Consider the following 288,358-nt stretch of genomic DNA (forward strand, 5'->3'; position numbering starts at 1 on the left):
AAGGTAACAGACAAGAAGGAAAAAGACAAAATAATATAGAGTGAACAAATTGAAAAATAGATAAAAGATAACGACTAAATTAAGTAAAGATTATTTTTATATCAAGCATCGTAAACATAACACTGTATCGGTCCGGTCCAACCATACCTTGGCTGAACATTACAGCTGCATACGCAACAAGCGCCAACGGTAGCTACACGAACTAAAAGGCAATGACAGACCAGACCAACATCGAGCGTCCATTTTATCAATTTACAAGATTTTTATATTATGAAAACAGCATCAGAGGAAGATATATACAGGATTGACCAAAATACGTTGACAAAGATTTATTACTGTGGATATTGATGATCATTATAACAAATGATTGCGTTCGTGTATTAAAGACAAAGGAAAATATTATGAAGATAATATGTTTTGATTCGGTTAAACGATTGTAGCTTTAATTTGTTATGAAATTTATTAAAACACGCGTAAGTAAGAAAAATATTCATAAAATAATTTTGTCAACGGATTTTGGGCCAGCCTGTATAACGTCACATCGTACAAAAAACCCGAAGTGGAACAGATAAAGTAAACATCTTTGTGCAGGCTCATGGTGTAATTGTGCTGGGCCTTGCACTTTATGCCCAGGGCCACGCCACCTCGGAGATAAACCTGAAGCAGGAGTTTGTACATCACGGACATCACGGTGAGCTTGCTCATATCGGATCTCACTCACCAGAGCATCATGAGGAATACGTAAGTAAGAGTCACGTGCGATACTTAAAACTTTATTTACCTAGGTGTGTAATAGACCGCGAGCCAGGAACAGATTTCCATGACCAATCGCCATCCGGGCGAAAACTCGTATAGTGGTTAACGGCTACGTGTGATGAACCCTTGTGGACGTCAGCTGCCGTTCTGTTGGTGGGTTGAGGAATGGCAGCCACCGAAACACGTAAAAAAATTTTTGTTATCGCCTCCCATTTGATATTTTGTCAGATGATAGTTCACGTTCAATTGTTTATTTAAAAAAATCTGCCGGTTGTATCGCGGTGGTAAGAACGTCAGCTGGTCACATGAACATGTAAAAAACAAGCGCTTTTAGTCAGGCGCAAGCGGAGGCGAAATCTGTAAAAAAAAAATTTTTTACATGTTCATGTCATCAACTGACGGTCTTTCCACCGCGATACAATATCATCTGACAAAGTATCAGCCGGGAGGCGATGAATGATGATATATGCTCCTCGTCTGCGGGCTTTAAGAAAAGTGCTCAATAGTCTGAAATTTAGAAAAGACGTTGGGAATGTAATGATTGTATTTCTTGAATTTGTCGGAACTGAACTAAAATGAAAATGACAAAAAACATTGGTGCATTTTAATAAAGAAGTATTTAGCTGCCAGCTGAATAATAGTCTTTAAAAATTGGACAAATTTGTTCTACCTACAAAGAAATATATAAGGTTTCGTAATTATTTAAACGACTGGAGAGCCTAGTAACAATATAAAATGCCTAACGAAACCCGAATAATGTCCACGTGACGTTTCGTCACATCTGCCATTTCGATACATTTTTAGTTTTGTTATTCTCTATCAATCAATCAATCAATATTTCAAAAAAAGGATTGTCGACAAAAATAGCAAATCCAATGCAAAAACAAGGGATTCAAATTATAAGACGTATACCTACGTAATACCAACCTACCTATTTAAAAATGAAAAATTATTTTACATTTTGCATTATAGTATTTATATGATTTTATTTCAGCACTACGTATCATGTGTGTGCTGCTGATCCTTTAAAAACCTTCACACTACTTTCCTAAAAATCCGTTTTAGGTCCTCACATATGCAGCGTTCAGCTCTATATAGTAGCTGACGAAGGATTGATACTTAGCAGAGCAAAAATACTCATGTCAATGAGTTTTTCATAAAACATGTACATATGAAAAGTCATTTGAATTTATAAGTAGAAAAAAGCCGCAAATTAAAAAAATGTAGGCGCGAAGGGTTAACGTCCCATGAAATATTTGAATTTCGCGCCTTTTTCTACTGACAAAACTGATTTACAGACTGTAGCCTCCTCTCTCCTCCCCCCCCCCCTTCCCCCACGTGCTCATAATTGGAAAATTAATTTTTTACCTTTCAGGCTTGGGCGTATCCGTCATATGAATTCTCTTACAAGGTAAATGACCCCCACACCCATGACCACAAAGGGCATCATGAGCATAGACATGGGGATGAAGTGAGGGGCGAGTACTGGCTCCTGCAGCCAGATGGTAAGACACGTACTGTCAAGTACCACTCCGACAAGGATAAAGGGTTCGTAAGTTTTAACTATTATTTTGTAACTGTCAGTGTCATGACTGATTCAGACGGGCATAGAAGCTTAGTCATACTTACCTAATTAAAATGTCCATGCAACTATTAATTGTTTTGTTTTTGTTTACATAAAATGCTATATTAGCAAGTACTCCAGACTCTTTTACTTAACTTGTTAAAACAGATCTTTTTACTTAATATCCCTACATTTAAATTGCTTTTTATTCATCAGATTTCACGCTGACGTCCACTACTCAGATCATCACGAACATCGGGAGGAGCCTCGTATTGAGAAGCCACGTGTAGAGGAGCCGCGTATAGAAATTATTAAACCAGTGATAGAAATCTTGGACAAAGAACCTGAAAGGAAAATAGAGGAAATTGAACCGGCTGCTGCTGTAGTGGAAAAAGCGCCAGAAGCTGTTGTGGAAGATCGTGAAGAAGAACGCCCCGAGCCTACGCACCATCAACCACAAAAGCCAATACATATAGAGTACTACGTTGATAAAAAAATGCGAATACATCACGAAGAATATGAGAAACATAATGAGGCAGTCCCTGCTGAACCGGAGGAACTCCATGAAGAAGAGCATCCCATAGATGAAACTACCGGTGATTCTGGCCAAGAAGCTCCCACCCAAGAGGATGAAGAACCCCATAAACCGGCTCACATCGAAAACTACTCAAAGATTCATCATCCTATTCACAATGAACATCATGGCCACGAAAAACCAATTCATCATGAAGAACGTGAGGGAGAACAAAATCGTCGTGCAGATCATCACAGTCATGTCGAACAACGAGGTCGCGGAGAACTACGCGACCGAGAAGAACAACGTGATGGAGAAGAACAACGCAGTCGAGAAAAACAATACGGTCACAAAGAATATTATGGTCACAAAGTACACCGAGGTCATAACGAAGTTAATAACTGGAACGAACGCAACAGTCATGAAGAACTTGAACATAAGGATCTTTTGCCCATGTTGATGCGTCCATTTAGGGTACCACATCACGATTTTAGCGAGAATCATAAATATTCAGAAAAGAACAGACCTGTACGAATTGAGGAGAGGTCCGACAAAAGATATGAACCTCACGTTCAGCTCCAACGTATGCACAAACCTATCATCGTCTCTGAATATGCCCGTCATCCTCGGTACCACCGTGACCACAGTAAGAAAGTTAAACGCAATAGGATCACAAAGAATGCGAGTTAGTTAATTTCCGTAAGATGTGCTGCGTTGAAGAATGAACGCTAGTTTAATAAATAAAAGAAATATAACGAATTAGGTATTCAACGTTCAAATGAAGCATACTTATCGCACAATAGGGAATAATTATTGTAATGCGACAATAATGGTATATGCAAATAAAGAAAAGCTTCCTACAAATGGTCTTTACAATAATAATCACCAAGCTATTAAAGTATACATAATCTTTAACCCTTAAATGCATAGTTTAGGATGCAGCCAACATAAAATAACATCACATTCTATAAAATTAGACAAAAGCGATGTTTTCTTATAATGTTATACATGGTGCTACATGAGGAAACCGAAAGATTTTGACAGTGTATTACTGATCACATTTAGAGACTAAAATGTCATATAAACTTTACTGGATTTCGTCTAGTTTTAGAGTTAATACCAATGTAAAAAAAACATCTTCTTATCGTAACTTAGTGCAAAACGCCCTTTTGATCGCGATGATGCCATTATGGGGCGTAGTCTAAATATCCTTATTGCTAGATGTCAAAAAGAAGTTCTTTGCAAGAACTAGTTTTAAAAAAAAAATCGTAAAAAAATATTTTCAGTGCCAGTTTTACCAAAATATTAACTTTTTATGTACAAATACGTTCAAAACTTGAAAAAAAAAAACAAAAAAACAAAAAAAAAAATTCTTTTGGCGAAATTTACTGAGACTCATATAACATTTTTTCCTTCTTTTGGCCTCAGAAGTACGTGGTTAAAATCTTTCGGGTTCCTCATGAGCACCGTGTATATATTATTGAAATTGTAAAACTAATCTATTTTCATGTTCGTTATTAACCTTTTAAACGCTAACACCACCTAAAAGCGTCGTTATTACTAAGTCATGTCCACAGCGCCCAGGACACCTATAGGTGTTATGCTATTATGGCTCCCTGTTCCACCAGTCCCTACCGCCTTATCTCCCCTGATAGAGATATGTGGAATATTTTTCCTTGTTTCCGTACCGATAGGGATTCGTGGAATTATTTCCAACCATCCACACCAGCATGCCCCCTGGTAGCGACTAGTAGAATTATTTCCGTCCATCCGTACTAGATGGCTACCTGGTAAGGATAAGGATTAGGATTACTAAGGATAACTAATCAGATGGATTCCAGACCCGGTGTGGAGCCTTTCCACATTAAAAACGTCATTAGCATCACGTATATTTAAAAAAGTTAAAATTACTACGACAATATCTGTGGGAATGTTCTGTGGTGGGTCTATGGACAGGCTTGTTTCGGTTATATGTGTAAAATCATTTATTGACAAGGGTTCTATAGCGACTAAACTAAACCAATAACTAGCTTAAACTTAGCAGTTATTTTAATTTACAATGTTAATGTTAGCTTGAATTACATAATACAATGACCTGTGATCAATAACAGTCTCTGAAGTTTAAGTTTTAACATACCAAGGTTTCAATATACATACGTATGCAAAAGCGGCTATAGTTATTAATATTTACAATACCTACTAGTTGATGGAGGGTAGATTTAGTTTTTTCTGCCAACAAACTGTACTGCAGTTTGGCAGATTAGTAGTTTAAGGCTTTTTGTAATCTTCTTTTGATTCAAATAAATTTAAAAAAAAGGGGCATGGCAGTAGAAAAAGTTGGAAGAAATTCCATCTTTCCAACCAAGGGGGCTAGCTAGTAGACATCCGTGGAAGAAATTCCAATTGTCCCTCCTAAGGGGCATCTATCCCTACCAGTGGGGGCTAGTAGGGATAGGTGGACATATTATTTCCATATATCCCTACCGGTAGGGAAACAAGGAAAAATATTCCACATATCTCTATCAGGGGGGATAAGGCGGTAGGGATAGGTGGAACAGGGAGTTATGGCGGACGTTGTCAAATTAACCTTCACACCTTCAAGTAAGATTTACATTAGCTTCCTTGCGCCCGAGACCTTGGCTTTGAGTTTATGATATTAAGCATTTAAAGGGTTAAAATTTACGCATTTTTTATTTTCGAAACCTACCCTTGTTTTTATTTACAGGAAATGGCGGAAAATTTATGGATTGCTGGTATGTGATTTAGGTGGGTTTTTTTGGGGCTAGTATCTAAATCAAATACTTTTAAAAACTTTATTATAGGAATATGACAAATACTATAAATAGTGATAGGTATACTACATTCTGATTATAGTAAGATTTTTCATATATATTTTACCAATAATTGTATATTTGTATAAATGGGATTCAACCTGACTTCTAACGCCGATTTCGCAGCGAAAACCGATGTTTTAATTTCATTAAAACAATTACATGCATTATAAGAGTTTAGAGAATGTTCCAATTTTCGCTCCTAACTTTTATAATAAATAATTAAAAAGTAAAAAGGCATTTCTTTGACGACCTGTCTGGCCTTGTGGGTAGTGACTCTGCCTATGAAGCCGATGGTCCGGGCTTCAATTCCTGGTAAGGGCATTTATTCGTGTACATAATAAGCATGGATATTTGTTCTCGAGTTATGGATGTTTTCTATGTATTGAAGTATTTATACATATGTTTATATTATATATATCGTTGTCTAAGTACCCGCAATTTGTGTAATAATGTCCTATAATATTTATTTTATTTTATTTTTATTTCACTAAGCCGACAGTAGAAGACCGCTTCTCCATACAATCGTAGTCCCCATTTTCCTCCCTGGTTATTGGCATTATACAAAATATTTTTACACAATTTCAATATTGATCATAGCTATGACCTTCCATTAGACTTTTTTCGATGTTTTTGATAAATATAAAATTCAGGAGCGAAAAACTAATAACATTAAAAATCAAACGAAGGGGTATAGCTATGGTTTATACAACAAATTATGTAAAAATGTTTTTTTGTAAATAATGTTTATATCCAGAGAGGAAAATAAGAGCTACGTTTGTCCGGAGAAGCGGAGCAAATCGCCGATTTCAAAAATAATGAATTATATGAATTCGTCGGGATCCACAGTTGGTTGACGCCAGGGTCAGATGATGGAATCCTGGAAGAATCGGGGGAACTCGTCAGTATTATAAGTAGATTGAGATCGTAATTTTTAACCTTTTGAACGCTTTCTGCCATAAACACAAACATAACTCAAACGCCAAGCGACCGGGCGCAAGCGAGCTAATGTAAACGTTACTTGAAAGTGTGACGGTTACTTTGACAGCGTATTTACGTCATAACATATATATGTGTCCATGGCGCTATGGGCACAACTAGTAAAAACGACTTTAAGTCTTCTTGGCGTTCAAAAGGTTAAGTGTAAGATTGAGTTCGTATTTTTTTAAGTGTAACTCTACCACTTATTTCAGGCGGTTGGTAAAGAAGTCCCATGGTGATTTATTAGTAAAAGTAGAAGATAGCTTAGTTTTGGGAATAAGTTTAGTGTATATATTACACTTTTACTTACTTAATATAATATAAATCATATTCGTGCAAACAGTCTGATACCTTCTTACCAACCGTCCAGCTAAACGGTAGACCTAGTAATTCATTAATTATCATTCATGCAATTGCTCTCAGAATATTGTTTAAGTAAAGTGAAACTGCTGCTGAAGGCCATGAAATGATGGCGAACTGTTTCGTGAAACCCAATCTTAAGAGGATAATCTTAGGAGGAGGATTAGTGGTAATTTCTCCATACAACCGTTCTCGACATTTCTCGGATCTCTCTGAGTTTTGGCCCTAGATTTTTTAGGGTTCCGTACCAAAAAGGTACAAAAGGAACCCTTATGGTGCGACTCTGTCCGTCCCGTCTGTCTGTCTTTCTTTCTGTCACATCGCTAAATATCTCGAGAACCACCTAAGCTATCGATTTGGAATTTGGCATAATTATGACGCGCATGTCACTCCTCTGGAGTTGCAGGCGTACATAGGCTACGGAGACTGCTTACGATCAGGCAGGCCGTATGCTTGTTTGCCACCGACGTAGTATAAAATGAACAACGCTAACCCAGACACATTGAAAGTATTTTTTTTATTTAATTTTTTATTATTATTAATTATGGAAAATGCCCAATATGAAGAGGGGGCAAAATTTCAAACTCTAGTGACTAGGTCAAGTGGGGTATCATTTCAAAGACCTCAAATTGTACATTCCAAAATATTTTTTCCTTTTTATACAGAAAAAAATTGATTTATGAAGAAAAATGTAAAAAAATACCGTTCCCCCCTTATCTCCGAAGTTTACCGACGAAAATTATGAATTTTTTACATAATATTAACATTGCTATAAATTTTACAGGAAAAATATAATTAGATCTTGGCAACTTTTTTTTAATTAAGGATTTTACGTGTGTTTATTACACCTGAAATATCTGTGAAATTACATTTAATACACCTTTTTTCAAATAAAAGATCTATTTTTGAAATCGGTTCACATGATAGAGAATTATCCTCGAAAAACCAACATACGTGTATTACATCGCGCAAATTAGTTAGTCAATTTGCCGATAGATGGCGTTGCGCGTTGTACACAAATATACTTAGTATAGCTACTTCTGTTCAAAAGTCTTTCGCTTTTATACTTACACGAGATAATTCAAAGTTTGTACGGAACCCTCGGTGCGCGAGTAAAACGAACTCGCACTTGACCGGTTTTTTTAAACAGACGCCTAGCATACAAAATCGGCAACAATAAACGCAAAAATCAAAACGGCCAGACACAGAATTTTTTTTCTTATTCCGTTTCAAAAATGTTGTTACTATTAGTTAAGTTTTAAGGAAGCGGAAAATGTCGAGAACTAAAGCTCGATTTGAGATTTTTACGCGGGATTTTTCGCTCATTAGCCAAAACAGAGGTTAAGAGGTTAAACAACCAGCGGCAGCGCGGGATCAGCAGGAGGTGCTCGCCACGCGTGTTGCGGCCGTGGTTCTGCCCGCGGGTTGTATATAGCCCGAGATTTGCCTTCACATATTTACAGGCCTTTAATATATAACACATGGTAGCGTGAGGATCTTGTGTTCCTTAAATAATGACTGCGCTAGATAATCATTGGGCTTGCCCGAAATTATCCTAAGGGCACCCTTTTGTAGTCTAAACAGTCTATTGCATTCGGCTGCAGTGGCCCACAGCTCTACACCTTGAATCAAAATTGAGTGGAAATACCCATAGCATGCAACTTGGTGGTAATTAGTGACGTTTATGACGACCAGTCTGGCCTAGTGGGTAGTGACCCTGCCTATGATGCTGATGGTCCTGGGTTCAAATCCTGGTAAGGGCATTTATTCGTGTGATGAGCATGGATATTTGTTCCTGAGTCATGGGTGTTTTCTATGTATTTAAGTATTTATAAATATTTATATATATTATATATATATCGTTGTCTAAGTACCCTCAATACAAGCCTTATTGAGCTTACTGTGGGACTTAGTCAATTTGTGTAATAATGTCCTATAATATTTATTATTTATTAGTGGAAATAACACATCATATGTTGTGTACAGTCGCCATCAGATATATCGGAGCGGCCAAGGTGCTCATAAATATCTGAACACTCCTCTATTTTCAAGACGCTAGAGTGCATGTCCAGATATTTTTGAGCACCTCGGCCGCTCCGATAAATCTGATGGCGACTGTACTAAATAAATCTAAATATCGCTCAAGGTACATACTGTCAATTAATCAAATTAAATCATGAATTATATTACCTATGTATATATACAAGGATGCGTCAATCGATGTAATCCGGAGATATCGGCCACATCAGGCAATTAACAGTACTGGTATATTAGATTCACACATTGGTTTAAGAGCCGTCAGTTGAATAACATGTTGCAGGTGAGTAAGTGTTATCTCATTTATTTAACGTTCTCCTTTTTACACACTATATTAACTTCACCTGTAACAATACACCTAATGTAATCTTTCGAGTCGATTTAAAACTAATTGCATTGTACAGTCACCTGCAATAATAATTATGTTCCACATTAAAAGCCGCAAAAATATCTGACACGATCTTGAATATTGGAGAGCGTGTCACATATTTTTGCGGTCTTCGCAGACTAACATATTACCTATACAGGTGACTGTACCTATAATCTAGTACCAAGTACAGTAGGCATGTGAATTGAAGTGTGTTTTTTAAAATGTCAATTTTGTCACAAACTTATGTAATATTCTTACAGATGAAGCCATATTAGAACAAATTCAAATACTTCCTCACACACATCTTTAGGACATTTGAAATGGAGTTTTTTCATTCGACTAGCCCAAGCCAAAAAGTTCACCTGGAGCTTTATTCTGATTATAATAACAGATTGTGAAATTGATCTAGATTTTTTATGGACATTCTGATTGAAGAAATGTCACTGACTTCCGGTTCGAGCGCCATATAAGTCACGCCTCGTGATTAATTGCTATGTTTTTTTTGCTCATTAATATTGTTTAAAGTGTAATATCGATAGCTTATTATACAGTAAACTAATGTGGTAGTGTGCAGTGAATGGAGAATTAATCTTGAAACGCGCTTAGCCACCATTTTGGAGTCAACGGCCGGTAGTCCACGTACCACCAAAATCACCGTACACTGTCTTGTACTAACCGTACAATTTTAGTGGTATTTAAAGCTCCTAAAATATTGAAAGTCCTAAATAGTCCCACTGGACTGAAGCCAAAAAGAAGAAGAAGAATCGTCACTGTTACCCAGCCAGTCAGCCAGTATTTGTAAGTCATGCGTTTTCTCTCGACAAGCATCACTATTTCACAAAGAAGTGAAGTGGAACTTGTGATGGCATTTTAAACTGTCTTGAGAAGTTGCTTCTTTTTTTGTTAAAACTAAACGTGAATTTACCAAATTTTATAAAACTTTACGTGTTGTAAATAAGCAGTGTCTTATTAGTATACTAGTTATCGAATTTGATTCTGAGTGATAAACATAATAAAGTGAACAATTTTATCGTATATACTTATAGGTACATTTGGATATTGGATGAACCTGAAAAAACTATAAATGTTATCAAGAACATTAGCACCAGATTATTTTTTATTATTTAAGTTCTGTTATTTTTATAACTAAAAATATATTGTCAAATTAAAACTACAATATTTGATCTAACCTGACTTAGATTTGCACAGAACTGTTTAAAAAATAAAAACAGATCCTCCATTCGAAATAAGATTTTTTTTTTATATCTAAAACACTACCAAACTTTATACACAAAACAGCACAGCACAACTATTTACTTTGAGTAAATTCTTACATTACCGTATAAAAACCCAATGCTTTGATAGTTTCCGTTTCTGATATGCCTGCGTTTAGATATTTTTTTTGGATGAACTAAATACCTACTCCCTCGGTTCTAAATAAGCTTCTTATTTATTTTAGTTGCTAGTAGTGGCGCTCTTGGCATCAGCTGCGGTGGCGGAAGAGGCCGAGCCCGCGGAAGCGGCGGCAAAACCGGTGCCTTTGGAGGCGAAGCCGTCTGAGAAAGCGGAGCAGACTGTGATGAAAGACGCGGAGTCTATACATCGTAACCGTCAGCACCTGGACGACTATTATGACTATCACGACCATAACAACCTTCTCTACCTCAAGGCTAAGCTTGATGGGCCTGAAAGTCATCGTGAAGGTCCTATCATAGCTCGCAACCTTCCCAGTCAACACGAAAAGGTATTTTTTTTTTGTTTTTACAAGCTTTTATTTAGTTTCACCTGTCCCGTTGTCTGTCGGTCTGTAATCAAATCTTGCAAGTTAAATTTGACCCACTTTCCGATTTCTAATGAAGCTGAAAATTTGCATACATATGTAAGTCGGGTGACAATGCAATATTATGGTACCATCGAGCTGATCTGATGATGGAGACAGGAGGTAGCCACAGGAACTCTGTGATAAAACAACGCAACCTAATTGTGTTTGGGGTATTTAGAATTATCTCGATAAGTATTAGTTGCCTGTGGAAAGAAAGGTACATCAGTCAGCGACAAAAGTGAAAACCAAAAATGAAATTTTTGACAAAAACTTATTTTAATGTATATTTTTTGTTTTCAAGCATTCTGTTTTTATTATCTGATACATATGATTATCTATTTATTTTCTCAGGGACATGTTAACATTGCTGAGCAAGATGAGTACGTATTTTAAACTTAATTACCTACCCATTCATAACAAGTTATAAGCACTGCACTGAAATATAATGCTACGCGTGCAAATTGCCTAAGTTAGGTAACCTTGCAGACACAGTTACGTTGATTTTTTCAATCAATTGATGCGAAAGGGACGCAATAATAACCCAATAATTCCAAGAATACACAAATTTACAATACTTCACAATATTCTATTACTTCCAGGATCATCAAGTTCACATATAGCCCTGCGTATTACGAACCTATTTGGGTTCTGGACTACAGATTCCTAAAGTCAGGTGGCAGGAGGTACACGCGGGGACCGGGAGGACAGGTCCTTATTCTTCCGAGGAGCTACCAGCATTACAAGGGGGATGGCACCGGTGACTACGACCAATTGGTCGAGTTTTGGCGCTTGAAGTTGATTGCCGAACAAAAAAAGAGAATGCACGAAAACGGGCTGGGTGGCCATGGATATGGACATGGACATCAACACCACGGATATGGAGAATATGAACATACTGACATGGAAAGAGAACCAATGTACCGGGAAAGGGAGAATTTGCACCGGGAAACAGGACGTATGCACGGATATCATTAATGTCAAACCCACTGTACTAATCGTGTTTTTACTATTCCGACAAAATGAAATGTAATAATTAAAACATTAAATCATAAGATTTATTTAAGTTGAAAATTATAAAGTCCTCATCTCTTTCTACTTTAGGGATTCTTAAGGGGTTCTGTAATACTCGTAGTTGTATTTTGCATTGAATGCGTGAACAAGATACTGAATAGTACTATAAACGACAACCACGACGAGTATTATAAACATAAAATAAAATTAAAAATTATATAACTGTTTAAAAATTAAACTTTTCAAACCCTATGGGATTTCCATTACTCTCTAGCATGATTTGCGTTCTCGCGCGCGACTCCACACTTGAAGTCGAGCTAGATGTTTGAAGTCATGATACAGGTTTGATTTATCGAAGTGGCCAAGGTGCTCACAAATATCTCAACACGCCTCTATCCAAGTCAAGGCGCTAGAATACGTGTTCAGATATTTTTGAGCATCCGGTCCGATATATCTTATGGCGACTGTATGAGAATAGTCGTGCACAATCCCAGCGGATGACAACGAGCCGCGGTAAGTAAAACAGCAAGTATAATAGGTTAGATTAGGAAATCCAAATTCCTGGGCGTCACCCTCGACACATCGCTCAAATGGGACACCCAAATTCAATTACTTTGCACAAAGTTAGGAGGAATCTGTTTTGCACTAAAAAGACTGTCTATTATTCTTCCACAGGCCCTAGTAGTTATTTTGCCCTTTTCCATTCTGTGCTAAACTACAGTCTCGAATTTTGGGGAGTCGCCGCTGACTGGCGTCGCGTCTTCGTACTGCAGAAACGAGCTGTAAGAATAATAGCCATCGCCGCTCCCGGCACACCAGCTCGAGAACTATTTATATCATTACGAATAATGACATTACCATCGCAGTACATTTTCAACATCATAAAATTCGTACGACACATTTCCCCACAGGGCGGGTAACCTAAGATGTTTAAGGAATAGGAACCGAGGTATACTCGAAACATCCAGATTCAGACTAACTAAATCTACCAAAACGACCTATGCTATGGGCCCAAAAATTTATAATGCCATTCCTGAACAAATTGCCACTATATCAAATGATAATTCATCTTATAATAAATTTAAAAAAATGGCTAATTGACAACGCCTTTCATGACATTGATGAAATATTGCAAATGTAGAACATAGTAAAATATTAGAGTTTTTAATTTGTATCTTTATTGAACACATTATGTGAATATTTTTATGTTATGACTGCACGAAATGGAGACTAATTACATGTAGTCACGATCCTCAGCAATGACAAAACGAGAAAAAACGACGTACGACAAGAAATCCATTAAAAGAAAGCAAATCCACTGTGAGTGAGGAAGCAAATCTATCTAACAAATTTCAAGGATACTTGGAGTTCTGTTTTGTTAAAGTAACATAAGCCACAAAGTACGATAAGCCATGGAAATCATAAGAAAATGGAGAGTTACAGATTAAATCGAAGGTCATTGAGACCAGGTAACCAGACTTGCATTAAAGCAAGTTACTAAGGAAATCAAGTTATTATACCTGTCCTATATTCATTTACAAACCCTGTTTTACTCACAGCCTATTCAAAACTATACTATATACCTAGTTCACTGCCCAGCAATCTGAGATTGATCATATGTTCAAGAAAAACAACAAATTAATGATTTCAATTATTAGTCAAGGTCACGCCGAAAACACGCCGCCGCCGCCGATTTTTTGGAAAACGCCGCCGCCGATAATTTTTTTATCGGTGCACACGTCTAATTTGATCTAACTAGTGTTATGATTTAATTATTTTGCAGTCCCCCAACAGAAATATTAAACGTTTTTTCAAAAAAGTAGGTTAGCTTAGAACTACGCCCCAACAAAATCGAATACCTAGTAAAAAAAATGGTAAGTTTGTTTTAGAACTGTGACCCCCGCAGCATCAAATACCGGGAAAAAAATGGCTGAAATAAGTTAGAACTGCGACCCCCATAGAATGGAATTTCGTTTACGAATTTATAGCAGAAACTCCACAGAACAAACAACAAGGTTTACCTTTGGAACATTTTGCAGTAAAGACGGTGGGTACGGTTGTGACAGGGTACGGTTGAAACAGCTCGAATGACACTGGAAAACTAATAAAGATTTAATAATGAAGTCATGCGTGTTGAGTCTTCTTTAGGGAGCGCTACCTACGAGAATAGTTTAAATTATTAGGTGGATACTCATAAGTTCTTTTAGGCATAAGCCTATTATTATTAAGCATAATATCATTGACTGCGCGAAAATGTTAAGCGAACCCTGTTAAATTGTCAAAAACTTGGTTAATGTGTGTATCGCTCGACTTGCATCTGACATTTACAATCGAGAGTCACTTACAGAACGTAAATAGTACAGCAGGCGTATTATGGATGACTTTATCCACGTGATAAAATTACCGTCACTTTTTACACCGTTCGATTGAAAGTGACGGTTACTGTCTTTAGTTCTTTACCCCGCTGTCACCGTCACGTTAGGCTTGGCGCGACAACGACCATCCCGTACAGCCGCGCTGCTCGCGTAACCAACATGCCAATCGATAAGAGGGAAGCCTATATACCACGTGATCACTCACACAAAAAGAGAAACATTTTTCCACTTCAAAATATTTTCCATTTTCCATGATTTTTAGGGTTCCGTAGTCAACCCTTATAGTTTCGCCATGTCCGTCTGTCTGTCTGTCTGTCTGTCCGAGGCTATGCTCCGTGGTCGTTAGTGCTAGAAAGCTGAAATTTGGCATGGATATATAAATCAATAAAGCCGACAAAGTCATACAATAAAATCTAAAAATTTTTTTTTTTTGGATACCTCCCCTAAAGTGGGAGTGAAATTTTTTTTTCGCTTCAACCCTAGAGTTTGGGGTATCGTTGGAAAGGTCTTTCAAAACTAATAGGGGTTTTCAAGAAATGAATATATTTTTGATAAAGTGAATATATTCGGAGATAATCGCTCCGAAAGAAAAAAAAATGTGCCCCCCCCCCCTCTCTAACTTTTGAACCATAGGTCTAAAAAAATATGAAAAAAATCGTAGAAGTAGAGCTTAAAAAAGACATTAAATGAAAACTATAGCGGACATGATCAGTTTAGCTGTTTTTGAGTTATCGCAACAAGTTTTCCCTTCATAGTAAAAAGACTTACTTTAATTAGGTACTGATTATGCAAATTTGCCTATTTGTTTAACTCGGGTGAAAGGTACCGTTTCATCCGTTGGTTAACAATTTACTATACTTTAAGCTCCAGTTTAGCTTATTGTGACGGAAGAGTGACTACGGAACCCTACACTGAGCGTGGCCCGACATGCACTTGGCCGGTTTTTTTTTTAGTATGTTATTGGCACAATAAAAAACTAGGTTTATAGGTTCTCCTTTTTTTCAAAATTTGCAAATCAACAAAAAAATGATTATATATTACTAGAATATATTATGTTGAAGCGATAGACATAAAAATCAAAGTGATTTGTTAAGATTTACTTAGTGGAAACCGTTTTCTACCAAAATGAAGTTTCATAGAAAAATTACCGTTACTTCGGTAGATTCAAAAAGCTATTCTTCCCTCTTAACGCTCTGTAACGCAGCGTAGTCATCTCTCTCTATCACTCTTCCATATTAGTGCGACAGTGACAGTTGCGTTTCGTTCGCTACGAAGCGTTAGTAATTGGCAGGTTGGCTACGCGAGCAGGAAGATAATGACCGTAGACCCGTAGAGCATATGGAAAGGTTCGAAAAATAAATGTATGACTTTGTTCGTAGCGTTTTTCTTTAACCTTTGGAACACTTTCTATATAATTATGCTTAAATAAAATAGCAGTGAGTTGCATACATAGCATATACCGCCACCGGTTTGTTTACACGCACACTTAAATTGATAGTGATCAAACTGCTTAACCGATCGTGACGGATCCTTGGACGCGAAGACTAGTCCTAGATTTCACGGAATAAGCTCGTTATCGTTAATTGTGTACTGGCTGAGTGTTTCAAATGCTTGTCGATTAAAGGAGAGGTAAGCGTTTAGGCGGACCAGTGTTATTATGGCTAAATGTGTAACCTTTATACGTAATCCAAGAGCGCATTTTATATATACATCAAAGCGTTGACTTGTCCACGCTCGGTAAGCAAAAAGAAGAACATCCCTACACTTGAATTGTAGTAGGGTTTAATTAGCTGTCCCTACTCATTTGTAGCGCTTCACAAATTTAGCAAGCAAACTTCTTTATAAGGTAACGGTTCTATGACTTTTTTCGTAGTTGTAGTCCTGCACACAATACGACAAGTCCAAGTCAACATGTGGTCCCAGGTTAGCTCGTTGTGCATAATTAACAAACTCGTCACAAAGTATCTATTGCTATCCTCAATCAGATCAGTTACTATACCAATTTGTAATAGTATAGAAATGTAGTTAAGTGTTACTAACGATTTCAATCGCGTGATATAAATAAATAGATGGAATAAATTAACTCCACACATCCTAAAACAATAACAAAATACCGATGTGTGTTTTATCATAATTAAAACGTAAATATCAAGCTACGAATATACCCGGCCTGTAACACGAGCAAATAATTAAATATATTGTACTTTTATTCAACCGCTTACTTTTAAAAATCTTCTTTAGATTTTTCTTTTTCATATGTAAATAGTATTTTCATTTAACGCCATCATGCCTATCATAAGTGTAATTGACGTCGCTTGTTACGCTACAAACAACGAATTTTGCAATACATTGTGTCATCGAACAACGTTTAAAGTGTTCTAAGAACAAAAAAACATGTTTTTTTTTATAAAAGCCGCTGGCCATATGTTGTTCAGTTTGAGCAATACAGCTTATAGTTTAAATTTTCACTCCTGTCACTCTGATGGTCACACCCGGCTATAGTTACCTAGGTACTTTAAAAAGTCTTAGGCAAAAAGTGCAAAATAGCCTATACTTACTGTGCAATTAATTTGAAACATAGAATTTGAAATATTTCAATGCCTCTTTATGCTCTTTGAAAAATATGCAATTACATACTTTTCACAGAGCCGTATGATACCTTTTACTTACCAATGGGGCATTACCCATTTTCGTAAACAGATTCGTTGCAATTTCACACAATTTGACAGTGTCGGCTGTCTCTGATATTGTCATTGTCACTGTCAATGTCGCTGTGTTTCGTGACGTGGCAGAGCTAATTATTCCAGTAGTAAGGTGACATTCGGATGTCAATTGCAGCTGCATTACTGTTGCGAATGCGAACATTACATTCCTAGGTAAAATTAGCAATATTCGTTGCCGCAATAGTACCGCGATTACAACGTCCTCACTCATTTTAGCAAACAAATGGACAGTGATAGAGCTTGCCTCAATGCCGCGGCAGTAATGCAGCTACAGTTGACATCCAAATATTACCTTAAGACCCAAATTAGATTTAATAAAATTGGTTGTTCCTAAACTTGCTAATGGCCCGCATCATAAATGTACTAAGACGTTTTGGTTGCCCTTACTTACCCCTTATTTAATGAATGTGCAATACTAATTCCAGATTGTAGCCCTCTCCCTGCTCGCCGCGGCACACGCGCACCCGGTCGCCGTATCCCACACATCCCGCGTGGACCATCTCGGTCACCATGTCGGCCATCTCGGCCACGTGGGACTGCTCGGCCACGCCGGCCATCTCGGCCATCTTGGCGGCTGGGGAGGCTGGAGCGGCCACTTAGGCGCTTGGGGAGGTCACCACCTTGGCATCGCTCATGGACACCACGGAGGTTGGGACCATGGCCATCACGTAAGATGTACTCTTTAACCTCAATAGAAATAGGTTTACAAGTTACAAATGGCACCTAAAAATTTGTCGTACTTTCATATGTTATAAATTCAAATGAACCGACCATTTTCAAAAAATAAATAAATTTTATAAAATTTTCATCACACTTGCTCGAAAAAGATCTTATTTCATGCAGGTGTACTGAAGGACAAAGAAATTGATCCCGCGGGAGTTATGGATTGTGAAAAAAACCTATAGCTCACGAGTGAGTTATAGCTTTTTTTTTAACTACTGTATGTCACTAATTCATAAGATTCAGAAGATGAGTTTTACTTTAAAAATACTGACGATTATAAATTATTTTTTGTGTATGTTTATATGGTATTTTATACAATTGTGATATAATAAACAACTTTTCATTCGAGTACCGTGTTAAGAAAGGTACGAAATTGGAAAGCTTGATTAAACCACTATTTTATACAATACTTTATGAGTGAGAGAGTAAAAAAAATATATTTTTAATACAAACCTAAATAAGTAATTAATGGAATTTGGTATCTCAGTGGACAAATGTTTAGTCGCGCCCGTTTTGTCTTTTCTATAGGAGCGCGGTGGCACGTGATTGGTATTTTTTTTTATAGTTGATTACAGCGTATCGAAATGAATATTATAGTTGAGTTAGAAGCCCATTCATGAAAAGTACGCAATTATAGTCTGGTATACGAAATCTTAATGCAACCATTACAGTCGATGAGTAGAAAAATAAGATTTAGTTTTGACATATTAACAGTCCCAAGGTTTCCGCCCATATAACATGGGGAATTGGGAACTTACTTAGATTCGTTTCCATTTAGTTCCAGAACTTGTAAGAGTACAATATTTACCTTCATCGCAATTGTTTTAATATTGCATATTCTTTGTTTCAGGCATGGGCATACCCCAATTACAACTTCGCGTACTCCGTCTCAGACCCGCACACCGGTGACCACAAGTCTCAGCATGAGACCCGGCATGGGGACCTTGTGAAGGGCTCCTACTCGCTGGTGGAGCCCGATGGCAACCTGCGCTCCGTACACTACTCTGCTGATGACCACCGTGGGTAAGTTTAGCTGCCAGTTTTCACTTACAAACGCCATTACGGGACTAGCGGGAGCGTGGGGAAGTTAGCAACGACGCCGGAGCATTCCTCACACTTAGGCGTTTTTACGCTTATAACCAAAGTTAAAATTGTCGCCATAGCTTTGAACGTGTACGGGTGTGGCCATATTTTCGGTCGACTTTGACGAAACTGATACTCTTGAAACGCTCAAAAGAGGATGAGTGTCTAAGGTTTGTACTTGGACTTGGCCTAGCCAAGATGACAATCGTTGATAGAAAACGCCAATCGAAACTCAAATAATGTATGTAAATAGTCTCGTTACTTTTCGTAGCATCTGTCATCTCATCACGATATATTTTTCTCACGGCATCTTGGCTACACCTCTGGTAATTGGTGGCGATACGATGCGCTAAGTAAATTATATCAAATCCTATATCAAAAATACATTTATAACCGGAAGATGACTTACCGCTTTGGTCCGTGTCCAGATTTAGTCCTCGTGAATAAATTTCAAATTTCCATTTATTCTTAAGCGTGACGAAGCGGACATCGGGTTAATTTTATGTATTATCCATCGAGTTAATTTTTTCATATCATTTGTCAATTTTTGTATTTATGTCATAATCTAGTCTCGGTGGCCAGGTATATAGTCACCTTCCGAGTTTATAGAAAAAAGGTTGATGCTGAAAGGGATTTTAGTGCAGGAGCGCCACCACCAGTAAACAACAAGGCATACAGATCATGTGATATCGTAACTTGTTGGTAACTACAACAGGCCATCATGTCCACAATATTACCTATCGTTTCTCACGTATTGCGGCGTCCTTCTTGTCATTTTTTTAGTTCAGGGAGGTGTAACAAGCTCATTAGATTATTGAAACATAAAGTATCAAGTTTTGGTATTAATATAAGCAGTATATCTCCTTGAAAAAACATACCGATTTAATATGCCTTCCTGCTTCGAAACAGAAAAAGGTGCCTAGATTCAATGTACAGATGTTTACAGGCCTGCTATAATTGTACAATACTAAATTCATGTTTATAATTCCAGATTCAATGCTCATGTTCATCACACGACGGCCCATCATCATTTGCATCATCATCATTAGACTCAGCAACCTACCGAAACCTGCCTCGACCAGAACCTTGGCTCTTATTTATTCTTGTGAGGATGGCACTTCTCTCGGTGCCAAAATTACTACAAATCGTGAAACTGTCTCTGCATTTTTCCTCACATTTGGAACGCCAGCGCTGACGATTAAAAGCATTTTTATTATGATCTGCATTGTTTTATTTCATTACATTTCATGCAGCGACTTAAGGCAACATTATTTTTTATTAACACTATTTGATAGTGTACAATGATACGAGTATACATAATATCTACCATATGTAGTGAGTTATCCTCAACAGGTTAAGTATTCGTATGACAGTAGGGGATATTGGGGCTAAAATTGCCGAGGGTAAGATGTTTCGATGATAATAGGAACGCAAGTAAACAACGGAGCGATTTGTATGATATTTGTCGCGAAAGGTTAGAATACTATGTCATTGCAGGAGCCAATTTAGTTGTTTCCATTCTACTAGAATAGTATACGGAAAAAAAATACGGCACAACTTACCCCATGGAATTATATATTTTTATGTTCATTTTATTTTATCAACTGTCAATAGTAGACAAAAAATAATCACGTATTTCGCTGATTTGTAAAACAGCCTTTTAGCGTGTGAGAACGTTTTGACGGTTAAGTTAGAATTCGAATTGACGGAACATAATTTGCAAATAAGCTAGGTAATTTTTTCCGTTCCGACCGATCTCATAAAATATGTTGTAGTAAGAAAACTGTTGACCGTGTGCCGCGAGAACTCATTTGGCAGGCATTAAGAGCGCAAAACATCCCAGAACATTATATAGAGATTATACAGGACTTGTATCAGAATATAACGACCCGAGTCGTAAGCCCTGCAGGCGTCACGGGTGACTTCGAAGTTAAAGTTGGTGTGCACCAAGGCTCGGCACTAAGCCCCCTTCTGTTCAACATAGTCATGGACTATTTAACTAGGGATTTACAGAAACCCGCACCATGGACACTGACTGATTTATAAACAAGCCGTACGACCAGCAGCGTTTATTATATGGATCGGAATGCTGGGGTTTAAGGAAAGCGGACGAGCAAAAACTTCACACCACCGAGATGAAGATGCTACGCTGGGCGGGCGGCGTCACCAGACTTGACAGAGTACGAAACACCTATGTTCGAGGAACATTTAAGGTCGCATTATCGACAAATTGACGGAAGGCCGCCTACGCTGGTTTGGGCACGTCATGAGACTTGATGAAATGAAAGCCACATGACGAGAGCTGTATTGAACATAAAAGAGGAAGGCCGAGGCCGAGTACGACCCCACACAACTTGGAGCAGCACTGTTAATAAAGACATGGAAGCAGCAGGCATAGACAAAAGTATGACAGCAGACCGCATAAAGTGGCGTAATGGTATAATGAGGGCCGACCCCAAGTAGAGATGGGAATAATAATGACCAGGGAGAAGAAGAAGAAGAGTAAGAAAACTGTTTAATAATAAACAAAACAATATCACTTTTCAGAAACGCATATACCCAATCATTCCTTAATATCACACTGTTTTCATACCTCAATTTTGTATTAAAAAAAATAGTAACTTCTAGCCCCGTCCTCCCCTGCTTAGATACCTGTGCGATAGACCAACAGCAAAGTCCTATCCTGTCCCATTTCAAAAAGGATACTGGACCCAATTTTCTGCATTGGAATATATGATCATACTTTACGGGTTTTAGTTAGGTATTATGGAACTTAAAATCTCTGATGGATCTTAACTCAATACCTTTCACGAATGAAAAGCCTGCATCTAAACCTACTTATATTAGTTTTGTAATCAATCGTCTACTTTCAATGGAAACAAAACATGAAATACGTGAATATTACTTTGAAGGTTCCGTAACACTTTCATTTCATACCTCATATCACTACATCTTATAAAACAGATTTTCATGCAGTTTTCACCCATTAATAGAGTGATTCTTGAGGAAGGTTAAGGTATATAATTTGTTAACCTGTGCGAAGCCGGGGCAGGTCGCTAGTACCTTTAATTCGAATATATTTGTTGCCTAATGCACTTTGACTAGCAAAAATACATCATTCTGACATTGCTCCGTTACATAACCGATCGCAAAACGAAGTCAAATAGAGCCTTTGAAAATTAGTACTTCAATATGTTTTAGACTTTAGTTGAAAGTTAGACGTATATCTTCATAAAATTGGTAATAGGTGTACTAAATCAATAATGTTACATGCAGAATAATAACCAGGGCTTACAATCAGTAAAATCAACAAAAAAAAAGATTTGGCCATTTTTAATCTCTGAATTTATTTTAACTAAATGATGCTCAATCTTAAAAATGTATCTTAAATTGTTCGTTAAAATACGGCCCGTTAAGTCCCATTCAGCTAAATATAGTCAGCTAAATAAATGCTCGTTGCTATTACATATTTACAACGACTTCAACATGACACTTCAACAATAAATACTAACTTACCTAGTAGCTACATAATTGTTTACCGATTTGGGTTCTACACTGTACCATCAGCCGTAAAAGTGCATGGCGACTTTATCAATGAATTCATTCATAATTGCTATATATGCAAAAATATCAGCGAAAATATTATCTAAGCAATATATGCAGGGGTGCCTAATAGATTTGCTGACCATACACAGTACACACGTTCACATTGGCATTCGCTATTAAGTCGTACATAGTTGTCTCCGGCTCTAGTAATTATAATTCTCCTCCGGGGCTTGTAGACCAGATACATGGTTAACACTGAAGCCCACATTACAGTTGGCACTGTTACTGGGCCCGTATCGTGGACTGGTTGGCGCGCTCCTCTCGGGCAGGTACTGTTGGCTATCGAGGTAGTCTCTGCTAGCCAGGGCTCGGCTGCGGGATTCTGGCATACGAGGGTGCTGCAGCTTGGTCTGCTGGTGTGGCTCATCACGACGCACAACGGCATTAAATCTAGAATTAAAATTGAGTGGATACATTGTTGACAGTTAAATATTTAAATTATTATAACTTACTAGCGTATAATTACCTATTATTGACAGTGGAGGTTTGTTCTAGGAACACTTTTATACAAGTTCAAAAATATTCCTAGTTTGAAGAGTTTTGCATATCACACCTAGTAGTTTGGGGATGTAGTAATTTGTAGGAGTAGCACTATGTCCCACGCACTCCCTCCTCCTAACATCCAATGTCTCTTAGCCGAGTTGCGTGTTACCTCGTGTGTTCTACTACTCACCCGTGGACCGCGTCCGCGGTGTACTCGACGGAGTGTAGCGAGCTATCGGACTCATATCATACCTCCTAATTGTCCTACCTATTGTCCCCTTCGCGCCGTTTTCAGTGGCTCCTGTTGCCCTTAGTTCTATTACTCCGTTCCGTTCCTTCCGTTCTGTTGCAGTCCATAGACTGCATTCGCGGTGTACTCGACGGTGCATAGCGCGCCATCAGGCTCATACAGGGAGTACGCACTGCGCATTTCGACGCCCTCACGCCGTTTTCAGTGGCTGCTTTGGGGGCAAAAGGAGCCACTTAGTTCGACTCACCCATGGACTGCATCTGCGGTGTATTCAACGGTGCGTAGCGCGCCATCGGGCTCATACAAAGAGTACGCGCCGCGCACTTTGTCACCCTCGCGCCGCTCCCAGTGGCTCTTTCTGTCGCCCGTTTGGTGATCTGACACCTCATACTTATACTCGTATTTTGGCTAAAACAAAAAATTGCCTATAAGTATACACTTATTTTACAGTGTATGTCAGTGACACTTATTAGTTCACTAGGAATTTTACGCACTTACTTGAGTTCTGCTGTACTGGTCTAAAGAAGATACAGCTGAAAAAAAGTGCATATTAAAAACAATTTCAAAAAAAATTACATGCATATTATTGTACTGATTACATTGTAGCATCTTCCGGAACCAAAATAATGAAAGGAGGGTGGGCTAATTGGCCTATTTGAACAATAAGGCCAAGCGATATATCACCGGATAGGTTATTCTAAGTTGTGAAACTTTTATTATGTCAGGTTTGAGAGTAACTTTGTGTGAAAAAAGGTATCGCCGTAAAAAGTACTGTGAGTTGAGACGTGACTATATACTTATATATTTTTTTACTATACTAAGTTCCTGTGTCGCAGACCATGAAGGTTTTGCTATTTGTCGATGACTTTGAGTCCCAATATTTTAGTTATTTAATCGTTTTCTAATATTTTTTTTGTGTCATACATTTTTTTTTCAAAGATAGTTTTGTCCAGTCTCGCCATACAAAAAATGGAGTAAGTATATAAAAAAACCTTTCCGATGGTATGTCGCTTATTCTTGTTGGTTCATAGGTATGTAGTGTCCATGCAAATCTGCCCATCCTACTTTATACAAAATAATATAAAAGTACTTAAATATATAGAAAACACCCGTGACTCAGGGACAAATATCTGTACTCATCACACAAACAAATGCCCTTACCGGGATTTGAACCCAGGACCATCGGCTTCATAGGTAGGGTCACTACCCGCTAGGCCAGATCGGTCGGATTTTTAAGATTATAATTATGCATTTCACGTACAAACTACTAGCATTATACAAGTACGTATGAAATTATAATTACGGGTGGTAGTGGCAGGCAGCGCCGGCTGCGCCTGGTGAAACACGATGCTCTGCGAGGACGTGGCGTGTTGCAGCATGGCCACAGACGATCCCTTGATGAACAGCCACCCGTTCAATAGGATCACCACCTGTGTATCAGACGAATTACTTACGGTATCTTGCTGCACATGCTGGGAAATCTCTGCCAGCGACCACCCATCTGCATTTATAGGTACCCTATAACACCTCAAACCATTGGAAAACCAGTTTAAATTTTATAAGCTAAGATTATCCATTGGCTTCTAATAGCTCTTACGAGAGATGGGATATACTCGTATTTTTTCGTATAATATTTAAAGAATTATCAAAATTGCAACTAAATCGTTTGGATATAAGTATAATTAGAATAAAAAACGGGTTTTCAAGTAAGACACTGCAAACTATGACAGCGTGTTTCGACAAAATAGTCCCGTGACAACGTATCTGACATGATTTTTTAATTCCAACAATCCATATTGATAATGATACGAGCCTTTAACCAGACGATATTCATGTTCCACTTATTACGAACGTTTGCGCCCGTAACGTAAACTGTTCTATTGAAGGGACTCATCTTATAGAGCCCTCGTTTTATAGGGACATCTCATCAGATAAGTGAAACAATGTGATGTCGGCGGATGTATATGCCCCGACAAAGGTCCTGTTGTCAATTAAAATTGTTGATGTTACTGTATGCAAACCTTCGACTAGATAAATGAGGTACTAAAAATTCTTACAACGGTCTCTATTCATGTTGGTCCATTATATGTTCATTAGGAACGTCAATCTTTTATGTTGATGCATATTTTAGTCCGTCAAAGTACAGAGAGCAGAAAACTACAATGTCTAATTAATATTCAGGCATGTTATAAAATGTTTCCAGTCTATTTACTTAATTGTTATCGAGGATCTGATTTGTGCATTTGATAATTATTAGGAAGGTGTTAACTGTACGGGTCATTAGGTAGTTTAATATTATGTACATACATTTTAGGACTTGTGACATAAAAACCTACACCTATTGCGTGACGGTTGCCTCTGTTTTGATTTACAAAATGTTAGTGCTATGGAGGAATTCGACTCGAGAAATTATCCAAAATTTGAGACGACTACAATATAATAGCCATAAATATGTATACCCAATCGACTACTTCGACTTTTGTAAGTAGCGATGTCACGACCAAACTGTGTATTCAATTCCATGAATCGCCATTATAGCTACGTCACCTTCCGTTACTTTCTCGAGTCGAATTGGGCCTAGTTATTTATAAATGCGGTTTCTCTGCTGTGCTGTGTTTAATAAGCAAAGAAGTAACGAACATAATCTTAAAAAATATGTAATATGCGATTTGGTATAATAGTGACAGTAGCGGCAAATAATCTATCATGTATTTTCTGTTACTTACATTTGCATTTTTTTTATTTCTCAGAAACGGCTTAAGAGATTTCGATGATATTTACAATATAGAAGCGTATGAAAAGGACAATTTGATCAAACTAGGGCTTATTTATAAAATAATTCGTTTGCCTGAGTTTTAGCAGCAGCCCGGTGGGTATTCAATTATTGAGTAATGATGCGATGACATTTTTAATCCTAAGGCTTACAAGGGCGAAAAATCGTTAGAAGATTTAATTGTTAGTAATATTCGCTTCTGAGTGATTTTAAATAACAAGTTCAATATTTATACCACCATACCTATACATTCATTGTGTATGTGAGGTCCCCAATCCGCATTGGGCTAACGTGGTGGCCCACGTGCCATATGCAGTCGGATGAAAGTACTCGTATTCATAGTGATGATGATACAATAATTGCTTACATGATATAAAGTCTAATTTCACGAATTTTCGAATGAGTGCCTTTAACGAACAAATTTTTCAATTGCGGCCTATTCAATTGGGGATTTGAGGCAGTCTTTAATGTGTCAAAGCATAAATTATACAAAGAGAACACCAAGCAAATAAACAGAAAGACATATAATTTATTATATTAAATGAGCAGACAGAAATTTTTGTGGTAAATAAAGTTGACAAAATGAAATATCGACATGTATGTTATCAATGTTGACCCTACCTTTCGCTATAGATAATTTGAACATTGTATAAGAAGATAGTTACCGCGAAATACACAACACGTTCGATATCTTCTTTAATATATTGGTAGTTTTCTATTCTTTTGCCACTGTATACTACTACTACTATACTAGTTTATGTTTTTATTTTTTAGTCATTTATATATGTAATAAAGAAATTATATATCAATGTGTAATTGAATTGAATTCTTGAAATTTCTCGGTAATTTGTAGCAATTAGAAGTTACATCTTTTAATTGTTGAACTATGTCTGACTTATCGATAACAGATTTATCGATATTAAATTTTTTCAAACACTCGTTTTTGCCACAAAAACTTCTATATCTGTAAATGAGAAATATTGATTTCATTAGAAAATAACATTGTTGAGGTCAAAAGTGTCAAAACCTAGAAAAGAAAAGCTGAGAGAATATTTTTGTATTTGTTTAGTATTGAACATAAAAAGCTTTTCATGGTGGCTATTGAGTTTTTTTTTTCAATTTTTACCAATGGTAGCTCGCAAAAAATCAAGTACCCAGTTACCTGTAAAATATTCTAGTAAAAAATCACAATAAGAAAATCTAATTCACTTGGTCACTTAGCTTTGGTATGATATAATATATGTATATTCTCTTTGCTACTGGGAATTTTATTTTTACCAGCTTTTCTCAGTGGTAACAGATGAAAAATAATCCCTTCTGTAGCAAAATTAGGAGAAATAACCCGCGAGGATTTTTTTTTTTTATAGGACATTATTACACAAATTGACTAAATCCCACAGTAAGCTCAATAAGGCTTGTGTTGAGGGTACTTAGGCAACGATATATATATAATATATAAATATTTATAAATACTTAAATACATAGAAAACACCCATGACTCAGGAACAAATATCCATGCTCATCACACAAATACATGCCCTTACCGGGATTTGAACCCGGGACCATCAGCTTCGTAGGCAGGGTCGCTACCCACTAGGCCAAACCGGTCGTCAGGAGGATTGTATATCGCGCGCAGAATTATGTAAATCTGTGTTTTGAACAATACCCATTTTTGGTTCCTAGATTCCTAGGAGATACATACTCGTACTATCTGTATCTGTAAGGCTACCACCAGTTTGACACTGACATATTTTCTAACGTGTGCATGACTAACCTACTTTTTTATCATATAGGAGGCAAACGAGCAGACGGGTCCCCTGATGCTAAGCGATTGCCGCCGCCCATGGATACCCGCAACACCAGAGGGATTGTTAGTGCGTTGCCGGCAATTAAGATGGGAGTACGCTCTTTTCTTGAAGGTCGTATTGGTCCGGAAATACTGCAGGCGACAGTTCATTTCACAGTTTAGGTGTGCGAGGCAAGAAGTTTCTAGAGAAACGCACTGTTCGTTTCTGCAGAAACTTCCTGCCCAGTGACCAATTCGAGTCGCTCTTCGTTGGATGCGGTACTAGGGTACCCCTGCCCATAGATGAGAACAGTATTCCATATGTGGGCGAACCTGCGCCTATATCGCTTGTACTCGCAAACTCGCATATTAGTTCGAGCGAGATGTATAGAAAGTAAGTTAAGCAGACGTTAGCGAATATGTATGTCAGTTTGACACTGCTAAGGGGCAGGCAGCCGTGGTAAGGCTACTGTATGTACATCATACGTAAAATAATACCTACGTGACTACAGCTACATCTGTACGATTCCTACGGAACGCTGGCGCTTGTTGGCGTAGCATATAAGTACTTTCGAATGTATTCGCACCAACAGCATTCCATACGTCGATATCCACCATTCTAAGAAGTAAGAACGTACGCTGCTAGAGGGCGTCGTTAGCAATATACAAGGTAATATTTAAAAGCCTCGTTTTATATATTTAAAAAGTCGTTTAATAACCATAATGTATATAGATATGTCAGTGAGAAAAGTGACGTTTCTTTAAAAAACGTCACTTTGGTAACTGGCATATCCAATACATATCGTATCTTTAGGGAATTTTTCTTCTTAATTTATCTTAAAGTTCGAATCGGGGCGAAGGTACTACTTATTAAATACTATATGTTCCTATCAATTTAAGACATGTTATCACTCGCGCCGTACATTTGGTGATTTATTAGCTTTACGTATATTTTTATTTGTTATCGCTTTTTACTGATTTTAGGCAAAAATTTAGTTATTCTAGAAGATAAAAAAAAATGAAAAAAAAAAACGGTTTATTTCTATTTACCTACTTCCGGGTAGAATGTTTGTAAGATTCCTACATCTAATATTATCTGTAACTACTTGGATTTCACGGGCCTATTAATCCCGGTCTTTTGATAGGCTTGCGTGTGGATATAGATCCAACACGTAGAGGCCCCTTGGAGAGCTTTAATGTCATGTAGAACGCCTCCTGGAACCCGTTCACGGGCCCAACAATAGACACCCATGAACAGGTCGCAGCAACTACATTATTAGTGATATATAAAAAAGGCTGTCATAATTTAATGTTTTGCGCAATAGCCAATCGTCCTTCTAACTCCCATAAAATCAGTGCTGTTATATATGTAGCAACTCCAAGGTTTTTACTCAAATAAATAACATCGTACCTACCAGCAAATTCAGAAGAGTACTCGTTTGATTTCTTGCTTATCTCATTAATTTATATGGAGCAAAACTAACATTAATTTACATTTGGCGAGGTTGGTTTTAGGCACATTTATTTTGTTTGTAACATCCGCTGATGCAACTATTACGAACACGGGCATTTACAAATTGCCAAAGACGATTTCAATTCGGTCAATCAGTCATTTTTCATTCAGTTTTAAAATATGATATTTTGAATCAATCACTCTGGGATCATCATGAAGTATTTATAAATGTTCGTGTAGGTTCGATAGCCAAATGGTATTTTGATTTCCTAAAAATAATATCCCTATTATGCAATGAAAAAATATTTACAATTTAACTGATTTCGCCCCAAAAACGCAACCGCAATTCTTGTCACGTCATAATAGCACTGCAGTAACAAAGAAACGTCAGATGTGCAGAGCGAGCTTTTCACCGTTGTTACAAAAACACTTGTTTCTGTTCTGCTACAGTCATGTCACTTACGAGAAAAAATGGTGGTCGGCGTTTTCGGTCACGGGACACACAGATAATAAAACTACGATTTAATTTTAAAAACAAAACTAAATCACGTGTTTGAACAAAATAATATTAAATTCGTATTTCTTATGGTAAATACAAACAACATACTTTCATAATTTAATCATTAACAGTTAATCTACAGTAGCTTTATTAATCATTAGAAAATATGACGCTAAAAATTTAAAAGTTACATTGATCACTTTAACGACTAATTGTCACAAACTTTTTAGAGAGCTCATAAAAGCGAGCGAAATGTCATAAAACAAATATTAAGTCATTATTAAAGCAAGTTCGTATTAAAAAAATTGGATTACTCCTGCTGGTCAATTACTGTCAACCGCGAGGTATAGAGTAAAAAAACAGGAATAACATTTAATTTACCGGATAATTCCTTAAAAACTACCCACCCAAATTGTATCACGCAAAAACTACTTAAAATTTCAATCGCGTCATACCATTAGTGTGGGCAATTTTTCATCCCGACTGACGAATATATGTTCCCGTATAAGCCCGCTTTTAGTGAAAATGCGTTTCCCCAAGTTAAAACTTTTTTTTAGTTGGTAGTAGTCCCTTGGTAATAACAATAACTAGTTTTCACTACTTAATTATTTAAATTTAAGTTTTGACTAGTGAAAACGCATTTTCACTTGTTAAAACTAGTTTTCATTTAAATAATTTTTAAACAAGTAGTCAAAACTAGTTTTACCAATGTACCTACTTTGCGAAAATTAGTTGTCTGAAAAAAACACAGTTAACGCTAGTTATCACAGAGGCTTTACGAAAGACTATGTTTTGTTGAAAATGTGTTTTCATTGAAGCGATATGGTAAACTAATTTTACTAGGTAAAGTGCATTTTTACATAAAACATGTTTTACGGTAACATTTATAGGCTGTTTATAGGGCATCGGGCATATTAATGGGCAGTTCAGGTAAAGTCCCAAGATAAGGAAGAGGGCCCCTGCATGAGGAAAATTTTAACTGGCTGAACTTTATTTGTTACACTGAAACCAAATTAAATTAAAACCTGTTTTCGTCGTACGTACTCGTATGTCGTTGCCGGGACAAGCCTTCATTGACTGTTTGTACGAGAAAATTATAGTATTAGATGTAGTAATTAGTTTATTAGAAACGCTTGTGGCCTAGCGGTAAGAGCGTGCGACTTGCAATCCGGAGGTCGCAGGTTCAAACCCCAGTTCCTACCAATGAGTTCTTCGGAACTTACGTACGAAATATCATTTGATAGTTACCAGTCGCTTTTCGGTGAAGGAAAACATCGTGAGGAAACCGGACTAATCCCAATAAGGCCTAGTTTACCCTTTGGGTTGGAAGGTCAGATGGCAATCGCTTTCGTAAAAACTAGTGCCTATGCCAATCCTCGGGATTAGTTGCCAAGCGGACCCCAGTCTCCCTTGAGCCGTGGTAATAAGCCGGGACAAACGCAAGGAAGATGTAATAATCAGTTTATTGTACAGACTACAGATTAAAATACTATTTACAGAAATTAATTCAATAACTGAAAAAGTGACATGTAAAAAAAAGGTTTGTATATTTACGGTTTATTTACACAACTCACCGACACTATTATTAGAATTGTTTGCCAGCGATCAGAGTAGCTAAGTAAGCAATTGGCGTCAAGTCGTGAACAAGATAATCCATCAAGCCACCGACATACGTGCTTACTTTTGCACAACATTGTCTTTCCAATTTTATCATATTTAACCTTTGCGGTAAGGAGTCTATTTGTCTTTGAAATTCGAATGTCACGACCGAAGTGTGTAGGAACGTTTTGTTGTAATGCGCTCTAAATTTGAATTTCATGAGATATCGAATTGAGTAACATAAGGGCGTGACTCCACACGATCAGAATCTGCATTGACCTTTGTTTTTGTCGCAACTATTCGCAAGGATGTGTCAATGAAAATGTGGTTAATAGGTAAGTGTGACTCATTCAATTTATTCTAATCCAATTGTTAACCTTGCGTAGGATAACTAATTGAAACGTTAAGTGATTTCAATTAGCTATTATCGTAAAGTTATTACATCTAAGTGCAGATTAAAAAGTTATGGAAAAATAATATTGATTGCACCAGTTTATGCAATTACATATTCTATAGCTATAATAAGTACTGACATTAAACGCCAAATCTTTCATAATTTTTAGCCTGGAGAATAACATCAACAATTTTAATATTTCGTGTTTGATTTACGAATGACTTAGAAATATTATTCTCGTTGTGATTATTTAATCAACAATTGGAGAAAAGGAACATCATACAAATATTTGAAAGCAAAGCTAATTTATTTATGGGACAACATAACATAATACGGTAAAAACTGAAATAAACGACCTAATAATTAAAACTAAACTATTAATATAAGATGCTCCCCAGGTCGCCTTCATGAATTATGTTGATGGGAAGACCACGTTACCTCTAGATGGCCAAATTTATTCTCTGGCCGAAGTAACTGCCCGTCCAAATGTATAAGTTGATACGATTAGATGTCTGAAAACGGCTTGGGGAGGAATTTAGTAAGTACCTGAAATAATATGTAGGCAACCAAATGTTTTATTATATATAAGTTAATTTATCCCAGTATCCAAAAGGGTGGAAAACCGGGTTAAAAGTTGAAACGGGAATATTAAAGGATAAGAAAAGAGATCGGCAGTTTAACGGCTTCTACATAAACGAAGTCGCGGGCAGAGGCTTATTTACGTTACGCAGATCTCATTCGCCGATCAGTTGCTCAATATCCATCAGTCGGTGGCACGTCCGATCCACGTTCCAGATACGGTTGTCCTCTCAAGCACACGCGTCTCGTGTGAAAACCAACCCTGATACTTGGCCATAAGATTGTCTAATAATCAAACTCAAGTATTTACGAATTCCATCATTCGATCCTTCTGTACCCCTAGTGTAAATTTGATCGACATCATAACGTGACGAACGCGTTTGCGTTAAGTCTCATTTTGTATAGGATTTTGAGTTTCCAAAACGTCCCGCTTGGCGCGCTCTTTCTAAATCCAATACAAAATGAGACTAAACGCAAACGCGTACGTCACGTTTCGAAATCGAATTTATTTACACTAGGGGTACTGATATCTTTAACGATTCGATCGGAGGCGTATTCAGATTTTTTAAATAATACCAAAATGATTATCAATCCCAGGGCGTCCGTCAGCGCCAGGAATGATTGATAATAATTTGTAGTCATATTTTTCAACTTTAAGATTTCAAAAGGAGGAGGTTCTCAATTCGGTTGTATGTTGTTTTAGTGTTAATGTACAATAAGTTTGTAACGATGCTTGTGCGGATTACATTTGTGTTTTGACGAAGTATGTGGCGGATTGCATTTGTATTTGCATGTAAGTATAAATTGATCAATAAAATTGATTTTGATTAAAATGTGGAAGGTATATAACACAATATTCACTTATCATTTATACATTTGTTACAACTTGTTAGATGTTTGAATTGCTCCTACACTGCTAAAAATGCACAGCACATAGTACAACAAAATATATGTTGTATAACAATTTTTTCATAACTTTACCACAAATTGTAACAAAAGTTAAGTGTTTTGTAACAAGTTTTCGCAAGTACTCAGTATGGGAGCGCTTATAACATCTAACATGTTTCATAATGTTATAAAACATTTTACAACAAAAGTTATAATATTAAAAGTTATACAACGTTACATAACATGATAACAATGCGTAACTTTTGTTACAATTTACAACAAATGTTTCATGGCGTTATATATAACACTTTATAACACCAAATGGGACCACCTTTAATAATCCTGTTGTGATACCGAGATCCTTAGGTTACAAGGTCCAACAATAACAATTATGCGTCCTTCGTAACGCATATTTGTTATTGTTGCTAATATTGAGGTCTCAGTTTATCCTGGTTTATCCAAGCCAACGACTCGGTAAGTAATGGGAGTAGGCAACCTGCACTTACGTCTGCTAACTATCTGAACAATAAAATTGATAATGTAACCTCTAAATAATGGCAAATCTGATACAGATCAAATAGCTCTATTAAATTTAAATAGACTGACTTGCATTACTGATAAGGATAATTTGTGTGTCGTATGTATTTGTCTATTTAAGTAACACGTTTTGTTCACATTAGTAGGTATAGTTCGTGCCCGTACTTAATTAGTAGGACACGTGACAAGTACAAAACGGCATACTCATTTGCTGACTTAATTTTTGGTGTAGATAAATATGTCCTAAATGATATGATATGACTGAATATAATAATAAATTAAGAGAATAAAAAAATCAGTTGGGTTGAACAGAGACTAGTAGGTATACTAGGTAGTGAATAATGAAACCAGTCGACAAAAACATTTTTAAAGATAATGTTTGTTTTAAATACAGTGGGGAGATTCAATTCAAATATTTAAACGGTGATTAGCATAGGGCCTAAGAAGTATATGGAGATAAATTTTGCTTAGAAATACAATAAAAATATTAACCATACAAATTAATTCGGCCGGCAATGTAAAGTAACTTACGAGATACGAGCTTTTTATACTAGGTGATAAGAGATTTTTTTTAACACGTGTTGGCAGTTGCTATGAAAAGCTCGTATCACGTAATGTCATAATGTCTCGCTATGTTTACAGTATGTTACTGCTCAAACATGAACGGAACTGCTCATGAAGACCGGAATGGAACTCCCTACGACAAAGATTTTAAAAAGTCTTAAGGCTAACTATAATTGTTATGAGATGTACTATGGTTATAAATAATAGTACCTGGGCGACCGAGCTTTGCTCGGTTATAACTGTTTATTGTAATATGGTGGTGTATAGGTGATAAACTTAACTACATTTTTTTACTAAATAAAACTTGTCTAAAACAATAAAAATTAAAAAAATATATATATAAACTTGAACATACAAAAAAAACAAAAGTTAGGTTAGGTTTTTTAGGGCTCCGTAGTGAACTAGGAACCGTTATAGTTTTCCGCAGCTTTGCTGAAATTACACAAATCTATCATGGCGACATTTTTTAGGGTACCTTCCCTACAATTCTCTTGTGGGGTTTCGTTGGATAGGTCTTTCAAAACGAATAACGAATAGGGGTCCTGAATAATGAAGTGAATATTTTCGGAATTAATCGCTACAAAAGAAAAAACGAAAACTCTAACTTTTGAACCATGGCTTGTGAAAAATTGTGACAATAGAGACTTATAAATACATTCAATGAAAACTGTAGCGAACATGATCAGTTAAGCTGTTTTTGAGTTACATACATATATACATATAATCACGCCTATTTCCCGGAGGGGTAGGTAGAGACCACGGATTTCCACTTGCTACGATCCTGACATACCTCTTTCGCTTCCTTCACTTTCATAACACTCCTCATACACGCTCGTCGGTTTAGGGTGCTCTTGACCTAGCCCTTCTTCAGGATTTCCCCGATTTCATCAGAGAAAGTCTACCGAGGTCTACCCCTTCCAGCTCCCTCTTATACTTCTCCCTTATATACTCTTTGTTAACCTTCTTTGATTCTTTTTTTCAACGTGTCCAAACCATCTCAACATACCTTTCTCAATTTTTGTCACTACATCTTCGTTCAGTCTACACTTTTCCCTTATCACACTGTTCCTAATTTTATCTCGTAATTTCACACCACACACACTTCTCAACGCTCTCATTTTCACAGCATTCACTTGACTCTGATGCCTCTTCTGCCATACCCAACTTTCGTTACCATACATAAGTGTAGGCACCTTTATGCACAGCCAACCGTGCTTTTTGCGACACCTTCTGGCTGCTCATAAAAGTGTTGAGTGCCCCATTCACACGATTTCCAGCATTCACTCTCCTTTTAATGTCTTCATCATGTTTACCGTTTCTAGTGAACAAGGTTCCCAGATACACAAACTCTTTCACTTGTTCCACTCTTTTTTGACCAATCAAAATTTCACTTTCTTTCTCCCTTTTCAAATAACATTACTTTCGTCTTGCTCACATTTATTTTCATTCCTTTTCTTTCAAAAGACCTATGCATTCTAGTTACCATCTCCTGCAATTATTCACCCGATGACGCTAGCAATACCGGGTTATTTCCACTAGTTACCACCACAATTTGGTTAGCGTTCAATACTAATAAAAATAATATAAATATAGAGTGCTTTAATCAATAATTAATTAAAAGTCGAATTAATTATAAGTTTAATTATAAGTCGATTACTGTTTCAGTAAACTGATTGATTTGTTTGTTCGTTCGTATAATTGTGACGTTATTTATGAAGGAGTACTTTATTATCGATGGCTAAATTCCCACCTTTTACCAAGGCCCACCTTTTACCAAGGCCCACCTTTTACCAAGGCCCACCTTTTAGGCAAGGACCTAACACCCTTTTCGTAGCTAAACCACTCAGTGTGTTTTTGAGTTATCGCAAAAAACTTCCCTTCATAGTAAAAAGACGACCAACCACACGGCCCATACGTTAAACGTTATTACAACATTAAATGGGATTTTTAAGTTATTTGGCATTATTCATGTAGCTAAATAAAGTAAAATATAAGATAAAAATTGCCTATTTTACTCATTTACTTGCAAACTACAACCAACTACCAACCAACCAACCAACTATAACCAACTAACTATATGCAAACAATATAAATACTTCATGTTGGCTGTCTGAGTAATGCGTTGACTATTTGCAGTTTTAGACCCAAAAAGGAAAAATTTAAAAAATAAGAGACAATGCCAGTGATTTTTATACCGTAATTAACAAATAATTTTAAAATGACTTCAGTTTTCTAACATACGTATTTTTCCATAAACATTGCAATCTAAATGTTTTTCGCTATGGATTATCGAATTAATTATATCTAAATAAAGGAAAAATCATGGCCATAGCTACGTCTATTCATACTATAGCTACTAATAGCTCCCGTTTAGCCTGTTGTGACTTTGTGACAGAAAAGTAACTACGGAGCCCTAGACTGAACACCGCATGCGCGTGCTGCTTTATTTCTTAAAGTTACGTTAAGTAGAAAAAAAGACGTACATTTATGACGTATTAAAAAAAAAACTACTTACTAGATCTCGTTCAAACCAATTTTCGGTGGAAGTTTGCATGGTAATGTATATCATATATTTTTTTTAAGATTTTTCATTCTGTTATTTTAGAAGTTACAGGGGGGGGGGACACATTTTTTCACTTTGGAAGTGTCTCTCGCGCAAACTATTCAGTTTAGAAAAAAATGATATTAGGAACCTAAATACGTATGGGTTTGATGAAAAAAAAAATTATTTTTTATTTTTATGACGTAATAAAAAAACTACTTTCTAGATCTCGTTCAAACCAATTTTCGGTGGAAGTTTGCATGGTAATGTATATCATATATTTTTTTTAGATTTTTCATTCTGTTATTTTAGAAGTTACAGGGGGGGACACAATTTTTTTCACTTTGGAAGTGTCTCTCGCGCAAACTATTCAGTTTAGAAAAAAATGATATTAGAAACCTGAATATCATTTTTGAAGACCTATCAATAGATACCCCACACGTATGGATTTGATGAAACATTTTTTTTTTTAATTTTATGAAGTATTAAAAAAAACTACTTACTAGATCTCGTTCAAACCAATTTTCGGTGGTAGTTTGCATGGCAATGTATATCATATATTTTTTTTAGATTTTTCATTCTGTTATTTTAGAAGTTACGGGGGGGGGGACACATTTTACCACTTTGGAAGTGTCTCTCGCGCAAACTATTCAGTTTAGAAAAAAATGATATTAGAAACCTCAATATCATTTTTAAAGACCTATCCATAGATACCCCACACGGGTTTGATGAAAAAAGATTTTTTGAGTTTCAGTTCTAAGTATGGGGAGCCCCCAAAATTTATTGTTTCTTTTTTCTATTTTTGTGTAAAAATCCTAATGCGGTTCATAGAATACATCTACTTACCAAGTTTGAACAATATAGCTTTTATAGTTTCGGAAAAAAGTGGCGGTGACATAATCGGACAGACAGACGGACATGACGAATCTATAAGGGTTCCGTTTTTTGCCATTTGGCTACGGAACCCTAATTACATACATATTTAGTTAAATATTAATTCAGCTTATATTTGGCGCATTCACAAAGTGCAAGTCAATGTCAATAATTATATCCGGCAACTATTCGGTATTCGGCCCATTCGTCCATTATGCCGAATATGCGGTATTCGGCCGAATGTTGCCCACTATTCGACCGAATACCTAATATCTGTTGCACCTACCTAAAAATAAATATTACCTACACAATAAAAATAACCGTAAACCACTATATTTAACTTTAACATGTTTTCTTGGAAAGTTGTTAAAACGAAGACCCTGTTTTTGATAACAATTTTTTTATCATGCACTATATAGTTCCGAGCAACAAATATTAAATCTTAGCAATACGTGCTTTATTGGCGAACCGTTTTGTGACCGTGACTCAAAATCTTCGCATGTTATGCCGAATATTCGATGCTTCGACCGAGAGAGGGGCCGAATATTCGGTATTCGGCAAAAACCACTATTCGTGGCATCTCTAATTATATCTGCCTAAATGGTGCAAAATGACATGTGCGTATATTCTAAAGAACCCACAATTCGGACACTCATTAATATGTCCTGTACTCTGACATTTGAATGAAGTATAACAAATGACCTACACCATGTATGGTACACCTAGTGTCCTTTATCCAGAAAAGGACAAGTGTCTATGCATATGCAACCATTCAAACACTTGCATTGTCGTTCCGTTCTAATTTTAATATATTAGGTAAGTAGGAACCTACCTACATTAAATAGTTTTACCCAGACATGTAGTGTGGCAATTTAGTGCGATATGATGTGTGAACACAGTGGAGTTATGTGATAGGTGATAGAGGGATTTTTTAAAGGTTAACCAACCTTATGAACACCTAACTGTTACAGACAACCAAAGAAATGTTCATGTTTTACGTGACCGAATGCAAATTCTCTATATTACATATGATTATAAGTTATGTCACGATGCACGTGGACTGCAAATTTCTCGAACTGGAACGTTTGAGCTTTTCAATTTCGAATAGGCGTAGACTAGGAAGTCAGCAGCTTGCGACAGTGCTGGATTAATCGCTAATCATGGGTGTTGGTCCAATGAGCTGGTTGCATGTTGATAAACTTACAAGATAACCACTGGACAGTTTACAAAAGCATGTGTACATTTATATTAAGTTTACAGCGCCTAATGGTCAGCGCAGAGCGTGAAATGAGGCATTTGACTGGAATGAAGCTGGCCATGCTTGAGTATTAACGATAATTAATTTACGCTTATTTATTAGGAACGCGTGGTTCATAAGCTATGATCAGCATTCTTCGTCAAATAATACATTCTAAATGAATTTTATTCATTTAATACCTAACCTAACGATTCATTTCATATTTAAATAAGATTCCTAAGCCTATTCTAAATATATCTTCGCTGTTTATGATTTATTATTAGGTATTTATGGAAATCAGCGCACTCCACGCTCTGTATACCAATGTAATTCTTGGAGAATACTCAGAAATAAACACTACATTAACTAAATACTTATACTTACGTATATGTATATAATTAATTGCTTGGTAAGAGAACAAAATATGTTAAAACGGGTCGGGTGGGGAGTAAATAGCATAAAATTGTAATAAGATGAAACAGGTACTTATTTTTCATCTAGATCTAGATAATTTAAGTGGCTAGACTTAGATACATGCTCTCAAGTTCATATTGAAGAAGTGTGTCAGTACAGAAAAGCTTCAATGCGCTTATGGATTAAACACCTTACAAGGGCTCATTACTCAGCTAATACCAACTAGCACTTACTTAGACTTACATTCATTATGTAATCAGGACTCTATGCTGTCAGAAGTAGGTACTTAAAGTACTTTAATACTTTCAATTCTGTGTAATCGCGACCGCGAAAAAATCAAAACGGGCTGGTGAGGTCAATATTCCGAGCGGATTGAAAGGTTTCCTCCTTTTAATTAATTTGATGGCTCCGACCTCGCCGAACACAATAAATTGTCCCAATCGCTACCTCGTGTGAACCTCGCACCAAATTACGTAAAGCCGTTAATGGTTTTTTCTTAAGAGTACCTTAGAAAACTCGATAATTGGAACACATCTATTAACAATCAGGTTTGTATAGCTCGTGGGCTACACTCGTATGTCGCACAATTAGAAGCCCGGTGGCGAATCTATATTACGGTGACCGGGCCTTATCTCCTAATCAGAGAATTGCGAATTTTATTACTGTCTCTGCAACACTTAGATAGCGAGCCTCATAATTAACAGCTCAGTGCTGACAGTTGCCGGTCTCATGCAGGTATAAAATACGATATAATGCACTTAATACCTATATGTTATGTAAGTACTCTTAGCTACGGCCAGCACCATAAGATTGAATAATAAACCGTACTAAATGAGGTGGTCAGAAAGTTACAGAAAGTGATACTGCGTTTAAATGCCATAAATATAGCTGTATTTATAAGTGAAAATGTCACTGCCAAAAATTACAATTCGACCTGTTGCCTTTTGGCTATCAAAATGACAAAAAATGATAAATCGCGATGACGTTTTTCGTAGCTACGACAATAAGTTTTAAATTGCATAATAAGTTTTTTGAAAAAAAAGCACTGCAGTTTGTCCTCGAAATATAATTTAGTAACGGGGCGTGTCAAGCGCTTTTGGTGGTCCACAATGTCCATAATAATCATTGTAACTGCGGCCGGCAAAACATCCCACTTTGTCGCTTGCAATAAAGACGCCTTGTCAGGTATTTCGTATAAAGGTACAAGCAAATCTCGTCCTTATGGCAAGCGACAATGTGGGACGTTTTGCCGGCCGCGGTCACATATTATGTACATATAAACATTTGGAATCCGCACGGCTGCCAGTGCTCTTAGCTCAATTTAAAACGGTAGATTATATCCTAGGGATAAAGCATATTTAGATTTATTATATTATTCCTTAATTTTGTATTTCACAGAGCAAATATTTCAACCCTAATCAAACCTGAAGTTTCAACATAATCAAACCTAAAAAACGCAAAGCATTATTCAAGAATTTCAAACATACAAGCACACATAAGTAAAAAGTTAATTATGTGTATAAAACGTATAAAGCAAACTCAATGCGATTCGATTACTTATTTGAAGGCTGCTATTAAATAAGTTTTATCCGTAACCTACGAAATTCCTGTCCTTACATTTGGTAATATCCGCTTCTCTGCTCCAATTCAATTAACACATACGCGCCAACGCCATTTGAATGGTTTTAGCCATTCAAACGGCGGCCCAGCTAATGTGTTCCGTGTCCTTCCACGAGCAACGAGCATGCGTGGGGTGTCGTAATTTACATGTAAGCTGTAAAGAGCTTAGGGGCTTGCAGCCTTGTGCAAGGCGCCGCCAAACCTATTTTAAACGACGTAAATTGCCGACTGGAACATGTGCGTTCGGCTGTTAGCAAACTGTCTCACTATAACAAGATAGATTTTCACAATCCTTACAAAGCTTTCAGTTGCGCAACTAGTTTTCATGCAAACATGGTAATCTTAAATAAATGAATGAAAAGAACAATTAGTCGACGCGATTAATCTCGTTTTTTCCCCTAATTAGTTTGAACTTGACGTGGGAATACATAGCCCCAAGCCCTTAACAGATTAATTGATAACCTTTTATCTCGAGTGAGCGCTAATGAATTGTGTGCCGACTGTCATATAGAGCGACCTCCGATCTCACTGCAGATGAAGTAACTGATACCTATGCAGCAACAGTGATTACCGGATTATATTCGTAGGTACATTCATTCATTATGAAATAAAAGAAAATTTTATATACTCGTAATAACAGTAATTCCCCTGGAAAAATGGGCTTTATTATTCCCATTTAAAATTATGTAAATAAATATGAAAGATTAAAAGACAGCCTCAAAAAATCCGGTTTGATATTAGGCCATTTCTTTGCCCGTCTCCTTCATAAATTAGTCTTAAAATAAACGTTTAAAAACTTTGCGGCTTCTAATTTCAGAAAGTGAAAAGTTGCGAGTGGCTCTTAAAACACTCATCGGTTTCATGCCACTCTACACACCTACCCCTTGAAATAAAATCATACCATTAGACCTATCATATACAATATAAGTAGCAGTCCCGCATATTTGTTCTCATGTTCCTTATTCTACGATTAGTAATTTATGTAATTTCGTACCTATTTCAATTAAATTCAATCAGGTCGCGTGTGGATTGGTGTAAGACCTTACTTCTCAATTTTAACATTTCTAGCAATTAAACTCCTATGATAGAATAATTGAAAGGTGTATATCACCGATGATTCATACTCGTATACTGTAAGCATAGGCCTGATCTGATCCATTCTGAAACTACTGCTCCTACCAACTCGTTCACTGATTGACCTAAACTGCATTGCACAATGGACAACTTGCATCTGAAATTTACATGCAGTACCTATATAGTGTGGACCTAAACCTAGTCATGAAATACTGAACAAGAGATATATAATGATTAGTTACCCAAAATGACACTTTAAAAATCGGCCAAGACCATGTCGGGCCATGCTCAGTGTAGGGTTTCGCAGTTACCATACTGTCAAAATGGGCCAAACAGAGGCTATTAGTAAGTATCATGTACCTCTACATTACAATCATAAGGGAGTACCTTTGCAGCGCTTTGTACGTCTTTTTACTAAACGTTCAAAAACGACTGGACCAATCATGTTCGCGATTTTTTTCATATTTTCTGGACCCATTGTTCAAGAGTTAGAAGCTGGAGACACATAATTTTATTCTTTCGGAGCGATTATTTCCGATATTATTAACTTTTAAAAAAAAATTTTAGAGACCCTTATTCATTTTCAAAGACCTATCCAACGATACCCCACACTATTAGGTAAAAGCGAAAAAAATAAACATTTTGTATGGGACCCCCCATACAAAATGTTTTTTTAAAGTAATATTTTTTTATAGTTTTTATTTGTTGTAATGCATGATCTATCCATTCCAAATTGCAGCTTTCTAGCACTAAAGATCACGGAGCAAAGCCGAGGACGGACGGACGGAACATAGCGAAACTATAAGGGTTTCTAGGTGACTACGAAACCCTAAAATAATGAATCACTTTAAGAATATCTAGTAAAAAGTATTTTATCTTTTTAACAGCATGACACCTACTACATCAACTTAAGTGTAATGCAACCTGTAAAATAAGTAGGTTGGTGGTTATAATTAATATGTATACACAAATCTATCCGCATTAATGTCTAATCAAAGGGGATTAAGATAATGTGAGCGTATTAAATTCTCCGCACCCGTATTTGCAAACGTAATATAAAGACACAGCGAACTATAAATGTCGCACGCATTGCATACTACTCATATGTTCTTAAATAAGTAATAACCTAGTTTCCATATCCACGTTAAATGTAATTATTAGGTTTATTACATGCCGAATGCGCTCTGGCACGAATGATATAGGTATGCAAAGCAGTGCGCGTCGATACAGAAATAAGGCGAGGTTGTAGGACCAAGCCAAGCACGACTTTATTTGACCACCCTCATTGTAACACAAGTGTCTTTAAGATAAAAGTAGACCACCAGGCTTTTTGAAAAAGGTTAGGAATATATTTGAGTAAAATATTGCTCGTTGTTTGGGCCGATCAACTGCCGCTTGGGCCGATTTTAGGTCAATTTTTTTTATACTACGTCGGTGGCAAACAAGCATACGGCCCGCCTGATGGTAAGCAGTCTCCATAGCCTATGTACGCCTGCAACTCCAGAGGAGTTACATGCGCATTGCCGACCCTAAGCCCGCCCCCCCTCGTTAATAACAAAACCTCGTTAATAATTAGGAAACAGTCAGTCAGAATTATTATAACGTAAACTTAAAAAAAAAACGAATTATTTTTCAGAATGCCAGGAATCCTTCAAAGAAATCCTTCTTTCAACTTCGTTTTGTTTTTTTTTTTTAATTTTCATGAAATAGATTTGCTGATAGTCTGAACTTGGCGATCTTATAATTTTTGTATTTTTGCTAATTTTGGAACCTTTTTATATAAATTGGGCTTAGATTAATGGTTTCGTTAATAAAAGGTATGAAACAAAAATCTGTAATGCGGGGGGAAGTAAAAAGGGAATACATTTATATGGAGAAATGACAGTCCATTATTTTCTAATACTCCATACAAACGTAGTGACGCTCTCATTTTAAAGCGACTAGCTATATTTCTCTGCAACTTTGTACTTAAAATAGGGAAAGGTATATCTATGCCTGTAATAGTTTAAAAATACAGCGTATTTAAGTTTTTCATACAAAACTTGTTTTTGCTCTATTTAGTTTGTTTTATAAGCTGGTGCTATATAAACTTATTAATTACGGACATAGATATACCTCATGTCACTAAATGTGCAAAGTTTCATTTCAATACAACACGTAGTTTTAAAATGAGAACGAAAAACTCAGTTTGTATGAGAATGTCAAATTTGGCCTGGCTTGCTGGGGACTCTATATAAACCATGTACATACACTACCTAGTCCTTTTTAGGGTTCCGTAGTCAACTAGGAACCCTTATAGTTTCGCCATGTCCGTCTGTCTGTCTGTCTGTCCGAGGCTTTGCTCCTTGGTCGTTAGTGCTACAAAGCTGAAATTTGGCATGGATATATAAATCAATAAAGCCGACAAAGTCGTACAATAAAATCTAAAAATTTAATTTTTTTTAGGGTACCTCCCCTACACGTAAGGTGGGGGTGAATTTTTTTTTTCGCTTCAACCCTAAAGTGTGGGGTATCGTTGGAAAGGTCTTGTGTGCTCAAAACTAATACGGGTCTTCAACAAACATTTTTTGATAAAGTGAATATATTCGGAGATAATCGCTCCGAAAGAAAAAATAAATGTGTCCCCCCCCCTCTAACTTTTGAACCATAGGTCCAAAAAATATGAAAAAAATCGTGGAAGTAGAGCTTAAGAAAGACATTAAATGAAAACTATAGCGGACATGATCAGTTTAGCTGTTTTTGAGTTATCCCAAAAAGTTTCCCCTTCATAGTAAAAAGACTTACTTTAATTAGGTACTGATTATGCAAATTTGCCTATTTGTTAAACTCGCGTGAAAGGTACCGTTTCATCCCTTGGTTAACAATTTACTATACTTTAAGCTCCAGTTTAGCTTATTGTGACGGAAGAGTAACTACGGAACCCTACACTGAGCGTGGCCCGACATGCTCTTGCCCGTTTATTATTCATTACTGCAGTACACCTTTAATACAAATGGATTGTTAACATGTAGGTACAATGATTTAATTAAGCAAATGGCAAATCCATGCCTCGATCTCGATAATGATGACAAAGGACGTGCTTAAAGTTTATTGAAGGACTATGTTGAACTATGACCCGCGTTGGAGCTCGCTCGGGCTGCGCGCGTGTTGTGCTAGGTCGGCGATCGGCGCGCACCGCGCGCGCGGCCGCGCCCACCGGCGCAGGCGAACGTGAAAAAGTATGACCCGTTCTTACACATATGAGATCGCTATATAAGTCTTGGCCGACTCATTTTGCTCTCATTTCGGCTCACGCTCAACTTTGGCTAATACATTAATATTTTTGGAGGATTTGACTAATTTTTTATGAGATACAAATTTTGTATGATACAGATTTTAGGTAAACTTTACCACTGAGATAAAAAAAATCGAAAATGAATACGGTAAGCTGGACTTCAAAATTATGCATTACTTTATGGTACTTTCAAATTTTATACTGCTAAAACCATAATGACCCAGTCCTGAATGCAGAATACTTGACACACATTGAGTGTTTCTTTTGTCCCTTCAAGTGATTCAACTTTTTATTGCAGGTAATATTGGCCCTCGCGTTGACGCTTACGAGTGTATGCGCGTATCACGATCCGGACCTTAACTACCACTTGAGCCAATTGCAAGCCGCTCCGAACTGTGACAACGGCCACACGGGTTCCGGTCCCGGTTACTCGTATCTGCCACCAGCCGTTCAGCTCACCACCACTGGAGTAAAAGTGGCTGCTCCTGTAGCCTCACAACAAGTGCTCTCAGCCCCTGCGTATCAGTATTCTGGATCTAGCAGCTATCAAACAGGAGCTGCATACCAAGCAGCAGCAGGATATCAATCAGCAGCAGCCTATCAAGTTTCTGCACCCATTCAACCGCAACTTACACCGGCATTCCAAACCTCATCACTGGTTTCACACGCAAATGCTGCTCCTGCATACTCAGCCCAGAGAGAATTTCACGGCTATGCCACCTCCGCCGGCCTATCAGCAGCAGCCTCTTCTGGGAAAACAGTGACACCTCTCGCAACGTACGCTCAGGCGCCCATCATTGCCAAAGTGACAGCAGCTCCGCTGATTGCCAGATTTACATTAGCTGCGCCCAAAAATAACTTTGTGTCTCAGAACTTAGTGTCGCAACAGGCTTCATACGCTGCCGGATCAGCAGTAGCATACAGTTCGGAGGAGACGGCTAGCCCAGTCGTAGCGCAGGTGTATGCGGCTCCATCTGCTGGATACGCAACATCGCCTGCCCTAAGACAACAGACTCCCCAACTTTTTGAGCCGTCACGATACACGGTAGCGCAGCCTGCTGTATCTCAGTATAGAACCGCGCCTATTTCTGGATTGACGCCCGTCGCACCAGTGGCTTCGCAATACCGAGCGCCAGTGATAGCTCAATACCAGTCTGCTCAGCTCGCCCCTGCTGTATCCCAGTACGCTGCACCAGCAGTTACCCATGTTGCGCCTGCAGTGACCCAGTACACTGCTCCAGTCATCTCCCAGCACGCGGGTCAGTCGGTGGCGTACTCCACGTCGTCCATCAGCCATCACTCCGGCGGGAGCATCGCGCAGTACGCCGCAGCGCCGGTGGCCGTCAACCACAACATCGCCGTGGCTGCTCCAGCGAGGATCGCTCATGTCAAAAATGTTCACACGGACTTCCTACAAAATTATGTAAGTTCTTAAAAGTTATCCTTATTAGTTTTAGTTAATAGGGCTCGTAGGTGAATACATAGTTATGTGTTTGCAAATCTTGAATAGCACCAACAATAGAGCTGGCAGGTAGATTTATTGAAGTTCGATTCATGGTTTTGATGTCACAAAAATAACTGTAAAATATTACATAACAATTCCAAACAAATGCTATATTTATCAGTCAAAAACATCAATTAAAAGTCAATTTTAACAGCCAACTTGAGGAAACTCTTGTGGGTAAAATTCAATTTACTCATCAGGTTTTAAAGAATAAAGAGAGCTTTTACGAGCTGTTGTGTTAAACAATATATTTATCTACTTAATAGTAAAAATATTACTTCTTGTAAAAATTGTAGTTTATTTAATTAGCTTTGCTTTAATAAATAGATAACTCTAACTCCAAAATGTGTATTACATAAGAATTTCTTATATCTTAAATTTACGCGTAATGGAAACGTCTCAAATAACTAAAAAAATAACCATCAATAATCGCTGCTATTTGTCGTTGTCGAAGTGTTTGCAAATCCATCAAGTACTCGTACGTTCTCCAATTAGCCAAATCTCCTTCACCGGTTAATCTGCCTCTTATCAATTAGGCATCGTATGCTTGATAGAATATATTACACAGTACAAAATGCACCTAATCACCGCGTCCCGGATTACAGCACGCGTGACATTACTTCATATCCCGGCTAATAGGTGACGTAACAGATTTGATCGACTTCATTTGACTCCCAGGACGAGTTTTGCACACGTCAAAATCTTGACCAATTACCCCGTACCGTAACGGTAGCAAATTGTGTAATGTACCTACAGAGGACCTACTGATTTACTTTTGCCTCTTAATATTGTTAGTCACGCTGTTTGTTCTACAAAATTAATATGCGTTAAAGAGTTATCATCATTACGTTGTAGCTTCAAATGGTCTATTTCCACAATTTGATACAATGAAATCGTGGAAGTGTCATCTCTGTTATGATTTGGTCACGAATCACGGTTAAACATTTCAAGATTTCCTAAAGGCAGAAAGCGATCCTTAGGCATTCTCTGTACTCGCTATTATTTTTTCAAAATGTTTAATAATTAGTGGTAGAGCAAAATTCTTTGCTCGGGCAAACTAATTAGGTTCCAATTTACCTACCACCAGTTGTTTGCCACACATTTTGACTTCATGAGTAGGTGCAGTTGACGTCAAAGATATATTTTCATTTTTTACAAAGGAGTATGGTGCAAAAGTGTAAACATATCTTTGACGTCGACATTACCTACATACAAGTGAATACATATTCAATTATTCCATAGAAACCGACTAATAATGTGATATATAATATAATCGCTTAATCGATCATGTCATTCGTTCTACTCAACACTGAAACAAATTACATTTAGGTTTATTATTGTTAATTCTTCAATCGATCAAGCGCCGCCTCGCAAGGTTGAAATCAGCACACAATACACTGCAAGCGCGCATCGATCTTTATTTCAATAAATAAGTCACGATTCAAATTTATTTCTCATTGTTCAATGTTCTTATTGTTTCTCTAGTGTTTCCTTTATCACTTTCATTGCATTAAATCAAAATAGTTCCTCTTAAGTTTGTGCCTGTATCAATTAACTAAATGGACACTAAACGCTCGAAAACATGAACATTATAGAAGTACGCATAACATTTTTTCGTGCAGCCGGTTTAGGTAAGATCCATGGTAGTTCAAGATTCACTGATATGACAAAATTAATATTTCGAAATACGAGTACGTCATTCCTTTTTACGTTCGAACCAAATTCAAGTTTTTTATGTGCGTGATGCATAAAGCCGTTGTTCCGTAAACTTGAACAATCTCAAGTTAAAATTTAACTCTTTTTAATAACAGTCCGTGACATGGCGACCATATGGCGACTCTTTTGAAAATTCAGTTATTTTGCTAATAAGTTTGTCATCTTAGAAACTTGAATAAAAAATAATCATTTTGTAAATAATTAATAAGTCTTCCTCCTCGCGTTGTCCCGGCATTTTGCCACGGCTCATGGGAGCCTGGGGTCCGTTTGACAACTAATCCCAAGATTTGGCGTAGGCACTAGTTTTTACGAAAGCGACTGCCATCTGACCTTCCAACCCAGAGGGTAAACTAGGCCTTATTGGGGTGAGTCCGGTTTCCTCACGATGTTTTCCTTCACCAAAAAGCGACTGGTACATATCAAATGATATTTCGTACATAAGTTCCTAAAAACTCATTGGTACGAGCCGGGGTTTGAACCCGCGACCTCCAGATTGCAAGTCGCACGCTCTTACCGCTAGGCCACCAGCGCTTTTTTCTCTAAATAATTATTAAGTACGACACAATATACATATGCAATATAACGGATTGTGAAAAAACTCAATCGAATACTTGTCTTAATAATTTAGTTAAATACTACGTAGCAATCGCTCCGACGCATAACACAAAAACTTTTTACGCGCGAAAGACTTAAGTAGACTTTATGTTGACAGAAACTTATTCCATTTTCGAATTAGGACTATCGGCCCGATTCGAAGAATGATTATGACACGTTTAAGATCTTGGAAAGATCGATAACTAAACGACATGTCAAAATTGACGTTTATTTCGATTCCGCTGTGATCCCAATAAGATCTATTTACGATATTTTTAACGTCAAAGTGACATTGGTTGCCCGAATCAAGCTGCTTCTCTGTCAATTATACGACATACAAACGATATCTGAATGAGAACTTATCTAAACCAGAACTTATCGTTATCGTATCTCATTCTTCGAATCGGGCCGTATGAATGCTTGGAAAGTACAAACAGTATACTGCGAATTTTATTTCAACAATAAAAGTCGAGACAAAGAGGCAATTCTCGTTACAAATACCGCTTATGCGTAACCAATGTGTGTGTTTTTTTGGTTTGTGTATGTATTTAATCGTGAGCCCATGTTCTTCGCTTATACAATTCAGATATATTTTAGATGTTTGTAAATGCTACCTGACTTGGTTTAACATGTCTATCGCAGCATCCCAATACACTTTGAAAATATTTTGAAACATAGAAAACATACCTTATCATCGTATTGTCCTAGTTTTCCTAGGCAATGCTGAAGAAAAATCAGTTGTCGTTCAGAATTCAAGATTTTACTTTGAACATTATCCTATAGAAATATACCTTTTTTATACTACGTCGGTGGCAAACAAGCATACGGCCCGCCTGATAAACCCTGCCTGTTAGCCTGATAGGTTAAGTTACACACCAAACCATATGTGTACCCGGCCCTATTTATAAAACGTCTGTGCAAAACCAAAAGTAAAGAAAAGAGAATTTCAATTCCGAAGCCAGTGCTTTTTTCGTCATACAAAAGACATCAACTAGCTCAAGTTCGGGTTGCATCATAACAGCAAAGCAACTGTTGTTATTTTAAAACCAAAAAGTCCCAACTGCAATTTAAACTTACTAGGAATTTTAACTCTACGTCCCACTATACAAGACTGGTTTCCCAATGTGACTTTTAGATATGTTTTGGTAATATATATATCCCGTGTCTAATTACATGTTCTTTAGTACCTTAGCAAAACATCGGATATGGTTTAAGTAGTAAATCAACTTACGAAAACTTTTCTCAATAACATACATGAATGCGATTGTCAATGTATTTCATTGCCAGTAAGTGTCAAATATCGAACTAGATATCTTGTAATAATATGACTTGTTTATGATACCAAAACGTAATAGCCTGTTCAAGATTTACTACGAGTACAATGTCCCTTATTAAATAACTCGATACGTAAGTACATTTTAATGGATATTTAAGACATGAATGTAGATATACAAGGTGTAACAAAAATAGTGGGGATCCGTTTAAGGGCATATTCGGTTTCTTGGTCTGATTAGGAAACGGTAGAAGAAAATTATTTTTGACGTAAAATATTTTTGACCTTTGTATTGTTGGCCAACATGGCCGACCTGCCCCAGTTTTTTTTTTGCGTCAATTTTTTTTGTAATGTTTTTGTAATTTCTTTTGTCAATGTTTTTTCTACTTTTCCTAATCAGAACACGATACCGAATATGCCCTTAATAAGGACTTAGTTACGGAAAGATTAGCGAATCCCCACTATTTTTCACATGTAGGATTGTTCCATATTTATATACATTTAATTTATTTATATAGACAAATAGATATAGACCTAACGTCGGTAAGTAGGTACCCATTAGTATATTATAATTAATGACTAAACATTCGCGGCTGGCCTACTTGACATTGCAACAGTTATAAGGTATTATAATGCGTAATAATGTCTAGTAGGTACAGTATAGATATAGAGTATAGTGTGTGTATCGACCGATTTTGGCGTCCTTGATTCAAAAGTCTAACTTGTAATCCTAAATGTTCGGAGTAAGAGCGTTTTCACATCGTCCGATCCGATATCGGTGTCATATCAAAGCATATCTATTCTATATAATATATATATATATATATCGATCGGTTGGTTGAAACTACCAAACATACTTTTCCAACTTGAGTGAGTTACTGTATCAGGTGCTGGTATCTCTGAAGACTTTCGCACTTGACTGTAATTTTCTAATCGTGACATTTACTTTAGACTTTAGCAATCATATCTTAATTAATATTATTAACCCTCTTAACTAATATGACACAAAGCCTTATTAAATGACTACAATTAATTTATTGACAAAAATTGCAATGTAATCCGATTAAGAGCTAAGCGCGCTTATTTCTCTGTGAGTGTGCGTAATGTAACTAATGTCTGGCAGTGCCAATAATGAAATAGAAGTGGCAGGTATTCGGTACATACCCTAATAGCGATGTTATCATCATACTTATTTTATTAAAAAAATAATGTAGTTCTAGAACTACTAGCAAGTAAAGGGTTCCGTACTCGGTGAATATTGTATTTTTATTCTAGATCAGTATAATACAATAGATCATAAATGTACTTGTACCAGCATATATTATGAATTGTTTAACAATTTGATTTTGATCTAGTATTCTTATATTATGAAGTTAGCTTACCTACACAGAATGTCGTTGGTAGAGTCGGGCCATATGCACGGGATTTTCGATAACAAAATAGCACTTCCACACTTTGTTGTGTCAAAGTAGGTGCAGAGTTGGCTTACAATTAGACAGACTCAAAGTAGGTATATGACATACACACTTCCGCGTTCGCGTCTTTCCTGTAGACATCGCAAAGTTGAGAGGATCAAATGTTAATTTTCATTGCACCCTTTTTTCATTTTTTCAGCACTTGAGATTCAAATAGGAAAATCGTGATATACATATAATGTACCCCAGTTGTTAACTTTTATTATACTCTCCAGCTTTATACTATAGGTACTTACTGCCAAAAGAAAAATCTCACACCACAACCGAAATTTCCGCTTGTATCACGGAACCCTAAAAATAAGGTAGCCCTTTTATGACACCATAGTTACGATCTGTTAAGCAATTTAACCTTTTTATTTCTAAATTAATAAACGAACGTGGTGATAGGCAGTAATGATCTCATAACCAATTAGTAACAACAAGAAACTGAAATGATAATTTGATTCCCAAGTACCAATCTGCAGCGCATGGTTTGGTTTACGAAAGCTCGATTAAACTTTAACTGGCATTCCCACGGCATTATCCGAGATGGATTGTGGATCGAAATGCGCAGGCGGCCCTAGTTGGCTTGACTAACCTCGCGCGCGCTTTTCACGCACCTTAAATATGTTTTATTGGTTTGCCAGCGTGCCCTTTATTGCAAACAGTATGCGATCTTGATTTTCAATAATTAGTGTTCAGTACCCCTAGTGTAAATATTTTCGACCGCGAAACGTGACGTACGCGTTTGCGTTAAGTGTCATTTTGTATGAGATTTTTGACTTTCCAAAACGTCCCGCTTGGCGCGCTGTTCAAAAACCCATACAAAATGAAACTTAACGCAAACGCGTACGTCACGTTTCGCTATCGACTAAATTTACACTAGGGGTACAGTTGTTTGATACGATTTTAACTTGTAGGTACTATATTTTAGCTGTCAATCGATCAACTGACATCAATTCGTCATCAATGACGATCGATATTCAAGTTTTAGTACATTCGCATTTTTCCTTATTACCTATCTACTTTGGTTTATTAGGATTCCGTAGCCAAATGGCAAAAAACGGAACCCTTATAGATTCGTCATGTCCGTCTGTCTCTCCGATTATGTCACAGCCACTTTTTTATTTAAACGATGCACACAGAAACAACATAAAATTATTCAACTAAATAATGGTCAACAATTCAACATATTTGTGTTATGTAAGAACACATCAATCCAAACCCTAATGAGTATGAAAGTTGTTTGCAGTATCAAATATACCGATCAGTTTATTTCCACATATGTAGGTAATAATATGCTGCCTATTCGTTGAACCTATACGCAGCTTGCCATGGAACTGAACACAGAAATAGGTAGATAGTTAAAGATTAGTGACAATCTTGCGGTTACAAATATAAGTATTTTAAACAACATCAGTAGCGCCCCAGTTCTACACTGCCTACTGCTAGTTCTACAAGTAGGTAGAACTGATATTATCACTTCTATAGCTTTTCCTAATTTAGCCCTTATAGTAGTAGGTTAATTAGTAAGTAATGATAATAATCATTCGCAGGACGCGCATCCCCGCTACGCGTACGAGTACGCCGTGAACGACCCTCACACCGGCGACATTAAACATCAGAAAGAACAGCGCGACGGAGAAGTTGTTAAGGGTAACGTTATTTTTTAAGATAACGGTTAATCGTTTCAGCACGTGCACCCGCGGTCAGTATTAAAGTACGCCTTGAACAACCTGCACATCTGTGACATCGTGCACCAAAAGGAACAGGGCGATGGAGAAGTCGTCAAGGGCAACGTTATGTTATACCTACGATAACTGAATATTCCATTCATACCCAGATTGTGCACCTTCGCTGTGCACATTCTGGGTATGAATTAGCGATATGAAACTCGGGTGTTTGTGAGAAACAGTACGACGGAGCAGTCGTCAAAGGTACAGTTATTTTATAAGTGCAGCTGCCCTCAGTGTCAGAATAAGCTGAAGGGTTTTGAAGGTTTCACATTTCACCCATAGCCAATTAATCTAGCCATTATTTATTTAGAGCCACCCTCTCCTGAAATAAGTGTGGGCATGTTTCTCATACTTTGTTTTGAACTTACACTCAATTATTATTCGATGATCCTCGTGCCCCGTCCATCGCGATTTCGCGATTAAGAGTAAATGAGCATTGATGTGATGATTAATGAGAGTGATATCTATTGATGATGATATTATGTTAATGACAGAATGTGTATCGCATCTACCTACACATTAAATGTTCTGATTGAGATGTGATGATATAATGTGATATTGATATTGATGATTTGTTTATACTAATGACAGAAAACATTTAAAGCGTAGGTAGATACATTTCATTTATACAGTCCTTTCTAAATTGCCGCCTTCGGCGCAATGTGTCATCAATCCTGTCAATAAGTGTGCCTCGTTATCCAGGTCAGTACTCGCTGGTGGAGCCGGACGGCTCCGTGCGCACCGTCGACTACGTCGCCGACTGGGAGACCGGTTTCCACGCCAACGTGCGCAATGACAGACACCACTAGTGCCCTAAATGGACGATGGGGATTACGTCAATGGATTCAATAACAGTGCAATTCAAAAACTGACCCAGGACAGCTTTTTAGAGAGCTTTCACGAAAGAGTACGAGAGTAATCTCCAACTAAGTATATCCGTAATAATCTTGCGTATTTGAAGCTTACACTTGCTTATAGGTGTTTCTGAAGCGAACGTTCACTTACGCTCTGCAAGAAATGGGAAATGCACAGAAGCATCAATTTCGGCGCCTAATATTGCTGGCGTTCATATAAGCAAAGTTGTGGAGTACCTTGGCTCTAATCGCCGAATATTACGGTTTACTATGGTTGCCCAGAACTTTAAAACTTCATCTTATCGTGTATATTATTAGAATGACAGCTATTAACTTATCAGTTTATTTAGGTATCCGAAAGTGTTGTGCAAGACTGTTTCTGTTTCAAAACTAGAAACCAGTTCAATTAAACGATTGCTTTTTCATGCCTACCGATGATAAAATATATCCCAAGGTAATAAACAACCTAAGCCATCTTGTACAAAATATCAAAAGATCCTTCGAGCCTTCGCGACGGTAATACTTATATCTTATCCTTCGGACATGTAATAAAAACAAGGAAAGTGAGGACCTATTTTAGATTTTAGCTCTATTTCGAGCTATCTTGAGCTAATAAATAGTTTTATTTATATATATAAGCTATATATAGTTAGCTAGATATAGTTAAACTATCAAAATGTACCGTATAAAATAATAAGTCAACTGAGATAAACCCAAAAAACTCCGTCAGGAAGGAGCGGTACCTCCTAACACAAGTATTGCTATACTTACCAGGAGGTATCCATTACCAATATTGTTTAAATTCTACTAGATACCAAATAAACTATTTTGTTTTTATTTTATTTTTGATTTATTCAATGTCAAAAAGTCAGGCCTTCTTCAGGCAAGCTACATATGTATTTTACAGTCCCTGCAAAATAATATTGTAACGAATAGTTCGTTTAAATTTTCACATTATATTGTTAACTTAGCATCTAAAAAAACTTCAATTTAATAACATAAGTGCAATTTAATAACAGTAGTAGGTATGATGACTTATAAATTGTTAAAATTTACTGATATGTGAATTCTGTTGAAATGACAGGTACGAAACAGTGAATCTAAAATTATAGGTTTATTGATTTTCTCTTTGTATAAAGTAGGTATGCTAGATTTCTTTTTTTAATTTCGTAAGAAATCGTAAATGGTTTTTTATTAAGGATTTTATGTGGATAGACTTGTGCCATAACTTTTGGCCTCTTCCAAAATAGGACGCGCCAACTTTTTATTTATCAATAGCATTTCCGAAGCTAATCAACCAGCAATCAACTGACATGGCCGCAATGTTTGTTTTAATTTATAATTAATATGCATCGCGTGTACGCAATAAGCCACACATGTCTTTTCTACTTAAGAAATAAGTATATGTAACCAAACAGAATTCTTAAATGTATAGGTACTTACGCCGTTCGACATGCAGTAGCTCCTCAACTATAAGGAGCAGGGGCAAGCACGAGTGACACCGCAACATGTGAAAGAGATAATAGTCTATTAGTTTTCTTTCTCATTTCAACATTGCTTAATGAGAAAAGATGCTCGTGCGTCGTTGTAGGGGTCTAGGAGATGTGACATGGAGGTATTAGGTACATATTATCTATCCTTTTTCAAGAAACTTTCGTGTTGTTTCCCTGTCCCTCCAGCAGGTAGATAACAGAAAGTGTCCGGGAAAAGGATAGATGCAATAACCCTTTATAGAAATCTCAGAATCCCACTACGCTATTGATTCATTCATATTATTTTATAGATTTACCAAACCGAGGCGCATCCGGAGTTCCTTATAATTCGTAATTTTAGTACTTAACTCGAGTAATCCAATCTAAAAAGTTATTTTCTCAAGTTATCCTAAAGTGACCTAGTTGAAATATAAATGTGCTCTATAGTTTGTAAGTAATTTAATGTAAGATTTGTATTTCCATCTCATGTAAGTATTATTATACGTAGTAATTAGTATATTGTGTACGAAGGTAACGATTGAATAAAACATAGCATTTTGTAAACAAAATACATATATTGTACAAATTGTAAACAATAAACAAATTTATATTATCATTTAGTTTTATAACAAGTCACCAATACCGCTAATTGGTATATGAGAGCAGAATACCCCTCTAAAATAAAGCCGGCATCGAAATACATACAAATACAAACTACTTCATGTAATAAGATAATAAACAAAACTATAGTACCTAACCATTTTCTATCAATAAATTTCTGTGGTGTTCCTCAGTGTACTGTGATGACTTAGTTGTTTAAATTAAAATGAATAGTTATTTGATATCAGTTAAATGGACATAATAGTTAAATTAATATATTTTACAGATATCACAGGTATATGGTAACATGTGTTACGTTATATTTGTCCACTTTTGGCCATCACTATCTATTTGATGCTGACTGTACCTTATTTGTCTTTGGTCCACACTTCCACAGCTGTTAATTATAATCCTCCACCTCATAAATTAATAAAATATTAAATTCTCTTAATCATTTAAGCCATTGTAAATCTATTTATCTCCTTTCCTTTGCAATAGCACTTAGGACACGCGAAGTCAGGATCTAGCATTTTATTGGTCTGAAAACAAAAAAGAAACTATTAAAACACTTGCCTACTTTGTTAATTTACAAGTATTGCATTAAAACGTAACTGAACTATTTATACAGGTTTCTCCAGTGGGGCGCCACTAAAGGGATGCTTTTTATACAAATATGAAACATAATGCTTTGATGTCACAGTTGCAATTTCAACATCATTTAGGCTTGGTTTCCTCCTACGCGTACGTCGATCGCTGACGTCGGTCGAGCGTACGGATAACACACAGCGACGCTGACGTCCGCGGCAGATTTATTGCTACGCGCCGCTGATGACACGCGTCGGTCTCGCTCGTCAGCGCCGCGTGCGTCGGTGCATTGACGCGCTAATAGCACCAATCGCGCCCTCAGTGCAAAGCTAACCGGTCAGCTGTACGCTCGCTTGCCCAGTGCAGTCGAGCAGAAAAGCGCCCTGTCCTTATTAAGAATGTTGACACGGAAAGTGTAATTAGTGAGGTGCGCCAGCATCCTGAACTGTGGGTTTTATCTCATAGCTTGTACAAAGATCGGGATGGAAGAATAATTTATAAACCATGTAACTTGGCAATTAAATCTCATATGACTGCAATCAAACGTAATGTTAATTGTATGTAAAGACAACCATTTTATTTCTATTTACTTGCCTCAGTGACTATAACCCAGGGCAATATTTGTTCTTTTAAATTTGAAACTTTTTATATATATAACAGTTCAAAACCCAAATTAAATTTATGCTTATACAAGTGTGTCAGGACTTTATGATAGCCATGAGAAAAACACATTCTTGTCAGTATAATGAGGAAAGTAACTGCTCCGAAATCAAATTGTTTGCACATAACCAAAAAGAGCACAAAGACAGTCTCACCGACAGGCAATAATAGCAGAAGATATGTGAGCAGCCCATGGTATGAGGTAAAACAGGCCTGGTAGAGCAACAGGCACATACAGTGAGGTGGGTCATAAGGGGTGGCCCTGGCTTTAACACTGGCTTCACATGCTGCCGCCACCACACATACTTCAATATGTTGCTGAGCCTTCTTCGGAGTCCAAATATGTTCATCAAGGATATGACTGTGCCTATTAGTTCCTGTAGAAAAAAATACAGAAACTCCATAAAAAAAATATATAACAATAAAAGTGTGTTGGACCAAGCTCCTAATTATAAGACAGGATAAATGTTATAAATGAACTATGTTGTCACAAAATCTAACGAAACTATAGTTAGTTTATGCTGGGTATTTTCTGCAAATCAACAACCATATTGCGTGGGAACGAGGTAGCGAATAGAAAACTATTTTACTGGACTAAGCGCAAAATACTTACAATAAAATTATGCCATAGAAGTTCTCTTGTCCATGAAAAGTCAGTCAAGTCCTCTCTTGTGAGTTTATCAGCTGTCAACTCCAAACCCAAAATTAAATCTATGAGGACAGGATATTTGCCACTTCTTATGAACCTCAGAAAATTTAAAATATCCGCAAATAACTGAAATGTTTCTAACTGGTACACAAAATTCTGTATTTTAGTATTAGAAGTCCAACTGTATATAGCTCTATCTTTTACATATTTTAATCCAATTGTATACCCATAATACCAGTAAAGTTTGGACTTGGAGAAGTTATTTGTGTTATATTTCAATGACAGCATTTTTTGTCCAAAAGTGCATTTGTTGTCATAGACAGAATATTTGAATATCCATGTTCGGAGAATTAATTCTAATTCTGGTAGAATTGGCTGCAGAATACCTGGCTGAAATAATTATTTTTATTAATTTACTATAGTATAATTCAAAGTTCTAATTAAATTTAACACATTCACTGCCAACGTTTTCGTAGCGCTACACGCGTAGCCGATTCTAGCATTTTCCCGCTTTGTAGAGGAAAGCGACTACGAACAGAGCGCCCGCCGAGCGGGTTCCCGGCACTCAATGTGTTAAAATTAAACAGACCTCTAAATATTTGGTAGCATTAAATAATTGTTGTTTCAGCAGCTCTTCCAGCTGCTCATCCAACTGGCCCGCGTCCAACTAGAATGTAAACAATACAATACACTTTTTGCACTCGAGAATAAACATATAGTCCAAGAATATTATTGTCGATATTGTTTTGCATACCTGTGTCACACGAGGAATGTAACTTATAGCCATTTCTTAAGTTTCGAATACTTATACAAATATGTTTGTCTGAAAAATAAGAACAAATAAATAATATTCTAAGCAACATACCTACTTTGAAATATTGAATCTGACAAATATATTCTTATATTCTTCTAAATAATAGGACTTAGAGTGTTATATGGTGGACAAACAAAGTATAGTTTATTTAAATTATTATTTAATGCATATAAAATAAATTAGTAGGAAACATACGTACAAACAGGCTCAAACTTGATCAAATTTCAATCAAAGATTTCAATTTCATTCCTTGTCCATAGTTCTCATCTCTACTGTGATACTGTCACTGTCAAGTGTCAAAGGTCACAAAGATGCTCTGTTCGGCACGAGCATTAAAATGCTAGCAGTATGCAACACTCACAGCACTAAACAGTTGCTCAAATAGAAAATAAATATTCAATTCACTGTAAAGCCTGTTTACATGCGTGCCGAGACTTGACAAGCGACGCAGCTACGCGGTGGAATGAGGTAGCAGTCTCCAGGGGGCCTACCGCGAAAACCGAAATTCGCAAATTGCGGGGATCTTTCTCTTTTACTCTTACTAAGACGTTATTAGAGTGACAGAGAAAAATGCCCGCAATTGACGAACTTCGATTTTCCCGGTAGGAGCCCAGGTCTCGGCACGTATGTAAACAGGCTTAACCATTCTTCTATTCGTTCACCCATATTGGTTCAATTCACTTTTTGGTTGTCTATGTCTTATCTGTCAAAAGTGAAAGCGAGCGAGTGCTTCTTGAAAATGGATATTATGTGCCTATTTTATCGTTTTTTGTTGTGATATAAAGTTTTGCCGTATTAATTTGATCACTATTATTGATATTTAATTATGAGCACGTAAATAATCACCAAATAACGATATGGTTGTGTCACCGCAAAGCCCTGTTGATGAAACCCAAAGTGTACGCGCTGCTAAAATCAATATGGCGTCAAAACAAAGTTCTGTTTCTGTGGCTGACACAAGAGCAGAACTAGCTGATTTAGTAAAGAGAAAGGCTGAAGTGGCTGTTAGTATGCACAATTATTCAAAAAAATGTATCCGGGATGTCTTACAATATTATCTCCTATGAATCATACCACTTGACGTTCATACATGATGAACATAAACATACAGACATGTTTCTATAAATTTATTGCATTTTAGGAGACATTGGCTAACTTGGAACGGCAAATATATGCCTTTGAGGGGTCCTACCTAGAAGACACGCAGCTCTATGGCAACATAATCCGTGGCTGGGACCGATACCTAACAACAAACAAGAGCACCAATTCAAAAGCAGACAAACGCAATCGGAAATTCAAAGAAGCTGAACGACTGTTTTCTAAATCTTCCATTACGTCTATGGCAGTAAGTTCCTCTCTAAATCTACTAGTATATGTAACCACTTAATAGATATATATTTAATTTAATGACTTCGTTTTTTTGCAGGCTGTTAGTGGACTTGTTGATCCAGCGGAAGCAAAGAGTAAGTACATCAATATTTATGATACCTCAACTAAACACTATTATTATGTTGCCAATGCTCCAAATAAATAAAAAAACAACACTATTATCAGAATAATAGTTAATGATTTTGTTATTGTTTCTTTACAGATGAAAGGCATAGTGAAACGGAGTCACAAACAAATGAGGATTCATCAGACACACAAATCAGCTCCAACTTGAACATTGGCAGTTTGAACCACACAACAATTCATGGTTCCACAGAGAGCATTGCCTCAAAGCCTTCTGGCAAACAACACACTAATGGCTTAGAAAAGGTCATCAGCCATTCTCAAACTAAACAGAATGCTACCCAGAAAATAGCTGCCTCTTCCGGGATGCTGCAAAAAGCATTTGGTAGTGACAGTAAAATGCTGTCTGCTGTTGGCCTGGACAGCAGACCTGGCACCCCAAAAGACAAAGATTCAAGTATGAACATGTTAAACAAGGGTGACACAACACCAAACTCATTAAAACATAAACTAAATAATAGCAATAGTAGCAGTAGTGTGAAGAAGAACAATAACAAGAAAGCGAGACACAGATAAAACATTTTAGATGAGTTTTTAAAATGCAATAATATTACAATGTACAACTACAACTCCATGAATGATGTGCCTAAGGACAATCTATTATTCCGGCATGGCTAGGACAACTGGTCATGTTATCATGCAACAAATAATTTTTCATCACCTATCCAGTACAGCATGAAGAAAACAAGTCTTGCTGTGAAGTCACTGCCAATTGTGATAGCCTTTCTGGAATGCAACAATAAAATACAGATGTTAACAAAATAATGTCTTTTATTTCTGATTTCTTTGGCATTATTTTACAAAATATGTTTTGTCCCTTATTTATATTTACTTTTAACAGTTATTGCCCCACCACTGTACAAAAGAAACCACCTAGCAGGTTGTTGGCAGTGAGTGTTAACCTTGCATATGTGCCTGTCAACAATTTGCCTTAAATTTGGCTGAATATATATGGAGCATACCAAAGGTTAATTAATCCTCCCAGTACTAGACCTCATGAATGTCTGCTTGAATCTGGATTCTGGAATTAGAATATCAACAATCAAATTAGATGCATAAAGTAAAATTTAATAAATATTAATATCTACACATATTAAGAAAGATGTTACTCCAGAGACTTTTCTAAAAGTTCAGTTTGTACAGTTGGCACTGCATATAAATTTCTTTAAAATATATGAATTATTTTCTTACGTTTTAAAACATTAGGCAAGTCCCTAATTGGGCCACAATATCTCATGGCTAGGTAGAAAAGTACAGGCAGCGCTGATATAATAGCAGAACAGCACAAAAATACTATTTCTGGAGCCCTTCTTAACTTGCAGCAGTCCAGGTCTTTACTCCACACTGACCTTGTAGTATTCATCTAAAAAAAATATTAAAATAACATTTGTGTTTTACCTACTTGTATCTAATTAAAGTACTTTGATAAAATATAAACTTGTTATCAATTCTTTTAACAAACAGACAAACAAAAGTATACTTATGTTTAAGAATGACAGTTGGAAGGAAACATGTACAAGTATAAATCTTATACCTTTAAACGAGCAATCCTTGTATATTTATATTTCGGGGATCTCAGAAACGGCTCTAACGATTTTGATAAGATCTGTTATATGGGGGTTCTCTGGGGCGAAAAATCGATCTAGCCAGGTCTTTTCTCTGGATAAACGCGCATTTTTGCGTTTTTATGTTTTCCGAGAAAAGCTTGGTCTCCCAGATATTTTAATACTGATGTATGAAACCAGGGGTCTAGCTGTGAAAAGAAAAGTTGGAGAGCCCATGACAGCAGCAGCAGCCATAATGGCTTTGCCCCCCAAAAACTTACTAAGCCTGATGGCCTTATATGAAAAAAAAAATGAAGAGCCCCTGTAACAGTTGTATAATAAATTGAATAATAGAGACATTATAAACTCACCAGGTCTACCACATCCATACAAACACTGTCAACACCAATGCCATCAGTGCTCAGGGACTTGTAGAACTCATCCAGTTCTACATACAGTTGCATGCAGTTTTCACACACCTTGTCTGTGTTATTCCCATATTTATTTATGTTATCAAGGATACAATCCATAGTTTCATTGTGTAATTTGTCAAACTTTTTTGTATTATTGGATGTTGTAGGGATACTTCCATCCCACTCAAAACAATCTGAAATATAATCCATTTAAGCAAAGTGCAGTTTATACTCTAAGGGCGTTATTCATAAACGTGTTATAGGCCTGAATTAGCTATGAATCAATTGTCTTTATCTGTCATTTTGACTTGTGTATTTGTAAGAAAGGGTTAAAAATAATTTAACTAAATCAGGCAGATAAAGTTTTATGAATAAGGGGGTAATTCATTATAAACAAAAATATCATAGATATGATGAATTTTGTATACCTAGACCTAGCACAGGTACGGTGCAGCATATCTTACTGGGGCCTTTTGTACATAAATTATATAGATATATTGTATCTAAAATATCCACCCACAAAAAATCTTACCTACATATTATGAAAGATATAATGCTTCAAAAAGTGTGATACTTACTATTACAATTTCCTTTATCCCAAACTGATGCAATGTGAGTCTGAAACTCAAGCACCGCATCTAATCTATCCTGAGATATAAATAAAGATCTGCAAGTTGTACCATTATCCTCTGCGCTTAATAACTCATTAAAATCCAATACAAAATTAACATATTCATTGACACACTTCTCACAGAGCCGTACAGGCCTGGCATAAATAATGGAGCACATTGTCAAGTTGGAAGCAGACTGAGCAAATGTTTTCAGGAGTTCTATACATTTGACTGAGTCATTAGATAAACCACCATCTGCATTGTAGAGTGATGACCTGAAAAAATAATGCAACTAATTTTAGTAGTTTGAATATTTGTTATTATCTACTATTACAGTAGGTACATATTTGCTAACTAAGTTTTAGGTTGGTCTGAAAGAAATTTAAGAAAAATGTACACGATATATTTAACCAGTAACCAGGAGCAAAACAAGTATTACTACTACTTACAATGGCACATCAGCGGTAAATAATTGAAAGTTCAAGATGAAGACAAAGCAGCTAAAGAAATTTAGGTACATTTTGATTGGCATGAGCCTGAGTGAACTGGGAAGTTAACTATTTAACTATGTTCTTTTTCATCCATGGAAATCCATTTAACACATTCAATACTCTTTTAATACATTACAATTGTACACTAAGATTCTGCTAATTAAATGAATGTATTCTTCCGAGCTGTAAGCTTTTTTAACTTTTGGGTTTTCACACAAAGGGCCAGCGATTAAAATTTCTTGTTGGGAGTCTTAGACGTCCGAGTCTGTTCTGACCGACTTCTGTTTTGGTTGTCAATATTGTCATGTCAATTTGCCAATAGTTTATCTCGTCAATGTCATACAGCGCCTGACACAAATATCTATGACCCAAAGAATATAATACTCTATGACCCCACAAACAATCCAACTTGTTAATAATTGGCACGTATTTTGCATCTCTTTCATTTGTAAAAGAGATGCATAGCTGTATCTCACAATAAATGCATAGATGGTTCAGATGGTTGGATCAACAATAATGAGACAATTATATGTTTACTTCTCTTTCTCACTATTTGCGCGTGCCGTTTGAGATCTTTTCTAAAACGCTAATAAATGTTTTAGTTTTGACAGTTTTGTTATTAACTTAATTTTTTGTTCACTTTGTTTTTGTAATTTGTTGTGTTGTGAATGGCTATACTTGTTATTAGAAGTTTAGAACGTAGTGATTATATGCTCTTTGCTTGTTATGAGTAGCGAGTTCCGTTCTCCCACTTTATGTCGTTAAATAAGATTAGTAATAATAGGAGAAGCACATAGTATTTGTGTATTTACTCTTAAAGTCACATTTACCCACTTTAATGTAAAAAATGGAGCCAATGGAATTTGTTGAACCAACACCAGAAGTCTTGCAAAGGAAACTGTATTTTCTATTGGAACAACTACAGGATATGGCCAGGGAGCTCCCACCGTAAGGATGTGTTCCAGCTTGATACAAGCCATACTCATATTATCGTAATAATACCTTCATGATAAATTGATAACCTCAATTCCTCTTTCAGAAAGTACCAGATGCGAGTTCCCATTGAGCTTCTCTCTGGGCTAGCTAACTGTCTTTTGAACGACACTGTTTTTGAAATAGTCAAAGGCTTAATGGAAATACAACATGTGACTGAAAAACATTTGTTCCAGCAAAGGTTGCAAATAATAAGTAGGCATACATGTAAGTTACTTATGTTTTGTAATTTTTGCCCTTGAAAAAAATTGTGTTATTATTATTTTTTAATGTATGATGATTATCATTAGATAATAGCCTTAATTATGGAAGTTTTCAGTTACAAAGTATACATTAATTTGGTTTCACAACTTGAACTTCAACTCATCCTTTAACACAGGCCTCCTCCATAGCTTTTATTTCTTTCCTTTGCTGTTTGCATCCATGTACCTCTTTCAATTCTTCTTATATCATTCTGTCCATCTAAACTTTTTTTACCACTCTTTCTTTTATTATATCTAGGGTACCACTACAAGGTATAGTCAGCATAAAATAGATAGTGTCGACCAAAGTGGCCTAAAATATTTATTTATTGAGAAGTTCTACAGCATTTATAATAAATAATATACAAAAACCAGTCAAGTGCGAGTTGGACTCGCACACGAAGGTTTCCGTACCATTATCTATAAAAACGGAAAAAAATTGTTTGTTGTATGGGAGGTCCCTTAAATATTTATTTTATTCTGTTGTTTAGTATTTGTTGTTATAGCGGCAACAGAAATACATCATCTGTAAAAATTTCAACTGTCTAACTATCACGGTTCATGAGATTCAGCCTGGTGACAGACGGACGGACGGACAGCAGAGTCTTAGTAATAGGGTCCCGTTTTACCCTTTGGGTACGGAACCCTAAAAAACATGAATACTTATAAGCATAGCCAATAACAACATATATCATAACACACCTTTGTTACCATTGCAATAAGCATGTGTACCAATACATATATTTGATCACTTTGGCTGTCACTATCCATTTCATGGTGACTGTACCAAACAAATAATTTGCCTGTGTTATTCAAGCCTAAGTAGGTATAGTTTTAACTTATTTTTAGTCATATGAGAGTGATTCGTATTCGTTCGTATTCGTATTCGCGGGCTGGGTTTCCGCAACTCGACGTCGCAATTCGCGCCTATTTTGCGTGATGGTGGGTTGACGGCACTACTCGTGCCAACCCAACTCTACCAGGAAGCCTAGCAGACCCTTGATGTTGCCGACGACTTCTGGGAGAGACCCCGGGGAACCGAGGTATTGTGCCCGGTATTCTGCCACCCTTGGGCATTCTAGAATGACGTGGGCGGCTGTCTCCTCCTCCTCCATGCACGCTCTGCAGAGGGGGCTATCTGTAACACGTAGGGTTAGTAGGTGTTTGTTTAGTGGGGCGTGGCCGGTTATGGCCCCAGTCAAAAGCCGGAGCTGTGGCCTCTTCAGCTGTCTCAGCCTCCTCGACAAACTGGGGTCGATTGTCGGGAGGGCCTCCTTCGCCTGCCTGCACGTGCCTTTATATGAGAGTGATAAAATCTATTATTTAGGCCCACTTGTACCATTCTACTAACCCGGGGTTAACCGGTTAAACCTAAAGTTACCATGGTTACCAGTACAATTTGACATTGGGTTAGCGGTTTAACCGCTTAACCCTGGGCTAGTGGGATGGTGCAAGTGGGCCTTAGTGTCACTTGCACCATCCCACTAACCCAGGGTTAACAGATTAAACTGTTTACCGAGTGTCAAATTGTACTGGTAACCATGGTAACTCCAGATTCAAGCAGTTAATCGCTGGGTTAGTGATTGGTGCAAGTGGCCCTTAAAGCATCAATCCAGTGTCAAATTGTACTGGTAACCATGTTAACTCCAAGTATAACTGGTTAACCCCAGTTAGTTAACTGCTTACCATCCTGCGGTAAAAAACCCAAGAAATTATAAGATTATTATCTTCACTTGTTTCAGTGGAAATTCAAAATATGGTCAATAGTACTCCAAATCAAGAAGAATTAGAATTGCAGAGGGCAATCTTATTAACAAAACACAAAGAAGAAATTAAACAAACCGATATGAAACTTGTTATCCAGTTGGATCAAAAAGTAAGAAACCAAGCATACTCAATTTGAAATATGAACTAGAAACTGCACAACTTCACTATATGTGTTCCAACTATCCCAACACCCTTATATATGTTGCTTACATATAGCGGGTCCACACAGAGCAAGCCTACGCGCGAGGCAACTTCCTTTCGCGCGCGCGCTTTTTCCACGCCCGATCGCGCCGTCTCGGCCGAGGCACCTCTACACGGGCCGTGTTGTGCGTGAGGAAATTGCCTCGCGCGTATGCTCGCTCTGTGTGGACCCGGCTTATGCCATATTGTTGGCTAAAGTTGCAGACCTCTTTATCTCCTCTAAAAGTAGTTATGAGTTTATAAGATGAGGTTTGCAACGTTGCAACTTTAGGTATTATTGGTAAAGATCAAACTCCCTAATACCCTTGAGATGGAATAGGTATTGGCCGATGATATGATGAATGCATGCAATCGCACAGGCATGCTACAGCGTTGACGAGTTTCTTTGTGGAGTTCATAATTAACGCGTAAAAATAGTATCATCTTAATGCTTGATTAATTATACATATAAGATTTAGTTGTAAATGTTATAATTTGTAAATATTATTCGTTATTTAATCTTATTATGTAAATATTTAATGTAATCCTGACTTGTAAAACAACGATTTTACCAATAAATAAATCAATCAATCAATCAATCAATGTAAATTTTTAGGAAGTCACAATTTTTTTTATATTAATGATTTTGCAGGTGAGCGATCAACAAGTGACACTGGAAAAAGCTGGAGTGCCAGGGTTTTTTGTCACAAATAAACCTATTGAAGTTAAAGTGCAAATGTATCTCCTAGATTTCATATTGAGGCTAAGCAAGATGGATATTCCTTAACAATTGTTTTTTTTTTTTATTATAAAAGAAATCAAATTGTAAGTCAATATAATTTTTCAATGAAAATTATATTACAATACACATTGCATGTACTTAAACCTATTGACCGCCACAGTCGGCTCTGGCCGTCATCGGAAAGTCTTGCCAAGGACGCCAACGTCGGCTACAGCCGACAGCTTCGCCAATTCAATAGGAAATTTCGCGGAACTCCATAAAGTTCAGTTTCGCTTAAATAATCGCGTGTGCCTGGCGTCCGGGGCGCGGCATATTCCTTCGCCGTCTGGCGTTCAAGAGGTTAACAATAAAAAAAGCTATTTGCTTTTTGCCCTTACCATACCATATTCAAGCACACTGGAAATGTATACCTCTTATTTCAAACTTATGTATTGCTTTGATGCACTGTGACTTATGTATAAATTTGGTGATTATAAAAAGTTGTATATGTATATTGACATCATAAAAATCTAGTTAACATGTGAATTATGTTAACACTTCCTGAACTCTGTCAGAAGCTCAAATGTTGTATGATGTTGGATAATTTGTATATTTTATTTAGGTAATAAAATATTAATACAATTTTAAATTTAATTCCACATGCACCCCAGACGCACATAACAAGAACATTCTTATATGCAAACAACTTCTATGATACTTTTTTTCAATTTACACAAGGATTATGTTTGATTTATTGTATATGGGATTTAAAAAAACTACAGTCCAAGATTGTAACCATATAATAAAAACAATAAATAAACACAATAATGATACAAATAATCTATCACAAATCTTGTGCTTTTTACGGTAATGACATGATTACAAAAATAGGGTATAGGTAGACAAGCACCTACATTTTTATTTCAACATTTTTCGCTTTATTTATGCCAAAACTATCTTACTTAATAACGTTAGGTAGACATTAGAAAATATTTGCGCACGGATTTGTAAACCATTTTCAGAAAAAAGTAAATGGCATACCTAACTCCAAAACCTTTAAAATTGGTTTGTTTAACTTTCTAAAATACTGTTGGCATTTGACCAAACTCACTGATATATTCCTAAAATCGTTGAATAACAAAATAAAAGAGTTAAAATGTCATTTCCAGTTGGACAATTTCAAACATCACAAGTCTTATTCTAAAAAAAAATCGAAGGGTACTATGAATCTATAAAAATACTACGTGAATAATTATTCCCCCATCGCGAAACTATGTGGATGCAATTATATTGATGTATTACAAAAAAACCTGCCCTGAAAGGACATATGTATCAGTCTTTAAGATTCAGCTTAGCTAGAATGGGTGAAGTTTTCAAACTAAAAAGATCCCACCTCGGGAATTTGTGCTATAGGTAGTAAAACACTGTGCGAGAAGTGATTCCTCACTTGTAATGTAAGGAATGCTTTCAGCAAATCGATAAGTAGATTGAAATAGTTAATTGCATCCACTGTTTCGGATCACTCGCTTTTAATAAATAGACTATAAAAAAACTTAGGTGGGAAATTTAAAACATGTTTTATAAAACAGATTTAGAACATTTTAAGCCCTATTCCGCTCAGAAATGATATCACCAAGTATTCGAATGCCTTGATCACACGTACCGAGTACAGAGAGACAGCAAATTGGTACTCGGCCGAGAGAGTAGGGAGCGTAATCAGGTATAATACACGCATTTTGCTTTTCCTGACGAGTCGGTTCACTTTCATGAGCAAAAAGAAAAAAAAATACAACAACCTCACTTGCTACTGACGAGTGGTCGTGTCCATCCCTATCGAGTGGCGAGCGAGTCGGCACAGAGCATGCTGAGAGGAGTGCGGGGGCGGCCACTCGGACTAGTAAACAAAACAAGGTCCGAGTGACTCGTTCGTCATTTTACTGGAGTACTAGGCCGAGTACACACGAACCGAGCACTCGGCCGAGGGACTCTCTCACCACTGTATTTGGTACGTGTAATCAAGACAAGAGTCCACACTTTTACATAGTATATTTTCTTTTTGGTTTAGTTATTTATTTTTACCATACATATCATATACATGTATACATATGTCTGTGGACAATCATCTGTTACTAGAATTTATAGAAGGTACTCCTTAGAATTCTAAGTAGAATGTAACCAAAACTAAACCGTGTCAATTAAAATTAAAAGGTAGCTTTTTTTAAATTTCCCATTTCCCCAAGTATTAAATTAAATGCTTGGTCGAAACAATCAAATGTAACAGTTAAGCCCCTTACGATATCACCAAATATAATACAACTACGAATAGAATACCGTTGTGTTTTGTATTGCAACATTTACAGCTACAATACCAAGTTAAACACACCTATAAAAGGCCGATTGTTAACTGTATAAAACATATATAAAGAATTTTCGTTATTTGATTTTATAGTATAAACTATAATATTCCTTGTGAATACTGTAACAATATAATGTAACGTTTATTTCTTTTCAGTCCCATAAGATGAGCCTTGGCTAATTTTTGACATGCCTATAGACTTCTGCAAGATGACGTAAACTGAAACAAAAGAATACATACATTAATATTTCTGCAATTATAGTGACCTAGCAGAACCAGAGCCACCCTACTTTTAACCACAATCCGTTCATAAAGTAGCATTTTTACGTTTCACTTTTTTTAACAAAAAATAATCAAACAAATTAATTTAGAAGTGAACTCAAATTTCTCTCTTAACCCACCCAATTTCTTTCTTTTAACCCACCATCCATAAAATGTGTGCGTTAAAGAATGACGCAATTTTTACAGAAATAATTAAGCGAGTATGCCCAAAATAACTAAATTTTTAGAGTTCAGAATATAATTAACCTATCATACCTATATGTGTATAATGGTCAAAAACTCAAGGCCAATTGTTACTTTTAAAATAGTGTAGTTGCCTACTATTTTCATAAATTTTACTATTAAATCTACTTTTTTTTTAATAAATAATTAAATATTATAGGGACATTCTTGAACAAATTGACTAACAAGGAAGGGTACCCAACTGTCCGACTCCGATTTGATTCATTTTGATATATGTTATAGAGAGTAGTCTAAAATAACGGACACGTATTTTTTTTTAGCTGCCCAAACTCAACCTATTGGGAGAAATTGTCCTCCAAAGTACTAAAAAGTTACTAAATCTTCTAACTCCTATAGAAAGTGATGCTCAAGCAACTTGCTAGTTAATGGCTTGTTTGAGTATATGTTTGAGAGCAGGAAAAAATAATGTACACGTGTTTTGTTATATCTGCTTTAACTCAAGTTTTCCTAAAAAAACACCCGTCTTTATGTGTAACTATAGTGATAAGATATCATAAAACTTCGAATGTCGATTTTTTTAGGAAAAAATGAGTTTTAGCCGATATAACAAAACACGTGCTCATTATTTTTTGCTGCTTTCAAACATATACTCAAACCAGCCATTAACTAGCAAGATGCTTGAGCATCGCTTTCTATAGCAGTTAGAAGATTTAGTAACTTTTTAGTACTTTGGAGGACAATTTCTCCCAATAGGTTGAGTTTGGGCAGCTAAAAAAAAATATGTGTCCGTTATTTTAGACTACTCTATAACATATATCAAAATGAATCAAATCGGAGTCGGACAGTTGGGTACCCTTCCTTGTAAGTTCCAATAGGTCTTATTTTTAAAATTGCTAAATATATCTTACAAAACTTGATACAATTTGTTAATATAATACTCAATGCAATTTAAGTGCTTATATTTACTGCTTATAATAGAAGCAAGAACTGATTGTAAACTACTTAGTTTAAGATTTATGTAAGCAATTACTTTCATATGCATGTTGTGTTTGCATGTTATTGGGTGAATACTCGAGCAATTTGTTTTTACTGTCATATGTTCAATAAGTTTTAATATCTATTACTATTACACCTGTTGGCAAACCTTAATAATAATAAAATAAAATAAATCAGGCGTCTTGTAAACCTGGGGCAGAAAAAACGTTCTAAAAAAGGAAAAAGATTATTAAAAATTCGGTAAGGATTTTTATCATACACAGACCTATACAGTTGACCGTTAGTTGCATAACACTAAATTACTCACAGTACATAAAAGAACTCTGCGACCATCAGCCTTATTTCTATAATCAAAGCCAGACAGATACGAAACAAATCATTGATATAATCATATGTGCAGGTAGATTACACACCTGCACATATCAATATCACGATTGAATAGAAAATTAGACTTTGAAATCATGTTATCATTATTTAGGCGGTATGTTTAGTTACTAATAATCTAATTAAGTTAATAATATTAATTTAGCGGAAGCTAATATCTACACGTGACTCACGAGACGGCCTATCGATAATTTAATAAAATCACCGTCTTATCGTAAACTGCGGTATAATGTACGGTAGTACTATAACAATCATTTTGATTAGGTACTAGGAATGTAATTTAGGTATGTTAAATACCTACCTAGGTTAAATAATATTGTTAGATTTACGTTTTGTGGAAAATACTCGACAGTTCTTAAAAACAACATTTCTACTAATTTGCAGTTCAGTAAGAGATTAAATATGAATTACTTAGATAAGATAACTATCGTATGAAGCTCGCGCGCGCGAAGACAGTATGACAAAGAATAATAGTTTTATCGATCAGGCGGTCACAGAGTACCTTTCAATGATATAATTAACGATAACGATACAGGTGTAATGACAGTATTTCGAGTACCTATAATATTTCTAATATGAGACAAAGGTTTCCCGCGCTTTATGCTAACGTCGGACGTGAGCAAATAGAAAGCACGATTTATATAATTATCCCCTAATAAAAGATAAATTAGTTAAACAGTCGTTTAGTAAAACGTAGGTGTATATTAGGGTCGCCAACGGGTCGAGTATCTGTATATGTCCTTGAATCAATGTAGAAGTATGTCTTGTGCTTATGGTATACAATTTCGACGGAACTTATCTCCAGAATAAATGGATACTTCAAGGAACAGCGCTGCCTATACTGTGTGGCATATACAGATCCGTGACATAGTAACAGCGCAAATATAATCCCAGCACCATAAAATTACGTAGCTAGGCTAGCAGCACGCCTAGTGCTATAGATTATAATTTAGAATATACTTACATATTACGGCGCCCTGTAACGTAACTAAGTGAGGTGATATTCGTGTGGCAACAGGCAGGGATCGGAGGAGGTGAGCTGAAGATCGAGCGATGCCATGAGAGAGACCTATGTCCAGCAGTGGAATGACGGAATCTGATTATACTTACATCCAAAAAATATAGCGACACCAATGGAGAAGTACAACAGTCTCCCACTAAGTAACAGTCCCATGAGGTAGTACATCATTGGTGTGAGCGTGATCACGGCCCAGCCGAGCGTGTTGATGAGCGAGTAGATCCGGATAGGGTGCTGGAACGGCTCGATCCGTTCTACGCCCGACTCTAGGAAGAAGTCGCCCGTGTTGTGGAAGGATTCCGCCATTTTGTCCTGAAAAGAGGATAACAAGATTGTGTGTGTATGTGTATTTGCTAAGGGCTCGTATACATACTGCGATTTTTTGCATACAAACGCGCGCTGATTTACCTTTTAATTTTCTTTATAATTTATTGCATCAGGCGCTACTTGCTTTGCTATATCACGATATAATAACGTGTTAACGTGGTGGTACTAAATTAGTGCTAACCCGTTATACTAACTTGCATATTTTATGGTCACAACGTCTGGTTACTCATTGTTATTCGTACATAAAAATGTGGCTATTGTGTGAGGTTACGGTGACAGCTGGCTTAGACGCCATCTTTAGGAATATTATATCTATGCAAAAACAGTTTAAGGCACAATAGATATGTATAAGTTACTCTATGGTTTACGATAGGTGCTAGTGCTACACTCTGACGACAGAACATTGCAGTAATACCCCCATTAAATGCAAATTTAAAACATCTCTGAGAAAAAAAAATGAAATTTGATTTGGCCTCTATTCTAATATCAGTCGAGACGACAGTTTATTCGAAATGAAGTGTCAGTTGCAAACAAGTTGACAAATCTTGCATATTACTTGATATCGCACGATATGGCAGTCGGACCCCAACTCTAGTTTGTCTCTGAATTAAAAAAAAAACAACGGATGCGTGACATGTACGAAAAAGTTCTCATTACCGCTATTTGACGTTTAGTTTGAATTTTAATTAGTTTATAAAATGTTTTGTTGAAGCTTATGATATTTATGTAGATAAAGCAGTGTATGTCTTGACTTATTGTCCTATGTCCCCTAGATGGGACCGAGGGCGTCCACAGTGCGCCGCCATCTGGATCGGTCTTGAGCTTCGTGCTTGAGTTCGCTCCAAGTCTTCCCAATAGCCTTCGCCTCTGCAATTATAGTCCGGCGCCAGGTCTGCTTTGGACGGCAACGTTTCCTTTTTCCTTGGGGATTCCAGTCTAGGGCTTGCCTCGGTATGTGTTTAGGATCCCTTCGGAGTGTTTGCCCAATCCAACTCCATTTCCGGCGCTTGATCTGCTGGTCGATCGGGGTTTCATTGCAGCATCTCCAGAGGCTGGCATTAGAGATTTTCTCGGGCCAGTATACACCGAGAATGCGGCGGTTAACACAGACTTGTAGCTGGCGCGAGATGTCTTTTGTAACCTTCCACGTCTCGCATCCATATAGCAATACGGTTTTTACGTTTGATCGGAATATTCTGAGCTTGACTCTCCGAGTCAGTTTTCTTGATTGCCATACGGGTCGGAGCCGTGCGAAGATTGCTCTTGCTTTGGCTATTCTCGAAGCGATGTCTTCTTCGGTCCCTCCAGTTTCTGACACGACGCTCCCGAGGTAAGTAAATTTGTGGTCTTGCTCCACAGCCTGTGCCAATAAGGAGCGGCGCGGTACTTGCCGCCCTGCACCTCATCTCTTGGGTCTTCCGGATGTTAACTTTAGAGTCCCGTCTTCATTGCCTCACTTCGAAGGTCGTCCAGCTTGGCTTGCATATCAGCGCGTGTGTGGCTCAGCAGGCATAGGTCATCGGCATAGTCCAGATCTTCTAAGACGTTGGAGAGTCCCCACTCTATGCCGCGGCGCTTATTGTCGATCGTGTGATGCATGATGCCATCGAGAACAACAAGGAAGAGGAGAGGAGAAAGAAGACACCCTTGTCGCACACCCGCAGTCACTGGAATATCCTCCGAGACGAGGCCATTGTGCGTCACTCTACAAGAGTAATTCTTGTAGATAGCCTTAATGAGGTTGGTGATTTTCTCGGGGACCCCAAGCAGTGTATGTAACTGTATATAATTAGGCAATAAAATACTCGTGTGATCCTTTGATAAAACTCATTTCATTCGTTTCATAAACCTACACTCGTATTTTAATGCCTATCATTACGTAGCAGGCACATAAACTATAATTATTACTACTACTGCTCCCGCATCGCGACTATACCTATTGCTGCAATTAATCGCTGTATAGAAAGGGCCTAATTCGGTGATAGAGATCGCATATTAGAAACAAAATTTTAGCACTGCCTGAACTATCGTTATGTTAACGAATAATATATTTTATATTTATTAAGTAGGCAAATTATAACAACGCGAAAACTCTTAAAGGTTATCTAAATATCGATTACTAATTTATGGTTGCAGTATCTCCGATTAAAATTAATCCCGTTGCTAAAAGTCAAAACGTCTCACGAGATTATGTCGTGATTGATAACGCAATTTTGGGAAATAATTATGAAGGTATTCTTCACTTATACCGATAACTATCTACTACAATTGGGTACATACCTACATCGCAGCCTAGTCACACAAACCGCAGTTCATCCGCGCAAAAATATCAGGTTATAATGTTTAATTCGATTATGTCACGTGTATAGATAGCACAAAATTAAGATTATTACCGCGAAGACTCTTATTTTGATGTTGTCTTTAACTTTGGCGAGGTTTAATCAAGCCAATTGGTATTACCTATTTTCTTTTAACAAATACGATAAACAATTTAATGGCATTTAAAAACTTACCTTGACGACGAATAAATCGTGCACCCACTGCGAGGCCGCCGCCTCATCTTCGGGGACGTTTTCCACGGGGATCCGCTCGATGTACAAGTGGGCGTGAACTTGCTTGCCGTACAGCAGGCTCGTTATGGTCGGGGGGTTCTAGACAAAAACTCCAATTTATTTTAAAATTCTAAATAGAACACAAACGAACACACCCAACACTGCAGGGCCCGTAGCGAGGATAACGACCTTTATCGGTATTTAAAAAGCATCGAATCGAAATCGATACGGAAGAAAGACCACGCGATCATTTCGATACATTATTTAAGGTTTAATTGGTGTTTTTAGGGTTCCGTAGCCAACTGGCAAAAAAACGGAACCCTTATAGATTCGTCATGTCCGTCTGTCTGTCCGATTATGTCACAGCCACTTTTTTCCGAAACTATAAGAGCTATACTGTTCAAACTTGGTAAGTAGATGTATTCTATGAACCGCATTAAGATTTTTACACAAAAATAGAAAAAAAAAAAACAATACATTTTGGGGGTTCCCCATACTTAGAACTGAAACTCAAAAAATCTTTTTTCATCAAACCCATACGTGTGGGGTATCTATGGATAGGTCTTTAAAAATGATATTGAGGTTTCTAATATCATTTTTTTCTAAACTGAATAGTTTGCGCGAGAGACACTTCCAAAGTAAAAAAATGTATGTCCCCCCCCCCCCTGTAACTTCTAAAATAACAGAATGAAAAATCTAAAAAAAATATATGATATACATTGCCATGCAAACTTCCACCGAACATTGGTTTGAATGAGATCTAGTAAGTAGTTTTTATAATACGTTATAAATGGTACGGAACCCTTCATGGGCGAGTCCGACTCGCACTTGGCCGCTTTTTTATAAGTTAAGCGATGGTCACTTGACCTAATACTCTCTGCATGTAATTTTGCATGCAGGAGGGTTAGGTTTCCCAACAGCTAATGCTGAGATTTGATGTTTTCAAATAACTCGGCAAGAGCTTAATTATAGCCAGTTATGTACTTATCATTAACCTGTATTAATATTAATTTATGAGTATATTTATTACGGACACGTGTTTAAAAATCCAAGATTTTGTATGCGCATAGTGTGTTTATTGGCTTGCTAATTGTTATGCTAGCCGTGCTGTAGTTCAAGTTTTTTTTAGAAATTAAAAACACATAAGTACTTAGTAGATTATGTTAAATTATAAGATATTACTTACAAGTGCAAAATACTAGTTTAGATTGTACATAAAAGGGCGATTTGTCCGTCCGCTGTGAACCGTCTTTAATCCTAGCATGGGATGACGTAGCCGGCGCCATATTTACGTTAAGAGGATAATGGACGACCACTTCTCCATACAAACATAATCCCCATTTTCCTCCCTGGATATTTACATTATGGAAAAGACGTTTACACAATTTAATGCATATTAAGCATGGTTATGCCCCTTGGTTTCACTTCTTTTGATTACCTATTCTAAGATTTCGGAGCGAAACACAAAATTCATTCATAGTCCTTTTTAACTCTTATAATAATTAAAAATATATGAATATGTGCCAAATGTGTAATGTTAATATCCAAAAAGCGGCCAAGTGCGAGTCGGACTCGCCGATGAAGGGTTCCGTACCATTTATGACGTATTCAAAAAAACTACTTACTAGATCTCGTTCAAACCAATTTTCGGTGGAAGTTTGCATGGTAATGTATATCATATATTTTTTTTAGATTTTTCATTCTGTTATTTTTGAAGTTACAGGGGGGGGGGGGGGGGGGGGACACACATTTTTTCACTTTGGAAGTGTCTCTCGCGCAAACTATTCAGTTTAGAAAAAAAATGATATTAGGAATCTAAATATCATTTTTGAAGACCTATCCATAGATACCCCACACGTATGAGTTTGATGAAAAAATTATTATTTTTTAAATTTTATGACGTATTAAAAAAAAACTACTTACTAGATCTCGTTCAAACCAATTTTCGGTGGAAGTTTGCATGGCAATGTATATCATATTTTTTTTTTTGATTTTTCATTCTGTTATTTTAGAAGTTACGGGGGGGGGGGGCACACATTTTACCAGTTTGGAAGTGTCTCTTGCGCAAACTATTCAGCTTAGAAAAAAATGATATTAGAAACCTCAATATCATTTTTAAAGACCTATCCATAGATACCCCACACGTATGGGTTTGATGAAAAAAGATTTTTTGAGTTTCAGTTCTAAGTATGGGGACCCCCAAAATTTATTGTTTTTTTTCTATTTTTGTGTAAACATCCTAATGCGGTTCGTATAATACAGCTACTTACCAAGTTTGACCAAGTATAGCTCTTATAGTTTCGGAAAAAAGTGGCGGTGACATAATCGGACAGACAGACGGACATGACGAATCTATAAGGGTTCCGTTTTTTGCCATTTGGCTACTGAACCCTAAAAAGGAAGATGAGAACTACGCATGTATGGAGAAGCGGTCATTCTTGCCTTTTTGATTGTGCCCGGTGCAAAACTTTGACAGGTACTTATAGTTTAAGCATAGAACAGATAAAAGATGTCAGATTTGGGCAAATAAATAGTTGAAAAATATTATGCAGATTTTACCTACCTTTTTAGACTTAGTAAATAAAATGTAATAAATAGTAAGTACCTTAGCATCTCTGTCAAATGCCAGCTGAATGTTGTAAATAGCTGGAATCTTCCCCCTGAAGTGCGGCAGGCTGGTGGTGAACCCTCGCGTCCGAGGCGTCAGGTGATGTTTGAGGAGAGGCAGGTTTTTCTCCTTGGCGAACTTTAGGGAGGCCTCGTGTTTCTTCTTTGTGAAACGAGTTCCTTCGGGAGTCATCAATAGCTGGAAACCATTAAAAAGTGATGTTTAAAATTATGCTACCACCGGGCTAAAATCAAAATATTGCTAACCAACATGATTGGGAGACATATGTACCCCTCCCCTCATAAGGACCACAGTCCTACTTGTAGTATTAATTACTACAATACAATGTAATAGGGATGATGACGCATGTAGAATTTTATAACAAAATCTAGTAAAATAGATAGCAAATGAGCAATTTATGGCAATAATGTAGATATTAAAATAAGATATGGAAATAATAAAAAATACAGGGCCTGAAACTTCCAAAATTTAATAAAAAGGGAAAAAGTTCGATTCCTTACATTTTATCCAAAAAACTGCAACTGATTGCATAGCAATTATATACACATAAACGCAATATATATTTCACCGACAAAATCGCAATTTTCTTGTTTTCCATACTTCAATATGGGCTCTCAGTGATCGTGACGTCGCACGACTGTCGGACTTTAACTATGATTTCTGACTTTTGTATTGCTTTCATGCAATGGGTCCCTAGACATTTGGTTCTAGAAACAAACCTGTACCCCTAGATAAATTTATTCGATATCGAAAAGTGACGTACACGTTTGCGTTAAGTCTCATTTTGTATGGGATTTAGAGTTTCCAAAACGTCCCGCTTGGCGTGCTGTTTCTAAATCCCATACAAAATGAGACTTGACGCAAACGCGTACGTCACGTTCCGCTATAGAATAAATTTACACTAGGGGCTCTGATCGATTGATATTGATACCATTAATAAAAATTTGTCATCTAACCTATACATATATGTCAGCTGGAACGTGGTACGGAACCCTAAAAATCAAACGTAGGGGCATAGCTGTGGTTGTTATTGAACAAATTATGTCAAAATATTTTCAATAATGTTAATATCCAGAGAGGTAAATGAAGACTATACGTTTGTATGAAAAGAGGGTTTCGCGTGGGTCCTCCACATTCGTCTTAAAGGCGTATCAATATTTCTATGTCTATTTTATATACCGCGGTGTTGCATCCAAAACTTCAATCACTGCTGATGATATGTTCTATAGCTACGTTATATCGAATAATCGTTAACCATTTTTGCACATATAATTTATTACCTGTATTGAACAAGGTCAACCGAATAAGCGAAACAAAGACGAAGGTCGCTTTTCAGAGACCGAGAAAACAATAGCCCATTAAAGTTTCATGTATTTCTAGAGAAAAACATCCTGAATATTAACATCAATTATATAAAATATTAAATACTTTTACGTTTAATTTTTGACTTATTTCGAAAATCATTTTGCACTAAGGAATGCAAACCGGTAAAAATATATGTAGAAATTAGTAAATTACTGGTAATTCTCATACTTGAAAGTATAATTAATTACACATCCTTTTATTCACATTTTGAACCTTTAGGTGTTATTTATATGTTTGCCCTCACCGATTAAAAGCACTAGCTGACTAGCCTATTTTAAGATTTGGGGCGCCACGCGAAACTGACCGTGAAATTCAGCTAGGGTAATTACGCCCCCAGTTTAAAGGAAAAATCGTAGCATACGTATCTTAAACATGAATAGATACCTACCTACTCAACCATGAACTTTGCTCGTTAATCTTACTCGGCGATAATACATACTATTTATTCGTAAATAAAGATTAAAATACGATTGTACTCTTATATCCTGTTGTATGTTTTCTGTAAGCTATGCCGGCAACTCCGCGTCTGTTTTTGTTTGATGCCTAACCATGACATAAGATTTGATAAGCGCACCAACGGTAGGTAAGGTATGTCCGTAAGTTAGGAGTTTCTTTTGAAGTATAAAAGTGAAAAGAAAAAGCTAACAGAGGTATAGGGTTACTTTAGCATTTTTTACTAAGTAATTGTACTAATTATTGATACTGACTACCCTGCCGCCCCATAGCCACGCGCGACTGATCGTGTAATTCAGCTAGGGTAAATAGTAAATACGCCCCTAGTTTGTAATATACATATCATAAACATGAATAGATACCTACCACCTACCTACTCAACCATGAACTTTACTCGTTTTTCTTACTCGGCGATAGTACATAATACTTCTTATTCATAAATTAAGATTAAAATACGATTGTACTCTTATATCCCGTTGTATGTTCTCTGTACAACCTACTCAACCATAAACTATGCTCGTTTTTCGTACTCGGCGATAAAACATACTTCTTATTCATAAATAAAGATTAAAATACGATTGTTCTCTTGATATCCTGTTGTATGTTTTCTGTAAGCTATGCCGGCAACTCCGCCTTTATTTTTGTTTGATATCTAGCAATGACATCTGGTATCCATTTAATTAGTGTTTCAATTATAATCAGATAATCATGCATCATAAGATTTGATAAGCGCACCAACGGTAGGTACCTATGTCCGTAAGTTAGGAGTTTCGATTGAAGTATAAAAGTGAAAAGACAAAGCTGACAGAGGGATAGGGTTACTTTAGCACTTGTTACTAAGTAATTATACTAATTATTGATTATCACATTCCTTAGGCGCCCGAACCCTAGATAAAATACTACCCCAAGTCATCGACCGCTTTGCAACTCAACATGTGCGGTCAAAGTTTGCGCCGTCGCCACAGACAGACCGATAATAGCTTTTATATAACAATATATTACACGCAATTGCTGTGATTACGATAACCTGCGAACTTGTAGTAGTCTGTACCATTATCTACTACATTATTCATAATACAGTTTACTATAACAAATATAACTTGACCCGAAGATACGTAAATACAATACATAAACGGAGAACATTAGCAAGATTGGTATTCTAAGACGAGTCTCCTGGTAAGCGTTGGGCCATTGGTGTATCCGCGTCTGGTTTGCGCGATCGTGCCGTTAGGGTCAACGCACTACAGGCCTCACAGGTATGAGGTAAGGTGAATATTACGCAACATGTAATGCTGATGAGAAGATTCTCGAATCAAAATGATTCAAGGCAAATTGGATATGGGTTAATAAGACAAAAAACAGTTACCTACGTTTTTCTTGACCGTGAAACACTTATGTAGGTTAAATTTGTATAAATTTAATTACGTCAGTATGTATTATTAGGGTCAGGTATTGTATGTAAATAAGACACAAAAAACATGATATATGTATTTAAATAAATGAATTCAAAATACGTAAAATAGTAGACAAGAGTCCCATATTCTACCCCATGATTAAAAGTGACAAAAATATAATTGGAGTTGAACTACATATTATTCATAAATGCCTGTGATGCCCTTGAAAATAGTTTGTTCTTATCCGTCATTTTGAAATTTGTATTTGTTAGAAAGGGACAAAATTTAACAGAGATTTGCTAAGTTTTATAAATCTAGGGTAAAGATCACAGGGCTACCAAAAGGTAGATATTCTCAAATTGGAATTTAATTTACGCGGTGCCGTTACCGCGAATTTAACAAACGTAACATTCTGATCAGTGATAAAAAAAATAATCAGATTCACTATAGACGAGATTAAGATAAAAAACAAAATACAGGTCACACTATCAGTAACTAATCAAAAATGTCTGTAAACTGCGAACTTTGAAGTAATTGAAGTATGTTCGTAGTAGTAGTAGTAAGAGTTATCATCAGTAATTTTATTGTTAAAAGTATAAATAATTGACTCACCCATACTGGATCCGGATAGTCACATATTTCTTTAATCTGCTTCTTAATAATCTCCTTATCTTTATCAAAGGACCTCTCCAAAAATACGAATTCTGAGAACTTCCACATCCATCCAATGGGCGGCATGTACTGAATGGACTTCTTTGCATATGCTTTGCAATTCTGAAAGATTTTAGCTCATAAGAGAGAATTAACTCATGGTAAATTATCCCCAGGTTTTAGTATTGACATGCATTAGATTTTGTGCCTTAAAATATACACAATAAAGTTAATATACATATAAACTAATACATATAAATAAACACCACCCAATAGTATGTATACATTTTAGACTTTATCAATCACAGACCTAGCCACCAAGGTTTAACTCATAAATTTAAGGGCAAAAGGGTACTGCATATACCGGGTGTCCGGTATTAACGGATAACCTTCTAACCACCAACAGAGCACCTTAGTCTGGTCCAGAAAACGGACTTATAGGTCTAGTAAAATTTTCGTAGTTTACGAGATAATTGAACTTTTCTTTTTTTTAATACCCAGTAAATTTTCTGGACTGGTCCTAGGTGCCCTCTCGATGGTTAGAAGGTTATCCAAGGCACCCTGTAAAGGAAAATTAACTTGACAGACCGTCAATAACAATCCCCAATATAAGAGGTCAGTATTTCCCTTTAAAATATTATTAGTTAAACTTACCCCTAAAACTTGTATCACATCACAGAAATGCCAACCCATTAACCAGTCTATTTCGAAGCTATGGTTCATAAACAGGTAACCATGTTCTTTGCCATAATACTTCTCATATTCATCTTTTTTTATATACACAGACATTTTTGTTCTTGCCCACCATTGTGACATGAACACCAACTCTGAAAAAAACATGTTTATATTTAAAAAAATATATGAAGGCATTCTTAAGCTAATATTAGTACTAATTACCTACAATGAAATTTAAATCATTATAGTTCATGTCATGCATGATGACGCACAGATTGGTCAAATCTAACCTTTAATAACATGACATTACGAGTCAAGGCATGCGTTGTCGTGAATGACACGAACTATATTAAACGGGACAGAGTTGCTTTGTTTGATTTTAAAACAAAACCATATCAATTCTATTTTCACATCTTTGATTCAAATTTGACAGACAATTGTTCTTGTATTTATGTACATTTCATACTGAAATGATTCAAAGTATTCATGCAGTGTAAAAATGTTGAATTTAATATTTTAAAGATATATTAAACTTATTTATAATTTGTTTTAAGGCTTGGAGGATTTAACAACCGGAGTTGCTTTTAAGAGCTTACCCCTCTGTCAAAAACCTCAGCCCATGGTCAGATTTATTGTATGGACTGATGTTTTTACATTTGACATGCCCCTCCCTTGCATAAATCAGCAAACTGTCTTGTTCAGAAAATTACAGAGCCTTATATCTCCAGTTGTTAAATCCTCCAAGTTTTAAGGTTAACTTACGGCTGTTTAAAGAGTATGCCAGATAGTAGTTTATCTTTCTGTACAACCTTTTGTTGAATGGTCTGAGGCTGAACCAAAGGGTTGCCTGCACCATGCTGAGGGCCAACCCTGATGTAAAGTAGGATATGGCGAAACAGACATGGATGAAGGTTGACTGTTTAATTATATCTAAACTTATCATTTTACAAATTTGTCAGCTACTTATTGCAGTCATTAAATCTGGAAAAAAAGTATTAGAGCCAAATTAGATTAAAAATAGTATAAGAAAAGTATGGACAGTAGATATCAGTAATAATACAACTGGTCAAAATACACAAAGAAACACAATGAAACCTAAAGTGGTTTGGTATTGTGAATTACTGGACTGGACTTTGTATTGAAGAGTTTGCTTAGGTAAATTTATTTCTGCAACCTTACTCACAAGGCACAAAGTATAAAAATACGTACATAAAATTCGATATGTTCGTATTATATACTTTGTAATACGCGTCTGATCAGAAACCTTGAAGTTTTCGTAGTTTCCCTTGCCGATTATCATGTTGTGTTTGTGTTTATCAACATCAAGTTAAGTCGGAAAAGGTAGACAGTGTTTCCTCACACGGTGAAGCACTGGCACATGGCGTGTGGACTATTTATATCAGTTTCCATCCGCTTACAGCAACAAAGTTAATAGAGAGGCATTCATTCATAGAAGCGGCATATAAATATACCACTGTAGTACATATAGTGTAGCATGAACATATGTAACATAACTTGCAGTTAATATTTTAATTGATGTTATTAATACGTAGTAGAAACACCTTTAAATAACAATAAATTAGCAAACCTCCGGTTCAAAATACATCGTCGCGAATTTTATTACTGTCGACAATATTATACAATATACGTTCCCCTAACAGGATTACAGTATTTTGTCCTGTACTTACCGATTACCAAATGCAGTAGGTAAATTTCATCAAACAGATTAAAACGAATCACTAAAATAAACTGCGGAATTTAGATGAGATTCACCATTAGCACATGACAAACGATTGACTGACCGCCCCGAGCGAGTGAGACAGGCTGGCCGAAGAACGTAGTGATTATATGCTCTTTGGCCGAACCAAACTGGAACTGGACAGACAGCAATGAAAGCAAGCATGAAGGGCATGCAGACCAATGCAGACGAAACGAAGTAAAGTAGGGTTGTCCGATGATATGGTTTCGGATGTTTCGATTTCGATTAATCGTAGCGAGAAAAAAAATGAAAACAGCTTGATATAGAAGAAGGGGGAGGGGCCAGATGACCGAACGAGATGCAATAGAATAGAACTTTCAGAAGGAGTAGCAGAGAAAATGCTATTATTGTTTGTCCTTGTCACAGTCTCATTTTTTAATCCCCACCGTAAATTTTGGTGCGGTTTATGGTGGGCAACAAATAACCCGACCAAATTACGTAGGTTGTTTTTGGTATGTTGTCAGGGATGTTAGAAGGTGTTTTTAATATTGTCGCATTGCGTATGTTCTGTCCCTCACGGGCGCACGCGTATAGCACATCTATAGGATCCTTCCATCTATGCAAAAAAAAAACTATTTGGTTCCTATAGCCTGGCCATGGTATAAGTCCGTGAGCCTGGCAAACGCAACCTGTATGTCAGCGAGAACAAGAACCAGGAATACTTTACTCATCCCTTTCTTTTGGGTGCTGTTACTAGCGCAAGACAAAGACAGTATAATTCTCGCCACTAGGTTTGAAATGAGACAGTCCTAGACCAAACTATAGGATTTATTAAACATAAAAACAATCAATGATTCGTAAACTCCATTACTAAACCATCGATTAGCATAATGGAGCGGTAGAGATGCTGCTATTTGTAAGAAGAAGAAGAACATGTATTGTTGTTACATTCTAACTATAAACTTTAGCTGTATTTCTATGAGTTTTCGTCAAACATCAACAACAGAGATTTATGATTTATTATATCATCGTCATCGCATCGTAATTACGATAACGTTGAGTTTTGAGCTGTGCTATAACCGCGAAAATCGAAGTTCTTCAATTGCGGGCATTTTTCTCCGTCACTCTAATTACATCTTAGTGAGAGTAAAAGAGAAAAATCCCCGCAATTTGCGAATTTCGGTTTTCGCGGTCTGTGTATTGTATTTGACAGATATCAACGTTGAACAGGCCAACGTAGATAGGAAAAAAAACTTTTGTATGGAATTTGCATGGCAAACTATGACCAACCAAACAAAATAAAACGTCAGTGCTCATTTATCTGTCAAGCTCACATCAAATCAACAGGGAAACTACCGGGAAAATCGAAGTTCGTCAATTGCGGGCATTTTTCTCTCTCACTCTAATTACGTCTTAATAAGAGTAAAAGAGAAAGATCCCCGCAAATTGCGAATTTCGGTTTTCGCGGTAGGCCCCCTGCTTTGTCATGGGGGCTCGCATGTTTTGTTTGCGTATTTCTATTTCATTTAGGCTTCATGGTTTTCGAAAATAGTGATACATAATTCATGTGAATAGATTTTAGTAAGCCACCAGTACACAATGGTCCACTACAAGCCATTGTAGTGTAGATAGGTATATGATTAAGGATAAGAATAATAAGTGTAACCAGAGTACCTACCGCGAACCACGTTCGACGTGTTGCCTCTCTGTCGCTCTTGTAAATTCGTACGTAAGTGTGATAGGGAGGCGTCGAACGTGGTTCGCGGTAGGCCCCCAGAAACCATACATGTATAGACATTGAAATGTAATACCATATACATAACTGGTGAGTAACTAAAGTACACAATAGGTAATAAATAACAATGACGGGATCCGGAAAAAGAGGACGGAAGGGAAGGTTTACATTGAAATTATATATTCATTCTAGAAATGTCAACCGTTATCACCCTATTAGTATGGAAAGTTGTTACCAATCATAAGCATATCTGTAATAGGGTTGTTTTCAATTTTTGAAACGCTTATATTACGTTCTATATTAACTAAAAGTTGCCCTAAAATTCAAATTTTATACTAAAAACGGCTTTAAATATGTTAAATTAACAAAATATATTTTGACAGATGCTTTCGCGCCCAAAACGCTCTTTGAGAATTGTGTGACGTCACAGTTTACGGTTTGACACATAACTACATACACACGTAGAAGATACGTTCTGTCAACTGACATTTGTTATTTGTTGTTTATCGCCTAACTGTCAACAGTGTCAATCCGAGAGTTGTGACGTCATCAGAATCTTCAATGACGTTTCGAGTTTGGTCACGTGACGTGTGCCAAAGCATATTTTAAATTCAATATTTACAAAAATATGGTCATCACAGGTCCCCTAAAAGTAGTTTAACATGTTCTTATAATCCAAAATAATTTATTGGGATACAATTCTGCCCTAAGATTTGTAGATGGAAACAACCCTATTGTACGCCATGTTGCAACTTAACTATGAATGTGTGAGTGACATTGATTTTCTTACTAATTATATGACATTTCATATCGACTAGTTTATTAATTCGTGGTAGTTTAATAGTTTTACACATACACATTGTACATTTGACACAGCTGAATACATAAACTAAATTTAAAAGTAAAAGTACTACCTATGAACAACTCTTCTTAGAATGTAAAATTTTAACAGTTCATGAAAAAGTCACGTTATTCTTAGCTATGGAACAAATGTATAATGATGAGTTTAAAATACCTATTGTCAATCAAAGGTTAATAAGAAACAGAGATAATAATAAATTGCTAGTACCTAGTTTTACTAATTATTTTGGCCAGAGATGTAGAAAATATTTAGTCCCTATGATCTATAACGAGTTACCATCGGATTTGAAGACCAAAAGGATAACAAAACGAACATTTAAAAAGAAACTTAGCAATAATCTATTAAATAAAATAAAAGGTAAAATACAACCGCTATAAATTGTATACATGCACTGCATTTTTATACTGTATGATCAGATTGTACCGTTAACCCCTTACTTCATGTCGTAAACAAAAGTATTATATCTGTTTAAAAATAAACTTTAATAGCTATCAATAGAATCGAATATTATAACTGCCATATAGGGCTGCGCATGCGGTAAGAGGTTAAATAGATAAAAATATAAGTAACATATAGACTACCTAGCTTGCATATTATAGGAGCTTCGCCTGCCAACAAACCACTCTGTGGTTTGGCAGAAGTATATTGTAAATATTTATAAGGCATGAAATGTGAATAAACGTTTATTTATTTATTTTTTTATTTTTTTTATATTTTTCCTCTGTTACCGTTATGTTGGTACTATTATTCTTTGGCGTAAATGTTGGTTATGGTTTGCCATGCAAATATTTTATAATCCAGTCGCTAGTATGGGAATCCCGCCTCAAAAGAGACGTAGTGATTATACTGATTATATTCTCTTTGTTGTCAATGTCAACAGCAAAAGTGGTTGTTGCTAATACTAATAGGTTATAGTTTCATACTTAAAACCATATTATTATTAATTGCATAATTAACTTGTAATTTGTCTTATCGATTCACAAGTAACATATCGGATACGACCATTTTTTTAATGTTTAGCTATGTTTGGTTTGTGCTGTTTAACTTTAAGAAGACTGCATGTAAACAAATCAGTGAGGTTACTTCAACGTAAGAAACACCTTATTTTCTCTGAAAATACCTTAATTTTAGGAATAGAAACATCATGCGATGATACGGGCTGTGCCATAGTTAATGGTGCTGGTAATATATTAGGAGAATCATTATATTCACAAAATATAAGGCATCTAAAATATGGGGGAATAAATCCTACAATTGCTCATGAACTACATCGTGACAACATTGGAAAGGCGGTTAACGGAGCACTAGATGCAGCATCTATTCGTATGGATAGCATAGATGCTATAGCGGTTACTGTCAAACCTGGTTTAATGAACAGCCTTGAGGTTGGAGTAAGATATGCAAAACATTTGTCAAGATTGCATAATAAACCCTTAATACCTATACATCACATGGAAGCACATGCACTTGTGGCTAGGATGTACCATGACATTCCCTTTCCCTTCTTGGCCTTGTTAATATCTGGTGGCAATAGTCTTCTAGCAGCTTTCAGAGATGTTGATGATGTACTCTTGCTTGGTGATACTCTAGATAATTCACCCGGAGAAATAATGGATAAAGTTGCTCGCCGTATGAAACTCAGAAATATCCCAGAGTACTCACAAGTTGCCGGTGGAAGAGCAATTGAGCTAGCTGCAAAAAAGGCTGATAAGCCTGAAATGTTTGAGTTCCCATTGCCATTGGTGAAACTTAGAGATTGTAGTTTTAGCTTCAGTGGACTGAAGGATTTTGTTGAAAGGAAATTGAAGGAGAAAGAATCTGAACACAGAATTATCGGTGATGGAATTATTCCTGAAATAAACAACTTATGTGCAGGTTTTTTGCATGGTGTAGCAGAGCATATAGCACACAGAACAGAGAGGGCTGTAGCATTTTGTGAAGCCAACAAAATTATAACTTCTAATAAGAGCATTGTAGTTTCAGGTGGAGTTGCTTGTAATGATTATATATTTAATTCTATCAGGGTTATTGGAGATAAAAGAGGGTATAAAGTTTATCGTCCACCACCCAGAGTATGCACAGATAATGGTATAATGATAGCCTGGAATGGTATAGAAAAACTGAAACTGAAGGAAGAATGTGCTATGTTAAATTCAGATGTTATAGTAGATCCTTATGCAACACTTGGAAAAAATATTATAAATGATGTTAAAGCTGCTGACATACAAGTACGAGTCACAAGAATAAGAAAGAAAATGCCTTATTTATAACTGTCTCCATTATTATATTTATTTTCCACTTCTTAGCAGTGACAGAAAAGAAATTTTATATGTTTACCGTCCGTGGTCAAAGGGCCTAACACAAACCACATTCTACAAGTTGCCTCCCTGCCACACTTACATATGAATTTACAAACAGGGAGGTAACATGTTGAACATGGTTCACGGTAGGCTCTCAGAGGAGAGCATATTATGGAATGAATTTCCTTAGGGCCTACGCTAGCTGACGCGGGTTCTATTTCTAGGTGAAATCCGCCACACGCGTCCGCTTCAGTTATCATCGCTCATACTATTTTTCATTAACCCGCTCGTCCGCTCCGTGCACCCGCGCCAGCTAGCGGAGGCCCTTAGGTGTATCCTCGTGGCGCCCAAGGCTTTTTTGGCTCTTCTTTAACTATGACCCGACCGTCCTTCTTATAGGACATAATAGTTATAGTCCTATCCGCCCAAGATTTCGAGTTGAAATTTTTATGTGTTAGAGTTACCGGTTTGAAGTGAAACTTTCGGGGTATAATTATGATTATATTAGCATATGTTTTTCAATTCAATTATTTGTCTACCTTTTGTTCTTTACAAAGGCCACTGGGCCACAATTACTAGATTAGAAGGAATTATTAAGTGATGTAAAATTAATAACTGTTTTTAGGATTAATATGTTTATTTCAGTTATTTTTCAATTAAATGACTTACTTCTATTACAGTTATTCTTTAATCAGTCTCATATTACAAGGCTTAGGTTTGGTTTACTCATTAAATTCTTATCTCTGCATGATGCAATCTGCATCCGCTTCTCCGTCATCTTCAAACTCCGAATTGTCCAGGTTACCATCGCCCATAAAGGCTTGGATTTCTTCATCCCGCAAACCTGTGATTAAAACACCTTACGTATAGGTGATCAATGCAATCCTGAACCTCTGGCTAACAATACTGGGTTAGAATAGTGCTAGATAAGTGTATCTACACAGACTAGACACGAAAACTTAGTAGTGTAAAGAGTATTAAATTATTACTGAAAAAGTAGCATTTTCATATTAGTAATATTTCATAAACCAGCGTAACATAAAGCCACAAACTAAAAACCTTAAGATATTTTTAGTACTAGCTTCGACCCAACCGACTTCACAAAGTACATATTATTTTTAACCAAGATTTCGAAGAATTTAAGCTATAAAAATGCGAAATAATTATCTCCATTTAAGAATTACCCATTCATTAGCAACTTTTTGCATAAAACATACTCGACAGTCACGGATTATCATAATAAAATGCGATTTACTTACCACGTGTTCGTGAGCCAGCCATACCGCCGTCCATTTATCAAAAAAATGACATCTGTCAATTGTGATAGCTAATGGTAGCATACCGGAAACTGTTCCCTAATATTTCGTTCAGAAATCGGAATAAATTATTTCTTTGACCCGCGAAATTTCAAAAATCTACACAGAGTTTATTAATATGACCTTCTGAAAGGCGCATGAGCGGTAATAGAAAGTTACTTGAAATAAGTTCTGGGCTGGAGTCGCCATGTTTATTTTGGTTTATCAAAAGGCGCGTGGGCGCCACGAGGGTATTATATTGCTGTACAGTATGTATATACATATTAAGAAATAAACAAAAAAAAATTATTATCTGGTTTTTAATAAATTAAAACTATCACTTGCTGTAATTACAATTATCAATCATCATGCATGTTCGCCAGTGGTTCCATTGAGTTTACTTGGGTGCCACCTGTTGTGCATCTGCAAAATTACAGAATTAAATTAACATTTGTATAATTATATGGACAGCTAAATGTTAGTTGAGCACACATATACACGTACTGAATGGCTTTGCAATCAACTCTTGCAAAGTATTTATAAAAAGGAGTGTAGCAAATCTCTTAAAACATCTTAACCCTTTCCACCCGGTCTGATTGATTGTGCAGGTTGATTATGGTTAACACTTTCATTGCCAGGCCAAAACTCAAGTCCACCGCTTGCCGTAAATACAAACATCTATATAAGACTCCCCCGTGAGTCCAAACGCGCACTCGGCGAATAAACAACGCTGCACGCCAACAACTCCGCTGGGGAGTTAATTTATTTCTATGCCGTATGCCGACGACTCCTCTAGGGAGTCCAGGGCTGTCACAAAGGGCAAAATTGCCAACGCCATGCATTTTTAGTTGCATAGTGAGCATAAATACATATTATATTAAGGAGGTATGTCAGATACCTACCTACTCTAAACTTTATTTACTAGGCTAGCTATTAGTATATTAGCATTTTTGTAATCCTAAAAAACGAGGTATAGTGACAACCCTGAAAAATCGTAAGTTTCGTAGAACTCGCTAGAGGAGTCGGATGGCCATGGCCTTTAGTCATCTATAAATTGTATAGTACGAACTCCCCTCGGGAGTCGCGTGGCATGTGAACAAAGTTTTCGAGAACTCCCTCTGGAGTTCTTGGCAGTGAAAGTGTTAAATGTCCATTTTAACACAAGTCACTAGAGTCAGACCAAGATAAGATGGCAGTGATTTTGACAGTCCAGACAGTGCAAGTATTATTTTAAAATTTCAAACTTCTATGAAATTATGATGTTTACTTAACACTTGCACAGGTTGGGCTATTAAAATTGTTGCCAACTTAGCTGTCTGACTCTAGAATTAATAAGTTAGCTTAGTTTTCAAATTTCCAGTTGAAAACGGATATGTGACATTCCATGGATAAAGGTACCTTAAACACATGAAACGTTACAACTTACTATAAAAGATTTGCTAGCATTTCCATTCTAATTTGTTAGTCTTTCAATACAAACATTTTTACTTTAATAATTGGTACACAATCAAAAAACAACAACATAAATTCACATTCTGACATACTAGGAGTTATTGTTATTTCTAATTGGACAAATCACAAAACTCATAAGAGATTCATTAGTTAAAATCGAACTATAAAGTTAGTAAAGGTTTAATTAATTACTATTGCATATTATGTCATCTTCATTTCAGTGGTCTTATGACTAAATTAAAATAAGACCAGAAAATGTTTACTAGTGGAACAAAATAAAGCATCTAATCACATTTCTGTTGCATCTCCTAACTTACACTTTATACTTAATTTATTCTTTTTCATCTGAAAACATAAATCACAATTTATATCAAATCCATAGAAAATTAAGAGCATCCATATATATTTCTCACTCGAAGACTAGGGTACCCATAGATTGAGTACAACCGCACTAAAAGGCCCAGAGCCTTACTTGAAAACTGAAATACCAATGGATAAACCTATATATCTTGAGGGTAGAATGGATACTCACGGGCAGGTTTGCCATTAGCCCAAGGGGTGATGCGAATGTGGGATTCATCTCGCCTCAATGCTTCAGCTCGGAACTCTTGTTTCAGGGCCCGACGGAGCACCTTAGCGGCGATGTTGGAGTAGTTAATGTAGCTAAAATTAAACAAAACTATCATTGCATTGTTGCTCAAAGAACCCATTTTCCCAGTGACAGATCATAACTCACTTAAGACCAGCTGCTCTCCAGGCACTCATTATTGCAAGATTTTGATGTCTAGTTTCAAGAATAAGAGATGAGAATTTCCTGGAAAAGTGGTCTTCCCCACAGCAAGTGATGTAACAGTTGGCATAGACTAGCTAGACAGGACTGAGGACGGCTATGTTAGAATACAGATAAAGTAAAAATTAGAGCATTTAACATAGACAATAATCACAATTGCAGCGGTTATAATTAAATCTTGAATAGTCTGGCTCAAGTCCAGTGTTACCAGGTTATGAATAAGCCCTTAAAATGATTTAAATTGTATGCAGTATTCAGCATTTCTGTAAAATAATTAGGGTTTACATAAGTACTAATCAGCTAACAGATGCTTCGCCATATATCAAAAAGCAATATTTTGTCACGAATTTGGACTTTTATTTATTTGAATGGATTTGCTGTTTTCGATACGATCTGAATATTATGTTATAATTGAAGTGATTTTGAGTTTTATCTGAGGCAATACTGGAAACGTAACTGTCATTTCGAAAAAAATATTCGAGTGACGTTGCGTTGCGTTGATCGTTTCGTGTTCATGTCGATATATTAATTTTAAAAAGAGTTGGAATTCTCTTTTTTCCTAAACATTTTTTGCTTCTTGTTACATATCTAATCCGCTTATGTACATAAAAGCCTGCGCAAAGAGTAAGTGCTGTAAAATTGTTACACATCTACATTTATGCTGTCATTAATTTTAATAGAAAAGTTTTATTTAATAGCAGTTTAGACAAAATTGTGTATTTGTGTCTCTATATTTTAATATAGACATGTCTCTCACGGTTGCATTTTATTATGTATATTGCCGTATTCGTGTATTATTGCAACATAATGTAATGAATAATTTTCTGTACATCATAGTTTAAAAATGAAAATTACACGTCACTACCACCAATTTGTACTTATTCTATAAAAATGTATGTAATTTTGTGTTTCCTGGTGTTAAGTAAGATCGCTAAACCTCCCAAGGATACACTTACAACAAGATACAATAAATTTATAGTGAGTTAGCAATGCACTTGAGACACCTTTGACATGACACCTTGTGCCAGCATACACTCGTTTGCCACCGTTGTACAAATAACAGATCACATTATGTTTCAGGTGCCTACTCTAAAATAAAATGGATGCTGCTGACACTCTGCTAAGTGACAGTGTGGCTGGCAAGCAGGGTCTGGAAGAAGAGGAATTGTTATTAAAACCTAACCCTAAACCCAATGTGAAGTGTGACTTAGTCAATGAATGCAAAGTGTTCATAAGGGCTGAAGACGGAGGGGGTGATACACATCTCAATATAACAGGAAACATGGGCCCAGGGACTAGTGGTAATGTACTTTTTTACACTCTTACGTCTAGATAGCAAGATCACTCAAAGCCAAGGATTAAACATCAATAATATTTCTCCTATAAGGTCCACTGGGGTAACTTCAGAAGGGGGGTTATGTAGCAATAGTAATCAAGATTAATAGTTACAATAGCGTAATTGTTACTAAAGTATGCAGTGTTTCAGGTTTAGTAGATATTTTTCAAAATTAATAAAGCAGAGGAATTGCATGGTGCATGGATAGCACATGACTCGAAAGAACTTTTATCATTTTATTATATAAATAGATAATTATATTTTGTTGTTGCACTTTCCAAAGTTGATATGAGCTCGAATTTTGATTGACAAATAGTTACCTAGCAACAAAACACATAAGTCTTACAAAGCAAGTACTAGAAAAGGTTGAAAATAAATTAAAACTTTGGAAAGAGTATAAATCAAGTGGCTGTGAAAAATCATATAAAGCATATAGAACTGAAAATAATAAACTGGTGACACTAGTCAGAAAGTTAAGAGCTGAATTTGAAAGAGGAGTAGTGAGCTGTGGTCCAAAATCGTTTTATAGTTACATCCGAAAGCAGCTATCCTCTGAGGTATCGGTACCTCCTTCACTGAGAGATGAGAAGGGGAATATCACGAACGATCAGAAAGTTGTCGCCGAGCTTTTTGCTCAAAAATTTGAGAAATCCTTTGTTTGTGAACCAGCACACACGAACATTCCGGAAGTCCAGATGCCTCGTGTAGAAAATTCAATTGAATCAGTAAGCTTCACGCCTGAGAACGTGGCAAAAACGCTAGCAACATTTAGCGACTCGACCTCAATGGGGCCGGATACTCTACCCTCGGTTTTTCTTAAAAAATGCAGTAACGTGCTTGTTGATGAGCTGACTTTTATAATGAATTTATCCCTCAAGAATGGAACCCTACCTCGAGACTGGAAGGAAGCCCATGTCACTCCCATATACAAGAAAGGTGATAAGTTTGTTGCTGCTAACTATCGGCCAATCAGCCTCACAAGTATAGTCTGCAAAACTATGGAAAAAATTATAGTCACTGAATTGCGAAATTTTATAAGTAAGGAGAATGTAATTATCGATGAGCAGCATGGCTTCATACCGAAAAGATCCACAGTGACGAATCTTCTTGTATGTCTTGATAAGTGGACACGGGACTGGGACAATCGTCAGCCTACGGACGTCATATACTTAGACTACGAAAAGGCATTTGATCGCGTACCTATTCGAAGGCTAATTACTAAATTGGAGCACTTTGGGATTCGTGGTCAGCTCCTTGAATGGATATCGGACTTTCTAACCCACAGGATATTTAAAGTAAGAGTAGGGGAAACTCTATCAAATGAACACAACGTCTATAGTGGTGTTCCTCAGGGATCAGTGCTGGGACCAATCCTGTTTGGCATATTTATAACGGATTTGAAGAGTGTCGTACAGTCGGAACTGTCAATATTTGCTGACGATACCAAAGTTATGGGTAATCCATTGGTAACTCATAATATTATCCAAAGTGATTTAGATCGCATAGTTCAGTGGACTAAAGACTGGCTCATATCACTAAATGCTGACAAGTGCACAGTCCTACATATAGGAAAAACAAATCCAAAACTAAATTACCACATTGACTCTGTTCCCCTACAAGCAGTAACTAGTCAAAGAGACCTGGGCATCACTATTTCACATAACTTAAAATGGGACACGCATATCACCAAAATTACCAAGAGAGCAAATTCTATGCTGTATATGATCCGGAAAGCATTCCATGTAATTACTAAGGATCTATTTATTAGAATATACAAGTCGTATCTCCGTCCTTTACTTGAGTATGCTTTTCAGATATGGTCCCCCTACTTTAAAAAGGACATCACTTTGCTGGAAAAAGTACAGCGAAGAGCAACTAAAATGGTTGCTTCACTGAAAGACAAGCCATATGAAGAACGGCTTCAGGAATTAGGTCTTACAACATTGGAGGACAGAAGGAAGCGAGGCGATCTTATTGAGACATACAAAGTCTTGTCTGGACACTACAATGTTCCAAATATTAAAGACCTATACATATCAAGCCAGAATGTAAGGTTAAGAGGACACTCTAAAAAACTTGTCAAACCTCCATGTGCTAGCAACCCTAGGAAACACTTCTTGCCAAATCGTGTAGTAAATGTGTGGAACTCTCTACCAGAAACTGTTGTTAGTGCACCATCAGTGAACTCTTTCAAAAATAGACTAGATACACATTTTAGAACATTAAAAAGTGCTAAATAAACACAAGTGCTGCGATATACACGCATCAGCTCCAAGAGCTGCTAGTGTATCAAATAAAATAATAAATAATAAATAATAATAAGATATTAATTAATTTGATTAAAATCACACACATAGCAGATTTGCTCTTTTTATCTGCTAATTTAAAACAATTGTTGTACAGCTCACTACTGCTGTTACATATTTGTTCCCTAATAGGGAAATATTTTACTTAATGGACCAAATTCATTTGGAACATTGCAAGTTAGCTGTGAAGTGTCCGATGAAGTGAAATATCTAGGTGTAACACTAGATAAAAAACTGAACTGGAGGAAGCATGTCGAACTTACCACAACCAAGGCGCTGAGAGTGTTTGGAATGTGTAGAACGGCATATGGGAAAACATGGGGTTTAAACCCAAAGGTACTAAGATGGATCTATACCATGATGGTAAGACCTATCATTTTGTACGGATGCCTGGCATGGTGGACAAGGACACTAAAGAGCACATGCAGGGAGAACCTTATGAAAATACAGAGAACAGCATGCATGGCTATTACCGGGGCGTTTAGAACAACGCCAACAGCGGCGATGGAGGTACTGCTAGACCTCCTGCCGCTACATCTGGTGATACAATCTGAGGCGCGGAAATCGCTACACAGGCTGGCTCTAACAGGCCTATGGAGCGATAGCAAGCCAAAGACTAAACACACAAACATGGAATGTGACAATTTCATGGAAAGGATAACGAATATGGGCTGCGATAAGATGCAACCCAAGTTTGTGTTCCGTAAGAATTTTGAAGTTAAAGTTCCAACAAGGGCTGAATGGACCGAAGGTCTTCAAGCACCAAATTCGGATGAAAACGACATCATATGGTACACAGACGGGTCCAAGACAGTATCTGGTACGGGGGCAGGCATTTATGCAAATGACTTTAGTTGTAGCATAAGCATGGGTAATTACGCTACTGTCTTCCAAGCCGAGACGTACGCTATAATTGCCTGTGTGCATGAGAATATAGTTAGGCAAACCCAAGGGAAGAATATCTATATACTCAGTGACAGTCAGGCTGCACTCAAGGCGCTCAGGGCGCCCAGAGTGGACTCTAGACTGGTGTACAATGGTGTCCAAGCTCTGAACAAGCTTGGAAGACAAAATAGAGTGCAACTGGTATGGATTCCAGGGCACGAGGGATTCATAGGCAATGAAAATGCAGATGAACTTGCCAGAGCCGGATCCGCAAGTAACCACATAGGTCCGGAACCATTCGTGGGGCTCTCACAGGGAACCATTATAACGGCTATTAAAGACCATACTAGGACGAGACACCAAAAAGAATGGGACAGTCTGACGGGTCTAAAGCACTCAAAGCTCTTCATACAAGAAGAAGACTCCGGTTGGAGCAAAAAGCTATGGAAACTTAGCAGGAGACAACTCCAAATTATAACAGGGGTGTTTACGGGCCATTATGGGGTCAAAGGGGTTTTGGCCAGGATGGGATACTCTGACAACACCGATTGTCGAATGTGTGGTGAAGAGGAAGAGACAGTAACACACCTAATGTGTGAATGTCACGCCCTCGCCAGACAAAGAATGAAGGACTTTGGAACAGGCTATCTGGAACCAAAGGAATTCAAAAGGCTACCCATAAGCTCCATCATCCGACACATGGAAATGGTCAAAAAGGCTCTTGAGTAGCTAATGGGTCTTTCCTTAGGGGGCAACTACACAAAAGATCCCTATGGGTCGAAGTGTATCCGCAAGGGCCCCCGGTAATTAGAAGATAAGATAAGATAGCTGTGCAATCATTATGCACACTGCACAGGCAAGTATTACCCGAAAAAAATCGTAAATATTTCGAATTGATAATATTTAGAGAGCATCGTAGGCTTGAAGATTTTTCTAAATACCGGCACAGAAGCGACCCGGCTAATCCGCAAACCAAAGTATTCTCATGCGGCTATTAAAATCGAAATTCACAAGAAAGCAGACGTTAGCGTAGCGTAGGCACACTTTGAAATTGATTTTAATTGTGATGTTCTCAACCAAAAGACGAAATTAGCTCGTATCTTTATACGAATAACCTTTCAGAGCGTCCTTATGGTAAACGACAATGTGGTACCTTTTGCTTGAGAACAACAAAATTGTTGACCCATTTACGGTTCAAGCAAATTGGTTGTAAATACTAACGCTATGACATCTCCAATGTAAAGTCCGCGACTGTACATACCTTGGTGGGCTAAGAAAATAACTTCTGAATCTTATTTTATCTCATATAAATCATAAATTTCGTATCTTACCGTCTTTTGGGAATGTTACCGGTAACATTGGTAACTTACTAGTAACATTCCCAAATGGAAACTTACTGGTAGCGGGAATGTTTCCGCAGCCCATCACTAAACACATGTCTTTTATTTGACAACTACCTCAGTTCTGTATTTAATTATTATAGGTCTTTTGCTATGCAAGGACCATAGAGGTTGCACCATAACACCTTCTTTCGTTGAACAGACCTAGCTTGCTAATCAGCTTTAAAAGTCCTAGTCTAGCCAGCGGCTTCGTAAATATGTCTGCCAGCTGTAGGTTAGTGCGTATCCTCTGCATGCTTAAGCTTCCGTTTGCTACCAGTTCTCGGACAAAGAAATGGTGCATATGTGCTAAGTTCTCTGATGAAAGTCTGGGTTTTTAGCTAGGCACACAGTTGCCTCATTGTCCACATATAATACTGGGCCCATAACCTTTTAAAGCAGAGGAATTGCAGGTGGATAGATAACAGAACTCAAAAGAACTTTTATAATTTTATTTAACAACTACCTCAGTTCTGTATTCAAATATTATGCTAGGTCTTTTGCTACGGAAGCACCTTAAAATAAATTACTCCACTTTTGAAGCTATTCTGATGCACATTGCATCTGTTGAATAAGTGTTCAATATGTAATAGTAGGTACTATGAAGATTTGAAGTCCGAAGGGACAAGCCCTAGTATTGATAAACTTTAATAATCACTAAAAAAAATACTTAAATTAATTATTAATGAGGCTCTACTTTAGTTTGACTTTCCTTAACCAAATTTAAAGCTTGTCTAAAAAGAAATAGTGATGACTAGAAACTTTAAGGACTTTCACAATCTACTCTATGTAAATTAGAGAACAGTAATTGCTTTTGTAGCGAGGCTAAGTACAAAGTACCACTGTACTATTGGACCATTCAACCTCATCCTCCTCTGCAGGAGGCAACAGCATAATTGTGTCTATGAACATGTTTCGCCTATGCCCATGTCACCAGCAGTTATAACTTGCAAAACAGACATATAATGTCACACTTTTATTGCTATAAAAAGTCAATTGTGTCAGACTAGGTACCTGAAGGAGCAGAATGCAATCTTACTAAACAGCTGTACTGTATAAATATAGGAAATATATTTATTGACTGATTAGTTACAAATGCCTTTCTTACTATATGGTGTGAATGATTGAATTAATATTTTTTTTATGACTGTTAAAATAAAAGGGCAATTGGAGTTAATGTAGGTATTTAAATCATTATTGCAAATAAGTATTGAGACCAACACAATTATAAATAATTTGTCTATTTACAATTGCATAATTCTCATACACTAAAACTCCGTAACTCATTCTTTTTCATTCTTACATCAAAGTAATTTGACCCAACTTACTTTAAACTACACAATTTACACTAAGACCATAAGACCAGACTAAGCCCAAAACTTATAACAGATTCTACCATGAGTAGATAATCTAATAAGTGTATCTTGCAATCCAAGCTGATGCACTGTTAGGGCTTCTCCGCAGTTGAATGGGTAAATAAAAGTTCAGTAGTGCTACAGCTGACACTTGACACACTTCTTAAAATGTCTTTAAAAAGGAAAAACGCAATAAGAAGAAGTAAATACATAAAAAGTAATTGTAAAATATATGAGTGTTTAACAAGAATACATAAGTACATTGTACAATGTTTTATATTTGTCCTTATTTACAGAGAAACCTAAGTTTGTGACTTCCACACCAGATCAGAAAAGAGAGAGCCCTTCAGATAATCAGATTGCTGATTCTAACCCAGAATGTGATATTGAAGGTAAATTTAATTATTAAAGACTCATGATAGTTATCTTGTTATTAACTGATTTATTGTATTTACCAGGACATTCCATGTTACTTAATTCATGTTATTTTAAAATTGTTTTTTCCAAACAGCATTTTTTTTTAAATTCTGACTAATTGCATGAGCATGACATTATCACAGCACAAATGAATCTAAAAATTAAAAATATTCATCTACAAGTCCTTCTTTATCACTTTAACAAATTGCCACTCTTATATTGTTTGTCTGTTTATATAACAAAAATTCTGTATGATACAAAGCCTCCTATTCCTGCCTAAGGCGAACGAATGAATGCTGATTTTCCACAGCAACAACTTCGAATTTCGCCTGAGGTGGAAAATATTCCACTATTCCTTTTTTTTTAGTTCTTATACTAGACAGCCATAGGTACTGACTAAATAAAAATAAAGGCCTCTTTATTTCCTTATCAACTATTTTACAGACTTGCTGTCATGTACATACTATCTTCTTAGGTCTAGGTACTAACTATGACTACAAGAATAAGCCGTGACACAGTTAACACCGTTTCTATATTACAGGGGTCCCTGACTTGCCCATGGATGATGGAATGCCCAGCACTGTCACTGTGTTGGATGCCCCTGACGGCGGAAAGGTTTATTTGGTGGGCACTGCCCACTTCAGCTTGCAATCTCAAGAAGATGTGTCTAGGGTATGATATTAATAAAGCAAGGAATAGAGATCAGTCGTTAGATAATTTTTTTGTTAAATGTCTTAGTTGATTCCTAAAATACTGAAGTTAAAAAACCGTTTGTCCAGGCAATATTAAGCTTTATATCAATATTACTTAGTGAATGTGTCTTTTACTTCAAGTTGCTGATGTTTATAATCATGTAAATTTAAGGTAATACAAGAAGTGAACCCGCATATTGTAATGGTTGAGTTGTGTGAACAGAGAACCAACATATTATTACTAGATGAAGAAATAATCTTAAGAGAAGCTAAAAATATTAATATTAAGAAGATAAGGTGAGTGAAGTAACATTTAAAAGTATATTTTATTTATTTGGGTTCGGTTCGTTTGCATGTTTTCAACTCAACTTCAGCAGCAGATATTAACACATATGAATGACTACTCTTTTTTCCATTGCTATATCAAATTATTTTTTAGCTACGCGACTGCATCTGTGCGAAATCTTAGTACTCTGACATCTCAAGTGTGTAACGTTTTCAGGGCAACGATGGCCCAGAACGGAGTTTTCAACGGGCTCATGTACATCCTGCTCCTGAACATGTCCGCGCATATCACTCGCGAGCTGGGCATGGCGCCCGGCGGCGAGTTCCGACGTGCCATGGCCGAGGTGAGTTAATTTGATAATTTGTGTTATAACACATAATAACTGACAAACTTTATCTCTTTGCAAGAAGGTCTGAAATTGGTAAGTTTACCGGATTGACGATGGTATGGGGAGAATTAGACGCTATGGATATTATAGTAATAATAAATAAATATTTTTGAACTATCTTACACAGATTAACTTAACTAAGCAAAGCTTGTACTATGGGGACTTGGGGAAACGATAAACATATATTGTTATTATACAGATAAATACATACCTACTTAGGTTAGGTAGATATAAGTAACACCTGGCAGAATACCAGCGAATGTGGCTTGCTGCATCATTATGCTGAGTCAGCGCCTTTTCTGTGCCAGGACACATGGCGTATTAATTAACTAAAAATTGTTTTTTATAAAATTAAGTTTCCATGTTTTTATTTTACACTTTTCTTTTTTGTTTGTTTTGATGAATTTGTTTGCTTTTTTGTATGAATAAAGAATGTATCTTGTAAAAAACGCAAATTCTTGTACAACCACCTAGGGGTTGTCACATGGAATACTCCAGTATCAATCTGGATAACAAAGCTCTTGAAGAAGTGCCGCGCTTCAGGTACTTAGGAAGCCAACTCCGCAATGACAATACCTTAGCGTCTGAAATACCATCACGCATAGCCAATGCAGCTGCTGCATTTGGCAAGCTCAGCAACCGTGCTTGGAGGTCGCACGATTTGAAGTTGTCCACAAAAATTATGGTTTACAAAGCTATCATCATACCCACACTGCTTTATGCCTCAGAAACGTGGTGCAGCTATAAATCAGATATGAAAAAAACTGGACACCTTCCACCTACGTTGTCTGCGCTCAATTCTACGTATAAAGTGGCAAGACAAGGTACCGAACACGGAAGTTTTACGTCGCGTCGGGATGCCTGGTATTGAAGCACTGACCATGAAGCATCAGCTAAGGTGGTGTCGCCATGTCGTGCGTATGGAGAATGAGAGACTGCCCAAAGCAATTTTCTACTCGGAGGTCTCTTGTGGAAAGCGGACCTGCGACATTAAGACGTTCTCAAACGCCACCTCGTCGCTTGCGGGATACCGACTGACTGCTGGGAAGGCATTGCATTGCAAAGATCGGAATGGCGTTCTAGTGTTCACAAGAAAGTAGCTCAATTTGAGCAGCACCGTCTGGAAGACCTAGATGCTAAGCGTCATATCCGCAAGACGCGACCTAAGCCCTCCCACACATACGCCCGCAACTCGACTGGACAACTCCATTGCGCATCGTGTGACCGCATCTTCAAAACAAAGTTTGGTTTTGCGAGCCACATAAGGGCATTTCATAATCCGGATAAGAATTGTTGATGGAGTCGCCATTGCCGGATACGGCAAGGAAGGAGATGTATGGATCTATCTATCTATCCATAACAGGAACAACATATAATAACAATATTATTAATAACAATATTAATAACACTAATAATAACAATATTATTTGTTGCAGGCCAAAAAGATACCCAACTGCATGGTCCAATTAGGCGACCGCGCGATAGACATCACCCTGCATAGAGCCATCGCGTCCTTGACCTGGGGGCAGACCATACGCTTCGTATGGCACTTGCTCACATCGAACCAGTCTATTAGGTGAGTTATTTATAAATTGCTGGGCGAAACAAAGGGTCACTCGGTTCGTTAGTTTATTTGCCTCACTGTCACCCGAATATGCAAGAACGATAGAGAGGCAGAAGACAAAATTTCGCGGCTCTAAAATCTGTGGAGACCCGAGGAAGGACATAGAGTTAGATCAAGTGGGCAGCGATTTTGATAGCACAGAGTGTGCTAGTGTTATTTATAGAAGCTTGACATTTAAAATAACCATCGCAATATGTGCTATCAAAATCGCTGCATTTCTATCAGTAATTATAAAATTTAAAAGAATCGGCTTACATGTGAAATGAGATGCCATTTTTTCGTACACCTTTTTAGTGTTCTCGAAACACAATGTAACACAACAATAATGCATTTTTCATAGCAAAAACTTCTTCGAGCTAGCGAAGTTTCTAGACTGAGCCGGGTTCTGAAGTTAGCAATGTAGGCGTGTCTCGAAAATCGAGTAAATCTACCGTATATGTGGCATAGGGGGTAGCGCGACTATGCTATGTCTTTAGGATGAGTGGTCTGTGTCCCACGCAAATGAAGTGCGGGCAGAAGCTTGTAGTTTATAAATTATTTTATGTCTTTTTTTTAGTGTGGAGGAGGTAGAGAAGTGTAAACAAAAGAAGATGCTCGAAGACATGCTGGAAGAGATGGCGGAGGAGTTCCCAGCGCTAAAGCGCGTTTTCGTGCTCGAACGCGACATGTACCTCTGCCATTCGCTGCAAGTCGCGGCGCTGCAGCCCCGTGAGTAATCTATTTAGTTACCTTTACAAACCTCACCGATAATCGCATGCGATTTGATGCAAGATCTGTAGAAGCCTTAAGATCTGCGGCGACATGTAACACTATTGATGTTTCTGTGCAGAAGGGTTAGTTATCTCTGCAGCTTACAGTACCTCTGCCACTCGCTGCAGGTTGCGGCGTTGCAGCCCCATGAGTATTTAATGATATGTAGTGGCATATACCATGTTGCAACATGTTAGAAGAGATGGTGGATGACCACAAACCCCACCGACAATTGCAAGCGATTTGCGATACATTGCAGTGTGACTGCGTCGTCAGAACGCAGCGTGTGCATTAAGCTAGTAGAGACCTTCTGTAACGTAATACCAGTACGCATTCTGTGAGTTTATAAGGTTAGAAATTCAGAAAAAGCTCATTGTTTCAGGACGAGAGCCGTGCCGCATCGTGGGCGTGGTGGGCATCGGTCACGTGGCCGGCATCGTGCAACACTGGGGCAAAGTGCGCTCACAAGACATCCCGCCTCTGCTCAAGTCAGTACCAACCACAAACCCTATTGTTTTATGCTTTGTCACGCTTGTGGACCCACAGAACTTTAAATGGTATGAATTTTCTCAAATTATTTTTGGGCCTCGGACCCTAATCTGTTAAACAAAAACCATTGTTTCTTTTATCTACACACATATCATAACCCTCTATGATAACTAATTTATTATCTGTGAAAATGTTGTAATTGCTTCATTTCTACATCAAAATCGATTTGGTAATGACATTCAAATTTCGTCATTCAAAGTCGAGATGCCTTTTTGTAAGATATACAATTTTGACAAATCTCGCATGTTAGTTTGTATTGAATGATACGGAAATTGGCCCCCGACTCTAGTTTGTCTCTGAATTAAAAAAAGAAACTACGGATGCGTGACATGCGTAAAAAAGTTTTCATTTGCCGCAATGGGGTTCAATCAATTTTTCGTGTTATGGCTCCATCAAGGTGTTGATGATTCTGCCAATGTCGAGGTTGGATAAGACACGGCTAGTATATGAATCTTATTACGGTCATAGACAGTGTTCGGTGGAGAATCCGATCTGCAAAGAAATACAAATTACAACTAACTAATAGACTACATACAACTATTAAACAATATGAACACTACACTATGTACAGAACAAACTACAGTTAAGTATTAAATCTACGAACTTATTGTACAATAATATGATACATACTACAATTTAAGATTGGCCGGTCGAAGTATTAAACAGATGGCGCCATCATAGCTTGCCCTGTCAATCCCTAGAATTGTGTCAAATCCTTGTTTTTTTTTTTTGGAATTTTGTGACCTGGATTCCAGTACTTTAAGCCACATCTCATAGAACAAAACTAGAGACAGGGGCAAGCTATGATGGCGCCATCTATGCAAACCTTTGACAGTTGCCAACCCCATTTGACGTACAGTTTATCTTTTAATTAGTTTTAAGTATAAAATGAATTTGTTTTGTTGTTTTAAAAGTAACTACTACAAAAGTTTCTTGTAAAATGAGCGATTAAGATATTTCGGAGGCGCCACCACATATCAGCGAGTTCAGCCAAGAGAGCAACGATGCCCCAATGTTGGTTGTAATTTGGGTTAGTGAATATATCAAATAAAGTTTATGATATGTGTAGTTTTAATAGTGTATGTAACTCTACATAATTAGGCATCTTCTTCTTCTCTCGTGTCGAGGTTCCCCTAAACTGTGGATGCCCAGAAAGCAGCGGTACTGATAGCCCGGACCGTGGCATCTCTCAGGTCAGATTCAGAGCACGGGTGCGGGCACGCGGGGCAATCCAGCAGGTGCGCCATGGTTTGTGGTGCAGTGTCGCAAGCACATTGGATAGAGTGGCCACGAAGCAGTCCCCATTCGACCATGCTCTGTTTACAACGGCCAACCTGAGACCTGAGCCTGTTCATCGCCTTCCAGATGGGCCATGGTTCTTTGTGGCTGGGTGGTAAATGCTGCGACACTGGCACAAATATGGCTGGTGGTGGGCTGCAGCAGTCAGCGGTGAGCTGTCGTATTAGCCACGTGGCAAAGCAACAATGTCCTTTAAAAAGCAACTGTATCGTGATAGTGTTAAGGTTCCAATCTATGCAATAATATGAGCGCTCGCCTACATTGAGGTGGTCTGTCGTCCTACATTATCATAACGTGTTAATCTTATGATCTGTTATGTAACCTATGTATTGTATTTATTTAATTGCAAAGAATAAGTAGGTACAAAAGTGTCTTAGCTGGTAAGTGACAATTGGTTGCTTATTCTGCAATTTGTACTAAACAGGTTGTACTAGCATGCAAAAATCTTAAAACTACAGATGCTAAGATGCAGATTTCTAAGATGTATAAACATGGCAGCGGTAAGATTCTAAGTCTTTTGAAAGATGGTTTGCATGTCTTGTATGGGGCTAGATTACAAATAGCACGTATACCCTCTTAAGGCCCAGCCATAGAAATGAAAAATTCAAAATTTGCCACTGGAATTTGAACCTATAGTGCACGGAATACAGTTGATTTTATTTTGTTTGAAAATTGCACGAAACAAAACAAATGCAACTCTGTCCTAATTGAATATGATTTAAATTTAATCGAACTGAATAAGTCCTATAGGTAGGACCTTGGGCCTTACGAGGATACATTTTTTCTGTGCTACGAATGCAATGTTAAATTTCGTACAGTTTCCCCACAAAATAAGCCCATATCTTAACACTGAACTAATATACCCATGATACGCGGTTAACGCCGTATGTAAACCTGATGACCGTCTTAACTTACGTAGTACTTACATAAACAAATCTATTTAGTTAACAACGGATCTTTTCTATTTGTGCTTGCCAATCCAAGTGCTTATCTAAAACTATCCCTAAAAAACTTACATTTTGCATTTCTTGGATTGACTCATCTCCGTAGTTTACATTAATCTTAACATTTTCGCCAAGTTTGGAGTTAAATTGTATGTAATTAATTTTACTAATATAAATTCGTAAATTATGTCTTTACGGTTTAGCAACACCTACTTTTTCGATTAACTTCTCTATTTCCGCAACCCAAAGGTTGACTGGAAGATATCGCTTATTAGCGATAAGACCGCCTGTTGTCTGCCTCTAAATTTAATCAATTGTTTATCTTTCTTGTGTTCTTACATTAATTAAGCAAATTTAAGTATCCAGATATCTACCTGTAGTGCTACGCCAGACAAATACACTTAAATTTTCTTCATTAATGAAGAACACACAAAAGAATTGGTAACTGACGTTACAGTCTCGTGGAATTACCCAGATTAGGGTCTAGGCGTAAAAGTCATTTCAGAAAATCTATACTATACCGCCTCTCAGCGTTGACCGAAGTCCGTATACTGGCTAAAATAACGTCCCCAGCCAGCTGTAGGCCATATTTCGAAGAATATGAAATTTTAACACTATCTGGCATCTACATTCTAGAACTGGCAACTTTCGTGCGCAAAAATTCACGCATATTCAGACGAATTCAAAGTCGCCGAAGAGAGCTCAACCTAGTAATACAGGCACCAAGTACACAATTATTTCGAAGCAGCCCAAACTATGCTGCGGCGACTTTATATAATAGAATCCCTGCGCATATTAAGTCAGAGGAAAATTTAGCAATATTTATTAAGAAACTTAAAAATCACCTAATAGAAAAATGTTTTTATTGTGTCGATGAATTTGTAGGGGACAGTTATACTTAAACTTAGTTTAATTTGTAAATATGTATATTTTATGTGTATAATGTTAGGATAAGTAATTAGTGTAGTTATTGCATTGCAACACCCGAATCGGGTAGCATGTATGAACCTAATATAATGTTTAATATCTTTTGTACCTACTATATGTATGCAATTATAAAAGAATATGGAATAAAGAATTTCTTCGAGAATCGATCTATCCTAATGTCACTTTTACGTGCCACAGCCATCTTAAATACGGTAATAAAACTTTGTTTCCATAGGATCCCGCCCGAATCACTATCAACTCGCATCATCCGCGTGTCCGTGCGCGTGGCGTGCGTGGGCGCGCTGGTGTACGCGGGCTACCGGCTGTGGCCGCGCCGCTGGCTGCCGTGATGCACCCCGTGAGTACCGAGTACCCGGCACGTGTACCCGCCTGTCTATACCGGGGCTCTCCAAACTGCGAGGGGTCTCGAGCCTGTCAATCCGGCCCGTGAAAAGCCCGTTCGAAGACTTCGAACCAAAGGTTTTGGAGGTCCTTGGTCTACACAGACGAACGAATAATGAATTTACGGACTCGAAAACTCAAAGAATACTTTGTGGATATTATTTAAACAAATTAATTCGATAGTAGTATCAGATACGTAGAAACGCAAATACGGTTTATGATTACTCAAATTGTTTATTCGATAATAGCGTGACGTCCACAGGAATAGATTCTCGCCAACTTGTCTTGTCTTATAAGGCTAGTTGGCGAGAATTGGCGAAAAGAAAAGAAAAAATTGAGATTGAGTATTTGTGACTTTGCATCATTTGCATGCTAAAAGGTTTATGCTGCACATGGAACTTAGCCCTTTAGGAATGCAAAGTCACAATTACTCAATCTCAATTATGTTGTGAAAAGATGTGTCCCGCCGAGTTTCTTGCCGGTCCATATTGGGATACCCTCCTCCAGTGGGGGGGGGGGGGGGGGGCATTTAAATCTCGGATCAGAGGTGCAGGGTTAGAGCGGGTGTAGCTTTATTTGACGTTCATAAGCGCATTGTTGTAATATGCCTACTTGAATAATAAACTAAGTATCTTTATTACTCGCCACTCTACTAAATTACTGACGTAGTCCGAACTAGGCTATTGTCCTTATAGCTCTTAGCATGCGCTCGCTTGCTGATATATGTATTACTTCGTATCATCAAAGTCAAGGGGCGAGTCGTAACAATATCAAACAATCGGTAATATCAGCCTCGAGTTAAAAGTAACAATTTCTTTTCAGAACACCTAATTGGACCATCGGAAACACACATATAATAAATTTAGGAAGACTAAACTGTAAATATTATTGGATGAAAACTCGCTCATTAATTATATGATTTATTATTTTATTAATAAATAGGTTAGGCGTGAACATGAGTCTCTGATTAGAAAGTTAAATTGCTAAAATTATTGTCATGTATGTTTATTGAGATGTCAATTTTGCATTTTTTCCTATATTGAGAGAAATGGATCTACATCTAAATTTGGTACTCGCTCCTTATAAGCCCGTTTAAATATCTTACGAGCTGTACCAAATTTACATTCATTCAAATTCTAAATAATGGTACTAATAAAATGTATGGCTTAAGATGTAAGAACGAAAGAATTCTTGTCAATAATGATATTATATACCCAATTTTTACGCGCTTGTAAAATTGTGGCAGCCCTTACCTAAGTTGAATGTAAAGAATCGAAGCCATATTATTACCTGCTTGATGGGTCACGGACGCGGTGGCACGTCCCGCTCTTGCGCCTCTGCACTACTGATGAAGAAATACTGCGTACTGTATCGATATATAATACCGACAAGTGAGGAAAGGGCCTTAGCTTTAGTATATGTTGTTGTTCGGCTTCTTTTTTGGCCAAACTGTGTTTTTGTTTGCTGATATTAAACGTAAAATATTGTAAATATTCGATTTATAATTGGAATTTCATGTAAAATATCGAAATCTACCTACTTCTCATGTTTTGGTTTAGTATATGTTGTAAAAAAATCGACATTTTAAATTAATTATAAAGAAAATGATTTTAGTTTATCTTGTTTCGTTGTTTTCAGTTTTTGTTGAAATAACAGTCCATGTTATTTTGTTTTGAATCGTTAGTTAGAAGTGACATTTTTAAACGCAATAATAATTACCATTGATGGCATTCTCGATCTGAATTTGATTATTTTGTTTTTAAAATTCGAGTATTATGTTAATTGCTTATCTATCATCTTTTAATATCACTCCAACTCAAGGCCGTTAATGTTTAAAAATATTAGTTTTTAGTTGTCAATGTCATTATATTAATATTAACTTTTTAGAAGGTAGAGGTCAGGAATAGAATCTCCATGTACCAAAAAGTGTCCGTCAAAAAACCTTAAATAGGTGGCGCTACAATACCTAGAACACTTGAAAAAAAAAAACAAATCAGACATCGCACTTCACTCAGTCAATATTATTTGCTACTCTAACGCTATTCTGGAGAGATTTGGAACTATTATTTATAGCTGACAGCTGGACACTTTTGCAACAGTTCTGCCTATGAAGATTGTATTCCTTACATCTATCTTCCATAATTAACTTGGTTACAATAATACACATTTATTTACTAAGAGAAAAACATCTATTATGCGAACACATTTATAAAAACTATAAACCTAAAAGATGGGCCTAGAGCCTAGAATTTTAAAAAAAATGCCTGGCCGCATTGCCACGTTGACGTTGAAGTACTAGATAACCTTCTGGTATTTTGCATTTAATTATCATAGTTATGCAATTTACATGTTTTCATCACTTATATTAATATTGTGAATATGTTTTCAGTAGATTTGTTTAATTGGACATTCAAATAACTTTATCATGTTTTATTGACATTAAAGTATTAGGGTCGGTTGCAACAATCTGCCTTCATCATCGTAGTTCGTTAAAATATGTTAGAACTGTTTGATAGTTATTTATCTGATGATCATTCATTTGTCGTTGATTGTGCGTGGTGCAACCCACCCTTAATATACCTATTATAATCGTTAGACGAGCCGTATAAAATTATTTCCATTTTCATATTGATTTAATATTAAGGACTGTGATAATGTAAGAAATTAATTATAAATCTCCATCCATTTATAATATAAGGAAATATTATTCGTGATAGAATAATACGCAATCTTGTCATTTAACAATCTTGTCACGCTTGTTGCGGTTGCGTTAAAAATATAAACGAGGATGTTTATCATGTGTTATATGTTAAAAATGACATTGAACTACATCTAAATCGACCATAGACTAAACAACAAAGTATCCCTGATTTTATAATACATACCACGTCAGTGGCAGACTAGCATACGGCCCGCCTGATGGTACGCGGTCACAGTATCCTATGAACGCCTGCAACTCCGGGGCTGCATGTTACATACGCGTTGCTGCCTCTTTAAAGACCTGTACAGTCACGTCTGAAAATATCGATACGAACAAAGTCCCAAAAATATGTACACACGATCTTATTGCTCATGTATTAAGGTGTATATTTATATTTTTGGTACTTTATCGTCAGTATCTATATTTTCAGACGTGACCGTACACTCCTTGAAGAACCCCATGCTGTAGTTCGTAGTACCTACATAATATATCATTAACCATAATGACGTGCCGTAAAACTACCGAGTTCATTTCGGTGTTAATGCAACATAACGAAGTAGGTATTTGTCTGAATATTTTCATAAAAGTTCGTATGAAAAAACTTAGAAATATATTCAGTACTACTATTTCAATAGTCAGGGGTCACCTTTATATAAATTTGTGCGTATACCTTTATATAAAATGGTATTCTTGTCGCGTTGTCCTGGTTTTAGGTAATAAAAATACGTTAAAAATATTTATTCCATTAATTTTTAAATCTAGCTCAACTAAAAGAGTTTTTTTTTATACTACGTCGGTGGCAAACAAGCATACTGTCCGCCTAATGGTAAGCAGTCTCCGTAGCCTATGTACGCCTGCAACTCCAGAGGAGTTACATGCGCGTTGCCGACCCTAAACCCGCCCCCCCTCGTTGAGCTCTGGCAACCTTACTCACCGGAAGGAACACAACACTATGAGCAGGGTCTAGTGTTATTTGGCTGCTGTTTTCTGTAAGGTGGAGGTACTTCTCCAGTTGGTCTCTGCTCTAGATCTGGAATGACATCCACTGGCTGTGCCCTACCACACAAAGCGAGATGACATTCACAATGCCCATACCTCTCTTTTGGACGTAGTTTAAGGACGTACCCGGGTCCGGGAGGTATAGACTTGAAGGAACTGTCATAGAAAACATCATTGGACGTGAGAGGTATAATAACTGTTTATATTTTATTAACGCAATCATAACAATGGTTTAGAATTTTGACTTAGAAATTACGGAAATTCATTATCTAATTACGGTATAATAATTGTTAAATCAATGTTCTTCTTTTCTCTGCACACGACACGTCACTGTATTATATAATATCATCTAACTTGGTCGGGGTCACTCAGGTTCAAAATACGTTGGTGATCACGATCAGTCACAATTGTTTACACACGTAGTTATAAGTATTGGTTTATGAGGACGAAAATTGCTTGAAATTTTATCGAAATGGGGAATTCAGACCAATTCAGTATGAAGGCGGTTACGCCTTATAAACTTCTTCTTCCTCGCGTTGTCCCGGCATTTGCCACGGCTCATGGGAGCCTGGGGTCCGCTTGACAACTAATCCCAAGATTTGGCGTAGGCACTAGTTTACGTTTAGCACTAGTTTAGTTACGCCTTATAAACAACATATTTTATTTAAGAAGACGCAGCTGAATTGTCTAACTTAGGCAACGTTTGCGTCTTCGGGGAATGGCACACTGCATCGGATTTGCGCGTCGCTCCGACGTGCGAGCGAGACTTCGCTATAATACGCGCCTAGCGTTTTTTCGCTCAATTTCTGGAGCGACGTGCGATTCGGACGCAGTGCGCAGATGTTCCCCTTTATCATCCGAAGTTAACCCAAATACAAGTTCTCATAGTCGGTAGTTGTTCATGAGGTCTAACGATTTCAGAGCACGTAATATTGTTGAAACCTGAAGTAGTTAGATCTCACAAGCGACTGATTCCTTTAGACATAAAACTTTATAGCTATTAAGGTGTGATAAAATAATGTGTGAAATGGTTTGAATGCAGTGTACAGTCAGCCGCAGTTGTATCTAAGCGCGCAAGGTGTTCAAAACGATATCTACACGCTGTTATTTTGTTAACAATAAAGTTATGTTCCGATTTTATTGAACCCCTCACCCGCTTAGATACCAACTTCCGCTCTGTACCTAATTTTGCAACAGAATTAAACGACTTTTCAAGTGCTTGTTCAACTTTGCGTTTTGGACACAGGAGCGGACCGTATTTCTGAAACCAACTGTAGGTACATTTAAAAGAATATTGAAAAGCACTGTTCAAGTATAGCGTATGCAGCAATTTAGTTGTTGAGGAAGTGAGTAAACATTTTCTGCTTTACATATTGTTATTATTAATGTAAAGAGAAATTAAAGAGACTTGATTTAAATGACTCACTTTTATTTTGAACCATACAGCAATCAGTGTCGTGTTACGAATTTTCTTTACCTTGAATACCTTGTCTTCTTCTAGCTTCAAGGCTTTGGATCATATTTTCATATCAAAAAGTTGACTTGATACAAATACCAACGAACAGCAACGTCGCACGAAGAATTGCGTAGATCAAAGGCGTAGATTGACCCGCCATATGCCGCCTATGATGCAGCAGCCATTGCCACTACGCAAACGGAACTGCAATATAATTATTGCATATTGCTATATCGCAATTTTATAAGAGCGATAGAGATAGGAAATGGCAAATAATTTTGTGCTTAACATCCTTTCTGTACTGTCACGTCTGAAAACATCGACACGATCGAAGTGTCAAAAATATGTATACACGACCGTATGGCCCATATATTAGGGTAGTGTATACATATTTTTGGCACTTGGTCCGTATCGATATTTACAGACGTGACCGTACCATAATATTGCATGGTCACCCAACTTACATAAGAATGTAAAGTTTTAGCTCAAACGAATAATGAAAAGTAGTCATTTAGCTTTAATATTGCATGGTCACCCAACTTACATAAGAATGTAAAGTTTCCGCTCAAACGAATAATTAAAAGTAGTCATTTAGCTTTAATATTGCATGGTCACCCAACTTACATAAGAATGTAAAGTTACAGCTCAAACGAATAATGAAAAATAGTCATTTAGTTTTAATATTGCATGGTCACCCAACTTACATAAGAATGTAAAGTTTCAGCTCAAATGAATAATGAAAAGTAGTCATTTAGCTTTAATATTGCATGGTCACCCAACTTACATAAGAATGTAAAGTTTCAGCTCAAACGAATAATGAAAAGTAGTCATTTAGCTAGCCAGATTTAATTACATACAGTCAACGAGACCGGAGAAACTAAATAAAAGATTGTAAAAAATGACTCTGAATTTGCGTCACAGGCTAAAAGTTTCACACCTAAGCTGATTTTCACTTAGTTGACGTTACGGCCATTTGATTCATTTCATTCACGCCAGCTTTGTTAAATTAAGCTAGATTATATCTTAATCTCGCGCTGATGACATCAAGTGGATTTGATGACGGAGACCTTAGGTGGCCGCAGAAACTAATAGGTGATAAAGATCATATAAAAATTATAAAACGACGACACCTTTTCGATAAAACTAAAAATAATTTATTCGATTTCTTGTATCATCATCCCTCTTTTCTGCTATTGATTACTGGCATACATTTAAGGCACAATGCTTTTAAATACGAAATGAATATCAACGTGACATTTGAATAACATTCAAGTGACGTTAGGTGTATAAAATTAACAAGTATGGATGAAACTAAAAATGAATCTTAGGTCCTAAATAACATATACTCCTTATCCTTTTAGAACATGCCAAAATTATTGTGTAATTAATTTCTTTAACCAATTATGAGATGCGGTATCAAATATGGACACACACTGGCAAATTGTGGTGGCATTTGACTGAAAATGTGTCGCTAACTAAGATTCTTCTGCGAAAAAATCAATGTAAGTTACCAAAGTTGTGTGTAGTTATGTGTGTGTAATTTGAATAATTAGAGCCAAATATCTTAAGCCATACTCATTCTGGACATAGCTCTGTAAAGTTTTTACCAAGACATAGTGATAAAGATTTGCGATGAGTACCTATAGAAGTGAGAATGGTAAGATACTTTATCTAATGTTTGTTAAAAATGTCACGTGTAACAATACCTACTTACTAACGTGCCTTATGCTGAAAAGAGGTTAAACGAGATTAAGAGAACTGAAATCATGATATTTAGTCACATTTAGAAGGTCGTGTGATGTGGCCTGTCCGACAATATAAAAACCCCTTTATTCATGTTACAGCATTGGCCCCTAGTTCATTACTGACCAGAAACTTCAGCAACGATTCCCTAAAACTCCCGTCCGCTGCGACTCTGTTGCAAAATGATGAAAAGGGGACGGTCGTGTTGCTCGGCACCGTGCACTTTAGCAAAAATTCCGTAGAGGATGTATCCGAGGTATAATAAATTATTTTTTGACTCTTGTAGGTTTTACCTACGTAGTTTATCCCTCTTCAAAATGTGGCCCACTAATCGTTCTTTTTGCTATTTATTTTAAAATATTGGATTTTTATTTGCTTAGATAGTGAAAGTTTTGAATCCGAACGGAATTTTGGTGGAATTATGCCGGCAAAGAGTTTCGTTATTGGAGCTAGACGAGAAAAAGTTCATAGAGGATGCCAAAAAATTCGACGCAGCCAAAATGAAGTAAGTATCAATTCTGCACTTTACGTCGTAACTTAAAAGTTAGGCGTGAAATTATAGGTAAATAGTATAGTAGGTAAAGTACGTCGGTATTGTAGAGACCCCTAACTACCTTTAGTTGGTACAATATCTTGTACAAAATAAGGTTCAAAATTCAATAGCAAAACTTAAGATTCTTTAAAGATATTTCATGTGTTTCCGAAGTTTAAAATTTAGGTAATAACAATTATTTTGCTGCAGACAAGCCATGAAAGGGCAGAACGTTGTGTCCGGCATGCTGCACGGCATGTTGCTCAAGACATACGCTGATATAGCGAAGGAACTGGGTGTGGCGCCAGGCGGCGAATTCCGCAGGGCCTACCATGAAGTACACCTCTTTTTACCATTTTTTATTAATTAACGATAATTACATATAAGTATTTCACCATCATAATCTCTTTTGTACCTACTTAGAAATTTAGGTACGGTAAATTATCTAACCTTCGAAAGGGCTTGGGTTGGGAAGGATGCGTGACGAGGCATACCTACATGCGGGTATAAACTGAAACCCTTTAGGTACTATCGCTGCTTTAGCTTATCTAAATAAGCTCCTCCTAAGGATGCTAAAACAACCGATCACGCGCTGCTCATCCATCGGCTTCCTATAGGGATATCATACGCTGCTACCTTACTTACTACAATAATTTTTATATCATGACGTCTTTAACTTTTCAGATGCAGAAAATACCAGGTTGCAAACTGTATCTTGGTGATAGACCCATCCAAATAACGATAGCCAGAGCATTTCAGTCGTTAAGCGTATTTGAGCTCGGCCAAGTGCTATATCATTTAACGTCATCAAGCCAATCGAAACCGTTAGAGTATGTATTTGTTTAAGTACCGACTCGTTATTATTTGATTTATAAATTCAATACATAACAAAAAGCAGCAGATAGGTAGTGCTTTTGCGAACCTACAAAACCCTTTATCTCCATTCTCCATTTCTTACGCCATACCTACGCAGGCGAGTGATGTACTCAGGGTAATAACCAATGGGCCAGTTGACTTCCTTTTCTAACTAAAACAACGACAACCATGAGAAATCGATCAAAGAACAAACTTCTGTGAAAACATTGTACATTCATTGGGGTTGGAAATAACAGTCTAGTTAGATCATGGTTATTTAGTAATTGTTGCCTGTTTGGACTCAGTGTGCGTAAACATAGCTGCATAGAAACAATGAAACGGGTCACACATAAGCGTGTGACCCGTATATAGTGTATAATTTTGAACATATTTACAGCAAGCACGCATTGGAAAAATACAAAGATAAAGACTTCGTGGCAGCTCAGTTTGAGGAGATCACTCGGGACGTGCCAGCTTTCAAAAAGATATTTCATGTGTTCGTAGACGAACGCGATCGGTGTCTAGCCTATTCGTTACAGGAATGTGTTCGTAATGGTGAGTAAATACATATCTTATTTCCTCTCCCATAGACATATTTTAGACTAGACTATTTCTCGGACCAAATTTGTCGGACAGGGTGGTGTAAAAAGACTTAGGGCACTTAGGAGTACAGGGAGGGATAGGGAGAGGCAGGGTATTTGAGGAATGAGGAAGGTTCCTAGAAATAGCGTAATCAAAACGGGCATTAAGGCTAAGAGTTCTGACCTATACTAGACCACTTTTCCTGAAAAAAAAAATTAACTTGTGAAAAATAGTTTAGTGCCCCTGTAAAACTGGAAAGGCTACTACAAAAAAAAAATCGTTTGCAAAGCCTCAGCAAGACTGTCCGTCTTGGTCTTCATTCGTATATAATATGCTTCCAATGGTCTGTCATCAGGCTCTTACGTAATGTTACCTTCTCAATTTACAGTTACTAAAAACCCAAGGGTGTTAGCCGTCGTAGGAATGGGGCATGTTGATGGCATTATAAAATACTACGGCCATATGAGGCAGGAGGATATCATACCACTTCTTAGGTGAGATTTCGATGTTAAAAGCTACTCTGCATTTGCACACTCGCATAAGTTGCAAGGCGAAAAGGCGAATAGTGAGCTTACCATTTTTTCTGCGTTCACTATTCGCCTTGTAACAAATAGCATTGCATTTGATTGATCAATAAAATTTGTTAAATCTACTTAGCCGGCAATGTATCTAAGATCGCATGCGATTTGTTGCAATCAGAGGTCTTTAGCACTCACATGTCTGTGTGACTGCGGGAATCTGAAGGCTGGAAAATTCAATTTGTTAGTTGTGTTACCAGGTGGAAATACCCATCCTCAAATAGAAAATCTTGGCACTCATCATTTCATGTTTTTGTAGTTAGTAAAACGGTCGTGGTGTCATCTTAGTTCATCGTAGGATCACGGTCGTACATGCTTTGCCACATTTATTCAATGAAATACTTAATAGTGACATTCACGTAACATAAAGAATAATAGCATTATTTCCTGGCTCCTGTCATTTGTAATAAAATTATTTTTATCCTAATTTCCTACGTCTACGCTTCAAAGATTGTACGACTGAGATTAATTTTGTTTACTTATTTTCAGTACATAATTCCATTTCAAAGACAACTCGAAAAACATTTATTTTACGAAATTTTCTAACAGAGTTACACAAATGTTAACCTAGAAGGTACCCATCTCATAATGAAGGTGAGAATTAGTTTTTTTTTACGTTTTAATAATACTACTTATATAATTATCTGTCATATCAATGGAATGTCAGGCTACGCTGGTATGTCGGAGTCGCGAGTTCAAGTTTCGCTCGAGAGAGTAACTCTTTTTTTATTTTCCCCTATTTCTTTCTAAGCATTAGGGTACGCAGCTTTGCCAGCCCATATTTTCAATTAAATGAATAAGGTTGTATGATTTTATTAATAGGGACATGAAGAATACCAATAACATTTTTTATCTTTTCAGGATTCCACAGCCTCCGTTGTATTCTGTATTGTTTTGGAATGGCCTCAAATATACGGTTTATTTTCTGGTGTTTTCATTCTTCTATAGACTGATATTTGGCTAGGCTCCGTTGAGGCAGGTTTGTACTGATTTTTTAATAAATTAAATTGCATTTGTAATTATTTAAGCTAAGAAAAATATAATAAATAATTACAAACAATTTTTGAGCAGTTTTCATCGAAAAACGCATACTTGTACCATCATCGTCGACTCTAGATTGAGGCACAGAGAATTTTAAATAGAGGTGGATTGTCAAAGTAAATTTAGTAGCCACAGTAAATTTACTGCCATCTTTCGACAGACGATTAAAATTTTTAGAACGCCATTTGACTTTGATCCTTATTCCATTCCCTCGCTCGAAAAGATGCCGCCATACTGTTGGCCTACGATCCAGTAGCAGGCGCGGATACAAGATTTGGCTTAGGGGGGGGGGGGCATTTTGAGAAAATCATATATTTTTGGTAAAAAATAAAATTTACTCAATTTAGTAATGTGAGAGCCAGGGTTTTAGGGGGGGGCCATTGCCCCTATGCCCCCCCCCTTGTATCCGCGCCTGTCCAGTAGATAGTGCCCCTTTTTGATATTTAACCCTTTTCCAGGCCGCACCAATCTACAAGGTTTTCCCAAAAAATCCAAATATATTCCAATTAATCCAGCTTTTTATTTCGAGTAACATGACTATACAATTTGTAGAATACACTATAAAACTTAAAACCTAAATCTAAAAATAAATAATACTAAACTTAAAATAAAATACTAAAAAATATCCCCCTGCGGCATGGTGCCGTAGATACTGGCAGCATTTCCTCGCTGTATTGCAAGACTAATTCTTTGAGCGAGGAAGCTGCCAGCTCAGCGGTCGCCGGTGATCTCTGCTAACCTTTTTGAAAGGTCCTTAAAGAGCTTAATCCAGCTTTGATGATTCATTTGAAGACAAGTAACATTTCCTGAAAGTGTAATCTAATTTGAACTTTAAATCGGAATGCTAAAGTTAAAATTCTAATGGCGCGCATGTAGTCGATAAATCGTACTATGCCTGGAAAAGGGTTAACAAATTTAAGTCATATCAGAGAAAAAATAAGGATCAAAGTCAAATGGCGTTCTAAAAGCTTTAATCATGTGTCGAAAGATGGCAGTAAATTGACTGTGGCTACAAAATTTATTTTGACAATCCATCTCTATTTCAAATTCTCTTTCATATAACTTATGCCGCTTTCTTGATCGTGCCGAGGCAACAAAACATTTCTCTGCTCACTGCGGTAAACTTTTCGGGATAAAAAACAATTTTGTATTTGTAAGTCCAACATTCTTTTTTTTTTATCTTTATCAGCCATAAGGTCCCTTTATATTTGGATTGTCACATTTTGTAAGTTGCCATACAAATTTTGCTGTCACTACGGTATTCGATTATATTAACGCCGTGTGAACCTAGCCTTACTTTACTCTTTGATCAAATGTCGCAGTGTTTCGAGTGCATGAGATTTATTGCAAGCTCAGTAGAACCCTTTAGGAACTCACTGCAATGAGATCACTTTGACCGCGGATTTATGTACATTCGCGGCTCGTGGCTCGTCTCGTGTCTCGGCTCGGTCACAGCTCGTAAGTTCCTCGATCTAATGTACACACTCTCCTCGGGCCCCGTGGTTCGTCTGCGTCTCGTGTTTCGGCCACAGCCCCTAAGCTTGTCGAGTTAATAAATTTTAAACACAAGCGGCACGGTATAAGGTCTGTAACCGAATGAAAAGCCGAACGGGAATATAAACAGCAAGTGTCCCCCGCGAGCCCTTTGACTCCAGCCCAAAAAACCGCTCCGGACACGAGCCGAGCCACAAGCCCACCGTTTACAAAGGATCCATCCATCCCTCCACCTCCATGCGACATTGGGCAACCTACCTTGCACAGCTAAGCTGTGGAATGCAAAGAGCATATAATCACTACGTGGAATGAACTGTTGCCTGCGGTATTTCCGGACCGATACGAGCTTCAAACCTTCAAGAAAAGACCTTAATACATTGAGTGCCGGGAACCATTTATTGCAAGGTCTGTGGAGCCCTTAAAAGTCACCATAGAGATTAAAATAAACTGTATCTATGGTCTGTGGTTTGGCTTACAATCTGTGGCTTACATACGCGTCTCGTGGCTCGGCTCGCAGCTCGACTCGCCACCGCACGCGAAAAGCGACTGGCATGTCTGCACGCGAATGTGACATTTGACTCTGACACTTGACAGTGAGTCAGTGACAGTGACAGTAACATTTGTCCCTTTGCGTCAAAAGTTTCATTTGTATTTATTTTAATTATTTTAATAAACTACTTGTAATTTATAAAATAATGTTGTTATAATTATAAGTGCAATATTCTATTCACTACGAGATATATCATGCCTTTTGTAATATATCTGGCTGTCGATCATGTTTAGAGTTTTGTTTACATAGCCAGTTTCAATTCCAACAATTATGTTTAGGGTGTTGCTTATTTGTATGCTAAATATTGCGTATGTTTACAATGAAAACACTAAATGTGGATGTAATGCTGACCGGGCGCAAGGAGGCATTCAAAGTAAATACCTAGATCATACGCAGCAATCGGAAGCCGATCATTGTCCATTTGAACATCACTCTAATGTTGAAGATGACGCATTGAGTGACATGGTGGCTGTACCTGCGGGTGAATACCAATTTGGGACTGATGATGAAATGATCCAAGCTGATAATGAGGGACCTCAAAGAATAGTTAAGTTAGAAACATTCCTAATGGGTAAATATGAAGTCTCAAATAAGGATTTCATGAAATTTGTTTCATCTACAAATTATAAGACTGAAGCTGAAACTTTTGGGGACAGTTTTGTTTTTACATTGTTTTTGAATGCAACATTCAGAGAAAAATTACAAGACTTCAGAGTGGCTCAAGCTCCATGGTGGTATAAAGTTGATGGAGCCGATTGGAAGCATCCCTATGGCCCTGATTCTAATATTCAAGGTAATTTCTATGCTTCAATAATTAACAGTTCTGTTATGTTTTTGCTAATTTGTATACATTTAACTGTTTCTTGTTGCTGTAAGGTAAATCAATTACTGGACACTCTTTAATAACTAGCCACCTTATACTAAAAATGAATTCTATTCTCATAAAACAGAATTGATCCCAAGAGTGGGAGAGAGAGGAGCAAAGAGACCTCTAATGAGACATTGCGCAGGTAGCTGGCCGTACCTGGAGCAGAGTGGCAATAGATCGGATAGAGTGGAGAAGGTTGGAGGAGGCATTTGCCGAAGGGCAAGCAGGCAAAGAATACAAAAGATAGGAGATAATGAGATAGTTCCTACTGTTCTTTGTCCTGTAAATAAAGGCTATTTTATTTATTCGTCATTCACGATTTACCCTAAGTTAACCTTAACAGAAGTAATAAATAAATAAATATTATAGGACAATATTACACAAATACTATTGCACTAAATGTCAATCAGTTTAAGAACAGACTAGACAAATACTGAACCAGTGCAAAGAATACATATTAAGTGAAGATCACTCAGATACAGGCAACTATCAGTTGTTTCAACTGCCAGCCTGATTAATTAATAATAATAAATAAATTGACCAATTCCCACAGTAAGCTCAATATGGCTTGTGTTGAGGGTATTTAGACAACATTATATATAATATATAAATATTTATAAATACTTAAATACATAGAAAACACCCATGACTCAGGGACAAATATCTATGCTCATCACACAAATAAATGACCATCAGCTTCATAGGCAGGGTCATTACCCACGAGACCAGACCGGTCGTCAATATATAGTAATAGTCATAGAATATGTTGATCTTTCTAGGTTGCTAGAGGATAAGACTAATAAATTAAAATTGTCATAGCACTGTACTTTCCAATTACAGATTCAATGGATCATCCTGTGATCCATGTGTCCTGGAGAGATGCTCAAGCATACTGCAAGTGGAGAGGGGCTCGCCTGCCTACTGAGGGGGAGTGGGAGGCTGCCTGCCGCGGTGGAAAGCATGGGACCAAGTACCCCTGGGGAGACAAGCTGTTTCCTGATAGAACACATATGTAAGTGGTACAAGTACAAGCAAGGTTTTTAGGGTTCCATAGCCAAATGGCAAAAAACGGAACCCTTATAGATTCGTCATGTCCGTCTGTCTGTCCGTTTATGTCACAGCCACTTTTTTCCGAAACTATAAGAACTATACTGTTCAAACTTGGTAAGTAGATGTATTATATGAACCGCATTAAGATTTTTACATAAAAATAGAAAAAAAAAAACAATAAATTTTGGGGGTTCCCCATACTTAGAACTGGAACTCAAAAATTTGTTTTTCATTAAACCCATATGTGTGGGGTATCTATGGATAGGTCTTCAGAAATGATATTGATGTTTCTAATATCATTTTTTTCTAAACTGAATAGTTTGCGCGAGAGACACTTCCAAAGTGGTAAAATGTGTGTCCCCCCCCCCCTGTAACTTCTAAAATAAGAGAATGATAAAACTAAAAAAAATATATGATGTTCATTACCATGCAAACTTCTACCGGAAATTGGTTTGAACGAGATCTAGTAAGTAGTTTTTTTTAATACGTCATAAAAAATAAAAAAAATTTTTTTCCTCAAACCGATACGTGTGGGGTATCTATGGATAGATCTTCAAAAATGTTATTGAGGTTTCTAATATAATTTTTTTCTAAACTGAATAGTTTGCGCGAGAGACTCTTCCAAAGTGGTAAAATGTGTGTCCCCCCCCCCCCTTGTAACTTCTAAATTAACAGAATGATAAAACTAAAAAAAATATATGATATACATTACCATGCAAACTTCCATCGAAAATTGGTTTGAACGAGATCTAGTAAGTAGTTTTTTTTTAATATGTCTTAAATGGTTCGGAACCCTTCATGGGCGAGTCCGACTCGCACTTGTTTAAATATCAATTTGGCCAATGAAGATGAGAAAGTTGCAATTTTAACCACTTCTGTATGCATTGACTAGTTTGTCATGAATTGCTGTTGATTATAGTCGCGCGTTAAACGCAATTTTTAGGTAGTTGATCATAACAGTTTTATTGTGGTAGGCCCAGGCTGATTTGTTGTTATTAATTTAATTGTTAATCTAGCACAGCATTTCCCAAACTATGGGTTGCAACCCATAGGTGGGTTGAAGTGAATATTGAGTGGGCCCTAAAACAAGACGACATTCCGACCAAGTCCCGTAGTTAAGACAGCCAAGAGGTGGGTCTCAAATTTGGCAGTTTTTGTTAGATGGGTTGGAGCCCAGTCAACTTTGGGAACCACTGATCTAGCAAACTGTATTCTTTCTAGTGAGTAATGTACTAATTTAGAACTCATGTATTTGCTAAATGGTACACAATTATGAAACATACTTATCAATGTTGCAATTCATTGAAAATTAGGGGACGAATAAATATCTACCGTAGGGAACCCTAACTTCACCGTTAGTGCCCAACTTCGCCCAAGTAAATTAATAATAATAATAATAAACCCGCGGGGGCAGCTTGTGGCGAGCTGACGGTGAGTGGCGACACCGCGGACCCCTATTCCAGAGGGTCCTTTTATTTGGCCCTCGCCTCTGCGCTTGCCTTCACCGGCCGGCCAGAGTGGAGTCGCAAGAGCGGGACCTATGCTCCAGGTTGGAAGTGTAAAATGTCATAACGCCGTCGGCCTGCTGAACGGATTACCGGGATCTGGCTGCCGCAGACTCACCTCTCGACAACCTCACAGCCGCTCCAAAGTGTTGCCCTATTGTCGCACTGTGCGTGCGGCCGTTGTGGGGCCCACTCAATGAGTTGGCGAGTCACCACCTGTCTTAAACAATTCCGAGACTGATTGTCACGGCAGGTGTCCGTTAGTCTCCTCCCATAGCCCATTATCCAGTCCATCCAACTTTCAAATCAATAGCCTTATGACCTTAGATCCCATCGCAGCACAAAAGTGCTGCACTGCAATAGTCTTTGCACCTGGCGGGGACCATCTCCGGATGTATCATGTTGTGCGCTCGGGGATGGTATCCGCCACGTGTATCCCTTGCTTTTAGATTAATTTGTCTTAAAGGGCCTCTGCGCTGTTGGCTTCGGCCCCACGCATGCCTCCCAAAGGTCCGGGACCCCATGGTCCCGAGATATGGTAAGACAGACAAATAATAATAATAATTCAGCCTATATACGTCCCACTGCTGGGCACAGGGGGTGCGTCCTATAATATATACGCACTTTTGGAATAATTTCAGTTTACAAACGTTAAAAATGTATACTAATCTTATGTATAATAAAGTAAACGTATACTTTCAATTAGTATAACATAAATATAATATAACATACGACATACATATGGCTGTTTGGTATAATATACATATAAGTTAAGCTCATTTCATATAACTGTCATAATATATACATATTAAAATATAAATATCATCTTATATACTCGTAATTAAGTAGTAAAATTAGTAGGATGACCTAGAATTTCAAACCTCATAGAACACACTACTAGAAAAAAAACTGCTAAAAGTGGGTTAGGTTAGGTTAGAACTGTGACCCCCTAGATAAATAAATTGTTTCCAGAATAGGTAGCAGGTTACGAGGGTGGGATGATAAGTAACTGGCCTAAGTAGAAAATACTTGAATTTCGGTGTTAAAACTAATTTTATTTTTCGACATAGTCTCCACCTAGCTCTATGCACTTATTCCATCTTCGCTCTAAAGCTGCGATGCCCTCCATAAAATGATTCTTTTCGAGGCCTGCAAAATACTCCTCCACAGCGGCTATGACGGCATCATTAGTGGCAAATTTCTGTCCACCCAAAAAAGTTTTAAGCTTCGGGAACAGGTGGAAGTCGGATGGTGCCAGATCAGGCGAATAAGGTGGATGGGGCAGCAAATCATACTTTAATTCGCCGATTTTTGCCATGGCTTTAACACATGTGTGAACCCTAGCGTTGTCTTGATGGAAGATGATTTTTTTTTTGCTAAGCCTGGTCGTTTTTGATGAATGCATTGATGAAGCTTATCTAAAAGATTAGCATAGTATTCCCCATTAATAGTTTTACCTTTGGGAAGGTAGTCTATCATCAAAATTCCACTAGCATCCCAAAAGACGGAAGCCATAACTTTTCCAGCCGACTTTACAGCCATAGCTTTTTTGGGACCCGAACATCCAGATTCAGTCCACTGTTTTGATTAAATTTTTGATTCTGGCGTGTAGTGGTGAACCCATGTTTCATCTGTTGTTACAAATCGACGCAAAAAATCAGCTTTATTTTTCTGAAAACGATCCAAACATTCTTCCGAATTTTGCACGCGGATTCTTTTTTGATCGTGCGTAAGCAATCGCGGCACCCAACGGGCGGATAACTTTTTCATATTTAATTCTTCACTTAGAATATGATGTACCCGCGTTCCTTTGATATCCCTGTAGTGTCAGCTATTTCTGATAACTTCAATCGTCGATCTGCCAAAACCATATCGTGCACTTTGGAGACCATTTCCGGAGTTGTGGCACTTTTTGGACGTCCAGAGCGGGCTTCATCTTGGACACTTGTACGGCCTCGTTTAAATTCAGCCACCCAGTTTTTTACTGTGGCGTGAGAAAGAGCACATTCACCTAAAACATTCTTTAACTCTTCATAAATACCTATCCCCTTCATACCCTTCATGTAAAGAAACTTTATCACCGCTCTTTGTTCAATTTTATCCATTTTGAAAACAATCGTCACAATATATTTTCAAATAACAGAAAATCGATAAAATATTTAAGCCATCAAATTTAAATTTCGAACACAGATAGCCAGAGACACGAAGCTTAAATTACGCTAGTTTATTTTTAAATTCAAACTTTTTAAATAGCTAAGGCCAGTTACTTATCATCCCGCCCTCGTAGGTTAGAACTCTGAGGCTTCGGAAAAAGAAACTGTTAACAGAAAAGTGGGTTAGGTTAGGTTAGAACTGTGACCCTCTAGATAAAGAAATTAGCACCAGAATTACCACAGAAAAAAGCTGCAATCTGTAATAGATAAATACGGAGCAAACTACGTTAAAATATAAATTCGCATAGTATAGATGTTTCAAATACATTGCTCATTTCATAATAATTTAAAAACTGTATCTGTTCATTAACTAACACACAAAAATATATTTAAATAATGTAATTTCGGTAGTGGTTCGGTATTTTTAATGTATGATATTTGTTTTGTATGTTATATTATTTCAACGTTATACCTTTCTAATGTTATCGTAAACAATGATATATGTAGTGTTTATTATACAATTTACAATTATAGAATTCGTTGTTATACATATTGCATGTTATTGCAATTGAATGTTATTCCGATCAAAATTATACAAATTGAATTTATACATTCAGAGTGATATATTATAGGTTTGTATACGTTCTATTACTTACCCGGGCACAGGCCTCCTCTCATGTGCAAGAGGGCTCGGGCTATGGTCCCCACGCTAGCCCAATGCGGATTGGGGACTTCACATACACCTTAGAATTTCTTCGCAGATGTGTGCAGGTTTCCTCACGATGTTTTCCTTCACCGAAAAGCTAGTGGTAAATATCAAATGACATTTCGTACATAAGTTCCGAAAAACTCATTGGTACGAGCCAGGATTTGAACCCACGACCTCCGGATTGAAAGTCGGACGTCATATCCACTCGGCCACCACCGCTTATAAACATAAAATTATCCATTCCATTCATTCATTTCCATTGAATTTACAATAAATAAAGCTGCGTACATATGGTTTTAACGTAAAAAAAACACTAATTTCGCTACCAGTCCCCAACTTCGCATAATCTTTTTTTTAATGTCAAAATTATACTTATAATTATAACTAATTCCATACCCTAAATGTTGAATTAGTAAACGCCCATGATACTGAACTGCAACATTGATAACGGGGTTTGACAATAGGCGGGGGGTCCACACTGTACATAAAAATAGCTTAATAGAAAATTCAATCAAAAACTTCACAAGTCCAGCTTGCCCCCCTTATGTGGGTTTTGGGTTTTATAGTTATTTATATTATATTTCGTTATATATTTATCAGGGCAAACATATGGCAAGGAACCTTTCCCAATCACAACTCTGCAAAGGATGGTTATATTGGCACCAATCCTGTGAACATGTTTGAGCAAAATGGTTTTGGTCTTCACAATATGGCTGGGAATGTGTGGGAGTGGACTGAAGACTCCTGGACTAAAGATGCTGTAAGTATGAATGTATATAATTTAGCATACAAATCTGTCAGTAGAAAAAGGCGCATAATTCCAAATTTCTGTAAGGGTATCGCCCATACCTGCTTAGTGGTGCCATGTCTAGTTTTTAGATATATAAATTATACTTACCTTAATATCTGGAATAGTCCACTAAAGTAAAAGCCCTCTTAGATTACAACTGTTCAGATATCATTTTGGTAATGTATCTAATTACTTAAATGAACCTACAGGTTAGTTGTCAACATCGGATATTTTGGGCTAGAATTAATGGGTGTCCCCCAAATATAGAAATATATAATATACAACAGGGAATATTACCCAAAACTGCGTAGAGAGCGCTACTAGCACAAACTGAGGGCCTACCATGAAACACAAAATTCGAAATTTCGTTATCTGCCTTTCTATCACACTTGCATATTCGAGCGATAAAGAAGCAGATAACGAAATGTCCATTTTCCCATTTCGCGATAGGCTTTGTAAACAAACAACTGACTTGATGCATCATCATCAATGTCATAGTGAAAAGTTGTAAAAAAACTGTTTAAGGCATAATAGTAAGTATATATTACTCTATGGTTTACAATAAGTGCTAGTGCTGTACTCTGGCGGCAGAACATTGCAATAATACCCTCTATATGTGAGCGCGGCCGGCAAAACGTCCCACTATGTCGCTTCCCATAAGGACGCCTTGTCAATATGAATACAAGCATATCTCGCCCTTATGATAATGTTGGTGCTAAACTCAAAGAATAAAAAGTGCTAAACACCTAGATTTTCTGTACCCTGGATGTAAGGATTTTATATTTATTTTCAGCCAAAGGAAAAGGTGAAAAAAGGTGGTTCATACTTATGCCATCGCTCATACTGCTACCGCTACAGGTGCTCTGCGCGATCTCACAACACTGAGGACAGTTCAGCGGGAAATTTGGGATTCCGCTGTGCAAAGTCAGTTTAATTCCTTGATCGCGAAAGACGGCCATAGATGCCCACGGTTACAGTCTAAGACTAACTTAAATGTTATTTATATTAGGCGTGGCGTTCTGAGGGTTAACTTTCTGGAATAACCTAAGAATGGGTTTAGTGGTGTAGGTATTGGTAGTCTCTACCTTAAAACATGCCCCATATAATCGTAAATTGGTGTGAACAGTGAAACAGTGTTTTAGCTCTACTGTAAAATTATATATTAATGTAGTAAATTCATATTGATAGTCTGTTTTGAAAGTTTATACAGTAAATCAATATCCCTTTTGAGTTTAGATATTTATTTCGCTATCAACTGATAAAGGCAGATGCCCACTGCAGCGCACGGCCATGCTTACGCATGTTTTGAAGTCGCTATGTATCATAATGAAAATCGACCCACTTCGTTGTAGTGGTTTCCGCCTTTAGGTGACTTTTACAAAGTTACAAACCTCGCAAGAACCTAGGTCATTGTTTCTTTTAATAGACCTCGTCGTATGTACGCTAATTTTAGATTTTTTTAGGAAGTTTTGTTATGGAACAAATTCTGTCACAATTTTGCGGGGACTTAAGGCAATTTCGATAACTATCGAAATTGCCTTAAGTCCGTAACGGATAAAATTATATAATAACTGTTATATAATTTTATTTGTCACATTATTACTTAAACATAAAAACTGTATACTATGATATACTTATATACAAAGTCTTCCAAGTATTTTGTCGATCAAATAAATATATTAGGGACCTACCTAAATCAATAACGTTAGCAATTATACTTATAAGTAATACATCCAGTATACTTTCACTATATGTGTGTATAACCTATCCAATTATTTATTTATTAATGTACTACTACGCCTGCTATTCCTTTAGCAAAGATATGTTACAAATCGCCAAGGATTGTAATTATTTTGATATTATCAGTAGGCGTACTTACTTTTATACCAAAATATAATGTTAACTTTGATTTGTCTTTTATTAACAAGCCTTTAGTTTATGACCAAAGGTCAAGTGTTTTTGTAATTTAGGCGGCTATTAGGTAGTAATCGTGCCACAATTCGGCCACATCCGGTTGCAGTGTCAGTGTGAAGACCGCCTTTGGGAGTGACGAATGGAACGAATGTTGAATAAATGGGGTTGGCCCATGAATCTATATACTATGGATTGGGCATGGATGGGGGAACTGATAAACGGGCTAGTCTTATGTATCTTTCAGCAGGAGTAGCAGAGAAAGCGTTATTATTGTTTGTCCTTGTCACAAGTTTTATTTTTAGGGTTCCGTAGCCAAATGGCAAAAAACGGAACCCTTATAGATTCGTCATGTCCGTCTGTCTGTCCGTTTATGTTACAGCCACTTTTTTCCGAAACTATAAGAGCTATTAACGTATTATGTGCGAGCGCACATAAGGTTAATAAATGAAGAAAAGAAGCCTTTAGTTTAGGACTTAGCCTTTAATAACTATGTATTACATAGTATAAAAATTGTATAGAAAATAAGGATCGCGGCCGCGTGTGTTCGGTCCGGCGACCTGTGGCGAAAATAGAAAGAGCGTCGGCTGCGCCGGTGGCTGGTGGCGGCTTGGCGGGGTTCCTCACCCCCACGCTCGTCTGATGACGTTGTGCGCAGCGGCGCGGACACTCCCTATCACGCTTACGTACGAATTAATTATATTATATGAACTCTTTGGCTATACTGTTCAAACTTGGTAAGTAGATGTATTCTATGAACCGCAATAAGATTTTTACACAAAAATAGAACAAAAAAAAAACAATTAATTTTGGGGGTTCCCCATACTTAGAAAGGAAACTCAAAAAAACTTTTTTCATCAAACCCATACGTGTGGGGTATCTATGGATAGGTCTTCAAAAATGATATTCAGGTTTCTAATATAATTTTTTTCTAAACTGAATAGTTTGCGCGAGAGACACTTCCAAAGTGAAAAAATGTGTCCCCCCCCCCTGCAACTTCAAAAATTACAGAAAAAAAATCTAAAAAAATATATGATATACATTACCATGCAAACTTCCACCGAAAATTGGTTTAAACGAGATCTAGTAAGTAGTTTTTTTTAATACGTCATAAATGGTACGGAACCCTTCATGGGCGAGTCCGACTCGCACTTGGCCGCTTTTTTTATTTTCCACGGTACATTTTAGTATGGTTTACGGTGGGTAACAAATAACCCGACCAAATTACGTAAGAAAGGCATTAGTTTGTCGCCCGATGTAGTTTTTTTAATAGATAATGTGTTTGGGGATAATACATGGAAACAATATATTAGTTTCACTTACAGTTTATTTGCAATTTCTTTGTATAAAAAAAACAATAACAGGTAAATCTGATTCCATACATGATTTAATTTTACTAACATGGCGAGTTTGTTTCCAGCTGATAACACGGTTTGTCAGAGAACCAAAGAGCACCTGATAATTTGGTGTAAGTACAAAACAAAACGGAAGACTAATAAAATATCAAAGGAAGAACATTGACAGCTACGTACTACTATAAAACCCGTTACGAATTTGATCCTATGTACAAATAATTTTGGTAAACTTAAATAAAACATAAATTAAACAAAACAATAAATAATCAACACAACCTTTTCAACGCTTCGATTAACTTATATTTGCATTGAACATTTGACGTACACAGTACATTTTTTGTACTCAAAATTATAAAATGTAAAAATATGTGCAACGTGTGATTTCAATTATAATAAAATTTGAACAATAGCAACTACATCAATTCTTATAAAATCAATTTATCTATCATATCATACCATCTCAATAAATTTTAACTAGGTTTTCATAATTTAATATTAACTTGTTTTTTTTTGCTTCGCCAGTGCTACTTTAAAATTAACATAGGCAAGGTACTCGATTCGTATATGGTGAAACGTCACAGACCTCACGCAAGCACCGAGCATTTCGTAAACGCAAACGCGGCCCGGCCGGAGGCCCGGCGCGACCGTCGGGTAATGTAGAAAACTTTACGCGATCACAAATCTAGCTTTAACGTTATCTTATGAATAAAATATACACCGTTTACACCGCTTAACCGTATGTACACTAGATAAAAATCACATTTAACACTAGGAGCCGCCGCCGGGCTCTTGGCGGCGCGGCGCGTCAGTTGCCGGCCGGCAGCACGGTGCGCGCGCGCAGCGGCCCGAGCAGGAGCCCGTTCTTGAGGCTGCCGTTGGAGTACGGCGCGCGCGGCGCCAGCTCCGTCGCCGGCGCCGAGCCGTTCGCGCCGGCCGCCACCTGGCACGGAAAAACGCGTTATTCCCACTAGTTACCACCAAGTTGTTACCAGTGGTAACTACTGGGTTTTTTCCCCACCTGTTACCACCAACTTGGTTTGGTGGTAACTACGGGGATTTTTTTTCCCAGTAGTTACCATTGGTAAAAGGCGGGATTTTTTTTTCCCAGTAGTTACCACCAAAATTTGGATTTAATTCTATCCTATCCAAATTTTGGTGGTAACTAATAAAAACAGTATAAATATAGAGTGCTTGAATGAATATTTAATTATAACTAAATAAATCGATTACTGTTTCAGTAAACTGCCTTAAAAGTGATAAAAAAAATCGGTCTTTGACTGATTTGTTTGTTCATTCGTATAATTGTGACGTTATTTATTAAAAGGGACTTTATTGTCGATGGCACTTACGCCATTATCAACGATGCTCCTATATAAATACAACGCTGCGCGATGCAATATGGCGTAAGCGTCCTTGACAAAAGATCAAGGTTTCATAGGTAACGTTACACTTAAAAAGGTGGAAAAAAAATTCCCAGTAGTTACTACTGGTAACAACTTGGTGGTAACTAGTGGGAATAACCCGGAAAAACATACTTCAATAACACAAACTAATTCATGCCGCAAGAGGGTGCTAATGATAGCTGCGTCGTAAAATCCAGTCCTATATGATAATATGATGTTTTGTCGTTGAATTTGGTTTAGTCATTATTAACTGCCTTATGTGGCCTGAATAAAATATCATATCGACAAAGGGCAATTACTTAACCGTGACCTTCACTTATTCGTAAAGAACTAGGCGTATGTGTTTTTGTGTGTTATTATTTTCTATTTTTAGCTCCTTTCACTATCTGTTGCATTTCCCAGTTAAAAAATAAATCGCGCAACAACGACAGTTAATGCTGCCTTACCTTTTGCTTAGGTTTGCGATTGCCGTAGGACTGGTTGTAGAAGTCCTTGAACAGGAAGAAGAACATGACCGCGTGCATGCCGATCCACCACACGAATGCGCGAGGGTAGTCGCACTCGATGAACAGCAGCTGGAACGCGTGCACCATGATGCCTATGAACTGGAGCTGGAAACGAACAACTTTAATCAGTTCCTGGCAATAAAATATATGAGGAAATCTATAAAGCTTGTGCTATGGGTATGGGATAGTACTGTGACTTTTTTGCTAATCATAAATATTGACCCTTGTCACCGAGCAAGATAGTTGATCATAGGCGACTAGACAAAACGGTCCGAAAGAGACCCTTAGGTCGCATGGTCCGACTGGCTAGTCCGATCAATCGGAATACGAATATATTTTTTTCCCGCTGGCTCGATTGATCGGAGTATAAGGACTTCTCTAATTCTCGTAGTCCTACTATCGGAGTAACGGGATTTTAAAAGTTCGTCTAGTTCGATCGACCGAACCACGAGGTCGTGTTTTCTTCCTGTTGGATCGATTGATCGGACATAACTGTAGACTTGATATTATTGCTAAGTCCGGCTAATGACACATAAACGTTATCTCATCTTAACTCACTACTAGACACTGGCAATTGATAAGTTTTCTATATGTTCTCTGATAAATATGTAAGATTTTAAATTAAAATAAAATTTGGGTTAAGAATATACCTACAGGGTGGAATTAGATTTTGGGTCAGTAAGGGTAGCTACCAGATCCCGTGCTGCTAGGTAAAAATGGCCTTAAGAGACCATCCCTCGATTTCAAATTGATGAAAATTGGCGGTAACAGATTTCCGGTAAAACATACAGGGTGCGAGAAAAAGGTCATTTTGTTGTTGTTTTTGATGCCAATCGACTCCATTCCTACCCAGGATCACGTCGAAAGTAAGAAAACACTTTTGTTACCAGAAAAGTGTTAAAAACCAGATGTTGGTAGAGTACAAAATTAACCAAAAAATATCGGTCGGACTAACAGGAAAAATAAAAGTTGTGTGATCGGATTAAGAGGATTTTTCAAGGTCTCGTGGTTCGATCGATCGAACTAGACGAACTTTTAAAATCCCGTTACTCCGATAGTAGGACTACGAGAATTAGAGAAGTCCTTATATTCCGATCAATCGAGCCAGCGGGAAAAAAATATATTCGTATTCCGATTGATCGGACTAGTCAGTCGGACCATGCGACCTAAGGGGAAAGAGAGGACCAAACTAGGACTGTATGTCACTCGCTTTAGTTACAGTATATTGACTTATTGTAATGTTGGCATTGTTTTCTAATGGCGTCATTGCTCCCTTAATCAAAACGAGATGCGATCCTGTAGTTTAATGTCTCTTTCGGTCACACGTTTTTGGTCAAAGTAGGTACTAGGTACTCAGGAAGGAATCTATAAAGATGGTGGAAATATATATACTTGTAATAGATAAGAATCATTAAAGCGATGCTGATGTTACGTTTCTAAGACCGCCTCCTGTAGCGCAATATACAAGAAAAATACAGCTGAATTTGAAATCAATTGTGTAGGAAATATTTGTTTATTATGTTTTAAAATCGAACGGAAAAATTTACCTAACAAATACATTCCTACCTGTAGCTTGTATACGGCGTTTCGTGATCAAAATATTTCCTTTGTCAGGATGGGTCTTTGGGATTTAAGAAGTGGGGCCATCAAGATTTTTAATGTACCTAATTTTTAAGGGGGGGGGGGGGGGGGGGGGCTCTTGACTTTATCTTGATATCTATATCATTTAAGCTACTACGCCAAGTTTGGTATTAATTTCGTATAAATCGGGGATGCAGAATAAATTTATGGTATTATATTTCGGACACTATTCTGAAGTATACAGGGTGTAATCGTTATTATCTCCTGGCTACACTTGACGATTACCCCCTGAACTGTTGAACCAATTTAGTTAAAATTTGGGATAGAGATAGTTTGAGCCCCAAGGAAGAACACAGCATATTTTTCATCCCAAAAATTATCCCTTAAGGGTGTGAAAAGGGAGGTGGAAGTTTGTATGGGGAATTAATAATCACTAACTAACATTTGAATGAAATCTACGTCAACATCCTTTAATTTAGTTGAAAATGATACGAAACTTGACTTAGAACCTAAATTTACAATTATTAACCTCAGACGTCGCCGACGCTGAAATAAACCTGCATCAACAATCTGGGTGGCTCCACTTCTTAAATTCATCTAAGGAACAGATAGACCGCGGGCTAGGAGCGTATTTCGTCAGTCATCGCCTTCCGGCTGATACTTTGTCAGATGATAGTTTAGATTCTTTTTAAATTAAAAATACCGTCAGCCGGTAGGAATCGCGGTGGAAAGACCGTCAGCTGTAAAATTAACAGGTAAAAAATATGCGCCTTACCACTTTATGTGCGGCAAAGTATGCGTAATGTGTGAATTGCGTAATACGTTGATGGCTTTCAGGCGTTACGCCTGATGAAATGCTAGAAGTGTGAAAGGTTCATGATTTGTTATTGCTATCATAAAAAGGTATAGCGATGTTCATGCGACCAGCTGATGTTCTTACCATCGCGATATAACCGGCTGTCGATTTTTTAAATTAACAATAGCATCTGAACTATCATTTGACAAAGTATCAAACGTGAGGCGATGACAAATTTTCTTACTAAAGATAGTATTTGAATTATCTGACTTTACACTTCCGTTTCATCATTATAATATAGGTGCGAGATGTGCCAAGTCGATGCTAAAATGCCACAAGTGCGACGCGAACATCCATTTTTTTTAAGGAAGTTGCTAGAACTAAGCTAATTTTTATGCTATGTGAGATTAGTATTTACATATCTAAGTGAGTACTTTGTAAGTAATTCTTGTTCCAATAGCATTAAGGTATAAAATAAAGAAAAATGTATTTGCCATCGGACTTCTACGTATTTCCCGGTGTTGACATGCCATCAAAACACTGGCAGTAAAATCCATTAGCTAGTTAGCTTATAAATAAGTAATACCATAATGTAATAATACGATTAATACGTGAAATAAAACTTACCATTTGTAGACCAGTGAGGTACTTCTTCCACCAAAGGTACTTCCTCACAGAGGGTCCCATGGCCGACAGCATATAGTACGTGTACATGACGATGTGCACGAAGGTGTTGAGCAGCCCGAAGAACGTGGAGTGGCCGCCGGGCGTGAATTTGACGCCGAACCACACGGACATGGGCATCACGCCGTGGTGGATCACGTGGAGGGTGGATACGTGGTCGTACTTCTTAGCTAATACGAAGAAGATCTGAAAGGGAAATCAATGTTTTGTAAAATTAGCAATACTATTCGCTTAGCACCTTCGCACACAAACTTCTATGCAGGAGGTCACTTTTCTCTGCGCTCGAGAAAGATAAGGTTTACAGTTCAGGTACAAACTTCAATGGTTTTTTTTTCTGTTTTAATATGATACACGCGCGCGGGCGTGCACAACGAGCGTGGTAAAAATCGATGTACTTAGTTTTAGATTATTTCTATCATTAAAAAATGAAATTGAATATAGGCGAGCAATCGAGCGTTGAAGAATCTGTTCAGAATAGGTACAGTCAACGTCAAATACTTTGTAGCAGTCAAAGTGGCCAAATAGTTCGGTACACCATACTAAATATACGGTGTATCGAACTATTTGGCTACTTTGTTTGCTACAAAGTATTTGACGCTGACTGTACCTAGTGGCCTTTTTTAGTCTACTCTTTGTTGTACTTAATTGAACTATCCTAGCATTGTTTACGTAACAAGGTAGAGAAGTCTAGATTTTTTTCAATGGAAATGACAAGTCAGTCTTGGAATAGGTTATTGCGCCACGTGTATGTATGTGTGTTATAAATAAATTAAGTAATTTACGTATAAAGATAGATTTAATTACAGTTAACTACAGCCTACAAGGGCCTGAATAAGTAACTAATTACAGTAGCAACAGCATGTCGAACATGTACTAGATAGTCATACCTACTAACGACAATTCAGTATAATTAATAATATACTTATTATGTTGTTGAAGTTGATCGTTTACTGAACAATAATTATTTTTAAGTACTTGAGTCTTTAATATTTTACTTAATTCGAGCAATACAAAGTATACCTACAGGGTGGCCAAATAAGAAGTATACATTTTGTTTTTAAATTTTAACTGTATTAAGTTCAAAAATTATTAAGTATTGTTTTAAAAATATATTCTTCAGGGTTAGCAAATTCATGCGAAACATAATGTCTGACATATGTCCACCTCTAACAGCAGGCAAATGTAAGCCCTTATCATCCCAATGTTCAGCATCTATTCGCACATTTTTGGCGTTATCTTAGTACATTTGTGTCGAATACTCGGTTTTAACTGTTTAAATTTCATCAGCTCGTTAGCATATACACGTAATTTTAGATAGCCCCACAGAAATAAGTCAAGAGCTGCAACATTTGGGGAATTCGGGTGCCAATCACTGTCACTTTTTTTCAAAATTAATCGAGCAAACAACGTGTTTTAAACCACAGAAACATTTGAGATAAAATTGCTTGCTGCTAGTGGTAGACATTTGGCAGAAATTATCTTCCGTATACAATTGCCAACCCTAAATAATATATTTATGAAAAAAATATTTAATAAAATTTCCACTTCTTGTAATTAAAATTTAAAAACAAAGTGTATCATTCTTATTTGTCCACCCTGTATAATATTACCCATTTAGAACAGGATCGCTCAGTACATAAAAATCACAACGAGGACTACCGCGTTTAATGTCGCCGCTAGGGGCGCTAGTCTAGACGGAGGTCATTCAAAATGTCAAATGCATATAGAAGTTTTAGGGGTTACAAGACTTGCAAGCTTTTTTATCGCGAATTTTCACTCCGTATTCATAATTGTGGTAAATATTTTTCTATTTTTGATTAATCATGGAAAACATTGATATAATTCAATAAATGTTAGTTGTTTAAAAAAGTGCACTCTGAAATATATGCAAAATTAATCAGGTTGGAAAAAATGGATCATTTAGACGTTAAAATACCCTTAGAACGTATTAATTTAAAAAAACCAGAGCAGAATTTTCAGATCTGTTTTTCTGGATATGCATCTACAGTGCCGCCAGCTGGTCAGCAAAAAAAAACGGAGCCTTCATTCGTGCCAAACAAAGAACACCCAATGTGATAGAAATAAGTTAAAAAGCTTAAAAGCGATGCATGACTTTATTTTATTGGACTATGAAATATCTTGCATCGTGTTGATTATCGTTATCCGGGTTGCGATAAGTAAGCATCGTATCACGAAAAAAATCTCGTGCACGTTATTGTTATAGATAACAGTTAATAAACTATTTTTACTAGTTTAAATGACCCAAACCGGAATAGTACTATAGAGGACGGGAAAAGAAGGGTTGCAGGACAAGTAGATATAGACGGCCGAACGTAGCGAGGTCGCTAGAGATACGCGGCCGGCAACCCCGTTTCTCGCCGAGATTTGTATAGTGCTTTTCTCAAACTTGCAATGAAATGATAATAATAAAGAAATAGGAAGATTTTTCTTTCTTTCTTCTTTGTGTTTTTTTTTTATTATCACTTTGGAGTTATTAAAAAGGGAACGGAAATTTGATTATTTTTGAGCTACGACGCACGGTTTAGGAGATACAGCCCTATAGAGATGTCTGCATGACTGAGAAAATAATCTTTATAGGGCTGTATCGCCTAAACCGCGCGTCGCAGCGTAAAAATAATAAAATCTTCGTTCCCCTTAAGGAAACCCTTAAATAATAATAAACAAACACAAAAGAGAAAAAAAATATAGGCCGAATTTTGCTTAAAGGTTTTTTTATGGTTTAATGCCAAGACATGCCATAATTTGACGTTTAATTAAAACATAAGAAGGTTGCCTTACAGGCCTAGGTGTGTAAGGCGGTATGAAATTCCTTTACATATCATATTCACCGAGAAAAGTGGCGCTGTCTTGTGTCGGAGGCCAAGTCTCATTTTGGGTCGCTGAGCCAACGGAGTAAGTAAGTATCATATTCACTCATCGCACCTGATATGACGACCGGTTTGGCCTAGTGGGTAGTGACCCTGCCTACGAAGCTGATGGTCCCAGGTTCAAATCCTGGTAAGGGCATTTATTCGTGTGATGAGCATGAATATTTGTTCCTGAGTCATGGGTGTTTTCTATGTATTTAAGTATTTATAAATATTTATATATTATATATATCGTTGTCTAAGTTCCCTCAACACAAGCCTTATTGAGCTTATTGTGGGACTTAGTCAATTTGTGTAATAATGTCCTATAATATTTATTTATTATTTTTGTAGTATTTCCAGACCTAATTTGAAGTAAGTCATGTCAACATTTCATTGCATTTTTGAGAAAAATCTGTTACCTATACTTGAAATAGATCTACATGACGTGCGAATAAGAGCTCCAACTTTTTTCAACTTCAACATTTATTTAGCAATTAGGCCAGAATGGTACTTTTATACGTCAACATGAAATTTATATACAAGCAAAAACAAGCACATCAACAATACCAACGTCGGCCACGTCGCCTAGCTAACTAGCTGTATACAGAAAAGTTTTATATATAAGTAGTATATGTGTACTTAACGTAGGACACCGACTGTACGTACGAGTACTGATACTTTTGAAGCTAAACATAGTGTAGGTTAGTTAAAACTGGTTCTTACTTTTATTGGGTAGGTAAAGCGAAATCTACATGAGATTGAAAAGATATAAGAAGATGCACTTACCGTATCGAAAAATTCTGTGAATTTTGAGAAGTAGTACCACCAGCAAGCGTGTACCATCTGAAAACGTGTTAAAATATATTATAATAAAATAATGGATATTAGAATATAAAGTATTTATAATATATTTTCATCATGACAAAAAAATAGGCTAGTTGTTTTTAGATAAACAGTTATAAGAGTGAAAAAAATGAAGAAAGGAGAATCAAAACAATCGAATACGTATACTTAACTCGAATTAGTGGTAGGTAGTTAGAACATAGAAATAATAAAACAAGATGTTAGAATTTTGGTGCAAGAGAGCGTGCAGTCATTCGTGCATTTGTGGAGTTAAGAAAGGAGAATCTACAAGAAGATAAGTTGTCAAGTCTATATTAGTGAAAAACGTTTGTAGACAACGTCGTAAAACTGGGCCACATACTGGGGTGCCTATATCAAAAAAGCTTACCTATAAGTATCTAATACTCCAAAGAAAAGCCAGATTTTAAAAGCATTGTACGCTACATAAGTAGTATATTTAAACTCCTGGGACAGGTTGACAAGAAATTGATATGAATGATTCGGGGCTCCACGAGGTCACAAATGAATAGGCACCCTCGTCGTTGAAAGGCAGACGTATAAAATAGACTTGACAACAATCTATTGGTTTGAACATGCCAATTATGAAAAGTTATATTCAAGGTTCACGTAAGTGCGTATTCATAATGAAGAAAAAACTAAGGAAGAGTAAAACAGGAAGTTTAATTTCCTCTATTCCAGTGAGTTCGTTAGAAAGTTCTGAACGATTAATGAGAATTTCAATGAATATGACCGCGACTTAGTTCTAATTTTATACGGAAACCTTTCTTAATGGGCATTTTTCATATTAACTTATATAGCATGCGTTTACATGCTAACACATCTACAGATTCTACAGTAAATAAATTATAAGATTCTAATTAGAAAATTGTTACAACAAGGGTTCTAAATTACGCCGAGTCGTTGCTCTCGGGTCTCTCGGTCAAATACTTGAAACAATAGGCGTATACGTTTAAAAGGGAAAGAGGTGCGGAGATTTGGAAGATACAAACAGAACAGTAGGGAAACAGCAGTAGTCAAAGAAGGAGGGGGCTAATCTGAAAGGAAAGTATAATAAAAGGTTGAATTGGTAAATCACCCTCATTGTCTGTGGATGTTTGGAGTAGTCGACGGGCTGACATTGATAGTTATACCTGCCTGTGAACCATCCAGAGAACCCGATCTGAAACAATACACCGACACCTGGCCCTGTGTTACTGGTATATGTACATCTTCGACAATCTTAGCACAATAGCCGCATGCTATATCGTCTTCATAATCAACTGTTACAGGTTAGTGTGCAGTATAACTTTGATAACTTTCCCGTAATCCGAATGACGCATGCTGACACTACTAATGAAGTATTGTTTTGTACCACTGAACACGGGATTAACTTGATTTTAACTGGTACAAATAGACATGTGACTGTAGTTTTCGTTGGGGTTCAATAAAATTGTGAGTTATACGTAGACAGTAGCAATAACCCAGACATATAATCGCGTCAGCGAACGTCATTTATCGCGCTCTACATCTTATCACCTGAAGTTGAGCTATGAACTGCGAGTTCTCAGTTTCTCAGAGCGGTATTTACGTTAACATTGTACTGAGGACTCTGGTTCACTTTTCAACTGAGTCGTTAATTCAAGGCGGCGCGATATGAAAATTGCCAAAACGTGACCGTTGGCGCTGGACCATGTAAATAAATTGCGGCACTTATGTGACGCGTGAATTAACGACTGGTCTTATTATACACCTCGCTTTTATTTCAACAAATTGACATTTCGCATCTGACGTTAACAATTTGCCGTATATAAATCGGAAATGCATGACGAATAGTCAATAACAGATTCATTTAACTTTTAAATTGTCAATTTCACGACGAATATTAAACGAAACTGACATGGAAAACCATTTTGAATTAGGAATTTAATAGCGCGCGAATACCGTAAAAAAAAATAGAATGTTACTTTTTTTAACATGGTGGGGCAGTTGTTGAAATAAGTGCTTGAAAATCCTAGCTACATACTTAAAAATACCTATATTTACATATAATTCCTGCAAATATAAAATATTATATACAGTGAGCTGTTAGTAGTATCGTCGCATCCTGGTCCCCGGCTACCTGGTAGCCTACTTACTCTCGTAGCCAGGGGGTTGTCGGAGTAGTCCACGGGTTGGCACCTTAAGCTGTAATACTGCAGCCAGCCCCCCATCAAGCACTGGCCATGGGCATTTCAAATTAAATTATCGATTCGATGATTTCTTAATTATATTATACTTACGTACTAAAAGTAAAGTTGCAAACTAGTGATAAATTACGCATACGTAATCAGTCACTAGTTTAAGTTATTTGTTTCTATTGTTGAATTAATGCGAATGCTTACACGTATGGCATTTAATTGTTAACAATCAAAATATGTAACTAAGTTATATGTATAGGTCCTATTTTAAAAACGTAAGTGTTACCAACAAACTATACAGGCTGTTTCTTTTAGTAGGTACGCGTCAAACGGAAGCCAATGATAGAGGACATTAAACGCTAGGTACCGATTTGACCCCCATGTATGTTCAGTGAAGATTAATGGTTTCAAGTTCAGTCAAGTTACAATAGCTAAGTTAGCACGGTCTAGCAAAAAACATTAATTATAGCAATAATGTTGAGTTCAATTCGGTCAGAGCACATAAGATTATCTATCATTGGCTTTCGTTATATGTGCACTAAAAGCAACATCGTGCATAGTTTTATGTTTTTTTGAGGAGCATACTTCTCTGCCAGCTTTGCTACTTTGGATTTCATTAAATTCCACGATCGTTCTGTATATAAATACATATACTCGTCTTTGTATAAAATATTGCATTAAAGGTCTAATTTAATTGCCCTTTTCATGACCATGACGCAATGAGAAACAAAAGAAACTAGCATTGTTGTGTAAATAACAGTAATGCGGTTATCACACTGATGCGGACCGCATGCTGCTCTTATATGTGAGCGAGACGGTGTTATGAACATATATATATAGCGATGTCCCGCTCGCACACCGGAGCGGCGTGCGGATACATATTGGGGTTCTTGCCGAAGGATGACAGTCTCTTATATGTATTTGCATAATTGAACATAGGTACTTTATGCACATATTAATCAAAATACTATGATTATGATCTCGGCGTTCCGTAATGCGATGATCTGATATACAATTAGCCACTGCCTGCGACTTCGTCGAAGTCGTTAAACTTGCCTCACCCTTATTAACTAATACTTTCGTACTAGATCGCTACCCTTATGGCACCCTCTTACGGGATAAAAAGTATCCTATTGCCTTTTCCAGGTTATAAACTATCTTTGTGAGAATCATATATGCAAACTTTATCTATATTACATCGAAAGAGAAACTTTCACTGTTTTAAACAACGTATATTAATCGTTATCAAGTTGAATGCCTTCTACCACACGAGGTACTATCTGCTTTTAATAGGAACTTGTTGACGATAGCTCCGGTCATAAAGCAGCCATCGTCACCGTCATTAAGGCGCTATTACAATGTCACAAGTTTCAAGCAGTAATTAGACCTCCCTACGCAGAACAATAGCATTGAGCAAGTGACAATTAACTCGATATGAGAACAGTAGGCTGATCATAGTAACCATCATTCATTTATAATAAAATTGTAACAAGCAAAAAAAATTGCACACTTAACGCTTTAGTGGGTACACTTAGGTATTATACGTCAAAAATTACCACTCCATAATTTTTAGGACTTAAGAAAGCGATGAGGCTTTTTTTCTTGTCTGTTATTAGGTTAAACTAAATGTAAAAATTGAGCTTTGGTCTTACCTCATAGAACAGCCATGTACTGAACAACACTTGTAAAAAATTGTATCCTATTAAAATATATTTTAAATTGTATGGTTTTCGGTTTTCCATAAACCTTGGTCCTAGAACCTGCAAATAAAAAATTGACATAAGTTTATGAACAAATTACACATAAGTTCATAAGATTAATATAAAATATTTGTACTATACCTTGACTAGATAAACATAGCTTAAACATAATATTAATGTAGGTAATGGGGAACTCATCAGGAACCATGGATTTGTCCGGGAATCTGTAAAACAAAAACATAGTTAAATAAAAATTAACTGGTATATTCATTCTTTTCCTTTCAATCCTTCCTTATCCAATAAAACAGACATAATTTAAGGTAAAGTAACTGAATTGAAACTGTTCTTATTCAGGACATTAAATTAAATATTAGTGAAGAAGTTAGAAATATAACTGGCTGGACCATTCAGACCATAACTTGCTTGTTCTTGTTCAACAGGAGGTGTAACAATGAATTATATTTTATTTGGATTTGCTAGGTTGACAAAAAATTGCTTAACAAAGGCACATTGCATAAGGAAATAACATGTCGTGAGGGATTCAAGTTAATAACCATGTGTTTTGTGGCATATTTAATAACAAACATATTCATATTGATTCCATCTTTCTGTACAAATGTAGTTTAGAAATGTTTGGGGTAAGGCTAATCTGGCCCCAAACTAAGCAAGACTTGTGGTAGTTAGTTAGTTATGCTGGGCATTTTCTGCAAATCGACAACTGTTATGCCTATTTTGCGTGAAGACTTGTAGTACTAGTACTATGAGTATGAGGCAACAATATACTTATTTAAATAGTAACACAGTAGTAGTACATATTACATACTAAGATAAAAAAAAAATTAGTGATAAACACAGAAATAAATTTAATATCCTCATTTGCTAATGTTCTTAACCTCTGACTGACAACTGACAAGTTGAGTGTTTTAAAAATAAAAGTGATGATGTCTTTGAGACATATAGGTCATCAGTTAAAGGTAAACGGCTATTGTAAAAATAAAGTCTTATGAATGGAAAATCTAATACAGACTTCTCTAGTAACAATTCTAATGAGCTGCCTGGCCAAGTGGGCAGAGACCATGCATATGAAGTCGATGGTCCCGGGTTCAATTCCTGGTAAGGGCATTTATTTGTGTGATGAGCACGGATATTTATTCCTATGTATTTAAGTATATATAAATATTTATATAATACATTTTATCATTGTCTCAATACCCATAACACAAGCCTTACTGTGGGACTTAGTCAATTTGTGTAATAATATCCTATAATATTTATTATTATTTATTTATAATTCTTGTAGAACATTATTTTATCTTAGCAAGGCAAACTTTTAGTGATCAGATTGACTTGAAATTTGGATGTCTAATGTGGCTTTCCATCAGAAAAGGGTCCTTTTATCTGAAAATCCAACAAAAATTCATAAATTTTTGTTGGATTTTCAGATAAAAAGGTGCTTATTGCACTTGAAACATAAGGACCCTTCTGTAATGGAAAGCCACAAATGTTAAATATCATGTAATGTAAGTGTATTCGGATGAAAATAAAGGTCTCCATCTCTATTGTAAATGCAGTTTCTATGTTAAAGCACTAATAAAAACTTTTAGCAGAGAAAGGCCTTTGTTGCAAATATTATTTTATCAAGAAATTCTTAGTTAAATACCAAGCAACTTTTGTAAACTAACCCAAACAAAAATTTGGGTTTTATTATGAAACTGCAGAAGAGCTACCGGTGGTGTTTTAATGGGTCAGCTGTAAATAGAATCTGTCCTAACACACTGAACTGTTAATTTTAGGAGTGGTGTCACACAATGTGTCAAACTACTGCTCTTAATAATGGTTTTATGGTAGGTATAATATTTTATTATAATTATTATTTATGACATCAATAATGCATCTGCTGCTAGTTAATATTTAATTTATATAATAAAAAAATTATAACCAATTTTAAGTAAAAAAAAAAACTTGCGCATACTTAATACTAAATACATATAATTATGAAATTCGCTTACCTCCATATTTATCCATAAATTTATGCATACGGTCTATATATTCTAAAACTAGCGCCATTTTGTTGATTACTGCAAATTAAAAGAAAGTGATGATTAATAAAAAGAAGGTATTGATAGTCACTTATTTTACCCGGGGTTTTTACTGTTTTTAGGTAGGCGGAGCCGATGCAACAAAGTGATAAGTAAGGTTAATGTACCTTTAAAGGACAAGTTGACTGAATTCAAACACTGAACTTATTTTGCATGAATAATATACCTAAAACTTAAACAGTTTAATTAAAGCTATCCAAGTATCTAGCACAACGGGAAGCAATTAAAGGAATTTTAATAAAAAACATCGCTGGAACTACCCAGCCCAGCCCGTCAATTTCTTGTCCGATCTGACTGACACTACTGACAGTTGCGGTAGGATGATTGCCACAATAAAAATATCTGGGGATTTTTTAAAGATAGTAATAAAAAATACCAGAAAGGCAAACCCGATTTGCCCGTAAATGAGAACAAACAACCCTTTCTTTTGAGTTCTAGTACTAGCCTAAGACAAAGACTGAGACATTATGATTCCGTCTGTTTATGTTTGAAATAAGATCCCTGGCTAAACTATATGAGCATTCTTAGGGTTCCGTAGCCAAAATGGCAAAAACGAAACCCTTATAGTTTCGTCATGTAAGTCTGTTTGTCTGTCGGTATTTTAAACAAGTAAGTTTGTAAACAAGTCAGTTGAAAAAGGCGCGAATTTCAAATTTTCTATGGGACGATAACCCTTCGCCCCTCCTTTTTTTAATTTTGCTGCTTTTTTCTACTGACGGAAATGGCTTAACAGACTATACAAATAAGATATGCTCTGGCAAACCCACTTTGTCAGTAGAAAAAGGCGCCAAAATTCAAATTTCCTATGGGAGAACAAGCCTTCGAACTTAATTTTTTTTTAATACTTATTTGTTATCTTTTTCTATGGTATGATATAATGTTTAAGAAAAAAGACGTTAATAGCGTATATATATACTTTCGCAAAGCCTCGGCAAGCATATGGGACGCGGTTATTCGCTAGAGGGAGTAAACATACTTTTCTGCCACGTTTGATTTTTTGTTTGATGCATCACAGTTGTAGATAATCTAAGGTAATCATACTAATCACAGCAGGAGTAGGAGAAATCCATAAATAACGTTACACATTGAGGAGGTAAGAGGGTCAACTACGTTGGAGCTTACAACAACCTCAATAACAAACTATGTCTGATATGTGACAGGGGAGCATCAGCGGTCATTAACTGCGTGATATAAAATTAGGTACAGAATTCTTCGTGTCTGACTCTCGATTAACCTACTTCACTGAAGTGATTTTAAAATATTTTATCTACACACATATCATAAACACTCTATGATGCCTTCAAAATCCCTAAATAATGGCCAACATTACGATAAACTGTTTTGTTACAACAAATTTCTTACCTGTGATAATGTAGTTATAGCTTCATAACTACATCAAAATCGATTTGGTTATGCATTCAAATTTGGAACATCTCTGAAAAAAAAAGCAATTCGATTTGACCTCTATTCTAATATCAATCGAGATGCCTTTTTGTTCGAAATGAAATGTCAATTTTGACATATATCGCATGTTAGTTTGAATCGAATGATACGGAAATAGGCCCCCGACTCTAGTTTGTCTCTGAATTAAAAAAAACGACATGTGTGAAAAAAAGTTTTCATTTGCCGCCATTTGACCTACAGTTTATCTTTTAATTAGTTTTAAGTATAAAATGAATATATTTTGTTGTTTTTAAGGTAACTATAGCAAAAATTTCGTTTAAAATAAGCGATAAAAATGTTTCGGTGACGTCACCACATATCCGCGAGTTCCGATTCGATTTGGCAACGATGCCCTATCGGAGGCTGTAATTTGGGTTAGTGAATATTTCATAGAAAGTTTATAATATGTGTATAGATAAAATAGTGTAACTGTACATAATTAGGCATTAAAACACTCGTGTGATCTTTTTAAGAAACTCACTTCGTTCGTTTCTTAAACCCACACTCGTGTATTTTATTTAATGCCTTTTATTATGTAGTAGTCACATAAACTACTATTAAATATAGAAGTATATGTAGGGAAGGAAGGCTTATATACTACTAATATTGCTCTAGTATTCTACAACACTTAGACTCTAAGAGTGTTGTGGAATACTAGTAATATTAGTAGTATATAAGCAGTTTTCGATATATTCAAGGTAGGCGCACTTAGACGGCACGGCGCACTTCCCCTACCTCACCTTACCTATTTAATAAATGAAATTTATGTGACGTAAGTTTTGAATCGCCCCTATGTAGATTGTGGTCAGCGGGGCACTTTATGCCTGATTACTACACCTTTACGAAAATAAAAGTACCCACTTAAAACTAGTGGTTCTGCGAGCTGTAGTCTCGCGTTAAGCTTCGAAAATTTAAAAGTGAAAACAAAACAAATGGAAGGTATCCAAATAAACTTAACTACGTTCCTAGACAAAGAGTGAACATATTTAGGAATAACCGGCCAAGAGCATGTCGGGCCACGCTCAGTATAGGGTTCCGTAGTTACTCTTCCGTCACAATAAGCTCAACTGGAGCTTAAAGTATAGTAAATTGTTAACCAAGGGATGAAACGGTACCTTTCACCCAAGTTAAACAAATAGGCAAATTTGCATAATCAGTACCTAATTAAAGTAAGTCTTTTTACTATGAAGGGAAAACTTTTTGCGATAACTCAAAAACAGCTAAACTGATCATGTCCGCTATAGTTTTCATTTAATGTCTTTCTTAAGCTCTACTTCCACGATTTTTTTCATATTTTTTGGACCTATGGTTCAAAAGTTAGAGGGGGGGGACACATTTTTTTTTTCTTTCGTAGCGATTATCTCCGAATATATTCGCTTTATCAAAAAATGTTTCTTGAAAACCCCTATTAGTTTTTAAGGACCTTTCCAACGATACCCCACATTCTAGGGTTGAAGTGAAAAAAAAATTTCACCCCCACTTTACGTGTAGGGGAGGTACCCTAAAAAAAATTAAATTTTTAGATTTTTATTGTACGACTTTGTCGGCTTTATTGATTTATATATCCATGCCAAATTTCAGCTTTCTAGCACTAACGACCACGGAGCAAAGCCTCGGACAGACAGACCGACAGACGGACATGGCGAAACTATAAGGGTTCCTAGTTAACTACGGAACCCTAAAAACGTATGTACCTATCATGGCAATAAAATTATATAATAATATTTCAAATAACATAAATCACTAGATATAAATGGTGTTTTTATTCCATTAATGAGTTTCTTAGTTATTAACAAAGTAATTATTTTAATGTGGTAATATAAGTTAAATGTATACTGTATTGTAATTACAACCTGATTTAACTACTTTTGTGCCAATACTTAGGTGATTATAAGATTTATAAAAACTGGATAAGTAAATATTATAATATATACCCAGGTATGCATGTTAGCAATAATTTAATTGTAATATTTCTACGCCGATAGAGGTAAAATATGACGCACGTATTGTAATTTGACCATCTTTGTACCATATTCTAAGAAATAAACGTTTGTATTTGTATGGTCTTAAGCGTCATAGCCGCTATTAGCGCTTAAATTCTTTATGCCAAATTCCACATTTTGAAAAATTTCTACAAACTGGATGGACAAAACTATGTTAAATCATAAAATCTGGTCACAACATTTCACGAGAATCGGTACAGAATTATGACCTGTAGAGGAGAACATCCGGACATACGAAAGCAAAATGCGTTATAACACAGCATCTATCTAAAAGACTGATTCTAACTATATTTGTGGCCCTGCGGATGCGGATGACAGACGAATCAGATTTTCACCAGGTTAATTAGGATTCAATGACAGACTAAAATGTATATTGGTAAGCTTTGGTGTTGGTAAGACATTTATTTATTTATTTAATCTTTATTGCACAAAATATGACAATGTACAGTCAAGTGCAAAAATATGTATCGAAAGAATCGTCTCATAAATATGGTACTACGCTCTTATTACACTGGAATAAGATGCTATGGGACATATTTTTGAGTAAGATGTGTACACCCATATTTTTACACTTGACTGTACAAATGATGGACTTAATGCCAAATGGCATACCTCTATATAGGTGAATGGGATGTTTGATAATATTTATATAAGTTAAGTACTTAAACGATTTTATACCGTAATATATAATAGATTTAGATTAAGATAATATTGTTAATACATGACAATTTAAAAGCGCTTGTCGCTAGGCTTATTTAAATTAAGAATATATTAATTTTAACTTTGAATTTTTACATATGTCAGCGAAAAATAAACCGTTAGATAGATCTAACTGATAATTAATAACTTTAGAATGGTTAACTAATTTTAGTTATCACCAAAGTACTTTATGAAAATTACTTTTGACAAATATAAGCAAGCATACAGTTAACAAGTTTTAGGCCAAAATTTCATTTTTGGTACAAGCTTTTGTCGCTGACTATACTTTTCTTACCGCAGGCAAATAATACCTACTCATCAAGACAATTATAAAAACCCCAAACACAAATAGGTTGCGTTGTTTCATCACATAGTTCCTATGGCCACCTCCTGTCTACAACAATAGATCAGCTCGATGGTACCATAATATTGCATTGTCACCCGACTTACATATAAATATGCATTTCAGCTCAATCGAAAATCGGCAAGTGGGTCAGATTTAGCTTCCAAGATTTGACACTAACAAAATAACATACATTATATAGTCTGTGCGGAAAGAGTCGTAGAATGTATTAGTTTCCTTAAAATCCTTGACTCTTCTCCTTCCGCATAGACTCTACTAACAGGGCAAGTTAAATCAAAGCTTGTAAAAAAGTTTTAACTTATACGGGTTTTTATTGTGACATAATTGTATCATAATTGTAACATTAATTAATGTATCTATCTAACTTTCAATTATATGAGAAAATATAAGCATGTGTAAGTAAGATACGTACCTAGACCTAGTACCTATTAGGTACTAGATACCGACGCCAGATCATATCAAATGTGTAGATGAATAATGTAGACTGATCTTTAAGTTACTCAATAAACCCGAAAATCGTTTAAAAATCACTCATGTTATATTGTAATAAGAGCCCTTTGTAGTGTTTTTTCCTTTCGGAACTAACCGAAGACACTAGTTATAGAATAAAATTTAAATAGCCGTTTAATCTCTTATATAGTTTTTATTTTTAAGTAAAATTATTTGTAGGGATAGTGTCTAGCTTTAGCCCGGGAAATCCGAACGGTTGGCAGCCTTCCTCTTCTGTACGATCTTGTTAAAAAAAACGCTACGTCTGCCGATCTTTGGGAAAATCCGATTGATTACAATAAACTATTGTAGTAGTTTGTTATTTATTTTTATGATTGCTGCGCCCTTGCAGGGTCCACATTATGTAATGTAATATTAAGTAATATGTTTGCAATAAATGCTTTTTAACTTCTGACTTAGCTTTTGAATCTTCGTTGGAAGATAACATGACATGTTAAAGCGTCATCTGGTCCTTCGGCTTAATAAATGTATTTATTATTTTTGTATGGGATTGTCTTCACAAGTAATTAGTATTTACGTTTAATAAAATGAATGTAAGTGTAATTTAAATAAATTATAATAACTAGTCTGGTTCAGTAACAATAGGTACCTATTGACTCGCAAATCGTTAAAATATAGTTTGAATTGATGATAATTATGAGCATATATTAATGCTCATGGAACACAATAAATATATAAGTACTAAAATCACAGTAAGTACGAGTTACTTATTGATAACTAAAGGATCATTCTGCATAGGCATCTAATCATTTGATGTGATCTGGCGTCGGTACCTACACTAGTACGTACCTACAGATGAATAAGAAAATCCGAAAGGCTTACATTTAACATTTTAAATTTTTATTTAAAGTTACATTTATTATTAATATTATATACTTATATGTCATGTTAAAAAGCCGTATAACTTTTTTTCTTGTATGCTTGATTAAAACTCGTTTTAACAACATTATATTAGTAAAAACTAGTTTTCATAAAGTAAGTAACTGTTCAAATATTAATAATTATCAGTTAGATCTATCTCTATCTAACGGTTTTATTTTCGCTAACATATGGAAGTACCTATAAATCAATAAGTAGGTAGTTACATAAACCGTATATATTAGTTATTTACGGTATTACAAAGATCTTCCCAATTACGTAGATTAGCTCACGGAGGTCTTTTAGAAATAAGATAGTTTATTTAGAATTGTACTCGTAGTTTAATTATATCTTATTGTTTTGTGTGTATTTGTTTCTAATTGTATTTGTGTGTAATATAAATGTACTCAAAGTTAATTGTATTAGTAAAATTAAATGTATTGATTACGTAGAATCGTATAAGTACTCTAATTCGTCTGTCATCCGCTAATGCTGAAGGATTTTTGATAATGCTTAATGAGAAAATGATCGCTGTTGCATCAGCGCCACATAATGGAAATCGTTAGAATCAGTCCTTTAGTAAAATAAAATCGTTTTGTGGTTAATTATTACGAGTCATCTACAATAATACTATTTTACTATAAAACCTTAATAATTAATGAAAATTGGTAAATATCTCACTAATATGTAGTGCAAAAGACATAAACGCTCGACTATTCAGTCCCGCGCCGCGCCCGTTTAGTCTTTTCTATGGGAGCGCGGCGGCACGTGATTTGTCAATTTCTTTTATAGTTGACTTCAGCATATCGAAATGAATGTTATACTCGTTTATGACTGTGGACAAAAGTGTCCACAGAGATACATAACAAATTTCCTTAATTATTAAAAAGTATTACTTTAGATGTCTCGTAGAAAAAGTATTGAATACAATAGTGATATAATCAAGATTTTCAATCTCGTACCTTACTTAGGCAACTCAACAAGCTTCGTTGCCTAACTCTCTATTATATCATGTTTGTATAAAATACTACATTTTAACTATAGTCGCGGTATGATTGCAACAAACATTAGTTCTATAATATTTCTTAGAACTTTTAGGAAAATTTTGGGATGTCCTACCATGGTTATAATATGAAAACTTTAAGGCACATTGCAGTAATCTAAATATTTTCAGATATTTAAAGCGGAAAATCTATGGTCCCGGAATAAATTCAGATGTTCAGTGACCATAAAGGTTCAGACTCTGAATTTCTGAAACAACTTAGCTCGTGTGTTGTGCGCTTTATGCAGATCCCAACACATGTTTAAAAAGGCATTGAAAATAATAATATTTGCTCACCTTATGATTAAACTGTCGAGGCAACTTCCAAAATTGACTGCACTCAAACAGGCACGACTAGTGTCTGTGAACAAACAATACAAACTATTAACGCCGGGATGGTGATTGGAGCCGAATTCAGACTTCAATAATATGATTTGAGTCCATCTCACTCGCACTCATTTGTGTCAGATACACCATTTAAGTATCAGTAAAATACTTTTAGAACCTAATTATGCCTCCAGGTTCTGGGTACCTCTTTGTATAACAAACACTTCTTTATTAAGCCCGTGATTAGTAAGTGGGTAAACATAATGATTCCAAATTAATTAGTCTTATTGCTTAAGTTGGACATGCAAATCTACGTAATTATTGATTGCGTTAATGTGAATTACTTTATTTATTTATAGTTATTTGCTCTTTATAATGGAAATCCAATTGACATAAATTTTAGGCCGAAAACATGTACCTAACTCAAATCAAAGGCATTTTTGGCAGGTCTGTTTCGTTCGAATATATATTTTGTCATGTAAATCTGATAGAAAAAAAATCATAAAATATGACTAAATCGGTATCGGTAACGCGATAGAGCGGACCGCCAACCTATTTTCTTTCTTATTTAATAAATGAACTTAGAAACAGACCGCGATGGTAATTTTATTTTAAAAACCGGACCCCTGAAGAAACTTATTGGTGCCCCCTGGGCTAAACGGTTAAAATTTAAATTGTTTATTTCCCTCGAAAACGGAGTTTATTGTAGAAGTAAGGAGTAGTCTTTGTCATAAAATGAACCATAATTAGGAATATTGTACTTTTTATAAATACTTATAAAAAGTCACATAAAATGGTAAATGACATTCGTAAAGACAATGTTGCAAGAAGTTAGGTGTTACTAATGATGCGCCAGTAATATACCTATAAGTGACTTGAATTAGCCAGGAACGTAAGAGATCACTAAAAATATACAAAAAGAACCAAAAACTGAAATTATACCAGAGTCCCGACGAGCCCGAGTTATCTTTGGAGAGACAGGAAATTTTAGACAGACGAAAGATTAGACATTGGTGGCTACACTCGTAACTATCAGATTGTATGGTTATGGTTAGTGAAGCTATCATCTTAGCAATTTGTAAAACTGAAAGTTTTCCAGACTATACCTATTTAGTCTTACGGCCCATGGATTGGATATGTCAGTATCCAAAGTGACGTCTCTAATCCATATAGTATATTCAGCAAATGTTTGACGTATTTTAAAGTTCGAATCGAATCGGGCCGTTAGATGCAAAACACAACTTGAATCTATAGTGAAGTGGATTATGTATCAGTATGTGTATATTGAACTAAACACATATTTTTCACTTGTTCTTTATTTCTATAAAATATAAACTTTTACAACAAATCTAAATAAAAATGTAACACTATTTTTACATGCCATTGTTTTAAAACGAAGGTATTAATATATACCGAACATATAGGTTTGCGAGTGGTTATCTACATAAAAACCCACGAATAAGTATAAGACAAGGGACAATATTTAATTCGTTTGGTATACAATTTTATAAAAAAATATATTCCGTAGTCATCTGGCAGGGAAGGCTGCGCTGGCATCTAAAAAACTCGGTGTGCTCAATAAAGCAAAGCGATACTTTACTCCAGGGCCAAAAACTGCTACTTTATAAATCGCAAGTCAGATCCCATATGGAGTCTTGCTGTCACCTTTGGGCAGGAGCACCTCGATGCCAGCTTGGGCCCTTCGACTCAGTTCAAAGACGTGCTGTACGAATCGTCGACGATCCCAAACTCACAAGCGGTATTGAACCTTTAAGTCTAAGGAGAGGCTTTGCCTCCTTATGTGTGTTCTACCGCTTGTACAATGGGCTGTGCTCTGAAGAATTGTTTGACATGATGCCCACGGCTACTTTCTATCACCGCACCGCCCGCCGTCGGCAGGGTGTTCATACTCACACCCTAGAACCTAAACGGTCACGCACTGTGCGGTTTAAGAGGAACTTCCTCCCGCGCACGCTCCGGTTGTGGAATGAGCTACCTGCCGAGGTTTTCCCGAAGGTCTACAGTATGAGGTTCTTCAAAAAAGGAGTGTACAGATTTTTAAAGGGTCCGCAACGCGCATGTAACACAGGCGTCCATAGGCTACGGTGACTGCTTACCATCAGGCGGGCCGTATGCTTGCTTGCATAAAATACCGTCGCGTGATATAAAAAAAAAAAAACATTTTATTTTTATTCTTAAAACAACATCCGGGAAAAAATGGTCTTTATCCAAAACCTTAACTTTAAACATAGTATAAGTATCCTGTTCCTATTCGTTAACATTTTTTTAGGAAAATTCTTACCTACCTATTCAATTTCAGTTAATTTAAGCGATGAAACAATTGAGTAAGTACTTGCTTGCTACTACGAATAAACCCTGTGTCACTTTGTTTTGGTAAATTAACTCAATGGCAATATCGCGCTTAATTTCAATGAACACTTCGGATTCCTGACAATCACTGAAAAACTTTTACTTACAATTAATAAGTTAAGGGTAAAAGGTTGGTAAAAGTTATCATGGTTAACTAGGTTATTAATATGTGGTTAAGGACGTTAAAACTAGATAACTAGTTTCAGTCGCAAAACTACGCTATGTGTATGTACTATGTACCATTTACATACAGGAAAACCACCACGCAACTGCCTGCGATAAGTGGTAAACTTATAAGGTTGTCAAGTGCTTATAATTTTCTCTGATTAGGCATGACCTAGTTCGGGAGCATCTGGCTCTTGGCATTGCCTTATCGGGCTGGAATATCATTGTCACTCTTATCATATCATTCTACTACTGATAATATGAGAAATTAATACAATTTTATGGAGAGTAAATTTTCATATCTTTGTTATATTTTCGTAACTATGTTACGTAGATATGCATCGGTGTATCATCATATTCATCATACAATTAAATAACGAATGAAACATAATATTCTTTTGATTATTGTAAACTAACAAGCAAACCTTAAACAACTTTAGACCAACTAACGTTGTTCGTCAAATAATTTACAAATCAAATATTGCCCCGTATACCATAGCAGTATAATTTTAATATAAAATAACTAATCATACGTGACAAGCAACATTTTAAACAGAAGTGTATTTTCAGAGTATTTGAGATAGATGGTAAATAAATGGTTTGAAATAAACAGATAAATAAAGTTCTACGCAACTATATAGGTATCATTATTTGAGACCATGAGTTGAGAAAAAATATCTGGTAAGGGCCTTTATTCGTGTGATGAGCATGGATATTTGTTCCTGAGTCTTGGGTGTTTACTATGTATTTATAAATATATTATATAAAACGTTGTCTAAGTACCCTCGACACAAGCCATATTGAGCTTACTATGGGACTTAGTCAATTTGTGTAATAATGTCCTATAATATTTATTTATTTACAGGCGAGTTGAGTGTGACGGTATTGGTCAGAACATAGTGATTTTGTTCTAATTTCCTCTATAAAAATTTGTCCCTATATGATATATGACACTAACATAAAAAACCTTGATTTGGTATCTTTTAGGTAGTTACCTAATACTCATTTTATTTATGCACGTTTATAAGCACTTACTTCAGTCCTTGTCAAGGTCTCAACAGCACCAACGTAATTTAGACTTTTTCAAACTCTCTGTCCAAATTATTACGGTTTCACAATCTGTCCGACACTTCACTGATATCCAAAATCACGCCTGATAAGTACGAGCCAAATTTTACATATTAGTGTTTAATATCTTGTTAAAGCGAGACGTCAGCACTTCCGTAAAATTCAGTCACATTGAAACTATTTACAGAAGCCTCAATGAGAAGGTTTCGTTATCACCGCGATACGTGTTTCGGGATTCTCGTGATAGTTGTGATGCAAACGACGTACTGACACGTTTCTCGCGTCAGCAAAAAATTATCACTTGGATAACGACTACACGGTTTATCTTTTCTTCACATGTGACTCAGATTAGATAACGCGTTATAACTACCAATTAACATTACTCTTATCAGGCAATACTTTATGTGTCATTTACATAGATTGATAATCTATCTTTTTTGTGTTGTAACAGGCTTAGAGCGATAGTCGCATGCGAATTGATGATGTAGTATATAATTGACAGATATCGAAGTCAAAAAGATACAGACATCTTTCGTTTACATTTATTAAATTATTGCTAAGCCTGTATTTTTATGTATAACAGCGCGTATTTATTTTTATTTGACGCCTCAATAAGTCAGATTCACTTGGTTTCACTATTTATTCATCTACCAGAACTTATCTTGACTTTCCAAAAAGGTGAGGAAAAAAATCCGCAAAGGGCCGAGGGCCCTGAACATTCAACCATTGCTCGCTTCAGTGTAAGCCTGCGTTACGAAGTCGAGATAAGACATGATCTAATTGTCACTGTCTTTAAAAGAAGGTAAACCTATGAGGTGGGCCAAGGGCCCGACGGTGAGTTTCGAGTCCTTGCGAAGGCCGAGATCTCACGAGATCTGACTCTACCGCGGACAAGACCTTTAACGTAGGTTTCTCCACTACGTCCGTACAGCATCCATCACTTTTACTGTCGTATTTACCACGTTAAAAAAAAAGCTTTTACCCGAAGGGGGTCCATCCAAAAATTAAATTAAAATTTATAAATATCTAAATTCTAACAATCTAAATACCAATAATTGAAAATAAATTAATTATAATTAAATATAATTCATTCCAATTATGTTAAATTTACCAGTGCATGAATATTCAATAAGTATTAATTTATATTATTCAAGTTACATCGTATGTTAACGCACTATAGAATTATTATTGCAATTATTAGATTTTTTTTGCATGGACAAATAAAGCTTTTTTATTTTTTTATTTATTTACCACGTTATAATAAAATTTATTATCTTTATGTATCGGTAAACATAATATTAACGATAAATAATTTCCAAACCACAAGAACAACTGCATTTGCCCAAGTCTAGAACTGTAAAGGGTGTATGTAAATATAGTGTTAAAGATAATAAGGTTTTGTTTTTGTGATTAGTTCTATTGAATCAAGTGGGTCATTGGCTGCACGTAGAGTTATGTAACCGCTGACACGGCGCGGCGCCCGCGCCGCGGCCGCAGCAGCTCGCGCTCCCGCGCAACGCACAACGACACTCGCTTTTCGACACATTTAACATCAACTAAATTAACTTAAATACGAGCTATTGTTATGGATTTCACTAAAAGTCCGTCACGACCTAAAAATACGACGTTAGATAGTAAAATAAATACGTTATTTATGCATTAGGTTAGGCCGAATATAATCAGCATATTTTAAGTTTCGTTTGAATATTATAGCTATGCTAAGAGACAGATGTGAACACATCAATCGGCAACATCAATCAACAGTTGTAAGATTAATACAGATACTACATATATCTGTAGACGCAATCTTGTACGATTTAATGAGGCCAGTAAGGCTATCCACCTTCACCGTTCGAAATGTATGCGAAATCAATTCTTGGTAAAGTATGAGACTTTCTGGTACAAAATAAAAATTACATTACCTACCTATAATACTAACATCAACAGCACGTTGGCGTTTATATCCAAAATAATTAATGTCTAAACTACCTATACCTAAAGGTAAGTCCCACATATTTCGCTCTTCGCTTCATATCCAATAGTATTACCTAAGTAAAGATACTATATAGAATAGACTAAACAGGAGAGTATTCGATATCGGTTAACAGCAGGTCTTTGAAGTTCTTTAAAAACTTGCCATACAATTAAGTTATTAAACGTTTGAAGAAAACTTTCAACGCATACGTATCGCGCGAAGTCATGCTGCATGCGTGCCAAAAATCAATTTCCATGGTTTACTCACAAGTGACAGTTCAAGTTCACATGTATTAAAGGTCAATAAAACTAGATAAGCTGGCTACCTACTTATTCTATAAATACTTATGTTGCGAAAAAGTTACCTAATACTTACCATATAGATTTAGCGAGGTCATCGTGTTTGGTGTAGAGATGGCAATAAAAATGCGAGATCGGACAATTTTTGTGTTTTGTTTCACTCTTTTAATGGTTTTTGGAATTACTAATGATTGCATGAAGTGTTTTTTAAAAGATTGTACAAAAAGAAGCCGTTAGTATTTTGTAAGCAGGACGTGACTTTAATGTTTATATTTTACTATAATCTTTAATTTATGCGACCGATCGGTTATACTTACTTATACAATAATATCAAAATACGCTAACTAAAAATCTCCATTAACTTGGGTATTGGTGCGGAAGTTTTAATTCATTTTCAATTTATTATAACCAATAACAGGATTTGCGCAGTTTGCAAAGCAACTGGCGGTACCTTTTATAATTACGAATCACGTCAATCATGATATTTCCACTGTCTTCATGTTCCTAATAATCAACAAACAAGCCGTGGTGACTGTAACATAGTCTTGTCTCGGTTCGCACCACTGTGCACTGTCCTCTCGTGGGAATACAGTGTACTTGGAATTACATATTTATATTCTTAACTTGTACTGTCGTCGCAACGTTTAATGTAGTTTTAACAGCCTTCAAGAAGCAAAGAAAATGTAGATGGCACCTGACAAAGACACTATAAGGAAAATCTGACGACCTGTCCGGTGACTAGACCCGCCTAGTGAATACATTTTGTTTGTATGCTGAGTAGTTTTGTATAAAATGTTTGGCTATAGATTAGTTATTAGCGTACATAGGCTACTGTGTCCGTTTACTGTCAAATAGACCTCATGCCAGTGTGCATTGTCTTTGTCGTGAATTTTCGAGATTTTTCCCCAAATTGATGTTTATATACGTAGGTAATTTTGTTGGCCTTCAATTGACAGCTATCCTAGGGAACATACGAAACACAGGAAAATACGAATTAAGACATGTATATATAATACTTATTATGATATTAAACCATGAAAAGCAAGCCGTTTTTAATACGCTTACACGAACGAAGACTGAGGCACGGGACAAGTGGGTAATTATGAGCATAGTAAATAATGAGTGACCCGATCGATTCAAACGATAATGTCGAGTTTTTTCCATCATTATAGATCATTATTGTTGCTGCAAATAATGTAATACTCCTGTTTTAATATTATTCGCAACGAACTAATAGATATCGTAGGTGAGAACGTGTAATGTATTTGTAAAAAGTATTAAGACTCATTTAAACAGTTCAAGAACTTGCAAGCGATTTTTATTACATTGCGATATTTGGTCGATCGACTGAATTCATTGTACCTACTCTGTACGTATAGTTAGCAATATAATTAGTAAGGTTGCCAGAGCTCAACGGGGGGTTAGGGTCGGCAACGCGCATCCTCCGGAGTTGCAGGCGTACATAGGCTACGGAGACTGCTTTCCATCAGGCGGGCCGTATGCTTGTTTGCCACCGACGTAGTATACAAAAAATATATTGAGCATTGCATGCAAGTTCTTGAACCGTCTTAATGGGGACTTAAATATACATTATCAGATCAGTGAATCATCCAAGTAGTGGGTAACTTACCTACTCCTCCAATTCGCATGCTCAAAGCTTGCGGATCAGTAAGTCTTGTGGCATATTAATGCAAAAATGACCATTTATTGTAACTGGTAAAGTGGGGAGGCCGGACTGTTATTGACATTCTGCCTTCGTGCTGTATGCCTGCTTCGTCACCGAGCATAAATAAAAGATTAAGAGTAAACATACCTTACCTTTTACATAAATGACTAAATAAACAATTGTTTTATTATGGTGCGAGCACTTACACCTCTTTATCACATGTCCTCAGTTCCGGAAGGAATAAAAAAATCTTCGCATTCTTAACTAATAGCAAAACTTTGACCAGAGTCCGTGTGTACGGTTACTGCGGTTGTGTTTAGCATTGGGGTGCTAATACGCCAGGGCTTTAACGTTGCTCTTAAATAACGTAAGCCATAACATTGTTTGCTATTTATGAGGTCATCACCATCAGTTCCGCGACATTCGTGATTTTGTTTGAGATTCATTAGGTACCTAGTTTGTTTTAGATTTTTAGGTACGAGTAGGTAAAGCTGCTTGCTTGTTTGGGTTCCAGACCTCTCTTATACCTAACAAAAATACCGGCCAAGTGCGAGTCGGACTCGCCCACGAAGGGTTCCGTACCGTGTATGGGAGGCCCCTTAAATATTTATTTATTCTGTTCTTTAGTACCTATTTGTTGTTATAGCGGCAACAAAAATACACTATCTGTGAAAATTTCAACTGCCTAACTATCACGGTTCATGAGATACAGCCTGAGGACAGACGGACGGACGGACGGACAGCGGAGTCTTAGTAATAGGGTCCCGTTTTACCCTTTGGGTACGGAACCCTAAAAAGCATGAAAATCTGAGTTAAGGTCAAAATAAAAAACCTAAATAGTAGTAGTAGCGCAACTTCACTAATAAAATAAATAGTATAAACAAAAGTTGATAAAGTTTATTAGTCGATAGTGACCCATATTTTGTTCCTGAGTTATGAATGTTTTCTATATATAAGCATTTATATATTATGTATATCGTCGTCTAGTACAAACCTTATTAGTTATTAAGCTAACTGTGTGACTACGTCGATCTGTGTAAAACTGTCCTATAATATATATTTTTTTATATATTTATCTTAATTGAGTTTTATTTTACCGTCGATTGGGTTTAACTGTTCAAGTATCATAAGTTCTGAGACTAAATCATTTAGGTACATATATTGCAAAGTGTAGCAAGTGTTGCATTATTTTATTAACAAAAATACTCATTTTATTTTTTAATGGATTAAATTTAAAGGATTTCTTTAAAATCACTGAATATAAAGGTAATTTCCATAGTTCAATATGTTTATGGCAGGTATCTACTGTTTTCTAATATGGCAGTGTAATATAAGTAATCTAATATGTAAATTTACGATGTTTGTCTTAACTTGTGTATCGACTAACTTGTTTGATCAAATCGTTTTTACCATGATAAATGCTTGCAAATTTTTGACATGCGCATATTTTCCGAAACTGATTCGAGATTAAAGTGTAGCCACTGTTGCCAACTCCGGTATTATATTAATTATGTTATTTAAAATTACTAGCGATATGTGCTATCCATGGATCTTAGAATTCCTTGCACGATACACATTTTCATTGTATAACTAAGCAACCTTGCAACGAAAATATGTTAATTGTTATTAAATTAAGCATGTTGACACTACTAACAGGTTGAGTAGCCGAACCGGGGCAGCTCGCGTCGCGCCTGCGCGTCTCCACGGCGGCATTGACACTGGCGCAGCGCGCATGCTTGCACGCAATTACTCCACGAAAATTCCGCTTTGTAATTGTAACTTTCAATGAAAATCCTTTTGTATGTTACGCGCGACCGTGAAAGCATTTGTCGTTAGTCGGGTCTATGAGCTCATTACATTTATTTTGCAATGATGACTAGGTAATCTGACTGAACATTATTCATACTTAAACCTAATAACTTGCAGAGTTAGATATGAGGCAATTTAGTGTTCTTGTTCCATATACGTTACAAATATACATTAACAATTTCCTAAGCAAGCTATTATAAATGGATAAACATAAACAAGCATTGCCCGACAAAGGAATAACTGAAATTGTTGCATATAGCACAACGTAAAATGATTTAAAAAACTTGTAACACGAAACTGTCCTAAAAAACTGCGATGATGAAACTGAAATTATTAAGTTCACTGGCGGCCTGCCCAGCAACGGTGTTTTTAAATGTTACTTAGGTTGATATTCGGTCAAAACATTACGTAAAGATTTGGCCACGCATGGCCGAAATAACAGGTAGACCTTGAATTCTTCCCACTAATTGTGCCGATATGCTCGGTAGCAATATGACTCACATTATTTAGCAGATATCACTAGTTCAATCGACTACAAATGCTAGTTGCACTTGACCTCGGAAGTGTTATGTTCCTCCGGATCCGAACCCAGGCGGTTCATTTATGGACACTCCTTGTAGGCGCAATCATGACGACAAAATGTAGTTATTACTAAACTTCGCATACGAAGTTCGATGAAGCGAAATGAGCTCCCGGCAGGTTACCGAGCACAGTGAACACTGCACATCTTCGAGCTTCCTTAGCCCGAATCCATGGATCTCACCGGACCGGACACTCTATCACTCACTCACTCGGACGGTCTATGATATCTTAAGACTTATATTTTTAATATTAGGATATCATTATTTAATCGAATTACCTTTTAGAGCAGGTGTAACGAACTCTCTTTTAATATGAATCATACGCAAATAACTGTGCCCATATCTATCTGCAGAATCTCGCACCTTCTAAAGATAATTGACGTCACGATTCAAAATGACGTCTATCCTCGCTGACTTGGTCGCGGGTCCGCAAGGGCAATAGGTGCGATGGGGCAATCAGTTAATTATAAAATAAAAATAGAACAATCGCTATGATGTTGATTTGAAGACGATAACGAAATGGAATGGCGGAGAGATTGCTAAAGACTGGTCATGAGAAGTTGTTTCTATTAACGATGTGTTGTTTTGTGGATTGGGAACTTTTCTGGCTTTATCAGCGTTGTCATATTGCGTCACTTTTACCATATGTGACGTATTCGTGTATTCGTAATGGTAAATTCACGTTTCAATAGTGCCATGACAAATAAAATTTACCTATTTTATATGTCGATGCCGATAAAAATATGACCTAGGTACCAATCACCGTTATGTGATTCCAAAATATTTATTGTTAGATATTTTTAGGAATTAAATGCTGAACATTACAACTATACCATTTGATGAATTGAAACATTCTAATTTAGATATGGTATATATACATATAACTTATTTTCTCTCTGATTACGATTTTTCCTTATTAGCAGAAATATTTTTAAATTAAAACTCCTTTTAGACCTGCATTGAATCCCCGTTTTTAGTCAAACGGTTTCTCTCTGACAGAAATCGTTGAATGGGACTTCAGAATGGGGAGAGACCAATCAAAGAACTCATGAATGGGACTTGCTTTTAGCTTACACTATCTGGCAAAGATCGATGAGTGAGTGCGCGATAATTTTACGCAAGACCCGGAGGCATCACGCTCGACCCTGAACTCAATTTGGGCTCAATAATTTTGCAACTACCGCCGTTGGGCGCGGGCGAGGTGCGTCGCCGGTTCAAATGTAAACATTTGCAGGCGCGGGCGCTGCCGAGGCCGACGCGGACGTGCTTGCCTCCTTGCTAACTACATACCTCACTAAACCTTATGTCGTGGCAGACAGCTCGTTAAGCGTACATTTTGGTCTTTAGAATCTTAATGACAATGTGTGATCGTATGTCAGACATATACACTCGACTTCATTGTCGTCTTAAAATCTGGCCAAAAAACTACAGTAAGCTGCAGAGTTAAGTGACCCCCCTGCATAGACATATGTTTGATTTGTTTGCAGGAGGGGTCACTTAACTCTGCACCTTACTGTACAATCCCAGATTAAATCAAACAAAGCCAGATCGAAGTTTTTAAATACCTATCTCTGTCTATGGATCTATAAAATATAACTCCTAAAAAGATTCGAAAGTTTCATGGTTTTTCAAGTATTTGACAATGACCCAGTGGGCTTTCGAGGTGTAAAAAAAGGGTAAGAAAATTAAATTTAGTCTCTATTGACAAAAAAACCGATCCTTATTTGAAATGCTTTCAATGGGCTAATAAATATCTTTTATTAATAATAATAATAAATTAATAAATATTCTTTATTGTACACCACATATTGAAAAGGAGAATACAAAGACAACACACATTACAATTAGGTAACAACAGGCGGTCTTATCGCTAAAAAGCGATCTCTTCCAGACAACTTTTGGGTAGCAGGAAACAATAACTTACACCAATGAACGGGTAGTGTCAATATGAGATTATGTAGATATTAGAACAGTATCACATATCACGCATACCTATATATTAATTTGTAAAATATATTCTTAAGTTCCTTCTTCGATCATACTGGTCACAGATCTTCCAAATCTTAATACATCTGACGCTTCATCAAAGACAGCATATGGCCCAAAAAAGGTGTTAGTTATATCTTATCATTTATGTTAGTAACAACCGTAACCTAATAAAATATTTAATGATTGATAAACAATACTGACTTTGTCCGCTGAGCCATTGCCCTCAACAAAGGACAATCTAGCTTATTAGCTATGATGGTTAGAATGCTGTTACTACTCCCGCGCACACTTGCAACTTAAAAAAAAAAAATTACAACAAAGTATATCGGTAAGAGTTTGGCGGTTACATTGCGTATAATGATGAAGATGACAAATCAACCCAATCCTGAAGTCAACCGTAAGGTGTGATGTCGGTAAGTTTCGTATGTTATGATCATGTGAGCTCTATGTGATTTGTACATATTTACAAATACAAATATCATGTTTGGCCGAGGTCCAATCAAGCGTCGCATGCGAATGGACCGAAATCACTACATCTTATAAAACAAAGTTCCCCCGCCGCATCTGTATATGTTGTGTTCGCGTAATCTCGAAATTCGGATCGTATTTGCATTCATTCTATCAATAGAGTGAACTTCAGAAAGCTTTGGCTGTATAATTTGTTGTTTTATGTAACCTGTGCAAAGCTGGGGCGGATCATTAGTACATACAAAGAAAAAAAAGTAGGTTTTAAATTCGGTTGAATTAAATACATTCATGTATTTTTTTACAATTTGTTATCATTATTAAGAAAGTCAACGACATTTTTTAAGAGCTTGTGAAACAACTTAATGACTTTAAGTCGACGTGCTTGAGATAAAGTAGCACGAAGGTCATACAATTATTAACAGAAAATTCCGTAATATAACGATGATTGTAATTGTCATTATGTCATGTTAAACTATTCTATTTTTGTTTCTATTAGTTAGAAATAATTCTTAGTACACTGAAAACTTAGCGCAGATTCTTGTACAACATATAATTTATAATTTTATACAATATCTAATTCTGGAAATAAAATTGAAAGTGTGATACAATACCACAAATTATACACGTCTTCTTTAGGTTTCCATTCCATCTCATGTTCGTAGCACATATTTCCTATTTGTGGTGATCATATATGTACAAGTAAGTACATAATTGAGATGTAAAATAATAGTTATAGAACCGGTGGTGTGACTTGGCCGTGACTAGTCACAAAACATTGTTGATTGTATCCTAATGATAATACTTGTTTACTACAACGTGAGTCGATCAGCATGTTGTACTTAATTTGTTGTGCCGATGAATTGTAATTTAATTGCTTTAATAAGAGTTCAACGCGCTATTACGTTGGAAGAACTTACGTATAACAAATAATTGGGATTTAATTAATACCACATGCCAGTAGTTAAATACCTACACCCAGTTACCTACTACAACACACAACAAGAACACTAGAAAGAAAGTTTGGAAAAAACTGTACAGTTTACTACTGGAACATTGTTTTTATAACATAAATGATTTAATACAATATTTTAAAAATAAGAATGTAATGTTTAGATTATTTAATTAAGTAATTTGACATCGACACATACATTAATACTTGATTTTAATTTTGACATTTTAATGGAATGCTTGTTTTGTTTGTAATTTATTTTCGTGCTTAATATTCGAATGCTGAAATGCCAGCCATACATATAAAGAACTGTACATTTTACTATTGGAAGATTATTTTGATGACATTAGCGAAACAATACATTTTAAAATTCATATTTTTTAGATAATTTAGTTTAATAATTTGACATTGACACACATTGTCATTTTTTCCCCAATATTTTTCTGTACTGTGGTTCTTTTATATTTGTAATTTATTTATGTGATAAATATTTGAATGCTTAAATTCCAGCCGAATATGTAAAGAACTGAATGTGTATATTGACAGCTTATCAACTCGTGTTTTATCAAATAAGTTATTATCTTATCTTATCTTACATATATTTATTCACCAGGAATATATTTTTATAACCTTCAAAATCTGCTTTATTTTATAGAATTAATTTAAATTTTATTGCGCAAAAAATAAACAAATGGCGTTCTTAAAATGCCTAAAGGCATTCTCTATCAGTCAACCATAATACTAAACAGAGATGTAAAAATCGTGTAAGATGAAAAGTAAGAGAATTTAGTATTAAGTATTGCAAACAACTGAAAAACTTAATAAGCTATACATATAGACAGTACACAAATACAAATATTATCATATATATATAATAAATTGAAATTTCCTGCTTCCGACTTATGCGGTGTGGGTCGATTATTGCCGGCCTTCTAGTTCACGATGGTCCATCTTCATAAATTAGCCTTAGTATTCGCGAATTTGCATAAATAGCCATTGACGTAAATAATAAACCTGTTTGTAGAGTGGATTTCATTGGGTGGGCAGTGTGGAATTAATGTTCATGAGAATTTTATTGCTTTCAAGTTATTGGTTAAATTAAATACTGATTGCTTTTTATAAAAATAAAAGTTTCCTTTCTCTGTAATGGGTGAAATGTTAAAATCTCTAAGCTTATTATCAAAATCAATGGGTTAATTACTGTCTTTTTCAGTGTATTTTTACTTCTAAAGGCAAACTGTATAAATACGTGAATCTATAAATAGACATAATATATATGTCCGGCGTTACCTGGCAAAACTAGTTTGTATCCTTGTCAGATTTACTGTTTTACTTGTTAACATTTGATAACTTTCTGTACGAAGAAATAAGTAGATCGCCAGATTAAAACATCGCATTAAAATGTTTTTTAATTACTAGTTTCAGTAGGTAATTAATATTAATTACGTATTGATTACGCATAGTATACGTAAACACAATAAAGAATTGGAAGTACATTTAAAAGGTAGGAATTTGTTTAGTGGACGTAATGGGGATCTACATATTAGGTACGAAGAATTCGTACATTTATCTGTTATGTTGATTCAGCGCAAGTTGTCATGAGATAAGTTAAAAAAATCAGGAATTCTCGATATTTACTACCGCTTCCGTGAACTCAACTCAAATGGTACCTATGACAGTGTTTAATTACCATAGATTATAAAAAGCTTAGGTACAAGCCTTATTAAATTATTTTAAGCGGTGAGTGAAACCGAACTCAGTGATTAGGATATTAAACTGAATATATTAGTTATACTATTATTTGTACTTCGACAGGCACCATTGAGCGTCTGAAGAACGCGGAACGTCCTATTACTTTTTCTGTGGCACAATGCACATACGTAGTAATTACGTTAGTATAATATAACTTGGGAATTTCAATTTAATTTATTTTTTGTACCAAGAAGATGCGCCTGCGAGCGTTATTTCAATGTTTTTAAATGAAAGGAAAAATTGAGATTTTCTTCCCCCTTAAGAGGAAATACCAGCTGAGTCGCTCCCCAGATTTGATAATTTTAAGTAAATCTCTGTCGCGCTGGCGGGGGCGACTCCTAACATTAATGCGATATGGAATACGGATAACTGCAGCTTAGGCGAAAAATCCTGCTGTAAAAATCTCAGATTTCTCAGAAATCAGTTTTTCGTTCTCGACATTTTCCTCCTCCAAAACTTAACCAATCGCAACAAAATTTTGGGAACGGAATGAGAAAGAAATTATTTGTGTCTGACCGTTCTTATTTTGACGTTTATTGTTACCGATTTTGTATGCTAGGCGCCTATTCACGGCGCATTTAGTTGGCCGTTTTTAGCGCTAACCTAGTTCTTGAGAAACTAAAATATAAATAAAAGTAAAACCTACAGCCACATTGTACTGGTAATGTTGAACTCAAATAAAAAAATATTTTAACAGAGAGGAAAATGTCGAGAACGTATACATGGAACAATTACCATGGAAAATCCCACGGGACTGGCAAGTTTCGTTCGGTAGCTCAGTTGGTCAGAGCGATCGGACCGGTGTTCATAAAGGTTGTGAGTTCGACTCTTTTTTTTTAAATTTACAACTTATTAAACATTTATATTCTCGCCAAACTGCTACGTTAGGTGGCGAGATGCGATAAAAATTAACCTATTAAACTAATTTTATATTATAAACTAACAGTGTCGCCCATATATATATAAACTATGGTTCAGAAGATACAAGAGACACTATAGTTTTTTATAGCTTCTAATTAACTCCACTTTGTAATCATGATAATAGATATGAGATGATATGACGACCGATTTGGCCTAGTGGGTAGTGACCCTGCCTATGAAGCTGATGGTTCCGGGTTCAAATCCTGGTAAGCAAATCGTGTGGTGAGCATGGATATTTGTTCCTGAGTCATGGGTGTTTTCTATGTATTTAAGTATTTATAAATATCTATATATTATATATATCGTTGTCTAAGTACCCTCAACACAAGCCTTATTGAGCTTACTGTGGGACTTAGTCAATTTGTGTAATTATGACGTATAATATTTATTTATATTATTTTAATCTAGTTTTCAACATTGCTCAAACCACTGAATTTATACCTGTCACAGTTATCCACGCGATAGCTTAATAACGACAGCGTCCATCACTTTCTATCTGGCAGTGTTAAAAAGTGACAGTTACTTTATCACATGAATAATTCGCGTCCATCATACGCCAGCTGGACAGCCTGGAAATATTGTATAGGTAGGTAGGTACTTACAAACATTCATACCTCACAATCGTTTAATAAAAAGTATTTTGGCTAAAATTAACTTTTGATACAAGTTTTTATCGCCGACTGTATTTTTCTTTATACAGGAAACTTATACTCATCGAGACAATTCTAACAAACCCAAACACAACTTGGTTGCGTTGTTTTATTATAGAGTTCCTATGGCCATCTCCTGAGTCCATCATCAGATCTTCTTGATGGTACCATAATATTGCACTGTTACCCAATTTACATATGTATGTGAAGTTTCAGCTCAATCGAATAATAGGAATTAGGTCTAATTTAGCTTGCAATATTTGACCCGAACAAACATATTAGAAACAAACATTGCAAATTAAATAAAAGCTTGTAAAATATTTACGGAAAATCAGCGGAATTGTACAGTTAAGGTATTAAATGCCGATACGGGCAAAGTTCCTAAAATATATACACAAATAATATATAAGGTCGTGTGTATATTATTAGCACTTAGTCCGTGACAATATTAAATCCCTTTCAAGGTATAATCAAGATTGTATTTATGAATGCTCACATTTTCATAAAAAAAATCTTATGTCCAGTTTTCAGGGTATCATTTCGGTTGTAAAAAATGTAGCACGTGTCGGAATATACAGGCGTGGCGACACAATTTCGGGTATTCTTTAAAAATTAGATAGCTTACATTCCGTTGCCACATCTTACATTACGAGTAGGTACACATGGGGTATTTGGTGCAGTGCAATTATTCTTTTGACACAATTTTAAGCAAATTTTATAGTTCTTGTTATAATTGCTGTTTGGGCACTGCCGCAATGTATTTATAGTTTCGAATTATGCGTTTACGACATATACGACTTTTAATAGTAAAAACGTAAACTAGGGCTATTCGAATATGAAAAATTATAGTTTAATCCAGATATATTCTATTATGGCCCTGGGAGGAACGTAGATCTTTGTATAACAATAGGTTAATCTAATGGTCGAAGTGACATGACAACGGGAACACGTACTTGATTTATAAAATGGAGCTTTTAAAACGCATTTGGGGTTAATTGGTTACAAGTACCAAATACCCACCTTGAGAACATTTTTATGAGTAGGTTGTTCATCCTTTATTTTTAGCATGATGGTGCAAGATACAGATATATATAACGTAGGTGCCTTAGGGACAAAAACCTACCCTACACGTCAAGTACCTAACAAGCATTAGTTACTTTTCATATGTTTTAAGAGGCAAGTATACCACGTGATCGAGATCGTGATCGATCACAAAAAAAGAGAACGTTTTTCCACTTCTAAATATTTTCCATTCTCCATGATTTTTAGTATGTTACTGACACAATGAAAAACGTTTTATAGGATTTCCTTTTTTTCAAAATTTGCAAAACAAAAAAAAAATTAAAGCAAAACCTATAATAAAAATAAATGTTATAGGACATTATTACACAAATTGACTAAGGCGTCTAAGGCCCACAGTAAGCTCAATAAGGCTTGTGTTGTAGGTACTTAGACAACGATATATATATATATATATATATATATATATAATGTACACATATTTATAAATACTTAAATACATAGAAAATACCCATAACTCAGGAATAAATGCCCTTACCAGGATTTGAACCCGGGACCATCGGCTTCATAGGCAAGGTCACTATCCATTAGACCAGACAGGTCGTCAAATAAACCTAGAATATTTATAAAATTCATTGACATTTGACATCGACCCTTTTGTCATTTGCTAATTAAATGTCAACGAACCAAAGAATGATAAACAAATCGCTAATAGGTATTAGTAGTTTTGAAAACAGTTAACGAAGGTATAAGGTACTGACGTGCCGTCGACAAGTTTCCAAAATTGCGAAAACTTCTTATATTATTTTTGAAAGACGATCAAAATTTTCTGTTTTTAAAATGAAAGTTTCCCTAATTTTCTATGAAATTTCCCTGAAATTTCCGAACACCTACAAATTTTTGGAAACTTACCGCAACTTAATGCACATGTGTACCTATATGTAGGTATCGTGCTTAAACGTGTTTGTATTTTTCCACTTAAGCAAATTTCACTAAGCTGAGATCATCCTATTGATTTCTTAAGTGATTATGATAGACAGGTTCACTTATTATACATTCATTCATTATTAATACAGAGGCGGTATCGGATACTATGTTTTGTTTAATTACCAATTACCACGTGACGGTCGTGCCGTGAATAATTTACGTCATATATTTTTTATTTCTCATATTTATGTCCTTATCTATTTTATTAAATACCTATTGAATAGGTAGCTGAAATCGGAATTTTCCTTAGAAACTGGCTGCAAAAGTACAACAATTAAATACGAGTTTATTTCTTCCAAGGCATTTAGAGGTTACATACACAGCGATTTTCCCAAAATTTTATTAACCTTTGTTTCAGAGGAGTCGAGGCATCTGAACTGGAGTATTATAATATATTATATTCAATGTCTTATATTATATAACAGGACTAGACCACTAATATTGTATAGGCCTTTTAAGACTGCTTGAGTCGCAACCACGCCATTAATTGAACTTTTAGGTTATTACTGTCTTTTTGGTCGTAAATTTGGTATATGGATTACCACCCTCGTATTTTAAAACGACTTGGCTTTGGCCATCCATTTATATTGCAATCGGTCAGCTGTTTTCTATATGTTGGCCTTTGATTAATTTGCTAAGTATATATTCTGTTTATATATATAAAAAACTCTGTTTATGTTAGCAGAATTGATACCAAATTATGTGATATAAACGCGGAAGCAGCCAGCGTCAAGTACATTTATAGGTACCTACCTACTGACGTGTTAAAAGGGTATATGGGATAATCAGATGGATGGAACAAGATTACGTAGTTAATAGGTTCAATTAAGTGGCTAGAAATGAGGGCTCTTCTATTTGGTTTCATCCGCAATCTAATCAGCTCAGTTAATACTAAATGTAATTAGTACCAATGTCTGATTTAGGGCGAACGGAACTTAACGAATAAAAAAAACGTTATCTATTGCTACTTGATTGCTCATGTGATCATCTTTCTAAGAATACTAATGTATAGGGAAACGGAAATCAAATATGAGCTATTTGTCAAATATGCAAAACTAATAACGCGGAAAAATGAAGATGATCTTGAATTAGTGGTCAGTTGGTCACCTTCATCTCTCTAGACAATTGCAAATGCATTAAGGTCATTTGTTTGATTTTAATAAAGTACGTTGTTAATGAAAGCGAAATAATAAAAAAATATCTACGGTATCTGTACGTAGTATACGACATGATAATCCTGTCAAGTCAGTGTCCGATGGGCAAGCGGCGCGACCTTACGCTGCGCGCCCACGGCTTCGCGCACGCGCGGCGGGAATACTAACACCAACAGAACGCCTTGGGTGATCCTTGGCTTCAAAACCGAGCTCCTTTCTTAGCACTATTGCGCTCACTACGATGTATTTTCTAGTAATCAGAACCAATCTAGCGCTGCCATTATTAGCATAACACTGTTGTTGGAACTGTCCGCGGTGGATGCGTATTAATCGCGGGATGTCCTCAAGCCGACACTGCATGTTGACAAACTTTAATCAACATTGACCGGATTTCGCAATCATGATGCGTTTACGAGTGACATATATGCCTGGATGAAGGCAAATTCGTATTCTACTATAAAACAATGAGTTGTGCTTCGCCTCGCTTCTAATATACAGAGCAGACCTTTGACCGTACCACCTCATCTAAGAGTACCCATATCGCTCATTAACACTTAGCTTGGAATATTGGATTGGGTCATTCGGCGAGGCCACCAGGGGTACTCGAGTTAATAAATACATAGTTAGCTGTAACGTTTGCTATCGTATCCTATCTAGAATTATAAATCTACCTGCATTATGCTGTAATTCATGAATTAGGTATTGGATATATTTTGTCTAGAGAGGATTACATTATTTCTATCTTTCCCTAGGTTTATCGTTATATTTTATGTATGTGGGCTAGATGGCCAGTAGTTTGCGATATCTTATCGAAAAACTTTTATCAGTAACTTGAAGATGTTTAAAAAAAATCGTCATCCAATGGATGCTTTCATTACAATATCCGAGAATAATTAGTCATATAATTATTATATTACTTACCTGGATTGAATGTTTACAAACAACTTAGTGTCGCAATTGATTTCACACCATAGTTGGACAAATTGCCATAAAAGCAAACACAGATTTGATGTTGGCCACCTGGTTATGCCACTGCATTTTAGAAGATAATTAAACTTCGTCGGTATCCTATGATATTGAATTACCTGCGAGTGCTCGGCGTAGTGTGCGGCACTGCTCGGCTTGTTTGTGAATCTTCCAGAGGGGAGCACATGCACTACCGGGTGGTGACGGGACGGAACGCACGGAAACGGTGGAGTGAACGGTATGGACGGAGGCGCGGCGCGCCGGCGGTCACGCTGCAGGTGTGCTCGGTACTGGCCGCGCGCGCCGATTCCTCGCACTTTTATCACATCGCATGCGCTCGCGTCTTCAACTTGACTCCTCGCTGCTGACCAGGTAACGTGACGCTACAGCACCTCTGAAACATAACAATTACAGTGCTTGAAGGATTTTTATATGAAATCCTGAACCAATTAACACATGTATAAAAACGTAACAATGAAAATTAGTAAATCGTTTAGGGGGGCATTTTATAAACGCATGTAACCAGTAAAACAAGCGGAAGCTTCTTTTTGACAAATGGGGTTGAAAAGGGATAAAACAGACTCCTTAATACCATCATCATCATTTATTTATTGCATATCACATAGCAGGTACAGGTGTTCTTAAATATAAGGCTGTTCATGTGACGCCCTGTTGTTAGGGCACAACAACATAGTTCCACATAGGGCAACATACTAATCTATTCTAAAATTGTACATATTACAAATGGAACCGTAAACTGTAACCGTCCGTTACGGTTTAATTTGTAATGGTTAATATTTAATATTTTCAATTCTAATTAACGTTCGGCCAACACTGAATGCTACCACGGACCAGGGGGGCGACACTTAGAAATGTAGTTAACATTAGTAAAGATAGCGGCGATTTCTATTAATGTGGTCCGATAACCTACTTTTACTTAAAGTTGACTACCGATTGTGCAAACTACATCACCAGATGTCACTATAAAAATGGTACAATTTAATGGCATGAATACAACATTAAGAAGGTTGCATATACCTCGTATGTCAAGACCTATCTTAATTCATAATAATGTTGTTACCTAGCAACTGTTGTTTACTGTCAAAAAATGTAAACAGATATACACGGTGCTCACGAGAAACCCGAAATATTTTAACCACGTACTTCTGAGGCCAAAAGAAGGAAAAAATGTTATATGAGTTTCACTAAATTTCGCCAAAAAAATTTTTTTTTTTTTTTTTCAAATTTTAAACGTATTTGTACATAAAAAGTTAATGTTATGGTAAAACTGGCACTGAAAATATTTTTTACGATTTTTTTTGGTATAACTAGTTCTTGCAAAGGTTACATGTCACTTTTTGACATCTATCAATAAGGATATTTAGACTAGGCCCCATAATGGCATCATCGCGATCAAAAAGGCGTTTTGCACTAAGTTACGATAAGAAGATGTTTATTTTACATTGGTATTAACTCTGAAACTAGGCGAAATCCAGAAAAGTTTATATGACATTTTAGTCTCTAAATGTGATCAGTAATACACTGTCAAAATCTCTTGGGTTCCTCGTGAGCACCGTGTATGATTGATATGAACTTATTATTTCTCTATTAATTGTAAAGTCAAATTCAATTAAGGAAATTAGAATTTAAATAGTTTCAATGTTACAAATGTTTTAACAGTCTTCAAGACAATGCCGGTAGGTTTAGATATTTTCGAAGGTAAGAAGAAAATACCATCCTCCTTAGTGCTCATGCAGCGATGAAAAACAAGCGATGATTATTTTAATTTTGTTTACGGCAAACATGTGCGATGATACTGCCAAGATATGTGCAATTTGATTTCGCTAAGTTAGACAAGATAGAGTGCATCTATGGAGGTACGTGCGTAGACAAGACATACGTCCTATGCCTGAAATTCATTAGTACAAGAAGGACCCGAACCACGACATCATCACTCATGTGTTTATTTGAAAGAATATCCGGAGCGAATTGTTTACGGAGCTAAAGAGCGAGACCAAATTACCAGGAATTCTCCTAATGTGCACTTTACCTCCGGAATATCTTGAATTCAAATCCAGTTGAATGTTAAGGTCAAAGAAGAAACGCTTAGTTGTAAACTAGGCAGGTCAGTTATGCGCACATGAAAGAGTTCTACGTCAGACTGAGACACAAGTCACAGAAGACGAAGCTAATGCAGCTTTCTACATAAAGATGAACATACGTCATAATTACAAACAAAATCAGAAGCTGCAACTACTTACAACACCTAGTCTATTACTATCTTGTATACCAAATTGAAAGCAATAAACATATACTTGCATTACTATAAAGTAAGTTATTTTTTTGGATTCCATTCTTATAAAACTTTTCTAGATAACATTAAGTCTACTTGGGCGGCTTACAAATTAGTATTTTGTTTGATATCTTGAAAACAAAAAAAAACTATGAAAGTTACAAGAAATCAAACAAAAAAAAAACGGACAGACAGACGAATATGACGAATCTATAAGGGGTATTTTTTTTGCCATTTGGCTACGGAACCCTAATTAACTTGTAAACCGCCCAAGTAGACCTAATATTATGTAGTACGAAAGTACCTACACATTCAGATGCATATATGTAGATGTGCACGCACACATACATAGCTAGTTTCGGATACAAAATAGAGATAGCGTTTCGAAATTAGTTTCCTTAAAGAGGGCTGTCTTTTCCTATATACTTACTTTACTCTTTGCCACGGACCCAAGTTTATAAAACCTGGAGGGTAAACAAGCTTTTTAAAAACCATTCATGGGTCGATGACAGTTCAATTTTGCCCTTGATAGATGATTGAGATTTACCCTCTAGGCCAGGGAATTGGACAGTTCCACGGTACAAAATATATCAAACTCGTTTATAATATAAGAACCAATAACCATAATGGAGGACCTAATTTCTTATTCCGTGGGCGACGCAGGTGAGCAGCTTATCTGTTCCCTTACTAAATTAATAAACTTTATGTTTTCAGGCAAAATTAACACCGAAATTGTCCCTATCCTATACGGTGCAAACCTGATTGCCCTAACCAAAAAGGTCTCGGAGAGGCGAGTGCCATTGCGGTGGGGTCTACTTTACGACGTCAGGCATCATAAATTGCGGTTAGACATTTTAGATCAAAATTGCAGTCCCTTTTTGAACCAGTACAGCTAGGTTTTGGCACGAAAGGTGGGTGCGAGGCAGCCGTCCATGCCCTAAGGATAGGTCCTTAACGTAAATTTTGACTACAATTTACGTTAAAAATGCTTTTAAGTCGGTTAATAGGGAGACTTTGCTGACAGAAGTTAAGAACAAAATTTCGGAACTGTACAATTACATTTTCTTTTGCTATTCAGACTCATCTACATTAATGTAGATGGCATTTTCGGCAGAAGGAGAGGAATTCCTTGTGGTGTGGTCCAAATGGATGAAAACATCAACAGGGAGATTATCACAAAAAACCGGACAAGTGCGAGTCGGACTCGCCCACCGAGGGTTCCGGACTTTTTAGTATTTGTTGTTATAGCGGCAACAGAAATACATCATCTGTGAAAATTTCAAATGTTAGTTATCACGGTTCATGAGATACAACCTGGTGACAGACGGACGGACGGACGGACGGACAGCAGAGTCTTAGTAATAGGGTCCCGTTTTACCCTTTGGGTACGGAACCCTATAAAAGGTTCCCGAAATATCCAGCCCACTAATATGCAGTTACTGGTGTTTTCCCGGTAACGTTTCCTGTAAGGTCGTTCTAGATATGAATATTTTAATTCAAAGGTTACAAAACAAAACACGCATATCTTACTTGACAACTGCATGATGTAGGTCACTTCCAAATGCTAATTTCAAGGTTACCGTGAAATTTTCCTATATTCTTGGAAAATTTGTGAATGATTCGACATGATGAACACTTCGACAATTGAACGTTCCCTGGGAAAATGATAATGTTCTCCGTAATTTTCTCATTGACAATACTTTCGGCCCGGTCATTTAGCAAAATAATTTTGCTTGCACTGCTTATTATAAATATTCAATGTAGATTTTGAATGAAGTACCTACTTAAATTTGAGTTTCATTGATTGTTTCGGGGCCGTTTTTAATTTCAAGCGGTCGATGTCTTCGCTCGAAAATGTGTGGAAAACGGCGAAATGCTATTTTGGAACTACGAGCGATAGAAATTAGAATTTAGTGACATTCACCACTCGTTTTCAATTCTATTAGTAAAATTTACGGTGCAGTAAGTTCAAAGAGCGGCGTTTTTAAAAAGATCACAATACGGCTGCAAAAATTTAATCAGGCAGCAATCTTGAGGCCCTGTCGAATCCTGAGTTTTTAACTTTCAAAATTGGCAATGTCATATTTGAGGGAACTTATCGATTCCTTGTATTTATTTAAACGTACATAAAATTAAAATTCAAAAAGATGATATTGGCGCTTCCGCGGGCACGCACATCCTTCTCGCTCACCCTTACGCTCAGTGAGAGTGACAGAAGAACACGAACTTCCTGAGCCTTAAATGCCTAGTAGTCGAGTACTGAAGGGAGCCACACGAAATCAAGTGCTTGAAATTCAAAAATCGGCATCGTTTTCTATTATTAACCGACTTCAAGATTTCAAAAGAGGAGGTTATCAATTCGATTGTGTTTTTTTTTAATGTTTGTTACTCCATAACTCCGTCATTTCTAAACCGATTTTGAAAATTATTTTTTTGTTTGAATTTATATATATACAGATTGGTCCCGTTTTTGTCAAAACTCAGTTCTGATGATGAAATCCATGAGGAATCGAGGGAACTCTTCAAATGTGAAAGGCATACATATAGTGTTTTTTATATTTTCTTTACCAAATCAAGCATTTACATTTAAAAAAGTGACATTTGATGAAGTGGAACTGCTGATGATGATCAGAATGGAACTCTTCAACGACGCATAGTACACGTTTGGCAATTTGTCCTCTTCGCTGTGTTTGTTAAGTAAATTAGATTTTCAAATTTTTGTCAAGTTCGAGTTCTGACGATGGGGTCCATGAGGAATCGAGGGAACTCTTCAAATATGAAAGGCATACATATAGTGATTTTTGTATTTTCTTTACCAAATCAAGCATTTACATTTAAAAAAGTGACATTTGATGAAGTGGAACTGCTGATGATGATCAGAATGGTACTCTTCAACGACGCATAGTACACGTTTGGCGATTTATCCTCTTCGCTGTCTTTGTTAAGCAAATTAGATTTTCAAGACAAATTTTTGAGTTCAAGTTTGAGTTCTGACGATGGGGCCCATGAGGAATCGAGGGAACTCCTCAAATGTTAAAGCCTTAATATATAAAGTGATCTTAGTATTTTCATTAACAAATCAAGTATTTACATTTGTAGAAGTGACATTTGATGAAGTGGAACTGCTGATGATGAACAGAACGGAACTCTTCAATGATGCATAGTTTACGTTTGGCAATTTCATCTCTTTGCCAAGCAGTTTAGTTTTCAAGGCACATTTTTATATTTCTATCCTTTTTAGTTTTTTTAATAATTATCTGGTGCTTTATTTCATGCATGGTGTGAAATAATTTATCTTAAATACAGTCGAATACCCTATTGCGGGTATCTTACCAGTCAACCATAGGGCAAATGTGAAATGTGTCAAAGTGGTTGCAGTGGAAAAAAAAAACATGTTACCTCCTTTTCTACATAATTAGGCGTAGGACGCATGAAATCTAATATCAACAATAATCGTTCTTTCACCGGTCTCCCTTATTGAAGTCGGTTGCATCGAGGTTTGTGAACCTAAAGTAACTGTACCTATCCCTGAATGCTGATAGTTGAAATTTTGACACAGCTGCTACCAGTTGTTAAGTTTTATTTCCCCTGGTTACTTTAACCATGATGTGACTTTTTGTGAGGAATGACGACCACGTGGGTCTATTTATTTTAATAATGTGTCACTGCGAATAACAAAACAAACAAAACGAGAACCTCCTCCACTTTTGAAGTGGGTTAAAAATGTATGCTTACTTTACCCGCGTCATAAAAGCGAATCGAACTCATTTACACACTTATACATATAGGTAGTTAGGTAGTATTGTACGAGTACAGTCGGCTGTAGAATTAGTAGACTACCCCTGCATACTCGTAGAAGTTTGTTTGCTGGAGAGACGGGGCTCCTACTAACCTGCAGCTCATTGTACATACATAGACTGCTAAAGTACTTCCCGAAGTTAGTCGGGTATTACACGGAGCCTCAGTAAATAGTATTTAGGCTTGTCGTCATAATCAAATGAAAAAGGATTATTTCGAACTTAACATAATATGGGCGTTTTCTAAAATAAATATCGAAAACCTGATTATTAACAAATCTGGATATTCGTAAACGATGTGATCCTCGCCAATACTGCATTGGCGAGGATCCCTCTCATCATATCTTTGTGATAGTGAGGGTTATAGGTAAGAAAAGTTGCGCCATTGTAACCAATCGTCAGACAAAATATTACTAAGTGCTACTACTTCTACTTGAGGAGTATAATAGGTATTTTAATTATTCGCTCGTGTACTTATATACTCATACTAGTAAAAATAAACATTATTGAGAATGGTTACGTATATATCTTTTTGAATTTAATGAGAAGCGTGAAACGTAATGTAGGGCGTGTTCACCGTTTACTAAATACAGATTTAGGAAAAATTTGGCCTTTTAAATTCAAGCTTTTATTGCAGACTGTATTTTTCTGAAGACAGTCATCTGATATAAGGTCTTCTCAAGACCATTCCACCGAGCCTAAACTCAATGAAGCTACGTTGTTTTGTTATATTACATTACAAAGTTCCATAATGGCCACCTTTAATATGAGTCCCGCCGAGTTTCTTACGCCGGTATCTTTTCGGGGCTGTAGGTAATGTAGGGTTAGAGCCGATGGAGAATGGTAGAGTTTGTGACATTCATAAGTGCATTGTAAATGTTTAAGTTGAAGAATAGAGACTTTTAATTTCACTTTTGCTTTGGTAGCCACCAGAATTGATCAGTTTGATGACATTTAACATTGTATAGTCATCAGAGTTACGTAGCTTAGGTGTGCTCAATTTCAGCTGTGTCGGAGTTTTCTTGCTAATTTTGAAGGCAACTTATTTAGATACCTACATAGTTATGTTATTATTTCTGCAAACGGAACGCATACTTACGTAAAACTATCATTCAAATCTTCTCATTTATTTATTATATATTTTTTTATCACTTCAGTATTTATACCTACGTATGTATTTTATTATTATTATTATGTATTTTATTAGGGTCTCTATTGTTTCCCATAAAGTCTTAAGTCATATTCGTAATGTATTGTTTGTCCGCATTTTCGTTAGTCATAAATTGGTTTTTCTCAGAAACGCGTAGCTTTTCAGGATTGGCATGAAACAAACCTAACCTAACCTATCTATAGGATAACCTTACGAAAATCCTGAAAATCTAACGGTTTCAGAATTATAACTGATGATAATCTGACTATCATTACATTATGACTTTCATTAATCATGTCAAACAAAAGGATCCGATTTTATTATTAACAATAAAGCATAATCTGTACAATAAACATCGGTTAAATTGTTACAATTAAATGAATAATCATATTAACCCTCCAGAATACGAAGACTAATTTAAATAAACGTGCGCGATCACGGGTCAGACAAGAGATAGAGCCAATTAATATTCAACTTATTTTGTCATTGTTTGAAAATGTACATAATAATGCTAAAGATACTCAGGTGTGCGTACGAATTTACAAACTTAATTTTATTCATGTAAATAAACCACCAATAGTGGTCATTACATAAATTATCGAACAAATTATGTAGATGGAAAATACGAGTGTTATTATAGTACATTACGATACAAGTACGAAAAATAGGGAATTCGAAACGGGTGGCGATAAATCAACAGACGACCGATTTAAATCGACACGAGTTGTGAATTCCTTATAGTACCTACTGTAAAATATGCAATACGCTTAGTTGTTATTAACCTATGACTACTTATAATTGTGTTGGATACATTTCAGAGTAGGTAGGTACCAATTATTGAAATTATTGTACATACTAGGTAATTATATATAGATGTAAATTAATTATTTGTAATTGCACACTTCAGGTAAAGAGAATGGTGGCCTAAATGTTTAAGACCGATTTCTTCCAGACAGCCTTAATGTGAGTAGGTATTCCAAATTTTGTACTAAACATATATCCATCATCATGGTTATTATCATCATATCAGCCAATAACTGTCCAGACAGTATGTGTTAAATATTTATCTCTGAAGATATTAAGGTTTCCTTTGATTGGTTACCCAATAGCTTAAAAATGGATCATATATAGGACAGAAATGGTCCAGCAATGGACTTTTATCAGTAAACAGATCGACTGGGATAATTGATTAACAGGCCTAATTTTTGATGTTCTTGAGCGACTGAGTTTGAATTTGGTACAAATTAATATGACTTAATTAGCATTTAAATTTAACGACTAGTGAAAAAATATCCCGGTTTTGATAATTTTCTGATCTGTCAAAATAAACTAGGCCTATAAGTAGAATGTTTGATTCTTGCTCACCTACTTACTGGGGAGCACTTAATTAATTTCGATTCAATGCTAAATTCTTCTTAAAGGAGGGATATTAACATACATGTTCTTTTGTTGCTGGTTTTTCATGTAAACGAGAACGTTTTGCCTAATAATTGATGATTTACAGTGTTCTTTTTTGGATGTACTAAATTTAAATAATGTAATACTTATCAAATTATGGTATTAAAATGACTTCATTATTTTCGGCAATTGTATATAGTGCTTACAGCATTCTATCTACCTAATTGATAATGGTTAATGTTTTAGGAGTTTATTCATCGTGGCGGCTACAGAATCTCGAATCACATGGCGCCAAAACTCCGCCAGTTTTAAAATGTATTTAAAGAAAGATTTGTATTTATTTGAAGAAAAATAATCCAGTAATTTAATTCACTTCTGGTGAACAGATCCATAAAGTAAACTCCTTAAATGTAATCGGAACTAATGTAAACGCTTTGGGTATATTTAATAAAAACTCGGTTTTATAATCAGGCTTTGGGTATGTGATGAAGGGCTAATTAGAGCCAGATCTTCTTCCAATAAATGATTTGACGCAAAGTTAATTTATTTCCCTTTCCTGAAATAACAGACCAAGAAAAATTACACAGTTAACTTCTAGCTGGATCTAGTTAAGTATTTAGAAATTGGAACAGACTGTATTTACTATTGTACGAGTTAGCATAAGTAGCTACTTAGTCTACATTTCTGAAATTAACTAGCCTTGTAAGCTTGACCCAGCGGTGACCTTAGGTTACTTAGTTAACAGTTCTGTTAAAAAAGCAGTTAGGTAACTAGAAAATAATTATTTCATCTCATAATTGAAATCTAATTTACTATAATAATGATGTTGTCTAATTATTGAAATATAATTCGCGGCTAGTTGCTTCTGTTACTCCGAATTCTACCCCAAATTGCACGAACCTCAAGGTAGGCGAACTAATTTACACTTGTATCATAATTTCGTAAGCATGATCTGTTGCAAACCCCGCGGAGCGTAAACCTGTGCAACACCACTATATACTCGATCTCATTTTATGTGGCACATGGCTGCCAAAAAAGTTCGTCTAAAGGTTTACAAAACTAATCGTGTTCAAAAATAACGAAACAAGTTTTGATGCTTGTTATAAATAAATACTAAAAACGAAAACATAGGTATTTCTTAGCCGGATCTAAATTAACCGAAGGTAATTTTGTTTAAGGCGTAAATGGAGATTTATTTGATTTTAAGACTTAAATATTTTGCACCAAAATAAATGTGGCTTTTGTATGCCAAAGCCGCGTTAATTAACCAATTGTATTTTTTGCACTATTGTTTCTAATTCGCTTAATACCCAGCTTAAAAATTAATTGTATACCCAGGTAGCTTTGTACTACCACGACTAATACGTAATTCCCGTATTCAGCGTAGAAGTTAATGGCCAAATCACACCATATGCTTAATGCAGCACGGCTCCGGCTCCGTGCGTACTACACAGTCTACACACTCTACGTCATCCGCTAGTCTGGCGCGGTTGTATGGAGCGGCGCACGCACGCGGGTGCCATTGTAGGTAAACTCCGCGCACGCGTCGCGCCAGTTTAGCGTTGATCATACTATTTGTCGTTAGCCCGCTCACCCGCTTCGTACAACCGCGCCAGCTAGCGGACGCCCTAAGTGTAAGCACAGCTACATACGCATGCGGTGTGGCCCGGTCTTAAACTAGCGTATTAGAAATCATCTCCATGCCGTAACTAGAATGTGACAGTCAAATACTGAAGAAAAATCCCAAACGCATTAATTACGAATGGTAGTAAACATTTAATATAAATTATAGTCTTTGTAATATTTAAAAAAATTGTAATCGCTTCCAGCAAGATTCGAAGTTTACTTGAATTTGGTAAATATTTCTATCATTGTCTTTAATCGTTTATTTGCCTTTGGGAGGTGCCTAGTGACTTATTGTACCGTAAGAATAGCACTATCTTAATGTGGAACGGTTATTTTCGTGTTGCTCATTATGCGGTAATAACAGCAAGCATGTTTAATTAACTCAAGATAAATGTCTACTTGTCTCAATTAGAAAACTTTTGGTATCACATTATAACATGCAATGCCATATAATGGATATAAAACATTAATAACCGTATGTTTGGTAAGTACTGATTAAAATATAATTATTTATGTAACATCATGGTTTAATACATACCTACGTATTGTATGTACCTACTTAACATGATGTACCTAGTAGTCGCCTGAAACTTTGAAAAAGTTTCCTATCTTCCTACGAAGTCCTACGTGTATATCTAATAAGGAAGTAGGCACATACTCGTAACATTCATTTAATAGTTATATATACATATAAAGCTACCCAATCAATCTAGGAAGAGGAATCAAGGCTGCAATAGGTATGCTTAATGAGAACATGTTTTAAGTTAAAGCGCGTTTTCCTACATACATAGGAATAGGGTTTCTGCTCGAGAATTCTCGAGGCGAGAAATCTCGAGAAATTTGTCCTTCGTCGAGGCGGGAAAAATAAACTCAATGCCTCGAGAACTCGAGAAATAAATCTATTGTTATAAGTAAAAAGAATACCTACATACGTATAACACGTGATGTGTCTATAGTGTACTTCTTTAGGTAGGTAAATAAATGCAAGAAAATGTTTTTTTTTTTTTTTCATTTTCAGGTACTTAAACATTTATTACTTAACCAACCAAATAAAAAAGTTCCTTGATCCATCCCCTATCGTTCTGGCATCAACAGATTTTCATGTTTTGTAACTTTTGAACTGCTACCCTCAAATGTCTAAAGAATTCATCTCGTTAACAAACTTGACGCGTCTTTTTATTGAAAAATTCTTTTGATACATTCGTACCTATTACTTATGAAAGAAAAATTATGTAAATAATTGTATATGATTTATAATTGTTACACTTTGCCTCGACTTATTAACAACAACTACTTAACACGTTTGGGTGATGTAGACTTATATTTTAAAGTGTTTTTCAATAAAAAGGAATGTCAAGATCGCTTACATTCTTTCTAATGCTAAAATACGAATTATATGTATATATATATAATTCGTATTATATTTTAGACGAACGGTTTGGCCTAGTGGGTAGTGACCCTGCCTACAAAGCTGATGGTCCCGGGTTCAAATCCTGGTAAGGGCATTTATACGTGTGATGAGCATGGATATTTGTTCCAGAGTCATTGGTGTTTTCTATGTATTTAAGTATATATAAATATTTATATATTATATATATCGTTGTCTAAGTACCCTCAACACAAGCCTTATTGAGCTTACTGTGGGACTTAGTCAATTTATGTAAGTAGTACTGTCCTATAATATTTATTTATTATAATGTCCTATAATATAATAATAATATTTATTATTTTATTTATTTATATATGGCCATGTAATAATAAATATTACAAAACTAAAACACTATTGATAAATGAAATCAGCCCGATATATTCCTATTGGCAAAATAGCACAATTTTAGCAGCTTTATGTTTCGTTGAGTAAATATATTACGTAGTAAAATCGTCTTTAAAACTTGAATATTTTTGCCTAATAAAACACCATATTGTGAGTTGTTTACATTTTGTGAAATACCTAAAACACGTTTTTTTGTTTGTTGTAATTTTTTTGTTAATAAGTGCAATTTATGGTACCATTTGTCTAGTTATTGATCTCACCTACGACTCCTATGCGTCTGATTTGTAATACAGCAAAAAAATCAATACCATGGTGTTTTTTGAAACTTTAAAAATTTCTAACCAGGATTTCTCACGAAATCCAGAAACAGGGGTAAATCCTGGTCGAGAATTCCCGTGCCTCGAGAAACAAATAAGGTCGAGAAACCAGAAACCCTACATAGGAAGTTCAGACTTATGATTTAAGTAAAATTGTCCTCGCTGTAAGGAATTCCGCATATTGAGAAGAGATTCTATGCAAACTCTACAATAATAATATAATTCTATGGAAAACCTATAAAAAGTGTGTTTTTTGTGCATAGTGTTCTACGAAACAAAGCCTTAGTCACAAATTACTATGTTAAGATAGATACTTGTCATATTTCTGAAAATCTGCTTTAAAACATGTGCCATAAAATGTTTTTTACACATGTTAAAACACGCGATCACGGACACGGGCCGGTGAATTAATGCAAAACCACAAAAACTCGTCCGTCATTTACGTACCCGCACATACCTGGCGCGTTTGCGTCACCGGTCAAGTGACCCCTGATTTGGCTTTTTAGCGGACACCTGGGTATAATGGCATCTTTAAAATAATCTGGAAAGTTTATAAACCAGTAAGTATAGCATTAGACGTCACAGTCATGTAGTGGAAATCCCTTTATACCATTGAAGTAGGTAGGTAATAATAAGATAGTTGCCATAAAATTTTATAAATATTAAGTTATTCTATACTTATATATGAATGACCATAAATATGTATGTACTCTTGTGTACATAGTATTAAGTCGTGTTAAGCTTTAGGTTTGCGAGTATCTTTTCCTCAGATACATAAATCTGTCAGCGATTGTACTTACGTAGGTTAAAACTTGACAAATAACTACGAAAACTAAATAAAAATCGAAATTAATGAATAATATAAGTTTTACTCGGTATATTTTAGATTTCATCAACTCTCAATGGTTGGCGGGTGCTGCCTCTGCGTGCGTCCCTTGATATGATGAAGGGTAGCATCCGCTTGGAGTGTCGTCCACTTACAAAACAAAAAGAACACTATTGTTACATATACGGAAAAGAAATATAGTTTATTTTTATTTTAATCTTACGCCGTGAGCATCTATTAGAATTGGTTCAGTTGTTCATTAGTTCCGACAGAAGATAGGACGAACAAACGCACATCACATAGCTTGCTGTTTGCAATACGGCCACATTTCCAAATACATATAAATAAGCAGGTCCAGCAAGCGACCTACAAGGCCGTGGTTTATAGAACTACAAGATACAAATTCGCTGTTTATGGTTGGAATTACCTGAGGTGATTAATTGGGCTTAAACCCCTAATCTGTTAAACAAAAGGTATTGTTTCTTTTATGCAGCGGTTACTACTGCTACTCACTGAACGGGAACCAGCCCGTTAAAAAGGAATTTTACCATCCTACTTATATGGTTCAAATCCATGAGATAACACGTTTGGGTAATGTAGAACGATCGGCCGCCCACATTTAGGTACTTAAATTTTTTGAGGAGTTTTAAAAAACGTATTTTTTAAACGGACTTCTTGCTGTTCAGTTAGCAGTAGCAGGGGTAACCGCTACTTAAAAGAAACATTATATTTTGTTTAACAGATTAGGGGTTTTGAGCCCAAAAAACTATGTCAGAAATTTCCAACTATGCCTTTCTTTCTAACAATTATATAAAAGAGACAAACACCGAACTCTTAATTTGTAGTTTTGTAACATAATTATGCATATAGTACGTTTGCCGCATTCGGGTTCATTTATTATTTTTCCTCTTTTATTCAATCTTCCTAGTTATTATATTCTAAGGCCTTTACAATGCTGTAATGAATCCAATATACAATCCTTGACAACGGGTTTTGCTTAGGTACAATCAGCATCAGATGAAACCACGCGCCAAATGTGTCTGCCATCAAGTCATCTGTCTTGGATACTTTTCAAATACAGAGATATCTCTAGTTTGCGTTTAAAAGTATGTGTCTCAGTCTAATTGTTCTTAAATAAGTACTTATGTATACACCTAGACATATTTTTTTAGTTATTAGATAATGTTAGAAAAATCGAACACGACGTTACGTCGCGTTCGATTTTCCGTTTGACGCGTAGTTTGATCCGTTACTTTTGATTCTGACTGTATATACATAATCTTAGAATGATAATTAAATCATATACACATGTACATGGTCGTTAAATACATAGGACACAAATACATGTTTGATTATAATAATGGTAATAGAAAACAACATTCTGCAACGTTCGTTCACTGTGCAAAGGTGCGTCCTGATCTCCTGATATAAGTAGCTAATGCGGCGTGAATGCGCACGCATGTGGGCTATAGTTTGCGCGCTGTATGCGAGCCTTGCATGAATTGCGCTAATCAGGTGCGCAACTTAAAGCAAACATGCGTACGCTCTCGCGACTTATTCGCTATATCTGGGAGCAACTTTAAGTGCCTAGCCACGTGTCGATAAGGGACATAAAGTACAAACCAGTATGGAGTGTATTGAAAACAAAGTAACGGTTATGTTTTATTACCCCTATGAATACTTTATGTTACTTATAACAAATGTCATCTTTTTGTGCCTATATGTAGATTGAAGTTGTATTAGGAATTACGTAATAACGTTTCCGTAAATTCTGATTTAAAGTGCTTTTTGTTTCCATTAGAGCTCTATCCTGTTTTATCTCTATATGCAAAAGAGTATGGGACCAGTCCATGCGCAAGAAAAATACATCTTTGTATTACCAACATTGTATAAACGAATATAAGATTTTGGTTCTACCTACTCTGTGCCCTTCTGATTTAAGGTTGTTTTCGTTTGGTTTGGTTTCGTTGGTTCATTTCGTTTTTACAAAAGTACATCTCATCAAAAACATTTTCATGTAAAATGTAGCCAAGACGAGACCAGAAGGCTCGCACTGTCAAAAAGTTATCAGATCTCTTGGAGAGCCAAGCTTCTAACTCTACACAACTTACACAAGCCCTAACTTCACAAACTTTTGCTACCGGCCGTTTTGCTACCGTCACATGGGCGTAAGGTGAAAAATTTATTCACTATCCATTACTTATTATTATTATACAATACTTCTTGTATTAACGAAACGGCTAACCCAATTATTTTGATTAAGGAGTAGAGTTTGACGAAATCGGGGTTTATGAATAAAAGGGGCTGTGAATAAAATCGAAAGTATGAGAGCTATGCAAATAAGTCTACTATTAACATTATATTATGAGAATTTTGTTTTTCTGGTATAATCCAAACATAAGTTAGTAATCCTTAAACGATAGACATACACCATCGCGGACTTTTTTGTAGACTAACGAAAAAAGCGTTTTCGATTAAAGCACCTAGCCACAAATTTAAAGAAAAGCTTAACAAGTTACATACCTAAACCAAGAATCACTCTATTGATAAATGAAAGTCATATGGAAATCCATTCAGTAGCTTTTAGTTTTGGAATAGTTTTATAAGATGTAGTGAATTGACATTTTCCCCTAGATTTGCGGATGTAGATTGCCTGACAGTCGTGCACATATCGATGCAAAAAACGACTAATAAATAAGCATTCAACGCTCGTTTATTTCATTTTGAAACGGTGTTTTTGTACTGATATTTCCTTGCACTTAGTGGTCAGTAGGGCTTCAATACCGGGATCCCGGTATTGCGGGATCCCGGGATCCCTCGTTTAAAAAGCATTTTTCAACACCGCTATTTTTAAATGCATTACCGGGATCCCGGTATTTTCAAAAACAAGGGAAATATGCAGTATAAACCCTTTATATCTATTAAAATGGTCACATTCGGCTGTATCAAGAAGCTTATTACTGCACGTCACACGCATCTAACTGGCATTGTCATTTTATTATTGAAACAAGATCGTTGCTATACGTCAGATAAATATTTGGTGGTTGGTGGTGGAACTGGTGGATGAATTCTGAAGTTTTCTGGCTGATGAATATGATGATACTGACGTTAAAATAATTCATTCTTAAAATTTTATCAAAAATTCAAAAGAAAAGAGCAAGGCGCCGCTGCAGTAGTATGGTAAACCAATTTTGGCGGATATTTGATGAAAAGTTAGCTGGTTGGTTACACATTGAGTACCGGGAACCCGCTCAGAGGGTTCTCTGTTCGTAGTCGCTTTCCTCTAAAAAGCGGGAAAATTCTGGGATCGGCTACGAGCGTAGCGCTACGAAAACGCTGGTAGCGAATGTGTTAAGTTGGACTATCAATGTGACTGGTGAAGTCCGAACCCTTGCTGTAATTAAGCAATTCATGACTTTAGCAGTAAGTAAACATGGAACTCTGCGATTTTTTTTTAAATTAATTGGAACTTGGAAAATTATTGCCAATCTGGAGTGTGAAATAAAATTATTACGGATGGCGACATTGATTGTTTAAGGCCAGCCCAGACGCAATCATGATATGGAACAATTTGATCAGAAAAGAAATTGGCGTCGATCTCATCCAGCGTCCACATGTACAAAATTTCATCACCAATTTTATATTTATGGTGAATTCGAGGTCTCGTAGTTGTAAAGAAATGTCCCCAAATGTGCATACTAGCGTCGGAAATTGGTATTCTTGCGTTCGTGCCTTCATTTGATCGATCATAATCTTACACTAGAATAAAGTGGAATCGGCGAGCCAATTTCACTTTTGCATCCACACCTCCCGATTTGATCAGACAATTAGGCGGGTCCACACAGCGCGAGAATACGCGCGAGGCAATTTCCTCGCACACAAAACGGCCAGTGTAGACGTGGCTCGGCCGAGGCGGAAATTTCCTCGCGCGTATGCTCGCTCTGTGTGGACCCGTCTATTTAATTAGATTGGCGAGAAATTATTCCCGCCTGGATGGGCCTTTATCGTTTTACTACCTATAAAAGCTTATACTTAGGATATATCTGGTTTTACAGTGAGCCTTTTTAATTCCCGTTTCTAATAAAACTATACATTTTTAAGCGATTCGTCTTCAATACCGGGATCCCGGGATGGATGGAGGATGAAGACAGTTTCGGTATTAATACCGGTATTGTGAGAAGTCCGGTATTTGGAAGCCCTATTATTAGTGTTCAGTCCTGCGCTGTCTAAACCTCAGCTTATAATAATAAGGATAACGGCCGTAGCTCTCCCTTGACGTAACTTGTTTCCGTAGCACTTCGTAGCGGTCTGTGCTACGAAAAGGATTAGTGTTATTTTTTGGGAAAAGCAACACAATAGAGGCCAATTCGAACGTACAATTCGATGTCTATAGTCTGTCAAGCCATTTCTTTCAGTAGAAAAAAGCGGCAAATCGGTGGACCCGGGTACGTCCTCGTCCAAAAGAGAGGTATGGGCATTGTGAATGTCATCTCGCTTTGTGTGGTAGGGCACAGCCAGCGGCGTCATTCCAGATCTAGAGCAGAGCCCAACTGGGGAAGTACCTCCACCTTAAAGAAAACCGCAGTCAAATAACACTAGACCCTACTCATAATGTTGTGTTCCTGCCGGTGAGCAAGGTTGCCAGAGCTCAACGAGGGGTGGGGGTGGGGGATGCTAGGTAACTCCTCTGGAGTTGCAGGCGTACATAGGCTACGGAGACTGCTTACCATCAGGCGGGCCGTATGCTTCTTTGCCACAACGTAGTATAAAAAAAATGTAGGCGCGAAGTGTTATCTTCCCATAGAAAATTTAAATTTCGCGCTTTTTTCTACTGACAAAGACGTTTAACAGTCTTTAAATGTACATGTATTTCGCTAGTACGTACGTTTCGTTACGTGCAAGTAACGTACGTAAAATGCCATTTTTGTGATGTCAAAATAAAACTTTGAATTGGCCTCCGACCAATTCATACCAATTTTAACAATCCCTTGATACTATATTTTAAGGTCCGACCGAGATCTCGGTCTCGGCATTCTCGGCCAAAAATCGGGCCGAGATCTCGGTCTCGGCAAGAATCTCGGCCCATATTGGCAATAAGTTATCATTGATGGATTTGAATTTACCGCGCACGAGCGTCCGTTTCTAAGCCACCCGTTGGTTGCATCGCCCGCGTGGTGTGACGTTTTTTGTGATTTTGATTGGTTTCGTACTCACATTTTAAGCCAATTACTTATCAAATACGGTGTTGGGATCATATAGGCTCGGTTTCCAGTAATGAGTATTCTTCGGTTCTTTTCGTTTTGTGGTTGTTGTTATTGCAGAAGAAATAATAAATGAGTGTATATTGTTACTGAGATGTAACTTAAATTAACTTGATATGGTGTAAGATAACACTGGATATTTTGATACTTAATATATTTTTATTTATCGGAAAAGGTAAAGCAGTAGGTAAGTACAAAACAATACCTGTGGCGGATTACTGTTGTGGAATATTGGACATAATTTTATGCTAGCTTTGCGGATGCTTCTATGCAATTTTGACGAAACTCGCGGTGTGGTTGTTGAGACATAGGTTGATTTTCATTTAATGTGGCTTAGCTTAGTAGCAAGTCACTAACTGATCAGTTAAACGACGAGCATTGTCACAATTTAACGGACCATAACGCTGAAAAAATAAGTTTTTTGGGTAACAATACATATATAACTTTATAATTTTGATTATTATTATTGTACCTCTTTTTGTGCACATCCGTACTAGAAAAACTGGCCAAAAGCGTGTCGGGCAACGCATAATAGAGGGTTCTGTACCTTCATACAATACAAAAAGCCAGACAAGCAAAAGAGAGAATGTTTGTGGCGCTTGCTTCGTTTTAATAAGCAGATATTCAAAATAATTTTCCTGGTAAAGTATTTATTACAGCTTAATTATTTACCTTACTAAGATGCGGCTTACATTACATAATACACCTTCGTTCCATATATCGTTATAAAATATACCTATCGTATAGTTTTCGAGTAAAATGGTTGTGACATACGGACAGACGCAGACAGACGGCAATGGCGAAACTATAAGGGTTTTTGCCATTTTGGCTACGGAACCCTAAAAATACCATTTAATAGCGCTACGAATTGATCATGATAACGTTTTCTGATAAATTGTCGAATTTCGACTATTAAAACATTTTGATTGCAAATATCGTTTTTTTTTCTTCTATTTTATAAATTCTCGGTCTCGGTCTCGGTCTCGGCCGAGAATACCATTGAATCTCGGTCTCGGTCTCGTTCTCGGCCGAGCCAGAAAAAGCATTCTCGGTCGGACCTTACTATATTTTATTGACATTAGTATATTTATCTTGCCTGCACTTATTATTCAATGGTGCATGTATGATGCACAGCGACTAATATCGTATTAATATCAAAACGATAACAGTTTTAAAATCAGGATGAACTCCTGATTTGATAACTTTAGAATTATATTTTTTTATTTTAATGTATATTATGATAAACTATTTATTTATATGATATAAAAAGAAGTACATTCAAAATACATCAAGAATTTCTTAAAATCTAAAATTTGATACAATTAAATAAAAACTAACTTAAAACTAATAAAAAATGTCCCCCAAGTTTGTGGAATTATATTATGTGAATTTATCTTCGTTTTTCTTTTTAAGTCAATGTTACACTGTGATCGCCTGACTTAACATTGTCGCATTTTGCATAGTTTCATTATTTTCCTGGCTCTAAAAACAGCATTGTGTTTGTGACTTATGTGACTTATGTCATGACACTTGCAATCTCATCCCGTCCCATATTTTTAGGCCGTCATACACACACATCTATATAAAATCTTTGACCCGTGCCTTTTAAAGCATTGTTCGGTAAAAAGTTATTAAAATTAGTTAGTCGATAAGTCACTGACTTCTATGAACTACGTCCTAGACAGGCTATCGAGAATAAATTGAGTCCGCCATTTTCGGCGTTTGACGTCTGTCACTATAAGCTAAAGAATAAGCGTACACTGTTTTGCCACTGTTTTGACAACTGTTAATTTCCACCAGTACCAGTACTCGGAGACGTACTAAACCCAATGAAGTGCCAGCACTTCATTGACGTGAGGAAACATTTTGTTAGAGATGCCGACTCTAGTACATACTAGGTATACCTCAATGCGATAAGTGATGCTGACGTATCAACATCGTGTATCGACAATTAAAGTGGCTCCAAAGACTGGCACTGGAAAAAACGATGACGTAACGTGAATATACCCTACCTACGTCTTTGCCTTTATGCTAAAATGTTTGAACGTTGTTTGGGACTGGTCCCAGGTAGCATTTTTAATCACCATAAACTAGCTTCATTGTTGTTTAGTGTAATTTGCCTTTTGAGACTTCAGCGGGCGCAGAAAGGTGTTATTAGGGACATAATGCGGCGCCAAGCAACTCTGTCGTACAGTCCGCAGCAAAAGTAGCGGTTCAGACTACGCACCTAAATATACCTAGAGATGCCTCCTGTCTACACTGTGGTAAGGAGGAAATGTATTATGTAGGCGGATTTGCTATATAATACATTCGGTAGAGACTTATTAAAAGAAAAACAAACATTAGTGTATACCAAAAACAGAAAGGGACCAAGAATTGAACCTTGAGGCACTCCAAGGGCTACCGGAGACCCCGCCGATTGAGTTCCATTGATAACTACTCGCTGAGTTCTATCTGAGAGGTACGATGAAACAAGGTCAAGGGCAGTAGCTTTTATCCCATAGCGGTTTAATTTTCTTTTTAGATTCTCGTGATCAACGCAATCAAATGCCTTTGATAGATCACAGAAAATTCCAACAGGATCTTGGGCTTTTTCCCAAGCCTCAAAAATGTGTTTTAGAAGTACCGCACCGGTGTCAGTAGTTGACCGACCTCTGGTAAAACCAAATTGATTATTGTCAAGCAATTTATTTCTGTTAAAATGAGACAAAAGTTGATTAAGAATAAGTTTCTCGATAACATTGCTTAACGCCGATAGTATAGAAATTGGTCTTAAGTTGGTGGGATCTGTTCTCGTTCCTCAACAAAAAGAGATATGTCTTTATGCTGTAAGTGATATTCGAAAAGTAGTTCAATCGTTCAATATATACAGGAAGTTCGTGTTCTTTTCTCACTCTCACTGAGTGTAAGCGTGAGCGAGATGGAAGTGCGTGCCCGGGAGCGCGGATATCATGTTTATTAATTTTAATTTATCGTGTGTTCTAAAAATAAAAAAGTAATTCCTGAGTTCCTTCAAGCATAATATTGCTCATTTTTTAGATAGATAGAGTTTTGTGCAATAGTCGTTTGTACAACAAGAGAGCAAAGTTTGATATTTCTTCGAGTGCTTGAGTCCCGTGCAAGCGAAAGATTCTATAATAGATTCACGAGCGTAGCATCGTTGACTATAATATTTTGAGTTCTTTCATAAGAGATGCCTACGATGTCAGCTATTTCCGCACCGTTAATCGCCGGTCTTTCATTATCATTTCGCATATAATTGCCACATTGTCCGTGTTAGTCACCGTTGTTGGCCTCCCGGGACGAGGGTCATCTGCGATACTATCTCGTCCACGCTTGAATTCAGCTGCCCATTTTTTCACCATCGTATATGATGGACAGGATTGCCCTAATGTACTTTGCCCTATTACACTTCTACTACCTTTACTTGGCCCTATTACACTTCTACTATTGCTATACTGGTGAAGCAATTTACGTTTAATCCAACATGACCTTGGATAACCATTCTGCAGTTTTTGGTCTGTCACTATACAATTTACCCTGATTATAGGGAAACATAAATTATAGAATAACCGGTATACATCATTCTTAAAATATTTACATTAACATTTAATGTCAGTGGCGGATTTACCAGCAGGCTGAGTAGGCTCGAGCCTAGGGCGGCAGATTTTGGGGGCGGCAAATTTGGGGAACGATTTTTTTTTTACCTCATAGAAATCAAAAAGATTTTTCTATGACGGTTTTCTGATGTCTTACAGATAGAAGTCTGCAATCAATCAAATGCAAAGAATCAACTTGTCATTGCACATTCCGAGAGTAGCAAACTTCCATATTCTAGAGTAAAACAACTAGTTCGCCGCCCCTCAAGCAGTAATCGGCCTCTCGCCTCTGCGCCCTTTGCCCACACTTCTTATGAGTGAAAAGAGCGCAATTGTAAAAAATATGACCCTCTTCCCACTAACAACCCATACATGCCAGTCTTACTACTGAACATTTTCATATTAACTATAAATAGTATTTTAAAAGATTGCTCATGGCTATATTGTGATTTTGTCTTTTTCAATTAAGCAAACATTAAAAAATAGAAATAATAATTAAGAATAAACAATTCATCGGAAACTGTGCAAAGGTCTGATTTTTTCGTGATAGCATAGAAAAAAATTACGTTTTTCCGACTTGACGGAGTCGATTATTGTTAACTGTTTGAAAGCGCAATAAAGATTATTTATTAACGTTTACCAAATGTTCATTATTGTGTAAATAGCATACGCTTTTTTTTAATACTTGGCGTGAGCCGCTGCCGCGTCTCTTGATACATTACCCCGCCTATACATTATTGAGCTTCGATTAGCTCAAAAATATACCGAAAAATTATTTTACGTGCAATTTCAACGAAATTGTTGCATTGTAAAAATAATGTATGATATGACAATTGTTGAGGCAAGGGCGGCAAAAACTATTTAGCCTATACCTTGACAATTTATAAATCCGCCACTGTTTAATGTTTATTGTTTTTTTTTAATTTGTGACACATGCGTGGCATCTCGCCAGTAGTCGGAGACGTACTACTCGTAAAAGCAGTGAAGTGCCGGCACTTCATTGAGGTGTGGAAGCATTTTCTTCCAGTGGTCTTCTCTAGTACTACCTAATACCTCAATGGGTGCACTACGTTTTTAATTATTATTTTTCATAAATTATAGTTTGACATATCGTCGTTTTTAATAACGTTATAAAAGGCATACTACTATATTAGCTTAATGACGGAAAAGATAATTACAATATAATATAACAAAAGCCATTAAACAATATATTATGTCTTCATACTAATTAATAAAAAACCGGACAAGCGCGAGTCGGACTCACCCACCGAGGGTTCCGTACTTTTTAGTATTTGTTGTTATAGCGGCAACAGAAATACATCATCTGTGAAAATTTCAACTGTCTAGCTATCACGGTTCATGAGATACAGCCAGGTGACAGACGGACGGACGGACCCTTTGGGCACTGAACCCTAAAATTGACATTATATCAATTAAGGTTTAGATTAAATCATAATATAAGAAAATCAAAGTATAATAATGATTACACTGTAACAAGTATATATGAAATGGCATTATGGCAAGTGTATGCTAGTTTTTTTTTTATAATCAGACTAAACACTACACACCTTTATCTAAACATAAATTATACTCCTCAAACGATGACCCTTTTGTTCAATTCTTCCTATTTTTCATACAAATTAAATATTATCTTCAATGTACGCCGTTATCAGTATTATTGTCATGCTTTGAAGTCTTTAAATGGAACATTAAAAAAATTCAATACATTGCGTTTTGGAATAAACTTTAAAGTGTGCTAAATGCCGCAATGTAACTAGGGCAAAAACCCTTTCTTTTAGCTACGCTGTAGTCTTGTAGTAAACGCGAAGTTATCTGTATATTTATAAAAAATTACTTAGGTATACCTATACATATACATACATACAAAATGCTTTAGTCGTAATTCATAGTTTAGAGTAGGAATCATCATTAAGTCGTAGTTAACTAAAGATTACGTCGTACGTGTAGACATCCTTATAATTAAGCTTAGTGTAAGGAGAACCACTTCACAGGCGATTATTTACCTTACTCGTTGAGTAAATTACTTTATTATACATGCTGCGGCCTGTGGTACACACGACTAATGTACGTCGAAGTTCTGCACAAAATTATTATTCCCTTGTTAAGAACCCAGCGTACACCTAAATAACTCGTGTAGTTTTCTTTAATTTGTTTTATCCTTTACGATTCCAAAATGGTTAGGTATAATAATTAATACAATAATTACAGGTATAATTCAGTTATTTATTTATATAAATGTGTATGTCTTGACCGATTGACTGACTGACTGACTCATGACGCAGAGCCGAAACTACAAAAGTTAGAAAGTAGAATTTTGCATATCAGCCCGCGTAGCTAACTTGCCAATCGTTAACGCTCCGCGGCGAACGAAACGCAATTGTCACTGTCGCACTAATATGGAAGAGTGATAAAGAGAGATGACTACGATACGCTACGGAGCGTTAACGATTGACACGTTGGCTACGCGGCCAGGTTACATTTGTAATGTGTAGGTACAGTACAGTCTGATGCAAAGAGAGGTGACCCCCCCTGCATAGACTAATTGTATGCAGGGGGAGAGTTACCTCTTTCAGCAGCTGACTGTACAAAAAATAAGAAGCTGATTTGAAAAATTCTACCCCGCAGGGTAAAAAGGTGGGGTAAGGGGTTGGGTAAAAAGGGGATTAGAGTTTGTATATGTTCCTTCGTAAATAGGTTAAAAAACCAATATCAACATTTTTTAAAATTTCATCCCCTAAAGTCATCCCCTAAAAAGTAAACAAGAGGTTGAAGGTTTATATCGGGATCGAACAGTTTTTTGAGGGACTTAAAACTTTATAAAAAGGCATGTTATTAGAATACAAGAATAGCTATTTGTTTTTTAAGGGGAAAAGTTGTTGTTTGAACCCCTTGTTGATACATAATCAAATCGCGAGGATTAAAAAAACTTTGGCACCGAGAGAAACAAAAAAAAATTCACTACACGAACGCGAGGAAAAGACTAACTGTAAAACATTAAAAATCAAGTCCGAATGAACGCTATTAAATATTTATAATTCGAATCATCACTAAAAAGTCAATTCCACCAGCTAAAATGAGGAAACAACTCAAAATCCAATTAATTTGCCACTCTGTTGATAAAATGCAAGTTTCTCATCCATTTTTCAATTACCAAGAGAGCCTTGACGAGCTGGTGTGGTGAAAAAATAATTGTAGTGTTTTTTTTTAAATTCATTCATACGTATTTTAATCTTCGTAAAAAAACATTGGAAACAAGAAAGTGGTTTGGAAAATCCTTCTACTAAGGGTTGAGAAGGATTACACCTGGTACATTTTTTTTTCAGTTAGGGGCTTGAACTTGTGACACACTCTTCTTCTGCAAAATGTTCTCTTCACAATGTTCACAGCCTTTTGCTGCATAAGTAATGTTCGTTGCTCATGTAGAATATACAGTGTGCAAATCAAACTAGAGATAGAATTCAACCGAGTAATCAATGTTACACTTAATTATGAACGGTAATTATTATTTTTTAAATTTTACCAAGCAGCAATATACCTATTGCAAAAATTACGGGACACAACATGACACGACATTACGAGAAACGAGCTTTTTATACTCGTAGTAATCTCGTAACTTGTGTTGCGGTTTGCGGTTGCGGACCGAATTATTTTGCATGGTTAATATTTTCATTGATTTTCTAAGCAAAAGTTATCTCAACATACTAATTAGGTTTTAATACAAACAATGGGCAAGCCCACGAAATTTTGTACAGGAACGTGGGTTGTGTACATAGCGTGCGCAGCAGTGGGGCGCCGGCCTAGGAGTCAAGGGACGCGTTTGTGAATGACACGGTCTACCTATACACATTCGCGCGCGCGAAGTCGCGATCAACAGCTTATATTTACATTATGTGAAAGAAAGGAAAAATAAAAGGATAAAATGCGAGTTTATGATTTGTAAATCATAGTGGTGGGTTTGTTTCATGAAGCGAGTTAATTCAGAAATTTCAAATCAACTTCCGGTTATTCTCAACGCTAACAGTAGGTGTATGTGAGTTGGTTGTAAACTCATAGCCAACTGCTGTGTGTCCAATGAGTGTAACTCTTATAAGTAGAGATGCCACGAATATTCGGCAACTATTCGGTGTTCGGCATATTCGGTATTCGGTTGAATGTTGCCTACTAACGAATTAGGTAGGTGTAACAAATATTCGGCCGAATACCGAATATTTGTTACACCTACCTAAAAAGAAAAAATGCACAATAAATACCGAACTACTTCTTCTTCCTCGCGTTGTCCCGGCATTTTCGTCACGGCTCATGAGAGTCTGGGGTCCGTTTGACAACTAATCCCCAGAATTGGCGTAGGCAGTAGTTTTTACGAAAGCGACTGCCATCCAACCTAGAGGGTAAACTAGGCTTTATTGGGATTAGTCAGGTTTCCTCACGATGTTTTCCTTCACCGAAAAGCGACTGGTCATCAAATGATATTTCGTACATAAAATTTCAAAAAACTCAGTGGTACTGATAACCGATGATGAGGCTTTCTCGAGTGCAGCTTACAATCGGTATTGGATATGGTCACATCACTATAGCGCGGCAAGGACTGACAGATGAGCATCGCGGCAATGGCGTCGCCGTGGTGGAGTTTCCCAAGTTATGTCTGTTTTTATTGTATTAAATCCTTTATTTGATGATGACTGGTGTATTTAGTTTAACAGTACGAACCGGGGTTTGAACCCGCTACCTCCGGATTGAAAGTCGCACGCTCTTACCGCTAGGCCACCAGCGAGCGCTTAATACCAAACTACTAAGTATATTAAAATATTCCTTAGAAAGTTGTTAAATAGGTACAGTCAGCATCAATAGGAGCTGATGAAACAACGCGCCAAAAGTATCTGACATCCCGGATAACTTTCCCAAATATAGATAAATCTCTAAAATTTTCATTCAAAAGTATATCTTTTACAGTCTTGATTGTTCTAGATATAAAACCATCACTGTTTGTTAAGTTATTACAGAATGGTACTTTTGAGACCTTGTTTGATCCGCTACTTTTGATGCTGACTGTATTAAGACCCATTTTTGAGTATTTGTTGAACACAAATAATTTTATTTTTTTATCATGGGTTTAATTTGATTGTCTTTTAACTACATTGACCAGTTCTTAGCAATAAAAATTTAATCTTAGCAAACGTTGTGCTTAGTTTACGAACAATTTTCATGATAAATGTGACTCAAAATGTACAAATGTTCGGCCGAAGCGTTGAATATTCGGCGCGACTGTTCGTGGCATCTGTACTTAAACATACTTTTAATCAAACAACAATGGCATCAATTCATAAACTTCGTAACTTGTGATGTCAGTCTAAACTAGATTATTTGATCATTACTCTCAATTCGCCCGGAAACCTGACGGAATAATCCCACTATACCGTAACTACTATGAACCATACTTTAATATTCTACGACTTGAGAACAGTGTACGAGTATAACGAAAATTATTGTTAATAAACATACAATATATAAAAATACTTAAGAACTAAAAGTAATCTATTAATAAACTTAACTATAAATAAAACTAAACCTACACTAACCTACAAAATAGTACATTGTGTAACGAGGGGTGTAAGTGAAATTTTGCAAATGAAGCTTTAGATGCACGACAGCCGCAGGCTGGAGTGCATTAAAGACTCGAGTTTACCCCCGGAGTCACACACAATGTTTTTCATCACACTTGTGCAGAAAAAACTAAATTTTAGGCGATATAATTTTTAAATTGGTGACATTTCAAACATTTGTCCGCCATATTGTCATTCTTTGACAGGTTAGGTATCGAAGGCGCAGACCTATCCGGAATTCAGACTCGATTGAAAATTCTGTAGGAATATTTAAAACGGCTATTAAACAATAAAAATAAATTATAAACGTCAGTATTTTAATAGTAAAATGTATATCTACTTGGTTCATATGAATTAGTGACACAATAGAATAAAAAACTCTATAACTCCCTCGGGAGTTATATCTTTTATTTTCACAATCCATAACTTCCGCGGGAACAAATACATGCCTTTGTCTTTGTCTTTCAGTATACCTGCATGAAATAAGATCTTTACAACCCACCCCGCATCGCTCTCGACGCAAAGGTTTAAAATGTTTAAATGGTAAAGGTAAGATTGCAAATTATTGGTAGAATGTCGTCAATAACTTGATAAATTACTACTACGTTCAAACAATGAGTCAAACCAAACTTTACCGTATAGGTACTTAAATATATGTACATTACATTGTGTAACCGTTTAACGCTATTTTATGTTTAAGTTTGTTTGTGGTTGATAAACTAATTATCGTCAATGGGGAGTTACTTTAGCCATTACCTATCCTCATAGGCGGATCGACTGGTGGATTTTATACCTTTGACGTATCCAGTCATTTTGTATAGCCTGAAGCCTATTATACAGGCTGTTTATTTAGTCACCTGAAATAATTTACGGGGTGAATATATTGGTCATATTGAGAAACTTTTGCTATGGGACTAACCTCGAATCGCAAAAAAAAAAAAATTACTCTTCCATAAAATGTATAAAACAGCCAATATTTTTTTCCCGATTTTTGGGTGTGTCTTACAGTAAAAGTTGGTCAATATTCACCCCGTAAATTATTGCAGGTGACTAAATAAACATCCTGGATAGCGCTGGTAAGAAAATATACATTTTGAAAACCAGGCATAGCATAGGTCTCTTAATTTTTATGGTAAGAAACAAAAACTAAAATCACATTCTTTTATAATTATTTATATTACATGTAAGTTAACCATTATCTTTTCCAGCCACATTAACAGCCTATAAAAAACGAAACTACTACGAAATTTACGAAACATTCTTATGAATAAAATTGGTGATAAATATCGCTGAAGATATTAAAATCGTTTGCGTTGATTAATAAATTAATCAAATACTTATATCAAGCTCTTATCGTATGGTATCGTAGTGTACGGATCACTCAGACTGTATATTTAGGTACCTGTTTATTGAAGTTTTCAAACAGACCTTTGTTTTCAAGCTCATGATTGCTCCAAACAATTAATGTTAGGGAACAATGCGACTTAACTTGTAATCGTCACATTAAGAAAATACGTACAAAGAATTGTCAGATAAGGTATCAGCACAATTATAGCATTAACATGGACCAAACTAACCAAATCCAAAAATCTACTTAACGATTTTTTAATTGCCCACCAACCCAATACCACCCAACCCACCAACATAGACGGCTAAAAATCCACGGGTAGCAAGATATCACTCATATTTTAATCTGATCGCTCTAGTAACTACAAAAATCCCCTCTTGGGCTCCCCTACCATATGTAATTCAGACCTACTTGTAGAGCAAGAAAGAGAACGTTTCATGCGTTAAGGGAGAGACGACAAGATTGACCTTCCGTTTTTTTCGGCAAGTGAGAATTCTGTACGTAGTAGTATCTTCCACTTGTAGAAGTGGCATAGGTACCTATATTATTTTAGTAGGCATTGTTGGATAAATAAGTCATTGATAGTTTAACAGTCAAGGTGAGCTGGGCATTTCGGCCGCCAAATGGTCGATTGCGGATATGAAACCTTCGGGTCATCTAGGTATATCAAAATATATGACGTTAGTGGTCATATGACGTATATTTAGACGACGTGACGTATATTTGTTTATTTTGAGGAGAATAACCTCGACCCTTGACTTGAGCTTAGAAAATTTTAAGACGTTAATATGTGGCCGAGAAAATAATTTTCACCAGGTGAAAAGGTTCTCTTTGTTCTCCAAAAACTGATAAGACAATATAAGATAACTTTTAAATGATGATTTGAATGATAAGTATTTAATAGCGTTCATTGGGATTTGGATTTAGTAGTTTTCTCGCGTTGGTGAGGTGAAACATGTTGTATTTCTCTCGATAGCAAAGTGTGTTTTGTATGAAACTTTTTTGTATGAAATACCATTTTCAGTAAAGACGTCGTTTTTCCGGAAACTGTGTTTTGAAACCGATGACGAGTATATTCATTAAAAGGAAACAGACAAACATGAATGGGTGGATTATAAATATTAAGTAGTATGCTATTGGTCGTACCAACTTACGTGACATTTACCAAAAATGAAACGCAATGTAACATGCTAATATTGAAACGCAATGTAACAAAAATAAATTAATTACAATACTTAAAAGTCATCGTGGCTCAATGCTACGGGTTATCTAGAACAAGTTTGATATTTATTCACTAACCCTCTTATTCATAAAACTTTACGGGCCTGATTTAGTTAAATTATGTTTTATCCCTTTCTTACAGATATATAAGTCAAAATGACAGATAAAGACAAACGATTCATAGCTAATTCTGGCCAGTAACGCGTTTATCAATAACGCCATAAATCATTAAAAAACGGTCTGTATATACATACAGGTGTGGATGTGTCATTCACGACGACGCGTGCCTTGACTCCTATTGTCAAAATATTAAAGGTTAGATTTGACATATCTGCGATATTGCTTCTTTTTTTCTGCTGTCATGCCGTCGTTAGTGGCCACCTTTGTAAAATCTCTCCTATTCATGGCTAGATTTCGGAACGTGGCCGCACCTTCGATATATGTCTAAAATTAAAAACAAACCTAATAATATTATTTTGATTAAGATGTTTATGCAAAAAACCTTGTTTTAATTTTGGTAAAACCGGTAATTAGACGGTTTTAAAATGAAGACCCAGCTAAAAGCACTTGATTCCTACTTTGACGGTTTACTTATATCTTTAAGGTTCCGTTTTTTTTTAAATAAATGTTTAACGAATAGTAAACCCAAGTTCCTGTTTCAAGGAAGTCCGGACCAGTGTGCGTCGTCTATATTTACTATATATATTATGTTTATTGCTGTAAGTTATAATGGTTGGTCAAATATTTGCCGACCACTATTGACACATCTACGCATGTAAAGGTTACGCTCATTGGCAGGGTGTAGTGTTTGTTCCACGTTGGCGCATGTGACGGAATGTCAAGTTGAAGCCAAAGTCATGGCCTGTCATGCACTTCTCTTCCTTTATTGGTTAAGATGCGATGAGTATATTTGTATAAGCAGTCAGCTAAAGTGCTTATTACGTAGGAAACTTTCTGTAGAGAGGGACAAAGTAACGGTATGTTGTTTTCTTGTCCCTCTTAGCAGCAAAATAGCAGAAAGTGTCCAGCGAAATGAAAGATGTAATAACCCCGTAAGTTATTCGTTTTGAATCCCTGTTTAGGTGCAAAGATAATAACTTTACTGACTGTATATTCGTTTATTTTTTCACTAAGATAGTGAAGTCTCCAATGAGGTTCTAATCTCGATGATCAGTAAGGTTTTGATTGTGACTGCTGCAATACAGCTGTTGCAGCGTTGCTGCTGTGAGTTGCAGGGAAACGAAATGCAATTAATGTTCGCACTCTCTCACCGCGAGAATAAATACTTATAACACACATTATTTTGCGGATTAGGAAAGCAATATTTTCCATTTAACAAAATTTAGTAGTTAAAAAATAAAATAAATAAATAAAACATTTATTCATGAAATGGTATACAACTTCCGCCAAACTGTATAACAGTTGTTTGTTGCCAGAAATAGGGTCCCTTTCTTTACATTACTGTTTTAAGTTATTTCTTATCTACTTATTTAGGTATATAATGTGCTTAGGTATTAGTATGAGTTATAAATGTAAGTTAGTTAGGACATAATATATTTTGACTTAAGAGGGAAGAATAGCATTGCGATTTCGGGAGAAACGGTTTCCACTAACTAAATTTTAAGAAATCACTTTGATTTCGATGTCGATCGCTTCAGTATAATATATTCTAGGTTTCGTTTTTGTTAATATAATGTACATTTACATTGGCAACACTCCTATCTATTTTTACTCCTTGTCTTTGGTTTTACTATTCTATGTTCGTTCTTGCTTTTTGTCATGCAAAATATGTTTCCGTTTATTATTATGTTTTTACCTAAATAAATGTTTAGAAGAGAATGCTCCACGTTAAATTTAGTATATTAACAGTTTTAAACGAAAATAAATATACCCAGTAAATAAATCTAGTTTTTCATTGTGTCAATAACATGCAAAAAAACACGGAGAATGGAAAATATTTAGAAGTGGAATAGTTATTTGTACAACAAGAGAGCAAAGTTTGATATTTATTCGAGTCCTTATTTTGAGTCCCGTGCAAGTGAAAGATTGTATAATAGATCTAGAATCTTGAGCGCAGTAAGGGACTCAAAAGCGCACTAAATAACTTTGATCTCGTGTACACAGTACACAAAAACTTTATCACGACAGCAATGAGAACATATTTGGAAGGTAAAAATACAACCTGAAAAAAAAATCCGTCTTCATATCACTATTTCACTCATGTTCACTTAAGGTATTCTAACAATTAAGTTTTATTACCGCAATAAAATAAAACGAAAGAAATTTCGATAAAATAATCCAGAAATAATGAAATAACGAACGTCAATTGATAGTACAATCGACAACTTGTTTATTGTAATAAAATACGGTCCGAATTCCGGATACAACTTTTGTCAGCTGTAGCAGAGATCGTTAAAAGTAGAATTTTTGGCTTTGCGTAACAATTGCGTAATTTTTTCAAGTTCATTGTTTTAATTGTATAATAAAATACGTAAAATATGATGTTTTAATTACATTTTAAACATTTATTTCGTTAATGAATTATTACGAATGAAGACTCGTAGGGTGTTTTGGAATGATACGGTTTAAATTATTTCGGGGGTCTATTATAAACCGCTTTTCGCTAATGACGTGAAAGGGACAAAGACAGTAGAATCCAAATATTTCGAACTCGTATTAGGCCCCGGACGTTGAAATGACATTCGAATATAAAGGCCCGTGAATGTTATTTTGTCTCACTCAGTGAGCAAAATGCGATTTTGCTCACTGTTTTTGAGAAGCAAATGACCCTTGTCGAGCTACTGACGTAAAAAAAACATTTTCTCTTTTTCTATGGACGAGTACGTGGCATATACTTCCCTCCTAAGTTTATTTTAGTTTCATATTGTTTGAACATGTAATTCTTTAATTTTGATTTAAATACATTTTTGCTGGTGGTTTTCCTCATATTTAAAGGTATAATATTAAACTAATTCTACGGTTTACACTCAGGTGTTTTTAGTTATTCGCGCGAGATGTTATGTTCTGACATTAAAACGTAGAATAAGTTTAATATTAGTATGTCTCTCGAGAGTTTAAATTCGATTGTTATTGATTTTAAGAACGAGATAAGGTCTGGTCTTCTTGCCGTAATAATTGTCAATTGCCTACTTTAGGTACAATCAACGCTTCAATCAACTTTCTACGCAAAAGTGTCAGACACAGGGACTTTAATTAAACTCACATGGTTCGTATGGCTCTAAGAAGCGCTTGTGGCCTAGCGGTAAGAGCGTGCGAGTTGCAATCCGGAGGCCGCGGGTTTAAAGTGTTTAAACCCCGGCTCGTACCAATGAGTTTTTCGGAACTTATGTATATGTAACTATGTGTAACGACTGGTAAATATCATTTGATATTTACCAGTCGCTTTTCAGTGAAGGAAAACATCGTGAGGAACCCGGACTAATCCCAATAAGGCCTAGTTTACCCTCTGGGTTGGAAGGTCAGAAGGCAGTCGCTTTCGTAAAAACTAGTGCCTACGTCAATTTTGTTAGAAATAGGTAGGATTCACAATACGTTGACTATACTCTTTACATTATTATGGATAGTTACCATGGTGTTTTTATAAACAAATATGTCTATATAAAAATAAACATACAAGTGAAGTAACGTGTTTTTATTATAACGGTTATGGGCTTACACCTTTAAGATGGATAAAGAAATAACGGGCATTGGTATGCTGCAGAAATTCAGTGCGGAAAACTACCTACAATGGAAGTTTCAGTTAAAGTGCGCTTTGAAGGCGAAAGGCCTAGGACAGTTTATAGAAAGTGATTCTAGTGGATCGGCTGGCACGAGTGCGAGCACCGGCGGCACTGGGGAGCCCCCGGTGGCCGCGGACCTGCGAGAGCGGCAAAATGCGGCCGCAATGTTCATAATCACATCGTCTTTGACATATGAACAGATGGTAATTATTGAAAACTGTATATCAGCGAGGCAGATGATAGAAAAATTTGACGCTGTTTATGCTCAAAAATCTGAATTTAACAAAATGTCTCTTCATGAACGATTTTACGCATATAAGATGAAAGAGAAAGATGGTGTTGCACAACACATCGCAAAAGTTGAATCATTAGCGAAGCAAATAAAAGAGGCCGGAGACAACATAAGCGACGCAGCAATTATTACAAAAATTATCGGCAGTCTACCAGCTAAATACAGAAACGTTAGACAAGCATGGCTATCGATGGATGCTTCAAAACAAACAATAGATAATTTAACTGCAAGGCTTCTGGATGAAGAAGCGAGCCTTGGCAATGATGACATCTCCGATCCCATTGCCTTAGCTACTGTTACTAAGAACTCATGTCCTGAGAGAAGATCTTTCGTAAGGCCCCCCATTTGTTATTATTGTCAAAAACAAGGACATATAGCTAAAGATTGCTATTCGCGAAAACGAAGCCTCAGCAAATCGAACTCGGGAGCAAATATGACGTACTCGGCATTCATGGTCAAAACCTATACAGAAAATCTACAAGCTGGAGACAACGACATCTGGTATCTAGACAGTGGAGCTTCAGCTCATATGACCAGCAGACTCGATTTTTTCAAAAATCTTGACGAGTGCCCAACAAGAACAGTGCGACTCGGAGACAACTCTGAATTGAACGTTAAAGGGGCAGGAACAGTATATATTAAGAAGTTGCTTAATAATCAGTGGTACGACTCTGAAATTAATGACGTACTGTATATTCCACAACTTAAGAAAAATTTAATCTCTGAAGGCGTTTTAACTGACAAAGGCTACACCATTAACAAAGTCAAGTGGCATGTATATATATTGGATGCCGAAAAAAGGTTGGTAGCTTATGCACACAAACAACCCAATAATCTGTATAGATTGCTGTTTAAAACCGCTGTACATGAAACTCTGGCTGGAGATGTCAATGCTGTGACAGCTGACAGTAATTTAAAACTTTGGCATGACAGGCTCTGCCATATAAACATTAACTATTTGAAAATTTTGATAAACAATGGAACTTTACAAGGAATTACTTCAAATGATTTTAAAGATTTTTTTTGCGAGGCATGCGCCTATGGAAAGCAACACCGACTTCCATTTCATACAAAACTAGACACAGAGAAGCGTGTCTGCCGCCCTGGCGAAATTATTTATTCAGACGTATGCGGGCCTATGTCAACACCTTCGATATCTGGTTTTAAATACTTCGTTCTGTTTAAAGATGCGTGTACCGGTTATCGAGTCGCATTCTTCATAAAACACAAGAGTGATGTCTTTGAAAACTTCAAGGAGTTTCTACGGCTGATTCAAAACAAATTTGGACGTCCTCTTAGAGTACTACATACAGATTGTGGCGGAGAATATTGCAATAATGAATTTAAAGCATTTCTTAGTAACTTTGGTATAACTTTGGAAACAACGGCACCATATACACCAGAACAAAACCCTCGAGCCGAACGCGACATGCGCACGATTATGGAATCAGCGCGAACCATGCTCCAGAATTCTAAGCGCCCCAAGCATCTTTGGGCCGAAGCTGTCAATTGTGCCATATATGTTCTAAACAGAACTCCTACCAAACAAACGCCGAACTCGACACCTTATCAGGAGTGGACGGGAGAGACGGCATATGTAAATCATACAAAAATTTTTGGCTGTGACGCATACATGCACATACCAAACCAGTTGAGACGAAAACTTGACTCGAAGAGCAAAAAATTAATTTTCGTTGGTTATGACGGGAACTCTACCAATTATCGTCTATATGATCCGATTACTAAGAAGGTACACATTTCACATAATGTGCTTTTCAATGAATCATCGTTTTCCGGTGAGCAAGGAGACCATGATCAACCACTGCAATTTGTAATAGAAGATAAACTTGAACAGAATGTTTTGACTGAATCCCGCAACCTGGTTCTAATAGAAAACGCCACTGGTACTGGTCAAGCTTCTATGGAGGAAAATCGTAACCCGACGGACACTTTCTTTGATACCAACGAAACATCAACTGTAGAAAACTTAAATGCGACAAGAATGTTGAGACCGAGAGAAAATCTTAAAGCTCCAAGCCGATATGAGGCCAATATTATTTCTGAAGAACCAAGCACTTACGAAGAAGCAATGAGAAGCCCTGATGTAGATGAATGGAAAGATGCCATAGACGAGGAACTGAAGTCATTAAAAGAAAATGGAACTTGGGAAATTACTGAATTACCAAACGGAAAGAAACCAATTACATGTAAGTGGGTATTTAAAAGGAAAATAAATCCAGATGGCACAGTTTTACGCTATAAAGCACGACTCGTTGCAAGAGGATTTGACCAGAAACCTGGAATAGACTACTGCGAGACTTTTTCTCCAACGACCAGGTACGATTCAATAAGAATTCTACTTGCAGTTTGTGCAGATAAAAAGTATGAAATGACCCAGTTTGACGTAAAGACGGCATTTCTGTACGGAAACCTAGATGAAGAAATATATATGCTGCCACCGCAAGGCCTTGATGTAGATGCGAAGAAAGTATGTAAATTGAAACGCTCTCTATATGGACTCAAGCAAGCCCCACGGTGCTGGAATAAAAAACTTGATGAATTCCTAAGGCAAATTGGTTTTCAAAGCATACAAGCAGATACGTGTGTTTATGTGGGACTACTAGATAATGAAAGAATTATACTAATAATTTATGTCGATGATGGACTTCTGTTCTCTAAGAAGAAATCTACACTTTCAATGTTCCTTAATTTATTCAGAAAGCAATTTGAAATAACAATTGAGGAAAACCCCAGATACTTTGTTGGTTTAGAAATGGAGAAGAATAAAGAAAACGGCACTATCCTTATTCATCAATCAAACTACGTTAAGAATATGTTAAGAAGGTTTAACATGAATGATGCCAAATCGGTGAGCATTCCAATTGAAACCAGCACTGTTGCTATTTGTGATGATATTGACGAGAATGCACCATATAGAGAAGTTGTCGGGTGTTTGATTTATCTCGCAACTACAACTAGACCGGACATTTCCTACGCCGTGGGAGTTGCAAGCAGATACTTGACTAATTATACTGCGTCCCACTGGTATCTTGTAAAAAGAATCATGCGCTATCTTGCAGGCACTTCACAGCTTGGTTTATTGTATAGTGGCAGTGGTGATCCACATCTTACTGGATATTCTGATGCTGATTATGCTACAGATTCAGAGTCTAGAAGGTCGACGACAGGGTATCTGTTTATGATGAATGGTGGACCTGTCACTTGGAGCAGCCGTCGACAGTCTTCAGTTGCTCTTTCAACGACAGAATCAGAATACATGGCTTTGTGTGATGCTACAAAGGAAGCTATGTGGATCCGCCAATTCCTGAACCAAATCGATGAGAGTAGCAGCCAACCTTTGAACATATATGTAGACAACCAGAGCGCTATAAAACTGGTTAAAAATCCAGAATATCACAAGCGCTCAAAACATATAGACGTCCGATACCATTACGTCCGTGAACGGTACGACGCTGGAGATATAACCGTCACATATGTCAACACAGAAGACCAACTTGCAGACGGTTTAACTAAGCCCCTCCCGAAAGATAAATTTATAAGATTTCAAAACAAAATACTGATTTGAACATTTTTATTCAGTGGGAGTCATTATGATCATTATTTTATTGAATTCTAAACAACCATGAAAGTTGCAGTGGGAATCACTGGTGTTAGAAGCTATCTCTGTGTTATTTTTTTTTTTTTAATATTATTTTTTTGTTATATCCTACCTAAGTGGGAGTGTTAGAAATAGGTAGGATTCACAATACGTTGACTATACTCTTTACATTATTATGGATAGTTACCATGGTGTTTTTATAAACAAATATGTCTATATAAAAATAAACATACAAGTGAAGTAACGTGTTTTTATTATAACAAATTTTAGGGATTAGTTGCCAAGCGGACCCCAGGGACCCATGAGCTGTGGCAAAATTCCGGGAGAACGCGAGGAAGATGGATGATGATGGTTGGTATGGTCCTAATGCAATCTGGAATGATACCCTCTCTAATAAATAATTTATTAAAATCCTCTCTACAAAGTTGTTTTGTTTTTCAATCTACTAGAGTTCCGTAAAACGCTGCAACTTTGCCTGGATTTTGACGTTTTTTTCTTATATCTGTGAACCTATTTTTCATTATGAGTTTCATGAGTATTAGTCGGAAAACATACCCTATGCCTTACCAGATAAGACTCAAATCTTAATACCTAATCATACTGTATTTCCGATTTACAAGCAATCAAAGTGGCAGGCAAAGTTGTAGGCCTAAGACGTAACTTTGCCTAGACGGATATCTCCATAAATAATGTGTTGCTATTTGCAATAATATTTACTCTTGTGCATGAGACATTATGCTTGTCCCTGGCAGTCAAATTATGGCCTTAAGCTTAATACTTTTTTTTTCACATGCAATAGGTAAAGTTGTAGCAGGTTCCACAAACTTTCTATACAAAAATATCGTTAACTGTAGGGTTGTGCCAAAAAAATATTGTTATTAAAAAAATCTATTTATATTGTTAGTTACAAAATAATCAACAAACAAATGTAATATAATGTTGTTTGATTTCTTTTTCTTTTAGTATTTAATAATTTGAACTTATTTTAATTTTTTTATTACAAGTACATTGCAGATACACTATTTTGCTAATTTTCAGTGCATTATTATAGTGTAAAGTTCTATTTCATTGTAAAGTTCTAATCACCCATCACCTTTGAACTCCAATTGTAATCGACCTGACACCTCACAACCCAGATTTCGATAAGAAAGATAACTGCAAGACAAATCAAATGAGCCTAAACACAGTGGGTTTATTATGTGTAGTTTAGAAGTTGCTATTTTCGGTCTCCATCATCAGACCATCTCGATGGTACCATAAACATTGCATTGTCACCCAAGTTACATAAGTATGTCAAACACCTCAATTGGTCGCTAATAAGTGGTTGAAAATTGATTGTAAACATACAACATAATTATAATACAATAAATATACAATTACAAGTAACTACAATAGAAATATAATAACAGATTGCAATAAGTTTTTTTTTTATAATTTTCATTTTAATACCCATAAGTTTTTTTTGTTAACGTTAGTTTATTATTGCATTGTCAGCAGATCTACATAGGTACCCACACAGAAAGTCGGTGAAAATCGACTTGCAAAATTTGACTTAAACAAACAAACATTGCAAGTTAATAAAAAGCTAAAATAAACTAATTTAAGCAGTTTAGGCAAGCTTATTTTTACTCTTTTCTGTACATTTATAAAATTCAGCTAGTGACAGCCCTAGACCCAGGCAAAATTGTGTCATTCAAGTTTCCAAAACACTGCCCAATATTGCCTAGTACGTTATTATGCTGAAATCATGTCCTTTTCTTGAAAATATTAAACCTACGGGAAATAGACAGTCTTTACTTACCCTGGGACGTTACCACTTCTCAAAAAACACCTTTTTCGTAGATAAAAATTCAAAAGTTGCGAGACACTAAAAAAATGTTGCCCCTCACGCCGACTTATGATACGTAACTGGCGGAGCAACAATGGAGTTGCCATTGTAAAAATATGAAATATGTGTTGCCAGAATAATGAAAATTACTATCAAATGATAAAAAACAAGAAAAAACTAAGCAAATTCGAGAGATCGTAATTGAAATGAAATAGGCAAAATTGAGCTTAAATGGCAAAGTTGCAGCATTTTACGGTTTTCATATAACTAATCTGTAGGTGTTTAATTTTATCATTTGAGAATATTGAGATATGTTTTAAAAGAAAACTAGACCTTCCCTTTAGTTTAATTCAGCTTGAAATAGAAATTCCGGCCCTAAAACACCTGTTTTGATGTCGGTGTGAGGATGAAGGCCGAGCTGCATGAGGGTAGAATCGGACAATTACTAGATAAGTTGTTTCACTGACATACTCCACTTCGGCTGCATCCCTAACGTAATAGATAGATATATCAATTAGAGATTACGTAATAGGCTAGTTGACATTTTTATTATTATTTGGTATCAATCGAACAGGTTTGTTGCGAGGATCAAATGTCTGTATGGGACACAATATTGTAACCACTAACTCATGTTTCTATACTTACTTCCATAAATTTGTCATGACGTGTTACAGCTACAGTACAATATAATCTCCCGTTTCCTCTGCCCAACTCCAAACATTTAGCTAGCTTCTACTGATTACTTGAGGTTTTTAAAAATCGCTGCCGGGGGACTTGGCAATCTTGACAAAGAAATCCAGACGTATGGAAACCCTAAGCGCAGCGACAAATTGCTGTGATTAACGGTGTTATTATGTGGGTTACTTAGTCTACTCGATAAGTTCAAAATGGTGAAAAATAGAGATACTACTCCTAGACATACGTGTAATACCTCATTGAATTCGGGATGATGTACAGAAAAATGTATTCGAAGCTTAATACAATTATTAGCACCCAAAAAATTCAAGAGTTATATAGACAAAAAAGGCGGAAAAAAGAATATATTTCTTTTTTTGGCCAATATCTCAAAAAGTATTAATATTTAAGAATTCTAAATAGAATATTGTTAATTAAAGAGGAGGAAATTTCCAATATCCTTGCAGAACTGTATCTCCATTATTTATAATTTATATTCAACGCAGAACATAGACCTCCGCGCCTCATTTTCGAGACGTGAGTAAGTAACATTAAATATTACTTTAAAAGGATTAAAAATTTGAAAATAAAATATTGGTGCATTTTAAACATATCGAAGAATGTGATCCTGTTAGAAATTTATCTGAAAGTCATTTTTTCAACAAGTTAGGCAATTATTCATTATCGTCTTTATGGTAAGTTAAAAAAAAATGTTACAATAATTGGCGTAAAAATATTTCGCCTCGTGGAGCCCTTTATAAATACATACGTAATAAGATCACATAATAAAAGTTTTCTAAAAATGTATAAGTACTTTGTTTAAAACACATTTTTGAATATTAGTGTAAATTAACAAAGAATGAAGATAAAATTGTAAAATATATAACAATATTATAATCTAAGAGATATGTAAGAAGGGCTCTACGAAGCGAAAACCTTTTACGATACTTATTTAAACATTTTTAAGAAGGAAGTTCGAGAAAATTTAGTTGATTAACAATTGCCTAATCTGCAAGTAAGGATTTTTATTGAAAATTTCCTCCTCATTGATAATATTTTATTTAGGTTTCTTAAATATCAATACTTTTTGAGATATTGGCGTAAAAATAAATATAGAATTTTTTCGCATTTTTGTCTATAACTTTTGTTTTTTTTTTTTTGTGCTAATAAACGCTTCGAATACATTTTCCTATCTATCATTCCGAATCTAATATGGGATCACACGTATTTTTACGAGTAGTATCTCTATTTTTCACCATTTAGAACTTGTCAGGTAGACTAATTCTCGTGAAAATGATTTTTACATTTACATATATCTAAGGACGGGCCGTACGGGCAATAAGAATAGGGCCAGTACAGCGGTGTCACGCACACGCATTCGAGCCAATCGTGCAGTCTAACGCCACAACGCGATTGGTTGATGAGTTCGCATCACGCACGCGATTGGTCGCAGCTAGTTGCGTTAGACTGCACGATCGGCTCGAATCCGTGAGTGTAAAGTAAATTAAAACTAATGAAAAATCATAGTGGCCTGTGGCACTGGAACTTTTGTGGACTGCCGGCGTACAATACAATACAAATACTCTTTATTACACACCCAATAAACACAATACAGAGAGAAAACAACATCAGAAGTAGAGCTAAACAATAGGCGGTCTTATCGCTAAAATGCGATCTCTTCCAGACAACCTTTAGGTAGCAGAAATCGATAAATGTACACAATATTAGTAGGTGTTGCAAATCCAGTCAAAAAAAGTGTTATGGAGGATGACGATATAAACAACAATTATGAAATTCATGAATAACATTCTACACTGGGATAATCATATTTACACCAAATTTTCAGGCAGCTATAGAATAATTTACATACAACTAATCAACCTGTAACCAACACAACATCATAAATTTCCATTCAATTTGCGTCACAGATTATAAACTAATGATCAATTTAGTATAAGAACTGGCCGTACAGTCGTTATGTTAACATAACCGGTATTTAGGTACAGACACGGGGAAGTGTCGTGGTTGATGAGGCTTGATGTTGTTAAATGTCAACAACTGTGATGAACTTTACATCTTTGGGATCTTCCTGCTTCCTCTGTAATTTTTTTTTTATGATACTGGAGGCAAACGAGCAGACGGATCACCTGATGGTAAGCGATTACCGCCGCCCATGGACACCTGCAACACCAGAGGGGTTGTAAGTGCGTTGCCGGCATTTAAGATGGGAGTACGCTCTTAAATGGTTACCTACCTCTAGTTTGGGATCGCAAGATTTTATACATTTTATTTTCTACCTGATCATAAACAGGTACAACATTCTTGGGCGGCGTATTTTAAATGTCGACTTTATTCTCTTACTATTAACGTAGAAAATCAAATCTATGAAAACCGATTCAATCAATAGCTATTATTAATTTACATGAACGCTTGAATATGCGTGCTATATACCTTATCTTTAATGGGAACGCAGTATACTTAACCACGACTGTGTAGCCAGCTAACTGCCGTAGATGAAACTTGGTTCTAACAATGAATAAAATATGTGCCTATACAAATTAATAGAATTAATATCCTTCTCGTACGAGAGCCATACCTAAATAAATAAAAAATCGTCACTGGCCTTAACGTCTATGAATCCCGAACTTAAGCCCACGCAATTTTCATTTCAGCAGCGAAAATAGTACCTAAAATAAACAGCTGCAGTCGTGTGTCTTGAGTTTAAGAGTAGAAGAAAGGACTGTAACAATGTGCGATCCTAAACTTTGGTTCGGATCCTTTTTTTCCGTTATAGCAAACAAGCAGACGAGCTGCCTGATGGGAAGCGATCATCGTCGCCCATGGACATAAGCAATATCATATGAGCCACTTAAGCGTTGCCGACCCTTGAGAATCCTAAATACTTGATTCTTGAAGAATCCCATGTCGTAGCGCAAAGGCAATACCGCCTGTACCTATTTAATTCCAAGCCTCATTTACTTATTTACAAAAACCAGTGACGTACAAATAAGCAGAAACTTAAAACTATTATTGTACATATACTAAATACAGGTAAAGATTGTATATATATATATATATATATCATACAATATAATATAATATACCTATATATATCAGTTGTATATATAGTCATTGTCAGACCAAGCTAAGTTGGCAGCGATTTTGATAGCCCAGCCCATGTAAGTGTTAAGTAAACGTCATAATTTCATAGCAGTTTGACGTTTAAAGTAACAGTTGCAATGTCTAGACTGTCAAAATCGCTGCCAAGTTATCTTGGTCTGACTCTATAGTATACCTACAGCACCTACCTAACAACTTGACCGGAAATTGGTCACAAATATTTAAGGCGAGGCCAAAGGCCGAGCTGCGGGAGATTAGTGCTTAAACACAGAATAATGATCCAGGTAAGTAACTTAATTGCGAAGGCCGAAGGCCGAGCTGCGAGGAACGAAGTCCTAAAGCATCTGAGAGTGGCACGCCTTTATTGTTCAAGCGTAAGTTGGCCTATAGAAAAAAATGCGGCTACGCTTTATATATTTGGCACACAGCCGCAATGATACTTGTACTATTGATCAATGAGGTACTTGTGCTATTGTTCTGTGTTTGAGCACTACATTCATGCAGTTCTGTCTTTGGCCTACGCTTTTAGACACTTGTACTATTATTCTTTATTTGATCCTGCTATCTCAGCTACTTTGCATCAGTTTTGTACCTTAAAATATCTCTGAATAATCCCAGTCTTAATTTTTTACAGCTTGTGAAGTAAGCTATCAAATGACACCACTTTCTTGATGGACTGATGAGATTACTAAGAAAATACCGCGCATAAGGTTTATTTTAGCTTCGAATGCGTGGTTTCTAGCGCAAAACCTGCGCCATCTCTGTCGGTGGTACATTCAATTACAAGTAATACCTTCTTAACTAAACATCGATATAGAATCTATGCATATAGCTATTATAGGTATAAAAATCTAAGTCACAGCAACATAACACTTTCTGTTACATCTGGTTTTTGATCCGACTCCGACCCTTTCGAGTTTTCAAGACCTTTCATTTCCAGAAAAAAACGTAAAAAATTGCGCGACGTACGTACTTGGTACGTACCCTTGGAACATCAGTCCGACTCGCACTTGTCCGGTTTTTTATTAAGTGTACCTATATAAATTATATAATAGATAATTTCATAAAGTATTATGACCTGTACCAAAACTTTAAGAAATGCATGCTAATGTTCCAATAAGTAAATTAATTTAAATAAGCTTTGACGTCAACGGGATGTTTGGTTTATACTCAAATCAAGTACTTATGTAGATTCGATTGGTGTAGGTATGTACATATACTTACCCGAATTATTTACCAGGTTCACATTTGACACCGTGAAGTGACGTGTGGTGAGAAGTGTACCGTATTTCAACTTATTAGAATGTACGTACCAACATTGGAATTTGGGGAGTTGTTTTTATAAGTAAGTAGGTAGTTATTTATTTGTTTTGTCTCCTATGCGCAAATTTGATTATAATTAGCGATAATAAAGAATGATGGAATATAAGTACAGTCAGATCAAATAAATAGAACCTATATCGGACAGGGCCATGCGTAAGAGGTGCCTACCTACTATTTTATAAATTAAATGTAGTGTTATGTTAAGTGTGAACATGTATGTTTACAAACAAAATGAAACTATCGAGGTACAGTAAGTTTTTGAACGTGATCTATAGAAAAATAGATTCGGGCAGTGTGTCGTGTGAGCTATTGCTTTAAACTTTTATTTGAGTAACTAATTTAAAATTCTTTTTACTTATTGGAACAATTTTACCAATAAAGAATTTTCAAGACATCATTTCGTTTCATAGTAAAAATCGTAACCGTGTTTTCATGGAAAAGCGGCCTTTCCACGAAATGTTTACAGTATTTTTTTTATTAAGAGCCCTCATGACAAGTATTATTTCCTGTAAGTTTCAGCTTCCTATCTCTGTTATTTTCTGAGATATGATTTTTATTATTTTTTTATAAAACAAAATAAGGTATGCACGTAAACAAATGTCGTTCTTTTTGAACAGCGAGTAAAAGCTAAGCCAAGCTAATTTCGCACCTTGCACTGACTTTAAAGTGGCAGAGTGTGGAAGTGCTGTTATAAAAGTCATACATGCACAGAAATTTGATGCAAATGCTGAATCAGAATCAGAATTTTATTTGTTCAACATAGGTGTATAGGTGGTACGATTAAATACATTTCGATCACTATGTTTTATCCACAAATGCGGATGGACAAATTCAATATCATAACAAATAACATGCTGCATGCATACTATGATATTTTCCTACTCCTCTACTGTTATCTGTCATTTATGCATTCATTAACACGAATATAAGAACATACATAAAAGGTTTCAAGAAAAGTCTATATTGTCTATTCCTCATAAAAGCTCTTGTGCTTTTAATCGCTATAACGTTACTGCGATTAATGGCTACCAACCTAACAAAACCAAAACGAATACAGTTTTAAACTAAGTGCATTGCTGCCAACTTAAAATATTCATTTGGATGCATAGTACAAATAATTACTTCATAAGTCATAAACACGCATGTGACACCCGTAATATAGCAACACCCATAGACTACGAAGACCGCTTAGCGTTGTTTGTTAGTCTCCGTAGGCTACGGTGGCCAAAATTGAGAAAAAACTGTCCAAACATTTAATTTAGCAAGTAGCAACTACCAGGGCGCCATGAGTTACGAGGTGTCGCTGACCGGCCGGCCGCGGCCCGGGGCGGGCTGGGCGCGTAACAAGGTATGCTCGCGCGTCTTGCTTGGCTATATAGGTTTGCTTTGTTTACCTAAATTAAGATTTATTTTTGTTGACTCGTAGGAAAAATATTGTATGCAACGTTGTATAAGTAGGTCAAAAAATGCTCGTGGCGTATTCCTTTACAATGTTCGCCTACGCCTTCGGCTCCGGCTCACATTGTAACTCACGCCACTCGCCTTTTTTGACCCTTCTTATACAACTGTTGCATAAAATACTATAATAATATTCTTAGAAATATCACAACCAAACTTGCAAAAAAAAAAATCTGAAAACGAATTAATACATTCAATCAATTGTGAGATGTCATATTACGATATTCAATTTACATAACATAAAAAATCTAATATACCTATATAAAAAAAAAAAATTACAGTTGAAATGTGAGAGCTCGCCTAGTTTACTTCAGTTACTTTCACAGTATTATGTCTTATGGCATACTGGCGTGGGGCAAAGCAGCTGACATAGAAACCATCTTCGTTCTTCAGAAGAGGGCAATCAGATCTATTTATAACATGGCTTCTCGTGACTCACTGAGAGAACGATTCAAGGAAATAGATATTCTCACAGTAGCTTCACAATACATACTAGATGTGATAATGTATACGCATAAGAATATGAAGTCCTTTAAGAAACTGTCCGATATCCATAGTTATAATACGCGAAATAAACATAAGTTAGTAGTCTCCAAGTTTCGTCTACAGAAAGTTAAAAAATCGTTCATGGGAAACTGTGTAACATTTTATAACAAAGTACCCTTAGAGGCATGGAACCTGCCCTATACTTCATTCAAGCAATACGTCAAAAATGCACTTCTCAAAAAGGGATACTATAAAATAGATGACTACTTGGGAGACACGGAATCATGGCCAAGTATCCATTCTCAAAACCTGTAATAGTTTTGCGTGCAGTGTCCCGGAGAGGCATATGGCGCTGTTGTTTCTAGCTGTTCAACCTTATGTATTAATGTTTGTTATGTTTTAGTTATTTTGATGATGACATTGACATATTAAATACATAGTAGTTATGTATTCTGTAGATCTAGTTTTAAGATTGTTAGCTTAACAGTCTCTTGACGTGAAATATGTATTTCATACAATTTTTTATTTTTTTATTCTTTGACATTTGGAGAACCTTTACACCTCCAAATCTTATTATTGTGTATTATTATTTTTCTCAGACCGTGGGGACCTTATACATCTCCAAACTTAATGTATTAACCGTGGAGACTATACGTCTCTGTCATATTGTATAATATACTTGACTTGGTACATACTAGTTATGTACAGAATGTAGCATTAGTTTATGAGACTGCTAGTTTAACAGTCCAGACGCGGTTTATTTATTTAGTATAAATTTTATTTTGACACTTGGAGAGACTTTACACCTCCAAATTTTATTAGTATTAGTACTCTGACATTGGGGACCTTTTAAATCTCCAGATTTAATGTGTTTTTAACCATAGAGACTATACATCTCTATTGTATTGTATTAATTATTTATTTTAAGATTATTATAATGTAATGTTTACCCAGGGGCCTTATTCGAGATGCACAACTGTCAAATTTCGCGTCCACATCAAATCAACACTTGATTCTATCGCATGTTGATTGTATCAAGTGTTGATTCTATCAACTGTGGATATTATCATTTGGAACAATCAAAACTCATTCATAGAAAAAATAATCATACAAAAATCAACTTTGTTTATTAATACTATATAGTTTGAAATGGCTCTGAACTCGAAGTGGTTCGGTTTGATTTGATTGTCACCTGACTGTGGATTGCTAATGTCAAATTTTGACAAGTGTTGATTTTATTGCTAGACTTTTTTGTCCATGGGCTTGGGCACCATCTTGGATTTTTTGACGTACGACAGGGAATACCCTTCCTTTCCTACAATATATGGCATAGAGTAAAGCGTCTTTTTTTTTTAAACATAAGTTTACAGGAATCAGCGACATCTTGTATTCGATAGGATAAGTAATGCGCTATGAACAATGCGGCGGCGAGTAGTGAAACTGTACCTGACAACGTCAATCAATTAAAAAGTGACCACACAGTTGATGGTCGATAAAGGCGATTATTAATTGAATTTTAACGACAATAAAGAACTATTGACATGCGATCTTTTTTTTGAACCCACACCTACACGTCGAATAATGCTCGCTCCACATATTCTCCTATAAACGCTCAAAATTGTAAAAAAAATTGATGCAATTTACTCCGCACCCAGTCTCAAGTTGCTTCTAAACCACGTTCACGAACCAAGTTGTAACCTAACACATCTGTAAATATAAGGCATATGATTTAGAGATAAAGTCCGTTTTTTTAAAATTACGAGATGGTTCATGAATAACCTTTATTACTATAAAAATAATACTACATTTGTCAAAAAAAAATTCTGTATTGCGCTATTACATAATGCATAAAATTGATATAAAGATAGGTACCATAGTAGCTCGCTCACTTGGTCTATCAACAACTATTTTAATGCTCTTTGTACTCGTATACGCGACCCCATTGTATGTACAGTCGCCATCAGATATATCGGAACGCATGTATGAGATCTCAAATTATTAAGATAAGACCTACTGTACTGTCTATATTACTTACCAAGACCTAAGTACCTATTATATTTATATGTACCTACACAAAGAGAATTCCTATGTTAAAAGGAGATTAAATACATATTTTGTTATTCAACTACAAATAAAATAAAATGTATCTTTTTCAGTTAACACATTTTTTTACCGATTTCTTTAATAAAATAAAACATTAAAGTATTATGTGACTATATTTCATTGTCTTCGGTGTAGATTATTTACTGATGTTCCAATTTCCTGTATCAGTTTGGTACCAGGAAATATAAAAACTACACCTCTTCAAAAACTTTGCTGGTAGTTCGACATCTGTAAGTTTAAATATAAAACATGATAAAAACACTTAAGTCAAAAACGTATACATAAAATATTTGCCCTATATTCTGGTCGCTCGGTAGGGTGCCCAGAAGGCTGGGTGCATTTCCGCGCTGGTTAACAATGCTGATCCTCTGGTCACCAGAAGCCTATATAAGGCGCTCTCATAGAGCCACGCTAGTGCCCTAGAGTTTCAAATTCAACCCCAAGTGCCACAAATATGTAGTTAAGGGTTTAAATTCTGGATCAAGAACATGGAATACTATTCGCTAGTAAGGCCATAGGTATTAGAAAAAAATAATAGTAGGAGACGGCCGTGGTCATGGTAGGTGGTACAGGTGGGCCAGGCAAGCTCTGAAATTATGCACCTATTTTACTATAACTTTGTTCACCTGTGTATATTTACTGTTTCCATGATAATCATTTTTAATATGTAGCCCGTGTAGTCGGGCTGTATAATTGGTCTCATATTTTTTAACACAAAATCATAATTTTAATTCAATAATTAATGGTGTTTTACATATTAATCATTAATGTACCTATTTTGCAAAATTTTCTTGCATATAATAATATTGTTTACTTCAATTGACGTGTTTATTATTTTCGTTACTATGTCAACGTTAATACTTAAAAAATTATAACGTGAAGGTTGAGTCCGCAGTACAGTTACAGTTTACGTACATAGTGGCATTAGCACAGTCGGATTAGGACCAAACTCGAAATGTCTGAACAGTCATGAAATTTGGTATGTATATACGCCCCTTAAAGGCCCCTTTTTCATGCCCACACCATTTGACATTTGGGGACCTCGAGGAACCGCAGCCATCTTGGAAAATGTGGACCATCCAGGAGAAATTCGCGTTTTACGCTAAATCTAACGTTCTTTATTCAATAATCGTGTAAGGCAACATTCAAGCTTATAAAATTCTACATAAAATAGTTTTAGACATCTTTGCGAAAAAAAATTATTTTGCTGTAAAAAATACTTGCTAAACCCAGATTTAGCCCTTATACCCTTTCATGGGATATTCTCTTAATAGGAAACTTGTAAGAATAAAAATTCCACTTTTAACTATACATTTGTACATAATCTACCCCAATATCAATATTTTACTTGACTGCAACTTAACCAGAAAGTAGTGTTATGGGTATAAGTACTGAGGATTCAGGACACCCTGTACCTTAGGATACTGGACGGATTTTTTAAATGACGTATTATTTAGCCCTAAACTTTTTTCTTACGTTAATTTTAGTAACTTTGTATTGCATAGCACTTGTATACTAACTGTGGATCTACTGATGTCTGTTTTACTGTACTCCGCTCAATAGTTTAGGCGCTAGAAGAAAAAATATGATTTAATATTCGGAGTCCTCTCAAGGCGGCTGTATTGATTTTTCTTTAATAGAACAAGTAAAAGTAGGTTGTGAATGGCAAGAGAAATTTAACGATACGTCATTTAAAAAAATCCGTCCAGTATCCTAATACCTAGCTACTGGGTGTACTGAATCATCAGTACTTACACCCATAACCCTTCTTTCTGGTTTAGTCACAGTAGAGTAAAATGTTAATATTGGGGTAGACCACGTACAAATGTATAGTTAAAAATAGAATTCATATTCCTCCGAGTTTCCTTTTAAGAGAATGTCCCCTGGAAGTGTATAAGCGTTAAACTTAGATTCAGCAAGTATTCTCTATAACAAGATGTATTGTTCAGCAAAGATATCGAGGACTTTTTTGTGAAGAATTTAATAAGTTTTAATGTTGACTGTTGTGTTGATGGTACACATTTTCCAAGATGGCTCGGATTCCTCGAGGTCCCCAAATGTTAAATGGTTTGGGCATGAAAAAGGGGCCTTTAATTTATATACATAATAAATTTCATGACTGTTACAGAGATTTCGAGGTTGGTCCTAATCCGATTATGCTACATTGTGCGTCCGCAGCAAATTCGGTTCTCCATACAAATGTAGTTACGCTCTCATTTTAAAATGACTTGCTAGATTGCTCTGAAACTTTGTACTTACAATAGGATATGGTATGTCTATGCCTATAATTAATTTAAAACATAAATGTGAAATGAGAGCCAATTAAGTTCAATATTAAGAATATGTGTCGTTGTTGACTCGCCGACAACGGAATTGAGATCTATATGGGTGCCATGTTCTGTGCTGTGTAGAAAATCCTGAAATTATAAAGGATTTGTCTTGGCTAGTTTTTACGTATAGGCTACGTATCACCGAAACGTCACAAACACCACGAAGGTTTGGCTTGTACGGGCCCTCGTTTTTCCTATATTCTTATACGCTGCGGAGACCTGGACTATCCGAAAGACAGAGGAAAAGACGATAGACGCCCTAGAAATATGGTGCTGGAGGAAAATGCTGGGGATATTCTGGACCGAGTTTCGGACTAATGTCTCCATCCTTAAAGAACTCCGTATCAAGCAGCGCCTTTCGACTCTCGTAAAGACCCGCATACTCAGTTTTTTCGGTCACGTCTCGAGGAGGAACAACGACTCCATAGAGCGTCTAGTGGTGCAGGGTAGAGCAAACGGAAAAAGACCACGCAAAAGGCCACCTATGCGATGGACTGACCAAATCAAATCTGCCATGAAGGGTCCCCTGAACGCATTTGCCAGAATGGCCCCCAACCGCGAAAAATGGCGAGAAATCGTACGGCAAGCAACATCTGCGCCTGATATCAGCAGTTGACCACGACGCTCTGCAAAGAGTACAACGACAAAGAAGAAGAAGACGTATCATATTTGTCTAAAATTTGGTTTGTTGGTACACACACAAGGGATAGCTAGGTACGGGGTGCCACACTCGTCAGCGCGACGGCGATATTTTTTACCTTTTACCTAAAAATATCAAATTTGTGTACGGGCTCAGCTCCTGTTTCGTCTTAAGCCTGAATTTAACAGATTCTGACTCACAGGGGGCTTTGAGCATGCTGTTGCGGTCGTTTTCAAATTTTGAAAAAAAGAACTAGCCTAACAACACAATAAATGCTTGTTTTTCCGCATTCTTCACTATATCTCCCTGTCTCACTACTGTCTGACCTTCTAACCCAGAGGGGAAAATATACCTTATTGGGGCTACTCCATCTTCCTCATGATAATATATTTTACTTTACTGAAAAGCAATCGGTACATGTTACAAGATGCACATTGTTAAGAGCCGGGGTTAGAACCCACGACCATTGGTTTTAAAATGAAGCTTTGTATATAATTTGTATTTTTATAATAAATCTGTTTTCTTGTTGACATTTTGTGGTATTGTATTGCTTTATGTTAATTGTCAAGATAGTTCTTTCATCCTGGACAATTGTCACATGCGTCACATGTACGTTTTATGATAGATCTACATCGACGCAACTGCATGTCATTGTCAAAGAGCATATAATTACTACTTCTAGCATATAATTAGACTTCGATACTAGCGAGTGGAATCAGTTTGTTTCGCAAATCATTACCAAAATGTACGACAAAGAACTGTCAAAGAACCATAGTACCAACATAAGCGATTTAAATAGTATAGTACGCTACACGCTTACGATTCTTATCGATATCGATAAAATGGGGAGGGTTGAAACATAGGCTCCTGTCTACAAATTTTGTACTCGAAATCAGGTTAGCATCGAGTCCACATTTAAGTTGTATGTTATATAGTGGATAGTTCTTAATTGGACTACTATCTGGTCGGGCTTAATGTGGACCCGAATTATTTTAATACAGTTTTTAAGTCGTGTGTTTTTATTTTATTAAATGCTTGATTTTCATAATTATGTGCACATACATGTTTGAATAAATGTAACTTTTCTATGGGAAGATGTATCAGGTCTTCGTTCCCAACAAATTTGGCCCACTGCCTGCATCTGAAAACATACAGCCTTGGAAAAACATGACTTTATCTACAGTTTATATTCCATGTGTTTGCTAATGAGATGATCAACTGATTATTTCGCGCTAATATGCATCTATAAATCATGTTTTTCGGCATCCAGTTATCAACAACCCTTTATCAATGCTTTAATTTTATGTATTTATATGTCTGTTAATCATGAGAACGGGTCTGGCCTTGTTGGCAGCGACCCTGCCTATGAAGCCGATGGTCCCAGGTTCAAATCCTGGAACGGGCATTTATTAGTGTGATGAGCATGAATATTTGTTCCTGAGACATGGGTATTTTCTATGTATTTATAAATACTTATAAATTAGGTCTATGTACATATATATATACATTATTGCACAAACTGACTTAGTACTAAAGTATGAATGGCATGTGTTGTGGGTATATATATATATATCGTTGTCTAAGTACCCACAACACATGCCATTCATACTTTAGTACTAAGTCAGTTTGTGTAATAATGTCCTATAATATTTCTTTATTTATCATAAAAACAGAGATTAATTTTCTTACATTTTAGGTTAATATATTAAATAATCACTAGATAAAAAAAATATGTTAACTAATGACCATTAATGCATAAATAATAGATAATTTATGCATTATTAATCTTCGACGAATTAATTATGGTCATATTGCATGCTAGTTCTAAGGAAATTTCACACATTTAATTTAATTATTTACACTGATATACAAATAAAACTACAGTTATCGATAGTTATAGCACATCCCTAGTTCACAACGAAAAATAATGTAAAATATCTAATTTTCGATGTGTTTATAGCCTGCTGACCCAAAATAAGGTCAAAAGTATCTAAAGCAATACTTACCAGTCTACATCCAAGGGAAATTTCGCCATAAAACCCCTTTTTTCGTGATTTTCTCGAGTGGCTCGCTTGCAACATATTTCACACTTAGTAAACCGTTTTCTCGCTGGCATTGTAACAAACTCGCTCTTTACTCTGATCACGGCTGACTATTTTCGATTTTTGCACTAAACAATAAAGAAATTACACGAAATACCCGAACAAAACATTGAAGCCTTCAAAACAAACAAAGCAATTAGGCTGACAGTAGACTTGATGTAAACTTGACAGAATAAACAGCACTGACGTTTTCTTTTTCTTCGTTGGCAATGATTTGCGAAACAAATTCCATACAAAACTTTTTTCTTCCTAGTTGCGTCAGCCTGATCGGAATTTGGCAGCTAACTCCATCTTGCGTCCAGTAGAAGAATCAAAATCGTACAGGTAAAACTACTCTCTGCCTTAGGATCCCCTTTTAAATGTCATAAATCCAAACATGGCAGCCATACCCATCGACAAAAAAGTCTACCGTTGATCTAATTTCATTTGACAGTTAACTAATACGTATTCGACACGCTTATATTTGACAACTAGAATCCTGACTAGAGCTGGGACTGCGTACCGAAAGTACGTCTCTGTTACTCGTACCAAAAGTACGTCTAAAATACCAGTTTTACGAGTATGACCCCCAATAGGCAGTTTACGTATTTGCCGTGCTTAGGCGTCTTACAAATAAGGATTATTTATACAAATATCGACTTATTATTTCGGTAAGGGTCGGAAATATGGTGACGTTTTGAGTGAAGGCTATGAATCTATTGTCATATTTTTGTTATATATTATTACATTATTTTTAGATACAACAGACACCCAGAAGACCATCTGTTAACAAAATTTTATTTTACCTAAAGTAACGGTAAGAATGGAGGTACGAGGTGATAAAAGTTTCATACTTGTTTTATTTCAGAAATCAAAGTCCGTACTTTTAAATACTCGACAAGCTAAAAGTAGTCTATTACAAATAACCTGTTCCAAAAACTATTCCGGTACAACGCCCCGCCTCTAGTGTGGATATTGTTCACTGACAGGTGGTGATAATAGCAATTCGACAAGTCACAATATTTCTCACATCAAATGGAAATCAACACGAAACGTCACTTTTAGCATGTCGAATAAGGGCCCAGGTATTGGCTGTTGTATTTATAAATGTTGTTACCTATGTATTTTTCATGTCACTATATGATGTTACTATAAATGTTGTATTGACTTGTAAAAGAGCCCTTGAGGCCTACTTGCAGAATAAATTTTTGAATTTTGAATTTTTGAATTTTGAGAAACAGTTCATTTAAAAAAATAATAATAATATTAATTATCTATGTCGTTCAGGAAATCATTGATTGAATAACAACATTTTCTAATTGGAAATTCCGTCAGCTTTTTTTGTATTACAATGTCATTTGGTATCTTATTATAGATAATAGGGGCCATTTTAAGAATATTATTTATTTATTAAAAAGGGCTGTATTGCCTTGTGGAGCTCGTAACTTGCGCTCATATTGGGTTCTCACAGGCAACATGCGCCCTTGCGATGCGAGTATAAATAGTTGCTGGTTGCTTTTTACAAATAGAGCTATTTCTAGGATGTACATTGAAGGAAAAGTTAAAATCTTTAAATATTTAAAAGCGGGAACACAACTTTCCCTGTATTTCAAGTTCAGCAATGCACGAATACATTTTTTTTGAGCTTTAAAAATATGTTCTGTATAACTTGAGTGACCCCATAAAATAACACCATAACGCAATTTCGATGCTACGAGCCCATGATACGCACTAATTAATGTTTTTCGATTTACAAGTTTCGAGAGGTTCCGTAAAGTATATACTGCCTTGTTGACTGCTTTGCAAATATCTATACCTTGTTGTTTCCATTTTAAATTGCTATCTATGGTAATGCCTAGGAATACACAAATTTCAACCTCGTTAATATTAGTTGGCACTGGAACCTTCTGCTTAAAGTGCATTATATTGGTTTTTTAAGGTTTATAATCAAATTATTATTTTGAAGCCAAGCAACGATTTCACTAAGGACAAGCTGACACTTCCACTCTCTGTCTTTGTCAAAGTATGTGCAGTTAGCTTGGTCTGACTTTAGTGTATTTATTATCTAGGACTTTTGTTTGACACAAATCTGCGCTTTGAAAATCACGTGGTAAAAACTGTTCGAAACTATTTATATCGCTTAAAACTTTTATATAACATCCGCAACTTTTTCAGTGTCGACTTTCGATTGAGACTCTGTGAATCCTTGGTTTTATCCAAAATTAATTATTGTCTCACTGCATATAGCCCATGCCTTCTGGCTCGTTCTCAACGTCTCATTCAAAGAGTACAAAATGCTTGTGCGCGATATTGCTTCAAAATACCTCCTAGGACGCACATCACACCGTACCTAAATAGCTCGGATACGTTAAAAATGGCCGGTAGGCAAGGACTTATGTTTGCATGCCTGCTATTTGACACTATCCAAACGAAACAGCCCTCCTATCTCTTTAAAAAACTCGTATGGCTTTCTAATACCCACCACCAACCTAGAACGTGTGTTCGCATTCTAACCAATACACGTATTCCAAATAGTTGTCAACAACATTTTAGAGACCTTAAAATATTAACACTACCCTCTATGTATATTATGGAGGCAGCAGTATTTGTCAGGAGCCACCCCCACTTATTTAACGGAACGGAAGTATTCAAACCCGAGAGTAGACGGAAAAATCAAATTATCTTACCGCCTAGCAAGTTTGTCATGGTTAAAAATGGTCCCTTCTATCGATGTGTCCAAATAATGCAAAAAATTCCCGATACTGTTAAACAATTCAGCGACATTAAGTTATTTAAAAATAAATTAAGGAGGATACTTATTGAGAAATGTTATTATACCATAGACGAATTTTTTAAGGATCAATCTTTAGCGAACATGACATAAAACATTTAATTTTATATTTACTGAGAATGAATTGAATTTATCTACATATTTTCTCTAATGTAAAACATTGGCATATACGTAATTATGTTGACATGCACGACTTGTTATAATTATAAACTAACTTAGTAATTGCTCTCAAGTTTAAATTTAGTTTAAACCAAGTGTTGCATGATAATTTTATTATTGTAATTTTTATTTAGGATTAAGTAACATGTCCCATATTGTATGCCCTAACAGGGTATCATGTACCTACTAAGTCTAAAAATAAGATCTTTATGTACTGATGAACATGATAAAACAATGGATTAAATGAAATGAAATGAAATGAAACGTCACGAGCGGCCGTCTTACTGGTTCCCAGGCACAGATCCGCTGCTTTTAGGGGGAGTTTTCGGTACCATGCAAATAAATGCTGGAACAATATTTCTCCACCGATTCGTCGCTCACGAAACAAACTTAGTTTCAAAAACAAATATCGTCTACACCTTTTAAACGAACAAAAAGATAAAGGCTGAATTTCCCTTGCTTCCTTTTTGATGTTTATTAAAATAAAAATGTAACTTATGTCACTATATTTTTTTCACGTAAAATAACTAATTAAATAGATAACAAATAGAAGATATTGCCGCGCCTCGCATATATACACAATTATACTAACACAACACTTACACAAATACTACTTGAACTTGTACATAAGGTACGTCATAAAGCGTTGCACAAACTTTTATGTAAGGTCCTGGCAGAATATCTCCGATGTGGCTTGCCGCATCATCATGCTGAGCCAGCGCCAATTCTCTGCCACGACACATGGTTATGTCCTTTTATGTTTTTATTTCTTTGTTCATATCGTTAGTTTATCTTTTAATTTAAGCTGCATGTTAATGTTTAATAAGTATCTCTCCTTGTAATTACCATGTATGTTGTGGAAATGAATAAAGACAACATTTAAACAATTTGCATCATTAAATAAATTACAATCATTCAAAATACTTAAAAACTAGGGAATACATTCATTATAAATTAAACTTAACCTAAACTAAAGCCTAAAAACTATTCGAACAACCCACCCCGCATCGTTCCCGGCGCAAAGGTGCCCATTACGCTTGCCGCGTTTCCGCGTTGAACCGCGATAGACAATCTCTGCGCCAGGAACGACCCGGAGCGGGGGTCGAGGGGGATGAATAAAGTGTTTATCTATCTATCTATCTATTATAAAAATGGCAGAGAAACATAGGTGTCTTGTCTGATTTGTTTCCACTTCCATATTTTTCGTCCCCAGATAAGGCGCATGGCACACTGCATATATATATTGGTGCATTTTAAAATGGTTGAGAAAAAACATAGGTATGGGGGGTGATTTGTCGATAAAATTCATCGTACTATACGTGGTTAACGGCTCCACTATACGTGCACAAACACATTGTATATCATTCAAAGCTGTCTGAATTCGGCCTTATAAATAAATAAAAACATATTCGTTTTAATGTTTTTTTTTCGCCAAGATGCAAAAAGAAATAACTTGTCGTGTGAAGAAAATACAAAAAAAATTCGGATCCCTTTCTTCACATAATTATTCAAAGTCATAATGTAATGATAGTCATATTATCATTAGTCATAACTCTGAACCCGCTAACTTTTAAGGAATTTCCTTAGGTTATCCTATAGATAGGTTAGGTTAGGTTTGTTTTATGGCAATCCTGAAAAGTTACGCGTTTCGGAGAAAAATCAAATTATGGCTAACGAAAATGCGGACAAGCAATACATTATGACTTTAAACTTTATGGGAAACAATACAGACCCAAAATAAATAAATATAATTTTGCCAAAATTAACCAAACGTCATATAACACTTGTTCTCCTTATAAACTCGGGAATGCGTGGTTAAAACCTTTAGAGTTGCCACGGTGTATATGTTGGTATCTTATACCTTTAAACGAGCAATTCTTGTATATATATATATATATATATATATATATATATTTCTGTGATCTCGGAAACTGCTCTAACGATTTCGCTGAAATTTGGTATATGGGGGCTTTTGGAGGTATACAATCTATCTAGATTAGTCTTATGTTTGGGAAAACGCGTGTTTTCGAGTTTTCATGCGTTTTTCTTTCGACGCAGAATATGGTCGCTAATTTCGTGTTGCCGGCCACTGTCCGTCTGGTCCAGCGGGTTAAGACGCGGACTGCTAAACGAGTGTTACGGGTTCGAATCTCGCCCGATAACTGACTTTTTTTTTATATGTTCAAGTTTATATATAATTTTTTAATTTTTATTGTTTTAAACAAGTTTAAAAAAATGTAGTTAATGTTTGAGATAACAATATGTACTCCTCAAAAGAAAATAAGGGTTACTGAGTTTTTTGGCTATAACTTAAAACATACTTATTTTATGTGATACATTTTTTTACAATAAAAAATGGCATTCTTTTTTTACAATTTAACTGTATTTCTGTAACCATTAACGAATAAAAAAAAAGAAATTAAAGTTTTAATGAAAATTTACTTCTCTAATAAAAAAACTAAAAACTTAGAAATCACTGAATATTAAACAAAATGACTTTAAATCACTAAGTAACATTTTGTTAGTAACGGGTATGTCCTCCTCTTTTAACATTACATTCTTGCACCCTTGAGTGCATGCTTTCGATCAATGATTCACATTCTCCTCTGGAATAGCATCCCAAGCCCTTTTAAAAACGTTTATGAGTTGCTGCTGGTTGTTAACCTCTTGCTGACTCTCCCTAACACGTCGTTTTAACTGGTCCCACAAGTGTTCTATCGGATTTAAATCAGGGCTGTTGGCAGGCCATGGTAAGACATCAATGTGAGCTTCATCAAGTACAGCTTTAGTCGCTCGAGCTGTATGAGCACGGCCATTGTCCTACATTTGGATGAAGCCAGGGTCCACTCGCTGTGAAAATGGGATCACTTGGGGTCAAATAACGCTTTCGATGTACCGCTGTGCAGTTACGGTACCTTCATTTAAAATGACCAGCTCCGTTTTCCCGTGTAGGCTTATGCCGGCCCAAACCATAACATTGGGCCCTCCGAAACGGTCAACTTCATGGATGCAAGCTCCAGAAAAGCGTTCGCCACGTCGTCTCCAAACTCTAACACGCCGATCGTCATTAAAAAACTTCACTTTGCACTCGTCTGTAAAAAGAACCATGCCCCACTGGTTAAGGTTCCAGTTCAAATATCAACGACAGAAATTTCTACGATTTGTACGTTGAACCCTGGACAGCGGAATTAGAACCACTCGTCGTCTGGATGTTTGGCAGAAAATCATGTCTTAAAAAAGGCTAGGCGCCAGTTCAAAGAAATCTTCCTAAGAAAAATCATTTTTAAAACATGATTTTCTCAGTTATTTAAACTTAACAGATTAAACATTAAAGGTACTAATTTCTGGCGTAATAAAAATAATTGTACCTTAGCGTTTTTTCTTAAAAATGAGATCGATAACTTGAAAAATGATTACGCCTGCGAAATTGTAATAGCAAGCAAAATATAAAATGAGTAAAACTTGGAAACCGCAAATAAAATGGCTTATATTATAATTGAATATGAAGGTACAATAAAGGTACAAAAATTTGGCTCACGGGAACATAGCGTAATAAACTGTTTTTTGATGATAACTTTGTGTACCGTGAGGTACATTTTTTTTAACGGAGGTACTAAATAGTACAAATTGGGTACAAAAATATGGTATGCTTTTCATTTATTTTTATTTAGGTACTACCCGCCATTCTGACTCTCACGATGTTTGGTGATTTTCATGCAGTCGGTTACGAGTTGTTTGGTCACTGACACGAGTACCTGTCGTCAACCGTAGTCGATTTTGTAGTGTACGAGCCGTAACTGAGCGTTCTCGTCGGGCACTTAATCGGATGTAACGGTCCTCTTGAGCAGTAGTAGCACGAATCCTACCTGACCCAGGTCTCCTTGCAACACTACCGGTTCGCTGAAAGCGATTCCAAGCATTTTGGATTGCTTGACGAGAAAATCCTAGCCCCAAAGCCACCGAACGCTGTGAATTACCTTCTGCAACCAATGTAGCAGCCCTGGTTGCAGTATTCATGTCCATATGTCTTCGATGTCTCTCCATTATTCATTAAAACGAATATTTAATGAATTTCCTTAAGAAAACCTTATTTTTTTGGACAAAAACGTACGAAAAAGAGCAATTATTGAACACCGTAAAACAAAACAAAAGATCATAAAAAAATAAAATCGTTCTATTTTTTTTAATCAGCCAGTATATTTCAACAAAAAAATAAAGTTTAGATTCCAGTTCGTGACATGCCTAAATTGAATCTTACTTTTTAAGTTACGCTGATTAAACTTAAATAAAGTAGCAGTCGTCAGTTGGCCCTTATTTTCTTTTGAGTAGTATATATTTCTCATAAATATGTCTAACGTTTACCTATACTGATTACGTGAATAAGATTTATGCTTTCGAGTTTTTATTTTATTGAGACTTATTTTGTGCAAAACGAAAAATTTACCGATACAAATTTTAGATACAGTTTCTAGGGTAGTTTTTGTGATGCCATCTCTCGGATAATGCCATAAAAACTAACTACCATGTCTCGCACAATGCGTATTGACCTAAATTGAACCATACCTCACGAGCTATATAATAAGAGAAATTGACAATAGATGGCGTTACTCTGTGACAAGTGCTGTAAGGTTGAGATTACGAATATTGTAAAAACAAACAAATTAATGTGGATAACATCACAAGTAAGTAGCTAAAGCACTTTTGTCATGGAAATCAGAAACAACGACGGTAGGACGGTACCACAAACACCCAGACCTGAGACAATGTAGAAAAGCGACATCTTGAAAATCTATCAGAAATATCTATGGTATGTTTAGCTGTGATAGTCTTAGGGCACTTCTTCGACCCGAGCATATTGTGTGACTTTAGTGGCCCAATTTTTTAAATTATATTTTAATATTCGAATAAATAAAATAAAAAAGTAAGGAAAGCCTTCATGTGATCATATCAGTTTTTAGTATCACTGAAATCAAACACTTGATCTACACTGAAACCGATTGTAAATAATAATAATTGTCAGTTCACATTTTACTTTTTTAAGTTTATGTTATAAATAGTTATAACCGAGCAAAGCTCGGTCGCCCAGGTACTAATACGTAAAAAAGCAAAATATAACTAGGACTGCAGTCCACGAATAGCAATTGTATTGTTAATACTATAATTGATGGTTTTTTTTGGACGTGAACATGAAATCAGTCTTTTTTCCACTTTTTCCTCTGTTTAAAATACTGGAACTGATTTTGAAAATTATTATGATAGGATTTGGACACCTCGCTGCGTAGACAAGATGTCAATCGTTAACGCTCCGTAGCGAACGAAATGCAACTGTCTGCGTCGCAAGAATATGGAAGAGTGATAGAGAGAGATAACTACGCTACTATACGGAGCGTGAACGATTGGCATCTTGTCTACGCAGCCTGATAGATGATGAAAACCTCACCTAGTCAACATAAATCCTTTCAACGATGTGCAAGATTGATGATTGTATATTTTATTACTTATTTTCTTCGTCTGTTAGCTCATAAAAGGCATACATATGTGGAACTGATCAGTGATTATGAAGACTAAAATAATCTTTACTCCGTGATAAACTGATGTATCTACATGAATTTAATGCAAATCGAATTTCATGAAGACGGCACATCATTAAGTCTAGGCAATAAATACTAAGTTTAGGCTCAGAAGTAACCTACGCAAAATACGAATTTAGCAGCGACTCGGTCATGTAAACGGCCACATTATGTATTTCCCAAGACCCTAATAATCATTTGCAATGCTATGCAGATTATAGCAGCCTTGCCGGCAAAGTTCATGTGGAAATTGGCGCCCGACGGTCCCGAGGCTCGGTAGTTAGTCGGTTGGCCAACAACTATTAAAGTAGTTATCGATCTTTTTGTATCTTTACTATTTGGTTTTGCCATCACCAATCCTGAGTGATGGTGGTGATGAGTCCTTACTAGGACTACTTAGTATAGGTACATTTGTATCGGGAAAATTTGATAAAATGGATGCTTCATTGCGACTAATACATACTGCTCCATCCACATCTACCTCATAATATTGATATGAATGATTACACACACAATTACATAAAGAATAAATTGTTGATTAATTTCGCATTCTGTTATTTAACTTACTATCGGTAAGAAAGAAGAATAATTGTAAAATATCGCTGTCATTAGGTGTCATTTCGTCGTGTGCATTACTTCCAACTCTGATGCCGATACCTATAGCTAGTGTGGTAGGGGTATTAGATGAAACACGAGAAAAATACTGTAAACTTCTTTATTAAAATAATAAATAGAATAGCAAAACAGTGAATACGCAGTATTATTTGAGCATATCTGTCGCGACAAGCAACCGGCACTTCACATTGCACAACATTCAAAGCATTAATACACCAAAACATGATACAAAATAATAATTAAGTTTAGTCGGCGAATCGTCGCCCGCGCACACATCTACATAACCTACCAGCGGCCCCTGCCGCCGCTGCTCCCGTACTCGCGAACAAGTACATATTAATGTCACAACTTAAATGCAATCTATACAGTATTCACACAGACCCGACACATTGTGTCGATTCATAAATATACTTGTTCATTTTTTGGTATTAACAGTAGACATCATATACGTGAAAGAAACTACGAAAATACATTTCATTTAGGAAAATGCCGAAATAATATGGACACTGGACACCTTACAGAATTTTATGGTAACGTACATTTCAGTTATTCGCATTATGGACTACCTAAGCGATAAAGTAATATTTACAAACGATCCACTACCCTCCTCAAAACGTAAGCCGAGACCCGAACGTTACAAAAACATTATTATTTACAGTTACGACAAAATACACAATGCCCGTCCACGATATCGCGAAGAAATTAAAGTAGGATCTACAATTGTGACTAAAAAATTACAGACCACACCTCATTAGACATCCTAGTTCTCGCCGAATCGATAACAATTCATAAAATATATTCGGAATATAGTTCTGTACTTAGAGAAATTACAAGGCATTCGAGTTGCGGTGAGTTTGTGCATTAAGAAAGTTTCGTGTAACATGTCCGCAGCAGCCGGCACTACGAGACGGGCCGCCGCCGCACGAAGGCGTCGGCGGCCGACGACGCGTACGCGCTCGGCACCGCCGCGCCCTCCTTGTAGCCGCGCGTCGCGTCCACGTCCACCGCCTGCAACAAACGGAATCATGACAAACGCCACGCCTGTTCGACTACCATTTTATTGAACTCTAGTTATGACTAGGGGTGACAGCTGGTAGCTACAGCTACCAGAATCAAATGAGTGGGGAGGCAAATGGTTGTTTCTGAAGCATAGGCAGACACAAACATGCTGTCTGTTTTCTTCGCTAGCATTACCCAAAACCCGTCGTTTACCCGTTTCTGTTACGTATGTCTGTTACTTCTTCACGCTTAAGATTACTGAACCGATATAGATGAAACTTGGTATAAAAATATAGTCAATCATTGCGCATCAATTCCGTGCATTCGGGGGTCGAGGAAGTGGGAAGATGTGCGCCCGTACGTCGCATCGCACCCCACACTCGCCCGAAACCAGTGTCGGCAATGATACGAATGCATGTTTATCGAGTTGTTGATTAAATCTGCTAGTGTAAATTTGTTTGTAGCTACATTCGCCCAAATCTAGATGTTTTCTGAGGACGTTATACCTATAATTATGTAATTGTTAAATATTTTTTTTAATAATTGAGTACTCTAACTTTAATAGTAAAATTTACTGATGGTGCGATGTGCACGTTTTTGTAATTGCCATGACAGTCGTATTGTTATGCAATACGCCGCTAGCAGACTTTTTTGCGTGTTTATATATTTTTGTTTTGTCGGGTAGTTACCGGCGTGAGAATGCGATGCCATCTGCTCGACCGTTATGGACCGTGGAGTGCTTAGCTTTATTGGCAGTCAGTAACTTCACGTAACGTTAAAGTAACGTTTTAAACGTATTCTAGTTTTAAGGTATTTATCTATGGGCTAATATTTTCCTGATAAAAAGTGTTTAAAATATTTTCACTTCATTATACAATTTACAAAAAAAGTGTATTTTACCAAAAACACATTAATCATTAGTTTCAAAATTAACTATTTAACTTGCACGCGGCGGCAAACAAGTTGCTTATTATCGATAACGTAATATCGAGAAAATCACAACACACGGTTATGACGTCCGACATTCCTTACATTCCTCATCCTTGCACCGACTTCGTGCGCGGACTATAGTTTGAGTCCCGAAAAAAAAATAAGATAGTTATTATCACGTAAATTATCATTCCACACACACGGTCAAAAGCTAGTACGTAATTAATACGATACTAATTGTCATTTCACATCAATCTTATTCTACACAATAGCCTTTAGTAGTAAATTAACGTAAATCGATAAATGAATTATCTCCGTACGTGGAAACGATGTAAAAGTACTTCAATAAAAATAATCGCGCCTCTGTGTGATTGTCACAGTGAGAGAAGAATTATCTCTATTAAAGCTAAACCTATTCCCGTAGACATACAAATTAAAATAAAAACTGCAGACACGTGTAGAGACACGCGTGATCCTTTTAATTTCCTCGTACTATGGAATGAAATTATAATTACTATGGAATAACTAACCCTGACGTTTCTCCCACGCTTTTAGTTCGCTTCACAGTCACTTAGATAATGAACAAAGTAAACAATCAAACGAGAAAAAATCGCCCTGTAATCACTTCCTGCCCAGTGTAAGTCCTTTCGCAATTAAAGATTAATAAAAAAGACTATCATTGATTTTAATCTCTCATAAGCACAAGTCGGACTTGCGTACCGATGTAACTTCTGTACGCACTTGGTAATATACATCCCTTTAATTTAACAGACTCTAATTCTATACAAAAATAACAATTAACCACCCCTTCTAACTTAGTTCCGATTCCGATTGGCGTTTATGGATAACGATTGTCACTACCCCTGATTCTGCAGTCTGCACAGTATCCAGCCCAGTTCTGTCAGTTCATCTTGCAACTTCAATGAAGGCCAGTTTCACCAACCATAATTAGCGGACTGACCAACGTCACTCAGCAGTTATCTATGAAACGTTCCACACAGCAAACGAACGCTTTGACGGTGACAGACGGCTTGGTGCAACCGACACTAAGTCATGCATCACACACATTATGCCATGCTGATTTAAGTAGTTTGGTGTCAAGTTTTTGTTAGGTTAGTTTTCTTGTTGTCAAGTGTTTGTTAAGCAAGTTAGGTTAGAGACAAGACGAACATGAAAGATGCAGACTAAGTTCAACGGCGTGTTGCAACAGGGCGTAACATTAACAAACTTCGTTTAACATGACATACATCGAATTGCGTCCGAAAGTAGTATCTCCGGGCAGTCGCGGCCTTGAGGCATTAAGCCATTTCGCAAGACGGTATTCCGTGCAAGTCTTTACACTTTTACAAAACTACTACCTACTACTAAATGTCGTTTGAACTTAATGGCCAAAATGTAGCCTTCAACGGCAGTGTACCTAATACTAGGAAATATACAAAATAAAGAAGTCAACAACATTCGACATATTAACACAATAGTTACCTACTACTTATGCAATACTACAAGAATGTATATTAAAAACATTGAAGTAAAGGATTCTAAAATCGTTAAACGTATTGGTTAAATTGGTTACGCAAGTACAGACACAAAGTAGTAGTTTACTGCCATTACTACATATGACTTTTGAGGGAGGTAACAGGTAAATTGGATTTGAAGTAATCTTTTTAGATAACAATACATTTAAAAACCAAAATAGCTTATGCAGGTGTATGGGACTGGGCCGGATCAGAGATTTTTATTATTTTATTTTATTTATTGTATGGGAAGTTTCACAGATCTCTGCTGCGAGACGTTGGTCAGTATATTAACTGTGGTTGGTGCCATTGGCCCTCAATCAACTATCAAGAGCATCTCATGGGGGCTGCTAGGTGACTGAGCTTTGATGATTCATCAATTCGGACACGTGACAGAAAAACTGGCAAGCACGTTTCCAGGAATCAAGCAGAGATAAATGAAGCGAGAACACTAGAGCAGGCAAGTCAGTAATCAATTCAATAGATCGATTAAGTCTAAATGAGCCTTTGGGATTAGGGGGAACTATCAAGTATGTTAAGCTTACCATACAAAGTCCATCGGCGCGTTTCTGCACCTTCTGCGTGTATCTCGCCTTGTAGAAGTCGCTGAAGAGGAATAGGAAGAGGAAGCCGTGCATGGCGATCCAGTAGACGAACACGTGCGGGTACTGGCACGACGGCCGGAACAGGACTTGCAGCTGGTGAGTGAAGATCATCACGAACTGGACCTGCAAACAATAACGTAATCGGTTGTAATGGGGCTCATTGTTCAATAATGGTGGTTGGTGGTACGAGTAGGTAGAGTGCCTCGTAGAGGTTCGAATATGAACAATTCTATTCTCTATAGGTAGTTATCTCGTGAGTCATATGATAATCTAAACCAAAACTACGAGGGTTCTAAAATACGACGAAGCGTGCCGAGATCACATACTGTCAGTTTAGCATGTCGAATTGCCCCTAAGGTAGCATAACAAAAGATATTAAACCCTATTATTATTGATAGAACAAGACTCAAATTAGCCTGGCAAATATTTAGCTGTCCGTGATTATACATTGCAATAGTTTACGGTTGCATAAAACGAATTTAATAGATTGGTTTTAAACATAATTTAAATTGATTGACAAATTATCAACCTTAAGTAAATTCAAAGCCTAAACATACACATTAAAGAACATACCTACAACAGAACTAATATCTATTCAAAAATAGACCTGCGGTTTTTACATTCAGTCACAAAATATATTTATTGCCGATCTAATATGAATATGACAATTAAAGCAAAACCTGTTCCTCTAAACAAGTTATTTTCCTATCGCGGACTACTAACTACCACTAGACGGAGTACATAGGTACATATAAAATAATACGATGCAAGCCGTAAAGTTTTTGCATCGTACGCCCTTTTGCTTTAATTTTGTACTGTCGCATTCTCGTGGCTAATATACCGCGAGTAGTGTTATATGATTTAATGTACATCATTTAATGCACGGTCTATTGGGAGGTAATCTGTGAATACCATACAAGTGGAAGCTTCAGGGTTGTTAGTGATGTTACCTATGCAAATGTGACATGGACGCAAGTAACCTTTACACGTGTTAAAGGGCTAGGCGATGCTTGACGCAGGCGTTAAATGATTTAACTATAAACATACATATTATGTATACCTATCTCAACGTCGTATCAAGAGGGGATACAATGTTAATGTACAATATGACTTACCATTTGGAAAGCGGTGAGGTACTTCTTCCACCAGATGTACTTCTGGTACTTGGGTCCCATGGCTGACACCATGTAGTAGAAGTACATGACGATATGCACGAACGTGTTGAGTAGCGCGAAGAATGTGCTGTGGCCGCCTGTAGAAAAGAATAAAATACATGTAAACTTTACTTTTTTTATGATATACGCAGACGAATCGTCTGATGGTGAGCGATTAACGTCGCCCATAGACACCCGCAACACCCGAGAGGTCGTAAGTGCGTTGCCGGCCTTTAACATTGCCGCTCTTTTCTTAATTAAAGGTTTGAAGATCGTATCGGTCCGGAAATACCGCAGACGACAGATCATTCCTCAGTTTAGCTGTGCGAAGCAGGTTGTTTCTGAAGAAACGCACAGTTGAGGACTGCCAACCATCTAGGTGGTGAAGATGGAAATGTTGTAACAATTCCTCGGAGCACTCCTCGTGATACATGCGATAGAAAAGAGAGTAAGGCTACATCTCTACGCAACGCCATCACCATTGAGTCAAGACGATCTGAAATACGCTGGCAGCTGACAATTCGAGTCAAACGTACCGGCTTAACATAATTCGAAATTATTTAACCAATATAAATCAAAATAATATATAATTTTCGCCGCCGACAAGACGTAGATAAATTTAAAACCGGGCAAGTGCGAGTCGGACTCGCGCACGAAGGGTTCCGTACCATTATTTAAAAACGGCAAAAAAATATGTTTGTTGTATGGGAGCCCCCTTAAATATTTATTTTATTCTGTTTTTAGTATTTGTTGTTATAGCGGCAACAGAAATACATCATCTGTGAAAATTTCAACTGTCTATCACGGTTCATGAGATACAGCCTGGTGACAGACGGACGGACGGACAGCGAAGTCTCAGTAATAGGGTCCCGTTTGACCCTTTGGGTACGGAACCCTAATTATACTACTGTAAAGCAAGTTCCTCTTTGTTTCCAAAAAAAATGTACGTTATTGTGTTTCCGAAAATAACTTACCGTGCATGTCAACCAAACAGTAAAAATCCAAATTTCGTTATTTCGATGAGGCAAGAAAACGAACGAACAAACGAAGTAGCTCGCGGTAAGCGTTCAATAATAACTTAAACCAATTTTACAAATAAGCCAAATATTCGCAAGAACATTTGTATAAATAAATGGGGATCCAGTTGAAAGGGAATCCATTACATAAGATAAAACAATTCGACTTCTTAGTTAGTAGAGCGTTCAGGCGTCTTCTTGCCTTGTTACAGTCACCATTGCATAATTATAATTACGATTAAACTGAACATTTTGTACAAAGGAAAGGCATTTAAGTCACTTCAATATATAAAGTAAAACTTCTCAATAAGGTTCCTTTTTCTACATGTAAGTATAAACTGCCAGCCGTGAGACACTACATCGGTGATATTATCCACAAAACTAATAAGATCATTGTGGTTATAGTTTCGTACATGTTCCACTTTAGACCTCCATATTATAGCACTAAAGTGGCATATATACCTACCAATAATAAAGAAATGAGAAGTACCTCTGTATGCAAGTGCCTTGCCGCCATATTTGTATAAAACATACAACATACAACTATTCGACTCCTAGTGAGTTCATCAGTAAACAGAGATTTGCGTACCAGCTTAATTTGAATAGTTCACGTGTCATAGAACTTAAGTCATTGCGTCAAACGGTGACTTGTCTAATTCAGAGTTCAGTGTCACAAAAACAATGCTAGTTCGTTTAATGGTGTTTAAAAAGATAAAGTAGGTATTGAATCACAAGGAAACCTTGACTACATTGTGTTAAGATAATGTAGTTATGACATTTTTTTCTTTTTCATTTCATTTCAGCCTAATCTATGGCAAGTCTATGTATCTAATACTATCTAAGTCTATGACATTGTGTCAAAATTCAAATGCGAAGTTAATAAAAAATAACATAGGTAATCATATTTGTCAATGCGTCTGGTTTTAGCAAAAATATTGATCATGTTTATTATTCAATATGACGTTATCTTAGATTCTACATTGTCACGTCGACTCTGCTAATTGAACGAAAGAGTAACACAGTGGTAATAATTCATTGTTTGTCCAATTCAATCCATAAAAGTAACTTTAGCTAACGGTACAGTAAAATGGCAATTCCGGGTTTATATTTACTTTTGTAAAAATACTCCGTAGAAGGTTATGAGTAGTGGAAAAAAACATTTCGGAAAACGATCCTATAATGAAGCAGTTGCTAACTAGCTGATGGGACGGGACTATATCAATCTGAATTATTCCTGGTTAAATTAAGAAATTTTAGTAATTATTTTTTTTAAATAATAAAAAAGAAGTTAAATACCTAATGCCTGAATTAGGACAATCGACAGAAACATAAATAGGCAAAAGTGATACAGGCGAAACAGTCGCGTGAAAAACAGCACCGCGCAGTTAGCTGCTTGGATAGGGTTAGCCCTATTATCCCCCAAGCTAATATTATTTGAAATATCTGAATTAAGCCTAAATACTCAGCATAATAAAGCGCTATGTGGTCACCATATAGGTAGGTGCTTTTGTACTTTGTTAAATATTACACCACCGCGAGCCGCGCAGCACAGTGGCGGCCTACACTATTGTATACATCTTACGATTGTTTACACCTAGAACTCAAAGTACACACGAGTACAGCTCGTAAACATGAACTAAAATAAGCGGTTGCGGTGTCATAATAATGAGTATGGGAGTGCCAATGTGCGGTGTCCGTAATTTTTACAATATTTTCATTTCTATTTTGACAATCGCATTACCTAATTAGCGCAAAATAAATAAAATATCTTAATATGCGCGTTAAAAAATACATAACAAATAATACGAAAATGAAGAACAAATTAGTTATTGTATTGGCGGTAATAAATTAACAATTACTTAATTAAGTTTTTATGTTGTCTTATTGTGTTTTTGCTTGCTATTGTGATTATTTTTAGCTTGTTTTCTTAACCTAACCTTCTGACTGTTATGATTATCACGAGCCCTGACAGCCAAGTTTCAGCAACAAAACGGTTGTATAACGAAATTAACCATGACCGCGAGAGCTCAGCGACGGCCGAGTTGCGTCGCCTGCTTAATTCATCGAATGGCGATTAATCACCAGTAAGTACGATGACTCACGTCACATCGTTTTAGAAAGTGCTGATGCATCAGTCTTACATTCGGCCTTCGACTGAAACAATTCGTCGGAAACGTTTAGATGTTTCTTGTTGCATACAAATTAATCTAGACATGCAATCTTATCACAATTGTTTGCTCTCATTAGTTATTGAAAGTGTATTGGATAATGTGTGTTCTTGTATTTTACTCGAAAGAGGATCTATAACGATCAGGGAACAAAGTAAATATATCATCTCACTAATACATAGGTCACTAGATAAGTTTTACAATAGACAAATGTGAAACAAAGAGGTGGCCTGTCACATACTTTTTTAAACTATATAACCATAGACAATGAATGGCCGGAAAAGTTTTACTTTCTTTATAAATTTACTTATTAAAAAATCTTAACGTTGTATGGAATGAAAATGTTGTATAAAATATGCGTAAATCGTTCTTAGCCCAAGCCGACGTTTTCAGTTATAATATTTTTTTTATAAGTAAATTTAAAAATGAAGTAAATGTTTTCCGGCCAAACATTGTCAATGGAAATATAGTTTTCTCCAATATGCTCGGAAATGTTCACCTTATTGTAGCAAAAATAGTACGGGACGTTCTTCGTTATGGTCAAACTCAAATTTAAAAAAAAAACAAACCATTATTGTCGTGTTTTAGCGGACGGGAAAGTTATTACTGTATTGTTTTTTTACTTTTTAAAAACATGTATCCACTAAGAAAAACGCATACAGCCAATTAATATAGCCGCGGGCTGCGTCTACACGACCCGGTAAGCATCATTACAAGCTATAGGATAGAGTCGTGTAAGACCGACGACGTGTATGATCGTGCGAATACTGCTTAATAAAATCAAAGACTATGTAACTTTTATATTTTTTTAATGATCTCATGCGTGCAAATACAGCTTATATTGCACAATGGCAGAATAGTTGTGCCTTGAACTTTAAAAAAGTAATTAAAAGAGGGATATTGTTTTTGCAATTTTGGAGTGAAGGTTCGATTTGAGTGCTGGTTCATGTTTAAATTATGATTGTTTTACCTGATTTCCTCGCATGTTTGGAGAGAAGCACTATATATATGCCTCGGCAGGAACAGCAATTCGTGGATTCGTCTTTGTCGGACTCCGCTTCGCGTCGTCCGACAAAATCGAGACTCATCCACGAATTGCCCTTTCCCGGCCTCTGCAATATTAAACTATTTATAAAATATATGCGATAGGCCACCTCATTGTTTTATATTTGTCTATTGCAAAACTTATCAAGTGACCTACGTATAAATGGAAAAATTATCCAGAAAACAGCAGAACGAATTTGTTGAAACTTGTTGCAAACATATTAAAACATCAATCCACCCCGTTCCTCGCGATAAGTTGTTAGTTACCATAATGTTTAACATTCTAGCTACTTTTGAATGCCAGCTGTCACCACAGTACAATTTTACATTATGTTATAAATAATCATTTATCTTATCAATATTAATTGAAAATGGTAAATTTTCCCAGTATCAGAGCGATGTTTCGCTAACCTCATTGCTTTTTACAACTATGTGCTCAACTAGCATTGTTTTTAGGGTTCCGTAGCCAAATGGCAAAAAACGGAACCCTTATAGATTCGTCATGTCCGTCTGTGTGTCTATCCGATTATGTCACAGCCATTTTTTTTTATTAATTTGCAATCTGCTCCCCCATGCTTTGACAATACAATTCCTAATTCGAATTTATTTGTTGACGAAGAACAAAAACGAAATCCTCAATGACAAAATGTCAACGATAGAAACGATACGTATAGCGTAGCTCAAGTGTAGTTTAGAATATGTTAAAGTCTCTTCAGACAGTCATCTACAACTGGTCAAGACATTTGGCGATCCCAATAGCGATAAATTTGTTAATTTATTAGAGACTTTCTATGCCCACTGCCCACGGTCACCAGAATCAGATCAGCTTGGTGGTACCGTAACTTTGTATTAGCACCGAAGTTACATAGGTCCTATACCGCGCGCACGTAAAATGTTTGTAGACATTTATTGGAAGAACTTATAGGACATTATTTAGAAATGAACTAAATATATTTCTTCAATTAGTTTTTAAATATTAAAAAAAAATTAAGCTTATCCAAAAGCGACTTGCAGGAACTTTCATTAGGGATCATCATTCGACGCGTGAAATTTTCGTTAAATAGAAACCGCCAAGTAGGTAAAATTACATTTTCAAGGTTTAATTATAAATAAACAAGTTCCGGAACAGTCAAAAGTAACAAAAAAAAAGATAGGATGAACATTATGTTTTTAGACGGTATTATCGATGATGCAGTTTTTACAGTAATTAATTGCACTAAGGTTATCCTTGCAATGGTCCCATGCAAGGATAATCATTTCTTTACACGAGAGTAATTAAGTCAGAGAGAGTAAGTACGAGTTTTTAGGGTTCCGTAGCCACAATAGCAAAAAACGAACCCTATAAATATAGCGAGTAGAAGTTTGTTTAGTATGTAAATTAAAAAAAAATTAAAGCTAAAACTGTAAGTTATACCCAGAGTATATATATTTATATTAATGATTGTTATATTATTCATTTTTATTAATATTTTTTCGTAAATTATTGACATGTAATTTATAAAATTATACAATAAAAGATTATGATTATGACCCCTACGTAACTCAAACATGAACATAAAACTTCTACTCTTTTTTTTTACAGTTTCTAATAATGAAAACTGGAAACGGACATAGATATATGTTATACCCGCTTCACATCTATTCCAGTAGTATTCCAGTGATAGAATCCAGCGCTGGAATGCTACTGGAATAATGTGAACTGGCACTGGAATATAATCATTCCAATCCAGTGACTGGAATGATGGTCTACTTTTGATTCCAGCTCGCCCAATCCAGCACCACTGGAATATTGTAGACCTTCAATCCATTCATTGGATAATGAAAATGATTGGAATTAATGTAAATGATTCGATCCAGTTAAGTGCTGGATTCGATCACTGGACTGGAATGCTACTGCAATAGATGTGAACAGGGCATTTTAAATGTTAATGTCACATTTAATGTAATTTTAGAATATCTTTTTAAAATGAGAACGTAACTTCGATTGTACAGCGGCGGATAGGTGTTAATGTATATTTGCTCATGATTTCTCAATGGACTTTACCCTACAGGGCAAAACATGAAGTATGTTGTTTTATTTAGACATATGTCGTTCTCGAGTGAGTGATTTAAATTAACTACATCTTTTGATTGAACTCACACACTAATGATTTAACTCGCTCAGAAACTCAACTATCTCATTGTTCCTTGCTCGCTCTTGACCACTTATGATTCGAATGAGCCGGCCGAGCGTGACGAGCGAGTGATCGAATGAGACGATGCGAATATGTTTCGGAGTGGTTCGGAAGAGTTCGGAGGGTGTCGGGAAAAACAGGGATCGTATTGCGTGGTTCGCCATCTTGGTCGCACTTTTGGTTAAGAGTATCTGATTGATTGACATTTCTCTCTACTTGTGAACAATATCGTCTACAGATCCACTGAGCGAAATGTGTGATATATATCACCGCGAGCGAAAGATATGAATCAATCTTTTCAACTCAGTGAAGCGTTTTGTGCATCTCTAGTTTTATTTACCTGGCGCGAATTTAAGGCCCATCCACACGGAGAAGGGCATGATGCCGTGGTGTATCACATGTAGCGTGGACGCCTGCTCGTTCTTCTTGCGCAGAATGAAGAACAGCGTGTCGAAGAACTCTGTGAACTTGCTGAAGTAGTACCACCAGCACGTGGCCGCCATCTACAACACACGTCACACTTTAATGTCAACGATACTAAACCTTGAAACAAGCTTTTTAGATTTAAAATTGTAATTTATGAATATTACATTATTTGGAAGATAAACTTTACCGCATAAATCTTATGGGACATAAACCACAGATATATTTAAATTACAAAATTATATGATTTTCTACCTTAAAACTAGTAATAAGGACTCTTATTTCCACCGACATTACGTATAAATAGTATAAGTATATAGCAGAAAATCGTATGGTCAAATTTATCTGTTAAATCCCAACTCTATCAGGTTTCGTATGTCCGTGTAATATAATACACTTAAATTAAGTACAATTTAAACATGAGGAAGGTTCCCACATGTATTTTATTAACAATTTTTCGTTTTACCATTTATGTAAAATGTAAAATTGCATTCATTTGTTTTCCCCTGGGACTCTAGGCTTTTATATTGATGCATTTGAGCATGACTTCGAACATGACTATAAGATACTACCAATGATATTATATAACTATAGACAGGTTATACTCATATATAAGGAGCACGAAAAATCCTTTCATATTTATTTCCATATCTAAGAAAAATCTGTTATTTTTTATCCGTTTTCGCATACCATTCATCTTTGTTGTTTGCTTGTCTATTTCTCTTTCGGTGAGCGGGAGCTCGTTAGCACGTGCACATCTCTCACTTGCCCAGATGCGACTAAAGGCAACTTGTACAATTTGTCACAAGGTAAGCGCTTCAATTTTGGAACGCCTATAACCTTTCTTGAGTTATAATAAATCATTGAATGGTGCATATGTGTATTATTGAACTTGTTAAGCATTAGATGATGAGATTTAACGAGTGTCGTCCTAGTACTAGGACGAGTCATAACATGTATCAAATACAAACCCTCATTGCTGTCGGGCTCCGCGAGTAGTCGACGAGTTGACAACTGAAGTTGTATTCACCCCACCAGCCGCTCATTAGGTACTGCAATAAAAAATGCTTTCTTCACGAGACTATTTTTGATTTAGATATATATCTTGAGTGACAATTCGACGATATATCGTACAGTAGGCACCCAAAAAAGTTTACTTTCTTTACTTAATACAGCGATTTTTGTATACATGTGGTATGTTTTGTATTAATTATTTGACAGTTTACATGTTATGTAGGTACATATGCAAATATCAAATCGACATACAATGTAAACTTCCTAGAAGCGATTATTGTGGTAGGTAACAAGTGAATGATCGACATTTTGATGCAGAATCTATCACGAATCCGGTAAAAATCAACATGGAGAACTAAATTGGTTTGAATATTACTTAATTACATTTACGTCAATGTTTTCCGTCTGCGAGGTTAATTATCTCACAATACGTCATAACAGTTAACCCATTTCCATCCGTGAAGGCAGCATGCTTGTCGAAGCGGAAATGTATTGTGGCAGAATGCTAATCGATCTAGTACGTAATTAACTTTGGGTATTTACCTCATAGAATATCCAGGCACTGAAGAGGGTTTGGAATAGGTTATATACTATGAGGACGCCTCTCAGCTCGAAGGGTTTCCTGTTAGCCATGAGCCTGGGCCCGAGGGACTTGGAGAAGTAAGCATAGCCCAGACATATCGCGACCGTGGGCCACGGCGACGACGTCATCGGCCAATCCTTTACCCGGGGATCTGGAACGAAATTATAATTCTCTTTAAAACTGAGCGGGTGTGGTGTATAATCATTTCCATAAAAAAAATCGTCCCTCCTCAAATATACTTTGTTATAAATTAACTGTTTCAGGTCACGCAACGTGGGAACGTCCCATTTCTCTATATGTACCTATATCACTTCTACAACAGTGCAGTGATCCTGCTCAAATAATTTGAGTGGAATTTTTAGGTATTTCATACGCTAATTAATTGTGTAACTACAAGCACGAAATTTACACAATCGTACAGCAATTTAAGCACAATGGGTGGATATATCATGATTACAATAAGTAATACGCTACAGGTAATATCACTAGTTGACCATTGGACCAACAAGGACGACCTGCATTTATTTACCTAGACAAGTCAAGCAGCGATTATGATATGATTTTTCCGCATTTAGGTAAACAAGAATTACTACGTCAACGTATATTCGTTTTAAATAGTCACAGAAAGGTTAATTGATTTTCTAACAGTTGCTAAATACAAACGTCCGTAGGTAGGTATATATAATCTATGAGAGTTAGAATGACAGGTAAATAATATTCAAATGAGAATAAATAACGGAGTGAAGTATTAGTTTGTGCGTCATAGCGCGGATCTGCGATCAATGCCGGTTCGGCACATGTGTTGAAGCTTAGAACATTGACATAACTCCGTTTTCGTTACGCTAAGACGCCGCCACGGTGCGAAGTTGGAGTGTGGAACATTCTAAGACTTATGTAATTTTGTTGAGCAAACTCTTGCTGGTAAACCTTGGGAGCAACCGGCGTGGCTGGCAATTGGCGCAAAGTTTTCGAAGCGACAGGCTTGTATACAGTCAGGTGTACAGGGGGACCATCGGACGTAAGGAAACACAAAAGGCTTCAAGAATTAGTTTATTTATCCATCGATTCAGGAACTAACTGATGTACATACGGGTTTACCCGTTACTCGTGGTGTGATCTATTTATTAACGCAAAAACCAGCGTATAATCAAAAGTAATACCTACCACTCCTGTTGTCCAAGAGGTCTCTGTACCAGTTGTAGATGCTCGTCATTTTGAAAAGCTAGTTCGACGCAGATATCTGTAACAAGTAAATGAACCAATTAAAATATTGAAGTTATCAATTTGTTGTTGTCAACTGACAACGCTGTAATGGCGATACCTATACCTACGTTAAGTATATTTGAGTTGTTTGATTTGCAAATTAATTGTTATTCTAATTTATTGATTTGGTCGAACAGGTATCGGCCGCCTGCTCAAATTATATATTTCTTTGAAGTTTTTGTGACAAATTGATTTTTATAGATGCCGGTTCTCAACTCAAACTGGACTGTTGATTCGCTGCTAGAGGGCTGAATTTGTAATTTGTTATTTCTACCTACGGTAGATACAGCTTTTGAAAAGTTCAATAGTTCCACTGTTAATTTACTCGAACGAAATAAACGGTAAAGCTAACATACATAAGTATACTATCTATTTATGAAGGAAAAATTTACAGTTGACGCACCATCTTAATCTAGATTGCTATCACAACAGCAATATTTACATAGCTGTCAGGTCTAGACGGTCTAGTACCTACTTATCGCCAATACAAGGTAGATAATGATTATCCTACCCTTCGGGGTACAGTTTTTCGTGATTAAACTATGAGTCGGCATCTTAAAATCCTATCAATAACACAAGTAGATCTCTTATCTACTCTTGTTATCGATAGGATATTCGTGATATGATCTTTTTTTTTTGGTATACCGAGCAAAAAGGTGCGTCAAGAGATTTAGTATCTAATCAATTTCATTATTGGTACCTATGTTATATAGTATCTAGTTAAAAACGAGTTCCATGATGATTTGATTGCCTAGAATAGCTAGAGCAAAGAGAATACAGTACGCAGAAACAAACGTGACGTACGGATGCGGAATAGGAAATATCATCGTCGCGTCGATCTCGCGTAAAGCTATTGCAAATACGAATATTTAACTTGTTCGCTCGTATACCTTGTAGTGCCAGGGCCGAGGTTAAACTGTTTAAACTACTGCGAAAAAATGGTTGTAAAATATATAGGTAACATAAGAAATCCGCCGCCGGACTATAGGTAACGGATTTTTTTACGAAATTGTGTTTTTAGGGTTCCGTACTTCAAAAGGAAAAAACGGAACCCTTTATAGGATCACTTTGTTGTCCGTCCGTCCGTCTGTCAAGTCAAGACCCTTTATCTCAGGAACGCGTGGCGGCATCGAGTTGAAATTAAAACCATATTATTATAGTTACTCAGGTCTACAGTCCCTTGAAATTGTTTTCTGAACACATCAAACTTGCATCTTGCTTGCAGCGATAAGACCCGTCTGTTGTTACCAGGGATCGGAAACCGGTATTTTTTGTATGGGAACGAAAACGGTATTTTTTCGTTCTTTGTTAATTACTTCATTTCTAATTAGGCAATCTAATAATACGAAGTCGTTATCTGAAAACACAACTGAGTCCTACATTTAGAGTATAAAATAAACCGAAATATATGGTTATTTCGATGTTTTTGCAAAAAACCGGTTCCGATCCCTGGTTGTTACCTTGAATAGTTACAAAGATGTTGAACAAATGTGTAGATCGCGTAATATATATAACATGTGTGTAGATCGTATTGAACACCTCGCCCGCTCGCTCTAGCTGCATATACCTAATTCTTAAGTAGAAATGGCGAAATGTTTAGATATTTTACAAACATCAAGTAGGTGCTATTGTTAATTAAGCAATCTAATAGGTTACAAGGCTAATCCATTTCGGAATATAAAATACTTCTTGCGTTAACTGAACTATTAAAATATGTTACGACTACTTATTTCAAAATACTTCATTAGTATACAATACACTGTTTTTTTTTAATTTCCGTGAATTTCAAGGGTGCATTCCTAAGCTTAAATTAAGTAACTTTCTCAAAGACACCGGTATTCTAATTAACTCCATTTCTGAGATAATCAATAATGGAAAACGATTGAAACGCCTCTAACAAAATGATATTGTAATGTGACGTCACATTACATTAGTCTGTCCTAAATGTATGGAAGATCAAGAAAATTGCTATTTTGACCCGGAAATATTGCGTTTATGTATATAGTTGTCCTACAATTTATTTTTCAATGAAGTTAAAGGAATCGAATGGTACTATTTTCTTTTTGAAAGTATTTTTTTTTTTACTTTGGAGCTGCTTACTTGCTTGTATTTTTTTATAATCTCAGTCTTTTTAAATTCCACATTTTTATAATGGATGGCTCATTTTCTATCCATTTAGCTAAATTTTGTTATAATATTCAACACGTGTTAAATATCCAATTCGTGATCATAAAGTAGGTATAATCCCTTGTCAGACAATCCTTTTTTAGACACAACATAATAATCAACAATTAGAGTTACCAAATCAGGGCTTTTCATACTTTTAAGTAAACTTGATTTTGGAAATGCTATACAGGGTAAGTATAAAAAATACTGTATACAATTACAAAATTCAAGAAATAGGTACCTGCTTATAAAAGTTCGACAGATTAGCAAATTATATTTCGTCAACTAGACCATTGTTGTGTATAGAGATAACTTACAAAAGTAATTATTATTTAATATCAACAATAGAACGGCATACATTTTAAATGATGAGAATTTCCGTTTTTGCTGTTTGTATGATGAGGTCTAATAAACCACAAAAATGTTTAGAATACAGAAGCATCTCCACGTATGAGGCAATTGTTCGCATGTTCACACCTAACGAATTGATTGATAGGTATAATGGAAAGTAAATATGAGGCCGTAGCTTGTGATATTAGCACGTTTGCACTAATGCTCACGTTTGTGACGCGCTATTGTCACGTTCCTCGTATGAGACGCATCGGCTGTCCTGGAAGACGATGATTCTAAGGAAATGGCTACAGCTCAAATTGATTCTAATAAACAGAGTAAATACTAGCCGAAGCCACGCAAATTAAAGTTAGCCACGCAAGTTAAAGGGAAAATTGCTTTAGTATCGTAGTTAATTATTGCTTTACCTAAATATTCCATAATTATTGTTTTTCACCAGTTTATCCTTTGAAAATAAAATTATTAGGCACCAAGTTGATAACCGAAATCACTTTTTGCAAAAAACTTCCGCGCAGATTTTCGGGAACGTTTTTATAGAGGGAATTATGCTACTTTAAAACAAAGTTCTATGCAGTGTCGTCTATGCTAATCCGTCATTTGGTGATTTGTTTACGAGTATATATTTCACGAGCCTGCCTCCCCCAAACGCATGTTTTCCGTTTTATTAGCATACTCTAATCGATGACTCATTTTTGTGTGTATTTATTTTGTTTGAGTCCTGTGGTCAAAAATATAGTATCCACATTGTGCAACGAGGGGAGTAAGTGAAATTTTGGAAACGAGGGTGGTAATTCCCGACACCCGCGCAGGCTGGATTGAATTTTAGACCCCAGTTTGCAATATTCTTACCCCCGGAGTTACACACAATGTTTTTCATCATACTTGCGAAGAAAAAACTGAATTTTAAGACAAATTTTTTTTTAATACGGTGACGTTTCAAACATTCGTTCGCCATACTGTCATTTCTTGACAGACATCGAAGGCACAGACCTATTCGGCATTCAGCCACGGTTTTTTAACATATACAAAAATATTAAATTATAAACGTCATTTCATTATATTAAAAGCAAAACTAATTTATGCTACTTGGTTAGTATGAATTAGTGACATAATTTTAAAATAAGCTAATTATATATTTATAGCTTCTTTTTCACAATCCTTAACTCCCACGGGAACAATATAGACCTTTGTCCTTCAATACACCTGCATGAAAAAAGATCTTTTTTGAGCAAGTGTGATGAAATAGTACATTTTATAGGTTCCAGTTCTAAGTATTTTCTGAAAATGCACCATTCTACGGGAAACACGGTAGACTATTTCGAGGAATCGTTCATAAGAAGCATAACATGAATGTTAGCGGTAATGTAATATAATAGTACAGCGATTATCAGTATTATAGGCGAGGTGAACGAGATGGTAAACTGGAGTGCTCAACGCAAGAGTGAGGGTTTTTGCGTTATTGACGCAAATAGTTTGTAATGTTATAAAATAGTATATTGTGTTATAAAATCAAATTGTTTCAACATCTCTATTGTCTCTGAACCGCAAGTGCAGGCCGGTTTACGCGGTTAGGGCATTTACTAACACTAACCGAAAATAACGAGATGGCACTGCGCAGCAGTCGGTCTAGCCGTCCGTCGGTGCTTGCGCAATCGCCTATTGTGCGGGACCTTGACCTGATCTTCGCGGCAAATGCACTCGTACACTTGAAACTTATTCAAATCACAAATTAAGTATACCATTTTCCATAACTGAAAAATCAGAAACTATAAGTTATGTGCAATCTAGACGACAGAACTTATATGTTTTCATATTCTCTTAAATAATTTGGATTTTAAATAGTTTGAATATGTTACCAAGGACAGGATTTATCACCAGGTTTATTAAAACTGGTTCTAGCACCAGTTTATCAAAAAACAAGCCGAGACCTTGAGTATTACACACGATCATCAATAAACAACAATCACGGCTAGCGCTTACGTCGGCAAGGTCGACTTTTATAATTCACCGGTAAGTATTGCATAAGATGGTAATGGTCAGGTGATCTCGATTCGAACGGTGACACAAGTGCACAAAGTCCACAGTTCACCCTTGGAGGACTAGCGAGCATGTGGTGAGGAAGGCCCATCTCGCGGAGCCCGGCAACTTTCACCCGTGCGGACTGCAGGCGCAGCCGTCCGCGCTTTACGTAAGGGTGTTGCGCCAGAAGACCGCCCGCGCCCTACCCGAACCACTGACCCACTGCCTTAGACGGCCACCCCACTATTCTATGCATGCCATGGAATGTTCTCCAACGTTAGCTTGCTAGAATAAACTTTGCACCCAAGATACGTGTCTTGCCCAGGCAAAAGGACTTCGATGGTGTGATTAGGATACAATTAGAAAACGCCCTTATTCACAACTATAACAGTGTTCGCACAATCCAAAAAGTTCCTTACTTGATTTATTAATAAGTAAATACCTAGGCGTTAACGCAACCAGAAAAACTAATTAAAATTAAAATGTGCTTAATTTAACACAAATAATGTTCTGCAAGATCAGAACAACTCTTTTATTATATTACTAAAGCGCAAATGCAATAAGAGAAAAGGTGAGCCGACGTGAATTCAGTTGGAAAAACAACACCCGGTTAATATTATTTTATTGGTTTCGCAGGCGTAGGCAGGGACTTTATGTGAAGGGCTGCCAATGCTGCCACTTGGGTCTTTCCAATATAACGTAAATAAGAGATGGACAGGTTAAATAAATATGCCAACTGAGGGCATTATCAAAAAACAAGCCGAGACCTTGAGTATTACACACGATCATCAATAAACAACAATCACGGCTTAATAATATTGAACTATACAAGTGTATATTGCCTTGGGATTTTTGATTTTTGGAGTGCAGTCCTTGGTGGCTCAGAATTCCATTTAGATGCACCTAATTAAGTCTAGGTAATTATGTCACAAGGATAAAAGTGTATTGATTGCGCAGGAGGCAATAGCGCGAGGTTGGGACATTGCGCAAAGACAACGACATGCCGCCATATCAATTTGACGCGCGAAGCCTACGCCGACCTCTTATGTAACTGAAGAAGACCGAATTGTCAAGTTTTAAATTAGGGTCGTTCTCATTCCAGTTTGAATGAGCGTCCGTTTATTAGGGCTTTGCTTGAGACACCAAAGTTCAATGTTACCTAACACAAGGTTAATATTTTTGAAAATGTATGTCACCAAATTCAAGTTGATAACAAACGGGTCAATAGTCAATCAATTTGGGAACATATAATATTTAATAGAAAACTGTTTTTATTCTATACTAGATTGTTTTGATTTGTATAAATTTAAAAAATAATTCGATTATGTACTTTTATTTATTTTTTTGTGTGTGATTTTAGTTATAGTTTTGCAATATCCTAACAGGGTCTCATGTTGTGCTTTAATTTTGTAAGTTTCACCTGTATTTATTTGTACCAACATGATCGCAATAAATATATGATATGATATGATATAAGTTACCGTGTTTTTATTCTTAAAAGGACAAAACTCTAAATAGGTCTAGAACCTAATACCTATTATTGCACCAATTATTTAGGCCATGCTACCAAATTGATTTCTTAATTATATACCTAATGATAAAAATATGTTAAATGAGGGATATATTGTCAGTAACAATGTTATAAGCCGGTATATAATATGTATATATTATATGATACATTTAAATATATAATCGGTACAAACTCAACATTTAATTTAACTCTCAATAATGTTGAGTAACATGGTCAGGATAGTGCGTTATTTCAATTTTGAAACATACTGGGGCGGCGTCCTCGACACTAAAGTATTGCATAGCAGCGGGCAGTAACAGACGAAATCACACAAACATGAAATCATTTAGCTAATTTTGAAAGTTTAGCTGTGTATGCAACATGCCACAAAGTTTGTAAACAAACTTGCCGCGCTAATGGTCGGATTGTGTGTCTAGGTCAATAATCAAAAAGACTTATGCACTAAGGTTTAGTGACCATAATATTATCAATGAAGTCTACTAAATGTTTATAAACAAAGTTAATTTCCTTTTTTAACGAAATTTGTTAATAATTTATTAGGAACCTCATAACAAATTAATACATAGCAGTATAAATTTAATACGGTGTGCGTTCCCTAAGGATAAAGGGTAGATTAATTGAACGTCGTGACACCAAAAAGTAATGACAACATTAGCTTCAACTTGCGTAAGTACTACCCGCTTTTAATAAAACTTACTAATTGCAGAATAAAAACAAAATGGTAATGTTCTCATTTTGGTACGTACGTGCAGTTATTCGGAGGCCCGACGAACGGAAAAAGTATACGGCTATCCTTTACACTGGAGTGTGCTTGTTTAATGCACCTCGTGAATACAAATAATAACGTATCGACTTTCGCGTATCACCGTGCAGGTGGATGCAGGGCTGTGGTGCCGTCGGCGAGCCCGGCAGGCGACTGGCGGCGCGAGCGCAGCGCCGGTGCTGGCAACCCACTGCTCTGCGTCATCACTACGTCACTCACATTTTTATTTAAATATTTGCTGCCAAATATCTAAAAGATCACTTAGATCACCTCAAACCGACTTGTAAGTTTTTGCTAGGACTTCGAACTTTTTGGCTTTGTTTGTACCTTGAAATCAACATTGCCGGATTATTTAACACACATTACCATACAACTAGTTGGCGTAATAATTTACCGTATAAATTTTTGATCGTTTTACAGGGCCCACCGCCCACCATGTATAGGTATATACAAAAGCATTGAATAAAAAATATTAAAATAACTTACGAAATATTTATCCAGTTCGTTGAAGAGCGCCCTCCTCCTCCAATGGAAGCAAATGCAACAATATTTGGCACCTCAAATGAACATTGGCGTTATAAAGCAATATTAGGAGTATATTAGGACGCAAGTTTAAGCCAAAACAATTACTTGCCTAATTATTTAATAATTACAATATTGATTCAACATGAGCCTACATACCGTAAATAATTACGTAATTAATGTAAACGTTTTGTCCAAATTAGATATATAATTAAAAGCTGATTTATAAGACGTTTCTAGAATAAATGCATACCTTGGCTGCTCCAAATTCCATCTCAGAACTCAGCTCAATCTCCATACTTTTTTTGCAGTTCATTGGGTAGGTAAAAGTAATCTATTTATTTTATTTATTTCACACATACACACGCGCATTCACATGTTGTAATATTAATATTATATGTGAATATCATTTTAATTACGCGTGATTAATTGATATAAATTATAAAGCAGACATTATTTCAGGTGTTTAAATTAATCAGATCTATAACTACATATAACGCTATGGAAGTCTTCTTACACAAGTTTTTTTATACTTAATCAAAGACCCCAACATTAACATTTTGTATACTCGTATTGCCTTACTGCCAAAACAACTATTTTATATTTTATTTATTACTAGCGACCCGCGGCCCGCCCCTTCGCACGGGTTAACCTTAACAAATTATACACCTAAACTTTCATCAAGAATAACTCCATTGATAAAGGAAAGCCGCATGAAAATACGTTCAGTAGTTTTTGAGTTTATCACGAACATACGGACAGACAGACGCGGAGGGGGACTTGGTTTTATAGTAGTGACCTGTCTTTGATCTTCTTCTCTTCTTCATATTTAAGAGCTGTGTTCTTGTCGGTGGAGCAATCTTCAACTCGTCCGGTCCTCTGCCAACTCCTTAACCTTCTGGTATGACACGACCTGAACCTTTTATTTGGTTGAAATATTTTCTTCTCGGTCTTCCTCTTTTTCTCTTTCCCTCTATTTTACCTTCTATTATGTTTTTAAGGAACAGATCGTGTCGTAGCAGATGTCCAATTAGTACCCCTCTTCTATTTTCTATTGCCTTTATTATTTTTCTTTTCTCTTTAATCCTATCTAGAACTCTCATATTTGATATTTTTTCCAACTAATCCCTTCTATTCCCTGCCAACACTACATTTTGAAGCTTTCCAATCTTTCTTTATCTCTTTGTGTCAGTGTCCACGTTTCGCAGGCGTGTAAGGCGATACTCCAGATGTAGGATTTAATAAAATGTTTCTTAGTATTTGTAGACCTTTTTGATGTAAATAAGTATATGTTTTTTATTGTTGAAAGCTTGTTTGGCTATTGCGATTCGAGTAATGATATCTTGACTACATGTTGATTTGTTATTAATGATACTCGCGAGATATTTAATGTCTTTGATACTAAGGTAATATATACTTAATTATTGCTATTTTTGAAAAAATTGTAGAACAACGAACGGTGTATGGATAAATTTTTGGGTAGCGTATTTTTTTAAACAACATATTTATTTTGAGAACATATACAGTAAACCGTAAAAAAACTATTACTATCTTTTCCATGCATTAAATGCTCTCAGAGGTTAAATAAGTCCCATTTTATTTATTTAATAAGCCATTTTATTTTTGCCATAACAGTAGTTTCTTTTATAAGTAACTAATGGAATATTTTCTGGAAACCAGTTTCTGCCGCTTATTTTGTGACGCACATCATTCGTCCAGATGCCGGATTTTGAACAAGTATTGGTATCGGTTCAGGTCCTTGACGTCCAAAGTTTTTTTTTAACGAAACATCGAGCAATGGTGACGATTACAAAAATAACAAGAATAACAAATTTGTTCACTAAATATAGAAATCTTTGTATGATCTCTATCAGCAACCATTGTGCATGTAAATACGTACAATTTCATGAATTGTAATTAACTTGATAGAGTTGGAATTTAGACAGTGCAAAGTGTTTCTATAGCCTTCGTAAATACAAACTGGTTGTGCCTTTGCAATCATTTAACGCAGGGCAGCTTGTGATGAGCTGTCGGGGAGTGGCGACTCCACGTCCTTGACCCTGACCGCTCCCGGGGGAGCTCTTTTTCATTAACCTGTCAAAGGGCTGTGACGTGTTGGTTTCGCCTCCTCGAACACCTCCCACTGTCCCATATATCCGGAACACCATTAATTCGTGTACGGGAAAAACATATAGTAAAATAGGTAATTTCCTAATTTCGTTTTTTTTTTTTCCTTTTTTTACAGAATGTGTACATATGTATACAGTATAACAGTACTTCTTTTTCGGCTATAACTTCAAAGAACTAAAAAATATAAAATTCGTCAATGCGTGACATTCTTCCTTTCCAACCTGTAGGTTGCCGAGTCAGAATTCCTATTATTTATTGAATTTGTTTTTTGTGACGTTTCTAATATACATAACACAATAAAACCATATTTATCAATTTTTAGGGTTCTGTAGTCAACTAGGAACCCTTATAGTTTCGCCATGTCCGTCTGTCTGTCTGTCTGTCCGAGGCTTTGCTCCGTGGTCGTTAGTGCTAGAAAGCTGAAATTTGGCATAGATATATAAATCAATAAAGCCGACAAAGTCGTACAATAAAATCTAAAAATTTAATTTTTTTAGGGTACCTCCCCTACACGTAAAGTGGGGGTGAAATTTTTTTTTTGCTTCAACCTGACTGTGTGGGATATCGTTGGAAAGGTCTTTCAAAACTAATAGGGGTCTTCAACAAACATTTCTTGATAAAGTGAATATATTCGGAGATAATTGCTCCGAAAGAAAAAGAAATGTGTCCCCCCCCCCTCTAACTTTTGAACCATAGGTCCAAAAAATATGAAAAAAATCTTGGAAGTAGAAGTTAAGAAATACATTAAATGAAAACTATAGCGGATATGATCAGTTTAGCTGTTTTTAAGTTATCGCAAAAAGTTTCCCCTTTATAGTAAAAAGACGTACACCCACAGTTCATCCCTTGGTTAACAATCTACCATACTTTAAGCTCCAGTTTAGCTTATTGTGACGGAAGAGTAACTACGGAACCCTACTCTGAGAATGGCCCGACATGCTCTTGGCCGGTTTTATATGTAGGTATAATAAATCATGAACCTTGATAACATGTATCTCAAGGAAAACGCCTAAAAGTTAGTATACATGAGTTTTCGTCTATACACAGTGTTTTGTGCGAACAAAAAGAAAATTGTTTGGAGTTCGAGGTTAAACTAGCGAAATATTCTTATCTTATCGAAAATTCGAATCTTAGAGGTCATTATAGAAACACATATTCGTAGTTACCAGTTATATACCTGTACCCCTAGTGTAACTTTGATCGACATCATAACGTGACGAACGCGTTTGCGTTAAGTCTCATTTTGTATAGGATTTTGAGTTTCCAAAACGTCCCGCTTGGCGCGCTCTTTCGAAATCCAATACAAAATGAGACTAAACGCAAACGCGTACGTCACGTTTGGAAATCGAATTTATTTACACTAGGGGTACTGTTTTCTTTGAGTTCAGTTAAGTACAAATTTTATTCGCATTTCGCCTAATAAAATTTCACTGCATTTTATTAAAGTCAGACCAAGATAAGTTGGCAGCGATTATGACAGCCCAGATAGTGCAAGTGTTATTTTAAACGTCGAACTTCTATTAAATTATGACGTTTACTTAACACTTGCACAGGCTGGGATATCAAAATCGTTGCCAACTTAGCTTGGTCTGACTCAAAGTTTATAGTATATAGTATATAGATAGGTAATAAGTACCTAAACTAAGGCAGGTCCCTTAGTTTTATTTACCTACCAATAGAGAGTATTCAGTAGGTGAAATGTTAAACCATAATACAATGCAACTTTCAAATAACCTTTCATTGTTTTACAATAAACTACTTACTTTATAATGTATTTGTTGTAATCTCTAAAAGTCAAAAATGTTTACGAGGATATTTATTTTTTATTGGTTGAGTGACTAAAGAAATTTATTAATTTATTTTTACTTATATTAATATTACTTACATTAAAGTATAGGTACTTAATAATGTTCTTGGTATGAAAAAAAAAAAATAGGTATACGACTTAAAACTTAAATTACTTAAAACAAAAAATGTTTTGTGTAGGTTTAAGATTGTTGTTTACCTGTTTCAATTGTATGGAAATACTCAAAGTGCATTCATTATGAACATTATTATTTTCTTATTCATCTTCCAAAACTGTTGGAACTCGTATTCCGCAAAATTAATGGAGTGTTCTATGCAAAAAGTAAGGGCCCAAAATTTACCTACATACATACATATAAGTATTCCTTAAGGGGCTCCCCGCGGTTTTCATCGATTTTTGACAAGTTTTGAGTCGTCACTCCTACGTCTGCCGGATTTTAAAAGTAATGAATACTTTTTTTTTTAAACAATCTAAAAAAACATTTTTTTCGTTACTCAATTGCTGTGAAGGATCTTACATATACGAAATCTACATATTTGGGTTCGTCTTCGACGTGTCTAAAAACTAGTCAGAGATTTTAATTTTAAACTAATTAACACAAAAGTTATGGTAAAACTGTTTAACTTTGACGCCAAATATCCCGAAGACATGGAATTTTGAAGCAAATATGGCATAGTATATTGCTTAAAACGGTTGCTGTTAATTTTATAAGCTACAAAAACATTAGAAAACCAAGAGATCACGACAGATCAAAGGCGCCAGGGAGCCCCTTAATATTTTTAATTTACTATAATTCAAAATGGTAAGTTGTTGTGGTAGCAGCAATAGAAATACTAATGTATAATTTTCAGCTATCTATTCATTAGGGTTCTTTAGCTACAGCTCTGTGAAAGACTGGCCGGCAGATATACAGCGGAGGCTTAGTAATAGGGTCCTGTCTGTCACACGTTTAGTTGGGGATCGAACCCTAAAAATACATGTACAGTCGCCATTAGATAGCGGCTCCTCTTGGAATAGTTGGAATGTACCAGCACCAGCAAAACACAATGTCAATATTACATAAAATGTAGATACACATGAAATGCCTTAAACATTTAAACAATGCTTATTTGCATTTTAAGTGACTATTTAGAAATTTAATTATTTAAATTTCATTTTTTTCTCTCAATATTTTTTGACTTAAATCATTAACATACTACATGTTCAACACAAATTACATGAAATGACATGAATGATGTTGTTGTACATGTTCATATTCAAATGTAAGAGTAAGCGAAATAAATTATTTAATACGCCGTGTTTATACTATACTCCGTTTATTTAAATTATTGGGCTTAAATCAATGATATTATAACTATAGATAGGTTATACGCGCAGAATCCTAAGAGCATTGGACTTTAATATGACGCGCACCGCAAGTGATATCTTCTACTACTAGTCGTCTCTTTTTTACTTAGGTAGTTTTTTAATTATGCCATCTCTATATGCCCTTTTGCGTAGTATGTAGGTGTATGTAAACAATAAACATATTGTGAGTGTGTGTGCAGCTGTGATGCTGGAAGCATATTTTTCGCTTGATATTTATATATTTATTGTTACATACAAAATTTGAATGAGTGAAAAAACAGGAACATAATAATTTCAAGTGACATCCAGAGTTTCACAATACAACTGACATGTCCGACATATAATTGCCCAGGGAGTTGCAAAAATAGCACTTTCTGGTACCCATTACAGAAGCGAGTTCAAGAGTCTTAGTGTTCGCATGGCCTCATAGTTTTTGTGCGCTACAGTGAATAGAATAGAATAGAATAATATTTATTACACATCAATTATTACAAAGAAGATAATACATTAACAACAACAAGAATTAAAAAAGAAACAGTGGAAGTTGAAGAATAGAGAACAGATAAGGATGTGAGGCTGAAATGGTCTCCACTCAGCATTGCAGTTGGCACGACTAAGCGTTGTCAACGGCGCTGGTTTTCTGTGGAGCCAGCGAGGTGAGCGGAACGGCATACTGCGCGACTTGTGTGACAGATAATAATAAATAATCAGTTATCAATAGGCAATATCCAATAATAATCGGACAGACAGACGGACATGACGAATCTATAAGGGTTCCCTTTTTTGCCATTTGGCTACGGAACCCTAAAAAAATACTTATAAATAACAGCTATTAAGGTACACATATTATACATTATACATGCGAGTTCATTATATTGCGGTAACCAGATATCTACTTGGGGGTTAATCATATTTAGGAACTGAGGCTTTGTAGAGTGATGCCCTTAGGCAGCAATACCCTGTTGATCTATTAGGTGTGTTTTCAGTTTAGATTTGAAGCTACTAACAGTTGTGCTCTCTCAAATAGGAGGTGGAAGGTTGTTCCAGCACTTCGTGGCAGCATAACGAAAACTGCCACGAAATGCAACGGTGTTGTGCCTTGGGCAAATCAGTCGGGGAACACGCCTAATACGACGCTGGTAGAAGACCATCTTTTCATGCAAATATGTGGGTTTCTTACTGTTGCAAATACCAAATAAAAGTATGGCAAAATACGTCGACCATCCATATTTAAAAGTTTGTTCATATTGAGATAGGGAAGTAATATGGGATCGTGGGTTCGTGGGTCGGTGGTATTGGGAAACAGAAACGTGTGCAAGCGTTTTATAGCCGTTGAATGACTCTTTTTGTACGTGAGAGTAGGCAGTTACCATACACCGTATCCGCGTAGTTAAGCTTGGACAGGATCAATGTATCGCACAATTTCACACGCATTTCTACACTAAGATAGTTACGAACCCGGTAAAGGACTGTTAGCCTATACAAACAGTTTCTGACAGTTTCTAAGATGTGGTTTTCAAAGTGCAGAAAGCTATCCATAAGCAGGCCTAGGTTGCGGGCTTCCGAAACCATCTCCACATGTTTGCCTGAAATATTGACATGAGGATTAGCAGCTGTAATTCTGTTTACTTGTTTTTTTTGAGTCCAGAACGAGGAACTTGGATTTGCGTACAGTGCGTGTTGGGACTGCCCAGAGATTGTAAGTTCGCGGCCTTAGGAGATTTTTGGGCACAAATGGGATGGCGATCTTAACAATTCGTGCTACCAGATCTGGACAGTCAGCGTCACCATCTAAGACGCTGCACGTTATACAGAGGAGGCTAGAATTGCGCCTTACCTCAAGCGCAAGCAATTGAAGCGAAGCGATCGTAATAGATATTTGTTCGAAGTATGTATGATTATTTTGTACAGGAACCTGAGAACAGTTTTTTGGACTTTTCCCAGAAGCAGAGCGTAAGTTTAGTTATGTTAGAGTATGTCATATCTATAGTTATAATTATATTTTTGGACCCGGGTACGTCCTTAAACTACGTCCAAAAGAGAGGTAAGTATGGGCATTGTGAATGTCATCTCGCTTTGTGTGGTAGGGCACAGCCAGTGGATGTAATTCCAGATCTAGAGCAGAGCCCAACTGGGGAAGTACCTTCACCTTAACAGCAGCCAAATAACACTAGACCCTACTAATAGTGTTGTGTTCCTGCCGGTGTGTAAGGTTACTAAGGTTGCCAGAGCGCAAAGAGGTTGGGGGCGGGTTTAGGGTCGGCAACGCGCATGTAACTCCTCTGGAGACTGCTTACCATCAGGCGGGCCGTATGGTTGTTTACCACAGACGTAGTATTAAAAAAATTATAACATCATTGGCTCAATTAAGTTAATTTCTGACTGAGACCGGTATTTTAATTAATTTCGAACCATTTCGAAGATAATCAGTCACTTTTTATCTGATAAGGCCCTTACGAGCGTGTATGTACGAGTACACTTGCCTTAGGACCTGTTTGATTAGTGTTTAGTATTAGTTTATGCAGTTGCTGCTAAAAGCAAGTAAGTACTATCTCAGACGATCGATGTTCGAATTATTTTGATATGTAATAATTTTAAATTGGTTGAGTTAAACATAATGCCCGTGTTACAACGCTAAATGCAGCATTTAATTAGTTTTTAAGAAAAATAAAAGAATACAAATTTACGAAAATTAACTATGCTCTTTAGTTTCCTTGAATATATGTGCTTAGCCATACTCGGCCATACCCCGAAGTTGATGATGGATTTTTATAAAAAACACCGTATATTGTAAAAACAGATAACATCAGATAAAACTCCTGTTTCATTGCAATGTTTTTAGCTACTTCAAATTTACTTTATACCAATGTAGACCTTTACAAGAATAGGATGATTAAGAGGGGGCGTAAAACCAGGAAATTAGAAAGGAACAAAAGATAAAAAATTACGACGGATATTTGGCGATCACGCGGGTTTTAATCTTTTACCTCCCGTTTTAATCCCTCGGCTATGTCAGTAGCTATTTTATACTAAAATTTAAAAAAAATTAAATTGAAAATAAATGAAAACTTGACATACTGTTGATGTTTTTTTTTTACTTTTTAAGGTTTTGCTTAGTCTGCTCTCGCCAACATAGTCTAGTTTGTTGTCGATTATTGCAAATAACTTTTGTTCGGTAAATGTATTTTTTTATCTTTTGTTCTCATTAAAAAAATATTACCGTCAGAGCATTCCTGAGAAGTCACCCTACGTGGGATGTCAGGGTTTATCCAATGGCTAAGGTCACCCTGTATATTGTGTATTAAAACATGTAAAGCTCCATCCACCATTATTGTGACATTAGACATACTTATAAGAACACAAGTTACTAAAATGTCATAGTACCTCGACAGCAGTACAATATTTTTTCAAATAACTCAAAAATTTTAAGAACCTATAATTTTTAATCCACCAATTTCCGGTTCCGGAAGGCAGCAAAAAAAGTTGTAAGTATCCAAAAACAGGTGTTTTTTTCCGCGAAAATATGATTAGTATTTTTGTGATTACCACATATTTGTAAAAATAAGTTTTAAGACTCACAGCCTGAATCAACAAATATGTATATGTGACTGGAAATAAGGAAAATGGGAGATTAATAAACTAGTTCGAGGTTAAATACATACAATTCTAAACTTCCTTTTGTTTTTAGTATGGACTTGTAATAAAATGTGATCAGGTACAGTCACGTCTGAAAATATCAATACGAAAAATGTCCCAAAAATATGTATACACTACCTTAATATATGGGCAATAAAGTTGTGTATATATATTTTTGGCACTTTTTTCGTATCGATAATATCAGACGTGACTGTACATTAAATAATAATATGAAGACCATAAATGTGACGAAATGTACCTAAAATGCTAATTTTTTATTGAATTATTAAGATTGACACTGCATTTTTATGTTACATTAACAAAAGTAATTTTACTTGCACTATAAAGATTATAAATAAATGGAATAAAACATAAAATAAATAATGCTTATAATATTTTGGCTTGATTTTGAAGGTGAATATGTATATTATTATTTTTAAGTAAGTATATTTAACTATCACAGGCATTAATGTTGGTGGATTGTAATAGTAAATAAATTTCTGCTTTTTAGAGTGCAACCAGATAGCTCTTAGGCTATAGGTATATGATGTTAATGTGATTTAGTGCCATTATGGTGATGCAATTTACTTATCAAAGAGTACAAATAGTACAGGTTAGTACTAAAAGGCAAATAGATTACAGAGCAATGTTAACTGGAAAAATTTATAAAACATTCTCTTCAATCCCTCTTTAAGTTGAGTTTTGCTGTAATATTTCCTCCCCTTGATTATAATCTAATACCTAACTAAATTAAACAAAGGAAAATAGACTCTATTGTTTGAGTGTTTTTTTTTCATTTATCAATTGAGATTGCAATTGTTTTAGTAGGTAGTAGGCGGCTAGAGGTTAAATTCATACAATCATTATCCAAGATGAGTATAAAAACCATTTTTAATGTGCTAAAGAGCTCACAATTGCTCCAAGTAGTTATTAAACACACAGTATAGTGAGCGAGAATAATAGTGCATTTTTGGCATTTTATGCCAGAGAGGGACAACATGATATGTGACCTTTTGCTGTGAAACATTGGTCGTTAGATAGTGAGAATTCTGTATGTAGTACAATCTATAGTTAAATATTTTCTGTGCTTTTACTGCTGCAGCTACTTGCACATACTTATTTAAATCAAAAATTGTCAGAGCTCATACACAGTGCATCACTTTATGGTTGCATTAGGAATGAACAGTATTGCAACCAGTCTCAAGTAAATAATGTCCAATTCCTCTCATACTTTCAGATCAGTTCATTACAATTATGGTAGTTTATTCATTTTTATTCATAAATTTAAACACTAAACATTTAAGCGCTAAGGTTAAGATCTTTGTCAGAAAACAAATCGATATTGTTCGTAAAGTTAATATTAAATGCAAATACCATAGTGTAATACAACTTGCTTAAATGTTATAGTTGTACCTCAATATTTTGTATTAACTATATCTGTCTTATACTAGAGAAATATTTATTAATTAATTTATAGAAATCTGACATTGCAAATATTTGTAAGTGATAGTAATTTAATTAATTAAAATATAAAGAATAACAATAACCAAATACAAACAACAAATAGCAAAGCCAAATTATTATTTGTCTCAAAGCATATTGGTAGTATACTTGTAATTTCAATACATTAATTGAATACAGTTTTTAATCATATTTGAATTCAACAAGTAAATTCTTCCAGTGGGCGTGTACAGATCTTTACATAAATTCTTGTATTAGAAAAGATGAGTCTCTTACCTCAGCTAGCGTCGCCGACAGCTCGACGGTGAAGTCACCCCAGAGACTTATTTAACCAAAATATGGTACTTTAACATTAATGAACAAATTTATTTGACAAACATAACTAGCACTTAATCTAGACGCCGCCACTATCATTTAACTACACTCGATGACTAATTTAGGTTATAAATATAGCTGTCACTTGGTGAAACAAAATGTAGAACCCAATATTGTCACGCTTCATTTGTCAAGGCAGTAAGAACGATAGGATATGTGACGGGTTTAAACATTGTACTGGGAGCCAAGCTAAATTCATTTGTTTTTAGAATTATAATAACTTCTCACTAGATACTTATACAACGAGATATTTAGCAATTGAAATGCATTTCCTTCCCTCATTCGTATCACTAATTTCACTTCTTTTCAAAGCATTCCTCTTTCTACCGATTATGTCTATGGGCGCTCCTGGCCTTCAATGTGTCAAATTCAAATTGGTCCGTACTATAAGGATCCATCCACTTACTTGGCAACAAATCGCATGCGATTTTCGATACATTGAAGCAATTGATTTAACGACTGAATTTGTTTCTCCTGCATAAGTCAGCAATGTACTAAAATCGTATGTGATTTGTTGGAAGGTCTGTGAGCTCCATATGAGATGATCATTCGACCCGGTTCGACAAAATAAAGACGAAAGCGCCAATTACATCCACACTTCCCGATATCGGGCCCGAAATCAGTCCCGATTTCGTTCCTCATATTCGTTTTCCGTTTCACGGAATATCAGCACATCGTTAACAATATTTGAAATGTAAAACATACTTTGTCTCTAATTGCCAAAAATGTTCAGTGTTTGATATTTTTGCATATGGACCATTTTTTAACATTTCAAAAGTTGTTAACGATGTGCTGATATTTGGTGAAACGGAAAAATACTCCTGCCTGGGCCCGATTTCGGGCCTGATATCAGTCCTGATAAAGTGTGAATGTAATTGGCACTTATCCTAGAACTATGAAATTCGGCAAATAATATTGTCTTACACTACAAGTACAGGAAAAAATCTCGAACTTTAAATTTGTAACAAAAACTAAATTATATTTGTACGGAACCCTTGGTTGGCGAGTCCTACTCGCACTTATCCGGTGTTTTTAAATGTAGAGCGCTCAAATATCACCATAAATCTGAAATTGGTGATTAAATTGGAGATTGACGCCAATTTATTTTCTGAACCATAAGTAAGCTAGTTAGGAAGGTAGAACGGTCCCTGTTGAAGTTTTTGAGTCAGCGTCTTAATTAGGAAAGAAGAAAGTAAGGTGTAATAAGTACATAATAACGATTAGTTTGGTTAGTTGACCTAAATCAAAATGGCGAGAAGTAACCGGTATCATCTGCGACCCCAGGATACCGGTGAAGCTAAAGGGCCTTGTGTACAAGAGCATCATCCGCCCAGACCTACTAGTTAAGTATATGGTAGCGAGACCTGGCCTGTCCTCGGAAGACATGTCCATCAGCAGCTTCACGTCACCGTGATGAAGATGTTGCGATGGATGTGTGGCGTTACGCTATTAGATCGCATACTTAACGAACATATCCGTGGCAGCCTCAGAATCCGTAACGTAGCGGATAAGCTGCAGGATAGTCGCCTCCGATGGTATGGCCCATATAAGCCGCAGACCAGTAAACTACGTCGGAAATAGATGCCTCAACCTCACTGTCCAAAGGCCCTAGATTACGCGGCCGTGGTAGGCCTAAGAAGCGCTGGCTGGATGTCGTAACAGCGGACATGGAAGAAAACAATCTCACACCTGAGGATGCCGAAGATCGGGCAAAGTGGAGAAGATTAAGTAGGAAAACGGATCCTGGCGCTAGGCCGGGAAAACGCAAGGTTGAAGAAGAGAGTTGACTTAAATCATAGACTTCTATCCGTATGTCATTTATTTTAGTATTTCTTTTAAATATCATAATATCATAATGTTCCTTTAACCTTCGAGCATTTTAGAATTATGTATATAAGGACATGAAATAAGAATACTAAATGTCTTTAATACTCGACGAAAAACATCAACAACTGGAAAAAATTAGGTAGTATAACATATTTACGTTCTGATTAAATGAATGAGTGTCTTCCATTTTATGAATTTTGTTCCTACTTATTATTCTTATTTGACGTGCTGCGTTAATTATCGATAGGAAAGGCAAGGGGGAGGAAGCGAAAGATTACAAAATTAAACCATGAGCGTAGCGAGTGGTGCGAAAAATAGAACCTTGAGCGTTTCGAGGGTTTGAAGGTACGAGATAAATGATTTGATTGATTGATTGAGTGTTAAACAAATATTTCCATCGAGTGAAACACAAAATTGTTCACCATACCAACGCGAGGAAAATTCTAACTGTAAAACATTAAACAAAATCAAACCAAATTATATCCAAATGAACGTTACTAAATACTTTGAGTTATTTCCTTATGTTAGATAATCAAATTGACTTTTAAATTATGATTTTGAATGATTAAACAACAACTTTGCCCCCTTGTAAAACAAATAACTATCGTTTTCTCCTTTTGACATAAAGTTTTTGCTATGACAATTCCGCCCCTTCATAATTTTAGCAACATTAATTCTTCATACTAATGCCATCTTGTGTTGAATAGATAGACTAAGAGTATTTATACAATGCGATGGTGCTGTGCATTTGTAGTGACTAATTTGTGACACTACTTGATAACAGATGGCAGTAGAAGTCTCAAACGCACATTGAAAAACTAACGTTAAAGTGTTTATAAGTACTACAGCAGTTTTGATATGTGTAGTTTGATAGTGCTAAAGTACGTATACCTGTAAGGTGAGTATATGCGTAGGGTATCAACACTACCTTTTTTGATTTTGACGCTTGGGCTGCATAGGTACAGCATAATATTATAGCTAGCTAGTTGGTATGCAGTGGCGACCTTGGTAATTGTTTGGATCTTTTTCCGTATAGGGACCGTGCGCGTTGGAGGGTCTGCCATCTTGTGGCCTGAATCGTAACCATAAACATGTATATTTACACGTCACGCGTTTTCTTGTGCATAGTAAGTGCTGCCATCTTGTGGGCTACGTCGGAACAATAAACATCACATTTACGCCTCGCGCCAAAAATCTGACGGCTCCTGTGCTGCCTCCTACAGTTCATGCACGCTCCCTATAGGGGTTCCCCAACCCCAACGAGACATTCCGTTTGAAATAGGCGCCTAACCCTCACAACTAGCGCACCTTTCGATTGATTTGAGCCCTCTTCTCAGTCTTGGGGTCAAAAAAACATACCTATTAAAAAATGATTCTAATTTCCAGTTCTGAATAATCCCGTGGACATTTTACCATAAGAGAGGCTAAATATAGGGGGCAATGACTAGTTCTTGTACTTTTAGGTTTAAAACGCAAGCCGTAAAAGTAGGTAAGTATGGAAAAAGGGAAATGTAATTCATGTGGACGCTTTCGTTCACGCTCATGGTTACAATATACAATTTATGAGAGTGAACGAACTTACGGCCCGATTCCAAGAATGAGATACGATAACGATAAGTTCTCATTTAAATATTGTTTGTATGTCGTATAATTGACAGAAGCAGCTCGATTCGGCCAACCAATGTCACTTTGACGTTAGAAATATCGTAGATAGATCTTATTGGGATCACAGCGGAATCGAAAGAAACGTTAAATTTGACATGTCATTTAGCTATCGATCTTTTAAAGATCTTTAGAAAATCTTAAACGTATCCTAATCATCCTTCGAATCAGATCGTTAGAATAGTGTTAGTAGGTCTTTACCTATTTCGTTTAGGTACATACCTTGTTTTACATTATCAACTATAATGTTTATGCTTGAGTTATACGGCTGTTCTCCTCTACGCGTCGCATTTGTCAATCGGTTCTCGTGAGTTTCTTTTGTCGATCCAGTTTTTGAAAAAGAAAACAAACAAAAACTTACATTTATTCAGTTTTAAGTTATGCAAAGAGACTCGCGAAGTCGCGAAGTTACAAAGTATTTTATATGCACCTTAGTTACAGACTTTAATTATTTACAAGTATGTATGTATAATATACATACATATAACTATCGGCCCGATTCTAACTTTAAGATAGGTAGGTACTAAAGATACGATATGGATTAGATAGGTATGTTAGTGTCAAAAGTGACGTTTCTCCAAACAAAAATACTGATATAGCTTAGGGAGCGTGCATTAACTGTAGGAGGCAGCACAGGAGCCGTCAAATTTTTGGCGGGAGGCGTAAATGTGATGTTTATAGTCCCGATATAACCCACAAGATGGCAGAACCTACTATGCACAAAAAAATATAGGTGACGTGTAAATGTACATGTTTATGGTTCCAATTCAGACCACAAGATGGAAGACCCTCCAACACGCACGGTCCCTATTGATATTTGAAGTCCAATCCATTTCGTATCTTTAGGAAATTTTGGCGTTTCTTAAACTTCGGATCGGGCCGTGTATTTGTACGGGTCAAATCTTGGAAGTTAAATTTGACCCATATCCCGGTTTCCGATGAAAGCTGCATATGCAAGTCGGGTGATGGAGCTGTCGAGCTGATCTGATGATGGAGACAGGAGTTGGCCATAGGTACGAGTACCTAGGTGTTCGGGGTTTTTAGAATTGTCTAGATGAGTATTAGCTGCCTGCGGAAAGTTAAGTACAGTCCGTGATAAAAGCTTGTACACTCGAGTTTATAAATATGTACAAATTTCTTCACCTTAATCCATTGCAATAAGGTGAAAAAACGTATACATATTTATGAACTCGACTGTACCAAAAATGAAATTTTTAGTGTACTTATTCCTAGCTGTACCTACCCACCGGCCAGGGGCGGGCGCATATGGGAATGATTCATTCAGATTGGATTACACCAAATTTTTGCCAAATTACGGTTCAAGCTAATTTGGATTTCAATACTAACTCCATAGTAAACCCTAAATGGTTCAACAATGAAAGTCCGTGACTGTAGACAGAGTAGTGTTAAGATACCTATTCTAAACAATTTTTTTTATTGCAGCATCGACGGTGTTTTGGCTTCACTTTTAGTAGATTAGCCGTATGCATATGGGACTATCCGTCTATGTGTAATAAGTCAATGATTCTGAATACTCTAAAATACTCTAAAATAAAATTCTAACTGAGAAGGAAAGAGAGAAAAACGTAGTACGGTTGAAGAGCCCTACTTTAACCTTGAGTGCAACTAAGGCGTTTAGCGCAAAGGATCCGATTCCCACGTCGCTCCGATGTTTGAGTGAGACAACGCTATGCGCGCCTTATAGCGACCACAGATCTACCAAACGCTTTATCCAGTTCTGTGATAGCGACATGCGAATCGGATCCAGTGTGCTATGCGCCTAAGCCTTACAGGGATAGATCCGCTTTCCTTAGGACTTTTTACTTTACCGAAAGCAATTTTTTTTACAAGCCGGGGTGTTGATTTCACGCTCTTATGCACAGTATAAAAAGTAACAGTGGGCCGACGCCTTTGATGTTTGCGTAAATGCCGACACCGCTCAAGGTCACCGTACCTACCTAGGGTTGTCACAGACTTACACAACTGCCCAAAAGAGGAGGGAAATGTTTTTAGGTTTCATGTATGTATGTATGTGTACTAATTTTATAAATGGCGTCCGTTTTGGAAATGAAGATGGCGGACGTCACTTATTGAAATGGGTGTCGATGTGTGTAGCAGTGATGTGAACCATCATTAATTCTAAAATGGACTCTATTTTTGAAATCTGCACCCATAAAAAAACCCCAAAATGGACGTCATTTTCGTAATCGGAACCCCGATGAACCTCGGAGATGACACCCATATCGATTTTTAAGAAATATTAATGTCCGCCATCTTGGATTTCAAAATGGATGTCATTTTCGTCATCGGAACCCCGAGAAACCTTGGAAATGACACCAATATCGATCTTTAAGAAAAATTAATGTCCGCCATCTTCGATTCCAAATGGATGTCATTTTCGTCATCGGAACCCCGAGGACTCTCAAAAATAATTAAAACTTGATGAAACTACTACATGATACATATTCAAACAGAAACCAGAAACATTTTTTGCTTTTTAATTTCTTTTTTTTTAATTTCTTTAATTTTCGTAATTTCTTAAAATAAGCTATAAAACATATCCGCCATTTTGAACCAAAAAAATGATATCATATGATATATTTTTGTTTACACTGAAACAAACAATTACCACAAGTCGTATGCAATATTTTAATTGAGCACAAATTGATTGATAATTACAAGACACGCGTCAGCCCTCAAAATCATATCCCTGAATACGAACAATACCGTTTATGAAACTCAGGGACCGCCCCTTCCGCCCCCCACCCCTCGCACCCCGCACGGTTGCCCTGTCTAGACGCCTTCGTCGACCGACTGTATTATTTCTTAGACTGTGGTCTTATGTATTTATGTATGTATATACTTTATTGTTTATTGTACATATAAATAAAAACACGAAAAAGACAGTTACAGAGTAAATTAAATACAATAAATAAATAATAAATATTATAGGACATTATTACACAAATTGACTAAGTCCCACAGTAAGCTCAATAAGGCTTGTGTTGAGGGTACTTAGATAACGATATATATAATATATAAATATTTATAAATACTTAAATACATAGAAAACACCCATGACTCAGGAACAAATATCCATGCTCATCACACGAATAAATGCCCTTACCAGGATTTGAACCCGGGACCATCAGCTTCGTAGGCAGGGTCACTACCCACTAGGCCAACCGGTCGTCAAACAATAAAGGCGAACTTATGGCTTATGGGTTGTATGGGTATGTATGGGATGGTATTCGGTCTGAAAGTCGCCCGCCTTACCGCTTCCAATGCATCAATTGTTTGTCTCCTATACTGCGAAATAAAGACTCGTCCAGTCCTATGAACGGGTTCCATGCCTTGAAGCCCTTGAAGCTGTTTGTGATTGCTTCTTTCTATTTTGTTCATCGTCTCTGGATTCCCCTCAAAACTAGTTTCGTGCTCCGGTTGCAGTTGAATGTAAATTGTAAGTACCTATGTACCTAAATTATACGTATGTATGTGCCTACGTATATATATGAAAATATCGGTTTCACAATGAATGTAGTAAGAAGGCTCAATAAGTTCGGAATTTCCGAAGAAGTGAAATTGATAATAATATATATTTTATTATCATATAGTATAGTACCTGTGCATAGGGAAAGTCCCACAGTAAACTCAATAAAGGTTACGTCCGGATGCTAACTTCAGCTGCATTATTCCTGCGGCCTTGAAGAGAGCGCTGTACTGTATCAGAGGGCCTACTGAGAAAAACGAAAATTGAAATATCGTTATCTGCGTCTCTATCGCTCTTGCCTATTCGAGCGACAGATAAAGAATTTTCGTTTTTGCGGTATGGCCTCTGACAATTTCCTTGATTAAATGAGTGACGGAATGAACGTCATACTCCCGGCTGTAATGCGGCAGGCAATAACCAAGCAAAGCGAACCGACGATCTGATTGAATATGCAAGAAATGCGCTTCGCTGTTTTATTAACCAGTATAGATAACCATTTTATGCCTGATAAGCAATGAGGTATCATAGTATGATGGTAAGCAGTCACCGTAGCCTTATGGACGCCTGCAACAACAGAGAGATTACATGCGCGTTGCCGACCCTTTAAAAACTTATTTAGTCATCATAACAAGTCTAGCGCGATATAATATGATTATTTCTAACCTAATCCGACGTTTTAGCTGGGTAGCACGTATAATAGGGTTGTTTCCAATTTTTTGAAACGCTTGTATTACGTTCTATATTAACTAAAAGTTGCCCTAAAATTCAACTTTTATACTAAAACGGCTTTAAATATGTTAAATTAACAAAATATATTTTGACAGGTGCTTTCGCGCCCAAAACGCTCTTTGAAAATTGTGTGACGTCACAGTTTACGGTTTGACACATAACTTCATACACACGTAGAAGATACGAACTGTCAACTGACATTTGTCATTTGTTGTTTATCACCTAACTGTCAACAGTGTCAATCCGAGAGTTGTGACGTCATCAGAATCTTCAAAGACGTTTCGAGTTTGGTCACGTGACGTGTGTAAAAGGTATTTTAAATTCAATATTTACAAAAATATGGTCATTACAGGTCCCCTAAAAGTAGTTTAACATGTTCTTATAGTCCAAAACAATTTATTGGGATACAATTCTGCCCTAAGATTTGTAGATGGAAACAACCCTATTGTCATTGTCACTGCCGGTCACAGCTGGTGCAACCCAGCTGAAACGTCGGATAAGGCAAAATTAATGAAATTATATCGAGTTAAACCCATTCTAATCTGTATATATGTGTACAAAACATGAGAGTTTAAAGTGTTATAGTGTAAAACTTGTATGGGTTAATCGGTCAGTTACTTAATAACATATCTACATAGAGTACCTCTTTTACGATTCTGATATGGCACGTTGCAAGGACGTGGATTATCGCCACCTCATTCATTCGATTGTTTTATCGATAAGTATATAAATATAATAAATTTAACAAGATATGTGCTCATATAATCAATTTTATTAGCTAGTTGGATACCCTACCCTTCTAGATGTGTATCTGTCTATACATCTAAATATTTATACTGGACACATACCACTCGACCAATACCACTTTTTCTAAGTTTTATACTAAATAATGTATGCACATATAAACTGAATTTAAGTTACAAGAATTATGACTACTTATAAAACAATATAATATAACTAAACCTAACTAATATGACTGAAATCTTCCCTCCAACCCTCGGCTTCTTGGCAGAGTGCCCATCACGCAGGCAGCATTCCCGCCCTGTATCGCAATAGCGAGTTTTTGCGCGAGGATGCTGCGTGCGCGAGGGTCTCCCTCCTTGTGGAGCCCACGCGCACCTTTGCCCCACGGCCCGAGTGTCTCGACGCCAAAGGCTTCGAACTCGTAGTTGGCGCCGAGACAACGACGCCAGAAATATTATGGGTTCCCAAGCCGTCGAACCTTACTGGTAAACAAGCCTGAGTCCAGGCCTGTTCGCTAAAATGAACGTTAAGAACGGATTCAATTTGTGACTTTAGGAAATGGGACAGCTGTGCAGTAGATAAGTAGAGAGATATCATTTATTGCTATGTAGCATAACTATATATGTTATGATAAAATAGGCATATAATTATGGCGTACATCATTATACTGTAATAATACATTATATGTAAAAAGTAAGTTTTTATGGTATGTACATAATGGCTCCTCTACATGATGGACCATCATAGTGGCCCACTAAGCTGGGCCAGCGTGTAGAGAGGGTAGTGGTGTCGGATGGCTTATGGCGCGCGGGATGGCGGTGGGATGGCCGCGGTGTCGGTTTTTCGTCCGCACATCAAAGGGCTCCTCTACACGATGGCCCAGCGTAGGCCAGTCTAAGGGACGCGGCTATGCGGTGGAATGAGATAGCAATATCACTTGCTCCCTCTAACGCATAAATGCGTCCCTTGGACTGGCCTACGCTGGGCCATCGTGTAGAGGAGCCATTATTTTGATTAAAAATGACGAGTATGTGGCCGCATCACGAAAGAATAAAGTTTTTAGAGTTATATCGGGGAGAAAGCGTAACATGGAACCCCAAACATAAAGACCAAAACTATAGAAATAAGGTAGCAGGATATTAAAAAAACAAGTTTTTATAACAAATAGTGCACGAATTAATTAGAGGATTAGGAAAATTACTTATACATTACGCAGACATCTGTATATACAGTACATTCACAATTTAAATAAATAAATATATCAATAATAAAATAAATTAATATTAGATACCTACATATCTAAATATACATACATAAATTATATATATGCACAATATATACCTACACAGCGGAAGAGACAAGTAATGATTTTTAGTAGGGTTTCAAAGCTTTGAAGAGTTTATTGCACAAATTTAAATTGACTTAGGTGACAACCTGTGTGGCCTAGTGGGTAGTGACCCTGCCTATGAAGCCGATGGTCCCGGGTTCAAATCCTGGTAAGGACATTTATTCGTGTGATGAGCATGGATATTCGTTCCGGAGTCATGGATGTCTTCTATGTATTTAAGTATTTCTATGTATTTAAGTATTTTTTTTAGTTCTATGTGTTTAGAGCTCAACGAGGGGGGGTGGGGTTAGGGTCGGCAACGCGCATGTAACTCCTCTGGAGTTGCAGGTGTACATAGGCTACGGATACTGCTTACCATCAGGCAGGCCGTATGCTTGTTTGCCACCGACGTAGTATAAAAATAAAAAATAAAAATGTATATAATATGTATATCGTTTTCTAAGTACCCACAACACAAGCCTTATTGCGCTTTCCGTAGGACTTAGTCAATTTGTGTAATACTGTCCCATAATAAGTAGTTTATTTAATTATTTATTTATTGCGATGCATAGATAACATCCACCATAATCTTCTACGTCATTTCTTTTTAATTACTTTATTATTGTGCAGATTAAGAAAAGGTTGGTACGTGGCGTATAAATAAATTGCTGCAGCGGCTAATGCTCCCACGTCCATCTTGGAAGACGAATAGATCGCAACTGAATGTCGCCATCGTGTAGTGGCGTGTCAGCCATCGCATGGCCATCTCGCTGGGCCAGCGCTGGGCCATCGTGAAGAGGAGCCATAAGAAACAATTTAGTGGTGGTCGCGATAGCGCGTATTAAATACATATATTACCGGCCGATTTTGAGTCATACTCGTTTGTTCTAGGCCAAACCAGTTTTACCAAAGCACATTGAGAAAAACTGGGACAGCCTAGTTTTTCCTAAATAGGCCTATTTGAGTTATAATCATTAATTGGCAAATTAATTTCAAATATTTAGGCTCTATTATCTCCAACGACGGTACGATCGACGCTGACGTGGCCGACCGCATTAACACCAGTTGGTTGAAATGGCGAGAGCTATCGGGCGTGCTTTGCGACAGTAGACTGCCGATTCGTGTAAAGGGAAAGGTGTATAAAACCGCAGTCCACCCTGCCTTAATTTATGGTGCCGAATACGGCAGAAATGAAGATGCTGAGATGGGCCGGAGGTATCATTCTCGCCGATAAGGTGAGATTTAAGATCCGCCCGAGAAGATATCGAAGAAAAACTATCCAAAACGCGTCTTAGGTGGTATGGACGTGTAATGAGAAGGCCTGACGAGCATGTGACCCGACAAGTCCTTAACATGTGTACCGGTCCGAGGAATCACGTTCACGGCAGACTCCCCTTGAGTTGGATTTCCGTCATCAACAATGACCTGTTTCAGGTCCAAGTAAATGACTCGACGACCCAGAACCAACGTGTCTGGCGACTAAGGACGAGGAGAGCCGACCCCAAGTGAAATGGGAGAAGCCTAATAGTTAGGGAGGTGGCGAGCAAAATTTCGATATCATCAGCACACATGGCAGACGTTATTAATAGCAATAATGATACCTTGAGAAACATAAAGGACCTCGTCTGCCACCACGGTGGCGCTGCGTTGTCAATTTACAGCGTTTCAAATATGTTAAAAAAAAAAGGTGGGCGATATTATTTGCACATGTCTGCCTCTGGGGCTGATGATCACAGTCATCCTGTAAACACAAAAAATCGAAGAGGCAGACATCCAGGGCTCTGACTTTTGAAGTTTTCAATTTTTTAAGTTATTTTTATTATTTAAAAAACTGTATATAAAATGCACACTTGGCAGATTTGAATTGTTCGATTAAAACCAATGAAAAGGACCACGGAAAAATAGTCTGCCAGCGTGATGCCGCTGCGTTGTCTATTGACAGCGCTTCAAAAATGTAAAAAAAAAAAGATGTGCTATATTATGCGCACATGTCTGCCTCTTGGACTGATGTTTCAATTTATCATGAAAACGAAAAAAATCGATGAGGCAGACGTTCAGACCCCTGATATTCCAAAGGCAGACCATTTGAATTTTTTTTTTTTTTTTTTTTTTTTTCAACTCGACACTCGCGCCAAGCTGCAAATACAAAAATAAAGTTCATACCTTCGCCAAGGCCGTAAAAAAACAAAGAATTGTCGTTGCGGATAAAGTGAAGGAAGTACGGCTGCAAAGAGACTTATTCGGACGTTTGCTGGCATTGTCAATGAAGAACAACATTGCTATTGAAAAGGTGCTGTGCTATCCAATAACACCTGTGCCTTTATCGCTTTCTCATATGGATGGAACAATCTGTAAGACCGATAAATCACAATTACTAAGAATCCTAGAGTCGAAAGTAATTTCCCAAGACCCAGAAAACGTCGACATCATAATTATCGATGGATTTTTCCTCATCAATTCACTAAAAGAAATTCCTCGGACATTCGGTGATTTATCAAAAAAAATTTTACATTCCATATGCCAAAGAGATGCTGAAAGAATCGATCTAATTTTTGATAGATATTTCACGCCTTCGATCAAAGATTCAGAACGCATTCTTCGCGGTAGGACGCAGCACGACTATCAAATTTCAGGTCCCCAGCAAGTACGACCCGTCGATTTCGCAAAAGAGATGAAAAACATGAACTTCAAAGAGGCATTGGTTAATTTTTTCATTCGACATTGGGCGAATCCTGAAATGGCACCATTTTTTGGAAACAAAACCGTTAATCTCAATGCTGACAAATGCTACGAATTCCGTATTGAAAATGAACATGTAATTCGCACAATAAATGAAAATTTTTCTTGTGAAATACACGAAGAAGCGGACACCAAAATCATTTATCACGTTTGCCAAATTCAAAGACGCGCGAATATCGTTATACGCTGCGCTGATACTGACGTCTTGATAATCATGCTCGGAAATATGGAATTTCTGCAAAGCTCCCACAAGATTTGGATCGATTTTGGTACTGGCAATACCCGTCGGTATATTGATGTTTCCGAAATATATACAAAGATGGGACCTTTGGTGTGCAATTCCTTACCTGGTTTTCACGCAATCACCGGCTGTGATTATAATCCCGCATTTTTCCGAAAGGGTAAAAAAAGACCTTTCGAACGATTATTACAGTCCGAGGAATTGCAAAGAGCTCTGATCGCCATTGGGAATATCGATTTCGACGCTTGTGAGAGCGTTTTCAGCGTATTAGAGGAATTCGTGTGCCGTTTGTACAACGTCAAAAAAACAAAAAAAGTAAACGAGGGACGATACGAAATTTTCTTAAAAACATACGACGTCTCAAACGCCGCCGCATCTTTCAAACTGTCTCCCTACAATTTCGACGCTTCCAATTTGCCACCATGTCAAACTGAATTGACGGAACACTTTCTGAGGACTCTGTACATTACGAAAATTTGGAAGAATGCCCACGAAAAAAATCCTGTTGGTGATTTGGACCCGAATGATTGTGGCTGGGAAGAAAAAGATGGAACGCTGACATTCAAATGGTTCAAAGGAGAACAACTGCCCCAGTTCTACAGCGACGTCATCTTCGAAGTTGAAGATCCTGAACACCAATCAGGTAATAATTTTTTCATTTAGGTGTATCATGTAACTTTCGTGCCATAAAAATTTTAACACGTTGTGTATTTTTCAGATGAGGAAGGAGACATGGATGAAAGCGCCGACATGAACGATCGCCAAGGCTTCTCGGATGCCAGTGATGACGACGCTTTTTAAATATTATCGCTTTTTGTTAACTTTTCTATTGTAAAAAGAAGAAAATAGAGCCGAGGTTAAAAATCTACGTATTTTATACAAATAAAAACTACAATTGAAAAAAATTCACTCTCCAATTAAAGTTTCGAGCGCATTTCGTTTCCTCTTAGCATTTAAAACAAATAATTTCGTAGATTTCAGCTCTAGAAGAAGTTGGATTGTCACCGTGAGTTCAGCGAATAACAATAAACAAAATAATAATAATAAACCTATAAAGAATCACAATAATAACATGCAATACCCGCTTCCCCTTGATTACGTCCATTTCAAACCGTTATAAAGTTAAATATCAGTGAGCAAAGTGTCTGCCAAATGTTTTTTCGTATCCACGGAGTCGTAATGAATCGAATGGGGGCAATGAGAACCGTGTGCAAATGACTTAGTAGAGTTTTTTTTTCAAACACTTTTACAACTCCGTCCCATGATAATGCAGAGCCCTGAATGTCTGCCTCCTCGATTTTCTTCGTTTCCAAGATATTTGTGACCATGAACCCCAGAGGCAGACGTGTGCAAATAATTTGATACCCCTTTTTTTTTTAACAACTTTAATCGGCTGTAACGCGAAAACGCAGCGACGTAGGACCATTATTGACTGGACCAAATCGATTCGTACTGACGTAAACTGCAATCTACCTCGATGTGAAACGTGTGCAAATCATATACCGAAATGCTCGCCACCTCCCTAACTATAAGCAGAGAAGAAGAAAAAAGAAGAATTGGCAAATTAACGTTGCTGCGCTGCCATGAGGATGCTTTTGTCAGATCTGAACAGATTGGAAGCAGTGCTACTCGTAATTACGAATGGCCCAACATTCGTACAAAAAAAAAAAATTAGCACAAAAACCGAAGAAATTACAACAATCAAAAGGGGTAGGTTTAGTAGGTAGTTTAATTCAATCTGGATTGAATAAATTAAACAAAATAGTCGCGCATTAAACAAGTCTAGGACTACCTTAGCAACCTGTAAACATTCTGGTAACAAAAATGTTTGTTTGTATTAAGTATTGGAAAAAAATAAAAATAAAAATATTGGCTGCTATTGCTATTACATGATATAATTTTGCTGAATATGATATGAATATGAACACTTTTTGAACCCCTTCTGCCATAGATCTGAGGTATCTAGTTCAAAAACAGAACACATATATAATAGTTTCAATAGTTGTATCATAATATAGGAGAGAGAGACGGATAACTAAATATATTAGGTATGTCAATATTTGTCTAGTTACATTTTTATACGACGTCACTTTCGTTTTAAGTAATAGTACATTATTGCATAGGCCGGGGAATGGCAATTCGTGGATGAGTTTCGATTTTCGTGGAAGAGACGAATCCACGAATTGCTGTTCCTGCCGAGGCCTATATAGTGCTTCTCTCCAAACATGCGAGGAAATCAGGTAAAATAATCATAATTTAAACATGACCCATCATTCAAATCGTAACTTCACATCAAAAACGTCAATATCAATTTCCCTCCTTGATTATTTTTTAAAAGTTAAAGGCACAACTATTCTGCCATTCAGTACCATTCAATATTCGCTCATTCAATATAATTGTGCAATATAAGCTGTATTTGCACGCATGAGATCCTTAAAAAAATATAAAAGTTATATAGTCTTTGATTTTATTAAGCAGTATTCACATGATTATACACGTCGGTCTTACACGACTCTATCCTATAGCTTGAAATGATGTTGACCGGGTCGTGTAGACGCGGCCCGCAGCTATATTAATTGGCTGTATGCGTTTTTCTTAGTGGATACATGTTTAAAAAAAGTAAAAAACAATACAGTCTACCTATATCTACCTCTATACCTTCAAACTTAACTACCTATTACCTATTTTTGTTTGTTGTTTTATAGACTGCAATTTATATAGGTACAATAAGGAAACTACAGGTCTTAATTTAAGAAATATTCTTGTAAAATTGTTTGTAAACGACTGTTTGTTTCTTAATTCAATAAATTAAAATAAAAAATACTTTCCCTCCGCTAAAACACGACAATAATGGTTTGAATTTTTTTAATTTGTGTTTGACCATAACGAAGAATTTCCCGTACTATTTTTGTTACAATAAGGTGAACATTTCGGAATATATTGGTGAAAAAACTATTATCTACGCGTAATATCTAAAGGAATTGAAACGTACTTTCTCGATTGGGTTGGATCCTTCTTACCTAAGTACATCTAATTACATGATAGTACAGGCGATGCCGCTTACATCGGCCCTCCAATATCTCTCGGGAAAACGTCATCGAGAGCCGGAAGAAACTTGTGTCTGAAAGACTTCCCTAAAAGAAGTCTCTGAATGGGGTCGACTTAGCTTAGTCCGTTTTAACCCTACGAAGACACAAGTTTGCGCGTTTACTGCTAAAAAGTTAGAGTTTGTCGTATCACCACGTTTTGAGAGCACTCCCCTGACTGCCACAGCCGGTATGGGAATCCTTGGCGTCGACATCTCAAATGAAGTCCAGTTCCGCGGCCATTTAGAGAGTAAGGCCAAATTAGCGGTGTGCTCAACAGATCGAAACATTTTTTTACATCGGCTCACCGCCTACAGCTTTATAAGGCGCAGGTGCAAACTGTCACATGGAATACTGTTCTCATCTATGGGCAGGGCACCCCAGTACCAGCTTTTCCCTCTGGACCGCATCCAACGAAGAGCGACTCGAATTGTCGACTGCCAGCGTATTTCGGATCGGCTTGACTCCTTGGCGCTGCGTAGAAATGTGGCCTCGCTCTGCATTATCTATCGCATGTATAACGGGGAGTGCTCCGAGGAAATTATATACAGGCGCCGAAATTTACATGTACGCAGATGATGTGGCTGCGGTAATCGAGGCTCCCTTGGACGCGGTGCTCGAAACTAAAGTTAACCAGGTAGTCCATAAGCTCGAGGAGTGGTTTGCGTCAAATGGTCTCGCACTGAACAGGGACAAGACCTGCTTCATGACATTTGATTTGAATGGGAAAGTTCAGAAGTCTCTCAATGTGTACGCTGGCGACACAGTATTACATCAGGTTCAGTCGACAAAGCTACTGGAATTCCTGGTTGATTCCTCTCTCACCTGGGACGGGCACATCGATGAGTTAAGCTCGAAGCTAGGGCGGGCGTGTTTCGTATTGGGTAGGCTGGACAACACCGCGTCACTGAACGTAGTGCGCTCCTGCTATTTTGCGACGGTGCATAGTCTTCTCACATACGGTGCCGAGGTGTGGGCCCGAGGGGCTGATTCCCGGCGTGTATTTCAAATGCAAAAGAAAGCATTACGTGCCATTGTTAAGGCACCAACCGACACCTCATGCAGAGACCTCTTCGAGGACCTAGGGGTCTTGACATTGCCAGGCGAACTTGTGTACCAGGTGGCGCTATTCACTCACTCAAACTTACACTTGTTCAAAAAACACGGTACAAATCAGAGTCATGCGCTCCGTAGCAATAAATACAGTTACCGTCTTGTCACTCCTAAGCACAAGCTTTCGAAGTCAGAGCGTTCTCCATACATTATGGGCCCGTCCGTTTATAACAGACTGCCCGCAGTGGTCAGAAATGCAGCCTCCACCGATATATTTAAATGTAGACTACAAAAGTGGCTACTAACCTTATCTTTGTATGACGTCGATGAGTTTTTTAAACTACCTTGTACATAGGTTATTAAGGTACTATGAAGTTGTATTAACTTATATTATGTTGAGTGTTTTTATATGAAATGAGAATTAATGTGAATGAGATCTATATTAAATATTACTCTGTGACATTGACATGTTTGTTTTAAGTACTATTGTACCTATAATTAAGACATTTTGACCTATAACTTTGGCGTTATTAATAAAGTTTTGTATTTGTATTTGGAATTGTTCGGATTAATCCCTGCCACTTCTTTTCGCCATCGCCCTACGCGACAGCATTTCCATCCTTACCACTTAGATAGTTGGCAGTCCTCAACTGTGCGTTTCTCCAGGAACTTCTTGCCTCGCACAGCTAAACTGTGGAATGAACCTGCGGTATTTCTGGACCGATACGATCTTCAAACCTTCAAGAAAAGAGCGTTCTCCCATCTTAAAGGCCGGTAACGAAACTCTGGTGTTGCAGGTGTACATGGGCGGCGGTAATCGCTTACCATCAGGTGATCCGTCTGCTCGTTTGCCTCCTCTATCATAAAAAAAAACATTTTAATAGGTGCTCCAAGAAAAGTGAAGAAAGTGGGACAAATAAA

General features: G+C 36.4%; 17 protein-coding genes across 24 annotated transcripts; 11 read left to right on the plus strand and 6 right to left on the minus strand.

The window, feature by feature from the left end:
* Nucleotides 1-546: 546 nt before the first annotated feature.
* On the plus strand, nucleotides 547-3,698 carry LOC133519501 (histidine-rich glycoprotein-like; the record flags this gene model as incomplete). Its single annotated transcript, XM_061853505.1, has 3 exons — nucleotides 547-741; nucleotides 2,132-2,304; nucleotides 2,537-3,698. Coding segments are annotated over 3 exons (1,356 nt in total), but the record flags the coding sequence as incomplete, so codon positions are not given.
* Nucleotides 3,699-8,335: 4,637 nt separating this feature from the next.
* Nucleotides 8,336-12,287, plus strand: LOC133519931 (uncharacterized). The gene is made up of 4 exons (XM_061854141.1): nucleotides 8,336-9,326; nucleotides 10,873-11,157; nucleotides 11,587-11,615; nucleotides 11,835-12,287. Exons 1-4 carry the CDS (start codon nucleotides 9,318-9,320, stop codon nucleotides 12,208-12,210), a joined length of 699 nt encoding a protein of 232 aa, XP_061710125.1. The 5' UTR covers nucleotides 8,336-9,317; the 3' UTR covers nucleotides 12,211-12,287.
* A 4,126-nt stretch (nucleotides 12,288-16,413) lies between these two features.
* On the plus strand, nucleotides 16,414-20,369 carry LOC133519941 (adult-specific cuticular protein ACP-20-like). Its single transcript, XM_061854153.1, has 4 exons — nucleotides 16,414-16,544; nucleotides 17,770-18,012; nucleotides 18,918-19,090; nucleotides 20,142-20,369. The coding sequence occupies exons 1-4, from the start codon at nucleotides 16,479-16,481 to the stop codon at nucleotides 20,197-20,199; spliced, it is 540 nt and encodes a 179-aa protein (XP_061710137.1). The 5' UTR covers nucleotides 16,414-16,478; the 3' UTR covers nucleotides 20,200-20,369.
* Nucleotides 20,370-22,478: 2,109 nt separating this feature from the next.
* LOC133519932 (larval cuticle protein A1A-like) lies at nucleotides 22,479-25,394 on the minus strand. Its single transcript, XM_061854142.1, has 5 exons — nucleotides 25,303-25,394; nucleotides 24,793-24,919; nucleotides 23,988-24,022; nucleotides 23,737-23,897; nucleotides 22,479-23,146 (listed from the first exon to the last, which is right to left on the minus strand). The coding sequence occupies exons 1-5, from the start codon at nucleotides 25,381-25,383 to the stop codon at nucleotides 22,900-22,902; spliced, it is 651 nt and encodes a 216-aa protein (XP_061710126.1). The 5' UTR covers nucleotides 25,384-25,394; the 3' UTR covers nucleotides 22,479-22,899.
* An 18,571-nt stretch (nucleotides 25,395-43,965) lies between these two features.
* On the plus strand, nucleotides 43,966-55,563 carry LOC133519910 (cuticle protein-like). The gene is made up of 4 exons (XM_061854108.1): nucleotides 43,966-45,743; nucleotides 45,894-47,018; nucleotides 53,693-53,792; nucleotides 54,575-55,563. The coding sequence occupies exons 1-4, from the start codon at nucleotides 45,735-45,737 to the stop codon at nucleotides 54,679-54,681; spliced, it is 1,341 nt and encodes a 446-aa protein (XP_061710092.1). The 5' UTR covers nucleotides 43,966-45,734; the 3' UTR covers nucleotides 54,682-55,563.
* Nucleotides 55,564-56,753: 1,190 nt separating this feature from the next.
* On the minus strand, nucleotides 56,754-59,994 carry LOC133519922 (peroxisome biogenesis factor 2-like). Of its 3 annotated transcripts, none has more exons than XM_061854129.1 (6): nucleotides 59,702-59,994; nucleotides 59,447-59,515; nucleotides 59,282-59,359; nucleotides 58,657-59,082; nucleotides 58,199-58,420; nucleotides 56,754-57,337 (listed from the first exon to the last, which is right to left on the minus strand). In XM_061854129.1, exons 2-6 carry the CDS (start codon nucleotides 59,477-59,479, stop codon nucleotides 57,254-57,256), a joined length of 843 nt encoding a protein of 280 aa, XP_061710113.1. In that variant the 5' UTR covers nucleotides 59,480-59,515; nucleotides 59,702-59,994; the 3' UTR covers nucleotides 56,754-57,253. The 3 variants fall into 3 exon arrangements, with proteins under 3 accessions (XP_061710113.1, XP_061710112.1, XP_061710114.1); XM_061854128.1 differs by having other exon boundaries at nucleotides 59,706-59,990; XM_061854130.1 differs by lacking the exon at nucleotides 59,282-59,359 and having other exon boundaries at nucleotides 59,706-59,994.
* Nucleotides 59,995-60,200: 206 nt separating this feature from the next.
* Nucleotides 60,201-61,783, plus strand: LOC133519924 (chromatin modification-related protein MEAF6-like). The gene is made up of 4 exons (XM_061854133.1): nucleotides 60,201-60,510; nucleotides 60,648-60,851; nucleotides 60,933-60,969; nucleotides 61,098-61,783. The coding sequence occupies exons 1-4, from the start codon at nucleotides 60,364-60,366 to the stop codon at nucleotides 61,532-61,534; spliced, it is 825 nt and encodes a 274-aa protein (XP_061710117.1). The 5' UTR covers nucleotides 60,201-60,363; the 3' UTR covers nucleotides 61,535-61,783.
* Nucleotides 61,772-64,434, minus strand: LOC133519921 (osteopetrosis-associated transmembrane protein 1-like). The gene is made up of 5 exons (XM_061854127.1): nucleotides 64,036-64,434; nucleotides 63,554-63,861; nucleotides 62,934-63,169; nucleotides 62,210-62,381; nucleotides 61,772-62,039 (listed from the first exon to the last, which is right to left on the minus strand). The coding sequence occupies exons 1-5, from the start codon at nucleotides 64,116-64,118 to the stop codon at nucleotides 61,987-61,989; spliced, it is 852 nt and encodes a 283-aa protein (XP_061710111.1). The 5' UTR covers nucleotides 64,119-64,434; the 3' UTR covers nucleotides 61,772-61,986.
* Nucleotides 64,435-64,730: 296 nt separating this feature from the next.
* LOC133519944 (gonadal protein gdl-like) lies at nucleotides 64,731-68,622 on the plus strand. Its single transcript, XM_061854156.1, has 4 exons — nucleotides 64,731-65,025; nucleotides 65,117-65,277; nucleotides 67,055-67,188; nucleotides 67,912-68,622. Exons 1-4 carry the CDS (start codon nucleotides 64,925-64,927, stop codon nucleotides 68,044-68,046), a joined length of 531 nt encoding a protein of 176 aa, XP_061710140.1. The 5' UTR covers nucleotides 64,731-64,924; the 3' UTR covers nucleotides 68,047-68,622.
* Nucleotides 68,623-68,764: 142 nt separating this feature from the next.
* On the minus strand, nucleotides 68,765-85,171 carry LOC133519914 (1-acyl-sn-glycerol-3-phosphate acyltransferase gamma-like). The gene is made up of 8 exons (XM_061854114.1): nucleotides 84,934-85,171; nucleotides 84,008-84,226; nucleotides 83,225-83,397; nucleotides 82,532-82,693; nucleotides 78,684-78,884; nucleotides 76,040-76,177; nucleotides 73,292-73,511; nucleotides 68,765-70,555 (listed from the first exon to the last, which is right to left on the minus strand). The coding sequence occupies exons 2-8, from the start codon at nucleotides 84,186-84,188 to the stop codon at nucleotides 70,479-70,481; spliced, it is 1,152 nt and encodes a 383-aa protein (XP_061710098.1). The 5' UTR covers nucleotides 84,189-84,226; nucleotides 84,934-85,171; the 3' UTR covers nucleotides 68,765-70,478.
* A 3,079-nt stretch (nucleotides 85,172-88,250) lies between these two features.
* LOC133519911 (tRNA N6-adenosine threonylcarbamoyltransferase, mitochondrial-like) lies at nucleotides 88,251-90,171 on the plus strand. The gene has a single exon (XM_061854109.1). The coding sequence runs from the start codon at nucleotides 88,564-88,566 to the stop codon at nucleotides 89,809-89,811; it is 1,248 nt and encodes a 415-aa protein (XP_061710093.1). The 5' UTR covers nucleotides 88,251-88,563; the 3' UTR covers nucleotides 89,812-90,171.
* Nucleotides 90,172-93,854: 3,683 nt separating this feature from the next.
* LOC133519908 (traB domain-containing protein-like) lies at nucleotides 93,855-114,035 on the plus strand. Of its 2 annotated transcripts, XM_061854104.1 has the most exons (11): nucleotides 93,855-94,002; nucleotides 94,459-94,679; nucleotides 100,936-101,031; nucleotides 101,598-101,728; nucleotides 101,921-102,045; nucleotides 102,251-102,377; nucleotides 103,859-103,998; nucleotides 104,603-104,754; nucleotides 105,179-105,284; nucleotides 108,751-108,873; nucleotides 109,740-114,035. In XM_061854104.1, exons 2-10 carry the CDS (start codon nucleotides 94,478-94,480, stop codon nucleotides 108,863-108,865), a joined length of 1,194 nt encoding a protein of 397 aa, XP_061710088.1. In that variant the 5' UTR covers nucleotides 93,855-94,002; nucleotides 94,459-94,477; the 3' UTR covers nucleotides 108,866-108,873; nucleotides 109,740-114,035. The 2 variants fall into 2 exon arrangements, with proteins under 2 accessions (XP_061710088.1, XP_061710090.1); XM_061854106.1 differs by lacking the exons at nucleotides 93,855-94,002; nucleotides 94,459-94,679 and adding an exon at nucleotides 100,731-100,856.
* Nucleotides 114,036-115,248: 1,213 nt separating this feature from the next.
* On the plus strand, nucleotides 115,249-119,425 carry LOC133519915 (traB domain-containing protein-like). 2 transcript variants are annotated; one of them, XM_061854116.1, is made up of 9 exons: nucleotides 115,251-115,575; nucleotides 115,918-116,072; nucleotides 116,197-116,321; nucleotides 116,559-116,685; nucleotides 117,033-117,178; nucleotides 117,601-117,758; nucleotides 118,174-118,279; nucleotides 118,853-118,957; nucleotides 119,225-119,425. In XM_061854116.1, exons 1-8 carry the CDS (start codon nucleotides 115,482-115,484, stop codon nucleotides 118,857-118,859), a joined length of 918 nt encoding a protein of 305 aa, XP_061710100.1. In that variant the 5' UTR covers nucleotides 115,251-115,481; the 3' UTR covers nucleotides 118,860-118,957; nucleotides 119,225-119,425. The 2 variants fall into 2 exon arrangements, with proteins under 2 accessions (XP_061710099.1, XP_061710100.1); XM_061854115.1 differs by lacking the exon at nucleotides 118,853-118,957 and having other exon boundaries at nucleotides 115,249-115,575.
* Nucleotides 119,426-121,499: 2,074 nt separating this feature from the next.
* On the plus strand, nucleotides 121,500-130,432 carry LOC133519916 (formylglycine-generating enzyme-like). The gene is made up of 4 exons (XM_061854117.1): nucleotides 121,500-122,241; nucleotides 123,157-123,328; nucleotides 128,334-128,493; nucleotides 129,317-130,432. The coding sequence occupies exons 1-4, from the start codon at nucleotides 121,719-121,721 to the stop codon at nucleotides 129,455-129,457; spliced, it is 996 nt and encodes a 331-aa protein (XP_061710101.1). The 5' UTR covers nucleotides 121,500-121,718; the 3' UTR covers nucleotides 129,458-130,432.
* Nucleotides 130,433-131,743: 1,311 nt separating this feature from the next.
* Nucleotides 131,744-174,825, minus strand: LOC133519917 (elongation of very long chain fatty acids protein AAEL008004-like). 3 transcript variants are annotated; one of them, XM_061854121.1, is made up of 10 exons: nucleotides 174,603-174,825; nucleotides 153,665-153,728; nucleotides 146,359-146,427; nucleotides 144,491-144,573; nucleotides 144,302-144,409; nucleotides 142,608-142,688; nucleotides 140,416-140,472; nucleotides 136,703-136,945; nucleotides 133,639-133,803; nucleotides 131,744-132,729 (listed from the first exon to the last, which is right to left on the minus strand). In XM_061854121.1, the coding sequence occupies exons 3-10, from the start codon at nucleotides 146,414-146,416 to the stop codon at nucleotides 132,595-132,597; spliced, it is 930 nt and encodes a 309-aa protein (XP_061710105.1). In that variant the 5' UTR covers nucleotides 146,417-146,427; nucleotides 153,665-153,728; nucleotides 174,603-174,825; the 3' UTR covers nucleotides 131,744-132,594. The 3 variants fall into 3 exon arrangements, with proteins under 3 accessions (XP_061710105.1, XP_061710103.1, XP_061710104.1); XM_061854119.1 differs by lacking the exon at nucleotides 142,608-142,688 and adding an exon at nucleotides 141,569-141,652 and having other exon boundaries at nucleotides 174,603-174,819; XM_061854120.1 differs by lacking the exons at nucleotides 142,608-142,688; nucleotides 153,665-153,728; nucleotides 174,603-174,825 and adding exons at nucleotides 141,569-141,652; nucleotides 146,556-146,614.
* A 62,805-nt stretch (nucleotides 174,826-237,630) lies between these two features.
* Nucleotides 237,631-270,865, minus strand: LOC133519966 (elongation of very long chain fatty acids protein 7-like). Of its 2 annotated transcripts, none has more exons than XM_061854182.1 (8): nucleotides 270,441-270,865; nucleotides 252,333-252,408; nucleotides 251,129-251,319; nucleotides 250,543-250,623; nucleotides 249,489-249,651; nucleotides 242,708-242,844; nucleotides 241,533-241,715; nucleotides 237,631-238,552 (listed from the first exon to the last, which is right to left on the minus strand). In XM_061854182.1, the coding sequence occupies exons 2-8, from the start codon at nucleotides 252,379-252,381 to the stop codon at nucleotides 238,445-238,447; spliced, it is 912 nt and encodes a 303-aa protein (XP_061710166.1). In that variant the 5' UTR covers nucleotides 252,382-252,408; nucleotides 270,441-270,865; the 3' UTR covers nucleotides 237,631-238,444. The 2 variants fall into 2 exon arrangements, with proteins under 2 accessions (XP_061710166.1, XP_061710165.1); XM_061854181.1 differs by lacking the exon at nucleotides 270,441-270,865 and adding an exon at nucleotides 259,245-259,427.
* A 10,643-nt stretch (nucleotides 270,866-281,508) lies between these two features.
* LOC133519502 (uncharacterized) lies at nucleotides 281,509-284,222 on the plus strand. Its single transcript, XM_061853506.1, has 3 exons — nucleotides 281,509-281,553; nucleotides 283,458-283,941; nucleotides 284,017-284,222. Exons 1-3 carry the CDS (start codon nucleotides 281,509-281,511, stop codon nucleotides 284,097-284,099), a joined length of 612 nt encoding a protein of 203 aa, XP_061709490.1. The 3' UTR covers nucleotides 284,100-284,222.
* The last annotated feature ends 4,136 nt before the right edge of the window (nucleotides 284,223-288,358 follow it).

This window comes from Cydia pomonella, chromosome 7 (assembly GCF_033807575.1).
Source record: "Cydia pomonella isolate Wapato2018A chromosome 7, ilCydPomo1, whole genome shotgun sequence".
Lineage (NCBI taxonomy): Eukaryota > Metazoa > Arthropoda > Insecta > Lepidoptera > Tortricidae > Cydia > Cydia pomonella.

Bases quoted from the DNA above. Each gene is read 5' to 3' on its own strand.
- LOC133519941 (XM_061854153.1), top strand. From the start codon at position 16,479: ATGACTTTTTTCGTAGTTGTAGTCCTGCACACAATACGACAAGTCCAA. The intron at 16,545-17,769 runs GTTAGCTCGTTG...TACTAATTCCAG, and splicing joins AAGTCAACATGTGGTCCCAG to ATTGTAGCCCTCTCCCTGCT. The intron at 18,013-18,917 runs GTAAGATGTACT...TCTTTGTTTCAG, and splicing joins GTTGGGACCATGGCCATCAC to GCATGGGCATACCCCAATTA.
- LOC133519931 (XM_061854141.1), top strand. The intron at 11,158-11,586 runs GTATTTTTTTTT...TTATTTTCTCAG, and splicing joins TTCCCAGTCAACACGAAAAG to GGACATGTTAACATTGCTGA. The intron at 11,616-11,834 runs GTACGTATTTTA...TATTACTTCCAG, and splicing joins AACATTGCTGAGCAAGATGA to GATCATCAAGTTCACATATA.
- LOC133519921 (XM_061854127.1), bottom strand. From the start codon at position 64,118: ATGCCAATCAAAATGTACCTAAATTTCTTTAGCTGCTTTGTCTTCATC. The intron at 63,170-63,553 runs GTAAGTATCACA...ATTATATTTCAG, and splicing joins GGATAAAGGAAATTGTAATA to ATTGTTTTGAGTGGGATGGA. The intron at 62,040-62,209 runs GTAAGAAAATAA...TTCTAATTCCAG, and splicing joins CTTGCCTAATGTTTTAAAAC to AATCCAGATTCAAGCAGACA.
- LOC133519922 (XM_061854129.1), bottom strand. From the start codon at position 59,479: ATGGCTATAAGTTACATTCCTCGTGTGACACAG. The intron at 59,360-59,446 runs GTATGCAAAACA...TTTACATTCTAG, and splicing joins ACATTCCTCGTGTGACACAG to TTGGACGCGGGCCAGTTGGA. The intron at 58,421-58,656 runs GTAAGTATTTTG...TTTTTTCTACAG, and splicing joins TTCTATGGCATAATTTTATT to GAACTAATAGGCACAGTCAT.
- LOC133519910 (XM_061854108.1), top strand. The intron at 47,019-53,692 runs GTAAGTTCTTAA...AATCATTCGCAG, and splicing joins CGGACTTCCTACAAAATTAT to GACGCGCATCCCCGCTACGC. The intron at 53,793-54,574 runs GTAACGTTATTT...CTCGTTATCCAG, and splicing joins CGACGGAGAAGTTGTTAAGG to GTCAGTACTCGCTGGTGGAG.
- LOC133519916 (XM_061854117.1), top strand. From the start codon at position 121,719: ATGTTTAGGGTGTTGCTTATTTGTATGCTAAATATTGCGTATGTTTAC. The intron at 122,242-123,156 runs GTAATTTCTATG...TTCCAATTACAG, and splicing joins CCCTGATTCTAATATTCAAG to ATTCAATGGATCATCCTGTG. The intron at 123,329-128,333 runs GTAAGTGGTACA...TATATTTATCAG, and splicing joins TTTCCTGATAGAACACATAT to GGCAAACATATGGCAAGGAA.
- LOC133519924 (XM_061854133.1), top strand. From the start codon at position 60,364: ATGGTTGTGTCACCGCAAAGCCCTGTTGATGAAACCCAAAGTGTACGC. The intron at 60,511-60,647 runs GTTAGTATGCAC...ATTGCATTTTAG, and splicing joins AGAGAAAGGCTGAAGTGGCT to GAGACATTGGCTAACTTGGA. The intron at 60,852-60,932 runs GTAAGTTCCTCT...GTTTTTTTGCAG, and splicing joins CTTCCATTACGTCTATGGCA to GCTGTTAGTGGACTTGTTGA.
- LOC133519966 (XM_061854182.1), bottom strand. From the start codon at position 252,381: ATGACGAGCATCTACAACTGGTACAGAGACCTCTTGGACAACAGGAGT. The intron at 242,845-249,488 runs GTAAATAAAACT...TCTTTTCTACAG, and splicing joins GGGCCTTAAATTCGCGCCAG to GCGGCCACAGCACATTCTTC. The intron at 238,553-241,532 runs GTAAGCTTAACA...CGTTTGTTGCAG, and splicing joins GCGCCGATGGACTTTGTATG to GCGGTGGACGTGGACGCGAC.
- LOC133519915 (XM_061854115.1), top strand. From the start codon at position 115,482: ATGCGGTATCAAATATGGACACACACTGGCAAATTGTGGTGGCATTTG. The intron at 116,322-116,558 runs GTAAGTATCAAT...ATTTTGCTGCAG, and splicing joins TTCGACGCAGCCAAAATGAA to ACAAGCCATGAAAGGGCAGA. The intron at 116,686-117,032 runs GTACACCTCTTT...TTAACTTTTCAG, and splicing joins TCCGCAGGGCCTACCATGAA to ATGCAGAAAATACCAGGTTG.
- LOC133519911 (XM_061854109.1), top strand. From the start codon at position 88,564: ATGTTTGGTTTGTGCTGTTTAACTTTAAGAAGACTGCATGTAAACAAA.
- LOC133519914 (XM_061854114.1), bottom strand. From the start codon at position 84,188: ATGATAAGTTTAGATATAATTAAACAGTCAACCTTCATCCATGTCTGT. The intron at 82,694-83,224 runs GTAAGTTTAACT...AAAATCTTTCAG, and splicing joins ATGTGATACAAGTTTTAGGG to AATTGCAAAGCATATGCAAA. The intron at 78,885-82,531 runs GTGAGTCAATTA...AATGGTTTCCAG, and splicing joins ACTATCCGGATCCAGTATGG to CTATTGATGACTCCCGAAGG.
- LOC133519502 (XM_061853506.1), top strand. From the start codon at position 281,509: ATGAAGATGCTGAGATGGGCCGGAGGTATCATTCTCGCCGATAAG. The intron at 281,554-283,457 runs GTGAGATTTAAG...TTTTTCCGAAAG, and splicing joins GTATCATTCTCGCCGATAAG to GGTAAAAAAAGACCTTTCGA. The intron at 283,942-284,016 runs GTAATAATTTTT...TGTATTTTTCAG, and splicing joins AGATCCTGAACACCAATCAG to ATGAGGAAGGAGACATGGAT.
- LOC133519908 (XM_061854104.1), top strand. From the start codon at position 94,478: ATGGATGCTGCTGACACTCTGCTAAGTGACAGTGTGGCTGGCAAGCAG. The intron at 94,680-100,935 runs GTAATGTACTTT...CCTTATTTACAG, and splicing joins CATGGGCCCAGGGACTAGTG to AGAAACCTAAGTTTGTGACT. The intron at 102,046-102,250 runs GTGAGTGAAGTA...TAACGTTTTCAG, and splicing joins ATTAATATTAAGAAGATAAG to GGCAACGATGGCCCAGAACG.
- LOC133519944 (XM_061854156.1), top strand. From the start codon at position 64,925: ATGGAGCCAATGGAATTTGTTGAACCAACACCAGAAGTCTTGCAAAGG. The intron at 65,278-67,054 runs GTAAGTTACTTA...CACTTGTTTCAG, and splicing joins AATAATAAGTAGGCATACAT to TGGAAATTCAAAATATGGTC. The intron at 67,189-67,911 runs GTAAGAAACCAA...ATGATTTTGCAG, and splicing joins TTATCCAGTTGGATCAAAAA to GTGAGCGATCAACAAGTGAC.
- LOC133519932 (XM_061854142.1), bottom strand. From the start codon at position 25,383: ATGAGTCCCTTCAATAGAACAGTTTACGTTACGGGCGCAAACGTTCGT. The intron at 23,898-23,987 runs GTAAGTGCGTAA...TTTTTGTTTTAG, and splicing joins ACCAGTACAGCAGAACTCAA to CCAAAATACGAGTATAAGTA. The intron at 23,147-23,736 runs GTGAGTCGAACT...TTTTAATTCTAG, and splicing joins ACCGCAGATGCAGTCCATGG to ATTTAATGCCGTTGTGCGTC.
- LOC133519917 (XM_061854119.1), bottom strand. From the start codon at position 146,416: ATGGCGCTAGTTTTAGAATATATAGACCGTATGCATAAATTTATGGAT. The intron at 144,574-146,358 runs GTAAGCGAATTT...TTTGTTTTACAG, and splicing joins ATTTATGGATAAATATGGAG to ATTCCCGGACAAATCCATGG. The intron at 136,946-140,415 runs GTAAGTGCATCT...TTTCCCTTTCAG, and splicing joins TCACAGAATTTTTCGATACG to ATCTTCTTCGTATTAGCTAA.